The sequence below is a fragment of the Neofelis nebulosa genome, chromosome 3, assembly GCF_028018385.1.
Source record: "Neofelis nebulosa isolate mNeoNeb1 chromosome 3, mNeoNeb1.pri, whole genome shotgun sequence".
Lineage (NCBI taxonomy): Eukaryota > Metazoa > Chordata > Mammalia > Carnivora > Felidae > Neofelis > Neofelis nebulosa.
Window position 1 is genome coordinate 38,724,013 of NC_080784.1, and position 288,358 is coordinate 39,012,370.

The window sequence follows — 288,358 nt, forward strand, 5'->3', positions numbered from 1 at the left end:
TATGTCTTCACCAATTACTCCGGACTCAAACCTCTTTGTTTTATCAATTCCCTACAAATGTATTGTTTCTTTGCCTAAAAGATGTAAAAGCTGTTTACTGGTCACTTCTTTGAGTCTTATATTTTTATGAGATCCTGTACATAGGAAATTACTATTTGTTTTTTTTTTCTTAATTGGCCTTTTGTCAATTTAATTATTAGACTAGCCAAAGAACCTAGAAGGAAAGAAAGGAAATGTTTTCCTCCCTTATACCATAATCACTTCTATGTTTATTAAATGACAGTCTAACGTAAGAAATAGACCTTACTTCTCCATTTAATTAGTTAGTTAGTTAGAGTTAATTTATTAGTTATTACAGACTCATGATTTTTTCATTTTATTCATTGGTTAATAATATGATATTCAGCATTTATCTTGATACTCAAATGGTCATTTTAGCTAGTAAGAGTTCTGTATCCATTGTCTTTTTGGCATGTCCCCATCATTCATTGAGCACTTACTAGCTTTTTGATATAGTAAGATGGTTCAGCCTCATCTTGGAATTTTCTTACTACAGTCTTAGAATCAGCCATATTTCTAGGGAGTCCTGGTTCCCCTTAGTGGAGGATGGTGTTTAGAAACCAAGATCTGGAATCTTACTCTTCCCATCATTTTGTGTGCCTCTTTCACCCCCATCTCACTGTACTGCTTCTTCAGACACCAGACAATCCCTTCATGCTACACCTCCTTCCACTCACCATACCATTTCCTAGGACACCAACATTCCATTCCAGGAAGGAAAAGGAAGACAAGAAAGATGGGAATAGTGGAAAGACAGGAAGGGGAGAAAGAGCTGATCTTTATTGTTGTTTTATTTTCTTCTCTGCTTCTGTTTAAAAGATATAAGAGAACACTTTGGCTCCAAGTTTCCACAAAAAGTATAAAGTAGATGATAATCTCAAGACCCCATTTTTGTGAGAAGCTGATCTGTCCTAACAAGGATGCTCACCCAGCAGCAGCTCTGGGCCTCCCATCGATGCTGGTGGCAGCAAACTCCTTCCGTTCCAAATCTCTCACTTGCCTGAAGTTCTCTAAGTTCCAACAGTTGGAAGGATAAGTAATGCCACTGATTGAAATTCTTTCCATTTCACTGGGAGACAAGTAGAATGATCTCTGTATGCATGGGAAGGAACAGAACCAAAAATATCACAGGCTTGTGCAGAGCTGTTGCTCAGTGGCATTCAGGATAGAAAGGATGAAAGAAGGCCTCAGGAGATTGTGGCTGGCAGAAGCTCTGCTGGAGACCCACTCACAACTATTTTCTATTTGGCCACCCAGGACACTCTTGTTCTTAAAAACTGGCTTCAGGAAAGCTTTCCCCTATAACCAGTCAGTAGACAAAGAGCCAAAATCTATTGGTTCAGTTATAAGATATTGAGTTTGGGGCCTTTCCCAGTTAGTCTCTGGTCATGTGTTCAATTTCTACACCCTTATGGACTGGCATGATGAGGCTGCTGTGTTCCCTGTTGGTTCTCATAATGGTTAAACCCCAAGCCAGTTGAAGTTCTAGAAATCCTCCCACATACTCCAGGGAAATGACTCCAGGGGCAGGGTTTCAGCAAATGTAGAGGGCATCCTAGTTCTAGCAAGAACTAATTATGAAACTTTGCAAAGCACTTTCTGTTTTCAGTTTCTTCATTTGAAAAACAGATAAAAACACTCAAGAATTTTGTGACTCTCACAAGACATATTAGATATGAATATATTTTCAAAAATTATGAGGTACTATTATTAAGGATCTAGTTAATTTAAACCTAATTGAAATGGATTTACATAGTGCTTTCCAAACAAGAGTGAACTTTCAACCTATTACTAAATTTATCCTAGTCAAGAACTGCCTGGTGCTTCAGAGAGTGGTCTGAGGATTAAGTAGAATTAGTAGAATCTAAGTAGAATTAGAATCCTACTTTGGCTAGAAATAGCCAATGCTCTTGGTTTGTTTTATTAGCCTTGGCTGTTACTATCCCACTACCATGAGTGGTTTTCCAGTATATATCCTTTCTCCCTTTCTCCATTCAACTCTCTGCTCTATGTTACATTATTACAGTGGCCTTCCTTGACCATCCTGTATAAAATGCCTCCACCCTTGACTCAGTATTTTTCTTCCACCACCCCTGCTTAAATTTCCTTTTATACTATGCCTCACCACCTGACAAACAATATGCCTATTTGTTTATTTGATTATCATATGTTTCCCCCAACTAAAATGTGAGCTCCCTACAAGTGAGGACACTTTCCAGTTTTATTCACCATTGCCTCCCTAGCACTCAGAACAGGTCTGGCACATGATAGATACCTAATAAATACCTCCTTAATAATTATTTGAGTTCTAATTTTTATAACAGGGCTTTAGTTTTCAAAGAACTTTCATACATGTTAATAATAACACCATGGGATAGGTATGGTAGCTATTTATATCCTCATTTTAAAGATCAAGACACAGAGAAGGTCAGTCACTGGCCCAATATCACACAGCTACTTAATAAGAAGATACAGATCTCCAAATCTCTTTTACATGACATAATTTACTAGGTTATATATGAAAATTTCCAGAAGAATTATTTACATATTAAAATACCCAAATCTCAGAATCATTTGGTGAATAAAATAGACAGGGCTTCTGTCCTCAGAGAAGTTGTAGCCTAGACTGTTGACTACTAATGAATAGACTTTACAGTTAAAAAAGAAATCTACTAGCAAAATAAGTTTTATATTCTTAAATGTTCTTGATAATAGAGACAACAATAGAAAGTAAAGGACCACCATAAGAGATAATAAAAAAATAAAGAAAAAAACTATCTGTAAAAGAATCAGTATATAAGAAATCATCTTAAGAGTATAGGCCCCAGGATGCCTGGGTGGTTCAGTTAGTTAAGTGTTTAACTCTTGATCTCTGTTCAGGTTATGATCCCATGGTTTGTGAAATCGAGTCCCATGTTGAGCTCACGCTGACATCTCAGAACCTGCTTAGGATCCTCTCTCTCCCTCTCTCTCTGCCCCTCCCTCAAACACACTCTCTCTAAAAATAAATAAATAAACTAAAAAAAAAAAAAGAATATAGGCCTCAAATACTCACATGAGCTTGGAGGAGGACCCCCAGGTCTCAAACACCTTAGATGCAGCCTTGCAGGACAGTGAGCAGAAGATTCATTTCCAGCATGCTGAGACAGCTGACACATGGAAACTATGGAAAAATAAATATATGTTTTAAGCTCGAAAAAAAAAAAGAAAAGAAAAGAAGGAAATAAGGAAGAGAAAAGAGAAAATAGACCCCAAAATGGAAGACGAAGGAAGAGTCATTATTTTCAGGCTCCAGAATGGCTTGGTGGCTCCTGTGAATTCCTAAATCAATGGAATAGTACCTGCAATGAGTTTTTACTAAACACTTTCAAATTCCAGCCAAGATTCAGTTGAGCCAGGTCTGGAAAAGAGATCCACATGATTAAGTTTAATGTAAAATATAGTACTGCCACTCTGCGCATTCCCTTGCCCAATGATTGTGAAGGTCATAATGTGAAACATAAGACTTCTCCAAACTGACCTTTCCTTCCTAGAGCATTGAAGGGAAGCTGAATTGGAATGAGAGGGTTTTTTTTATTAATTTTTTTAATGTTTATTTATTTTTCAGAGAGACAGAGACAGAATGCGAGTGGGTTAGGGGCAGAGAGAGAGGGAGACACAGAATCCGAAGCAGGCTCCAGGCTCTGAGCTGTCAGCACAGAGCTGGAAGCGGAACTCGAACTCAGGAGCTGTGAGATTGTGACCTGAGCCGAAGTCGGACGCTCAACCGACTGAGCCACCCAGGCGCCCCCGGAATGAGAGTTTTTGAAATGACTTGAACTACTGTATTTTATGCTGTATTTGTTCTCCTTACAAATATTAACTGTTGATTCTTGGTTTAAAATGGCATCTGGCTAGCCATCCCTCCAACTTCTCTGCTTTATGAATTAAAATACCCAAGAAGATAGAAAATACAAAAAATAAAAATGCTGGATAATTTTGAGAAATTTTCACAAATGGTAAAGCTATTTGAACCACTGAAAACCAAAAAAGGAGATAAAATTTACTGTTTTAGCATCATTAAGACTTTGAGACTGCTTATACAAAAATAGGAAATAAGACTACCTCATCTTCCATCCCTCCATTACACTTGCCCTAGGTCAGAAAGACAAAGTTTCCACCAACCAGAAGACTGGCCAGCTAAATTTGATTTAGCTAGTATATTCTCCTACCCTGCCTCCACAGTGGTATCTCTCTTCCTATAGCCATATGAAGTCTGTAGTTCTAAGAATGCAATTAGGAAAGTGAGGGAAATGAAGGATGTCTGGTTAGTTGCATCTTGGGAAGAATGCATGTATCACCCTTTAATTTTGAGTATAATTCATGGTTATAAATATATGTAAAAGTTAACTAATATGTTATTTATTTATACTCTACATTTTGGGTATATCTCTAGAGTTCATTTATTCTATTTTTACATTTTCCTTTACAAGTGAACCCAAAATGATATGGCTTAAACCCAATAAGCATCTCATTAAAGTTAAAATAATGATTTTTGACATTTCTAATTATTTTCATTCCTGTATTAAGTTTTTAAGTCCTTTACTTCTTATTACTGCCATCAACACTTATTTTTTCCATTTTATACTCCATTTATGAACTTAAGGATGAACTAAAATATTCAAATAGTTCAAACACTGTTATAAATACAAAAATTATAATAAAGCTAAAATATAACTTGTTGGCTAGGAGGCAAGAGCAGTGAGCAATAGTTCAAACATTCGTGTGTCAGTGTATATACCATTTTTTTAAACAAGGAAATGATAACTACAAAAATCTTTACAGATATGTCTGCAAGAGAGAGCGATGGGGTTAGGAGAAATACGCAGATAGATACAATGTTACCAGTAATTCTAGATCTTATTTTGGATAGTAAGCTCATACATGTTTGTTTTCTAACTATACTTCATAATGTACATCTATGTTATATATATATGACACATATAGATCATATATATATATATATGACACATATGACATATATATATATGACACATATAGATCATATATATAATTTGATTTAGTGGTCACACAAATTAGCCCTTTTCTGTAGAATTAGGAATCCCAAACCTGTTGGGAGTCATCAGTTATTGTAACATAAGCTATTGTATCCTGACTCGCATGGGGTGTGTGTGTGTGTGTGTGTGTGTGTACCAACCATTACATCAATACATTTGAGTACTTGGAGGAATTAGAAAATAATGTACAAAAACATGTTATAAAAATTTTTATCTTATGAAAGATAAGGACCATCTGCAGTTCCCACAATTAAATCAATAAAATGAATGAACAAGATGGAAAAAGCCCTAGAAACAGTGCAATCTGAGAACAGTAGATTTTGAATATATTCCATCTGTTCAAATTATCAGAAATCCAGGAAGTCACATAGAAAAATATTCCACTTTAGTCCAAAGCAGCCACAGTAGAGTATTTGTTAGGTTTTAGGAACTTGGTTAGAGGCTCTAAGCCTCTACCTGCCACCTCCCTGCAACACTCAGGAGCCACAACTGTACTAGGGTATGGAAATGTGGAATCAGGAAGAACCACACACCCTGCCCATTGACCAAAGATAGGTCTGTGGGGTTTCCTCACTCATAGATGAGTACATATGAAACAAAAATATATGGAATTTGTTAAAAATTTAATACATATTTATTGTGTATCTTGTATTAAAGGGTGAAAATATCCTCCTGAAATTATAGGAACTTCTAAAAGAAGAAACTTTTAGAAAACTATTTATTACTGTCAATAATATGTGATGGCACAAGAACAGACACTCAGATCAATGGAACAGAATAGAGAACCCAGAAATGGACCCACAAACATACAGCCAACTAATCTTTGACAAAGCAGGAAAGAATATTCAATGGAATAAAGACAGTCTCTTCAGCAAGTGGTGCTGGGAAAACTGGACAGGGACATGCAGAAGAAGGAACCTGGACCACTTTCTTACACCATACACAAAAATAAACTCAAAGTGGATGAAAAACCTCAATGTAAGACAGGAAGCCATCAAAATCCTCAAGGAGAAAGCAGGCAAAAACCTCTTTGATCTTGGCCGCAGCAACTTCTTACTCAACACATCTCCAGAGGCAAGCGAAACAAAAGCAAAAATGAACTACTGGGACCTCATTAAAATAAAAAGCTTCTGCACAGCGAAGGAAACAATCAGCAAAACTAAAAGGCAACCGACAGAATGGGAGAAGATATTTGCAAATACCATGTCAGGTAAAGGGTTAGTATCCAAAATCTACAAAGAACTTATCAAACTCAACACCCAAAAAACAAAGAATCCAGTGAAGAAATGGGCAAAAGACATGAAGAGACACTTCTCCAAAGAAGACATCCAGATGGCAAACCAACATATGAGAAAATGCTCAACATCACTCATCATCAGGGAAATACAAATCAAAACCACCATGAGATACCACCTTACACCTGTCAGAATGGCTAACGTTAACAACTCAGGCAACAACAGATGTTGGCGAGGATGCGGAGAAAGAGGATCTCTTTTGCAATGTTGCTGGGAATGCAAGCTGGTGCAGCCACTCTGGAAAACAGTATGGAGGTTCCTCAAAAACTAAAAATAGAACTATCCTACAACCCAGGAATTGCACTACTAGGCATTTATCCACAGGATACAGGTGTGCTGTTTCGAAGAGACACACGAACTGCCCATGTTTATAGCAGCACTATCAACAATATCCAAAGTATGGAAAGAGCCCAAATGTCCATCGAAGGATGAATGGATAAAGAAAAGGTGGTATATATATTTATACAATGGAGAATTACTCAGCAGTCAAAAAAGAATAAAATCTTGCCATTTGCAACTACATGAATGGAACTGGAGGGTATTATGCTAAGTGAAATTAGTCAGAGAAAGACAAAAATCATATGACATCACTTATATGAGGACTTTAAGAGACAAAAGAGATGAACATAAGGGAAGGGAAACGAAAATAATATAAAAACAGGGAGGGCGACAAAACAGAAAAGACTCATAAATATGGAGAACAAACTGGGGGTTATGGGAGGGGTTGTGGGAGGGCGGATAGGCTAAATGGGTAAGGGTCACTAAGGAGTCTACTGCTGAAATCATTGTTGTACTATATGCTAACTAATTTGGATGTAAATTTTAAAAAATAAAGAATAAAATTAAAAAAATAATATGTGAGAAGCTATAGCCTCTATTAAATGGGAGAAAAAATACTAAAGGACAGGATGAACACAAGAGGATTAGATAAATAGGGATATATATGAAACAAAGCTTTTCCCTCAATTTAGAAATTCGAAAGAATAATTTTAATACCCTTTGAAGGGAATAAAGAATAAAATGACACTACAGAAAACTGAATGATTCATACTGATGAAAAAATTGAGAAATCCTTCTATAATGGAAAGGAGAGGTCAACAAGATAAAACTCTGAAGGAGACAATAGAGAACTAAAGAAACAAGTTCCACCTCAAAAATATGCATGATCTTTAGGGAAAAATCAAGACTCAAGACACAAAGAACAAAAGCCAGGGTGAAAAACTTACCTGGATAAACCTTTCCCAAATTGGAAATATCTGATTGCATGCATATCTGAATGAGTATGCAGACTAAAAGTGCCATATTTCAAACAAAAGTCACAAAAAGACATCTCTATATCTATTCTTGATTAGGCTTTCAAATTATAAAGAGATAACTCTTCTCCAGGAATTCAGGAAAATTAAAAAAGGTAGCTACTTTTATAAAGGAATGAAAGTTTAACAGCCACGAATAATGGAGTAATACTCATCAAGTTATTGCTGTGAAAAGGCTTCTGCCTAGTCAGGATGGACCTCGTGGGTATGAGCAACAAAAATAAATATGCACTGTACTAGAGTTTATTTTTTTTATGCCTCTCAGCATTTTATTTATTAATTTTTTTTTAATATATGAAATTTATTGTCAAATTGGTTTCCACACAACACCAGTGCTCATCCCAAAAGGTGCCCTCCTCAATACCCATCACCCACCCTACCCTCCCTCCCACCCCCCATCAACCCTCAGTTTGTTCTGTTTTTAACAGTCTCTTATGCTTTGGCTCTCTCCCACTCTAACCTCTTTTTTTTTTTTTTCCTTCCCCTCCCCCATGGGCTTCTGTTACGTTTCTCAGGATCCACATAAGAGTGAAACCATATGGTATCTGTCTTTCTCTGTATGGCTTATTTCACTTAGCATCACACTCTCCAGTTCAATCCACGTTGCTACAAAAGGCCATATTTCATTTTTTCTCATTGCCACGTAGTATTCCATTGTGTATATAAACCACGATTTCTTTATCCATTCATCAGTTGATGGACATTTAGGCTCTTTCCATAATTTGGCTATTGTTGAGAGTGCTGCTATAAACATTGGGGTACAAGTGCCCCTATGCATCAGTACTCCTGTATCCCTTGGATAAATTCCTAGCAGTGCTATTGCTGGGTCATAGGGTAGGTCTATTTTTAATTTTTTGAGGAACCTCCACACTGTTTTCCAGAGCGGCTGCACCAATTTGCATTCCCACCAACAGTGCAAGAGGGTTCCCGTTTCTCCACATCCTCGCCAGCATCTATAGTCTCCTGATTTGTTCATTTTGGCCACTCTGACTGGCGTGAGGTGATATCTGAGTGTGGTTTTGATTTGTATTTCCCTGGTAAGGAGCGACGTTGAACATCTTTTCATGTGCCTGTTGGCCATCCGGATGTCTTCTTTAGAGAAGTGTCTATTCATGTTTTCTGCCCATTTCTTCACTGGGTTATTTGTTTCTCGGGTGTGGAGTTTGGTGAGCTCTTTATAGATTTTGGATACTAGCCCTTTGTCCGATATGTCATTTGCAAAGATCTTTTCCCATTCCGTTGGTTGCCTTTTAGTTTTGTTGGTTGTTTCCTTTGCTGTGCAGAAGCTTTTTATCTTCATAAGGTCCCAGTAGTTCATTTTTGCTTTTAATTCCCTTGCCTTTGGGGATGTGTCGAGTAAGAGATTGCTACGGCTGAGGTCAGAGAGGTCTTTTCCTGCTTTCTCCTCTAGGGTTTTGATGGTTTCCTGTCTCACATTCAGGTCCTTTATCCATTTTGAGTTTATTTTTGTGAATAATGTGAGAAAGTGGTCTAGTTTCAACCTTCTGCATGTTGCTGTCCAGTTCTCCCAGCACCATTTGTTAAAGAGACTGTCTTTTTTCCATTGGATGTTCTATCCTGCTTTGTCAAAGATGAGTTGGCCATACGTTTGTGGGTCTAGTTCTGGGGTTTCTATTCTATTCCATTGGTCTATGTGTCTGTTTTTGTGCCAATACCATGCTGTCTTGATGATGACAGCTTTGTAGTAGAGGCTAAAGTCTGGGATTGTGATGCCTCCTGCTTTGGTCTTCTTCTTCAAAATTACTTTGGCTATTCGGGGCCTTTTGTGGTTCCAATATGAATTTTAGGATGGCTTGTTCTAGTTTCGAGAAGAATGCTGGTGCAATTTTGATTGGGATTGCATTGAATGTGTAGATGGCTTTGGGTAGTATTGACATTTTGACAATATTTATTCTTCCAATCCATGAGCAGGGAATGTCTTTCCATTTCTTTATATCTTCTTCAATTACCTTCATAAGCTTTCTATAGTTTTCAGCATACAGATCTTTTACATCTTTGGTTAGATTTATTCCTAGGTATTTTATGCTTCTTGGTGCAATAGTGAATGGGATCAGTTTCTTTACTTGTCTTTCTCTTGCTTCCTTGTTAGTGTATAAGAATGCAACTGATTTCTGTACATTGATTTTGTATCCTGCAACTTTGCTGAATTCATGTATCAGTTCTAGCAGACTTTTGGTGGAGTCTATCGGATTTTCCATGTATAGTATCATGTCATCTGCAAAAAGCGAAAGCTTGACTTCATCTTTGCCAATTTGGATGCCTTTGATTTCCTTTTGTTGTCTGATTGCTGATGCTAGAATTCCCAACACTATGTTAAACAACAGCGGTGAGAGTGGGCATCCCTGTCGTGTTCCTGATCTCAGGGAAAAAGCTCTCAGTTTTTCCCCGTTGAGGATGATGTTAGCTGTGGGCTTTTCATAAATGGCTTTTATGATGTTTAAGTATGTTCCTTCTATCCCGACTTTCTCAAGGGTTTTTATTAAGAAAGGGTGCTGGATTTTGTCTAAGGCCTTTTCTGCATCAATTGACAGGATCACATGATTCTTCTCTTTTTTTTTGTTAATGTGATGTATCACGTCGATTGATTTGCGAATGTTCAACCAGCCCTGCATCCCAGGAATGAATCCCACTTGATCATGGTGAATAATTCTTTTTATATGCCGTTGAATTCGATTTGCTAGTATCTTATTGAGAATTTTTGCATCCATATTCATCAGGGATATTGGCCTGTAGTTCTCTTTTGTTACTGGGTCTTTGGTTTAGGAATCAAAGTAATACTGGCTTCATAGAATGCGTCTGGAAGTTTTCCTTCCCTTTCTATTTCTTGGAATAGCTTGAGAAGGATAGGTATTATCACTGTTTTAAATGTCTGGTAGAACTCCCCTGGGAAGCCATCTGGTCCTGGACCCTTATTTGTTGGGAGATTTTTGATAACCGATTCAATTTCTTTGCTGGTTATGGGTCTGTTCAAGCTTTCTATTTCCTCTTGATTGAGTTTTGGAAGAGTGTGGGTGTTTAGGAATTTGTCCATTTCTTCCAGGTTGTCCAATTTGTTGGCATATCATTTTTCATAGTATTCCCTGATAATTGTTTGTATCTCTGAGGGATTGGTTGTAATCATTCCATTTTCATTCATGATTTTATCTATTTGGGTCATCTCCCTTTTCTTTTTGAGAAACCTGGCTAGAGGTTTGTCAATTTTGTTTATTTTTCAAAAAACCAACTCTTGGTTTCGTTGATCTGCTCTACCGTTTTTTTAGACTCTATATTGTTTATTTCTGCTCTGATCTTTATTATTTCTCTTCTTCTGCTGGGTTTAGGCTGCCTTTGCTGTTCTGCTTCTATTTCCTTTAGGTGTGCTGTTAGATTTTGTATTTGGGATTTTTCTTGTTTCTTGAGATAGGCCTGGATTGCAATGTATTTTCCTCTCAGGACTGCCTTCGCTGCGTCCCAAAGTGTTTGAATTTTTGTATTTTCATTTTCGTTTGTTTCCATATATTTTTTAATTTCTTCTCTAATTGCCTGGTTGACCCACTCATTCGTTAGTAGGGTGTTCTTTAACCTCCATGCTTTTGGAGGTTTTCCAGACTTTTTCCTGTGGTTGATTTCAAGCTTCATAGCATTGTGGTCTGAAAGTAGGCATGGTATAATTTCAATTCTTGTATACTTATGAAGGGCTGTTTTGTGACCCAGTATATGATCTATCTTGGAGAATGTTCCATGTGCACTCGAGAAGAAAGTATATTCTGTTGCTTTGGGATGCAGAGTTCTAAATATATCTGTCAAGTCCATCTGATCCAATGTATCATTCAGGGCCCTTGTTTCTTTATTGACCGCGTGTCTAGCTGATCTATCCATTTCTGTAAGTGGGGTGTTAAAGTCCCCTGCAATTACCACATTCTTGTCAATAAGGTTGCTTATGTTTATGAGTAATTGTTTTATATATTTGGGGGCTCTGTTATTCGGCGCATAGACATTTATAATTGTTAGCTCTTCCTGATGGATAGACCCTGTAATTATTATATAATGCCCTTCTTTATCTCTTGTTACAGCCTTTAATTTAAAGTCTAGTTTGTCTGTTATAAGTATGGCTACTCCAGCTTTCTTTTGGCTTCCAATAGCATGATAAATAGTTCTCCATCCCCTCACTCTCAATCTAAAGGTGTCCTCAGGTCTCAAATGAGTCTCTTGTAGACAGCAAATAGATGGGTCTTGTTTCTTTATCCATTCTGTTACCATATGTCTTTTGGTTGGCGCATTTAATCCATTTACATTCAGTATTATTATAGAAAGATACGGGTTTAGAGTCATTGTGATGTCTGTATGTTTTATGCTTGTAGTGATGTCTCTGGTACTTTGTCTCACAGGGTCCCCCTTAGGATCTCTTGTAGGGCTGGTTTAGTGGTGACAAATTCCTTCAGTTTTTGTTTATTTGGGAAGACCTTTATCTCTCCTTCTATTGTAAATGACAGACTTGCTGGATAAAGGATTCTTGGCTGCATATTTTTTCTGTTTAGCACACTGAAGATCTCGTGCAAATCCTTTCTGGCCTGCCAAGTTTCAAAAGAGAGATCAGTCACGAGTCTTATAGGTCTCCCTTTATATGTGAGGGCACGTTTATCCCTTGCTACTTTCAGAATTTTCTCTTTATCCTTATATTTTGCCAGTTTCACTATGATATGTCGTGCAGAGATCGATTCAAGTTCCGTCTGAAGGGAGTTCTCTGTGCCTCTTGGATTTCAATGCCTTTTTCCTTCCCCAGTTCAGGGAAGTTCTCAGCTATAATTTCTTCAAGTACCCCTTCAGCACCTTTCCCTCTCTCTTCCTCCTCTGGGATACCAATTATGCATATATTATTTCTTTTTAGTGTATCACTTAGTTCTCTAATTTTCCCCTCATACTCCTGGATTTTTTATCTCTCTTTCTCTCAGCTTCCTCTTTTTCCATAACTTTATCTTCTAGTTCACCTATTCTCTCCTCTGCCTCTTCAATCCAAGCTGTCGTCGTTTCCATTTTGTTTTGCATTTCGTTTAAAGCGCTTTTCAGCTCCTCGTGACTGTTCCTTAGTCCCTTGATCTCTGTAGCAAGAGATTCTCTGCTGTCCTCTATACTGTTTTCAAGCCCAGCGATTAATTTTATGACTATTATTCTAAATTCACTTTCTGTTATATTATTTAAATCCTTTTTGATCAGTTCATTAGCTGTTGTTATTTCCTGGAGATTCTTCTGAGGGGAATTCTTCCGTTTGGTCATTTTGGATAGTCCCTGGAGTGGTGAGGACCTGCAGGGCACTTCCCCTATGCTGTGGTGTATAACTGGAGTTGGTGGGCGGGGCCGCAGTCCGACCTGATGTCTGCCCCCAGCCCACCGCTGGGGCCACAGTCAGACTGGTGTGTGCCTTCTCTTCTCCTCTCCTAGGGCGGGATTCACTGTGGGGTGGCGTGGCCAGTCTGGGCTACTTGCACACTGCCAGGCTTGTGGTGCTGGGGATCTGGCGTATTAGCTGGGGTGGGTAGGCAAGGTGCATGGGGGCAGGAGGGGCAGGCTTAGCTCGCTTCTCCTTTGGTGATCCATTTCAGGAGGGGCCCTGTGGCAGCGGGAGGGAGTCAGATCCGCTGCCGGAGGTTTGGCTTCGCAGAAGCACAGAGTTGGGTGTTTGCGCGGAGCTACAAAGTTCCCTGGCAGGAACTGCTTCCCTTTGGGATTTTGGCTGGGGGATGGGCGAGGGAGATGGCGCTGGCGAGCGCCTTTGTTCCCCTCCAAGCTGAGCTCTGCAGTCCGGGGGCTCAGCAGCTCTCCCTCCTTTTGTCCTCCAGCCTTCCTGCTTTCTGAGCAGAGCTGTTAACTTATGACCTCCCAGACGCTAAGTTGCGCTTGCTGTCGGAACACAGTCCGTCAGGCCCCTCCGCTTTTGCCAGCCAGACTCAGGGGCTCTGCTTGGCCAGCGAGCCGCCCCTCCACCCCGGCTCCCTCCCGCCAGTCCATGGAGCGCGCGCCGCCTCGCCGCCCTTCCTACCCTCTTCTGTGGGCCTCTCGTCTGCGCTTGACTCCAGAGACTCTGTTCTGCTAATCCTCTGGCAGTTTTCTGGGTTATTTAGGCAGGTGTAGGTGGAATCTAAGTGATCAGCAGGATGCGCGGTGAGCCCAGCGTCCTCCTACGCCACCATCTTCCCTCTCTCCCCTCTCCTGTACTAGAGTTTAGAAAGCATTTTGCATATTGCTTTCCTTGAAAAAAAATTGAAAAAATTTTAAAAGATACTCTGTAAACTGGGAACTAATGAAAATCAAATATTCAAGAATATTCTAAATGAAATATTCAAGAAGGCCATAACCTGGCTTTATTGGCTTGGGTCCCAAATTCAGAAATCTAGCTTTTAAAAATTCCATTAGTGTAGGTAAGAATCATCAATGGATGCTAAAGTTAGTGAAAGTGTGATAAAAAACAGGATATTCACACAGTCTCAAAGCACTTACCCATAAAATAGTTATTAATTAAAAAAGGAAGAATTATAACTTTACAGAGGAGAAATCATGCAGAAGCCAAATAACCAGATGATTAAAGTTATCATCACCAGTAATAAGGCATAAAGGCATCGTGTATCTCCTTGTGTGATACACTGAGAAGACTACATCATTTCCGTGGCATTCTCCCCAAATGTGAATAAACTCAATTAAACCAGGAGACCATATCAGACAAACCCAAATTGAATTATGTTCTACAAAATAACTGGCCAGTACACTTCAGCTACAAAATTCATAAAAGACAAAGAGAGACCAGGAGATTGGCATAGAGGAGGGAAAAAAGACAGGACAATTTGATATAACATGGAATTCTAGTTTGGCTCCCAGGCTAGAAGAAGAACATGGGTGGGTAAACTAGTGAAATACAAATAAAGTCTGTAGATTAGTTAACATCTTTATAAACATTTTAACACAATTTTACATATGCTATATGATCATATGTTCAAAGATTTTTGCAAAATTTCCAAAAATAAGCTATTTATTCCCCCAACTGGTGAGGGCCATTTTCTTTCACTACTCTGACTTCTCTGTCACATGGTAGTGTTGGAGAAATGGCACCAATATTGAGATCTTGCTAAGTGCAAACTGATTTACCAAGACATTTAATTTTGGCTCAGTGGGCTATATTATGTGGCTAAATAGAACGTGGTGTAGTTATTGCTACCTATTACAGCATAAGCATAGCTTCCAGGTAAACCCCTGTTGCCTACTGTGGCAACCATCCAACATTGTACATAAAAGTGAAGGTTAGAGATTGTATTGATGCATAAACATATCTATGAACTAACATAGGAGATCATAGGTACAGGAAAAAAAAAAAGTTTAAAACGTATCTAGCATGTGGAAAGATGCTCCAAATCGTAAAGCCCCATATGAAAGAATATTGTTGGAGGATTACTCAAATTTGACAAAAGTTTTAGAAATTAACATTACATTGTCAACAAAAATTGTGGAGCTGAAAGAAACTTTTGTAATAGTTATGAAGAACAAGATCATTCACACTAGAAGAAATAATGTGTGCATAACCTCTTATATCCTATTTCTATTCTCTATTATAGAATCATTGTTGTATAAAAAGTAAATCAGAATATTCAGCCCAAAAAATGTTTAAAAGGTAGAAAAAAGATATTATAGAATGTATCAGTTAGTTATCTGATAAAACCATGTTATCTTTGGATTTTGTAATATTTTTTAAAAATATGTAATTTATTATGCTTTTTTCATTTTAAATATGCTTTCTTTCATCACTAATTTTATATTGGGAGTTAATATTATTTTTTAAAAGAGCTCCCTTCCCTCAATCTTATAAGCTCAGGTCACCAAAGCTGGACTGTGTGGAAACATACAGTCTCCCAAATATGTCTTCTGATTGCCTTTGGGACTGCTTCCTCATTCAAAGAATGTTACATAGAACAGTGATACCTTAGCCTTTAATAGATTAATAGGTAGGTATTCAGCACTAGAGATACTAAATCTGAGACACTAAGGGAGAATATACAGAATTTAGTGGAGTGGGAGGCATAAGATGGAATCAGAAGTATCAATTTGTGGTGCTTTCTATGCATCAATGGTTTCATGCACATCAAAGACTGTTTATATCTAAACAGAATTAATTTTTAATTCATTATTGTAAATATTTAAAAATCCTAGTTCTTTTTAAGCCTAGTTGTACATAAGTTTTATGTTCATTTTTGTTGTTCTATTTATAAATACAGTGAATTTTATGGCACTTGTGTGGCTCGGTCGGTTAAACATCTGACTCCTGATTTCAGTTCAGGTCATGATTTCGCAGTTATGGAATTGAATGCTGCCTCAGGTTCTGCACTGCCTGCTTGGGATTTTCTCCCTCTGCCCCTCCCTCACATGGGTTTCTCTCTCTCTTTCTCTCAAAATAAATAAATAAAACTTAAAAAACAGCGAATTTTAATAACTTTAAGAAAGATTTTTATTGTCATTTATCAAATGTTTATACTGAACATTACATCCTAAATAATCAACCTATATACAACTTAATTATATTTTAAAAAGCATTTTAAACTGCTTTTATAAGTCTAAATATCCTTGCTTTTTTTTTTGAAGGACTTAGAACATTAAACCTAAAAAGCAAAACCTTTTTTTACCTAGCCACTCCTAAATCTAAATAAATTAACTAAAAATATTGTAAACTCCAAATTTCCTTAAACATTTCACTATTGTTTACAAACTTGATCGCTTATCCTTTTCATCTAAAAAGTCAAGAACATAAATTACTTAATAATACATTTTAAATTGGAATCACAAAGCTAATTTTTCAGATATACATGAATATAGCAAATTCTCTTAAACATAACACCAAATATACAAATGATTCCTAAATTTACCCCAAAGTATCACAGAATATTTTATTAATTATCTCTCTTTACACAATTCTATGCCTTTGCAGGGTTAAAAGTTTGACTATCCAAGGCAAATTGGGGTTGCTATCTCCAACCATAGACTTTCAGCCAGGATAAGAAACCTGGTGTGGTATTCTTCAAAGATGGTTGTCTCTATAAACCATACCTGCTACAATCCACACCCCTATATAATTCCTTCTTTCAGAATCTGTGACTTTCTTGTAACTACCAGAATGTGACAGAAATGAAGTCTTGTTGCGCCCTCCCCCCAATCTCTTTGAATGTTCACTCTGAAGGAAGCCAGCTGTTATGTAAGATCTGACAACCAGTCCACCATGCCTCAGAAAAATCCAAACTAGCCACAAGCAGATGCCAGCGTGTCCTCTCTCAGCCCACAACAATTTACATCATCCCAGTTGGGGTCTAGATATTGTGCTTCTGAATCAAATCATCCCTGGGGCATCCATCTGATTCCTGACCTATATATAAATTTGTGAAATATAAAAATAAGGCTGTTTTTTCTTTTTTAGCCACAAAGTTTTAGGGTAGTTTGTTATATGACAATAGGTAACTGGAACACCTACAAGGAGACTAAGCCATTAAATGACCTGCTGAACCCCTTTTATGGTTTTTATATGGTAGGATTCCAAGCCTATCTCTTTCAATTAGGATTTCATCCTCCTATTTATTTCTTCCACTATCCTATTTATACTATTCCTTAGATCTTCAAATTTGATTTGAATCAGCACCCAACCTGAAGGTTACAGCAACTTCTTTCATTATTTCATAGAATGTTACTTTTGTTTGTTAGTTAATTTATTTTCTTTTTGTGTGGACTAAAAAATTCACAGAAATGAAATTACATTTGATTGGATTGTGCATGCCTTTCTTTGTCAGGTTCCAAGACAACAGAATGAAATCTGCTAATAAAAAGGAGACTTGTGCCTCTGACAGTATGTAGAATCCCCTAAACCAGCATTTTGGGGCACTACTTCCTTGAGATAGATAGCATTTGCCTCAGCTCTGACCCGTTTCTGCCTTGAGACCAGGCAGCCAGAGGACTACTTTGCTCATAAAATACTAGAGCTATAGTGCTTAGGGACTTGAATCTTGTTAAGGTTTGAGACCTATAGATTATATTACTGGCTTCAAAATATGCTGATGGAAAAATATTTAATTAAATGCCCACAAATACCTTTTTCCAAAAGAATTCCAAGAATGGGAATGTTCTATCTCAGTATGGCCTGGAGATCCCTACTACGTTCTATGCATTCGAGGTCCAGATCCTCCTTCTCTCCAGGAGCGCATGCCACAGCTCCACTCCAGAGAAAGTTGTGCACTTGCAAACCCTCAGAGTTTAAGCTCCAAACACTGCATAAAAACTGTGACACTCAGTCCTTCTCACTCCCCAGTCCATGGGTCTAGAGAGGTTTTCCTCTTGTGAGAACTCAGTGCACACTCACTCAAGTCCTCTCTCTTTTGTTTCTCCACAGCAAGGGTTCCATCCCTCATGGCACTACAGTTTTTCTCACGCAATTCACTTCCATGCAACCTCCCACCAGCCACACTGTCTCCCTCCAACCTTGGATATCTTCTGCCACTGCAGGTTGATGTCCTGGGTGTTTCAAGTAATCTGACCTCAATACAGCTGTGTTGAGGGACGAGGAAGGCCCAGGGTCCTCCCACTTCTCTGCCATCTTAACTCATTTAATCTTTTTTAAAGACCTAATTTTGAGTTAATTTATTAGTTATTTAATTTTTTCTCTTTTGCCACTCATTTTTCTATTTCTGTAGTTTTATTATTTCTATACCCCTTAGATTTATTTTATTATATTTTTCCTAATCTCTTAAATAGATATTTCATTTATTTTCATTGTTTCTTATTTATTAAGTGCTTAGAACCACAAGCATTGTTTTAGCTGAATTCTGTAAGTACTGATATGTAATGTTTCATGATTGTTATATTCTAAGATTCTGGAATCATTTGGATTTTATTTTTCTCCTAAACCAAAGAGTTCTGTGAGAAAGTTTTTGTTTTTCACCTCCTTAAGGTCAGTTTTGTTGGTTTCTTTCTTTTTAGTTATGTTATTCATTATTGGTTTTATTATACTGTGATCATGGCTGTCTGTACCATGTCTACTTTTTGGAATTTTTATTAAGATTTTATTAGTGGCCTAGTATTTATGGTAGGTTATTTTTAAAATGTTTCACTTGACAAGAAGATGTTTTCCCTATTTTAAGGAGAAAACTACAGAGATAACAATAAGAATGGCCTCATCTCATTGTTATTTAGGTATTTTATGTCATTGTCTAATTTTTGATGCCTTGAATATTTATAGGTTGAGAAAATGATTTAAAGTCTTTGCTACTCTATTTCTTAATTTCCTATGGAGCTTAATGTCTGAATAGTATATTCTATGGATAGAATATAGAATAAAAATTCTATATTATTTGATATATTAGCAACTATTAGATTCTTATTTTAGATTATTCATCCTATTTTGAAAATATATCTTTGTCTCAGTGTTTTTGGCTCTGAAAATAATTTGGTCCGCTATTATTTTTTTATTTATTTATTTTTCAATATATGAAATTTATTGTCAAAATGGTTTCCACACAACAACCAGTGCTCATCCCAAAAGGTGCCCTCCTCAATACCCATCACCCACCCTTCCCTCCCTCCCACCCCCCATCATGCCTCAGTTTGTTCTCAGTTTTTAAGAGTCTCTTATGCTTTGGCTCTCTCCCACTCTAACCTCTTTTTTTTTTTTCCTTCCCTCCCCCATGGGTTTCTTTTAAGTTTCTCAGGATCCACATAAGAGTGAAAACATATGTCCACGTTGCTACAAAGGGCCAGAGTTCGTTCTTTCCAATTGTTCTGTAGTACTCCATTGTGTATATAAACCACAATTTCTTTATCCATTCATCAGTTGGTGCACATTTAGGCTCTTTCCATAGTTTGGCTATTGTTGAGAGTGCTACTATAAACATTGGGGTACAAGTGTCCCTATGCATCAGTACTCCTGTATCCCTTGGGTAAATTCCTAGCAGTGCTATTGCTGGGTCATAGGGTAGGTCTATTTTTAATTTTCTGAGGAACCTCCACACTGTTTTCCATAGTGGCTGCACCAGTTTGCATTCCCACCAACAGTGCAAGAGGGTTCCCGTTTCTCCACATCCTCTCCAGCATCTATAGTCTCCTGATTTGTTCATTTTGGCCACTCTGACTGGCGTGAGGTGATATCTGAGTGTGGTTTTGATTTGTATTTCCCTGATAAGGAGCGACGTTGAGCAGCTTTTCATGGGCCTGTTGGCCATCCGGATGTTTTCTTTAGAGAAGTGTCTATTCATGTTTTCTGCCCATTTCTTCACTGGGTTATTTGTTTCTCAGGTGTGGAGTTTGGTGAGCTCTTTATAGATTTTGGATACTAGCCCTTTGTCTGATATGTCATTTGCAAATATCTTTTCCCATTCTGTTGGTTGCCTTTTAGTTTTGTTGGTTGTTTCCTTTGCTGTGCAGAAGCTTTTTATCTTCATAAGGTCCCAGTAGTACATTTTTGCTTTTAATTCCCTTGCCTTTGGGTTTGTGTTGAGTAAGAGATTGCTACGGCTGAGGTCAGAGAGGTCTTTTCCTTTCTCCTCTAGGGTTTTGATGGTTTCCTGTCTCACATTCAGGTCCTTTATCCATTTTGAGTTTATTTTTGTGAATAATGTGAGAAAGTGGTCTAGTTTCAACCTTCTGCATGTTGCTGTCCAGTTCTCCCAGCACCATTTGTTAAAGAGACTGTCTTTTTTCCATTGGATGTTCTTTCCTGCTTTGTCAAAGATGAGTTGGCCATACGTTTGTGGGTCTAGTTCTGGGGTTTCTATTCTATTCCATTGGTCTATGTGTCTGTTTTTGTGTCAATACCATGCTGTCTTGATGATGACAGCTTTGTAGTAGAGGCTAAAGTCTGGGATCGTGATGCCTCCTGCTTTGGTCTTCTTCTTCAAAATTACTTTGGCTATTCGGGGCCTTTTGTGGTTCCAATATGAATTTTAGGATGGCTTGTTCTAGTTTCGAGAAGAATGCTGGTGCAATTTTGATTGGGATTGCATTGAATGTGTAGATAGCTTTGGGTAGTATTGACATTTTGACAATATTTATTCTTCCAATCCATGAGCAGGGAATGTCTTTCCATTTCTTTATATCTTCTTCAATTTCCTTCATAAGCTTTCTATAGTTTTCAGCATACAGATCTTTTACATCTTTGGTTAGATTTATTCCTAGGTATTTTATGCTTCTTGGTGCAATAGTGAATGGGATCAGTTTCTTTATTTGTCTTTCTCTTGCTTCACTGTTAGTGTATAAGAATGCAACTGATTTCTGTACATTGATTTTGTATCCTGCAACTTGGCTGAATTCATGTATCAGTTCTAGCAGACTTTTGGTGGAGTCTATCGGATTTTCCATGTATAGTATCATGTCATCTGCAAAAAGCGAAAGCTTGACTTCATCTTTGCCAATTTGGATGCCTTTGATTTCCTTTTGTTGTCTGATTGCTGATGCTAGAACTCCCAACACTATGTTAAACAACAGCGGTGAGAGTGGGCATCCCTCTCTCTGTCGTGTTCCTGATCTCAGGGAAAAAGCTCTCACTTTTTCCCCATTGAGGATGATGTTAGCTGTGGGCTTTTCATAAATGGCTTTTATGATGTTTAAGTATGTTCCTTCTATCCCGACTTTCTCAAGGGTTTTTATTAAGAAAAGGTGCTGGATTTTGTCGAAGGCCTTTTCTGCATCGATTGACAGGATCACATGGTTCTTCTCTTTTTTTTTGTTAATGTGATGTATCACGTCGATTGATTTGCGAATGTTCAACCAGCCCTGCATCCCAGGAATGAATCCCACTTGATCATGGTGAATAATTCTTTTTATATGCCGTTGAATTCGATTTGCTAGTATCTTATTGAGAATTTTTGCATCCATATTCATCAGGGATTTTGGCCTGTAGTTCTCTTTTGTTACTGGGTCTCTGTCTGGTTTAGGAATCAAAGTAATACTGGCTTCATAGAATGCGTCTGGAAGTTTTCCTTCCCTTTCTATTTCTTGGAATAGCTTGAGAAGGATAGGTATTATCACTGTTTTAAATGTCTGGTAGAACTCCCCTGGGAAGCCATCTAGTCCTGGACTCTTATTTGTTGGGAGATTTTTGATAACCGATTCAATTTCTTCGCTGGTTATGGGTCTGTTCAAGCTTTCTATTTCCTCTTGATTGAGTTTTGGAAGAGTGTGGGTGTTTAGGAATTTGTCCATTTCTTCCAGGTTGTCCAATTTGTTGGCATATAGTTTTTCATAGTATTCCCTGATAATTGTTTGTATCTCTGAGGGATTGGTTGTAATCATTCCATTTTCATTCATGATTTTATCTATTTGGGTCATCTCCCTTTTCTTTTTGAGAAACCTGGCTAGAGGTTTGTCAATTTTGTTTATTTTTTCAAAAAAACAACTCTTGGTTTCGTTGATTTGCTCTACCGTTTTTTTAGACTCTATATTGTTTATTTCTGCTCTGATCTTTATTATTTCTCTTCTTCTGCTGGGTTTAGGCTGCCTTTGCTGTTCTGCTTCTATTTCCTTTAGGTGTGCTGTTAGATTTTGTATTTGGGATTTTTCTTGTTTCTTGAGATAGGCCTGGATTGCAATGTATTTTCCTCTCAGGACTGCCTTCGCTGCGTCCCAAAGTGTTTGGTTGTTGTATTTTCATTTTCGTTTCCATATATTTTTAAATTTCTTCTCTAATTGCCTGGTTGACCCATTCATTCTTTAGTAGGGTGTTCTTTAACCTCCATGCTTTTGGAGGTTTTCCAGACTTTTTCCTGTGGTTGATTTCAAGCTTCATAGCATTGTGGTCTGAAGGTATGCATGGTATAATTTCAATTCTTGTATACTTATGAAGGGCTGTTTTGTGACCCAGTATATGATCTATCTTGGAGAATGTTCCATGTGCACTCGAGAAGAAAGTATATTCTGTTGCTTTGGGATGCAGAGTTCTAAATATATCTGTCAAGTCCATCTGATCCAATGTATCATTCAGGGCCCTTGTTTCTTTACTGACCATGTGTCTAGATGATCTATCCATCTGTAAGTGGAGTGTTAAAGTCCCCTGCAATTACCACATTCTTATCAATAAGGTTGCTTATGTTTATGAATAATTGTTTTATATATTTGGGGGCTCCCGTATTCGGCACATAGACATTTATAATTGTTAGCTCTTCCTGATGGATAGACCCTGTAATTATTATATAATGCCCTTCTTCATCTCTTGTTACAGCCTTTAATTTAAAGTCTAGTTTGTCTGTTATAAGTATGGCTACTCCAGCTTTCTTTTGGCTTCCAGTAGCATGATAAATAGTTCTCCATCCCCTCACTCTCAATCTAAAGGTGTCCTCAGGTCTAAAATGAGTCTCTTGTAGACAGCAAATAGATGGGTCTTGTTTTTTCATCCATTCTGATACCCTATGTCTTTTGGTTGGCGCATTTAATCCATTTACATTCAGTGTTATTATAGAAAGATACGGGTTTAGAGTCATTGTGATGTCTATATGTTTTATGCTTGTAGCGATGTGTCTGGTACTTTGTCTCACAGGATCCCCCTTAGGATCTCTTGTAGGGCTGGTTTAGTGGTGACAAATTCCTTCAGTTTTTGTTTATTTGGGAAGACCTTTATCTCTCCTTCTATTGTAAATGACAGACTTGCTGGATAAAGGATTCTTGGCTGCATATTTTTTCTGTTCATCACATGGAAGATCTCGTGCCAATCCTTTCTGGCCTGCCAAGTTTCAAAAGAAAGATCAGTCACGAGTCTTATAGGTCTCCCTTTATATGTGAGGGCACGTTTATCCCTTGCTGCTTTCAGAATTTTCTCTTTATCCTTGTATTTTGCTAGTTTCACTATGATATGTCATGCAGAAGATCGATTCAAGTTCCGTCTGAAGGGAGTTCTCTGTGCCTCTTGGATTTCAATGCCTTTTTCCTTCCCCAGTTCAGGGAAGTTCTCAGCTATAATTTCTTCAGGTACCCCTTCAACACCTTTCCCTCTCTCTTCCTCCTCTGGGATACCAATTATGCGTATATTATTTCTTTTTAGTGTATCACTTAGTTCTCTAATTTTCCCCTCATACTCCTGGATTTTTTTTTTATCTCTCTTTTTCTCAGCTTCCTCTTTTTCCATAACTTTATCTTCTAGTTCACCTATTCTCTCCTCTGCCTCTTCAATCTAAGCCGTGGACGTTTCCACTTTATTTTGCATCTCCTTTAAAGCGGTTTTCAGCTCCTCCTGACTGTTCATTAGTCCCTTGATCTCTGTAGCAAGAGATTCTCTGCTGTCCTCTATGCTGTTTTCAAGCCCAGCGATTAATTTTATGACTATTATTCTAAATTCACTTTCTGTTATATTATTTAAATCCTTTTTGATCAGTTCATTGGGTGTTGTTATTTCCTGGAGATTCTTTTGAAGAGAATTCTTCCGTTGGTCATTTTCGATGGTCCCTGGAGTGGTGCGGACCTGTAGGGCACTTCCCCTGTGCTGTGGTGTATAACTGGAGTTGGTGGGCAGAGCCGCAGTCAGACCTGATGTCTGCCCCCAGCCCACTGCTGGGGCCACAGTCAGACTGGTGTGTGCCTTCTCTTCCCCTCTCCTAGGGGCGGGATTCACTGTGGGGTGGCGTGGCCCATCTGGGATACTTGCACACTGCCAGGCTTGTGGTGCTGGGGATCTGGCGTATTAGCTGGGGTGGATAGGCAAGGTGCACAGGGGCAGGAGAGGTAGGCTTAGCTCGCTTCTCCTTAGGTGATCAACTTCAGGAGGGGCCCTGTGGCAGCGGGAGGGAGTCAGACCCACTGCCAGAGGGGGTGGCTCCGCAGAAGTACAGCATTGGGTGTTTGCGTGGAGCAAGCAAGTTCCCTTGCTTGGGGAACTGGTTCCCTTTGGGATTTTGGCTGGGGGATGGGCGAGGGAGATGGCGCTGGGGAGCGCCTTTGTTCCCCACCAAACTGAGCTCTGTCATCCTGGGGCTCAGCAACTCTCCCTCCCCTTGTCCTCCAGCCTTCCCGCTTTCGGAGCAGAGCTGTTAACTTATGACCTCCCAGATGGTAAGTCCCGCTCGCTGTCGAGACACACTCCATCTGGCCCCTCCACTTTTGCCAGCCAGACTTGGGGGCTCTGCTTGGCCAGCAGGCTTCCCCTCTGCCCTGGCTCCCTCCCGCCAGTCCATGGAGCATGCACCGCCTCGCCGCCCTTCCTACCCTATTCCGTGGGCCTCTCGTCTCCACTTGGCTCCAGAGACTCCATTCTGCTAGTCTTCTGGTGGTTTTCTGGGTTAGTTAGGCAGGTGTAGGTGGAATCTAAGTGATCAGCAGGACGTGCGGTGAGCCCAGAGTCCTCCTATGCCACCATCTTCCCTTGTTCTCCAATCCTTTATTTAAAAAAAAAAATGTTTTATTTTTTGAGAAAGAGAGCACAGGGGAGGGGCAAAGAGAGGGAGAGAGAATCCCAAGCAGGATTCATGCAATCAGTACATGGCCAGACCCAGGGCTCAATCTCACAAACAATGAGACCATGACCTGAGCCAAAATCCAGAGTCAGATGCTTAACAAATTGAGCCACCCAGGTACCCCACAGGAAACTCCTTTTGAGAGGCATTAATGGCAGCTATATTTTCTGGAGACTCTGCTTTAGTTTGATGAGGGATATTCAAAGAAGATTTCTTTCTGATCTGAATTTAGTTCAGATTTTTTTTACTTTAAAATAGTTGTGAGGTGGGGTGGCTGGGTGGCTGAGTCAGTCAAGTGTCTGACATTTGATTTCAGCTCAGGTCATGATTTATGGGTTCAAGCCCCATGTTGAGTTCTGTGCTGACAGCCTACTTGGGATTCTCTCTCTCTCTCTCTCTCTGTCCCCCTCTTTCTCTGCCCTTCCCACACTTGCACCCTCTCTCTCTCTCTCTCAAAATAAGTAAAAACCTAAAAAGTCTTGGGGCACCTGAGTGGCTCAGTCTGTTAGATGCCTGACTCTTGATTTTGGCTTAGGTCATAATCCCATGGTTCATGAGTTTGAGCCCTGCGGGCTCCACATTGATAGTTCAGAACCTGTTCCCGGGATTCTATCTCTCCCTGTCTTTGCCTCCCCATCAAAATAAATAAATACACTTAAAAAAACAAACAAAAAAACCACAAAAATAATCTTGATACCAACTCTAGAATTCTGAGTGAATCTCCACAAAGGTCAGCAGCAGCCATCAGGGAAATCCAGCACACAAGCCAGGCCCCCACCCCAATTGTATGAGGATGAGTACTTAATACTGGGAAAGGGTGGGAAGCTTTGCAGAAGAGAATTAATGACAGAGAGAGATAGAGGGAGAGACAACTTTAAATTGGCTAGATTGATGAAATTTGGAAGGCAATGATGGGGGTTCAGAGCTGATAGCCAAGAAATAGTTCTTGAAGACATCTTTGTTGCAAAAAGGTGATTTTATTAAAGCACAGGGACAGAGACCATGGACAGGAAGACCTGCACTGGGGTTGTGAAGAATGGCTAGTTGTTACTATAGGGAAATTTCCAAAGAGATTTTCATATGCTAAAGACTTACAGATTACTGGATGCCTAGTTATTGTCAAGCTAAAGTTGTTTAACCTAAAGGAAAGAGAGGGGTTGTTTAAAGCACCAATTCAAATATTCATGTCAGTTAGAAATCCAGAAATATTTTTTGTGGTAATCTGGAATGTATACACAACATTTTCTTTTTATGAGAGCAAAAGTTCCACCTGTGCAACAGCTAAAACATCTAACGCTGTTCTGTTTTGTAGAATATTTTTATGCATTTGAATTATTTTAGTATTTAATAATATAACGTTATTTTGAGAGTCATTTAAGGTTTTTAACTGTGTAAAAGATGGTATACAGCCATTACATAGACTCTGTTTTGTTTAGTAAACAACCAAGTAATTAAGAAGAAGTACTTTCATAGAAACAAGAAAAACATAGGTTAATGGTTACAGAAAATTACAAACTCAGGGTCTGCCAGTGCTGCCAGTAAGATTTTTTAGATATCAGGCTTGAAGCAGCCTCAGATGGTATGGTAACTGGCAGCAGAGATTATGTGGTCTTTCTGGTTTGTAACTCAAATGTCTTGGTGATCCTTTTGAATGCCCCTTTGTAAGAAAGAATTGTTAGTATAAATTGGGGAAAGGGGAATGAAAAAGAAAGGTACAGCCATCAAAAGAGAAGTTTGAAGTCTTCCACAAGTTTGTAGGAATAAGTACTTTAGTTTGCTCACTGGTTTCCTGTTAAGGGGGTACAGGTTTATTTTAGATATAAGAGCTTATGAAGAGTGCCCCTATAACTTTATTGCAGTGGGAGTATATAATATGACCTACTAGGGGCCCTTCCATTTTGGAATTAAATCCCCTGCTGTATTAGACTTTCAATCCTTTAAATAAACTAGGCCTCCTGGGTTTATATGGATGGAGTGGGTTTCTAGTAACTGTCAGTTCAGGTTTAGGGAGGATATGGTTTGCATATTTATTTATAGATTTAGGGATTAACCTGGCTTCAAGTGAATAATTTAATAAAACACTATAGTCTTCATTGATTGATAGGTCTACAGTGAGAAAAGTCTTTTCATATACAATTGTTGGGGGAGTCCATCCCCATTTTTTAGTTGTTTAAATAATCATATGCCCATGGGGTTCTGTTATCACCACAGAATAATAAGCAAGAAGATTGTTCATACCTGTGCTGTTGTGACAATTTTTCTGAAATTTACCTCAAGTTGTCTAGCTTAGGCAAACATTTAAAGACAATCAGAACTAGAATTTAACATCCATAAAGATGCCTTATTAAAACATGATTTTACTCTCTAATAACCTTCATTTCCAGAGATAGTCAAACCAAGACTAATTTATTTGTAAAGCAAGTTCAGTTTGTTTTTTTTTTTTGTTTTTTTTTGTTTTTTTTCAACATTTTTTATTTTTTATTTTTGGGACAGAGAGAGACAGAGCATGAACGGGGGAGGGGCAGAGAGAGAGGGAGACACAGAATTGGAAACAGGCTCCAGGCTCCGAGCCATCAGCCCAGAGCCTGACGCGGGGCTCGAACTCACGGAGCGTGAGATCGTGACCTGGCTGAAGTCGGACGCTTAACCGACTGCGCCACCCAGGCGCCCCAGCAAGTTCAGTTTTAACAAGCTTGGCCTAATTATTTACATAAGTTTAGCAAGAGTAGTGATTAATCGTATAGATCTTTTAAAATTTGCTTTGCTGGAACTTTTTATAAGGAACCTCTAAATTGAACTTTTAGTAGCCCCTCTAGGCCAGAAGCCAAGCCAAGTACTTGCCATCAGACATGCCTGCAATACCTATAGATTTGGGCAAATTCTTCTTCATGAGATTCCTGAAGTATCCTGAGGTACTTGCACCTTTCAGAAATTGGCATTCTTTACTCACCTGGTAAGGCTGCTGGGAGCTCTGTAAGCAAAGTATCAGGCTAGCTTTTCCAAGGAGCTTAATGGCTCCATGTTTCATAAAGTCAACCTTAGTTCCTTAAAATTGTATGGTCATATCTGAGCCTATGTATGTCTCTCAAATACGATATTCCAGTCAAAGCCTTGGTAAAATAAACAGTATTTCCAATGATGTCTTGTTACAAGATGAACAGAGTCTTATTGAACTTATGCAAATAACTGTAATTGCCATGAAAGAAAGAACACTCACTGAGTTTGTGAATTTCAGAAGGTTCAGGTAAAAAGAAAAGTTAAACACTTCAGTTTGTTTACAAATGAATACTTTATCACACTTCTGTATGTCATAGATGTCTTAAGAGAAAGTTTCCTTAATCTGGAAAAGCAAATATTTGGATAATCAGCAATATTTTAAAACAAGGGTCACAAAAACTATAATCTTCCTCAGTTCACTTGGTCCGATGTTCCTAATTCTTGTTCAGTTTGAATGTAGCTTTTTAGTTCTGGAAATTCATACCCATTTTAGTATCATTCTTAAAGATGTCAAATACCTGTATTTGTTCTAAAAGTTTTTTATGAATCTCCTTGAAGATGAAATATGTTTTGTGAGAGAATAAGAACAATTATAAATGACAAAAACTCAGAAATGGACACTGTTACAGATCTGATGAGAGTTCATTATGATGCAATTGACAAGGTAATCCAGTTATTCTGTGACACATCTAACACTTTGAAAATCAAGTGATGACCTTATTACCAAAACATTAAAAGTTTAGGAGTTGCATGTATATTTGAGCAGTTATAGCATTTACCCAAGCAATACAGCCCCAAGGTTTACCATTTGTTTGACAATGCTTTTCAGAGTAACTTTACATAAATAAAGCTTAATTGGTCAAAAATACTTCATTTACAATTTAAATCTTGGGAAAGTTTGTTAAAACCTTAGAAAGCTATAAAGCACATCCTAAATAGGATTATAGATCATTACAAATCTTATTTAACCAAGGTGGCAATAAGAGGTTCCAGAGGCAAATATGTTAGTGTTATATAGTTAGCAAAACTTAGCTCCTTTAGTGGATCCTGAGAAACTTAACAGGAACCCATGGGGGAGGGGAAGGGAAAAAAAAAGAGAGAAGTTAGAGTGGGAGAGAGCCAAAGCATAAGAGACTCTTAAAAACTGAGAACAAACTGAGGGCTGATGGGGGGTGGGAGGGAGGGGAGGGTGGGTGATGGGTATTGAAGAGGGCATCTTTTGGGATGAGCACTGGGTGTTGTATGGAAACCAATTTGACAATAAATTTCTAAAAAAACAAAAAAACAAAACAAAACAAAACACAAAACAAAACAAAACAAAAAAAACTTAGCTCCTTTAACATTGAGAAGTTGTAACTAAGTAATCAAAGACCTGAAAAAGACAAACATCAGTTTTGGTTTTCTTGGCAGACAAAAAGGAAAAAACAAAACAAACAAACAAACAAAAAAACTTTTTTTTTACATTTTCTTATCAAGAGCAGGTCAACAGTCCAAGAAAACTTAGTCTTTTGAGCAGAGAGAAAAGCAGATTCTATTTCAACCTTAATCTCTCCTAACCACACATAAAATTCCTTTCCAAAATTTCCCTTCATGAACCTTCTACACCTCTCCTTTGCCTTCAAATCATGTCCCAAGCCATATCTCTCCAAACAGCCAATCTCATTTAGAACAAAATTACTTTCTTTTACCTTTAACAAAAATACTTTGCATTCCTTTTATCTTTCTTACAAATCTCCTATTTTTTTTTACATACAGAGTTGTTTCCCTTATTTACATCAGTCTTAACTTCATTCAGCAGAATTAACTCTTAGAAACCATAGTCTTCAGTGAAAACTAAGTAGTAACCAATTGTAAACTGTTACACCAGAATTCTTTAGATGGCAAATTTATGAACCTTAAGCACCAAGCATGTTTACCAACAGACCCAAAATAGCCTTATTTGCTCTCCAGTAAATCAAAAACACAAACCTATGTTCAGTAATCAATGCTTTAGTATTTTATCCTCTTTGGAAAAGACCTAGATGTCCAACGAATTCAATCCCATTTATCATGCAAGTGAAACTTCAAAGTTTCATTTTACCAAAGACTTTGAAAACTATCTTAATAATTACCCATGAAAACTTTAAGATAGACAAAATTAACCTTTAAGTCATCTTTTTACTAATAAGTTGGAAGAGATAATATGAGCTTATTTGATCTTTAGCAAACATAGGTAGAATAAGTTTCATATTTAATGCTGATAACTCTAAAGACATGTCTACCTTAATTAAACCAACAAACTTAAATTACTTTGATTGTTATGCCCAGAATTCATGATCCCCAAAGACCACCAGGGAGCCGAGTCCCATGCAAAAGCAAAAGAGCCTTTATTCTAGCTAGCTCCAGCTCAATCCCCTACCTGCACCAACGCAGCGGTGAGATACCAGGGAGAAAGAGCAGGTTTCAAAAGGACAAAGGTTTTATTGGGGCCTAGGGGCAGTTGGTGAGGTAATGGCTATGGCCTCAGCCTATTGGCTGGGGAAGGGTCTGAGTCCTGTTAGGCAGGTGAGGGGGGCGGTTACTCAAGGGGAGGAGGTGTGGTTAAGGTGAAGGACACAGAACAAGATGGAGTCAGCCGGCGTAGGCCCGCCCTTTGATTCCCCCCTTGCCATGTAGCTTAGGGACCCAATCATGGGATGGGCTGCATTTATGGTGACAAGGAGAACAGAGTTTGGAGGTTTACGCAAAGTTCTGGGAAGCAAGTGTCCCTGGGGTGGCTCTGGGAGGTCTGATTAAGTATTGTCCCCGAGCTGATGTCTATGATCTGCCAGGTGATGTTTTGGGGGCGTGGGGACTCCCGGCAGCATGAGCAATGACAAGCAGAGTTAACAGAGTTACCAATATTAGGTGGGTTGAATGCTCTGTAGCTTGAGCTTGAGCGGGTTGTGTTGGTCCCGACTGATGGCCCATCGCGTGACAAAGTCCTTCCGGATCGAGGAGGTGTCTGCTGGCCGAACGTGGGTGTGATGGACCCAGGTCGCGATGCCGTCTACTTTGAAAGCGGTGGGGGTTGTCAACACCAAGATGTAGGGTCCCTTCCAGCGCGGCTTGAGAGTCTCTCGGTGGTGCCTCTTGACATAGACCCAGTCTCCTGGCCTGTACTGATGAGGTGTCCGGGTCGGGCCAGCCTCATAGATGGCAGGGAGGTGCGGCCAAATGTCCTCGTGCGCCCTCTGGAGCCCTCTCAAGGAAAGAAAAACTTCTTGATCTTTAAACTCAGCAATAAATTCAGCTCGAAGGCTGAGAATAACAGGGGGTGGCCTGCCAAAAATGATCTCATAGGGAGTAAAACCCAGAGTGTAAGGAGTGTTTCTAACACGGTAAAGAGCGTACGGTAGGAGAGTCACCCAGTCCCCACCAGTCTCCGTGGTTAATTTGGTAAGGGTCTCTTTTAGGGTTCTATTCATTCTTTCTACCTGTCCTGAGCTATGGGGCCTATAAGCACAATGTAATTTCCAGTTTGCCCCCACCGCCTTGGCTACTGCCTGTGTTACCTTTGAGATAAAAGCTGGTCCATTGTCTGATCCTACCATGGCAGGAAAACCATACCTGGGTAAGATGTCTTCTAGTAGCTTCTTAGCCACCGTCTGAGCTGTTTCATGCTTGGTTGGGTATGCCTCCACCCAGCCAGAGAAGGTGTCTGTAAATACTAAAAGATATTTATAACCATACTTTCCTGGTTTGACTTCAGTGAAGTCGACTTCCCATTGGGCTCCCTGTCTGGTGCCTCTGAGCCTGGTTCCTTTTTTATTTGATGTGGCTCTCGCGTTGGTGAGTTGGCAGGTCTTGCAGGCAGACACAACTTGCTCTATTTTGGTGTCCTGTTGGTGAATCTTGATTCTGGCATGTTGGATTAAGTCTTTTAATTTTTGGGCCCCCCATGTGAGTAGACCAATGCATGTGCTCTAATATTGAGACTCCAAGCCAGTCTGGCAGCACGAGCTCCTTGTTAGGTGTATACCACCATCCCTTTATCTCCTGGGCCATGGGGAGTTTCTTGATCTGCTGTAACTCCTCCTGGGAGTATTTGGGCTGGTCTGGTAAAACTGGGTCTCCCGGGTCCGGTAGTTGTATGGTCATGGTGGGGACTGAAGTAAGGGCTACTGCCTTGTCTGCCTGGTCAGACTTTTGATTACCTCTAGCTACTGGGTTATCAGCTTCTTGGTGCCCTTGGCAGTGGATAATGGCTAGCTTGGCAGGAAGCCATAAGGCCGTAAGCAGGTTAAGTATCTCCTGCTTATTTTTTATAGTTCGTCCTTCTGCTGTCAGTAACCCCCTCTCCTGATAAATTGCACCATGAATATGAGCTGTGGCAAATGCATAACGGCTGTCTGTGTAGATGTGAAGCTGTTTTCCAGCTCCCAGCATCAGCGCCTTGGTGAGGCCTATGATCTCTGCTTGCTGGGCTGACGTTCCGGAGGGTAGAGCCTCTGCCCATACGGTGTCTGTTTTGGTGACCACCGCTGCACCCGCATACCTGTGTCCGTCTCGCACAAAGCTGTTGCCATCAGTGAACTAAGTAGCCTCCGCATCAGGGAGGGGTCGGTCGGTCAGGTCCGTCCAGAATCCATGTACTTCTTCCAGGATTCCTGCACAGTCATGTAGTGGAGCACCTAGGTCAGGGTCGGGCAGCAGGGTTGCAGGATTGAGGGCTGCACTGGGGTGGAACCGCACTCGTGGAGGGTTGAGTAGGAGGCTCTGGTAATGAGTCATACGTGTATTGCTATCCATCTATCCGGAGGCTGTTTCAGGACCCCTTCAATGGCGTGTGGTGTCGTGATCCAGATCTCCTGTCCTAGGGTCAGTTTGTCTGCATCCTTGACTAGGAGTGCTGTCGCCACAATAATTCTTAGGCATGGCGGCCAGCCAGCAGCCACTGGGTCTAGTTTCTTAGACAGGTAAGCCACCGGGCAGTTCCAGGGGCCTAAGGCTTGAGTTAGAACCCCTTTTGCTATTCCCTTATGTTCGTCTACAAAGAGGTGGAAGGGCTTTGTAATGTCTGGTAGACTCAGGGCTGGGGCACTTAGGAGGGCCTTTTTTAACTGATTAAAGGCAGTTTCTTCTTTTTCAGCCCATGTAAATGTTTTCCCCTCTTTGGTAGCTTCATATAAGGGCCTGGTGATCTCAGTAAAACCTGGAACCCAGAGACGGCAGTAGCCGACTGATCCTAGGAATTCCCTCACTTCTCTTTGGGAGGTGGGAGTAGGGATCTTTAGGACAGTTTCTTTTCTGGCATCTGATAACTGCCGCTGTCCGCCCTCCAGGATATATCCCAGGTAACTTACACTCTCCCTGCATATCTGAGCCTTCTTCGTGGATGCCCGGTACCCTAAGGCCCCCAGGGTAGCCAGCAGGTCCTGGGTCCTTTGCTCACAGTCTTTGGCCATGTCGGCAGCAATCAGGATGTCATCTACGTACTGTAGAAGGGTGAGGCCAGGATGCTCCCTTCTGTACTCACCCAGGTCCTCGTGTAGTGCTTCGTCGAAGATGGTGGGTGAATTTTTGAATCCCTGAGGTAGCCGTGTCCAGGTGAGTTGCCCACTGTAGCCCTCCTCCGGATCATGCCACTCAAAGGCGAACAAGGGTTGGCTCTGGGGTGCCAGCGGCAGACTGAAGAAGGCATCCTTTAAATCTAGTACAGTATAGTAGACCCTGGAGGGCGCCAAGGAGCTCAAGAGAGTATATGGGTTGGGAACAGTTGGGTGTATGTCTGTGACCCTCCTATTTACTTCCCGGAGGTCTTGTACTGGTAGGTAGTCATTTGTGTGAGGCTTTTTGACCGGCAGTAGGGGGTGTTCCAGGCAGACTGGCAAGGAACTAGTACCCCTAGGCTTCGTAGTCTCTGGATGTGTGGCTGGATCCCCTTCTGGGCCTCCTGAGACATGGGGTATTGTTTGATCCTTACAGGACTCTCTCCTGGCTTGAGCTCTACCAGGACTGGGGTCCTGTGAGTGGTTAGTCCCATCCCCCCCATCTCTGCCCAAACCGAGGGGAATTCTTGTAGCCATCTGTCTATATTATCCTCTCTTGGGAGTGCCTCCTGGTGGAGAAGGTATTCATCCTCCAGTTTCATGGTCAGGACCTGGATGGGGTGGCCCTTGTCATCAGTGACCTGAGGCCCCCCTTGTCTGAAAGTTATCTGAGCTCCAATCTTGGTCAGTAAGTCCCGTCCTAACAGCGGGTAGGGGCATTCCGGTATTACCATAAAGGAGTGGGATACCCGGTCCATTCCCAAATCTACTGTTCTTCAGGTAGTCCATGAATACTGGCTCATACCAGTTGCCCCTTGTACCCAGGACTTCTTGCTGGCTAGTATTCCTTGTGGGGTGCGGAGGACCGAATGTTGTGCTCCGGTGTCGACCAGGAAGTCAACAGGTGTCCCTTCCACTTTAAGAGTTACCCTGGGTTTGGAGAGAGGGTCCGACCCCGACTCCCCTAATCACTTAGTTCATATATCTCTAGGACTTTTACTCAATCAGTCTTGCTTCCCTACCCGCCGACCCTTTTTGGACAATCTCGGGCTCAATGCCCTATCTCCTTGCAGTATGTGCACTGATTCTTCTGCAGCCTCTGCTTCCCCCCCCTTGGTGGTTCCTTTACCTTTTCTTGTGTCATCTGCCAGCTGCCAGAGACGGCGGTCTCGTTCCTCGGGGGAGTCAGCAATGGTAGCTAGTAGTATTCTGGCCAGGTCTTGAGTCTGCTTACTGCTGGCAGCCGCCATGGCACGAGCCTGCTTGTCCTCAGGAGGCTCCCGGTTATTATATCCCTTTTCGGCTACCACCAGTAAGTCCTGCAGACTTTTTTCTCCTAGTCTATCTATTTTCTGTAATTTTCTCCTAATGTCTATGGCCGATTGGTTTACAAAGGCCATGATAACAGCTGCCTTGCTTTCCGGAGCCTCTGGATCCATGGGGGTATAGGTACGGAATGCCTCCATGATCTGTTTTAAAAAGGCAGCCAGAGATTCATCTTTTCCCTGTTGTACATTTCCTACCTTGGCCAAATTGGTTGGCTTTCTAGCAGCCATTCGGAGACCCCCCATTAGAGTCTGGCGGTAGACCCGGAGCCTCTCCTTACCTTCTTCCGTGTTGAAATCCCACTGGGGCTGAGTTAAGGGGAAGGAGGCATCTATCTGAGCCTGGTTGGTGGTGGGATTCCCGTCTGCACCCGGAACTAGTTTTCGGGCCCCATTGAGGATTCTTTCTCTTTCTTCAGGCGTGAGCAGGACCTGCAAAAGCTGCTGGCAATCGTCCCACGTGGGCTGATGGGTAAAAAGAACAGAGTCTAATAAATCAATAAGCCCTGCCAGTTTCTCGGAAAACTTAGGATTCTGAGCTTTCCAATTGTAGAGGTCACTAGTGGCAAAAGGCCAATAGTGATGGGGCTGATTTCCCTCCGCGTCTGGGGGTCCGGTGGCTCTCAGGGGCAGAGTAGTGGAGTAGGCGGTGGAGGCGGATTGCTCCCTCTGAGCCCTTTGTCTGGTAAAGGGCGGGCTTCCCACTGGAGCGTTTCCACCTCCCACTCTCGGAACTGCGTCTGCCTCCCCCGGAGGGGGAGGATGGTGTTCTTCCGGCATCCTAGAGGGGTTATACGGGGGAGGAAAAATTAATTCTTCTTCAGTACCCCCCTGTAGGACAGGGTAGAGGGGTGCTGAAGGCTGGGTAAGACTTTTCTTCTTCTTTGTCCCCTGCAAAGCAAGAATGGGTTTTGGCTCTGGAGGGAGCAGGGCTAGGAAGGGCTTAAGCCAAGAGGGTGGGTCTTCTACAAGGTCCTGCCAAGTGATAATGTAAGGGAGCTGATCAAGATGGCCCATCTTAGGCCGAGAGATGATACTCCTGACTAGGTGGATGGTAGGGAGGTCGAAGGTCCCCTCTGGTGGCCATCTGACATTGAAAGTTGGCCACTCGCTAGAACAAAAAAACTGCCACCGACCCTTTCGGACTTCCACACTGAGGTTGTTAGCTCTTCCCCTCACATCCTTAAAGTGATCAATCATAATACTTAGAGGAGTAGTCTGATTTTGTCCCATAACGTCCGTCCAGTAAGTCCACAGAACAAAACAGAGAAACACAAAAACAGACAAACAGAGGGCCCCTAGAAAGTCTTCCAACTCCATGGAAGCAAAACTGAAAGCTAGCCTAGACCTTTGAGGGGATTCCACGTCCCTCCAAAACTGATGAGGGGATTCCACGTCACTCCAAAGACGACGGCCTCACGCCGACCAGCGGGAGTGACCCGCCTCGTCTCAGACCTTTGAGGAGATTCCACGTCCCTCAAAAACAGATGAGGGGATTCCACGTCCCTCCAGAAGGGAGGATCGGAACGTCTTCCGAAACTCCCGGCCCGTGGTCCTCCAGTGCGTCCACTTAGACCGCGTCGGGAACTACCAGAATTCCAGAAATGAGCTCACACAGAAAAGACAGAACAAACAGACACTAACCATGGCCAGTCAGGCTCTCCGGGTTGGGGGTCCCTCGGGGGTCTTGGGGATCCCAGGTCGAGCCCCCAAATGTTATGCCCAGAATTCGTGATCCCCAAAGACCGCCAGGGAGCCGAGTCTGATGCAAAAGCAAAAGAGCCTTTATTCGAGCTAGCTTGAGCTCGATCCCCTATCTGCACCGACACAGCGGTGAGATACCAGGGAGAGAGAGCGAGTTTCAAAAGGACAAAGGTTATATTGGGGCCTAGGGGCAGTTAGTGAGGTAATGGCTATGGCCTCAGCCTATTGGCTGGGGAAGGGTCCAAGTCCTGTTAGGCAGGTGGGGGGGGGGGGTTTACTCAAGGGGAGGAGGTGTGGTCAAGGTGAAGGACACAGAACAAGATGGAGTCGGCCGGCATAGGCCCGCCCTTTCATGATCACCGAATATATTTCACCTGTGTCCACTGAAAAGACAATCTGTTTCCCATTGTCAGGTTTTACCTAAGACATCAATGGGGGGATCTGAAGTGGGCGGTCCAAGTGGGTGCTCTTCACTCCTAGGCATTGAGGGTGGGAGGAGCAAATGGTGCCTGAGGCACTGAGGATGGTATAGGAACCAGTTATGTAGGCCATACCCAAGGTGGTGCAGAAACAGAAAGAGGGGGAGAAAAAGGCAAAAGAGGTGAGATGCCAGCAGAAGGAATACAAAGAGAATCCCCAGTTCTAAACCTTGTCTTAGACAGGTTCTAAACCTTATCTAGGGAAGAGGAACAGACGTCATGTCTCCTCCCCCCACCAACTAGTGGAATTAGGCAGTCCATGTCAGGCAAGAAAAGATAGGGAACTTCCCCCAAAAAAGTGGAGTTTCAGCAGCTGCTTGGGAATATTCCTTACAGTACCCATCCTGAGGTAGACTAACCACAAGTGGTTCCAATTATCAGGGCCATTAACACGGGAGATGAATGAAGGAGAAGACCTCACATCTATTAGGGGAATGAACAAAGAGAAAAGGTCATCATCCCCTTTGTTAGGGATGGCCTATATTTCTTCCAGTGCCTGAGTTCTGTCAGTGATGTGGGAACAAAGACAGAACGAAATGGCAGATAAAATTAAATTTCCTTATAACCTGCTTGAGGAAGGCAGAGTAAAACTTTTCTCTAGGAACTCCCTACTGTCTTAATGTCAATGCTTTGCTAGAGGGAAAAACAACCTAAGCTTGACAATTGCTATTCCTCCAATTAGTCTTCTTTAGCATATGAAAATCTCTTTGGAACCTTCCCCTTGACTTTACCTCCCCCCAACTCCCAAGTATATAATCAGTCTCTCCTCAGGGTCCCAGGGTAGTTCTTCCTTCCCATGGGTCCTGTCCCCACACTTCAATAAAATCACCTTTTTTTTTGCATCAAAAATGTCTCAAGAATTCTTTCTTGGCCATCAGCTCCACACCCCACCATCACCCCAAAACCTCATCATCAGGAGGTTATTTAAATAATTATCATTCAATATATTAGGAGGGAGTTTACAGACTTGATTACTGACAAAACATGTTCTGCAAGAGGTCCTTGGGTCCAGGGAGAGCCATGAAGGCCTGGACCTAGGGTACCTCTGTCCATTTGCTCTGTTTACTAAGACCATGCAGTATTACAAGGAGATCAGTCCTTTTCTACATTTTGTAATCTAAATTATTTCCAGTGGGTTAAAAAAACATCCCAAGGGAGAGTCCTTGGAGACTGAAGAGAAGCTCCCATGTTCCTCTTAGAGAGAAAGAGAAGGTCCATTACCATGAGAATCCACCTTCCCCCTCTCTGCCACCCCCCCCTCAACTCCTGGGTGGCATCCCATGCACAGGATATGTCAGAGGTTCCTGGTATCAAAACAACCTGAGGCATCCCTCTAATGAAGTCACTATGATCACTGACCAGCCTTTAAGGGCCCCTGAGGAGGGATGATAGCATCCCCCCTGCTTTCCCATTGCATTCTAAACTACAGATTGATGCCTGAGTATGGTCCAAGTTTGCCTTGCTGAGAAGGCCATGAGGAAACAACCATTTTTAAACCATGGAAAGTACTGGAAAAGTTTTATAATGGGGAATTACCAAATTTTGTAATTTTAGTTAGTAGAGGGCATTGACAGAAATCAGCACAGATAGAAATCCATCGTGGTCTAAAGTGACATTCCAGCACATATAGTCTTTACAGCCAGCTTCCTAGAAAACTGTTCCTTGTTGGGTTTTAATTCAATCAGGTACTTGTTTCAGCCAGCTCCCAGGAGAGTGGCCAGATCAGGGATATGCAGGGAATCACATTAGACCAATGAGGAGGAAATCTCACATGGGAGTCTTAAGATTGGTAGCTGTCCTGATAACTTAGGTTGCTGTCCAGTGCCCAAGACAGACAACTTTGCATAAGGACAGGAATAAAGAGAGGGCATCAACATTCTGGCCAGGGTACTAACTTCCAGCCTAAAGGCAGGCTTTCTTTTCCCCATAGAGTAGCCACAGGCCAAAGGATTGCCTGAGCAATTGACTTGAACGTGTTCCAATAAGACCATACTTCTTGAAAAGCCCCTGAAATGAGAGTAAAAGAGGAAAAAAGAAAGTACTCACCAAGTTTGCACCGGTTCAAAGTCCAGATGAAAAGACTCAAAGCCTCACATAAGGACACCGAATGATAAAGTTTTGGGTGATTGTGGGGGTTCAAACCTGATGGCCAAGAAAGAATTCTTGAAGATGTCTTTGGTGCAAAAAGGTGATTTTATTCAACGTTTTTTTGTTTGTTTGTTTGTTTGTTTTTTTATTTTTGGGACAGAGAGAGACAGAGCATGAACGGGGGAGGGGCAGAGAGAGAGGGAGACACAGAATCGGAAACAGGCTCCAGGCTCCGAGCCATCAGCCCAGAGCCTGACGCGGGGCTCAAACTCACGGACCGCGAGATCGTGACCTGGCTGAAGTCGGACGCTTAACCGACTGCGCCACCCAGGCGCCCCAAAAAGGTGATTTTATTAAAGCATGGGGACAGGACTTGTGGGCAGAAAGAGCTGCACTGGGGTTGTGAAGAATGGCTGGTTACATACTATGGACTTGGGGGAGGTTAAGTCCAAAGGGAAGTTTCCAAAGAGACTTTTATATGCTAAAGATTCATAGATTACTGGAGGCCTAGATATTGTCAAATTGAGGTTGTTTTTTCCTCTAGCAAAGTATTAACATTAAGATAGTAGGGAGGGAGTTCCTGGACTTTAGGCTATTGATGGAATCGTCTTTTTCTTGTAAACTGGCAGAGACTTTTACTGGCTTAACCATTTTTTTGTCCTTTCCTGTTTTGGGGCAGCGAGGAGTATCCGAGGAATATCATATATATCCCACCTGGGGGACGGGTGTATGTTCTAGCTTGTACTTTGCCCTCGGCCTGTCTTATGTGGGTAATCATCAAGATTACCACTAACTGGAAAATTAACATTTGTGTTTCTTCAGTCATTGTAAAATGATAGCTTATAATGTAAAATTGTAGCTTCAGAACAAACTAAGCAACTATGGAAAATAAATGTGTAGCCAGAAAGAGTTAGGAGTCCCCAGAAAAAGAAAGATAGACATAGATTTTGTGACACAGGAGAAGTCATTTTAGACTCCCAGTTATTTTCCACAATTTATGTTGTACTGGCACTTTTTTCCTGACCACACTTCTTGTAGAACTTCCTAGGAGGTGTTAGAACAAAGAAATGCAAAATCCTCAGTAGTTAAGGATTTTAAGTGAACAAAGGGAATGTAAAAACTACAGTTTCTACCTGGCTAGGAAAATAAATCAGTGGCAAAACTCCCAATGCTGTTTTAAGAGTAAAGATTGACCTAACACATGTTCTTGAGTTGTTTTTATAGGATTTAAACCATACATTATATGAGTGATGGGGTTAAAACTGTCATGAGCAAGATTACCATTGACCAATACCCCCACCCTTCTTCACAAAAATATTAACTTCAACCTTTATAGGCAAGCAACAGGAAGAGCTGCAGTGGCCTACACCAGTTTGAGCTGGACCACTGACTTACACCTGCGCAAATGGACCATGGAGTGTCTTGACAATTACCTCTACCTCATTATAATGTTTAAAATCTTCACCTCTCCACTGAAGGAGGAGCATAAACCTCATTAACATAACATACAATATGTGTATAAACATGTGTCCTTAAGAGGCATGCATGACTTTATGCCGAAATCTACATATCATGACAAAGCTCCAGTTTTTGAATATTCATCTTACTTATAAATAAAAGGAACCCACTCACCCCTGCTGTAAGAGTTATGGCTTTGGAAATTATTTCCTATGATCTCCTTATTTGCTGCAAATAAGGTTTCCTCTGTGCCACAACTCCACCTGGTATAGTCTCTATCTGTAACTCACCAAGGAGCAAACTCATGTTAGTTCAGTTGCAAAGGGATTTACACTTTTCCTGAAGCATATGTGAATTCTTGTGAGTAGTTTCTATTTTTTCCTGTATCCTTCAGAGTTGGTGAGGAACATGGACATCTCCTAAGGTAATTGTTTCAAAGACTTTCAAAGGCATACTATCTCCTAATCTGAGACTTATAAAGCTTATGTGCCTAGCTAGCAGAGCTGCTGAGAGTCATTGGGTGTGGGAGAGAGAGAGAGAGAGAGAGACTGGGAACTGGGAATCAGTCTAGGTGGTTTGTTGAATAATTAAACATATCCAGTACAATTTAAAAATTGCTAAAGTATATTTTTGTTAGTTAATTTGTGTGTAGTTGTATCTAATTAGAATTATTACTAGAGAGCAGCAGAACATAGTTATTTTGTAGTCCCTGGGAAACTTGAAACCATGAAATCCCAATGTTTGCCTCTCAGTATACCCCATGTGGGCCCAGTCCAGACCCTCTTCTCCCTCCTTTTCTCCATCTGACAAAGTCTAAAGTGCAAAAACACCAAAGTTCCTAGTGTAGCCCTAGAAGCCACTAAATTTAAGTGTGTAAGGAAAAATAGAAACAATCGTGGTCAGAGGAGCCAGCTCTTCCTTGGCCTAAGAAACAATTAAAGATGACTATCTTAGCTTCTCTAATGTTTATGAAGGGAAAATTATTGTCATGCTACTTTAACTCTTGCATTGGCTGTCTCTCCTGAAAACTGATCGAGTCAGTTACTTACTTTAGACCAAGCATGAAGAATAGTATTTACACAGTAAAATTCCCAAGTGGGTGTGGGGGGTGGATGGGCAGAGGAAGGTTATATGCGGTCAAATTCTTTCTCATAATTCCTGAGTGTGATTTGCATGTGACTACAGCTGGCTCTAAAGCAACATGTGGGTTTGGCATTAGGGAGTTCCCTGTAGGATTATCTAGCTTGCTGGTTTTTTCATACAAAAAGTGCAGAGACCGGCAAAAGGCCCACTAAAATAAATAATTGGTATCAGCTGAAGCCTGTCCTACACACTCCATAAAGACAATGGTTCTCAAACTTTACTGTATATTATAATTAACTGGGGAGATTTGACAAATTCATGTGCCCAGCCATACCCCCTATGAACTAAATCAAAATCTCTAAGGATGGGACACAAGCATTTTTATGGTTAAATAAAAATGTGTTATTTCCATGTGTTAGCCGAGTCTAATAACCATTGCCCTAACAGGGACCTCCAGGAAATGATGTTACTGAATTAAAAACATGGGAATTAAGGAATAGAGCCAGCTTCTCCCTTAATTCAGAGAGAAATCATAAATGAAAAAGACAAAACCTTCAGCACAGATTACAAGTATAATGATATTATTAGACACAGGTATCTTTGAGTTGTAGACATAAACCCCCTCCTCCTCTAGCTACAGGAGTAATCACAAAGGTCAAAGATCTTTAGCTTCTTAGGCTGTTCTGGATTGTCCAGAGGATCAATCGTCAGTCAATCCAATTGTGAGGGATTACAGCCATACAATGCTAGTTTTTGTTTTGCTGAATGCAAAGGTAGGAAATGCTCCTTGAGCACTCTGCAAACAAGTAATAAATTGGTAAAAATACAAGAGATAAAAGACTCCTACAGAGAACCTAACATCACAAGTGCTCACTTAAGAAGTGACAGTCAAGGTTAAAGGAGGTTAAAGAAGGGACAGGAAGAGCCTTTGAGGACCTCGTGGGGAAGGGCCTGAGTTAAACTGGCATACCTCAGTAAAGCAAGGGAGTTTCCTGGCCCTGGTCTATTGCTGATGTCATGGCCTTCTGATAAGTGGAGGATAAAATACAGATTATTCCAACAAACATTTGTGGAGCACCTCATATGTGCCAGGCATTTTTCTGTTGCCTGAGCACACAAAGCAAACAAAACAGATATACCCCCTTTTTGCCTTCAAGAACCTTAGAATCTGAATTTTCCCCCCATCACTCTAATGCCTTTGGTCTGAATTACTCAAACACTCCCGGCAGTTGGTTAAATAGTCACGCCACAATACATGTCTATCCAGAAGCTCAGCATGTGACGTTATTTGGAGGAAGGGTCTTTGCCAATGCAATTCAGTTAAAGATCTTGAGATTTTCTTGGCTTAGAGTGGGTCTTAAATCCAATGACAAATAATCTTAGAGACAAAAAAAAAATAGAAATAGATATAGACACAGAAAGAAAGCCCCTGTGAAAAGGGAGCTAGAGATTTGAGTGATATGTCTGTAATCCAAGAAACACTAAGGATTGCTGACTACCACTAAAAGTTAAAAGAAAGGCATGAAATCAGTTGTTCCTCAGACCCTCCAGGAGTAAACTCTAAGGTCATCTTCTAGCCTCCAAAACAGTGAGAGAATACATTTCTTGTTTTAAGCCACCTAGTTTTTTGTCTGGCAATTTGTTACACATTCCTAGTTAACTAATACATCCTCCTAATGGTCTTCCTTCCTCTGCACTTATCCCCCATAGCAATCAGAGTAATCCTTTAGAACTCAAGTTATTATGTCATTGCTTTAGTCAAAGCTCTCCAGTGGTTCCCATCTTATTCAGAGCAAAAGCCAGTGTCCTTTAAAGAAACAACAAAGCCCTTGCCATTGGGGGTGATGATCTAGCCTCAGTTACCTTTCCAGTCACATTCTTAACCAACCTTCTCATGACTACCTCCCCCAACACTAAGCTCTAGACACACTGAAATGTCTCTGGAATTTTCTCCTCATGTGCCCAGCATGCTCTTGTTCGCCCGTTATTCCTCCTGATTCATTTTCTTTCTTCTCTCAAGTCTCAAATAGCACAGTATCAGAAGAGGCCTTCTCAGAACACCCTATCTAAAATAGTGTCACTCTCTTCACTTTAGTCTGCACTTGACATTATATACACATATAGATAAGTGTGGATACAGATATGGATATACATTACTTATATACAATGTAACATCCCAATAGAATGAAATCTCCTTAAAAATAAGGATTTTGTTTGCTTGCTGCTGCATCCCTGATGCCTATATCCTTGTGTTTTTGTCTGTCTTTTGACACATCATAATTATTTTGCATTAAGGATATTTCTTCATATGTCTTATCTCCTCTAGCAGAATGTAAGCTTCTTAAAGTTAGGAAGTCTGTTTCAGTCACACCTACCTCAACTTCTCTCTCTGCCCAACCTAAGACAATACTTTATAAATAGTCAATGCTCAAAAGATATGAGTTGGTTAAACCATTGTTTTTATAAAGAGATTCTTTTTCTTGGAGTAGTGTTTTTAAGTATAAAAAGTATATAAACTAAAATTTTAATTTCTTATTTTCTTAAGAGTTTCAAAAATTAACTCTTCTAAAGAATCTTGGTCTTTTATGAATTCATTTTGGAAAGAAAGTGATCCTACAAAATCCAAATTATTCTTTTAGTGGGAAGTGGTCTTATTTTCTTTGGTATTTATTAAATGTTAACAACACATCTAATACTTGGCATATTCGATTTTGCTTCTTTAAAAATGCCAGGTATAATGTAGATCACATTTGAAAAGACTATAAAAGCTCATTAATTTGAACTGCCCTAATTTTGAGGCTAAATTATTTTGCCTAAGTATATAAAGAAAATATTTTTAGTATTCTAACATCTCTGGGAAGTCTTTTAAACCATTTATGTACTTGTCTAAGAGAGCTATTTCTAAGTACCATACTTATAACTTATTTTGACCAATTTTTCAAAAAAGAACAGATATGCTAATTAAAAGAATTTTCATTTATTCAATTTTCATTTATTTCATCTATTCACCCTAAAAGTTTTTCAAAACCAAGACTCTTGCCTGCCAAAAATAAACGTGTCGGCAGGGCAAAGACTTGATCAGGGTTATGGGCTCTCAGAATGATTTTTCTAAGGAAATATTTGTTATAGGCTTAAAGGGTCTATAAATTAGTAATAAAACTTAAAAGTTTAAATAAACTTTATTTCAACAACCTTCCCTAAGTCTGTATGAGTTTAAAAGATAAGAGTCTGATAGGATTCACTCACCTTTCTTTTTCTTAGCTTGAAATGACTATAATTTGATGTAATTTTTACTTGCGAAGAAACACCTATAAAACAATGTTCTTGGCTTTTGTTTCTGTGTTTAAATGCATGGAGAAATAATATGCCAAAAAGAACACTGGACTAGAAATCAGGAGACTTGACTCCATATTCCTCTCTGTCCTATATGCCCTTGGACAAGCCTCAGTCAAATGTCAGTTAAGTGTTTGGCTCAGGTCATGATCTCACAATTCGTGGGTTCAAGCCCCACGTCTGGCTCTGTGCTGACAACTCGGAGCCAGAGCCTGATTTGGATTCTGTGTCTCCTTCTCTTTGCCCTCCCCTGCTTGCACTCTGTCTCTCTTTCTTTCTCAAAAATAAATAAACATTAAAACTTTTTAAATTAAGACTCTACCCTTATAACCCCATGTAACCTTAAAAATAAAACAAGTAGTTAGTATGGTTTGTTTGTGTAGACTTTCAGTGCCATCTCATCTCTGGTGGTAAAATTGTTATTCCTTCCCTGGTACAGGTAAGGGCTAGGGGGACATCTTCACAAGGGGACTTTATTGTCTTGTTTACAGGTAGGTAGGAAGAAGGCAGAGAGCTTTTCCTGTGCCCTTTCTTTCAATTGCCTTGAGCTCAAAATAATCCTTATGCCAGAGAGGCATATTTTGGAATGGCATGTTCTAATCTCCTACAAGATGATGTAATCATTATCCTACAATTGAAATATAACAACAGTAGTGTAACTAGCTTCCTAGGCTCTAATGCCTCAACCCATTCTCTATACCATAACCAATGTAATATATCTAACACATAATTATGATCATGCAGCTGTCTTGATTAAAACCCTTTAATGGAATCCCATTGCCCACAAGATAAAGTCAAAACTCTGTAACCTGTCATATAAGGTTTTCTATGATTTGGATACTGCTCCATTCTCCCTCCTCATTCTATACCCCCATAACTCTACAATTATGCCATCTCAAACTCTTTCAAGTTTCTTTAAAGGCATCATGCTACTTTGGTTCTCCTGCCTGGAAATTCCTGACCCTTTACCCACCATTGACTTGGTAAGTACCTGCTCATCTTTCAAGATACAGCCTAAGTATTACCTTCTTAACAAAATCCTTTCTGTTCACTTCCCATTGAATATTCTACCCATTCTTTTATTTTTTTTAATTAAATTCTTTTAATTTTTATTTTCTTTTGAGAGAGAGTGTGTTCATGTGAGCATGAGTGGGGGAGGGACAGAGGAAGGAAAGAGAGAATCTCAAGCAGGTTCCACATTCAGTGCAGAGCCCAATTCAGGGTTGATCTCATGATTGTAATATTCAGTAACAATAGATAATTGATACAGACTTTATTACTAGAAGTGAGGTGTTGCCATAATGCATACCTCTTTAGTTGGGCATAGCTTCAGAACTGGGAAGTGGGTCAAGGCTGCAATGACTTTAAAAAGAATGTTAGTGAAAACCTAAAGAGCCTTGAAGTGACTTTTAGTAGACCCTGGATAGACTTTGAGGAGGCTGCTGGTGAGAGTTTAAAGGAACTAAGGAAAATGTTATGAAAACTGAGAAATCGGAATCCTTGTTATATAGTGACAGAAAATAACAATATTGCTGCTTGAATTAATATGGAAAACAAAAAATGTCCCTAATGAACTGAGTGATCTAATGAAGATTTCCAGACAAGGAGTTGATAGAGTCACTTTGTTTCTTCTTACAGCTTATATTGAAATATAAGAGGAAAAAGATAAGCTAGAAAAGAAAGAAGCCAAAACTTGATGAAGCCAGGTTTTGAAATTTTCTAACCTCCTGAGGTGGAAAACAATGTTAAATTAAGATATGGCTTCTAGGAAAACATTACAATCTTGGACACTGTCAGAAAAAGTTTCTAAAGGTAAAGCCAAGTGTTTGGCTATAAAACCCTTTTAACATCCCACAAAAATCTATGATGATACTTTAAGTAATAGAGCTTTCTAGGTGTTAAGGGTGTTAAGGATATTAAGCTTTCTAGAAGCTTAATGGTGTTATCTCTCAACAATGTTAGTGGAAAATCAAGATGAAGAACTCATCATAAAGAAACTCCTATGTTGCCTATCTTCTGCCCAATGGAGTGAATCCCCAAAAAGCAAATTATTCCAGAAGAAATATTGCTGGCTTAGATTGAAAGGGAAAGAAACAATATGGGGTAAAAAAGGACTGGAACCACAAATTTATAGGCAGAAAGTAAGCAAAGAGATTATTCAGCTAGAAACACAGGCAATCTTTTATGGAAAATATAGGATCATCCAGAGGATGGCTATAGTAAATCAGAAAGCAGAGCCACAAGTATGGAGATTTATTCCAGAAAAAGAGTAGAACTAAGTCAAGAAATTATCAAGTCAAGAAAATTCCAACTGGATTTCTAAATGGTTTGGACCAATGATCACTTTTACCCCTTTTCGAATGAGTCTATTATGGTTATTCTATGTCTGTCCCATCATTGTACATTGGCTATGTGGAGCAGATAATTAGTCTCTTTAGTTCACAGGTCTTCAGATTAACAGGAATTATACTCTAGGACCTGTACTCAAGTACCCACACCTACACCTACACCTAATTTAAATGGCAAGATCCTAAGCTTCCAGTAGGTACTATAAAGGGATAAGGGGTATTTATTTTCTTTACCATATAAGAGAGATGTGAATCATGGGAGACTAGAAGGAAGACTGTGGAGGCAGCTTCCTAGGTGATCCTATTTCTGTTATCCTTGACCCTGTGTGGTCCTCTTCCATATTAAACAGGGTTGACCTATATAATCAAGAGAATTTGCAGAAATGATGCTGTATGACTTCCAAGGGCAGTCCATAAAACATGAAGACGATTCCACTTGGTCTTTTCTTGGATCACTTACTCTGGGGGAACCTAATGTCTTCTAGTGAAGACAATTACATAGCTCTATGAAGAAGTCCACATGGCAAGGATGAAAGTTCTCCTGCAAACAGCAACAACTCACCATCCATGTGAGTGAGCTATTTTCGAAGCAGATTCTCAAAACCCTGGTCAAGTTTTCAGATGACTGTAGTTCCAGCTGACATCTTGACTACAATCTCATGAGCCAGAACCACCAAGACAATTTGCTCCCAAAGTCCTGACCCCCAGAAACTGTATGAGACAATAAATCTTTATTGCTGTTGTAAGTCACTAAATTTTAGTGCAATTTGTTGCACAGCAATAAACAACTAATACAAACATAACAAATAATAATATTAACAAAGGCAATCAGTAAAAAGGCTAAATAAAATGGAGTAATGATATTGGGCATATAGAGTGGGGCTAAGGAAGTGTGTGTAAATGAACAAAACCTTCATCTGCCAGAGTAAAGTGTCAATTGATAATGTCTATAATTAATAAACAAATAAATAGCTGAGTAAAGGTATTGTTTAGAAATTTGAAGATATAATTAGTTAAAAAAAAGGAACTAAAAATAAAAATGATTCAAAGTAGTCACCTCTGGGGCAGAGTATTGCCACTTTCCATTATACGTTCCCTGTTCCATTTCATTTTTAAGCCAAATGTTATGCTTTGATTTTGTAAAGATATTGGGGGATTTAAAACGGATCAAAAATAAAATCTAATATATATATATATATACATATATATATATATATACAAATATATCTATGTCAGATATTTTTACATCTCATTTAATTTAAGAGGTACAGTTAGCTTTGTTTTAAACATGAGAAAACTCAACAGGAATATGCCTCAGAATTCTTGTTTTCCTGTAGAGCAGATCAACAAACCAAGAGTTGGTTTTTTGAAAAAATAAACAAAATTGAAAAACCTCTAGCCAGGCTTCTCAAAAAGAAAAGGGAGATGACCCAAATAGATAAAGTCATGAATGAAAATGGGATTATTACAACCAATCCCTCAGAGATACAAACAATTATCAGGGAATACTTTGAAAAATTACATGCCAACAAATTGGACAACCTGGAAGAAATGGACAAATTCCTAAACACCCACACTCTTCCAAAACTCAATCAAGAGGAAATAGAAAGCTTGAACAGACCCATAACCAGCGAAGAAATTCAATCGGTTATCAAAAATCACCCAACAAATAAGAGTCCAAGACCAGATGGCTTCCCAAGGGAGTTCTACCAGACGTTTAAAGCAGAGATAATATCTATCCTTCTCAAGCTATTCCAAGAAATAGAAAGGGAAGGAAAACTTCCAGACTCATTCTATGAAGCCAGTATTACTTTGATTCCTAAACCAGACAGAGACCCAGTAACAAAAGAGAACTACAGGCCAAAATCCCTGATGAATATGGATGCAAAAATTCTCAATAAGATACTAGCAAATCGAATTCAACGGCATATAAAAAGAATTATTCACCATGATCAAGTGGGATTCATTCCTGGGATGCAGGGCTGGTTGAACATTCGCAAATCAATCGACGTGATACATCACATTAACAAAAAAAAAGAGAAGAACCATATGATCCTGTCAATCAATGCAGAAAAGGCCTTTGACAAAATCCAGCACCTTTTCTTAATAAAAACCCTTGAGAAAGTCGGGATAGAAGGAACATACTTAAACATCATAAAAGCCATTTATGAAAAGCCCACAGCTAACATCATCCTCAATGGGGAAAAATTGAGAGCTTTTTCCCTGAGATCAGGAACACGACAGGGATGCCCACTCTCACTGCTGTTGTTTAACATAGTGTTGGGAATTCTAGCATCAGCAATCAGACAACAAAAGGAAATCAAAGGCATCCAAATTGACAAAGATGAAGTCAAGCTTTCGCTTTTTGCAGATGACATGATACTATACATGGAAAATCCGATAGACTCCACCAAAAGTCTGCTAGAACTGATACATGAATTCAGCAAAGTTGCAGGATACAAAATCAATGTACAGAAATCAGTTGCATTCTTATACACTAACAAGGAAGCAAGAGAAAGACAAGTAAAGAAACTGATCCCATTCACTATTGCACCAAGAAGCATAAAATACCTAGGAATAAATCTAACCAAAGATGTAAAAGATCTGTATGCTGAAAACTATAGAAAGCTTATGAAGGTAATTGAAGAAGATATAAAGAAATGGAAAGACATTCCCTGCTCATGGATTGGAAGAATAAATATTGTCAAAATGTCAATACTACCCAAAGCCATCTACACATTCAATGCAATCCCAATCAAAATTCCACCAGCATTCTTCTCGAAACTAGAACAAGCCATCCTAAAATTCATATTGGAACCACAAAAGGCCCCAAATAGCCAAAGTAATTTTGAAGAAGAAGACCAAAGCAGGAGGCATCACAATCCCAGACTTTAGCCTCTACTACAAAGCTGTCATCATCAAGACAGCATGGTATTGACACAAAAACAGACACATAGACCAATGGAATAGAATAGAAACCCCAGAACTAGACCCACAAACGTATGGCCAACTCATCTTTGACAAAGCAGGAAAGAACATCCAATGGAAAAAAGACAGTCTCTTTAACAAATGGTGCTGGGAGAACTGGACAGCAACATGCAGAAGGTTGAAACTAGACCACTTTCTCACACCATTCACAAAAATAAACTCAAAATGGATAAAGGACCTGAATGTGAGACAGGAAACCATCAAAACCTTAGAGGAGAAAGCAGGATAAACTCATATCTTTAAATAACCAACCTGAATATAAATTGACTAAATGCTCCAATCAAAAGACATGGGGTAACAGAATGGATAAAAAACAAGATACATCTATATACTGGCTACAAGAGACTCATTTTAAACCTAAGAACACATGCATTTTGAAAGCGAGGGGATGGAGAGCCATCCATCATGCTAACGGACTTCAAAAGAAAGCTAGGGTAGCCATACTTATATCACACAAACTAGATTTTAAACCAATGACTGTAACAAGAGATGAAGAAGGGCATCAGATCATAATTAAGGGTACTATCTACCAAGAAGTTCTAACGATTGTAAATATTTATGCCCCCAACTTGAACTCAAATATATGTCAATTAATAACAAACATAAAGAAACTTATTAATAACAATACCTTAGTGGTAGGGGATTTCAACACCCCACTACAGCAATGGACATATCATCTAAGCAGAAATTGAACAACAACAAAATAAAACAATGGATTTGAATAACACACTGGACCAGATGGACATAACAGATATATGCAAAACATTCCCTCCTAAAGCAGCAGAATACACATTCTTCTCAAGTGCACATGAAACATTCTCCAGAATAAATCACATACTGGGTCACCAATCAGCCCTCAACAAGTACAAAATGATTGAGATCACATTATGCATATTTTCACATCACAACGCTGTGAAACTGGAAGTCAACCACAAAAAAAAAAAAAACTTGGAAAGGCCTCAAATACATGGAGGTTGAAGAATATCCTACTAAAGAATAAATGGGTTAACTGGGAAATTAAAGAAGAAATTTAAAAAATACAAGGAAGCAAATGAAAATGAAAACATGACAGCCCAAAACCTTTGAGATACAGCAAAGGCAGTCCTAGGGTGAAGTATATTGCAATTCAAGTCTATCTCAAGAAGCAAGAAAGATCCCAAATGCACAACCTAATCTTACACCGAAAGGAGCTAGAACAGAAATAGCAAATTAAGCCTAAAACCAGCAGAAGAAGGGAAATAAAAAGATTAGAGCAGAAATAAAAGTATAGAAACAACAACAAAAAAACATAATAGAACAGATCAACAAAACTAAGGATTAGTTCTCTGAAAGAATTAATAAAAACTGATAACTTTCTAGCCAGACCTATCAAAAAGAAGAGAAAGGACCCAAATAAATAAAATCATGAATAAAAGAGGAGATATCACAACCAATACCACAGAAATACAAAAATCAGAAATACAAAAAGTTATGAGAATATTTTTAAAAAATACTATGCCAATAAACTGGGCAATCTGGAAGAAATGGACCAATACCTAGGAACTCAAACTACCAAAACTGAAACTGGAGGAAATAGAAAACCTATAACCAGAAAAGAAATTGAATCAATAATCAGAAGTCTCCCAACAAACAAAAGTCCAGGGCTGGATGACTTCCCAGGGTAATTTTACCAACACTTAAGAGTTAATACTTATTCTTTTCAAAGAATGCCAAAAAATAGAAATGGAGGAAAAACTTTCAAACTCCTTTTCAAGTCCAAAATTACTTTGATTCCAAAACCAGACAAAGATCCCACTAAAAAGAGAATTATAGCAATACCCCTGATGAGAATGGATGCAAATATTCTCAAGATACTAGCAAATAGAATCCCACAGTACATTGAAATAATTATTCATTACAATCACATGGCATTTATTCCTCACCTACAGGGGAGGTTCCATATTTGCAAATCCATCAACATGATAAGCACCTTAATAAAAGGATAAGAACCATATGATTCTGTCAATAGATACAGAAAAAAGCATTTGACAAAACAGCATCCATTCTTCATAAAAATCCTCAACAAAGTAGGTTTAGATGGAACATACCTCAACATCATAAAGGCCGTATACAAAAGACGCACAGCTAATATCATCCTCATTGGGAAAACCAGACAGCTTTTCCTCTACAGTCAGGAAACAGACAATGATATCCACTCATCATTACTATTTAACATAGTACTGGAAGTCTTAACCTCAGCAATCAGACCACAAAAAGAAATAAAAGGCTCCAAATTGGCAAGGAAGAAGTCAGACTTTCACTATTCACAGATGACATGATGTTCTATGTAGAAAACCCAATAGACTCCACAAAAAAATTTGCTAGAACTAATACATTAATTCAGGAAAGTTGCAGGATATAAAATCAATGCACAGAAATCTGTTGCATTTCTATATGCCAATAACAAAGTAGCAGAAAAACAAATCAAAGAATCAATCCCTTTTACAACTGAACTTAGAACAATAAGATCCCTAGGAATAAACCTAACCAAAGAGGTAAAAGATCTGTACTCTGAAAACTATAGCACACTTATGAAATAAATAGAAGAAGACAGAAAGAAAAGGAAAAACATACCATGCTCATTGCCTGGAAGAAAAAACATTGTATAATGCCTATACTACCTAAAGCAACCTACATTCAATGCAATCCCTATCATAATACCATCAGCTTTTTTCACAGAGCTGGAGCAAACAATACTAAAATTTGGATGGAACCACAAAAGACCCTGAATAGCCAAAGCAATCTTGAAACTGAAAAACAAAGCTTGAGGCATCATGATTCTAGACTTCAAGCTATATTACAAAGTTGTATTTATCAAGAAAGTATGATGCTGGCACAAACACAGACACATGAATCCATGGAACAGAATGGAAAACCTATAAATTGACCCACCACTATATGGTCAACTAATCTTTGACACAGTAAGAAAGGATATCCATTGGAAAGACACAGTCTCTTCAACAAATGATGTTGGGAAAGCTGAACAGCAACATGCAAAAAAATGAATCTGGACGACTTTCTTACACCATAGGCAACAATAAATTCAAAATGGATTAAAAGCCTCAATGTGAGACAGAAACCATCAAATCCTAGAGAAGAACATAGGCAGCACCCTCTTTGACTTTGACCAGAAAAACTTCTTACTAGACACATCTTTGATGGCATGGGAAACAAAAACAAACACGAACTATTGGGACTTCATTGAGATAAAAATCCTCTGCACAGCAAAGAAAACAATCAACAAAACTAAAAGGCAGCCTATGGAATGGGAGAAGATTTTTGCAAATGACATCTGATAAAGCATTAGTTTCCAAAGTATATAAAGAACTTGTCAAACTCAACACCCCAAACAGATAATCTAGTTAAGAAATGGGCAGAAGAGATCAATAGATATTTTTCCAAAGAAGACATCCAGATGGCCAAAGGACACATGAAAAAATGCTCAACATCACTCATCATCAGGAAAATACAAATCAAACCACATTGTGATACCACCTCACACCTGTCAGAATGGCTGAAATTAACATCTCAGGAACCAACAGATGTTAGCAAGGATGCAGAGGAAGGTGAACCCTGTTCCCACTGTTGTAAACTGCTATAGCCATTCCAGAAAACTGTATGGAGGTTCCTCAAAAAATTATAAACACAACTACCCTATAATGCAGCAATTGCACTACTAAATATTTACACAAAGGATAGAAAAATACTGATTCGAAGTTATATATGCACCCCAATGTTTATAGCAACATTATCAACAATAGTCAAATTATGGAAAGAGCCCAAGTGTCCATAGACTGATGAATGGATAAAGAAGTGTATAAACGGATAAAGAAGGTATATATTTTATTGTGATGTGCGCTGGCTGTTGTATAGAAATGATGAGTCACTAAATTCTATTCATGAAATCAATATTTCACTGTATGTTAACTAACTAGAAACAAAAACAAATAAATAATAAATAAATAAATGACACAGGTGATGAAAGACATGAAGAAACTGCATAAATAAAATAGAAAAACTCAGAAATCATGTTACAGAATTCAAGGAAGAAGAAAAATTACCATAAGGAACACAAAGTTTGTTAACCAAAAAGGTTTAGGGTTATTTTGGTACTCCAGTGGCCCCAATAAGCCACAACTTCCTGTCTTTGTGTTGGTCCCATCCATACTGACTCTAAGCTAGGACTATGCTAGTTATGAGACATGAACAAGTAATATGCAAGCAGAGGATTTATAAATACTTGTACATTGAGGTCTGTCTTCTTGTAATGCTAGGTCTTGTGATATTCCTTGTTAGAATGCAGCAGCCATTCTGTAAGCAGCTCTACTTAGTCATGTGGAGAACTTGCAGAGGAAAACTGAGAACTGACTGATAGCCCAAGCTGAGCTGCCATATGACAATACAAATTTGCTGTCCAAGTGAGTGATCTTCTGGCCCTCACAAAGATGTTCCAGCTGACATCATGTCACAGCTTGCACTCACAGTCCACACCAAGCTTGGACCAAATTTCAGGATTGTGAGAAAACAAAAAATTGTTTTTGCTTTAAACGATTATATTTTAGAGACAGCCTATTATGCAGCAATTAATGATACAAGTTGAACACATTGAAAACAGTAACAATGAGCATTCCTGGAACCTATATTTCTGTCTTAAAATACTATTTGCAACTAAAATAAATCAAAGCTTCTTAGAGAAATGGCTGGTTCTAGGTCCAGAATATGAAGTGTATATGATGCATGTTGAATGTCTTGATATACCAGAGAGCAAAGAATCTTCAAAGACTAATAGGGTCATGTCAAAAAATAGGAGAAATCTTGAGGAGGTTTCCACTGACCAAAGATGAAACAATTTGAGATTAAGAAGTATGTGTCTTGGAACACAAAAAAAACTATATTTTAATACAAATGATATATTTAAAAATATAATCAGTGTCATTCTAGAATGATAAGGAATTGATTTATTATTTTGAAAACTGATAAAGGAAAAGAATCCAAAATAATTCCTGTCTTTCATTCTACTGAATTGATGATTCTACTCAGTCATCAAATAGTATATTAGGGAAATATTTCATGAGAATGAAATAATGGTATTAGAGTATCACCATTTATTTTATAATCCTCAACAAACTAATGAATTTTGATGATCATCATCAAAGGTTGATAACATCACAAAAAGAGACACAAAAATATGGCAAATCAAGAAAGAGACTCTTAAACTATGGATAGCAAACTGATGGTTACCAAAGGGGAGGTTGGTGTAGGGATGGGTTAAATGGGTGATGGGGATTAAGGAGTGCACTTGTTGTGATGAACATTGGGTGTGTATGGAAGTGTTGAATCACTAAATTGTACACCTGAATCTAATAATACACTGTTTGTTAACTAACTGGAATTTAAATACAAACTTCTAAAAATCCTATATCTCATAAAGGCCCTGTATCTGGAACTCTGAAGACTCAATGATGAGCAAATAAATAATCATTTTTAATGGGCAAATAATTTGATCAAATAATGCCTCAAAGATATATGGATGACAAATAAGCCCATAAAAAGGTGTTCAACATTATTAGTCATCTATAGGTAATGGATATGAACTTTATATTAATTATGGAGATGTTTCCTGGAGATATAAATAGTAATTAGAAGAATATTTATAAGATTAAGCACTATATTAGAACAGATGTTACATATCAATGACTTTAGCTTAAGGAATTAGAAAAGGAAAAACAAACTAAACTCAAAGTAAGTGTGTGTCTATCTATATATGTATCTATACTTTAAAAATTGTATACTTTAAACATGTGTAGCTTATTGTTTGTCAATTATAGATGGGTGGTGTGGAAAAAGAGCTGTCAAATACTTTAGTCTGTAGCCTATTAGTCACAAAAATCATCTGAGGCCTTTTGCTTTTATTGTCATGTTTTACTTGAAAAAATTTTTATTTTATTTTTGTTTGTTTTTTAAACCTGCAAGGAAATAGTTAAGCTTATGGTCCAGTTTTATTCTATGAGCTGAATGAACTTGAAGCAATTGCATTTACATTTTTATCAATTAAGGAACTGGTATTTTTTGAACACCTATAATCTATTATGAGAGTGATTCCAAAGAAATGTCAGACTTCTCTCTTCCTTAGCTCTAGTGTCTGAGCAAATAAGATACACAAGGAAGTGTTTTGAAGCTATACAAAACTGAGACTTTCAGGGCCAAATGAATGATGAAACAATAACAACTATTTGAGTTTAGGAAAAAGTAAGAATCTGGTCTTGGTCTGAAGCCTGAGGGAGGAAATATGCCTTAAGGCCTTACATGCTGGGTGGAATTTGTTTGGCTACAGAAGCCAAGAAATCAGATCATCCTGCTAAAGGGAGATTTGGAATCTGGAATAGGATAGCTGGCCAAAATAGTTCATATTTGGGAATAACATTTAGGCAGTCCAAGTTATTGGATGAGTTATCTTTTTTTACAGTATTGTTCACACACACACACACACACACACACACACACACAAAGACAGACAGAGACAGAGACAGAGAAGAACAGGGAAGCAAATGTCATCTTTTCCAGGTGTTTAGTCTATTAGTCATATTCTCACTGAACATATTCTCTTTTGTCCAGAAGAAGTAAAAGGAAGTCATTACATTCATTTACTCATTTACAAGCTCCTCCTGATACCTTCTGAAGATCAATAACATGAAAACAAACTCATAGGTCAATTTTGCCTCAATTCAATGCTGCTTCACCTTCAAAAAGAGCAGATATCATATTTACTAATTATGTCCGTCATTTGTACACTACATGACAAATTCTAATTTTAAGAGGAAAAAAATGTGTATTTGTTTTAACATCTTTTGCTTCACTTTCTACCACTGGCAACTAGTATAGCTTTTGCCAAGTCTGGCTGTACTGTATTCCCAAAAGACAGTTAACAGAGTTTCACCATTGCCAACCTCAGAAGAAAATCAAGCTCAGAATTAAGCATGCAAAGGCCACTGTGTGGACATGAAAAGTCAGACATAAAGTGAACAAATAATATACTTATTTTTAGGGATCTTGAGACTAACAAATGTTATGTACTGAGTTGTGCATAGGTGTAGATTTCTGGGAAGAAAAAAGAAAGCCAAACTGGTATTTTTCAACTCTCTCCACTGATCCCCTCTACCTTCCTCTGTTCCTCATGAATTTTCAAAACTGTAGGCTTGGGGACGATTCCTTATTTTTGTACATTTGTAAAACTATTCAATGTCTTCCATTGATTTGGGTAAAGTCTATTGGTACACAGTTCATGTGTGGCTTTGCCCCTGCCCTGGGCACCAACCTCCTCTTGTGCCCCTTAGGCTCCATAAACACTGACTTTCTCTTTGTTCTTTATTCTCCTAACATTCTCCTAATTCTACCTGTCTGAGAACTTTGAATATACTGTTCCCACCACCTAGAATACTCTCCCTTTCCTATCCCAGTTTTTGATTGAGTAACTTTTATTTATCTTTCAAATCTCAATTTAAATCAACCTTCTTCAGGGAAGTCGTTGTTGGCCCCCAGAAGAGGTTGGCATCCTTGGTAAACGCTCTGAGGACACACTGTCCTCTTCACTCTTGGCACATTATCTATGATTATAATTAATTAAATGCCTATCTCTCCATTAGACCTTTAGTTTCTTGAGAGACAGGGATCTATTTTATTCACATTAAATCCCCAGCACCTAGCATAGACTTTGGCTCATACCAGGTATTCAAATACCTGTTAAATTAATGACTGCATTAATAACTGAATGAATAAAACTTGATATATATTTCAAGCAGAAATGCAAGTAGCTAAACTTTGAGAAATTTTGATAAAACCATTGTTTTCCCAACCACACTTTTAACTATTTATCACTTAATAGTGTCCTTCACATTAAAAAAATTTTTTAATAGCCTGCAATCAGAATAATATACAGTGCTGCTAAGTCACAAAAGCAACTAAATCCTGGATTTTAGATTCTAGACCTTCCTATGGTAAATTATCTTATGAATTAGCCAGCTTCATATTTCACAAATAGATATTATAAACAGTAAGCATTGTTTATGTTTTGTCCTCACTACAGCTTCCTATGTATGGAAGATGGGGAAACTAGGGTGCCATCCTGCCTTTGAGAAAAGTACAACTATCTCCAACTACTATTGGAATTCTGGAGTTGCCACAGGCTAAGGCAGCTTTTCTGACAAGTTTATGAAGTAGAGAAGAAGGAAGAAGCTTTAATATAGGGGGTAGGGAGTGGTTGCCCAAGGCCTCTCATTTCTAGGGACAAGTGGCTGCAACAAATTCAAAGAAGTATAATAATCAAAGACAGCTTTAGGAATGGAAATGCCTCTCAGTTTTATCTTGCTCTTTTGTACTTTGTAACATGGTTTCTTCCTTTTATAAAGACTTTCTTCAAAGGTCATTGTAACCAAACTTCTCCTGGATAAACCATATAAGGAGAAGCACTGTGATGTCATCTGCTACAAGAATCAAATTTTCTAATAATAGTCCTGGTCTCTCTAAAGGTAATTGATATAACATTTCTCTTCCATTACTTGGATCTTAAGACCTGACATTTCCCACCAGCCTCTGGCCTACCTCTTCCCTTCTTGTGAGAGTCATGGACAATCCTTCCTCCAGTTTTCAACAGCAACAATAATCTGTGCAGATACAACCATCCTCATGAGCATCATGCACTTTTGGTGCTTTCCTGGTCTCTTGGGAGAGGGTGTGTATTTGAGTATGCACTGCAGTTTGTTTAGCCCATTTTAAAGTGTATGTGTGTGTGTGTGTGTGTGTGTGAGAGAGAGAGAGAGACAGACAGACAGACAGACAGTACTGAATTATTTTAAATAAACCATCTATGTATGATTTCATTTTGGACAGTAATCCCAAAGGAATAAATTTCTAGTACACTAGCAAAAAGTTTATGTTTATTATCACTATTATTATTGTTGTTATTTATTATTATTATTATTATTATTATGCAGTGCTTCGGTGTATGCTATTATATAAAACTGTACCTTGTGCTTGATAAGAAAGAACAATTGATACATTCATTATTTAAAATCCTATTAAATCTGTTATAAAGGATGATGATTTGTTTTACTCAAAATATTGTGCTTTGATGAAGGCATACTGAGACAATGAAATATGATTGGATATTTGTCTTTAGTTCTCTTTAATTTTTTTTTTACTTTATGAATAGGCAGTTGAGTAAAATAGTTCAAAAAGTGAAACATCATTGAAAAGATATATTAGAGGAGTACTCTAATTCTACAAAATCCAGTTATTTACCCTTTACTACCATGGGTAAAAACATTTACTATTTATTTTGTATCCTTCCAGGGTTCCTTTATGCTTATAATTTTGTTTATATAGCATCCTGCAGGAATGTCATAGGAGAGGAAAGAATTCACCCTATGCTTTATAAACTACCCTCTTTAGTGAAAGCCAAAGATTTAAAGTTAAATTAATAAATTATTACTTTCATAAGAGAACTAAAGTAATAAGTGTTATGTGATATGATTTATTTCATTCCTTATTCTTTTTTATAAGTTTTTATTTCAATTCCAGTTCATTAACATGCAGCATTGTATTAGTTTCAGGTGTAAGATATAGTGACTCAACACCTACATACAACACCCTGTGCTCATCACAACAATCCAATTCCTTAACCCATTACCTATTTAACCCATCCCCACACCCAATTTCCTTCTGGAAATCATCAGTTTGTTCTCTATAGTTAAGAATCTGTTTCTTCCTTGCCTCTCTCTCTTGTTTTTTTCCCCTTTGCTAGTTTATTTTGTTTTTTAAATTCTAAATATGTGTAAAATCCTATGGTATTTGTTTCTCTGACTGATTTATTTTGCTTAGCATAAACTCTAGCTCCATCTTGCAAATGGCAAGATTTCATTCTTTTTTTCTGGCTGAATGATATTCCATTGTAGATGCCTCTCTCTCTGCTTTTATCTTATTTTATTTTTCCTTCCCTTTCGCTATATTCATCTGTCTTGTTTCTTAAATTCTGTATATGAGTGAGGTCATATGGTATTTGTCGTTCTCTGATTGACTTTTCTCATTTAACATGATACCCTCTAGCTCCATCAGTGTTATTGCAAATGACAAGACTTTATTCTTTTTTATGGCTGAGTAATATTCCATCGTGTGTATATACCACATCTTCTTTATCCATTCATCAGTTGATGGACATTTGGGCTGTTTCCATAGTTAGGCTATTGTAGATAATGCTGCTATAAATACAGGGTGCATGTATCCCTTTGAATTGGTATTTTTATATTCTTTAAGTAGATACCTAGTAATGAAATTGCTGGTTGGTAGGGCCGTTCTATTTTTAACTTTTTAAAGAAACTCCATACTGTTTTCTAGAGTGGCTGCACCTCTTTTCATTCCCACTTGCAAGAGGGTTCCCCTTTCTCCACATCCTTGACAACATCTGTTGTTTCTTATATTATTGATTTTAGCCATACTGACAGTTGTGAATGCATTGCAGTTTTGATTTCTATCTCTCTGATAATGAGTGATTTTGAGCATGGTTTAATGTGTCTGTTGGCCATCTGTATGTCTTCTTTGTTTTTTGTTCTTTTTAAATTTGCACCTAATATCAATTAATTAATTAATTATATTTGAATTTTAGTTAACATACAATGCAATGTTGGTTTCAGGAGTAGAACTGAGTGATTCATCACTTACTTACAACACCCAGTGATCATCGCAACACCCATCACCCATATAGTCTATATCCCACCCACCATCCTCCATTAACCCTCAGTTTGTTCTCTATCATTAAGAATCTTTTGTGGTTAGGGGCACCTGGGTGGCTCAGTCAGTTAAGTGTTCGACCTTGGCTCAGGTCATGATCTCGCGGTTTGTGAGTTCGAGCCCCACGGCGGGCTCTGTACTGACAGCCCAGAGCCTGGAGCTTGCTTCAGATTCTGTGCCTCCTTCTCTCTCTGCCCCTCCCCCACTTGTGCTTTGTCTCTATCAAAAATAAATAAGTGTAGAAAAAAATTTAAAAAAAGAATCTCTTGTAGTTGGTTTCCCTCTCCTCTTCCCCCTTCTTCCTATATGTTCATCTGTTTTGTTTCTTCAGTTCTGCATGAATGCAATCATATGGGATTTGTCCTTCTTATTTTGCTTTGCATAATACATTTCACCTCCATCCATGTCATCGCAAATGGTAAGATTTCATTCTTCTTGATGGCTGAGTAATATTCCATTGTATATATATGCTACATCTTTATCTATTCATTAGTTGATTGACATTTGGGCTCTTTCCATAGTTTGGCTATGGTTGATAATGACGCTATAAATATTGGGGTGCATGTACCCCTTTGAATTAGTATTTTTTTATTCTTTAGGTAGATACCTAGTAGTGCAATTGCTGGATCATGGGGTAGTTATATTTTAAACTCTTTGAGGATCTTCCATATTGTTTTAGAGAGTGGCTGCACCAGCTTGCATTCCCACCAACAATGAAAGAAGGTGCCCCCTTCTCCACATCCTCACCAATACCTATTGTTTCTTGTGATGTTAATTTTGGCAATTGTGAAAGGTGTGAAGTGATATCTCATTATAGTTTTGATTTGATAATGAGTGATGTTGACCATGTTTTCATGTACCTGTTGGTCATCTGGATATCTTCTTTGGAAAAATGTCTATTTATGTCTTCTGCCCATTTTCAATTGGATTATGTGTGTGTGTGTGTGTGTGTGTGTGTGTATTCCTAATTGTTAGAGATATCATTCTGTTAGATATACTATCCCTCCCTCTCAAAAGAGACCTAATGTCAATCTCATCCCTGAGAACAGACATTGTCTCATTCAGCTGGATACTGAGAACTGAAACCACACTTGGTTGTCTACATAAACATGACTTTGTGAAATTCCCTTGTATTCATTAGCATGACTGTATTCTTACAGGAGTCTCCTGTCCATGCAATTTTCTCCTTGTAGAAACTTTCCAAAGGATTCAATTCTTCAATGAAAAACATCAACAAACAATATACACCTCAGGAGAGGATTAAGAGGGCAGAGGAGTAGGGCAACCCTAGGCTTGCCTCCTCCCCCAAACAGCTAGATAAATATCAAATCATTCTCAACACCCAAGAAATTGATCAGAAGTCTTAGAGAATGCTGAACACCCAAGCAATTGACCAGAAGTTTTAGAGAACATAGCCGCATGTTTACAAAGAGAAAAAATGACTGGTGGAAGGTAGCAACTGTAGAGAGTTGATTTGTGGGAGAAAAAAGCAGTGGGTGTTACAGTGGGGAAAATCCTTGATCATGAAGTGAGTAGGTAGAGAGAAAGAGAGAGAGGAACAGTGAAGAAAAAAAGAGTAAAAGCACCTGCAAAGGACTGCATAAAAAAAACTGTTCCCCCAAAACAATTGATAGGGGAAAAAGAGAGGATTTCAATACTGCTTTTTTGCAATACTGCTTTTTTCAATACTGTTTTTAAAAACAGTGAAGCACAGAGTCTGAAGTTTCAGAGTTCAGCACCCGCTGGTGTTCTTGCATGAGAACCCAGGGCAGAGCCCCAGAAACAGGCAGCAAGGTCTAAGGACCTCCTGGGTCACATGTGGAGAAGCAGTTCTGCTGCTTGGAGTGCATTTGGTAAAGGTGATACTACCTCTGTGGGTAAAGGTGATTTTACCCTCTGTGGGTAAAAGACCCAGCAGTCATCATAGAGCTGCCCTTTTCACCAGTATAGAAACAAAGATATCAGCTGAGGGCAATGAACCCTCATGCTGTCTCTGTGTTACAATTTATCATAAATGGAACCACTGCCACTAGGGGGTGACATGACAATTTTCTGGGACAAACCACCACCAGCTACAGTGGGGTGAGACCCTCCCCCAGAGATCAGCATGGGTTGCAGCCATGGAGGTCTCTGAAGTAAGGGTTTTTGAAACATAGCCACACCTAAAATTAAACCCAGGAGGGCAGTGCCACCTGGCAGGCAGACAACTCAGACATAGAGTGATGGCAGGGAAGCCATGGAAATAGGGGTAATTGATTGTACATCTATGAGGGTACAAACTTCCTGCTCCACAGACTAGAGAGTGGGGTGAAGCCATATTACCTCTAGACCACCAACACTGATCCAACTCAGTGAGCTAAATAGTGCCACCACGTGGAGAACCAAGCCACTACCCCAAGCTGTGCTACCCTGCACCCTGTAGACACATTTCCACTAGCGCAATTGCACCTGAGAATCAGAGCAGCAGGCTCCTCCTCCAGAAGACCAGCACAAACCCCTCACCCACACCAAGTCTACTGATCATAGAGTGCTGCAAATCTTCAGCTCTAGGGAAAAAAGGATTTAGCTTCCTTTGGGGTTATTTGTTTGTTTCTTTTTTTTTGGTCTTTGTTTTTGTTTTTTTCTTTGTTATTTTTTATACAGAAAGAATTTTTTTATTTTATTATTTTTAAAATTATATATATATATATATTTAATTTTTCAAATTTTTCTAGTTTTCTTTTTATTTTCTACCTTTTTTTTCTATCAAACTTCTCACAGCAAATAAACCAGAACACATCTAGGATCTGGCTTCCTTTATGTATTTTATTTTATTTATTTTTTCTTTGATTTTTAAATTCCTATTTTCTTTTATTTTGCTTTTTTGGTTTTTTTCCCTTTCTCTCCAAAATGACAAGACAGAGAAATTCACCCTAAAAGAAATAACAGGAAGAAATGAAAGCCAGAGATTTAATCAGAGATAAAGTAACATGTCTGAACTAGATTTTAAACAACAGTTATAAAGATATTAGCTGGGTTTGAAAAAACCATAGAAGACACTAGAGAATCCCTTACTACAGAGATAAAAGAGCTAGTCAGACCAAAATTAAAATTTCTAAAACTGAGATAAAATCCCAAATGGAGTCCATAAAAATGAAGATGGAGAAAACGGAGGAGCAAATCAGAGATATGGGAGTCAAATTACGGAAAATAATGAAACTGAAAAGAAGAGAGAAAGAAAGGTCATGGACCATGAAGGCCAACTTAGGGAGCTCAGTAACTTATAAAAATGTAGTATCATTCATATCAAAGGGATCCTAGAAGAAGAAGAGAGAGAAAAAGGGGCAGAAGATTTATTTGAACAAATTATAACTGAAAACTTCCCTAATCTGGGGAAGGACACAGACATTCAAATCCAAGAAGCACAGAGAATTCCAACTAAATTCAACAAAAGCCAATCATTGCTAAGACATATCATAGTCAAATTCACAAAATACACAGAGAAAGAATCCTGAAAGGAGTGAGATTAAAAAAAAAAAAAAGAGTCCTTAACCTAGAAGGGAAGACAGATCAGGTTCACAGCAGACTTGTCCACAGAAACATGGCAAGCTAGAAAGGAGTGGCAAGATATACTCAACATGCTGAATGGGAAAAATATGCAGCCAAGAATTCTTTATCTAGCAAGGTTATCATTCAGAATAGAAGGAGAGGTAAAGAGCTTCCCCAAGAAAAACTAAAGGAGTTCATGACCACTCAACCATATCTGCAGGAAATTCTAAGGGGAGGGGTGCAGTCTCTGAGTGGAACAAAACAAAGACCAAAGCAACAAAGACTACAAATGACTAGAGAACATCACCAAAAACACCAACTCTACAGGTAACACAATGGCACTAAATTCATATCTTTCCAATAATCATTCTGAATGTATATGGACTAAATGCTCCAATCAAAAGACATAGGGTATCAAAATAGATAAAAGAAAATATTCATCTATATAATGCCAACAAGAGACTCAATTTAGACTTAAAGAAACATGCAGATTGAAAATGAGGAGATGGAGAACATCTGTTACCCTAAAGAACATCAAAAGAAAGCTGAGGTAGCCATACTTATATCAGACAAACTAGATTTATTTTATTTTATTTTATTTTATTTTATTTTATTTTATTCTTTTATTAAAGTTTGTTTACTTATTTTTAGAGAGAGAGCAAAGGAGTGGCAGAGATAGAGAGAGAGAATCCCAAGCAGGCTCTGCCCTGTCAGCCCAGAGCCCAATGCAGGCTTAAACTCATGAACCATGAGACCATGACCTGAGCCAAAACTGAGAGGTGAATACTTAACCAACTGAGTTACACAGGTGCCCCTGACAAACTAGATTTTAAACCGACTGTCATGAGAGATGAAGAAGGGCATTACATCATAATCAAGGGGACAATCCACCAGGAAGATCTAACAATTACAAACGTTTATGCCCTCAACTTGAAAGAACCCAAATACATAAATCAATTAATAACAAATATAAAGTAACTCATCGATAATAATACAATTATGAGACTTTAACACTCCAGTTACAACAATGGACAGATAATCTAAGCAGAAAATCAAAAAGAAAACAATGACTTTGAATGACACACTGGACCAAATAGACTTAACAGATATATTCAGAACATTTCATCCTAAAGCAGCAAAATAAATATTCTTCATGAGTGCACCTGGAACATTTTCTAGAATAGATTTCATACTGGGTCACAAATCAGCCCTCAACAAGTACAAAAAGATCAAGATCATACCATGCACATTTTCACATTACAACACTATGAAATCACAAGAAAAAATGTGGAAAGCTGTCATATATATGGAAGTTAAAGAACATCCAATTAAAGAATGAATGGGTTAACCAGGAAATTAGAGAAGAAATTTAAAAATACATGGAAGCAAATGAAAATGAAAACACGACAGTCCAAAACCTTAGGGATACAGCCAACACAGTCTTAAGGGGGAAGTATATTGCATTTTAAGCCTATGTCAAGCAGCAAGAAAGGTCCCAAATACACAACCTAACCTTACACTTAAAGGAGCTAGAAAAGGAATGGCAATTAAAGCTTAAAGCCAGCAGAAGGGAAATAATAAAAATTACAGGAGAAATAAACAATATAGAATCAATCAAACAAACAAAACATAGAACAGACCAACAGAACTAAGAACTGATTCTTTGAATGAATTAACAAAATTGATCAACCCCTAGTTAGATTTATCCAAAAAGAAAAGAGAAAGGACCAAAATAGATAAAATCATGAAAGAAAGAGATTACAATCAACACCACAAAAATACAAACAATTATAAGAGAATACTATGAAAAATTATATGCCAACAAATTTGGCAATCTGGAAGAAATGGACAAAGTCCTAGAAACTCACAAACTACCAAAACTGAAACAGGAAGAAATAAAAAAATTTGACAGACCCAAGAGCAGGAAAGAAATTGAATCAATAATCAAAAACCTCCCAACAAATAAGAATCTTGGGCCAGAGGGCTTCCCAGGGGAATTCTACCAGATATTTAAAGAAGAGTTAATATCTATTCTTTTTAAACAATTCCAAAAAATAGAAATGGAAAGAAAACTTCCAAACCCATTCTATGAAGCCAGCATTAGTTTGTGTTTTGTTTTATTTTGTTTTGTATTAAATATAATTTATTGTCAAATTGGGGGAATTCTACCAGACATTTAAATTAGAAATAATACCTAAACATCTCAAGTTGTTCCAAAAATAGAAAGGGAAGGAAAACTTCCAGACTCATTCTATGAAGCCAGCATTACTTTGATTCCCAAACCTAACAGAGACCCCCCACCCAAAAAAAGAGAACTACAGGCCAATATCCCTGATGAATATGGATGCAAAAAGTCTCGACAAGATACTAGCAACTCGAATTCAACAGCATATAAAAAGGATTATTCACCACGATCAAGTGGGATTCATTCCCGGGCTGCAGGCCTGGCTCAATATTCGCAAATCAATCAATGTGATACATCACATTAATAAAAGAAATGATAAGAACCATATGATCCTGTCAGTCAATGCAGAAAAAGCATTTGACAAAGTACAGCATCCTTTCTTAATAAAAACCCTCGAGAAAGTCGGGATAGAAGGAACATACTTAAACATCATAAAAGCCATATATGAAAAGCCTACAGCTAATATCATCCTCAGTGGGAAAAACCTGAGAGCTTTCCCCCTGAGATCAGGAACACGACAGGGATGTCCACTGTCACCAGTGTTGTTTAACATAGTGTTGGAAGTCCTAGCATAAGCAATCAGACAACAAAATGAAATAATAAAAGGCATCAAAATTGGCAAAGATGAAGTCAAACTTTCATTTTTTGCAGATGACATGATACTGTACATGGAAAACTCGACAGACTCCACCAAATGTCTGCTAGAATTGACACATGATTTCAGCAAAGTTGCAGGATACAAAATTAATGTACAGAAATCGGTTGCATTTTTATACACCAATAATGAAGCAACAGAAAGAGAAATAAAGAAACTGATCCCATTCACAATTGCAGCAAGAATCATAAAATACCTAGGAATAAACCTAACCAAAGATGTAAAAGATCTGTATGCTGAAAACTATAGAAAGCTTATGAAATAAATTGAAGAAGAGACAAAGATATGGAAAAACATTCCATGCTCATGAATTGGAAGAATAAATATTGTCAAAATGTCAATACTACCCAAAGCAATCTACACATTCAATGCAATCCCAATCAAAATTGCACCAGCATTCTTCTCTAAGCTAGAACAAGCAATCCCAAAATTTGTATAGAACCACAAAAGACTCTGAATAGCCAAAGCAATATTGAAGAAGAAAACCAAAGTGGGAGGCATCACAATCCCTCCAAAGCAGTAATCTACTACAAAGCAGTAATCTACTACAAAGCAGTAATCATCAAGACAGTATGGTATTGTCACAAAAACAGACACATAGACCAATGGAAGAGAACAGAGACTCCAGAATTGGACACAAAAATGTATGGCCAACTAATCTTTGACAAAGCAGGAAAGAATATCCAATGGGAAAAAAGACAGTCTTTTTAACAAATGGTGCTGGGAGAACTGGACAACATGTAGAAGAATTAAACTCAACCACTTTCTTACACCATACACAAAAATAAACTCAAAATGGATGAAAGACCTGAATGTGAGACAGGAAACCATCAACCCTAGAGAAGAAAGAAGGAAAAAACCTCTTTGACCTCAGCTGTAACAGTTTCTTAGCTGACACATCTCCAAAGGCAAGGGAATTAAAAGCATAAATGATCTATTGGGACCTCATCAAGATAAAAATCCAGCATTACTTTGATCCCAAAACAGACAAAGACCCCAATAAAAAAGAGAATTATAGGCCAATATCTCTGATGAACATGGATGCAAAAATTCTCAACAAGTTACTAACAAATCAAATCCAATAGTACATTAAAAGAATTATTCACCATGATCATTGGGTTTTATGGGCTGATGGGTTCATTCAATATTCACAAATCCATCAATGTGATACACCACATTAATAAAGGAAAGGAGGGGCACCTGTGTCTCAGTTGGCTAGGCATCCAACTTTGGCTCAGCTCATGATCTCTCAGTTTTCGAGTTTGAGCCCTGCATTGGGCTAGCTGCTATCAAAGTAGAGGGTGCTTTGTATCCTCCATTCCCCTCTCTCTCTGTCCCTCCTTGTTTATTCTATTTCTCTCTCTCTCTCTCTAAAAATAAAATAAACACTTAAAAAATTAAAGGATAACCATATGATCCTTTCAATAGATGCAGAAAAAGCATCTGACAAAATACAGTGTACATTCTTCATAAGAATCTTCAACTGGGGCACCTGGGTGGCTCAGTTGGTTGAGCATCTAACTCTTGATTTCAGCCCTGGTCATGATCTCACAGTTTATGACATCCAGCCCCACATTGGGCCCTGCACTTACAGTGTAGAGCCTGCTTGCAATTCTCTCTCTCCCTCTCTCTCTGCCTCTCCTCCAGTTGAATGCGCATGTGCTCGCTCTCTCTCTCTCTCTCTCTCTCAAAATAAATAAACTTTTTAAAAAAATCCTCAAAAAAGTAGGACAGATGGAAAATAGCTCGACATCATAAAGGCCATATACGAAAGACCCATAGCTAATATCATCCTCAGTAGGGAAAAACTGAGAGCCTTTCTCCTACACTCAGGAACAAGACAAGGATATCCACTCTCACCATTACTATTTAACATGATACTGAAAGTCTTGGCCTCAGCAATCAGACAACAAAAAGAAATTAAAAAACATACGAATTGGCAAGGATGAAGTCAAACTTTCACTATTTGCAAACAACATGATACTCTAGTAGAAAACCCGAAAGACCCACAAAAAATTGCTAGAACTGGGGCGCCTGGGTGGTGCAGTCAGTTAAGCATCCGACTTCAGCCAGGTCACGATCTCGCGGTCTGTGAGTTCGAGCCCCGCGTCAGGCTCTGGGCTGATGGCTCGGAGGCTGGAGCCTGTTTCCGATTCTGTGTCTCCCTCTCTCTCTGCCCCTCCCCCGTTCATGCTCTGTCTCTCTCTGTCCCAAAAATAAATAAAAAACGTTGAAAAAAAAATTAAAAAAAAAATTGCTAGAACTAATACCTGAATTCAGGAAAGTCGCAGGATATAAAATCAATGTGCAAAAATCTGTTGCATTTCTGTACACCAATAATGAAGCAACAGGAAAAGAAATCAAGGAATCAATCCCTTTTACAACTGAACCAAAAACAATAAAATACTTAGAAATAAACTTAACCAAAGATGTAAAAGATCTGTATGCTGAAAACTATAGAAAGCTTATGAAATAAATGGAAGAAGATACAAAGATATCGAAAAACATTCCATACTCAAAGGTTGGAAGCACAAATATTGTTAAAATGTCTATACTAAACAAAGCAATCCACATATTTAATGCAATCCTTATCAAAATACCACCAGCATTTTTCATAGAGCTAGAATAAACAATCCCAAAATCTGTGTGGAATAACAAAAGACTCCGAATAGCCAAAGCAATCCTGAAAAAGAAAAACAAAACTGGAGACATCAAAATTCTGGATTTAAAGCTATTTTTTAAAGTTTTAGTCATCAAGACAGTATAGTACTGGCACAAAAACAGACACACAGATTAATGGAACAGAATAGAAGACCCAGAAATGGACCCACAACTATATGGTCAATTACTCTTTGGCAAAGCAGGAAAGAATATTCAACAGAAAAAACACTCTTTCTTTAACAAATGGTGTTGGGAAAACTGGACAACAACCTGCAGAAGAATGAAACTGGATCACTTTCTTACACCATAAACAACAATAAATTCAAAATGGTTGAAAGACCTAAATGTGAGACCTGAAACCACAAAAATCCTAAAAGAGAACACAGGCAGTAATTTCTCTGACATTGGTCATAGGTTTGTCTAGGTTTGTCTCCTGGCAAAGGAAGCAAATGCAAAATAAACTATTGGGATTACATCAAAATAAAAAGTTTCTGCACAGTGAAGGAAACAATCAACAAAACTAAATGGCAATTTCTTGAATGGCATAAGATATTTGAAAATTGCATATCTGATAAATGATTAGTATCTAAAATATATAAAGAATTTATACAATTCAACAGACAAAAACAAATAATCAAATTAAAAATGGGTGAAGACATGAACAGACATTTCTCCAAGGAAGATTTCCAGATGGGCAACAGACACATGAAAAGTTGCTCACTATCAGTCATCATCAGGGAAATGCAAGTCAAAACTACAACGAGATAATACCTCACACCTATCAGAATGGCCAAAATGAAAAACAGGAAAAACAATAGGCATTGGCAAGGATTTAGAGAAAAACGAATCTTAATGCTCCATTGGTGGGAGTGCAAACATGTGCAGCCACTCTGAAAAACAGCATGGAGTTTCCTCAAAAAGTTAAAAATAGGACTATGCTAAAATCTAGTAATCATACTACTGGGTATTTATGCAACTAAGAAAAACTACTCATTTAAAGATATACATGCACCCCTATGTTTATTGCAGCATTATTTACAGTAGGCAAATTACGGAAACAACCCAAGTGTCCACCATTGATAGATGAATGGATAAAGAAGATGTGGTATGTATGTATGTATGTATGCTATGTATGTATGTGTGTGTGTGTGTATATGTAAAATAGAATATTACTCAGAAATTAAAAAGAATAAAATCTTGCCATTTGGAATGACATGAATAGAGCTAGAGAGTATAAAGCTATGCAAAATAAGTCAGTCAGAGAAAGACAAATACAGTATGATTTCACTCATATGTGGAATTTAAAAAACAAAACAGAGGAGCATAGAAAGAAAAGGAGAGACACACCAAGAAACATACTCTAGATCATAGAGAACAAACTGATGGTTACCAGAGGGGAGGAGATTGGGAGATGGGTAAAATAGGCTATGGAGATTAAGGAGTGCAGTTGCTGTGATGCACTGTGATGTATCATTCTATACTTTTGGTGATGTATAGAATTATTGAATCACTATATTGTACACCCCAACACTAATATAACATTGTTAATTAACTATACTAGAATTTAAAATAAAAAATAATAAATAAAACAAAAAGATGCACAGATTGTTAAACTTTGTTTCTGGGTGTGTCTGTGAGAGTGTCTTCAGACAGTGTCAGTAAAGAAAATGACTTTTACCCATGCTGGTGAGCATCATTCAATATGATATGTGTTAATTGTTGTGTGTCTCAATAGAACCAAAGGAAGACCTATATGCTTGACCTGAGACATTCATCTTCTGCCCCAGAATCCCTGGTTCTTGGGCATTCAAATTCAGATCAGGACTTACACCATTGGTCCCCAGTTTTCAAGCCTTTTTGGACTTGGAATGACTTCTATCACCTGTTTTCTAGGTTCTCTTAGAGAACCCTGACTAATACAGTGCTCTTCAAATTGAGAATATACCCTTCTATTTCTAATTTTTGGAGAGTTTTATCATGAATGGATACCAAATTTTGACAAATGTTTTTTCATCCTCAATTTTTTTATGGTTGCAAATAATTTCAATTAATGGACATATGTGTTGTTCACAAATTTGCTATTTAAAACAAAACTGTGATGATTGGCACTATGCTAATATCTTTTTGCAGATGTGAATCTTCAATATAAAACTCTTAGAAGCAGGGATACTGGAAAAGGATATGCATTTATAATTTTGATAGGAATTACCAATTGCCCTCCATGAGAACTGTACCAATGCACTATCTTGCCACAAATGTAAGAGAGTTCTTATTTCCTTTCAGGGTTGCTAACAAAGTGTATCTTTAAACTTTATAATTTTCCCAATATAAGTTCATATAAAGTGGCTTTTTTGTTTTTTGTTTGTTTGTTTGTTTATCTCTAAGTATGAGATACTATCTTTCCATCTGTTTGAGGGTATTTTTACATTTACTTTTCTGTTCCCATTTTTTGCCCCTTTTCCCTCTTTGTGTGTGTGTGTGTGTGTGTGTGTGTGTGTGATTTAATTGATTTTTAGAAACTTGTTTTTTAATATCAATTTTTTTCAGCAATTTGTTATCTTTTGGTTTTTCTTTTGGTATGTGTGAAATTCATATTTCAGCTAATCTTAAATGGGTCACATTTTTTCCATTATTTTTATGATAAGATTTTAGAAATGTAACATGAGAAAATACGGAAAACATTGTAATTTATCAATTCCTTTGAAAAATCATCTTGTGGAAAGATGTCCACTTATAATAATAGTGATCTATTCCTAATTTCTTTCATAACAAATATTCAATATAGCTTGAGTGTGTCTTCTTTCACCGATATGAATAAAAAGGTATCATCCTCATTCACTCACATCATACCTTTAAGGTTACAGGAGCGGTAAAGATCAAGGAGTAGACTGATACTGTTTGTTTGTTTGTGTATTTAATTTATTTATTTTGAGCGAGAGCACAAGTGGGGGAGGGTCAGAAAGAAGTAGAGACAGAATCCCAAACAGGCTGTGCAACATCAGTGCAGAGCCTGTTGTGGAGCTTGAACTCACAAACTGTGAGATCATGACATGAGCAGAGATCAAGAGCCAGATGCTTAACTGACTGTGCCACCCAGACTGATACTATTTCATGTATATGGAGCTCAAATGTGCCCTTAGAGTCATGATGACCTTAAAATGATTAGTGGTCTTGGGGCGCCTGGATGGCGCAGTCGGTTAAGCGTCCGACTTCAGCCAGGTCACGATCTCGCGGTCCGTGAGTTCGAGCCCCGCGTCGGGCTCTGGGCTGATGGCTCGGAGCCTGGAGCCTGTTTCCGATTCTGTGTCTCCCTCTCTCTCTGCCCCTCCTCCGTTCATGCTCTCTCTCTGTCCCAAAAATAAATAAAAAACGTTGAAAAAAAAATGATTAGTGGTCTAGTTTCAAATAGAATGCTTCATGCCTCTGATAATATGCTTGTCATTGGCATCTTAGCCCAAATTCACATATAGAGGAATCCAAGGACCTCCTTTTATAACCCAGACTCTCCAATGTGGGGGCTACTGAGAGATTAATTTTCTAGCCCTTACTTAGATAACAAAGTGCTGAGTTCACAATGATGACCTCTTTATTTAATCTCTACTGTCATTGCTTGTGGGTATGACACTATCTCACATGATGTTGGCACACACAGAAAATAAACCTATTTTTTCTTTTAAAATTAACATTAACTATAAAGTGTTAAGATATGAATATTTTCCTTCCTTCTTTCTAACTTCTGCTTTCTATTTTTTTTAACCCCAACTCAATTCACCCTATCTTTATTTAGCTTTTTTAGGTCAGCATCTCAGTTCCTTTTTGTTTTCTTCTTAGGACATATGGGGAAATCTTTTCCTGAAACTAATTATGTTCATGTTTGTTACATTCTTGAAAAATACATTTTTTTAGTGAAGGAAAAGCTTATGTTTATTTCAGTGTAAAAACGATATAAAAAGAAAAAAAAGCAAAATCTAAAACTACAGCATCATGAGAAATACATTTTAATAAATTAAAGAATATATTTTTAGAACATCCTAAATTCCCTGTTCCCAGAAAGAATGAATACTGGTCAGTTTCTTTTTTTTTTTAATTTATTTTGAGAGAAAGAGAGACCATGAGAGGGAGAGAGGAGTGAAGAGGGAGAGAATCCCAAGCATGGTCCACACTGTGCAGAGCCCAACGCAGGGCTTGAACTCATGAACCACAAGATCATAACATGAGCTGAAATCAAGAGTCAGATGATTAACTGACTGAGCCACCCAAGCACCCCAAATGCTGGTCAATTTCAATTATACCCATTACTTGTAGAAACCTATAGAGGTAGAGATAGGGTGAAGTGAAGAGTCTCATTCATTTATGCTACTAGTCAGAGTTTGAAAAGTTCTTATTCCTTTGCTTATTTGTTTTGTTTCTTAAATGAGAGACAAGCCAAGAAACAGACTTTTAACTATTGATAACAAACTGATGGTTACCACAAAGGAGGTGGGTGGGGGATGGGTGAAATAGGTAATGGAAATTAATGAGTCCACTTGTCATGATGAGCACTGGGTAATGTATGGAATTGTTGAATCACTATATAATATACCTGAAACTAATATAACTCTGTATGTTAACTATACTGGAATTAAAATTTAAAAAATAAAGAAAAAAGTCTTTATTCATGATAGTCACCATCCATTTATTTGTGCAACTACTTAACAAAGAGTTGTTAATATAAATGTAAGTATATTTATTTTTATACTCTGAGGGTTTTTTTTAAGTAGATATATAATGTAATCATTATTATTAAAGAAGCCCAGTATCCATCTGAGAAGGCAAGACAAACTATGTAAATTCATTTCTGGGAAAATAGAATGATGGAGGCAACATAGAGCCAGAGCACAAATACAACAGCATTTTCTAGCCCCTACTTCATAGCCAGATACCTCCCGCATCTTTAAATCTTACCTAATTTTGGTGAAGGACAGGGCAGTAAGTAAAGTCAGTGCTAACATGTACAGTGCCTTTAAATGAATTACCAAAAAAAAAAATGCCCACTGTGGGCAGCTGAACTAAAAAAAGGCATCCACTTCTGAGCACACGAAGCATATGAAGATCCATGTCGCACATAGCTTTCCTATCTACTCCCATAAGCCTGCTAAAACTTGCCATAGGTACTATGACCCTAGCACCTTACAAATTGCCTGCATGTAGGAGATGCCTACTAAAATTTGTCAGCCTGAAGTGACTCTACACTTTCCTTCCTCTGTACCTCCAGCTGTTAACAATATCATTTGTTACAGCTCAACACCAATGAATTATTTAAGTGACAGAGATGTCAAGGTTTTCTGATTGAGTCCCCACTGAAACCAGTGAAGCTTTCAAAAAACACCAGAGACTCCTGTGCACTAAACTTTACAGGGAAAATGTTTGGCCAAAGGTGCTACCAGACCCCACACTATGAATGCTAAATTTAGCCAACCACAGATTAATCCCTTCTCCCTATATCTCAGGAATAACTCCATAGGGGTTGAGGTGCAAGATAATAGGAGAAACAGACACATGGCAGAACTCAAACGTCTCTCTTTTCCATCCTGGTCCCTCATCTATGAGTTGTTATTGTGTATTCAGGCCTTTTTTTCCCTTAGGAGAATTTTTTCCTGCCAATATATTTCTGGTGGACCATTCTTATGTGCACTGACATGCTCAAACAGGCTTAAAATTTAGAAGGAAAACGATGACTTTGAAGTCAGACATGGGTTTGAATGCTAACTTGTCCACTTACTAGCTATGAGTCTCTAATTTCTAAGTTACTTAATTTCTCTTCTTCTCAATGTACTCATCAATAAAGTGGAGATTAAAATACCTTTCTTAGAGGACTTTTGTGATAATAAAACAAAGTGACTTGTACAGTGTGTGGCACATAGATGATGCAGAGAAAATGGTATCTACTATTTTTATTAAAGCAACATCTGAACAAATACATGCTACATTTATGCTGACTGATCCTAGTGGTAATGTGGGAATGGAAGAAAAAAGATTGAGGGAGGGAGTTCAGAACAGTGAATGTAGTCATTAAAGATACAGAGAAGATACGGTGGTTATTCTAGGCAGGGAGAGCCACATGAGCAAAATGTGTAAGTTACAGTAAGAAGCTTTGTTTGGAGAAAGATTAAGAGCCCATGCTGTCTGGGGCAGAGCTTCCATATTAGATTAATGAAAAATTACTTGGCTGAATTAAAAAAGTATAGGAAATACAATAATTTATTATCTCTCTACTTATCCACTTCCCTTAACTTGCAGTTTGGACCATTATATACCATTAAGGGGCTTAAAGAACTCTTAATTTCGATTTAACTCAGCCTGATTCTGGAGATGGTCTTGGGATTACATCTCCTGGCAGCCACATTCTGGTAGTGTGAGCCTGGACTTTATGCATAACATTTCCTCAGCTATAATCGGGCAATGACACCAATATCAAGGATTATTACAAGGATTAGAAAATAAATTGCATGTGAGGGCCTAGAATCATAACTTCTAGATCTCAGGTGCAGATCATATGCCAACCCTCAGAATCTCATCTATGACATGATTTATGCCACCATACTATCCCCTTATAAGAAAACTAAGACTGTAAGGAAAATTTCACCATTCTTGGCTTATGCAGTCAAATTTCATTAATTTTATTATTGATCTTATTCCCTTAAACAATTTCTTCTGTTTTGTCCTAAGAATGAGTTTCATTTTTATTGTGAAATATTTGTGTATTACCTTTCACTAAATAATTGCCTTAATTTAGCAATTAAAAGATTTCTAAGCCTAAAAAAGAGTCTCTCTAGACTCTTTTGGAACCCTGTCAAAGGAATGGGAAAGGTCAGAGCAAGAATTTAGGTTTAGGTACTACCCTTAATCTCACATCTTAGGCAGATTTCCATAATAGGTCCAGAAGCCTGGGATGAGAAGGTAAAACAAAAACAAAAACAAAAACAAAAACAAAAACAAAACAAAACAAAATCTTGAGCCATGATAAAATAAGGAAATCTCCACACGAGAACTTTTGTGCAGGCTTTCTGAGTTTAGCCAGTTCAGAGTCCAAATATGCCAAAAAATTAATCATTATGAGTAAATAATCTGTGAGGATCATAGAACAGATTTGCCAATATGACTTGATGCAGAAAGGGCAGACTTTACAACAAATACTGTTGGAACAATTTGACTATGTTAAATAAAAGAGCAATCACCACCATAACAACAACAAAACCCTCTATCCATAGTTTACACTGTATATAAAAATTAACTAGAAGTGGGCTAAATGTAAAATGGAACAAATTGCACATACACATATGTGCATGCACATACCTGCACACATATTTGTTCACATAAGGCAATAACAATTTAAAGTTTTGTTGTTAGTAGAGAGATTAAGTTTTGAGTAGAGGAATGGGATGTTATACTATATTCTGAAAAGTTCATGTGGTTGTTATATTATTACTATAGCAATGGGTAACCAAGGCAATTGCAGAGAGAGTAAGGGAAGACTATTGCAATAATCCAGGTAAAACTTGATAGTGATTGCATTAACAAGAGTAAAAAATGGTCAGATTCTGGATATACTTTGAAACAGAGTTGGTAGGATTTCTTGACTTATTGACTGTATCTGTGGGGGAAAAAAAAGGATTCAAGATTAAATTCTAAGGTGTTCTTTCTGAAGAACAGGAGGAAGGACTTTGCCATTAACTAGGTGTGAAAAAATAGGAAATTAGTAGGTTTTATAATCAGTAGTTATGTTTTTAACATGTTAGATTTTAAATGCCTATTAGAAAGCCAAGTGGAGACATTTATTTATTTTTAACTTTATTAAGGAATAATTGACAAATATATATCTTTAAAGTCTGCAATGTGATAATTTGATGTACATATACATTATAGAATAATTACCAAGATCAAGATAATTAACACACCATCACCTCAAACAGATAACACAGTTAACTCTGTGTGTGTGTGTGTATGTGTGTGTTGAGAATGCTTAAGATGTACTCTCAGCAACTTTCAAGTACACAATACCATATTTTTAACTATAGTCACTATGCTGTGTACTAGATCCCTAGAACTTCTTATAATTGAGTTTCCAACTGAAGATTTTTAAATTTTTTTTAATGTTTATTTATTTTTGAGAGAGAGAGAAAGCATGAGCAGGGGAGGGGCAGAAAGAGAGAGGGAGACACAGAATCTGAAGCAGGCTCCACGATCTGAGCTTTCAGCACAGAGCCTGACACAGGGCTTGAACTCACAGACTATGAAATCATGACCTGAGCTGAAGTCAGAAGCTTAACCAAATGAGCTACCCAGGTGCTCCCCCCGCCTACCCCCCTGCCCCCCCTCCGCCCCCCACCAACTGGAGATATTTAATTAGCAATTGGGTATATGCAAGTCTGGAATTTAGAAAAGAGATATAGGTTGAAGATATAAGTTTTGGATTCATCATCAGACACATGGTGATTAAAGTTATGGAACTAAATTAGGATCACTTTGAAGAAAGGGCTGAGGACTGAACACTGGCACACTCAAACTTACAAAGGTAAGGAAGATGAGCAGGAACAATCTCATTGAGGAAATTGAGAATGAGTAGATAATTAGAGAGGAGGATAATAAATAGTTCTAGAGATTAATGAAAGTGTTTCAAGGAAAGAGCAACTAGATGGATCAAATTATGCTGGGAAATCAAGTAAGCAAGAGGAGAGTTACTATTGGGCATAGCATAATGGTAATCTTAATAAGAATAAGGTTGGTAGAATAAAAGTGACATTTTGATTAGACTTTGAAAAAGGAAAGGGGGAGTAGAAAAAGTGAGTAAAGACAAATCAGACAGTTTTGCCTTAAAGGAAGACATAGAAATAGAGATGGATTGGGATCAAAGAAAGTTTGTTTTGTTTTTAAGCAGAAACTTTTATAGTTTGCTTTTGTGCTGACAAAATGATTTAGCAGAAAAGCAAAAACTGAGGGGCAGAAAACAACAGGGACAACATTAGAGCAATGTCTGGGTAGGAGATACACAGGAATATACAATGAATATACACAGGAGATACAATGCAGGAATTGGCCTTAGATAGGGATAGGGAAAACATCTTATATCAGGAAAGAAAGCAGAGTACATGGATATAGTAGCAGGGAGATTGGTAGATTGAGGAGTGGAATACATGGAAGTTCTCCTTATGATTGCATCTGTATCTTCAGTAAAATAAGAAGCTAAGCCATCGTCTGTGAGTGAAAAGAAGTGAGGAGCTATTGAGGGTTGAGATGAAATAATCATCTGGGAGAGTAAAAGAATGTTTGTAAACGTAGTAGAATTACTGAGCAGTCATAAGGGACATTTTAAATAACATGGTGACAAATTTAAAGTGAGATAGTGACCAGAGATGTGTGTGTGTGTGTGTGTGTGTGTGTGTGTGTCTATGTGTGCCTGCACACATGCACTCTCATGTACATATTTGTGTGTTTCCAGTCACACTCTGCTGTTCAGATGCAGTCATTGAGAAAGTGATAATTTGGATTTATTCAGGGTTTGCATTTTGTTGTAGGAAGTTCAATTCAGGGACAGAATGGCAAGGACCTTGGAAGTTTGGGTAATAGAGCAAAAGTGACCTTGGGCCTTAAAATCTGAGTAAGTATCAAAGTGAGAATATGTAAGGAAGCAAGAGATGGATAAATCAATGAACTGGAGGTTCAAAAACATTTGAGGAATTGTTGGGGTGGGAACAGTCGATTGATTAGATAGAAAGACAGGAAGTAGTGGTCAAAGAGGGGAGAACTTGAAATGGAATATACAATCACTAATTAACATCCTGTCATTATAGATTAATTTGAAATTACCAGAATTTTAGATAAATGAAATAATACAGTATGTACTCTTACCTGGCTTCTTTCACACAGCCATAATTATTTTCAGATTCATTCATGTTTTTGAGTGTATAAGTAGTTCACAATTTTTTTTTTACACATTCACATGTTGATAGTTACTGGGCAGCTTCCAGTTTCCAGCTAGTACATATAAATCTGTTAAGAACATTCCTATCAAGTCTGTATGAACGTATGCTCTCACTTGTCTTTGGTAAATTCCTAGGAGTAGATAGGCTGAACTATATGGTAGGCATTTGTTTAGCTTTTTAAGAATTTGCAAAATTGTTTTCCAGCATCCATCTGTTTCCTTCTGTTTTCCAAAAGTCTTTCCCTAATGAACAAAAGAGAGGTTATGTCTGGAACATTTGTAACTATCTGTCTCTAAATATCTTAGGAGGTTACAGATTTTATAAAACCATACTTATTTTAGTTTAAGGTAACTATGAAAGCAAAATATATGACCCATATCACTTAATTTTTTAATTTTAAATTTTTTAAATGAAAGATCAATACAACTGACAAACCTCTACAAAAACTGACAAAGAAAAGAAGACACAACTAGAAATATCAGAAATGAAACAGAGAATATCACTAAGGACATAAAAGATATCAAAAGAATAATAAATACTATAAGTAACATGAAACACAATATTTTTATTGAATTACAGTTGACATGCAATGTTACATTAGTTTCAGGTGTACAGCATAGTGATTGGACAAGCATATGTATTATTCTATGTTCACCATCAATGTAGTGACCATCAGTTACCATGCAACACTAGTACGATACCAATGACTATATTCTCTGTGCTGTACCTTTTATTCCCCTGACTTTATTTCATAAGTGGAAGTCTATACTTCCAGTTTCCCTTCACCTACTTTGTTTATCTCTCCATCCTCCTCCCCTCTGGCAACAATCAATCTGTTCTCTGTATTTATTAATAAGTTTCTGCTTTTTGTTTGTTTATTCATTTGTTTTGGTTTTAGATTCTGGATATATGTGAATCATATGGTATTTGTCTTTCTCTATCTGACTTACTTCACTTAGCACAATATGCTTAGTCCATCCATATGGTTGCAAACAGCAAGATCTCATCCTTTTTATGGTTTCCATTGTGTGTGTGTGTGTGTGTGTGTGTGTGTGTGTGTGTCTGTGTATACTCTCTCTCTCTCTCTCTCTCTATATATATATATATATACACACATATATACTATATGTATACATACATAGTATATATGTGTGTATATATATATACATATAGTATATATGTATATATATAGTATAGTATAGTATATATATATATATAGTATAGTATACATATAGTATATATATATATAGTATAGTATATATATACACTATACTATATATATAGTATATATAGTATATATACATATAGATATATATATGGTAGATATATATGGTTGTGTATATATAGTATACATATATGGTGTGTGTGTGTGTGTGAATATATATATATATATATCTTCTTTATGCATACACACACACATATATGCATATATATATATATATATATACACACATTTTATTTATCCATTTATTTATTGGTAGGCACATGGGCTGCTTCCATATCTTGGCTATTGTAAATAATGTTGCAATGGCATAGAGGTGAATATACCTTTTCAAATTAGTGTTTTTGGCTTTTTTGGATAAATACCCATTTGGGGTACCATTGGATCATATGATATTTCTATATTTATTATTTTGAGGACTCTCCATACTGCTTTCCACAGTGGCTGTACCAACTTATATTCCCACTAAGAATGCACGAAGCTTCATTTATCTCTAAATCCTCACCAGCACTTGTTTTTCCTGTCTGTTTAATTCTAGCCATTCTGACAGGTGATATCTCACTGTGGTTTTGATTTGCACTTTCCTGATGATTAGTGGTGTTCATCTTTTCATGTGTCTGTTGGCCATATGTATGTCTTCCAAGTTTATTCTTGTGGCTGCTGAGAAGAGGTGTTAGTCTTTCACTACAATAGGCTTCTCCATAGGGACACTCACAACATGGTTTCCTCCAGAGTGAGTGACCCAAGAGCAGAGAGAGCACGAGAGAACCAAAACAGAGCTTGTGCTTTTATAGCTATCACTTTTAGAAATGACGTAACTTTTCCAACTGTTACTGTTCACATAGGTCAATGTGGGAGGTGACTACCCAAGGATGGGACTATCAAAGTGTGGGAATTTTGGGGGCCAATTTAATGGCCAATTGCTACACTATTCCAGTTGTTCTATATATGTGTTTGATCTGCAGACACATAGTTCTATGTGTACAATACTGTGATAACAAAATAAAGAATTGAGGTGTAATTAACTACTGGTATCCATGGTAGAGAGTGTACTTAGTGGGAAGCTTCACCATTACATGCATGCTGTGTCAATAGTCACAAAAGGTGTGATGGGATTAATGTAAATCCATCTTATCCTAGTAGAAGTCCTAGAATGTATCTTCTAATGGTGAATTAACTGTGCTCGGTATATGAGGCAAATTTAAACCTAAGCACATATTTTTAATGTATTTAGGAGGCCAGATAATGTAAACATAAGTTATTAACTAGTAAAAATCCATTCTAGTTTCATGTGTGTATACTTGCAGTATAACATCAGGCAAATCACTTAACCTCTCTGAGCTGATTATATCAACCAAAAAATGAGAATATTGTATTAAGTGATTTCTAAAAAGATGCTACTTGTAAAAATGTGTATTTGATGACATTCTAAATATAGGAAATTCCCAATAAGATTCATTTAGAGGATGGTTATCTTTATGATAGCATTTCTACAGTATGATCAATGCATCATAAATGGGCCCATTTATGTCTAACTGAATCAGGGCTAAAATAAAACATCTTTAATAGAACAAGGATATGGCAGTGTTTACTTATAACAAACTGCCATGTGTTGGGCCTTTGGATAAACAAGGCTGGTGTTAGAGGATACTAGATAAACACTGCAGATTCCTTCTGTAAGGGCAAGAGGGGAGGGCCCCTAAATTATAGTTTTCATAGGTTATATATGTAAAGTGGTTGTGTCTATCCCCACAGTTCTATGCATATACATTTTTAAGACCTTTATTGAGGTATGCTATAAAAGTCACCTACTTTAAGTGTATAATATAATATATTTTAGTGAAGTACAGAGTTGTGCACTCATCACCACCATCTAATTTTCATCATCCCAAAAAAGATCCTTTATATCCATTTGTAGTCAATTGTTCTTCTAACTCCCATTCCCAAGCAACAGCTAAATCTACTTTTTGTCTCTATAAATTTGCCTTTTCTGGATTTCATACAAATGAAATCATACAATATGGAGTCTTTCGTATCTGGTCCTTTCATACAGCAAAAGTGTTTGAGATGCACCCAATTTGTAGCAGATATCAGCAGTTTGTTCTTTTACTTTTCAACAATATTCCTTTGTATAAACATACCACATTTTCTTTATGTCTTCACCCATTGATGGATGTTTGGGTTCCTTCCCATTTGGAGCTCTTATGAATAATGCTGCTATGAATATTTTGTGTTAAAGCTTTGTGTACATATGGTTCACTCCTCTTGGGTGTTTACCTAGTAGTGGGATCAGTGGGTCATATGGGTTAAACTCTATAATTAATTTTTCAAAACACTGCCAAACTATTTTCCACATGGCCACACCACTTTACATTCCCCTCAACAATATATGCAGGCTTACATTTCTCCGCAGCCTCACCAACTCCTGTTATTATTTGTCTTTTTGGTTATATCAATATGCATTGATGGGCTGTAAGCAAAATTTTTTTTTTTTTTAATTTTTTTTTTTTTCCCAACGGTTTTTATTTATTTTTGGGACAGAGAGAGACAGACAGAACATGAACGGGGGAGGGGCAGAGAGAGGGAGACACAGAATCAGAAACAGGCTCCAGGCTCCGAGCCATCAGCCCAAAGCCCGACGCGGGGCTCAAACTCACGGACCGCGAGATCGTGACCTGGCTGAAGTCGGACGCTTAACCGACTGCGCCACCCAGGCGCCCCTGTAAGCAAAATTTAAACTGGAGAGTCTCTTCCTGTCAGGGAGACCCCAATCCAGAAGGTCTTATGCCTAACTAACCATGAAATTTTGGGTCAGTGGCCAATGAAACAATTGTTTTCTAGATTAAATTCTTCCTGATTGTACTAAGAAGCAATCCCTACGTAGATGCATATATGGCTGTATGTTATTCTTTTCCCCAAAAAAAGTTTATAAAAAATTCACTTTCCAATATCAAATAGTTGATTTTATCGCACAAACCCACTTTGTAGGTAATAATTAGACCTCAGAAATAAAAATAATTCATTCTAGAAAATGGTCAAAAATTTTTAAATTAATCTAATATTTTACTACTTAAAAAGTAAGTGTAGACAAGTAAAATTCATGTATTTTATTTAGGGAAAAAGTCTGTATTATTTTCTTTTATAGTTGGTTTAAAGGATGTCTAAGGCTTTGTACAAATGTAAATATAAAAATAAAACACAATGTGCACTGTAATTTTTAGAAGCTATATTTTTTTCACCAAGCATAGTAATTTTACTCAGCAAATTTTACTCAGTAAAAAATATGCTGAATGAATCTGTCCTAAGAATAAATATCTATTTAGGGGACTAAAACAATACAAAATAATGACTTAGTGTTAAAATAACATTTTGTCAATTTTATTAAAAGCATATTCCATTTCTGAACATAGTTAATTAAGTTTCCTTAAAGAAAAAAGAAGCCTACTTTATGGTATTATTTCATCAGAGTAAGTTGGCTCATTGAGACTATCACTGATAAAGACATGTACAAAAGTTAGCACCACCTGTCTATAAACGCAGATAGTCACAGCCATTCCAATATATATAATCTCCCTTTACTTATACACACATATATTTACAGCTAATAAATAACATTTAAAGCCAAAGCATTGTTAATATACATATATAGTGAAGTCTGCAAAAGTCAGAGTTCCTAGGCCCATACACTGATTTGATCCATATTTTCTCAAGTTTATGTATCCTTGTTCAAAACCCAAATCCAGGAAATTAATGAATTAGCAATAAAGGGGGATGACAACAACAAATCTCCAACATTTTATTTTTAGAGAAAATTCATTCCAAGTTGGCTGACATTAATCACAGTGTTTGTATTACTTTATATAGGCATAACCATATTTCTCAAAAGAAAGGCTGAAGTTTTGGCATTTCTGGAATAATTTCTACTCCAATATGTCCGAATACTATATCTCTTGATTTTTTACTTTCCAAGCTATGCTGAATAATAAACACATATGCAGGGCTTCATATGTGAATATATGTTAAGATATCCACACATGTTTACAGTTTGGATTCCCAGCAAGAGCCTTTGAGATATTTTACTTCTTTATCAATTTATATTAATATAGAGAAAATCATTCTGAAAATATGATATCTAATTTATAAATAACTGTTCACTCATTATTGACTAGTTGTTAAAAACAATAACTCTCATGGCATTTCATGTAACTATGGCAATTGAGGATTCTTTTAATTGCCCACAATGGTTTTAACCACTGTTTATGGAAATATACTTTTTCATCTCCTAACTTAGTAAAAACGGTCCTTGTCTAAAACTTGCATGATTCAAAATTTGATCTTGAACACATATTTTCTTATCAAAACCAGGGAAGAAAGAGACATCCTCAAAGTATGACTAAAGCATGACTGAGATAAACCTAAAATTGAATAGGGCTTATAAGATATTAAATGACCTCAAACTGATGAAAACAATTTCAGAAATCTGATAATGAAATTGTGGTATCATTTTCTTTCCCCATGTTTAAAATTATGTGTGAGCTGGCAATAGCAGGCTCATAGAAGATGCTGTTAAAATACAATCTTGAGACAAAGGAGGGGGAGAGATTAAACTATAAAGCCTATTAAGACTGAATTGATCTAAATTTTATATTTCTTTTAATTAGTAACTTAGAAATGATGCAACCAACTGCAGGGATGTTTTAAAGTTTCAGTGATTTATCATCTTCTGTTCCTCTCTCCAAGTCACTAGTCCCTGGTTAAATCCTGGAAAACACAGAAACCAAAAAAAAAAAAATATATATATATATATATATATATATATATATATCTATATATATATATATTTTGCACTAATGGGGGCTATTCATGCCACCAAAAAAATCATTTTCTATATTCAGACTTGGAGAAAACTTTGAGAAGGTATCAGTCCAGAAAATGCAGAATTTCAAATAAAATATGAAATTCTACTCAACTTTAGGCTATTGACTAAACTTACTATATAAAGAAGGTTTATTATTTTACCATGGGCCCAAATGGCTCTCAATTCTTTCTCAAAGGACAAAACAGTGATTTTCAAATCTGCTATCTTTTGATGTTGGAGGATGTGCTATTTGGCCACTATACACTTCAAATTGAATTATTCACTTTTTTTTTTTTGTATTTGAGATTATATCCTAAAATAACAAAGCAGAGCTGGGATTAATATTCAGGAAACTTGTCTTTGAAACATCCAAAGCACTGGGCATCTGTTGTAAAAGTTACTCCATTCTTCATGGAATTCGTGTTCTGTTCTTCCTTCTGTACATTTGCCCAGTTTCTGAGAAAAAGCAGAAGAGGAGGAGCAATTTATTACCTCTTTAGTGTTCTACAATCATCCCTCCTCCCACCTTCATGATATAAAAGCATTCAACTGGAAGATCAGAACAAAGGTTGTGAATATATACCCAGGAAAGATGTGGATGATGGATCACATGTGGATAATGGCAGGCTTGTAGGAATGAAAGACACTCTAATACCTACTTAGCTATATCCCAATAAGGACTATCATTTTCAGAGGACTGAACCAAATGATTTCAAACAAGATATGATTTAAGATTTCTTAATTCTAAAACTTGCCAAATGAAATGGCTGATTATTTTCTTTTCTTGAGGAATGAGACTTCTGAAGAGTTTTATCAGAAGAAAAGAGAGAACTTTTGATTAGTCACAGAAGAGAAAAACTGCAGAATGTTACAAGCCTTGTTCATAATTACTTCCGCATAAAGTTCAGATCTATAAAAACAGCTGCCTAAATATCTGTGGTCTCAGTAATCTTATTATCAGATAAGGAATGTACCCTTAGATTTTCTCAGATATATTATTGTGACTTATATAAATAGTATGACCAGAAATACTTTTAAAACAGCTGGAGATATTTCCTAATCTTTCAGGTTTTGCTTTTACATTCACACAGAGATTTAAAGTTGTATTTGATTTGGGGAGAACATATAAGTATATATGCATTTGTGTATGTTTGTATGTGACATAAATGCATGTTTAAAGCTTCATATAGGATTCCTTTTCTAAAAGTTAAAGTAAATGTGAAATTGTCTCAGATTTTTGATGAGGGAAAACAAAGCAATGAGCCTCTGAGTAGAACAGTCTCCACTTAGGTAAATATTCAGTTATTCTGCCTGGCTGAATACCATTAACTGACTACTCTATTTCAAATTTTTCTTGAGTGCTCTTACGTTAATGGTTTTCATAAAGTGGCTTCATCTTATCGTTCAAAGTATGTCATAATTCTAGTTTTGTAAAAAATAAAAAAAATATATAAATATTATATATACATAGAGAAGGTCTAAAACAATATACATTTAATGTTAATTGGGAGTTGTCCCTGGAGGAGAGAGTCAGAGTGATTGTATTTTCTTTTTGCCTATTTTTTCCTAATCTATATATAATCCATAATTACCCATGGATAAATTACACCATAAAATAGAAATTTACAATAATAGAGATATTCCCTATAGGGTTTTTAATATAATTTTCTGATTAGGAAATTCTTATTCTGTACTTTTGTCTATAAATGTAACTGAGAGAAGACAAACCAGAAGTGAGTGTTTTTCCTACATCAGGATTATGTTGTGCGTAGCCTTTCCCCTCTTTTCTTGTGCCACTGGTTTGTATGACATGATCAAAGTTTTCCTCCCCTTTTACTTTAACCCATTAGTACTCAGAATCTGGCAGGAGAATGAGCAGAGAAATTAAAGTAGGATAATGTGAGAATTCAGGAGGGGCTGGGAAAGGCCACATGTGAATCTCCACTTAATATTACACTCTAGAAAGATTTGGCTGACAACTGTCATGTGGATTAGTCTTAAAGATCATGTAGGTAAGGGCCAGGGGATTGTTTTGAGATAGAAAAGAGAACCGTCTCCTGAATTCTAACTCCATTAGCTCCCCATCTTTGGTGATTTTGAGATGGGTACTTGATGGCTGCCCTTTTGGCTCTCTGTCCTATAGTCTGCTGCCACTTGGAGCATCAAGAAGGACTATGTGAGGGCACCTGGGTGGCTAGTTGACTAAGCATCTGATTCTTGATTTCGGCTCAGGTCATGATCTCAGGGTTTGTGAGTTCAAGCCCCACATGGGGCTCCATGCTAACAGCATATGGAGCTCTGAGTTGTCAGCGCAGACATTCTCTCTCTCCCTCTGTCTCTGACCCTCCCCCACTTTTTCTTGCATGTGCGTGCATGCGCATACTCTCTCTCTCTCTCTCTTTGTCTCTCTTTCTCTCTCTCAAAATAAAAATAAATAAACTTAAAAAAAAGAAGGACTATGTATTGCAGCTGATGTTTTGCTCCCCTGGGTACATCTGGGGAGGGGCTACACCCTCAGCCATGATTATAACTATTGTGTCATATGCTCTGTATACGGGATCCATAAAGTTAGCAGAGATACAATACAGAAAATGCAGCAGTGAAGATTTTGTGGCAGCCCAAGAAGTAAAATAAAAGAACAGAAAGAGGAAGAAAAAAGAGGAAGTATTGAGAAAAGTAAATGGGTAAGTCTGATGTGTAAATATGGAAGGGCTAAGAAAGACCACCTGAAGATTCTAACAAGAATCAGTGCAAGTCTTTAGTCATAAGATGAAGAGCAATGTATGAAGCAGTGTCCCTCAGAGGGCAAGCTCAGGATATCCAGAGAGCTTTAGTCCATAATGCTCACCAGCCAGACTTTTTATTCAGGGACTTGTCATGGCATTTCACAAATACCACAGATGCCTTTCCTTTCTGCAGATGAGATACTTTCTCCCTGGAACAGAAGATTACCCTGTAGAATAAAATGGATGTAAACATATAAGGGAAAATAGAAACAACTGTTCAAAAATATATGGTTTGGTCAAGGATCTTTAAATCCTACATGATCAGTCTGATTAATTGTTTTGATATTTCTAATAGCTCACTGTTTAAAGTTAGGTCATTCTGGTCAGCAATACATCTGAATCATAGGGTTATTTGAGGGCCTAATCACAGTTCAGCAATAAAGGTAGTCAATCTGGACAGCTTGGAGCAACCTTAAAATCACAAGGCTTTCACCATGAGATAATACAAGATCCACTTTACCACTTCTTTGTATCTACATTAAGGAATTCACAAACCATCCTTCAACTGGCCCTGTTAGAGAAACAAATGCTCTGCAGAGCCTCTCCATCCACAACCTCCTTTTTGTTTGTTTTGTTTTGTTTGTTATAAAAGAAAATGACCAGAGGGAAATAATTTATCATTCCTAATTTAAAGAGTCATTTTTATATGAAATTTATTGTCACATTGGTTACCATACAACACCCAGTGCTCATCCCAACAGGTGCCCTACTCAATGCCCATCACCCACTTTCCCCTCTTCCCCACCCACCCCCCATCAACCCTCAGTTTATTCTCAGTTTTTAAGAGTCTCTTATGCTTTGGCTCCCTCCCTGGCTAACTTTTTTTTTCTTCCCCTCCCCCATGGTTTCTGTTAAGTTTCTCAGGATCCACATAAGAGTGAAAACATATGGTATCTGTCTTTCTCTATATGACTTATCTCACTAAGAGTCATTTTTATTACCAATAATGGAACACTATAGTTTGCAAAAATCCCTATAAATTTAGTGTACACGTTTTAAAATCTCTGGGGCTCTCTATTCAATTTCTTTATAGATATATGTGAGGTGGGGTTGGGGAGATGGATGAAGATACCTTGGAATCTCATTCTTGAAGATGTTGGTTTTAATCTTTGAATGTCAAAGTGACATCTCTGAGGTTCTTTCCACAACTGTTTTGTACTTGCAAGAAACAGTGCTAAAATAGGGGCATTTGTACCCCAATGTTTATAGCAGCACTCTCAATAATAGCCAAATTATGGAAAGAGCCTAAATGTCCATCAACTGATGAATGGATAAAGAAATTGTGGTTTATATACACAATGGAGTACTATGTGGGAATGAGAAAGAATGAAATATGGCCCTTCGTAGCAACGTGGATGGAACTGGAGAGTGTGATGCTAAGTGAAATAAACCATACAGAGAAAGACAGATACCATATGTTTTCACTCTTATGTGGATCCTGAGAAACTTAACAGAAACCCATGGGGGAGGGGAAGAAAAAAAAAGAGGTTAGAGTGGGAGAGAGCCAAAGCATAAGAGACTGTTAAAAACTGAGAACAAACTGAGGGTTGATGGGGGGTGGGAGGGAGGGAGGGTGGGTGATGGGTATTGAGGAGGGCACATTTTGGGATGAGCACTGGGTGTTGTATGGAAACCAATTTGACAATAAATTTCATGTATTGAAAAAAAGAAACAGTGCTAAAATAGAAGCTGAGATCCTCATCTCAGCTCTCGGTCAATAATTGGGACCAGTTCAGGGCTTATGTTTTCTTTCATGAAATTCAGAAATACTATTACTTCCCTAGTAATGATAATAAAAGAACACTCCTCCCCCAAATTATAGGTGTAATTATCTAGATGATATAGTTTTAAAGACAAAGCTTACTAAAGTTCCACCTGAACGTTGAAGGCTCCAAGAGTACCCTCCCAAGGTAATGACAGGGTAAGCCTAACGTGAATGGAAAGAAATTGATTTAATTACTTTTTTTGAGTCTCTCCTGCTTTTACTCTGATCTTCTCAATAGTAAACCCAGGGCTGCTCCACCAGTCTGACCAGCTGAAGTATGAATCGCTCTTCCATTTGAGTTTCAACATTAGCAGTTCCCCAATATCCACTTCCGTGTAAATTAGAAAAGAGTATGTCTTATTCGCAGAAATTTCAGGCCTGAATAAAAAATCAGCATATTTGGTTAGTTCTGTGTTTTTTTGTTTGTTTGTTTTTGTTTTTGTTTTGTTTTGTTTTGTTTTTTCATTTTTCTTCCTCCCAAGGCATAAATAGCTTTGTTGTTTGGGAGATATCTTAAAAATACAAAAAGTGTCCAAAAAAATATTCCAGATGAAGATCAATGGCATTTAGTGACTTTTAAAAGACATCTACACCCTTTTAATCTATTCTAACTTTTACCCAAAAAATGTGAACTATTTAATACAATTCTTAAGAAAAAATCCATAAATGAATCATTCAGAGACATTATATTCATTTTCATATATCCTCTTTCAATCTGTACTGCTATGTGAACATTTTTACTTTGTTACAATCATAGCATACATATAATTCTCTATTCTTTCTTTGTTTACTTCATATTTTACCTTCCATTTTTCACCATGTTTTACCTGTTTTTCTATAATTATAGGTTTTAGAAACTAGATAGATTTTAGTGACTTATTAAACCACAATTCATTTAACCATTGCCTCAATGTTGGGTACTTATTTATTTCTAATTTATGCTATTGTATGTACCGTGTGAATATCTTTTGTCATAAAGCTTTTTTTTTAAATTTTTAATGTTTATTTTATTTTTGAGAGAGAGACAGAACATGAGTAGGGGAAGGGCAGACACACAGAATCTGAAGCAGGCTCCAGGCTCTGAGCTGTCAGCACAGAGCCCAACACAGGGCTCAAACTCACGAACCGCGAGATCATGACCTGAGCCGAAGGCAGACGCTTAACCGAATGAGCCACCCAGGCGTCTCCATAAAGCTTTTTTTTTTTAAAAAATTCTGTTGTGGGGCGCCTGGGTGGTTTAGTTGGTTAAGCATCTGACTTTTGATTTTGGCTCAGGTCATGATCTCACAGTTTGTGAGACTGAGCCCTGTGTCAGGTTCTGTACTGGCAGTGCATAGCCTGCTTGGGATTCTCTCTCTCTTTCTCTCTCTGTCTCTCCCCTGCTCATGCACTTTCTCTCTCTCAAATTGCATAAATAAAACATTTTTTTAAAATTCTGTTGAATATCTCTTTTTCTACTCTTCTTCTGTTCTAGGGACCAAAGGCAGTTAGCAGTGCCATGATAAACCCACATGCTGGAGGTAACGCCAAGTGGTTACTCACAGGGTGAAAGGAATGTTCTCACTCTCAGCCACAGTGCCATACAGAGAAATCTCAAAGACCTGGTTGGTCTGTGTATCACTCTCAGTCCCAGAAAAATGTATCTTTACTTGGTAATGGAAGACTATAAGGAAAAAATTGGAACAAGTGCTAATCAGTTTTTATGGAAACATCACAGCCCCCAAATAAGCAGGCAATTCAGAACCACAGACTACCTCACTAGTGATTAAATAAGAAGTGCTCACACACAACCATCACTGTGGATTGGAAAGATTTCTTCATGTCTGCACAGTGTTTGTTACTCAAATTTTCAGACCTTGAATTCCACTCCTTTTTAGAAAAGTGTGATTTCAGTGCATAGGAAGAATCTAGGTATATCTGAATTGTCAAGCAGCCCTAGATTGTAGTCATCTTTGATTGGGTACAAGGGAAATCAAATCAAGAAACCAAACTACACATGATTCTTTCTTCATGAACTAGGCCCTTCCTTGGCCATCTTGTCCCTGAATATCTGTATAAAGCATATTTGGCATTTGTTAATGGAACACTGTGATTGTGTTTTTTCATGTTTTATGAGTATGTCTGACACTCTACCCTATGTGTAAATTCCTTCAGGTCAGAGGATCATGTTTATCCTCTTTATCCCCCCATCATCTAGCACAGAGTAGGTATTATAGCAGGCTCACAATAAAACTTATTATTTGAATCATCATTGAGGCTATAAAGACTTCCAGTTCTTAAAGTGTTTGGGAGAGCTTCTGGAAGCAAGTACTTGAACTTCTACATCATCTCTTCCCTGTTCTCTCTATCTCTACTAAAACCCCTGTGTAGATGGAATGGAGGGAGGTTAAGGGGATAAGAAACACAGCAGGCTTAACACACAGCTACTAACGAGTAGAAGAGAAACTGTTTCTCTTCAGTGGAGCCCTTGCAGGACTCACCATAGACCAGAGCAGGAGAAGCTGATACTGCTGCAGTGACCCCAAGAACAGTGATGGAGCACTGCATGGCACTGAGCAGGATGCCTGGGGATGAGTAATACCCACCAGGTCTCCAAAAGATTCCACCCTCCTCTCTACCTCACACACACTTTTCTCATTCTGAAAAGTCAGGGAAACTAAGGGTTTCCTCGTTGCTTAAAAGGTTTCCTTGAACTATTGCTGCTCTAAACCTCTGGGCAACCAAATACACCTCTACAGAAGTTCTAACACACTTTACAAGTGGGTGCCTCTATCAGATACATTTTTACCTTGGAAAACTGTATTTCAGTATCATCCCTTCCCCTGGACTTCTCCCTGGACTCCACATAAGTTAGCTTTTCTGGATTAGTTCCTCTTGCTAGATTTACCTAATTATCTCCTTTCTTGTCTCCCCTCAATCTGTATAAATCTTGCTCTAAATAAGCTGCCAAGTTTGAAATTCACTTGGGAACAAATTAATGACAAAATGGAAATATCTTACAGGTTTGGTATATTCTCTCTCCCAGGAATAGTTGAATTTTAAAATACAGATAGCTCTTGCCTAAAGCAAACTTTAGGAGTTGGCAAACCTTTTCTGTGAGGGGCCAGATGGTAAATAATTTAGGCTTTGTGGGCCATACAGTCTCTGTCCCAATTACTTAATGTGGTAGCACAAAAGCACCCTTAGTCAATTAAAAACAAAAAATGAATGTGTGTAGTTGTGTTCTAATAAAACTTTATTTACAAAAGCAGGTAAGGGGCTAGATTTGGCCTCCTGGGCCTTGGTTTGCTGGCCCTAGATAGATAGATGGTTTCAAATGAGCTCTGAGCCTGGTTCTAATGGGCTAGCCCATGCTAATGGTCACAATTACAGAGAAGGGTGGCAAGCAAGACTATTACAGAGGTTAATGCAGGTTGTACCCTGGGCCTTACTGGCAATGTGAATTGAGAGCTTCAGTAAAATGGACCAGTACAACTCCCTCTCTAGCAACAGAAATACAGTGAGGGTTCAGGGTTTAATAAAATCATTGCACTACTTCTGTTGTAATGGACAGACTCGGTACATGTGATGCAATGAGTGTGATAAAAAAATATGATCAAACTGATTTTCCTCATTTACAACATTCTCCAGCCTACCTTTGTAAGGCATCTGAGACCGAGTCTTCAGGTACATTTTGCTGCTTCTTTTGGCTCTGACCTTATTGATCTCATAACCCAAATTGTTGCAACGGTTTTTTCTACAACTCAGACAAAGCCCTTTCTCAAAGGCTTCCTTTGAATTGCACCGGTAGGCCTTACTCGGGTTTTCTTCATTCAACAGAGAATCAATAAAGAGATGAATGGAGCGCTCATGGGAACACTTCACTAGCTGGTCCACATCTGGAGAACAAGAGACAAAAAGAAAATTTAACTCCATGAAAGTCCACAATGAGTGTTTCATCTCACATGTCTAAACTAGTTAAATGTGGTGTCAGAATAAAATTACCTAAGAATCTAGTCCTATGACTCCTTGATGTAAGTCCTATTTAAGGAGGTATTCTTGATGGGAGTTTCTTACCTATCTCTAAGAGTGTTAAAATTGCAAATTTGCAGAGAACTTTTGACTTTTTTGCTGTCTTTTATTTGTATGTTTATGAGGATCTAAGTAAGAGACATTCAAGGCAGAAGTTGACTTCCCCCAGTTTGTCACATCCTTCTCTTATATTGAAAACATAAAATACTTCTACATGGACCTAGAAACAATATCACAAAAGGCAGAATTATTAAATGAATAGTATTTTAACGTAGATACTATGTATAATTGGAGGTTGTGTTACTACTGATTTTTGCATTAAATGAATCACAGAAATAATCAGTAATGTAATAGAAGTGTATCTATTACCATAAGCTTCTATAACAATTAAAAATAGTAGCATTATGCTGTAAGTCCTATAACATGTGCACAAAAGACCTATAGTCAATATCTACAGGTAAGTTTAATTGCCCACAAAGGATGCAAAGATCCCTTAAAACAAATTATAAATTTAACACAAACATGATTATTGAAGTAAATATTAAGACAATATTAAATTATATTTTCTTCTTTAAATTTTGGAATATTTATTTTTAGAGAATGGAGATTTGTTTCTTATTTTTACTTTCTCTCTAAAAGGCTAACAAAATTAATTTGGACTAATTAACATGCCTTTTATTTTCAATCAATTAAAAATAAATCTTATGGTTTCACAACTATATTCAGAATATAACAACATGTGCCAGAAGTCATTTTATGCTGCTATTATCCAAGGCAATGGAGTTTTCTTGTATAGATCTCACCTTTCTTTTCTTTTATCTCTGGAAGCTTAGTACTCACTCACTCAGTATTGTAGTCTATAATATAATACATAAAAGAAAAAAAATGTTTGTCTATCTGATCAAAGGAAGTACTAAGGTATAAAGGTGATTATGCTGACTATGATAGCTTCTTCAGAAATTATCTTGGCTAAATGTGTATACTTTAATATACACATTTGCATACACATTGCATACTTGTGGGGAATGGGTAGAAGACTGGGTCAATAAGAATTAAGAACAACACTTATGTTTAATTAACTTCTAAATCATATTTACCTCCAAGGCCTCTCTCTGCAATCACACGGATAGCTTCCCCAATGTTACATCCTGGTTGAAAAGTGCCTCCATTAGGATAAATGTCAACATGTCCTACTGGTTTCTGGATTCCAATACTTCGGCCAGGTGACCCTCTGGTGAATGTGTGTAAGACATCTACAAAATCTGCATCATCAGGAGAAAGGCGACTTGGAGCTTCTGCATATTCAAAGTTAGGTCCAGCTGGATCTAGTCCTTAATGAGGGGGGAAAAAAAAGACCTCACATATTTTTTAATTCCCATTAATTTTAGTCTCCATTAGCATTAGACAATGCTAATGTCACCTTGGCATTCAATTGTTCATCATTTGAATGTAACTGGCAGCCACATAGATTTTTATTAGCTCCTTATCCTAGTGATTGGATCATTAAGTTACTGAGAGTCATAGAAGTAGGCTTAGCTCTTTCTGAAAGGAATTTGAGTCTCTGAAACTTGCTATTAAATAGCAATTTCATTCAGAATAGCTAGATCTCCTTTTGTAAATTATTTTTGAACCTGTTGAGAAGGACTTCAAAGAGTGGTGAGTTCGTTCTTTTTCTTTTTTTTCAACGTTTATTTATTTATTTATTTATGGGACAGAGAGAGACATAGCTTGAACGGGGGAGGGGCAGAGAGAGAGGGAGACACAGAATCGGAAACAGGCTCCAGGCTCCAAGCCATCAGCCCAGAGCCTGACGCGGGGCTCGAACTCACGGAGCGCGAGATCGTGACCTGGCTGAAGTCGGACGCTTAACCGACTGCGCCACCCAGGCGCCCCTCTTTTTCTTTATGCATGCCAAATCATCTACTACCTTTGCCCTGGTTGACTGCCTTCTTTTTTCCAAACAGGCTCTGGTGTTGGTCCTTTTTCATTTATCCCAGTACTGATGTGAAATGTGACATACATGCCACCAAAGCACAGAGCCCAGGAGGATGGAAATGAGCTTCCCAGAGACCACTGAGCTTTTTGTGCTTAACTCTGCTCTATCTTTCTTCTGACAGTAGGTGGTATGTCTAGGACAGCTAGTGCCCATATTCTCTCCTTCTCCAGAAAAAAAAGTGCTCCCATAATATAATCAAATGGCTTGGCAAGCAGAGAGGAACACCACACACATATAGATATATTTTACAAACATTTTTATTCTATTTCCAAATGACAGGCATCTTGACTCTTCTGTGATAGACTACTGGCACTGTTTTCTTACCAGTAATTCTATTGACCTTCTTATTGGTCAGACTTCCTGCAATGCCAGCAGCATGAGCTCCAAGGCTGTATCCCAAGAGATGGACATTGTCCAGAGGATAGTGAAATTCCTCCTTTGGAAGAGAAAAAGAAAAAAGGGGTTCTTACAGTTCTGTACAAAAGATCAAAGCTAAATGAAAAATATTGTTTTGGAAATGCAGGCTATACTGAAAATTAATTCTACTTATTTAAATTTTGTGGTATAGATCAAAGAAACACTTTAGAGTTGAGATTTCTCTTTCTTTAACAACATATTTAAGTTACAAACTTTTTCCATACATCTGATATTGAAATGTATGGAAATGTGAATTTTCATTTATCTGAAAATATATGTATGCATGTACATGTGTATGTATAGCTGTATATTTATAAGTAGATATATGTATATGTGTGTGTATCTATATGTAGATAAACACATACATTAAATATATATTTAACTTTAAGCCAGTATTCCCTACTCTAAATACCCTACATCACTTTATTCTTTAAGTTAGCCAGGAAATGTCTTAAAACCAGAAAATATTATAGCAGGAATGGATCGCAGACACATATAGTCCATCCTCTTTATTCAATAGATAATAAGCCTGAGGTCGAGGCAGGTGATCTGATTTTCCCAGGTTCACTTTCCTGATAAGCAAAAGAGTCAAGAAAAGAGCTTTAATCTTTCTTTTTTTCTTTAGTTTTAGAGACAGGGAGTGTGCTCAAGTTGGGGAGAGAGGGAGAGAGAAAGAGAGGGAGAGTATCTCCAGCAGGCTCCACACTCAGGGCAAGAGCCCAATGCGGGGCTCAATCCCACAACCCTGGGCCCATGACCTGAGCTACAATCAAGAGTTGGACACTCAACCGACTGAACCACACAGGTACCCCAAGAACTTTTATCTTCTAACAGTCAGTCCAATAAACACAGCTTATTTTTTACCTCCACATATCTGGCTTAAATATTTTGGCCCTGTCAGAGTATTAGCCTCCTTTCAACCAATGCCAAGACACATTTCAAAGATAATTTTCAGAGGATGACCTCAGGAAAAAAGTGAATAAAAGTGGCAGCTAAGCCAGAAGTCCTGACCCTTAGCCATCTCATATCTACAGACTTTTCTTGCCAGTTTCTTCCTGGCTCAAATCCATCACTCCCCTAACCCTCAACAAAAATCTGGATCTTTAATCTACACTAAGCAATAGGTATTATTAATGCTTTCATGAAAGAGATTGGTATTCTAATGGGTCAAAGCCAACATAACATTTCCATGTGCCAGTCAACTGGTAAGGAAGGATTTGGCTGAACCTGACATCTTCCCTTTGTCCTGAAATAACAAGCTTTTGTCTGTTTTGCCCAATCACTTCTTGGTCTCACCAGATCTATTCACTATGAGAATATCGATAGGGAAGGGCAGGACTATGCTTTGGCTTTACAGTTTTATCATTCTTATCATAATACTGCTTTCTGGCTGAAAAATAACCACACCTATTCTGAAGATTTGAATTGCCCCAGATGAAAAGGAACAAAGACCAGCCATTTGTCCCACTCTGGCCAAGAGATCTGTTTTGGGCATGTAAGGCTTCTTCCCCCAATCTTACCGCCATCCAGTTGATAAACTTGGCCACATCCTTTCCCACCAGCTTGGTGTATCCCGCAGACACCGGATAATGCTGCTGGGCCCGTGACAGCCAGTCCACCACAATGACATTGGAATCTGGTTCCCTCTTGTACAGGGCAGCCACAAGTTTTGGCACCCAACTCTCATACATTCCTGTCACCTGAAAAGGATGATGCAAGCTTTCTTAAAATACCCACATACAACTTGTTATAGAGATGACAGCCTAATATACTTACGCTGAATGGAAAGAAAACAAACAAATCTGAAAGGTTGTCCATTAACTCAGGAAGAAAACTCAAACCATGCAAAACAGTGTTCAGAGACTTGTGACTCCACTTTATGAGGCAAATTTGAGTATGCCAAAGAAGGGTGTTGAGGTGAGGAATGGCAGACTACGGTTTACACCACCAATTTTTAAAAGCTTGGTTTATGAATTCTGTAAAACCAGTAATTTATATGAAAGATCAATCTGAATAAGCTAAAATTTTGCACTGGAGCTATAGACTATTTTATAATAAATTTAATTCAATTACTTTCAACTAGGCTAATAACTTATTCCCAACAAAATTAGTTTGGAGGATGTGAATGTACTCTTTTTTTCTTAAGAGTCATTTATTTACATACAACATTTGATGTGCTGATGAAAAAAAGTTTTAAGCATACTAATTCTAACAGAAGGTAAATTTATTTATCAATCTGTTTGTTAATACATAAGAAAATGATCAGTTTCAGTTCAGATTTTTTTTTTTACAATTCTCTCAAATTCTTAATTTTCAGAGTGGAAATTATTGAGAATTAATAGTCACATTTCTCAAATTAGATTGGCTCTGTTTGGAGATAAGGAGACTGCCAACTGTAATTCTTTACCTCTTGTTTAAGAAAGCCCCAAAATTCAAAGTCAAAAGAACTATAGAGTTCTCACATTAACTTTTTTTATGTAAAATTTTAATTTATGCTTTCAGAGAGGACATCAGACACTTCTGCAAAGATGCACACTTTAAAATAATCAAAACACATTTTTAAAAAAGCGAATTATAAAATTCTCCACCATCCTTCCATGAGCCTGCATGTAGCAGTAACTTGATTCAAATCCCCAAATCTCCCCACCTCTACCATGACCTGATAGAAATCATATTGTAGCCATAGTAAAAGTTACTCAAATATGTACTCAACAAAGAAGGTTCTGAAATATATATTTAAGGCAGCTTTTGAAGGGAGATCTATAAAACCTATATTCTTAGAATAATTCCAAAAGCAAATATAGGAGTCTTGAATTCCCAAACCAGTGGGCTTCATTTGGAACTTTGATCTTATATGGTGGATTCTTTCAGATTTATGCTTCCATTTTGTTTACTTTATTCTCTAGACTAAAACTATCAAAACCTGAGTTCTTGTTTCACTCCTGACACTAACAACTGCACAGCTTTTCACCTCATTGCTGTGGTAGGAAAAAGCAAGCCTGAAACTCAGGAGATCTTGGTTCCAGTCCCAGCTCTTCCAATAATTACTTCTATGAATGTAGGCACTGTTTTAACCTTTTAGGACACCTACAAAACAAAGGAGTTGGATTCAGATGATCTTGAAGTTACCCACCACCTCATAAATGTCTTCTTACAACCATTCTGACTTCCAGTCTACTTGCAGTGATATAATTAAAGCTATTGCCATTTCAAGCATAAAGAGAAAAAGAAAAAAAAGAAAAGAAAAAAAGGTACAAAGGTGACGTTGGCTCATTAGAAACTCATTTAATAAACCTTCTTTGAACATGTTTCGGTGAGGCTGCTTTAAGTCTAAGCACAGCCTGGGTCTTTGAGGAAACAGGCTAGAACACCGACCTAGCCTCAAATTCCTGTGAATTGGTCCTGTCTCCTCTTCTCCTCTCTTAGTGGTTGGGGGCTTGCCACACTTTTCAACTGCCTTTCAAGAGAGGATGATATCAGTTCTTCAGAATGAAACATTAACCACTCCTCCTTTCAGCTGGCATGAGGGCCTCCTACCACAATGAGAACTCTGTGCTTAGTGCACTGGTCTATGAAACCTAAGCAGGTGGCAAAGCTCCAGGACAGCTGTGTCTAAACAGCTTTCTGGGATGTGCCCTAAGCATACTACATGCTAAGCATTCTTTTGGATTTTCCATGGCAAAACTAAAGAATTTCCCCATTTCCCTTAGTCTTATGACCTTGAGTTGCTGAACAGCTTACCTCAGATAAGGCAGAAAAATCTTGCTTGCTCTAAGCTCCTATTATAAGTTTTTCTGTACTATCAATGTTTCCAAGTTAAGCAATCTATCAAAGAGCAAAAAACCCAACTTATTTCTACAGTGACTGATACTTTTATTAACTGTCTAAAAATGAATCTACTCCTTTCTCTTTTTTTAATCATAGGAAGAACTTTATTTTTTGTATTATTTTATTTTATTTTATTTATTTTTTAATAAGAGATTTAGTGTCAAATTGGTTTCCATACAACACTCGGTGCTCATCCCAACAGATACTCCTTTCTTTTTTAATTCAACATAAAATACTGCTGTAAGTACCCCTGAACAAAGGGGTGTAAAAGAAACCTTCTTTAACTCTAAAAAGTTTTTCTAGGGTTTTTTTCTAAGGTTCCTTAAATCAGCACAAAGTTTTTAAATCTTTGACTCAGATTCACAGGTGAACTGAAGCCTTTCTATGGCTAGATTAGTTACTGAATAGACCAACCAGCTAGCTTTTTATGATGAAAGTCAGTCCCACAGCCAATGGCCTAGCCTCTGAGCTCAGGCACTCAAAATGTCAGGACACATGATATGAAGAATATGGTGGGTTTAGTGGGCAGAAGGACCCATAATAGAAATTGGCACTATATACTGATACTGGGTTAGTTATGTCATCTTTGCATGAGAAGGAACTATGCTTTTTAAAAATTCTTAAAGCATCAAGTTCTCTCAGGGGATAAGAATGTGAGGTCTGAGACATTCAATTTATTGTGCCATATAAAATGTTTATTAAGCTTATTATACTTTTTACAAAGGTATTAAAACTCTATATACAATCAAAACATCTCTAAAACTACCAACAATTACTTTTTCTTATTAAATCTCTTAAATATAAAAAGATCCATGTTAATAATTTGAATATATAATTTTATCATAAGATATGTAATTTATTATGTTAACTTAGTAAATAGATGTTTAAAAAATAAACATCCATCTAAATTCTGTTAGTAGTTGCCTTCATCTCCATAAAGTTATAGCAATTATCCTATATTGTTAATAAGAATGGTACTTAAGTTACACAGGAAAATAAGTCAAGACTAGAAGTCTATCAATCCTTCTCTAATTCATCTCATTAGGATATATTTAGTATCTTTACTATATTCACAAGCTCCAACATAATGGAAAGATAATTTCTCTTTAACTTCCCATTTTATATAACTCCTTTTTATATAAAAGATGAAATTTGCTAACTAGGGTTTTAAAATATTAAAAACCAACTGAAGTAGTTAAGTAAGAACTGAACCATGTAAAGTGACTGCCACATATTTAGAGAGCACTACTTTATTCACATTCTTTATTTTGTTGTTGTTGTTTTCTTTTTTTAAGCTTTAATTTAATTTCCAGTTACTTAACATACAGTGTAATATTAGTTTCATGTGTAAAATTTAGTGATTCAACATTTCCATATAACATCTGGTGCTCATCACAAGTGCACTCCTTAATCCACATCACCTATTCACATTCTTTAAATGTAACCACAGTTTTCACCTTTTCTAATGATTTTGTGTGACACTTCCCTGGCTAGCCCTCTGTCATCTATAAAAAAGTTCCCTAAAGTTTACAATTGGAGAATGTTGGAAGTAGAGGGACAACTAGTCTAACCTCTTTGTCTTACACATCAGTCAACTGAGGCCCAGAGATAAGAAGTAGCATCAGTCACTTCACAGAGCTGGAGAATGGCAAAGCCAGAGCCAGAATCAATACTTCCTCACTCCACTCTAACCCTCTCCTCCCTCTGACAGGTTGTTTCCCTTAGGAAAGCATGTGCTTTGGCAATGTGCTACATGAATCAGGATCATACCAGGTGTGTACTGGTTTCCTAAACTGAAAATGTACATTCTGCTCTGTAGGTGAGCAAAGCCTTGTTTTCCCAACTCACAAGAATGGCTGATTCAAGGGCACCAACTATGGACTGTGGTAAAATGAAGGTAGGCACTATCTGGGGGGAAATACTCATGAACCTGTGATTTTAGGTTCCACAATCCCACCCTGAGTCAGAATTGCCTGTACTCAAGTTTAAAGTAAAGCCATAGGAGGGGCGCTTGGGTTGCTCAGGTCATAATCTCACTGTCCGTGGGTTTGACCCCCGCACCAGGCTCTGTGCTAACAGCCCAGAGCCTGGAGCCTGCTATGGATTCTGTGTCTCCCTCTCCCTCTGCCCCTCCCTCACTCATGCTCTGTCTCTCAAAAAGTGAATAAACATTAAAAAAATTTTTTTTAAATAAAAATGAAGTAAGGCCATAGGAAAGCAAGCAGAAGTACAGGATATATGAAGACTCATCACGGGGTTCCCAACAACTCATCACGGGGTCAAGATGCTTGGGTTACCCCAATCTCTTTCCCAAAAAGACTGTCTTACCGTCCAGCCATGGATCACCACAAAGGTTTTGCTGGTGTGGTTGAAGTGGCAGTTAGCCACAGATTCTGTCACTCCAGGAATGAGGTGGCAAGTATCTTCAGCTATGTCTTCAGGGGTCCTTAGAGCAAATTTACTTTCAATATCTATAAAATCTCTTCCTCCTGTAATTCCTGAAAAGGAAAAATTGGATAGGTGGCTAATTGGAGGGTTGTTTGTTTTATTTGTTGTTATGGTATGTTTTAGGTTTATAAGCAACTACCACCAATGATATTTTTATTTCTATTTTTTTTAATAAATGTAGATTGAGAGAGAATGACTTGGGGTGCCTGGGTGGCTCAGTCGGTTAAGCAAGAGAATGACTAATTCTCCATTAGTAATAGAAGTTGACAGAGACCAGAATCCAGGTCTCTTGGTTACAATTCAAAACTCATTCTCCTAAAGAACATTGGCTCATGGCTCTTGCATTGTAAAATTCCACTTATTTCATATATTATTTTTCACCCTCTTTCAATATTGGATTATATCAACATAATGCTTTTCCCAAAATGTTGTATAATAGGCTTGAGAAAAGGTTGTTTCCTTTGCAATAGCATAACTTTAAAAAATAATAGCAGTAAGAAAATTTGGAAGCTTGAGGAAGTTTTTATATGAAGTTGTTCCCACCCCCATAGCAAGGTACCTCAGTTAAAAATATTTTTGAAAAATCATTTAGTGGGTTGTTCAAAAATGCATATGTGTGAACTGGTTAATACTTTACCCAAATATTTTTTCTATTATTTCTTATGTCTTTACTGTCTTCTACACAAAGTCATAGCTTATAGCTTTGTCGTTTCAAAACTACAGCAAAGCAGGTTTGGGAAAGAATCCACTTTGATTCTTCATAGTCAATCCCAAAGTGAATAAGGAGAGAAATAAACTTCAGCCTACCATTTGAATCTCTTGACAATAACCCTAAATTTTGATAAACCTTCATCTAATACCACAGTGAATGCTTGAAATAAATTTTGCTGCAAATAAAATCAAACTCTTATACAAAGCAAACACAATCAAAGGGAAGTTATATTAGGGGAAATTATTTACTTTCTTGTCAAGACAAAAATTAAAAATTATTTACTATAAAATGGTAATAATTTGTAGATTTTAGATTCCTCTACTTAAAACTCAGATGATAAATAATTGGTACTTCTAATTTCTTAATCTAAATTTACTCTTTTCACAATTCAAATGCTGAAAATCTGTAATTTCAAATAACATTGCAAAAGCCAGGCCAAAATAAAAACAAGAATGATATGGTATAATGAATATACATGTATTCATGTAGCTAGCTGAGTACTGGTCAACTTTTTCCTTTTTAATTATTTTCTAAAATTCCTAAAGCAATATTGTGGCTACTTACTAAGTCATTCATTATAGGTGACAAGTTGATCTCTCTCTCTCTCTCTCTCTCTCTCTCTCATCTCTAGCACCTGAACATTCTAAGATAATTTATTCAAATAAGAGAGTGTGGTAAACTATTGCTATTTAAGGCTTTTTTTATTTACAGATAGTAAAATTGCACTTGTAAGCCATTCACCCATCAAAAATACAGTTCGCCTTCCATCTTATTTGAAAATGCAGGTCTTCCTTTTCCTTCCTAACCAGGTAGTATTCTGATGGCCTTATTATTTGCCTGATAGTAGAAAAAAATGTAGATTTTTAAATCTTAAATACCCAAGAAGGTATTCTGCTCTTAATTAAATCTTAAATACCCAAGAAGGTTTTTTTTTAATTGTTAGGAAGCGCTTTAGAAAATTTCAAACTAAATTAGTTTCACCTTGTCTCATCTCTCCACATCAAATAACTCATCCCTCCACAATAATCTTATTTTAACATATTTGATTATCAATCTTTTCGAAGTAGAAATCATCCAAGTGACCTGGCAGACATATCCCACCCACCACCTATTTGTTAAACTGTTATTTAAGACTACTGCTTTACATAGCTCCATAGGATGCCACTCACTTTGGTCTATTTTCCCCTAGAGTTATGCAACATGATGGTCCTAGAGTTGCTGGTGGTTTTGAAATAACTAAGGATATTCTCAGAAATTATTAAGGCTAGCTTTGTGAATTTCCATGAAAAAAAGTCTATTAAATTCATAGATTCTATACAGATTATCTGCATAGCCCATTGAGAGGTCCAATTTTCCACTACCAACATTTCCTGTTCGGTACATAACTTCTACATTTAAAAAAAAAGGAAATTCATACATTCTCAAACAAATTTGTATTTGGAGACTTTTATTTCACTTCTCAAGGAGATTAGTTTTTATTTTAAGTTACAGAAAGCATAATGAAGCATTTGACAGGAAGATTGCACCACTCTATATGCTATGTGCTGTTTTCAATTCTATGTCAGTTCTATACATGATCATAAATGGTATTAGTGTTTAGTCAGTTTTTCTTTCTCTTTGGCATTCTGACAGAAATTTTCACACTGCTGGTGTTTGTAAGAGTGTCTCAGCATCCTAAAGATGAATGTACTTTCCAAGCCTATCTTTTCACACAATTGATATGGGCCAGCTGTTACTTTTAGTTGTTCCAATATACACTAGAATTGCTCTTGCCTGACAGATGAAGTGATTTGACTCAATTGTTACTAAGGGAATTACTGATTTCCATACATGAAAATGATATTAATGACTGCACTTATCTTTCTAAGGGGATAAAGATCTTTTTTATCAGATCCCCTTAGAAATTAAAGCTACCTTAGGGTAGTGGGAAGGGGGCTGCCTAAGGTATATTCCTTTATAAGTGCTTCCATCCTGAATTCAACTTATCATAGCAACGTAACCACTCTGACTTGTTCCCATCAGATGGCCTTATTCAGCACTAAAGTAGGACTTGGATACCAGGCAAGTTACAAGTTAATGTATTTCTTGACTATGTAATCTTTATTTCTAAATTCTTAAATAGCTAAAATTCTAAGTGTATAAACAAAGACAAGGTATTTACTTAACATGGATAATAACTCACAGAGATGAAATTAGATTGAGAGGTGAAAGCGCTTTAAAGGTAAATTTATGGAGGGTATGTTATTGTTCCTAGGAAAGAAGAAATATTGAGCATCCCAGAAAAGATATTCTTTTTTCTTTAATTTTATTTTTTTTAATTTACATCCAAATTAGCTTATACTGTAACAATGATTTCAGGAGTAGATTCCTTAATGTCCCTTACCCATTTAGCCCATCCCCCTTCCAACAACCCCTCGAGTAACCCTCTGTTTGTTCTCCATATTTAAGAGTATCTATGTTTTGTCCCCCTACCCTGTTTTCATATTATTTTTACTTCCCTTTCCTTGCGTTCATCTGTTCTGTGTCTTAAAGCCCTCATATGAGTGAAGTCATATGATATTTGTCTTTCTCTGACTGACTAATTTCACTTAGCATAATCTGCTTTAGTTCCATCCACCAGCATTCTTCACAGAGCTAGAACAAACAATCCTAAAATTTGTATGGAACCAGAAAATACCCCAAATAGCCAAAACAGTCTTGAAAGAGAAAGCCAAAGCAGGAGGCATCACAATCCCAGACTTCAAGCTGTAATACAAAAGTGTAATTATCGGGGCGCCTGGGTGGCGCAGTCGGTTAAGCGTCCGACTTCAGCCAGGTCACGATCTCGCGGTCCATGAGTTCGAGCCCCGCGTCAGGCTCTGGGCTGATGGCTCAGAGCCTGGAGCCTGTTTCCGATTCTGTGTCTCCCTCTCTCTCTGCCCCTCCCCCGTTCATGCTTTGTCTCTCTCTGTCCCAAAAATAAATAAAAAACGTTGAAAAAAAAATTAAAAAAAAAAGTGTAATTATCAAGACAGTATGGTTCAGGCATAAAAAAAGATACTCAGATCAATGGAACAGAATAGAGACTCAAGAATTGGACCCAAAAATGTATGGCCAATTAATCTTTGACAAAGCAGGAAAGAATATCCAATGGAATAAAGACAGTCTCTTCAGCAAGTGGTGCTGGGAAAACTGGACAGCGACATGCAGAAGAATGAACCTGGAGACCACTTTATTATACCATACACAAAAATAAACACAAAATGGATGAAAGACCTAAATGTAAGACAGAAAGCCTCAAATTCCTCAAGGATAAAGCAGGCAAAAACCTCTTTGATCTTGGCCACAGCCACTTCTAACTCAACGCGTCTCCAGAGGCAAGGGAAACAAAAACAAAAATAAACTACTGGGACCTCATCAAAATAAAAAGCTTCTGCACAGCGAAGGAAACAATCAGCACAACTAAAAGGCAACTGACGGAATGAGAGAAGATATTTACAAATGACATATCAGATAAAGGGTTAGTATCCAAAATATAAAGAACTTACCAAACTCAACACCCAAAACACAAAGAATCCAGTGAAGAAATGGGCAAAAGACATGAATAGACACTTCTCCAGAAAAGATATTCTAAAGGCAGTTCACAGTTACCAGATGGATAGGATAAGCATGCATTTGAAGAAGAGGTACAAGAGTTCAATTATAATGCAATTCCCTTTAAGTTTCTAACCACCCCCCCCCACCCTCAACACACACACACACACGCACACACACCTAAAGGACTTCATCAGTAATTCACCTTCTCTCTGAAACTGATAGTCATACTTACTGACTCAGGCAGCTTCTGCAGAGTGCCAAAAGCCAAATTGAATGGGGGAAAAAAAAAAAGTTTGGTGAGGGGAAAAAAATCAACATCCTATTTGACGGAATTGATTAGTCTTTTCCAATGTAGACACCTAACAGATTTGCTTTTCATTTGTATGGAAAAGATGTTTGTGAAAACAGAATCAGTAAACTAGATAGCCCAATTTCTCCTCCCAAAATAAAGCAAAGAAGGAAGGCTAAGCTAAAAGTACACTGCCTGAAAGAAAGTGAAAATTTCCCACTGTTAACTCTTCCCCTGTGTCTCACTCCCACCTTTCAATACTACTATTCATCCATCCCTCCAGTGCTGAGCTCTACTCTATTTATGTGGAATCTGCTATTTTGCTGTCATTACCCATCACATTTAATTCACATGTTAGCCTGGAAATTCACTATGGCAGGTCAAATAGAAGTGCAGCTACTGAGCACTGACCCATATGCTCCTTGCTTAGCTCTTCAAGTTTCCTAATGAGGCTCTGCAGAGACTGAGGTGGCTCCAAGAACAAAGAGCCTGAGGGCAGTGCCTCATATCCTTACTTTCATCTTAGAAAAAAATCAAGAATAAGTAAAGTCAGAGCCCAGAGAAGGTGCTGCTTACCATTCTCTCACACTTGTATCCTTTGGCTATGAAATTCTTACATTCCTAGATGAATTCATTTGGAGGAGAAAAGGGGTGGAAATTTGCTGTGATGGGAGAGGCATAATATAAAGGGTGGGGGGTGGTGGAGTGAGAGTGGGAGGGAAGGATAGGAGGGATTAATTTCAAGTCTACTGAAAAATGATTCTTCCCTTAATACATTTACAGCCAGGAAAAGCACGTGTTGGTTAAAATCCAATTTAATTCATCAATCACAAAGTGTCTACTTAAATCAAAGAGTATGAATTAGAGGCACTTACAAGAATTTTTTTTCAAGATTTTATTTATTTTCTTAAGTGATCTCTACATATAATGTGGGGCTCAAACTCACAACCCAGAGATCAAGAGTCGCATGTTCCATCGGCTGAGGCAGCCAGGCACCCCAGCCTAAGAGAATTTTGAGTGCAGTCTGAACTCCTGATTTTAGAGTTGAGGAATCTAAAAACCAGAGAGGTGACACTGACTAGACCAGGAATTTAGGGTCATGAATTGCTAAGGAGCCAGCAAAAACAAACTGTGGACAACACATATTCGTGTGTTTATGGTAAAAGGAACATCACACCATGGTGTATTTTCTTAAATAAGAATTTGGAGTTTGTTCCTACCATTTTCTTGGAACTATGAAGGGAACATGACACTATATAAGATATTTAAGACTTTCTAATTGAACCTCCAATATTCTTAAACTGATTTGACAGAAAAGATACTTTTTTTATTCAATCATATTAATGAAATCTACTTTTTTTTTAAATAACCCTAACAAAAATGTTCTATCACAACACACTGCTGAAATAAACTTTCAACTGAAAAGTCATGGACAAACTTAACTATAACTTGAACGTCTGTGGACATGCTACCTGAGAGCACATCCAAGTGACACTGACCTAAATGCAATTTTACCAGGGAAGAGAGAAAAAAACGTTGCCTCCTTTTATAACTTGCTTCAGTTGGTTTTTGGTTGTTGTTGTATATTAGATGAACCAAAGTTCAAGGGCAGGCCTGCTGCCTCCATAGTGGAAGGGTCTGGAGCTGGGCCTGTGTCTTCCCTACAATAAAGAAATTCACATCTCTCCTGTAGCACCTTAACCCTAGCAAGCCAGGGGCTCCAGGGTGGTGACTGAGGTTCAAGGGTAAACTCCCTGAAGCCCCACTGCTAGCAGCTGCTTCTCAGGTCAGAGCAGGAGTGAGTTCCCAGGACATTAAGGGTAGCCAATTGCAAAACCAGCAACCCCCAAGTCAGTGGCGACAGACAGCTAGTCCCTGCGACACGTTATCAGGAGGGTCAACTCTTCCCTAGGTTTTCTGGGTGCTAAGAAAAGTTGCATCTGCAAGAATGGAAGCTAGGGAGGGGTGCCTGGGTGTCTCAGTCCCCTCAGGTCATGATCTCAAAGTTCCTGAGTTCAGCCCAGCGTGGGGCTCTAAGCTGAAAGGGACTTGCTTGGGATTCTATGTCTCCTCTCTCTGCCCCTCCCCGACTCATGCACGCTCTCTCCCTCTTCAATAAAAGAAAGAAAGAAGAAAGAAAGAAAGAAAGAAAGAAAGAAAGAAAGAAAGAAAGAGGAAGAAAGAAAGAAAGAAGAAAGAGAAAGAAGAAAGAAAAAGAAAGAAAGAAAGAGAAAGAAAGAAAATAGAAAGAAAGAAAGAGGAAGAGGAAAGAAAGAAAGAAAGAAAGAAGAAAGAGAAAGAAAGAAGAAAGAAAAAGAAAGAGAAAGAAAATGAAAGAAAGAAAGAAAGAAAGAAAGAAAGAAAGAAAGAAAGAAAGAAAGAAAGAAAGAAAAAGAAAGGAAACTGGCGAGCTTCCCAGCTCCGGAAGGGGTGCAGGCTGCTGGCACAGCAGGACTCGCTGCCACCTACGCGACTCAGTCCCCCACTACGCTGTCAAGGCAGAGAGCTGGTGCCCGGTGCTTCTAAGATACCCACAACGCTTCTTCCCCTCCTCTTCGTGGCCTTCTCCTACAGAAGCCGCCACTCTGTCGGTGCTCACGAAGGCCGGAGCCCGGGTCGCGGCTGCGCCAGGGTCACCTTGACCCGCGCGCCTTTCATTCCAGAGCCCGCATGCGAGAGAGTTATTATGGATCTCCACCATTTAAGTCCTTCCTCCGACCTCTCTTTGTCCGCCCCTCATGCTACCAGCTACTCTTCGTCTCTGAGCCTACGTACCCGGAAATATGGCCTCAGCCAGATCGGAAGGATCAACGAGGGAAAGACTCCAGCAAGACTCTAGCAAGATCGGAGGGAGAATTCCCTCCCTGCCCCTCCCGGATCCCAGCCCAGTGACTCTTCTCCCGGCCTGGCGCTCTGGCTAGGAAAGTTTCCAGGGTGCCTCTGCAACCCCTTTCAGTTTCCTCCTTCCCATCCTTGTAACTTGTGGAAGTGGCCACAGAGTGAAGTCTGCAGGTGGAGGGGAGTGTACACGCAAAACTTACTGTCGTCGGCAGCCACCCATCCACGGGTGGTGGTCAGAATCTGGAGCCATATGCCCAGAGCCATCAGGAACAGGGTTTTGCTCTCCATCTCCGGGCAAGGCTCTCTGTAGGAGCTACAGGGCTCTGGCAGGAGCGCGAACAGTGTTGGACCAGCTGAGCCTGAGACGGGAGCAGGCTGGAGGCGCGGTTCAGCGTGAGGCAAGTTGCCCTTTAAAACGCAGGGCAGGGCAGTTAGAAGTGGCAGGTTCCCTCTGAGGAGGAGAAGGGAGGATGGAGTCTGACACTGTTTCCACTGCACGGCTGCTTATGTGACTGGAAATATGCAAATAAACCTCATCATCTATTGGCTTTAAAATCAGAAGTTGGGGGGAGGGCTCTAAATTCTCTTCCAAGTATTTGAGCAAACTGTAATGAGTATCAACCCTGCCAGAGAAAAGAAGGGGAAAGGGCAGAAGGGAGAATTTACTTTCTCTGTAAAGTTCTATTTGCTTTTCCTAAGGATTCTAGCTCAGAAAGGCCCCCTATCCACGAAACACAAATTTATATGGATTTATGTTAAATACTCTGCAATCACCAGTTTTCCAAGGATGGGAAATTAAACTGTTAAACTACATTTCATAAGTATTTAAACTACACTTGTCTTTTAATGGATCCTGTTTGTGACTTGCAGTGTTTTTGTTGTTGTTTGTTTTCCCCCAAAATTCTCCTGGACAATGTCAATTTAGGGATCCATGGACACACATTGTTCCGTGGCTCATTCATGCTTGCACAATCTTGTATATTAACATTGGCAAAATGGATTAACCTACCTGGCGCAGAAAAGTCCTCTTGCTTTAACCAGTTTTTAAGTTTTCTGTCATGAAAATTATACCCAATCCTCAAACTCATAAAAGAATTCAAGGATGACATTTTATCCTCACAGACAGAATATTGAGGTCAAACAACTTAAAACTAGATTGTCGTGTGAACTGAAAGAAGCCCGTTTTAAAAAAAAGAAAAACACATATTGTATGTGTTTATAGAAAACACATTTATATAAAATATCCACAAATAGGCAAATCTTAGAAACAAAGTAGATTAGTGTTTGCCTGGAGATGGGGAAGAATGGAGGAGTTTTGGGGGGAAGGTGATAAATAATATTCTAAAATTACATTATGGTTTTAGTTAAATATACTAAAAACATTGACTTGTTTATGTACCTAAATTTATGGTACCTAAATTACATCTTAATAAAACTATTTAAAATGTTCTATTGGGGCACCTGGGTGGCTTAGTCAGTTAAGCATCCCACTTGTGCTCAGGTCATGATCCCCATGGTTCCAGAGTTCCAACACCACTTTTGGGGCTGACAGCTCAGAGCCTGGAGCCTGATTTGGATTCTGTGTTCTCCCTCTCTGTCTGCCCATTCCACCCCCCCCCCCCCGCTGAAAAATAAATAGACATTTAAAAAATGTTGTATTGAGGTATGCAAGTAAAATAAGAATAATGAAATCACATTGCATATTTTTTTCACCAAAATGTTCATAATACTTTCAAATATCTTTCTACATGTAAAGAATTTGCATTAGCATATGGGTCAGTGCTCAGTAGCTGCACTTCTATTTGACCTGCCATAGTGAATTTCCAGGCTAACATGTGAATTAAATGTGATGGGTGATGACAGCAAAATAGCAGATTCCACATAAATAGAGTAGAGCTCAGCACTGGAGGGATGGATGAATAGTAGTATTGAAAGGTGGGAGTGAGACACAGGGGAAGAGTTAACAATGGGAAATTTTCACTTTCTTTCAGGCAGTGTACTTTTAGCTTAGCCTTCCTTCTTTGCTTTATTTTGGGAGGAGAAATTGGGCTATCTAGTTTACTGATTCTGTTTTCACAAACATCTTTTCCATACAAATGAAAAGCAAATCTGTTAGGTGTCTACATTGGAAAAGACTAATCAATTCCGTCAAATAGGATGTTGATTTTTTTCCCCTCACCAAACTTTTTTTTTTTCCCCCTTCAATTTGGCTTTTGGCACTCTGCAGAAGCTGCCTGAGTCAGTAAGTATGACTATCAGTTTCAGAGAGAAGGTGAATTACTGATGAAGTCCTTTAGGCGTGTGTGTGTGTGTGTGTGTGTGTGTGTGTGTGTTGAGGGTGGGGGGGGGTGGTTAGAAACTTAAAGGGAATTGCATTGTAATTGAACTCTTGTACCTCATCTTCAAATGCATGCTTATCCTATCCATCTGGTAACTGTGAACTGCCTTTAGAATATCTTTCCTGGGATGCTCAATATTTCTCCTTTCCTAGGAACAATAACATACCCTCCATAAATTTACCTTTAAAGTGAAATAAGTCATACAGAGAAAGACAGATACCATATGTTTTCACTCTTATGTGGATCCTGAGAAACTTACCAGAAGACCATGGGGGAGGGTAAGAAAAAAAATAAAAAGGAAAGAATAAATAAATGAAGTGCTTTCACCTCTCAATCTATACTTTAAAAAAAAAAATAAGTAAATAAAATAATAAAATAAAATAAAATAAAATAAAATAAAATAAAATAAACATGACACCAGATTTGGAGCGGCCTGTGCTGTTATGCTGCATGTCTACAAGAGTTGCAGAGATTTCCAGGAAGAATGAACTCATAGCAATTCAGCCTGGTAAAAAAGGAGACAGTTGGCTCCAATCACTGGACAAGCAGTGGACAGGTGGGTGTGGTGGCAACGCGCTCTCCTGATTGGCTGTTCTCAAGGCCTGAGTTGTTCTGAGGAGGCCCAAGTTGGTCTCCACATGTTAGCAAAGTGCCTCAGTGAAATGCCTAGTCCAAACGTCAGCAAAGTTATTTGATTATCCATAGCATGACGCATGACTGTTTCCATAATTGGCATTTCCTTTATAACAGATTTTAAAAGCTTCAGATTAAAAAAGCTAAACTTTTTATAAACGTTTGACAAACCAGCACTCAACAGCAGGACGCTTGCTCCTAGTATAAGTTTAAAATAATGTAAATAAAAAGTTCAATGGGCATACCTAAAAAAAGGACCAGAAACTCCAGTAGTGAAGTTCTGTCTGCATATCCTCTATTTAGATTAAGGGACTGCTATTTGCACACACTGAGCATTTTACAACCCTTTCTGTGTTTACTCACTACAAAAAATACCCTAGAGTTAATAATATTCCCATTGCACAGTTGAGGGAAGATGAAAATCAAGGAAGAATAAATAACAGTAACCACAAGTCATAAAATACGTTTTTTTCTTTGGCAATCCCAAGAAAGAAAAAAATGTATTTGATGGTTATATGTTAATCATGCTGCAATTATAAACTAGGAAAGGCTGAGAAGCAGATGTTTGTTGTACATGCATAATTTAAGGCATATATGTTTTGCATTTTTTTTGTTACATTAAAATATGATGGAATGTCTAGGGCCTAAAATAACATCTATACTGAAGTAGATCTGGTCTCTATCACAAAAATTACATTTAATGTAGAAAAGAACTTGGTTAATGAAAATAAATATATATAAATATATTTAAATAAATAAATATATATAAATATAAACTTATAAATACAAAAAGTACTTGAAGTCTACTGACTTTTAATAAGAAAAAATAAAACCAAAATGTTAACCAAAAATGGTCATAAAAGACTTTCCAGTGCCACTTAACCATTAAATTGTAGACAGGGAGGAGTACAAGTTGCATCTGTCAAGGATGGTGATGTGACAGTGAGAGTGAGGATGAAGTTGAGATTATAGGTCTGGGATGTGGTGCCTGAGACTGGAGTTGTTCTACTGGGCAGTTGTTAAGTGGGGATGCTGGTCTTGTAGACTTCTTTTATTTATTACCTAGCAAAGCTATTTTGAAGAAATTCCAAGTAGCAGTTCAAAAGATGGCTAAATTCAGAGAGTATAGCTCTCCATTGGTAAAGTAGATGTTGTATTTTCAAAAATATAAACTACAAATAAATATTATATTTAGCCAATTTGCTACTGTCTCTTTCCTTTACCAGGTTTGAATAAAGGAACCAGTGTTACTTTCTTTGCTTTGGGGTGAAGGAATTGTGGAGTGTGGAAAGAATTGCTTCAAACAATAAAAGTATGGTGTTAAATAATTCAGGCACAGTTTAAGGATTTTAGTTTTCTTGAGTTGGGGATATTCTACCCTTCCCTTCTTCTAAAAACAAAAGAAAGCAAACAAACAAACAAAATAAATAAATAAATCATTAAAATAATTAATGCTTTAACATTAGCATTAAAAGATTTTTCTAAATAAAGTTCAGAAGAGAAATAAAAGATAATTTTTAAAAGAAAGAGAGAATAACAATAACAAAAGCCAATGCATTTCAATGGCATGTCTTGGAACAAGGCTTTATGTTGAGGGAGACACATCAGAACATACCAGATAGATGCTGTCACAGCAGAACTGTGACTGACTGAAGGAGAGAAGGATGTAGGTCTTTTCTAGAAGACAGGTCATAAAAACAAAAAAGGAATGTCCCCACAAATAACCTACTGGACTTATAATCCATGTTCATTTATAAGTAGTTTTATTTTAAATTTTTTTCAAAAAAAGAAAACTTAAAATTTAAATCCATGTAGGAAATAAAAGAACACTTTTTTTGAGACTTAGTTCATGACTTGAATATGTAAGACCACCAGTGTTTTTTGCTTAGGGCTTCACATTCTGAGGTAACTTCAGACAAAACATTAAAGCCCTAAACTGAAAGTGAGCTAAGTCGGACTCAGCACAAGATATGTTTGAAGTGCCCCCTGCTGACTTCCTGGTGACACTAACATCTCCAAAAAGCTTTTTCAAGGGCCTTCAGACAGAATTGACTTGAGTAATCATTAAGCTCTTTTATTACTTGAGGTTTTCTTGTTTATTTTGTTAAATTATATGTAACATGAAGGAAAGTATTGTTCTTGTTACCTCTGTGGTACTTCCCACAGCACCAAACTGTGCTGGGAAGTTAAGAGGTTCTTGGTCAATAGTTGTTGGGTGAATTAATAACACTGAGTAAAAGATAATACAGTGCTAAATGGGGGAGACAACAAGATTTTTTTTTATTTTTAATTTTTACTGAATTTTGTAGTTATGAAACTTGTCAGAATCTAGTCTAGTTAGGCCAAATTATTTGCGTTAGAGAAATGAAGGACAACTTTTTCTGACTGGAGCTTTCTGCTGGCCTCATATATTTTGGTTCCTCCTTTTAATTAGCCTTTTATTTAAAAATGTAATATATTCTTGACCAAAATAAAACCACAAAAGACAAAAAATTGAAAGCAGTCCAAAAGTGTGTGCAATCAAACAAAAGTCTTTCTCTGACCTCATACTTTCAGTCTTCTAGTCTTTGTCTAGAAGCAACTACCCATAGCAGTTCCCTTTCTTGTTTACCTTTCTAGAAAAGTCTATGCATTTACAAGCATAAATGTGTACATATGTATGTTTTTTTCATCTACAAAGTCACATCTTTTTACCGTAATGTGAGCACACCATAACCACTGTTTTGCAATTTTTTTTTATTTAATATGTGACTTATAGATGAGCTTATGAAGAAGAGTTCCCTGTTTGAAAATTTTTATGGCCATATAAGTGTTTCTTACATAGTTGTACCATCATTTATTAAACCAGGCATTGTTAACAGTTATTTAGATCTTTTGATAATATAAGCTAAGCTATAATGAAAAAAGACAAATTCTTCAAAATTATTGAGTAAAAAAGTATGAATATTTATCATCTTAATAAGTAAAGAAACTTGTTCTTTAATGAAACTGCACAAATTTATATTCCTACCTACAGTGTAGGAGAGTTGAGTGATTGTGGAAATTCCGGCTGTCACTATGTATTACTGAATTACTTAATCTCTAACAACCTGAATGTGAAAAATTGTTTCTCATTTTAATTTTAATTTTAAATAATAACAGCTAGTTCTCATGTAGCACTTGCTATATGTGCCATTATAAGAGCTTTTCATATATGACTAATGTAATATAAAATACCTTTATTAAGATATGTCATGTGTCATCCAATGTATCCATTTAGAACATACAATTAAATTGTTTTTAGTATGTTCACAGAGTTGTGTGAACATGACCTATTTTAGAACATTTTATTCATGTCCAAATAAGGTCTGTACCAATTAACTGCCATTCCCCTCTTTTCCCTCCCCCAGTCCCAACCCTAAGCTACTTTCTGTGTCTATAGTTTTACCTATTCTAAATATTTTATAAAAATGAAATCACACAATATGTGGTTTTTGTGGCTGGCTTTTTTCATTTAGTATAATATTTTCAAGGTTCATTCATGTTGAAACATGAGTGAGTACTTCATTTCTTTTCATTGGCAAATAATATTTCATTGTATGCATATAACATATGTTATTTATCCATGTGTCAATTAATGAATATTTGGGCTATTCACACTTTTTGGCCATCATGAGTAATGCTGCTAATACACATTCATGTACAAGTTTTTGTGTGAGCAGTATGTCTTTAATTCTCTTGGGTATACATGGAGGAGCAGAATTGCTGAGTCATAATGGTAACTAACTCTATTTCTAAGCCTTTGAAGGATGCCAGATTATTAAGTAGCTCTTTATTTACAGAGTCTCCCAGATTTCCCTCTGAGAGTTTGTCATGACCTCCTTTGCTGCAAAATAGTATTCGTTTATTGAGTATTATACATATAATATGATGTTGTTTAGTGTCTATTAATTGCATTAGATTATGCCCTCACAAAGTTGAGGATGAAATCTCAATCATAGCTTATGTTTCCTTAGCACTAAACATAGAGTTGGGTACCATCATAGGTAATCAAGCATTTATACGAACAAATGATTGAATAGAGAAAGAAAGGAAAGAAAAGTTTAAAAGACAAAAATCAGTACATACTGCAAGGCATTCATATTTATCTTAAAATTTATTTTCTAGTTTCTTTAGCAAAATAGTTAAGTAAAAAATCCATAATTAAAAGGATAAATTAAATAAACTTATGGATTACTGAACATGACAGTGTAATGCCATTCACAAATGAAGTAAAGGGAAATGCAAATCAGAACCAAATCAAGAGGATCTGTATCTGAGCTTGCACTGTCATAAATATTTGCAATTATATGGTAGTGCTTTCTACTTTTATTACATGACTTAGATACGTTATAGCAACCAATATAATTTTATAAGTGATTTTTTCTCCTACTTCTATTGACATTTTAGTATAAAACTAACCTTAAAAAAAACTAACCTTGCCATTTTTATGATTTTTTTTTGTCCTCACTAGTAGAGTTTGAGTACTATTTTATCAAAGATTATGTATATGTTTTCCAGTACATACTAGGCATTTATCCAAAGGATACAAAAATGCTGATTCAAAAGGGGCACATGCACCCAGTTTTTATAGCGACACTATCAACAATAGACAAATTATGTAAACAGCCCAAATGTCCATCAACTAACCAATGGATAAAGAAGGTGTATTGTGTGTGTGTGTGTGTGTGTACACACTCACACACACACATGCACACACCTATATATAATGGAATATTACTCAGCAATCAAAAAGAATGAAATCTTGTCATTTGCAACAATGTAGAAGGCACTAGAATGTATTATGCTAAGTGAAATAAGTCAGTCAGAGAAAGACAGGTATCATGATTTCACTCATGTGGAATTTAAGAAACAGATAAACATAGGAGGAGGACACTTGTTGGGATGAGCATTAGGTGTTATATGTAATTGATGAATCACTAAATTCTACTGCTGGAAAACATTATCACACTATATGTTAATTAACCTAGATTTAAATTTTAAAAATTAATTTGAAAAATAAAAAAAACAATAAAAAGACTATAATATAGGGGCATCTGACTGACTCAGTCAGAAGAGCATGTGATTCTTGATTTTGGGGGTGTGAGTTTGGGCCCCATGTTGGGTATAGAGATTACTTTAAAAATAACTTTAAAAAAAGGACTATAATATAATTTATCAGCTATTATTCTATTAGTCTTTAGCTTAGAGTTCCCTTGTTTGTGAAGCTAAAATTACATAAAATTGGGGTAAAAAAATATGTATTTGTTGTTCACTATCAATTCTAATACTTTTTGTTCAAGATATGTAAACAATTTAATAATAATACATTGTGAGAAATGTGAACAGTCTTCACTATTATAAAGGCTAAGGCATCATAGTCAGAGTTGAGAACTTGATTAGATCTGGGCAATTCTCAAAGAACCACCAGGAAAGTCAGCACACAAATTGATCTTTGGAATTATTTCTAAAAGCTTTATTCTCTGACTTCACACACCAATTGCCATATGTCTTCTCACTACATAGAGATTTAATTGACCCTTGCCCAAAATTCTGCACAACCATCCCAAACCAGTGCACATACCCTACTCTAGATGCACTTTTTGGACTATTTCAAGCTACAGGTCAACCCAGTTGACTTATTACCTAATAGCATTGAAAGAGGGGTATAAATCTGCCAGGACCTTGAGTCCACATTATTAAGGGCTTTCTCTAGAGGCCATGAACCCAGTTTGTCTGCTTGACTGGCCAGGAGAAAATAGGCAATCTCATCATCTCAATCCTGCCTGAATGCAGACTTTTCCATCTTGGACTTAGCTGTAGTAGATTTAGTGAAAAATTCCAAGGAAAGCAAATCTCATTGGATCTTGATAGCGAAGATTGAGACTAGGTGGCGAAGTCCACAGTGAAAGGAGAGGAGATCACAAAAGTGGGAACTCTGGGCCTATTCCTGGTTGCTAGGATCCTGGCACAGGGATCACTGTCATCAGCAGTCTCAGCTGGAATGCTCTATTCACTCAAGAACTGTGAATCCTTATGTGTAATGTGCTGAAACAGACTTATATCAGCTTGCTAAAGCTGATTGTTAAATCTTTAGGAATTATGTAAGTAGGTTGATGGCATTTGTAGCTTTAAATAAGCCACTAAGGGAGTATTTACACCACAGAAATTGGCAAATAGTACAAAGTTTTCTTGTGTTTTTTTTTGTTTTGTTTTTTTCACCAAGAGAGTAGGCTAAATATTTACCAGTACAGCATTTATTCCTACACTTTAAAGCCATGTAATGCACAGGTTCTCCGGGTGCCTGAGTGGCTCAGTCAGTTAAACCTCAGACTTCGGCTCAGGTCAAGGTCTCTGAATTCAATCTCCCAGTAGGGCTCTGTGCTGACAGTTTAGAGCCTGGAACCTGCTTCAGATTCTGTGTCTCCTTTCCTCTCTGCCCCTCCCCCACTTGCTGTCTCTCTCACTCTCTCAAAAATAAATAAACATAAAAAAAAAATAGGTTCTCAACCAAGAGTGATTTTGGCCCACAGGCAACATTTGGTAATGTATGGGGACATTTTTGTTTGTCAAGAAAGCTGGCTGGGGCGGTGTTACTGCCATCTAGTGGGTAGAAGCCAGAAACTGAGGGTTGATGGGGGGTGGGAGGGAGGGGAGGGTGGGTGATGGGTATTGAGGAGGGCACCTTTTGGGATGAGCACTGGGTGTTGTATGGAAACCAATTTGACAATAAATTTCATATATAAAAAAAAAGATACAGCTTTTTTTGAGATATAATTTACATACCATGCAATTTACCTATTTAAAGTAATAATTGAATGTCTTTTAGTATATTCACAGAGTTCCATGACTATTACCACAATCAGTTTTAGAACATTTCCATCATCTAAAAACCAAACCTCAAACCTATAAGCAGTCAATCCCAATTTCCCCCAAGCTCCTCATCCCTAGGCAGTCACAAATATACTTTTGATTTCTATAGATTTTCCTATTCTCAGTATTTAATATGAATGGAATGATATAACATATGGTTTTGTCATCATGTTGAATCATGTGTCAGTACTTCATTCTTTTTTTATGGCAGATAATATTCCATTGTGTGGATATACCACATTTTATCCATTTTTCAGTTAATGGGCACTTGGATTATTCCAACTTTTTTTGGCTATTTTGAATAATGCTGCTATAAACATCCATGGATACAAGTTTTTGTATGGACATGCATGTGTTTTTACCTAGGAGTAGAATTGTTGAGTCAAATGATAACCCTGTGTTTAATTAGTTGAGGAATTGCCAGATAACTTCCTAAAGTAACTGTACCATTGTACATTCCTACCAGCTATGTATAAGGGTTCTAATTTCTCTATATCCTCACAAACACTCATTATTATCTGTTTTTTTTTTATTATAGACATCTAAGTTAGTGTGAAGTGTTATTGTAGTTTTGATTTACATGTACCTAATAGCTAATGATGTTGAGGATCATTTTGCGTGCGTACTAGCCATCTGTATATCTTATTTGGAGAAATGTGCATTCAGATCTATTGCCCATTTTTCAGTTGGATCATTTGTCTTTTATTATTGAGGTATAAGAGTTTTTTCATGTATTCTACATATAAATTCTTTATCACATATATAATTTGTGATTTTTTTCCCAGTTCTGTGGATTGTCTCCTCACATTCCTGATGGTGTCCTTTGAAGCACATATTTTTGTTGTTGTTGTTGTTTTTAATATTGATGAAGTCCAATTTATGTATTTTTTATCTTCTATAATGTGTGCTTTTGTTGTCATATCTAAGAAACCGTTGTCTACTCCAAGTTTGCAAGAATTTATCCCTGTTTTTTTCTAAGAGTTTTATTGTTTTAGCTCTTACATTTTGATTTGTAATCGATTTTGAATTAATTTTTATGTATGCTGTCATATAGAGGCCCCAGCTTATTGTTTTGACCATGGATATCCCATGCTCCACAACATTTGTTGGAAAGACTATTCTTTCCCCAAACCTATTTAAAAATATCATTTGACCACAAATGTGAAGATTTATTTCTGGACTCTTGATTCTATTTCACTGATTATATCTCTGTCTTCTAGTCTGTACTATATTGTCTTGATTGTTATGGTTTTGCAGTAAGTTTGAAAGCAGGAAATGTGAATCATCTAACTTTATTCTGTATTTTAACCTTGGTTTGGTTATTCTAGGTTCTTTGAATTTCCATATGTTATTTATTTCTAATTTCATCCTACTGTGGTCAGAGAACATACTTTGTATAATTTCTTTTAAATTTACTGAGGCTTGTTTTATGGTGTAGCATATGTTATATCCTATTCCATGTTCACTTAAGGAGAATGAATATTCTGCCACTGCTAGTTGAAATATATATTTTTAATTTTCTGTGTATTATGATGTTTGGGCATCTTAATATTTCTGGCTGAGGAGAGACTGCCCCTCACTGGGATAGCCAATTCTTAGAAATAGCAAAAGACCCAGCTGGGGACATGCCTTTGATAATGCAAACTAACCAATCTAGAGCCATATTTCCTCCATCTAGCCTGGTACCCAGGAGGCAATATTCCTCTGTCTTCATCATTCCCAGGCCATACACTAGGCAACTAGAGATCATGCTTAAAGCTCAAAGCCCACCAAAATTACTCAATGAGTTTTTTTAATTGTGGTGAAATACATATAACATGAAATTCACAGTTATAAGCATTGTAAAGTGTACAATCCAACGGTATTAAGTACATTCACATTGTTGTGCAATCCTCACCACTAAGAATCTCCAGAGCTTTTTCATCATCCCAAATCAAAACTTTGTACTCATTAAATTATAACTCTCAATTTATTCTTCTCCCCCGCCCCTGGTAACCACTACTATAATTTATTTCTCTGTGATTTTGATTATTGTAGGTCCTTCATATTAGTGGAATCATATAATATTTATCTTTTTATGGCTTATTTCTTTTAACACAATGTTTTCAAGGTTCATCCATGCTGTAGCATGTGTCAGAACTTTTGCCCTTTTTAAGGCTGGATAATATTCCATTGTATGCATATACAACATTTTGTTCATGCATATTTCCATCAATGAACATTTGGGTTGTTTCAACTTGTTGGTGTATAAATATCTATTTGAGTCCTTACCTTCAATTCTTCTGAATATATACATACCTTTAAGTAGAATTGCTAAATAACACAGTAGTCCTATAATTTTTTTTTGAAGAACTGTCATGCTGTTTTCACAGAAACTGCATCATTTTACATTCCCACCAACAATGCACAGGGTACTGATTTCTCATACCCTCACCAAGTCGTGTTATTTTCTGTTTGGGGATTAGTTTAGTTTAATTTTAGTTTATAATAGCCATCGTAATAGGTATCAAGTCTTACCTCATATTTTCTTCTTGGATGTTCTATTGTTGTGCATTTATCCATAATCCCTTTCCCCAGGTGTCTGTGAGTCTTAGTCTTCCTAAAACATTACTGACGCTTGTCCCTACCTGAGATTTGAGTTAGGAGAAACTGAAACTAGTCCTTCATGAAACCCTCTGGTTAGAATATAACAAGATCTTCTCTGCTTCCTTTGGTTCAAAGGAGGGATTGGGAACTGGGCTGCTGCATTCAGTGGTCTACCATATGTCTTCATCTGTAATCTCTTGCCCCAGGCATCTGGGTTTAAGTCTCCCATTAATTTTCCTGAGCTTTCTGCCTGAGATATGAGTGAAGAAAAAGAGAGCAGTTATTCAGACTGTCCCCATATAGGTTAGAATCTTCCAAATATGGTCTGCTTTACTCCTTTCACTTCAAGGGAGGAAACTGGGAATTGGACTGCTTCCTCCTCTACACCAAGCCTGTCCACATGGAACGTGTGGAAGAGGAGATAGGGAAAAGGCAAGCAAAACATCACAAAATTCCCTACTAATTTAAATGTGTCTTTTTTCTTGAGTATTCACTTGGTTGCTATAGACTTGTAACTATTTTTCAGAGCTCCTATTAGTTTCTTTTAGCAAGGTTTTGATTGTATCTTGATGTCTTCACGGAAGTACAAGGACTCAGAGTTTCCTCCTGTGCCATTTTGCTGATGTCACTCCTCTCCAATAGGTTTTGATCACCCTAATCAAGATATAGAATATTTTTATCACAGCAGAGAGTTGTCTCAAACGTTGTACAATTTTATATAAAGGAAATCAGAGTATACACTCTATCATGTTTGTTTCTTTCAGTCAAACTAATATTTTTGAGATTCATGCATATTATTTTGTATATGAGTAGTTTGTTCCTTGTTATTGCTGAGTAATATTTCACTGTAGAAATATAAATTCATGTTTATCTAATCACCTGTTGGTAGATATTTGGATTATTTCCACGGTTTTGCTATTACACATAAAACTTTTATGAATATTTATATATGTTCATATATATATATATATATATATATATATATATATATATACATACATACACATATATATATTCTCTTGGGTATATAACTAGTAAATAACTAGATCATAGGGAAGTTTGTTTAAGAAACTGTCAAACTGTTTTCCAATATAGTTGTACCATTTTGGACTGCCAGCAGCTAGTTATGAGAATTCCAATTCCTCCATATTCTCATGCTTTATGTATTTGGTCTTTTAAGCTTTAGACATTCAAGTGTACAGAGTGATGTGACATAGTTGTATTCTACATTCTCTGATAATTAATGATTTTGAGCATGCTTATTGACAATTGGTTATCCTTTGTTCATGAATTTTGCCTAATTTAAAATTGTGTTGATCTTTTTTATTATTGAATTAAATTGATATATTCTGACTAGGTTTTTATCAGATATACTTACTACAAATATTTTCTCTCAGTTTGTGGTGTGCCTTTTTATATTCCTTACAGTCTTTTTTTTTTTTTTGAAGAGCAGAAGGTTTTAACTTTAATGAATTCCAATTTATCTTTCTTTTTCCTTATTTACTTTTTTTTTTCTTGAGGAACTCTTTGCCAACTGGAAGTTTACAAAGATACTTTACTATGTAGTTTCATAGGAGGTTCATAGTTTTCACTTTTTTATTAATGTATATAATCTATAATTTTATAAGATAAATATATAGTTTTATTATTTTCCATGTGCATATTAAATTATTGTATCATTTCTTAAATTGTTGCATCATTTGTTAAAAGACTATTCTATCCCCTTTGGCACCTTTTCTGAAAATCAACTGATCTGGTATGTCTGGTTTCTACAAATTGTTGTTTAATTTATTTGTCTACACTTATTCCAAGACTACACTGCCTTTATTGTAAAATTACAGGAAGTTTTGAACTCATGCCACTTAAGAACTCTCTTTTTTTTTCTGATAATACTGCTGACTTTTCTTGTCAAGTTTATCTCAAAAACTATATTTCAAATCAGTTCAAATGCAACTGATTACAAAGACATTAATAATGATAAAGAAAAAGAAAAATTATTTTTACTTTAATTTAATTATTTTATTTTTATTTTTATTTTTATTTTTTATTTTTTATTTTTATTTTTTTGAAAATACAATTTTTATGTTTTTTTCTTTTTTTATATGAAATTTGTTGTCAAATTGGTTTCCATACAACACCCAGTGCTCATCCCAACAGATGCCCTCCTCAATGCCCATTACCCACTTTCCCTGCCCTCCTACCCCCGATCAACCCTCAGTGTATTCTCAGTTAAGAGTCTCTTATGGTTTGCCTCCCTCCCTCTCTAACTTTTTTTTCCCCTTCCCCTCCCCCATGGTCTTCTGTTAAGTTTCTCAAGTTCCACAAATGAGTGAAAACATATGGTATCTTTCTCTGTATGACTTATTTCACTTAGCATAATACCTTCCAGTTCCATCCACGTTGCTGCAATAGCATGATTTCATTCTTTCTCACTGCCAAATAGTATTCCATTGTGTATATAAACCACAATTTCTTTATCCATTCATCAGCTGATGGACATTTAGGCTCTTCCCATAACTTGGCTATTGTTGAAAGTGCTGCTATAAACATTGGGGTACAAGTGCCCCTATGCATCAGCACTCCTGTATCCCTTTAGTGGAGATAAAGCAATTGCAAGTTGGGAGTATGTAAAGGATTGATAAAGAGCCAAGAAGAACAAGGAGGACAGCCAAGTTGAAGGAGTAATGGTGCTCCTGGATGCATTTTTGTAAGTCTTCCAAGAATTTGACTAGATCTCAAAATAATATACTTTAATATACTTTTTTAAATTAAAAAAATATTCCTAAGAATATAAAAAATATTAAAAATTCCTAGGAATTTACACAAGGGATTTTTTTTAATTTTTAAAAAAGTTAATATACTTTTTTAAATTAAAAAATATTCCTAGGAATATAAAAAATATATTAAAAATTCCTAGGATTTTACCCAAGGGATATTTTTTAATTACAAAAATGCATCCAGGAGCACCATTACTCCTTCAACTTGGCTGTCCTCCTTGTTCTTCTTGGCTCTTTATCAATCCTTTACTTACTCCCAACTTGCAATTGCTTTATCTCCACATAAGAAACCATGCACTTCTATATATTACACTCCTCATCCCTAATTCTGAACTTAGAAATGACCCAAAGTTTATCTTGACCAATTATAGAAAGTGACAGCCAGTTATAGAAAATGACCCTCTAGATATAGGAATATAAACACTATAATGACAGAAAAGTGCCAGAAATATTAAATCATATGCTCAACTCTGCCAGTGTGTCTGCATATATCACCACACTATATAGTCGGCAAATGGCATCTGTGACCATTTTCTTGAGATGCTTTTCAAACATCATCTAAATTTCAACTAAAAAAATAAGCTCAGTGAACTCCAAACACTAAAGGCATATGTATATTCTTAAATTTTTACTTTATTCTGTTTTACTTCTTTGAATTTTTGGTGTTGAAAGGATTATAAGAGATTGATATCTTGTCTTATTTTTTGAATGAGAAAACCAAGCCATCAAGCAGTGTCCTGCCTGTTGCCACCAAACTTATTCATATCAGAGCTACAACTCAAAAGCCCAATGCTTTGCTAATTTTTATTTTTTATTTTTATTTTCAGCAGAAAGTCTCCTTTATTCTTCTTATAAGACATGGTATTTTTAATTTTTTAAATAAGCTTATATTTCTTAGTTGTGTATATCTAAGACCCAATTTTTCCAGATCTTTTTTCTTCAACATTTTTCTCTGTTTGCTAATACACTTGGTATTTTCAGCCTTGTAATTCCCCAGAGCCCCCTACTCCCACCCCACCTCACACTTGATTTTTATTCCCTCCGGTTCCATCTCTCTCTCTCTCTCTCTCTCTCTCTCTCTCTCTCTCTCTCATCAATTCAATTTCAATAATTCATTTATGTCGTTTTTCCTTCCTCAGCATTTTCTTGTCTCATTCCTATTTTCTCTTTATTCTTTTTTTTAATATATGAAATTTATTGTCAAATTGGTTTCCATACAACACCCAGTGCTCATCCCAAAAGGTGCCTTCCTCAATACCCATCACCCACCCTCCCCTCCCTCCCACCCCCCAACAACCCTCAGTTTGTTCTCAGTTTTTAAGAGTATCTTATGCTTTGGCTCCCTCCCACTCTAACCTCTTTTTTTTCCTTCCCCTCCCCCATGGGTTTCTGTTAAGTTTCTCAGGATCCACATAAGAGTGAAAACATATGGTATCTGTCTTTCTCTGTATGGCTTATTTCACTTAGCATCACACTCTCCAGTTCCATCCACGTTGCTACAAAGGGCCATATTTCATTCTTTCTCATTCCCACATAGTACTCCATTGTGTATATAAACCACAATTTCTTTATCCATTCATCAGTTGGTGCACATTTAGGCTCTTTCCATAGTTTGGCTATTGTTGAGAGTGCTACTATAAACATTGGGGTACAAGGGCCCCTATGCATCAGTACTCCTGTATCCCTTGGATAAATTCCTAGCAGTGCTATTGCTGGGTCATAGGGTAGGTCTATTTTTAATTTTCTGAGGAACCTCCACACTCTTTTCCATAGTGGCTGCACCAGTTTGCATTCCCACCAACAGTGCAAGAGGGTTCCCGTTTCTCCACATCCTCTCCAGCATCTATAGTCTCTTGATTTGTTCATTTTGGCCACTCTGACTGGCGTGAGGTGATATCCGAGTGTGGTTTTGATTTGTATTTCCCTGATAAGGGGCGACGTTGAACATCTTTTCATGGGCCTGTTGGCCATCCGGATGTCTTCTTTAGAGAAGTGTCTATTCATGTTTTCTGCCCATTTCTTCACTGGGTTATTTGTTTCTTGGGTGTGGAGTTTGGTGAGCTCTTTATAGATTTTGGATACTAGCCCTTTGTCCGATATGTCATTTGCAAATATCTTTTCCCAATCGTTGGTTGCCTTTTAGTTTTGTTGGTGGTTTCCTTTGCTGTGCAGAAGCTTTTTAATCTTCATAAGGGCCCAGTAATTCATTTTTGCTTTTAATTCCTTTGCCTTTGGGGATGTGTCGAGTAAGAGATTGCTACGGCTGAGGTCAGAGAGGTCTTTTCCTGCTTTCTCCTCTAGGGTTTTGATGGTTTCCTGTCTCACATTCAGGTCCTTTATCCATTTTGAGTTTATTTTTGTGAATGGTGTGAGAAAGTGGTCTAGTTTCAACCTTCTGCATGTTGCTGTCCAGTTCTCCCAGCACCATTTGTTAAAGAGACTGTCTTTTTTCCATTGGATGTTCTTTCCTGCTTTGTCAAAGATGAGTTGGCCATACATTTGTGGGTCTAGTTCTGGGGTTTCTATTCTATTCCATTGGTCTATGTGTCTGTTTTTGTGTCAATACCATGCTGTCTTGATGATGACAGCTTTGTAGTAGAGGCTAAAGTCTGGGATTGTGATGCCTCCTGCTTTGGTCTTCTTCTTCAAAATTACTTTGGCTATTCGGGGCCTTTTGTGGTTCCATATGAATTTTAGGATGGCTTGTTCTAGTTTTGAGAAGAATGCTGGTGCAATTTTGATTGGGATTGCATTGAATGTGTAGATGGCTTTGGGTAGTATTGACATTTTGACAATATTTATTCTTCCAATCCATGAGCAGGGAATGTCTTTCCATTTCTTTATATCTTCTTCAATTACCTTCATAAGCTTTCTATAGTTTTCAGCATACAGATCTTTTACATCTTTGGTTAGATTTATTCCTAGGTATTTTAGCTTCTTGGTGCAATTGTGAATGGGATCAGTTTCTTTATTTGTCTTTCTGTTGCTTCATTGTTACTGTATAAGAATGCAACAGATTTCTGTACATTGATTTTGTATCCTGCAACTTGGCTGAATTCATGTATCAGTTCTAGCAGACTTTTGGTGGAGTCTATCGGATTTTCCATGTATAATATCATGTCATCTGCAAAAAGGGAAAGCTTGACTTCATCTTGCCAATTTTGATGCCTTTGATTTCCTTTTGTTGTCTGATTGCTGATGCTAGAACTTCCAGCACTATGTTAAACAACAGCAGTGAGAGTGGGCATCCCTGTCGTGTTCCTGATCTCAGGGAAAAAGCTCTCAGTTTTTCCCCATTGAGGATGATGTTAGCTGTGGGTTTTTCATAAATGGCTTTTATGATGTTTAAGTATGTTCTTTCTATCCTGACTTTCTCAAGGGTTTTTATTAAGAAACGGTGCTGGATTTTGTCAAAGGCCTTTTCTGCATCGATTGACAGGATCATATGGTTCTTCTCTTTATTTTGTTAATGTGATGTATCACGTTGATTGATTTGCGAATGTTGAACCAGCCCTGCATCCCAGGAATGAATCCCACTTGATCATGGTGAATAATGCTTTTTATATGCCATTGAATTCGATTTGCTAGTTGCTTATTGAGAATTTTTGCATCCATATTCATCAGGGATATTGGCCTGTAGTTCTCTTTTTTGACTGGGTCTCTGTCTGGTTTAGGAATCAAAGTAATACTGGTTTCATAGAATGAGTCTGGAAGTTTTCCTTCCCTTTCTATTTCTTGGAATAGCTTGAGTAGGATAGGTATTGTCTCTGTTTTAAACGTCTGGTAGAACTCCCCTGGGAAGCCATCTGGTCCAGGACTCTTATTTGTTGGGAGATTTTTGATAACTGATTCAATTTCTTCGCTGGTTATGGGTCTGTTCAAGCTTTCTATTTCCTCCTGATTGAGTTTTGGGAGAGTGTGGGTGTTTAGGAATTTGTCCATTTCTTCCAGGTTGTCCAATTTGTTGGCATATAATTTTTCATACTATTCCCTGATAATTGTTTGTATCTCTGAGGGATTGGTTGTAATCATTCCATTTTCATTCATGATTTTATCTTTGGGTCATCTCCCTTTTCTTTTTGAGAAGCCTGGCTAAAGGTTTGTCAATTTTGTTTATTTTTTCAAAAAAACAACTCTTGGTTTCGTTGATTTGCTCTACCGTTTTTTTAGATTCTATATTGTTTATTTCTGCTCTGATCTTTATTATTTCTCTTCTTCTGCTGGGTTTAGGCTGCCTTTGCTGTTCTGCTTCTATTTCCTTTAGGTGTGCTGTTAGATTTTGTATTTGGGATTTTTCTTGTTTCTTGAGATAGGCCTGGATTGCAATGTATTTTCCTCTCAGGACTGCCTTTGCTGCGTCCCAAAGCGTTTGGAATGTTGTATTTTCATTTTCGTTTGTTTCCATATATTTTTAAATTTCTTCTCTAATTGCCTGGTTGACCCACTCATTCTTTAGTAGGGTGTTCTTTAACCTCCATGCTTTTGGAGGTTTTCCAGACTTTTTCCTGTGGTTGATTTCAAGCTTCATAGCATTGTGGTCTGAAAGTAGGCATGGTATAATTTCAATTCTTGTAAACTTATGAAGGGCTGTTTTGTGACCCAGTATATGATCTATCTTGGAGAATGTTCCATGTGCACTCGAGAAGAAAGTATATTCTGTTGCTTTGGGATGAAGAGTTCTAAATATATCTGTCAAGTCCATCTGATCCAATGTATCATTCAGGGCCCTTGTTTCTTTACTGACCGTGTGTCTAGATGATCTATCCATTTCTGTAAGTGGGGTGTTAAAGTCCCCTGCAATTACCACATTCTTGTCAATAAGGTTGCTTATGTTTATGAGTAATTGTTTTATATATTTGGGGGCTCTGGTTTTCGGCGCATAGACATTTATAATTGTTAGCTCTTCCTGATGGATAGACCCTGTAATTATTATATAATGCCCTTCTTCGTCTCTTGTTACAGCCTTTAATTTAAAGTCTAGTTTGTCTGTTATAAGTATGGCTACTCCAGCTTTCTTTTGGCTTCCAGTAGCATGATAAATAGTTCTCCATCCCCTCACTCTCAATCTAAAGGTATCCTCAGATCTAAAATGAGTCTCTTGTAGACAGCAAATAGATGGGTCTTGTTTTTTTATCCATTCTGACACCCTATGTCTTTTGGTTGGCTCATTTAATCCATTTACATTCAGTGTTATTATAGAAAGATACGGGTTTAGAATCATTGTGATGTCTGTATGTTTTATGCTTGTAGTGATGTCTCTGGTACTTTGTCTCACAGGGTCCCCCTTAGGATCTCTTGTAGGGCTGGTTTAGTGGTGACAAATTCCTTCAGTTTTTGTTTGTTTGGGAAGACCTTTATCTCTCCTTCTATTGTAAATGACAGACTTGCTGGATAAAGGATTCTCGGCTGCATATTTTTTCTGTTTAGCACACTGAAGATACCGTGCCAATCCTTTCTGGCCTGCCAAGTTTCAAATGAGAGATCAGTCACGAGTCTTATAGGTCTCCCTTTATATGTGAGGGCACGTTTATCCCTTGCTGCTTTCAGAATTTTCTCTTTATCCTTGTATTTTGCCAGTTTCACTATGATATGTCGTGCAGAAGATCCATTCAAGTTCCGTCTGAAGGGAGTTCTCTGTGCCTCTTGGATTTCAATGCCTTTTTCCTTCCCCAGTTCAGGGAAGTTCTCAGCTATAATTTCTTCAAGTACCCCTTCAGCACCTTTCCCTCTCTCTTCCTCCTCTGGGATACCAATTATGCGTATATTATTTCTTTTTAGTGTATCACTTAGTTCTCTAATTTTCCCCTCATACTCCTGGATTTTTTATCTCTCTTTCTCTCAGCTTCCTCTTTTTCCATAACTTTATCTTCTAGTTCACCTATTCTCTCCTCTGCCTCTTCAATCCCAGCTGTCGTCGTTTCCATTTTGTTTTGCATTTCGTTTAAAGTGCTTTTCAGCTCCTCGTGACTGTTCCTTAGTCCCTTGATCTCTGTAGCAAGAGATTCTCTGCTGTCCTCTATACTGTTTTCAAGCCCAGCGATTAATTTTATGACTATTATTCTAAATTCACTTTCTGTTATATTATTTAAATCCTGTTTCATCAGTTCATTAGCTGTTGTTATTTCCTGGAGATTCTTCTGAGGGGAATTCTTCCGTTTGGTCATGTTGGATAGTCCCTGGAGTGGTGAGGACCTGCAGGGCACTTCCCCTGTGCTGTGGTGTATAACTGGAGTTGGTGGGCGGGGCCGCAGTCCGACCTGATGTCTGCCCCCAGCCCATGGCTGGGGCCACAGTCAGACTGGTGTGTGCCTTCTCTTCTCCTCTCCTAGGGGCAGGATTCACTGTGGGGTGGCGTGGCCAGTCTGGGCTACTTGCACACTGCCAGGCTTGTGGTGCTGGGGATCTGGCGTATTAGCTGGGGTGGGTAGGCAAGGTGCATGGGGGCAGGAGGGTCAGGCTTAGCTCGCTTCTCCTTAGGGGATCCACCTCAGGAGGGGCCCTGTGGCAGCAGGAGGGAGTCAGGTCCGCTGCCACCGGAGGTTTGGCTCTGCAGTAGCACAGCGTTGGGTGTTTGTGTAGAGCGAGCAAGTTCCCTGGCAGGAACTGGTTCCCTTTGGGATTTTGGCTGGGGGATGGGCGGGGGAGATGGCGCTCGCGAGCACCTTTGTTCCCCACCAAACTGAGCTCTGTCGTCCATGGGCTCAGCAGCTCTCCCTCCCTTTGTCCTCCAGCCTTCCTGCTCTCTGAGCAGAGCTGTTAACTTATGACCTCCCAGACGCTAAGTTGCGCTTGCTGTCGGAACACAGTCCATCAGGCCCCTCCGCTTTTGCCAGCCAGACTCAGGGGCTCTGCTTGGCCAGCGAGCCGCCCCTCCGCCCCGGCTCCCTCCCGCCAGTCCGTGGAGCGCGCACCGCCTCGCCGTCCTTCCTACCCTCTTCTGTGGGCCTCTCATCTGCGCTTGGCTCCGGAGACTCCGTTCTGCTAATCCTCTGGCGGTTTTCTGGGTTAGGCAGGTGTAGGTGGAATCTAAATGATCAGCAGGATGCGCGGTGAGCCCAGCGTCCTCCTAGGCCGCCATCTTCCCTCTCTGTCTCTCTTTATTCTTTTAAAACTATCTTCACAACCTCGACATCTTCCTCAGCATTCCTATTCGTCTTGTCACAATCCTTATTTTTCCTTCTTTTTTCTAAAAAAATAGTTTATTTTGAGAAAGAGAGAGAGAGAGAAGCAGAGAGAGAGGGAGAGAGAGATCTCACAACCATGAGATCTCACAAACCATGAGATCATGACCTGACCTGAAATCAAGAGTTAGGTGTTTAACCAACTGAGTCACCCAGGCACCCCAGCTGACTTTCCTCCTTTAATTCTGTTTGTATAAGATCATTTTTAGCCCTTTCTTTATATTTTTAATTGAGATATAATTGACTTATAGTATTATATTAGTGTGAAGTATACAACATAAGGATTCGATATTTGTATGTATTATGAGATGATCACCACAATAAGTCTATTTAACATCCATAACCACACATAGTTACTATTTTTTTTTCTCATAGTAAGAATTTTAAAATTTATTCTCTTAACAACTTCCAAAAAGACAATATAGTATTATTAAGTATAGTCACCACGTTGTACATTATATCCCCAGGACTTATTTATTTTTAATAATTGGAAATTTGTGATTTTGGCCACCTTCTGTTCTTTGTATTTATGAATTTAATTTTTTGGTTTATATAAAATCATGCAATATTTGCATTTCTGTTTGATTTATTTCACTTAGCATGATGCCCTCAAATTTCATTCATTTTGTTGCAAATGACAAGATTTCTTTCACTGTATACCTGAATAATATTTTGTGTGTATATGAATTTATATATATATATATTTTTTTGTTAATTATTCATCAGTGGACACTTAAGTTGCTTTTATGTCTTGACCATTGTAAATCATGCTGCAATGAACATGAGTGCATACACCTTTTTGAGTTAATGCATTTGTTTCCTTTATTTTATTATTATTTTTTTTTAATTTTTTTTTCAACGTTTTTTATTTATTTTTGGGACGAGAGAGACAGAGCATGAACGGGGGAGGGGCAGAGAGAGAGGGAGACACAGAATCGGAAACAGGCTCCAGGCTCCGAGCCATCAGCCCAGAGCCTGACGCGGGGCTCGAACTCACAGACCGCGAGATCGTGACCTGGTTGAAGTCGGACGCTTAACTGACTGTGCCACCCAGGCGCCCTGTCTCCTTTAAATAAATACACATAAGTAAAATTGCTGGATCATATATGGTAAATATTTTTAATTTTTCTAGGAACTTTCACCCTGTTTACCATAATGGCTGTATCAAGGCACAGAGGTTCCCTTTTCTCCACATGCTCACCAACATTTGTTATCTCTTGTCTTTTTGATAATAACTATATTAACAGATGTGAGATGATTGCTCATTGTGGTTTTGATTTACATTTACCTGATGATTAGTGATGGTGAACATATTTTCATGCACCTGTTGGTCATCTTTATACCTTCTTTGAAAAACTGTTTATTCAAGTCCCCTGCTCATTTTTAATTGGATTGCTTGCTTTTTTATAATTGTATGAGTTCTCTATATATTTTGTTTATTAATGCCATAATAAGCATGTGATTTATAAATACTTTTTTCCATTCTATAGACTGCTTTTTCATTTTGAAATGTCTTTTTGGCTGTGCAGATGCTTTTATTTTGATGTAGTCTCACTTGTTTATTTGCTTTTGTTGCCTTTTTAAATTTTTTTTTTCTAGTTTCAGGTGTTGAATTTTGTGATTCATCATTTACATAGAACCCCAAGTGCTCATCACAACAAATGTCCATCTTAATACCCACCACCTATTTAACCCACCCACCTCTCCCTCCAGTAACCCTCAGTTTGTTTCCCATAGTTAAAAGTCTGTTTCTTACAGTTCCCCTTCTTAGAGTGCATTTGGAAGAAGTGTCACTGGCCTCTCCGGGGACAAAAAGTTGGCAGGTGCCAACATGCTACCCTGTTCATTAGCATATGGCAGCAAACCTTGGTGCCAGCTTTTTGCTGTGCTTTACCATAAACTCCAAATCACTACATGGTCATTCAACTGCTTTTCTGGGACAAACTGGAGTAAAACACAGCGTGGCAAGACCAGAGGATCATTGCAGGTCTACATTATGTTGGGTCTCTAAAATTTAGAGTTTTGAAACCCAGCCACACGCCTGAGATAAAACACAGGAGAACTGTGCTGCCTGGAAGGCAGACAACTTGGACACTGATAGGGTGAAGCCAGGGATCTGATGGAAGCTGGGAACAAAAAAGTGGAGATTGTTTGCTCTTCTGTGATGGCTTCCTGAAAAATGACAGGTGTGAACTCTCTACTCCAGGGGGGAGCAAGTGGGTCCATGCCATTTTCTCCCCACGCACCAGCACTAACTGACCTTAGTGAGCAGCACAGCATCCCCAAAGAGGGGGCACATCTTTCTTAGACAAGTCTGCCTGAAACAAGCACAGTAGGCCCCTCCCCTAGAACACCAGCACAAACCCCTCACATGCACCAAGTCTACTGATCATAGAGTGCTGCAAGGGGAAATGGCATCTAGCCTCTTTTAACAAGCAGACCAAAACTCACATAGTTAAAACTTGCCACATGGTGAACAAAGTCCAAACACTTCCCACTGCAGGCAAGGAGAAACTGCAGAGGACTGACCTGAGGGAAGGAGTAGCCAAAACACAACAGCAGAGTGCACACTTTGAAACACTTCTTAAAGCACCATATTCAAGACAGTATTGGGTCATAGCCATTATTCTCTAAAGCAGGAAACACAACAGGTTTACCTACCACAGGTCTAGGCAAAATATCAAGACAGAGTAATTTATCAAAAAAAAAAAAAAAAAAAACTGGAAGATGCCATGACCAGGGATCTAATCAGAACAGAAGTAGTATGCCTGAATCAGAATTTAAAACAACAATAAGGACACGAGCTAGATTGAGAAAGGCAAAGAAGACATTAGAGAATCACTTTCTGCAGAGATAAAAGGACTAAAAACAAGTCAAGCTGAAATTTTAAATGCTATAACCAAGAAGCAAAACTGACTGGATGCAATGACAATGAAGATGGAAAAAACAGAGAAGGAATCAATGATATATAAGATAAAATTATGGAAAATAATGAAGCTGAAAAGAGGGAAGAAAAGTATTGAATTAAAATGTAAACTAAGGAAACTCAATCACTCCATAAAGCCCAATAACATTCATATTGTAGGAATCCAGGAAGAAGTGAGGGAAAAAGGAGAAAAAGGTTTATTTGACCAAATTATAGCTGAAAACTTCTCTTATCTGGGGAAAGAAGCAGATATCCAAATCCAGGAAGCACAGAGAACTCCCATCAAATTCAACAAAAGCTGACCAAACTAAGGTATATCATAGTACAATTTACAAAATATAGAGATAAGAAAAAAATCCTGAAGCCATTTCTTTTAGGGAAAAGAAATCCCTAACCTACAAGGGAAGAGAAATCAGGTTAGCAGTATATCTCTCCACAGAAACCTGGCAGACCAGAAGGGAGTGGTATGATGTATTCAACATGCTGAAGGGGAAAAATATGTAGCCAAGAATACTCTATCCGCAAGGTCGTCATTCAGAATAGAAGAGAGATAAAGATTTTCCCAGACAGGCAAAACTAAAGGAGTTAGTGACCACTAAACCATCCCTGCAAGAAGTATTAAAGAGGACCCTTTAAATGTGGAAGAAAGACCAAAAGCAAAAAAGACTAGAAAGAAATACATAAAATACCCTTTGTATTTAAGAGTCTCTTATGGTTTGCCTCCCTCCCTCTTTTTGTAACTATTTTTTCCCCTTCCTCTCCCCCATGGTCTTCTGTTAAGTTTCTCAAGTTCCACAAATGAATTAAAACATATGATATCTGTCTTTCTCTGACTGACTTATTTCACTTAGCATAATACCTTCCAGTCCCATCCACGTTGCTGCAATGGCATGATTTCATTCTTTCTCACTGCCAAGTAGTATTCCGTTGTGTATATAAACCACATTTTCCTTATCCATTCATCAGTTGATGGACATTTAAGCTCTTTCCATAACTTGGCTATTATTGAAAGTGCTGCTATAAACATTGGAGTACATGTGCTCCTATGCATCAGCACTCCTGTATCCTTTGGATAAATTCCTAATAGTGTTATTGTTGGGCTGTAGGGTAGCTCTATTTTTAATTTTTTGAGGTACCTCCACACTATTTTCCAGAGCAGCTGCACCAGTTTGCATTCCCACCAAAGGTGCAAAAGGGTTCTCATTTCTCCACATCCTCACCAGCATTTGTTTCCTGATTTGTTAATTTAACCATTCTGACCCGTGTGAGGTGATATCTCAGTGTGGTTTTGATTGGTAATTCCCTGATGATGAGTGATGTTGAGCATTTCATGTGTCTGTTGGCCATCTGGATGTCTTCTTGGAAAAGTGTCTATTCATGTCGTCTGCCCATTTCCTCACTGGATTATTCATTTTTTCAGGTGTTGAGTTTGGTAAGTTCTTTATAAATTTTGGATACTAACCCTTTATCTGACATGTCATTTGCAAATATATCTTCCCATTCTGCTGGTTGCCTCTTAGTTTTGTTAATTGTTTCCTTTGCAGAAGTTTTTTATCTTTATGAGGTCCCAATAGTTCATTTTTGCTTTTAATTCCCTTGGCTTTGGAGATGTGTCAAGCAAGAAATTGCTGCGGCTGAGGTCAAAGAGGTTGTTGCTATTTCTTCCTCTAGGATTTTGATGGTTTCCTGCCTCACATTTAGGTCCTTCATCCATTTTGAGTTTATTTTTGTGTATGGTGTAAGAAAGTGGTCTAGTTTCATTCTTCTGCATGTTGCTGACCAGTTCTCCCAGCACCATTTGCTAAAGAGACTGTCTTTTTTCCATTGGATGCTCTTTCTTCCTTTATCAAAGATTAATTAGCCATACATTTGTGGGTCCAATTCTGGGTTCTTTATTCTATTCCATTGTCTATGTGTCTGTTTTTGTGTCAATACCATACTGTCTTGATTACAACTTTGTAGTAGAGGCTAAAATCTGGGATTGTGATGCCTCCCACTTTGGTTGTCTTCTTCAATATTACTTTGGTTATTCGGGGTCTTTTGTGGTTCCATATAAATTTTAGGATTGTTTGTTCTAGCTTTGAGAAGAATGCTGGTGCAATTTTGATAGGGATTTCATTGAATGTGTAGGTTGCTTTGGGTAGTATTGACATTTTAACAACATTTATTCTTCCAATCCATGAGCATGGAATGTTTTTCTATTTTTTTGTGTCTTCTTCAATTTCCCTCATAAGCTTTCTACAGTTTTCAGCATACATATCTTTTATATCTTTGGTTAGGTTTATTCCTAGGTATTTTATGGTTTTTGGTGTAATTGTAAATGGGACCAGTTTCTTTATTTCTCTTTCTGTTACTTCATTATGGGTGTATAAAAATGCAGCCAATTTTTCTACATTGATTTTGTACCCTGAATTTGCTGAATTCATGTATCAGTTATAGCAGTCTTTTGGTGGAGTCTTTCAGGTTTTCCATATAGAGTATCATGTCATCTGCTAAATGTGAAAGTTTGACATCTTCTTTGCCAATTTTGAATCTTTTATTTCATTTTGTTGTCTGATTGCTGATGCTAGGACTTCTAACACTATGGTAAACAACAGTGGTGAGAGTAGACATCCTTGTCATGTTCCTGATTTCAAGGGACAGTTCTCAGTTTTTCCCCATTGAGGATAATATTAGCTGTCAGTTTTTCATATATGGCTTTTATGATGTTTAGGTATGTTTCTTCTATCCTGACTTTCTTGAGCGTTTTTGTTAAGAAAGTATGCTGTATTTTGTCAAATGTTTTTCTGCACCTATTGACAGGATCATATGGTTCTGATCTTTTCTTTTATAAATGTGATGTATCACATTGATTGATATGCAAATACTGAGCCAGCCCTGCAGCTCAGGAGTGAATCCCACTTGATTATGGTGAATAATTCTTCTTATATGCTGTTGAATTCAAATTGCAGTATCTTGTTGAGAATTGTTTCATCCATGTTCATCAGGGATATTGGCTTGTAATTCCCTTTTTGTGGGGTTTCTGTCTGGTGTGGGAATCAAGATAATGCTGGCTTCATACAATGAGTCTGGAGGCTTTCCTTCCATTTCTATTTTTTGGAACAGCTTGAGAAGGATAGGTATTAATTCTGCTTTAAATGTCTAGTAGGATTCCCCTGGGAAGCCATCTGGTCCAGGACTTTTATTTGTTGGGAATTTTTTGATAACTGATTCAATTTCTTCACTAGGTATGGGTCTGTTCAAATTTTCTGTTTCTTCCTGTTTGAGTTTTGGTAGTAAGTGGGTGTCTAGGAATTTGTCCATTTCTTCCAGGTTGTCCAGTTTGTTGGCAAATATTTTTTCTTTTGTCCAGATACAGTCCTATGCTTCCCGAGCCTCTCTTTCTCTTCCCTTTGTCTCTTTGCAGAAGGGGCTTCCTCCTCTCGTTCATTTTATCTCTCCCAGTTTGCAATCACACACTTTTGGCCTGTCAGGTTGTCCTTATGGGTCCCTGGAAGGGACTCTGTGTCTTTGCCTCCTGGACTCTTGGAGTTCAAAGTCCTTTGGCCCCAACACTGCTTTGCTTGAGAGACAAAGGAGCTTCGGATCCTCCTATTTCTCCACCATGTTGGCTCCACCAACAATTTAATTTTTAATTAAAAATTGAAATAGAACTGGTTTCAAAAAGATTTCTAAATTTGTAACTGCTTTCAAATGCAAACAGAGCTAAAGGCTAGGAAGGGGATTTTATTGCCAACAATTTACTCTATTGTTCAGAACCTAAGAATCTTTAAGTCCCTGCCACTGACATTAATAACAAGTGAAGTGTTAAACTATTGCTAACCCCCAGAAAGAATCATTTACAAGTACTAACTTAGATGTGTCTAAGAACACCAAATAAGAGAAAGACACCAGAAGACATTTGGATTAGAGAGGGCAGGGCAAAGAGAGGTGACAGCTAAAGAGTACAGAGTTTCTTTTTGAGTCAATAAATATATTCTAAAATTGACTGTAGTGATGGTTGCAAGATCTATGAATATACAAAATACCATTAAAATTTGCATTTTAAGTGTGTGAATGGTATGGTTTGTGTTATATCTCAATAAAGACAAGAAAGCAGAACAGAAAGTGGTCAGATTAGCTGACCAAGAAGCTGTCTCTATCAGCATAGCAGGGAGTCTATCAAGCAGGTCATATGAAGTCAAACACAGGATAACTCCACCATATTTCCTATTATTCTTTTCCAAATGTAAATTGTCACTGAAGGTTTTTTTTTTCTTGCATAGATTAGGTATATTAGTGTGTGTGTGTGTGTGTGTGTGCGTGTGTATGTGTGTGTGTGTCTGTTGAGGAGGAAGCAGGATGAGTGAAGATAATCAAATTTATTTTTAGTCACTAGTCGCCAGACCTTGAGGACATATCTGGACATAACAACAATAAAAATCCCTATCATCCAGAGAAGATAATCTTGGAGCTGGTCACAAAGAGGCAAGACCCTGGGATCTCCCATGGAAGGAAAGTGAGTACCTTTTCTGTTGCACTGTTTTAAGTGCAATTGTTTTCACTCTTTTGTACTTTCAAAATCCCTCCATATCCCAACTGATTTCTCACGCTTAACAACTTTCTTCATTTTAGTGCCTTTTTTTAAAGATTGTTGAGCATACTTGTCCTCCAGATAAGAGTCCATACTTACATTTACCAACTTCAGAGGTTGAGAAACTAAATGAATTTCCTAAAGACATTTATTGGGGTGGACCTGGTATTAACATCTGTCTCTCTTGCCTGGAAGCCCAGAGTTCTTCTCATTAGAACAATATCCACAGTGAAGAACAGAGGATTCAAAATAGTAGTTTTATTTTTTTCCTTTGATCTTGGATCTCTCTAGTTCTTTCTTCTAAATCTTTAATCTTTCTGTAAAATGCCAAAATATCTAGAAAAAGGGAAAGATCCAGTTGCCTGTGTGTTTCACCTACATATCTTGATGCATATAAATGTATCAAACATTATACATACTTTTATATATATGAATATTTAATGTTACATAAGTAAAATGGAAAATTTCAGCTTGTTATCTTAAACATTTATTATCCCATTACTGACCACATCACAAATCTTCAATAAAAATTCTGTTGATAATAGCTTTTCTGTGCAATATTTTAATGAGAATTGAAGGGAAAGTTATAATTTTCCTGTACTAAATAAAGTCTAAAATTAGTTGTGGCTTAGGAGAACCAAAAGAAAAGCTAACAGAGGTCAAGTATAAAGGCTTTATTATTTTTAAAATTGTTATTATTATTGTTATACTACTACTACTATTGCTCTTCCTATTATTATTATTTAAGGAAAGTGAGATACAATGATCATTGATATTCCATGCTGCTAAGGGGGCAAATTTCAAGTTCTTATTTTTCTACTTACATTATGAACTAGAGGCTGACAACTTACCTAAACAGTATGAGACTCTCAGTTTCTCCATCCGTAAAAACGAGATAACAGTACCTATCCTACCCCCTTCATAGGGGTGTTTTGAAGTCAAATGGGGTCATTTTTAAACTACTTTGTAAAATGAAGAGTGCTATATATGTGTTGAGTTTAGGGATTATTTGCAGCTTCTTGATGTTCCTTCCTTCTAAAGTATAACATAGTAGTATTTTGAAATGTTATGTTGCACCTCAAAAGTAAATTTTCAAAGCTAATAATTAAAAGTAATAACAAGAAATAAGTTTCACATTATGTTTATTCAAATTGATGGTGTTTCTGAAACTGTACTGACATCTTAGTGAAAAGCAAACTCAGAATTGTTCTGGCCTAGTTTATACTATGGCAACATGTAAGAACTTTCCTTAATGTTCAGAACTTTACCTTTCAAAAGTCATAGCTCTAAGAAGTGCACCAGAACATGAATTCAGAATCTAGATCCAAAGGCCACTTCTCTGCACAGGAATTTACCAATGAAAATGAAGGAACAATGGATTATGTTGCTTGTTAGTCACCCCAGAGTTCTTACATTTCTTCTTCTTCTTCTTCTTCTTCTTCTTCTTCTTCTTCTTCTTCTTCTTCTTCTTCTTCTTCCTTCTTCTTCTTCTTCTTCTTCTTCTTCTTCTTCTTCTTCTTCTTCCTCTTCTTTTTGGACATGCACATGCTATTTTATTACTTTTTTGTGTGATTTACTTTATTTTATTTTTTAATTTACATCCAAGTTAGCATATACTGCAACAATAATTTCAGGAGTAGATGCCTTAATGCCCCTTACCCATTTAGTCCATCCCCCCTCCCACAACCCCTCCAGTAACTCTCTGCTTGTTCTCCATATTTAAGAGTCTTTGATGTTTTGTCCCCCTCCCTATTTTTATATGATTTTTGCTTCCTTTCCCTTATGTTCATCTGTTTTTTATCTTACATTTCTGTGCTTGTGAATTTCCTGAAGCCTGAAGTTTTATAGGAGAGCTATTCCTTTTGATCTAATACTTTTGTGTTATTTTAGAAGAGTCAATCAGGAAACAATCTTTATTAATGTTTGACTTCCTACTTATATTTCTTTAAGATGCTCTGAAGGGCATATGCTTAGATGTTATTTGAAAATGTGAAGACTATAGAATTATTTGACAACCAGTTTGTAACCTCTGTCTCTTTAATGCTTTGGAATATCAACTTCTCTTTTTTTGTTTGTTTTGTTTTTGTTTGTTTGTTTGTTTATTGTGAGAGAGAGCGAGAGAGAGAGAGAGAGAGCATAAGCAGGGGAGGGACAGAGGGAAAGGGAGAGAATCCCAAGCAGGCTCCATGCAGGGCTTAATTTCATGACTGTGAGATCATGACCTGAAATGATATCAAGAGTTGAATGCTTAACTGATTGAGCCACCCAGGTGCTCCTGGCAGCTCAAATTCTAATGTCCAGTGGTCTGGATTTAAGTGACAGGTGGCATTCCCTGGATTGAATCCTATACCAGGACATTGTAGGCATATATGATGTGGCTGAACATGTTTCAGCATTGCTATTTCTCCCTCCTTTGTTTTTTTTTTAAAGTAACTAGTGAATACAAATAACCAAAACCTCAAATTTCTAGAATAAACTCAAGTAGGATAGCACAGCTAAGAGGATTTCCTAGAAAGTGGGAATGTACTCTATTCCCAAATCTATTTTTTTTTCTTCTCAACCTCATCTATACTTACTGGGTGCTTATTTAGCTTCTAAGATTAAACATCTCAATTATTTTAAATAAGACAGAGAAAGAAAATTGTTTGGAATTTTAATGTTTTTCTCCATTAGAAATATGGCATCATTTTTTTAAGTTTTTATTTAAATTCCAGTTAGTTAACATACAGTGTAATATTAGTTTCAGTTATACAATATAGTGATTCAATACTTCCATACAACACCTGTACTCATCACAACAAGTGCACTCCTTAATTCCCATCACCTATTTCACCCATCCCTGCAGCCAACTTCTTTCTGGGAGCCATCAGTTTGTTCTCTATTGTTAAGAGCCTGTTTCTTGGTTTGCCTTTCTCTCTATATTTTCCATATGCTCATTTGTTTTGTTTATTAAATTCCACATAAGAATGAACTCATATGGTATCTGTGTTTCTTTGACTTCTTTCAGTTAGCATTATACTCTCTAGCTCCATCTGCAACATTGAAAATGGCAAGATTTCATCCCATTTATAGCTAAGTAATATTCCATTCTATCTTCCATTGTTTATCCATTCATCATATGGGCTGTCTCCATAGTTTGGCTATTGTAGATAATGCTGCTGTAAACATTGGGGTGTATGTAGCCCTTTGAGTTACTATTTTTTAATTCTTGGGTAAATACCTACTAGTGCAATTGCTGGATTGAAAGATAGTTCTATTTTTAACATTTTGAGGAACCACCATACTGTTTTCCAGAGTGGCTGCACCAGTTTGCATTCCCACTAATAGTGTACAAGGACTCTCCTTTCCCCACATCCTTACCAACACTTGTTGTTTCTTGTGTTGTTGATTTTAGAATATAGCATCATTTTTAAGAAGTGAAGACTATGTTATATGCGAATAATATAGTCTCAATTTTTTGTGTCTTTGCTTTTTTAGTTTGCAGTAAGCAGAGTTTACACTGCATGTACCTTTACAGATTTGTTTAAACAGGCAGTAAGATTGTTTAGTTGTTGTTTTAGGTTTAGGTTTTGGTTTTACATTCTTTGAGCTTTACAAAGAGCACACATATTTTATTGCTGTTTTGCTATGCCTATGAAATTATTCTATGCCTAAAATTTTTTATTATAAAAATGTTTGCCCTTGGAGATGTAATCAAATAGGATTCATTTTCCTAAATGTTACAAATGTGGGTTGATTTTTTTAATGGTCAAAATTTTAATCTAAAAATTCCACTAACAGTGCTTTGGCTTAAGATAGGGAACTGGATAAATGATCTTGTGAAGTCTCTATAATTTGCTACATCTCAGTGGGGATCAGCCCATGTTTTGGGAAGACATATTATAGAAAGATGTAAAAAGAACCTGTTTTTGTGTAATATATTTCACTGTCTGGGTATCTATAAGAAAATCTATTATTTTTGTGCTATTGGTTTATTTTGTAGTTGGGAGACAAATAACTCTTCAGTAACATAGCACCTCATGTTTCTAATTTGTTTACATTACAAGAGTTTATAGAAGTTATTCAGATAAATTGTCTACATAACATTAAATATCTGGATATTTGCAAATCTACCAATAGCTTAGTAATTTCTTTCTAGTTTTTAGCCTATACATGTAGTGTTGTGTATGAACCTAATATAACAATCTTGCTAGAGGTGCCTGGTTGACTCAGTTGGTTAAGCATCAGATTCCCACTCAGGTCATGAACTCACGGCTCACGAGTTTGAGCCCCACCTTACTCTGTGCTGACAGCTCAGAGCCAGGAGCCTGCCTCAGATTCAGTGTCTCCCTCTCTCTCTGCCCCTCCCCCACTAGTACTCTCTCTGTCTCAAAAATAAATAACATTTTTAAAAAAGAATCTTACTATATGATGAATCATTGCACAAAACAGATATGGCATCACACATCTTTAATTTCATATGAATTGAATCCTAGATACTATGTTTCCTTTATACATTTAACACCATTTACATTACCATTACACAGTTGCCACTATCATCTATCTGTCTATACATCTATCTATCTATCTTTCTATCTAATCTATCTATCTGTATAAAATCAGTGGTGCTGGGACACAGAATATAAGCCATGGTATTTTCATATTTTTGTTTGTTTTTTAATTAAATTAAAAAATTCTTTACATTATTTTATCTATTATTTTTAAACTTTGTCTTGTTTTATTTAATTTGTGTTCTTTTTGGTTTTGTTCTTTTCTTTCTTTTTTTTCTTTCCTGTTTTCTTATTTTTTTCAAGTCCTTTATGTTTTTATTGAGATACAATTTACATGCCATGAAATTTTGTTTTCATTTACATCCAAGTTAGTTAGCATACAGTGCAACAATTATTTCAGGGGTAGATTCCTTAATGCCCCTTACCCATTTAGCTCATCCTCCCTCTCACAACCTCTTCAGTAACCCTCTGTTTGTTCTCCATATTTAAGAGTCTCTTATGTTTTGTCCCCCTCCCTGTTTTTATATTATTTTCACTTCCCTTCCCTTGTGTTCATCTGTTATGTGTCTTAAAGTCCTCATATGAATGGTCATATGATATTTGTCTTTCTCTGACTCACTAATTTCGCTTAGCTTAATACCCTCTAGTTCCATCCATGTAGTTGCAAATGGCAAGATTTCTTTCTTTTTGATTGCCGAGTAATACTCCATTGTATATATATACCACATCTTCTTTACCCATTCATCCATAGATGGACATTTGGGCTCTCTCCATACTTTGGTTATTGTTGATAGTGCTGCTATAAACATTGGGGTGCATGTGCCCCTTTGAAACAGCATACCTGTATCCCTTGGATAAATACCCAGTAGTGCAATTGCTGGGTCATAGAGTAGTTCTATTTTCAGTTTTTTAAGGAACCTCCATACTGTTTTCCAGAGTGGCTGCACCAGCCTGCATTCACACCAGCAGTGCAAAAGAGGTACTCTTTCTCTGCATCCTTGCCAACATCTGCTGTTGCCTGAGTTGTTAATGTTAGCCATTCTGATAGGTGTGAGGTGGTATTCCATTGTGGTTTTGATTTGTATTTCCCTGATGATGAGTAATAGTGAGCATTTCTTCATGTTTCATTTGGCCATCTGGATGTCTTTTTTGGAGAAGTGTGTATTCATGTCTTTTGCCCATTTCTTCACTGGATTATTTGGTTTTTGGGTTTTGAGTTTTATAAGTTTTTCATAGATTTTGGATACTAACCCTTTATCTGATATGTCATTTACAAATATCTTCTCCCATTCCGTTGGTTGCCTTTTAGTTTTGCTGATTGTTTCCTTCACTGTGCAGAAGATTTTTATTTTGATGGGGTCCCAATAGTTCATTTTTGCTTTTGTTTCCCTTGCCTCTGGAGATGTGTTGAGTAGGAAGTTGCTGTGGCCAAGGTCAAAGAGATTTTTGCCTGCTTTCTCCTCAAGGATTTTGATGGCTTCCTGTCTTACATTTAGGTCTTTCATCCATTTTGAGTTTATTTTTGTGTATGGTGTAAGAAAGTGGTCCAGGTTCATTTTTCTGCATGTCGCTGTCCAGTTTTCCCAGCACCATTTGCTGAAGAGACTGTCTTTATTCCACTGAATATTCTTTCCTACTTTGTCAAAGATTAGTTGGCTGTTTTCTTATTTTTTGAAAGCTTTTTATTCTCTTATTTTTCTTTTATTCTTTTTTCATTTATTATTATCATTATTATTACTACTATTATTTTCTTCTTTCTGTATAAAGCCAAAGTTTAAGAGTAAGTATCATATACAGTCACAGCTCCAGCCAGACAGCAAAAGTCACCAAGCACATGCACTCTACGTAGTGGACACCAAACACAAGACCATTCTTTCAAGTTTAAGAGAACATACCAATTCCTTAATCCTTAGAAACAAACACAGGAAGTCAAACAAAAGGGGAGACATAGAAATATGCTCCAAATAAAGAACATGAAAAAAATCTCAGGAAAAGAACTAAATGAAACAGAGATAAGCTGTTAGATAAATCTATCTTTTTGAGACTGTCAATAAAGAGATAGAAAATAGTAAAAAGAACCAATCAAAATTAAAGAGTATAACTACTAAAATAAAAAACACACTAGCGGGAATCAATAATAGATTAAAGGATGCAGAAAAACTTATCAGCATTCTAAAAAACAGGGTAATGGAAAGTACACATGGTGAACAGCAAAAATAAAAAAGAACTTTAAAAATGAGAATAATTGGGGTGTCTGGGTGACTCAGTCAGTTGAGTGCTTGACTCTTGATCAGCTTAGGTTATGATCTCAGAGTTGTGGGATCAAGCCCTGTGACAGGCTGTGCACTGATACGGAGCCTGCTTAAGATTCTTTCTATCTCTCCATCTACCCCTCCCCAACTTTGGCATGTTCTCTCTCTCTCTCTCTCTCTCTCTTTCAAATAAATAAAAATAAAATATTAAAAATGAGGATGGTTAAGAGACCTCTTGGACAACATCATGTGAACAAACATTTGAATTATAGGGGCCCCAGAAGAAACGAGAAAGTTGTAGAAAACTTATTTGAAGAAATAATAACTGAAACCTTTTATAAAATAGGGAGGAATATTGGCATCCAAGTAAAAGAAGCACTGAGTTCCAAACAAGGTGAACCCAAGGAGGTCCACACCATGGCACATAATAATTAAAACGTCAAAGATTAAGGATAAATACAGAGTCTTAAAAGCAACAGGAAAGAAATAAAGTGACAGGTGTGGATATCTTGTCTTGTTCCAGACCTTAAGAGAAAAGATCTCAGTTTTTCACAATTGAGTATGATGTAGGCTATGGGTTTTTTATACACGATCTTTATTATGTTGAGGTATGTTCCTTTTAAACCTACTTTGCAGAGGGTTTTTATCATGAATCAATGTTGTACTTTTTCAAATGTTTTTTTTTCTGAATCTATTAAAAGAATCATATGGTTTTTATCCTTTCTTATATTGATGGGACATATCACATTGTTTTGCTAATAGTGAACTACCTTGCATTTTAGGAATAAAACCCACTTGATCTTGGTGAATGGTTTTTTAAATGTACTGTTGAACTCAGTCTGCTAGTATTTTGTTGAATATTTTGCATCTATGTTAATCATAGGTCTTGGCCTGTAGTTCTCTTTTTCAGGGTGTCTTTATCTGGTTTTGATATCAGGGTAATACTGGCCTCATAGAATGAATTTGGACATTTTCCTTCCTTGTTAATTTTTGAAAAGGAATAGTCTTAGAATAATAGGTATTAATTCCTCTTTAAATGTTTTGTAGAATTCACCTGTGAAGCCATCTGGTCCTGAACTTTTTGTTTGTTAAAAGGTTTTTCTTTATTAATTCAATTTCTTTGCTGGCAATTGGTCTGTTTCAATTTTCTACTTCTTCCTGCTTCCATTTTGTTAAGTTAAATGTTTCTAAGGAATTTATCCATTTTTCTAAGTTGTCTAATTTGTTGTCCTGTAGGTTTTCATAATATTCTGCTACATCTGTTTGTATTTCTGTGGTGTTGGTTGTTATTTTTCCTCTTTCATTAGTGATTTCGTTTACTTGAGTCTCTCCTTTTTTTAACTTTTTATGAGTCTGCCTAGAAGTTATCAATTTTGTTGATCTTCTCAAAGAAACAGCTCCTGGTATTATGAGTCTGTTCTACTATATTTTTAGTTTCAATATCATTTATTTCTGCTCTAAACTTTATATCTTCCTTCATTTCACTGAGTTTTTATTTTGTTTGTTTTTCTTTCTCTAGCTTCGTTAGCTGGAACATTTGGTTATTTATTTGAGTTTTTTCTTGCTTCATGAGGTAGGCCTGTATTTCTATAAACTTCCATTTTGTAACTACAGTCCAAAGATTTTGGACTGTTGTGTTTTCATTTTCATTAGTTTCCATGTAATTTTTATCTCTTCCATGATTTCTGGGTTGACCCATTTATTGTTTAGTAGCATGTTATTTAACCTCCATGTATTTGTGGTGTTTATAGATTTTTTTCTTGTGGTTAATTTCTAGGTCCATACTGTTGTGTTTGGAAAAGATGCATGCTATGACTTTGATTTTTTTGTTATTGGTTGAGACTTGTTTTCTTGCTTAATATGTGATCTATTTTGCAGAATGTTCCATGTGCACTTGACAAGAATGTGTATTCTGGTGTTTTAGGATGGAATGTTTAGAATATGTCTGTAAAATCCATCTGGTCCAGTGTGTCATTCAAAGCCACTGTTTCTTTGTTGATTTTCTCTTTGGATGATCTGACCACGGATGTAAGTGGGGTGTTAAAGTCTCCTACTATTATTATATTACTATTCATAATTTTCTTTATATTTGTTGTAAACTGTTTTAGTGTTGTAATGTTTAGTGCATAAATATTTACAATTTTTATATTTTCTTGTCTGGTTGTCCAATTTATTATTATATAGCATCCTGATAAATGAATTTAGTGAAGTCACAGAAGACAACAATCAATGTGCAAGTTTATTGTAGTATGTGCAAAAGTAGCAAAAAGTGAAATTAAGAAAACAATCGTATTTGCAACTGCACCAAAACCAATAAAATATCTAGGAATAAACTTACCAAGGAGGTGAAAGACCAGCATTCTGAAAACCATAAAACACTGTAAAAAGAAATCCAAGATGACACAAAGAAATAAAAAAAAGCATTCCATACTCATGGGTGAAATAAATATTCTTAAAATGTCTATATGACCCAATGAAATCACATATTCAACGCAATCCCTATCAAAATACAACAGCATGTTTCTCAGAACTGGAACAAACTATCCTAAAATTTGTGTGGAAATAAAAAAGACCCATAAAAGTCAAAACAATCTTGAAAACGGAAAACAAAGCTGGAAGCACCACAATTCCAGACTTTAAGTCATATTACAACGCTGTAGTGATCAAAACAGTACGGTACTGGCACAAAAATAGATACATAAATGAATGGAACAGAATAGAAAACCCAGAAATAAACCCATAACGATATGGTCAATTAATCTCCAACAATGGGGGAATGAATATACAATGGGAGAAAAACTGCTTCTTCAAAAAATGGTGCTGGGAAAACTGGACAGCTATATGCAAAGGAATGAAACTGGGCCACTTTCTTTGACCATACAGAAAAATAAATTCAAGGTGGGTTAAAAACCAAAATATGAGACCTAAAAGTATGAAAATTCTAGAAAAAGATAGGTAAATTTTTTTGCATCAACCCTAGCAACATTTTTTAAAATATGTCTCCTGAGGCAAAGGAAACAAAGCAAAATAAACCATTGGGGCTACATCAAAGTTAAAAGCTTCTACACAACAAAAGAAGCAACGAACAAAACTAAAAGACAACCTACCAAATGTGAGAAGATATTTGCAAATGACATATCTGATAAAGGGTTAGTATCCAAAATATATAATTAACCAATACAACTAAAAACCCCAAAGAGAAATAATATGATTAAACATGGGAAGAAGATATAAACAGTCATCTTTCCAAAGAAGACATTGACCTTGCCAGTAGACACATGAAAAGATTCTCAACATAACTCATTATCACGAAAATGCAAATCAAAACTAGAATGAGATATCACCTACACCTGTCAGAATGGCCAAAATCAAAAATACAAAACAATGGAGAAAAAGGAACACTCTTGCACTGTTGGTGGGAATGCAAACAAGTGCAAACACTGGAAAACCATGTGAAGTTTCCTCAAGAAATTAAAAACAGCAGATCCAGTAATCACAAATCCTGGGTATTTATCCAAAAAATACAGAAACATGACTTCAGAGGGATACATGCACTGCTATGTGTATTACAGCATTATTTACAAAAGCCAAACAATTGAAACAACTCCACTCTCCATCAATGGATAAATGGATAAAGAAAAAGTGGTGTGGATATATAATAAATATTATTCAGCATTAAAAAGAATTAAATCTTGGGGTACCTGGGTGGCTCAGTTGGTTGAGCATCCCACTTTGGCTCAGGTCATGATCTCACAGTCCATGAGTTTGAGCCCCATGTCGGTCTCTGTGCTGACAGCTCAGAGCCTGGAGTCTGCTTCGGATTCTGTGTCTCCCTCTGTCTCTGTTCCTCCCCCACTCGTGCTTCTGTCTCTCTCAAAAGTAAATAAACATTTTTTAAAAATTAAGAATGAAATCTTGCTATTTGCAACAACATAGAGCTAGAAAGTATAATGCTAAGTGAAATTAGACAGGGAAAAAAAACACCACATGATTTTACTCATATGTGGAATTTCAGAGTTAAAGTAACAAAGGAAAAAAGAGAGAGAGATGGACAGATAGGCAAACCAATAAAAAATTATAGAGAACAAACTGATGGCTACCAGAGTGGAGGTGGTGAGGGTATGAGTGTAATAAGTGATGGGTATTAAAAAGTACACTTATCATAATAAAAAAAATTAAAGAAAATGACAGAGAGTGTAGAAGATGATCTAATCAAGTAATCAATCTGCCAAATGTTCAAAATTATATGTGAGTTTCTTGGAAAAAAAGGAAAGAAAGATATAATGGCAAGCTTTTTATTAACATGGAAAAATATAAAGGTGTAAAATATCAATTTATAATAACAATGTGATGCCTGCTATTCAAATACATTTTAAAGTCTTACACTGAGAACTATAATATTGGCAATAAATATATGTCAATTTTTCAAAAAAAATTAGGATATTTTCTCATGTAAAAATATAGTGTTACATATCCTGCTATGCCTCCTTAGCCACTGAAATTATGTTTGACCATGACTAAATCATATAATACTCTCTATGATTGTTTCCCCTAGAGAAATGTACTTGTTTCCAGGGCAGGCAGGTGTTGATGGTTTGATAATTAAAAGGTAAACCATAAGTTCAAAGCATTATTCTTACTTTAAAATGTTCAACAACAACAAAAAAGTCAATTAGAAAAACAAACAAATTAACAAAAGGCAGCAAGAGAGAAATAAAGTTACCTACAAGGAAAAGCCTATAAGGCTATCAACTGATTTTTCAGCAGAAACTTTGCCAGCCAGAAAGGAGTGGAATGATATATTCAAAGTACTGAAAAGATTACAAGAATATTCTAACCCTCAAGATTATCATTCAGATTTAAAGGTGAGAGAAAAGGTTTCCCAGACAAACAAAAGACAAAGGACTTTACCACCACTAAACCAGCATTACATGAAATGTAAAGAGGGATAATTTAAGTGGAAAAGAAATGCCCACTATTAGACATAAAAAATATAACAATGATGTAAAGTATGACAATTTATACATATAATGTGGAGAAGAGTGAAAAGGAAAGAAAAGAGGAAAAGAAAAAGAAGTTTTTTTTTTCTGTTCCTGTTTTATTCCTTTTTCTTTTAAAAACGTTTGTAGAATGTTTTAAACCTAAATGACCTTCAGATTAATGTAGACTTCTATTTACTTAGGATGTTATATACAAAGCTTATGGTAACCACATACCCAAAACTTATTATAGATACAGAAAATATATAGAGAAAGAAAGCCAAACATAACATTATAACATTTCTATAATCACAAAAAGAAAGCAATAGAAGAAGAAAAGGGGGTGGGGGGAAGAACCATAAAAACAACAAGAAAACATTTTTTCTATAATGGCAATAAATACATACTTATCAATAATTAAATGTAAATGGCCTAAAAACTCCAATGAAAAGACATAGAGAGAGGAGTAGAAGATGGTAGTGCAGTAGGCAGACCCTAGGCTCACCTTGCCCTATGAATACAAAATGGTGACTATCTAATCATCCCAAATTCCCCAGAAATCAACCTGAAGATTGACAAACAAACTCTACAACTGCAAGTAGAGAAGAGGCCACATTGAAGAGGGTCAGAAGTGTGGAGACACAGTTTGGGAAATAAATGGATCATGGCCACTGTGGTGGGGAGGAAGCTTCAGTCGTGGAGAAGTATGAAAGACAGAGTGGCATACAAAGAAGTGCACAGAATAGATGATTATCCATAGAAATTGGCTTGGAAAGCGAAAGGGGCCAAAGTTTGTGAGTTCTGGCAGATAGCAGAGGTTAAAGCCCAGAGTCTTAAAGATCAGTAAGCTTGGCTCAGAGAGGGCCTGGAGGACATTGTTCTGAGAGAGAAAGCAGGGAAAACAGCCTGGGAACACACAGCCTAGAGACAGCAATCTCAAGAGCAGCTGAGACACACAGTAGGGAGGTTATTTGTTGCTCTCAGTTCGTGTCCCAGAGAGGCAGAATTCACAGAGAGAGCCCTCCAGAAACAGAGGAACTGGTGGGCACCATTTGCCTCCCCCACCCCTCAGCATAAACACAGAGCCACCTGTGGGAAACAGCATAACTATTTCATTAGCTACCTAACATGCTTAGAGCAAGCCCTCCCCTCCCCCACTCTCTGCTTTTGTGAAACTGCCTTTCCCAGTCATACCTTTCTCAGTCCCAGTAAAAGCAGGCCCCCTCCCTCAGAAGATGAGCCCAAACCCCTGCCCACACTCCCAAGGGAGTTTTGCAGAACTTTGCTTCCAGTGGTCGTGGCAACAGGTCTCATTTCACAAGCAGAAAAGAGCACACCTAGTTAAAACTTACTACATCCAGGCCAAGTACAAAACACTGCCCACAACAGGCAAAAAGAGCCTCTTTAGATCACTTGCCTGGAGGATAAAGCAGACAGGACACAATAGGCAGAGCACATGCAGTGTATATTGGAGACACTCACTGAAGCACCACTGCAGGACACTACAAGATCTATCCAACAAGGCTAACATTCAGAATAGGAGGGATAAAGACTTTCTCAGACAAGCAAAAACTAAAGGAGTTCATGACAACTAAACCAATCTTGTAAGAAAAACTAAAAGGAATTCTTCAAGTGGAAGGAAGAGTGACAGTTTGAAAGTAGAATACCAAAGGACTAAAAATGATTTTTTCTGTAAAAAATCAGTCAAGGAACTCACAAAATAAATGTAAAATTTGACACCATATACCTAAAATGTGGGGAGGGGAGAAGTGAAGAATGTGTTCATATTTAAACTCGTAGACTGCTATACACTGAAGAGGTTATATACAAACCTAATGTTAACCACAAATCAAAGCCACTAATAATATGTAAAGAGTAAAGAGAATGAAATCCAAATATATCACTAAAGAAACCGTCAAACCATGAAAGACAAAAAAGCATCAGAGAAAATCTTCAGAAACAACCACAAAACAAGTAACAAATGACAATAAATACATATCTATCAACAATTACCTTGAATGTAAATAAATGCCTCTAGGTTTTTGATGGTTTCCTGTTCCACATTTGGTTCTTTAATCCCTTTTGAATTTAATTTTGAATATGGTGTAGGAAAGTGATTCAGTTTCATTCTTTTGTATGTTGCTGTCCAGTTTTCCCAGCACCATTTGTTGAGGAGAATTTTTCCCATTGGATATTCTTGAATGCTTTGTTGAAGATCTATTGAAATATAGCTGTGGGTTCATTCTGGGTTTTCTATTCTGTTCCACTGATCTGTGTTTGCTTTTGTGCCAGTATCATACCTCTTGATCACTACAGATTTGTAATATAACCTGAGGTCCAGAATTGTGATGCCTCTAGGTTTGCTTTTTCTATTTCAAGATTGCTTTGGCTATTCCAGGGTCTTTTGTAGTTCCATACAAGTTTTAGAATTGTTTTTTCTAGTTCTGTGAAAAATGCTGCTGGTATTTTGATAGTAATTGCATTAAATTTGTAGACGGCTTTGGGAAGTATAGACATTTTAAAATATATTTGTTCTTCCCATCCATGAGCATAGAATGTCTTTGAATTTCTCTGTGTTGTCTTCAATTTCTTTCATCAGTATTTTATAGTTTTCAGATTACAGACTACAAGTCTTTAACTGCTTTGTTTAGGTGAATTTCTAGGTATCTTATTGTTCTTGGTGCAATTGTAAATGGGATGGATTCCTTAATTTCTCTTTCTGCTGTTTCATTATTGCTGTATGGAAATGAAACAGATTTATGTACATTGATTATGTATTCTTCAATTTTGCTGAATCCCTTTATCAGTTTTAGTAGTTTTTGGTGGAGTCTTTCAGGTTCTGTATATAGAATATCATGTCATCTGCAAATAGTGAAAGTTTGGCTTTTTCCTTGCTGATTTGGATGCCTTTTGTTTCCTTTGGTTGTCTGATTGCTGAGGCTTGGATTTCTAGGACTATGTTAAATAACAATGGTGAGAGTGGACATCCTGTCTTGTTCCTGACTATACAGGAAAAGGTCTCAGTTGTTAACCATTGAGGATGATATTAGCTATAGATTTTTGCATATAATTATTATGTTGAGGTATATTCCCTCTATCCCTACTTTGTTGAGGGTTTTATCATAGATGGATAGTATACTTTTCCAATTGCTATTCTTGCATCTATTAAAAGGTTCATATGGTTTTTCTCCTTTCTTTTATTTATTGGTGTATCACATTAGATTTGCAAATGTTGAATCACCCTTGCATTTCAGGAATAAATCCCACTCAATTGTGGTGAATGATTCTTTTAATGCACTGTTGGATTTGATTTGCTAGTATTTTGTTGATAATTTTTGCATCCTTGTTCATCATGGATATTGGTCTATAGTTTTCTTTTTTAGTGGAGTCTTTGGTTTTGGAACCAGGGCAATGCTGTCTTCAAAGAATGAGTTTGGAAATTTTCTTTTCATTTCTATTTTTTGGAATAGTTTGAAAAGAATAGGTATTAACTCTTTTTTAAATGTTTGGTAGAATTCCCCTGGAAAGACATCTGGCCATGGACTTTGGTTTGTTGGGAGGTTTTTATCTTAAGTTTATTTATTTTGAGAGAGAGAGAACAAAGGAGGGGCTGAGGGAGGAGAAATAGAATCCCAAGAAGACTCTGCACTGTCTGCACAGAGCCCAATGCAGAGCTGTAACTCACAAACCATGAGATCATGAACTGAGCTGAAGTCAAGAGTCAGATGCTTAACCAACTGAACCACCCAAGCACCCCTGCTGGGAGATTTTTTCATTACTGATTCAGTTTTTTCACTTGTTATTGGTCTGTTCAAATTTTCTATTTCTTCCTGTTTCATTTTTGGTAGTTTATATGCTTCTAGGAATTTATCCATTTCTTCCCAATTGTCTAACTGTTGGCATATAATTTTTTATAATACTCTGTTTGTATTTTGCTGGTGTTGGTTGTTATTTCTCTTCTCTCATTTGTGATTTTATTTATTTGGGTTCCTTTTCTTTTCTTCTTGATAAGTATGGCTAAAGGTTTGTTAATTTTAATTTTTTCAAAGTACCAGCTCCTGGTTTCATTGATATAGTATATATATTTTTTATGTATCATTTATTTCTATATCATTTATTTCTGCTCTAATTTTTATTTACCTTTTCTTGCTGTCTTTAAACTTTATTTGTTGTTCTTTTCCTAGCTCCTTTAGATGCAAGGTTAGGTTGTTTCTTTGAGACTTTTTTTTTTCTTTTTGAGGTAGACCTGTATTGCTATATACTTTCCTCTTAGGGCTGCCTTTGCTATATCTTGAAGGTTTTGGACTGTTGTGTTTTCATCCTCACTGGCTTCCATTTACTTTTTAAAATTTCTTCTTTAATTTCTTGGTTGGCCCATTCATTCCTTAGTAGGATGTCTTTAACATACATGTATTTGTTTTCTTTCTATTTTTTTTCTTGTGGTTGACTTCAAGTTTCATATCATTGTCATCAGAAAATATGAATGGTATGATCTCAATCTTTTTGTACTTGTTGAGGACTGATTTGTGACATGGTATGTAATCTATTCTGTATAACGTTTCATGTGCACTTGAAAAGAATGTGTATTTTTTTGCTTTGGGATGAGATGTTCTGAATATATCTAAGTTTCTCTCGTCCAGTGTGCTCTTTAAAGTCATTATTTCCTTGTGTATTTTCTGCTTAGATGATCTTTCCATTGATGTAAGTGAGGTGTTAAAATTCCCTACTAGTATTGTATTATTATCAATGAGAGCCTTTACGTTTGTTATTGTTTTACAAATTTGGGTATTTCAAGTTGGGGGCATAAATATCTATAATTATTAAATCTTGTTGGATAATCCCCTTTATTATAATGATAGTATCCTTTATCTCTTGTTATATTTGGTTTAAAATCTAGTTTCTCTGATAGACAAACTAGATTTAGTAAAAACTGGCTTTCCTTCTCCTTTATTTTAATGTCCATTTGCATGATAAATGTTTCTCCATTCCCTCATTTTCAGTCTGTGGGTGTCTTTAGGTCTAATGAGTGTCTTGTAGACAGCATATAAAATGACAACTTATATATTTTGATTACAGCAATTAGTCCATTTACATTGAGTCATTATTGACAAGTATTTAGTGTCATTTATTACTTGTTTCTGGAGATTTTTCTCTGCTCCTTTCTAGTATTTGTCAGTTTTGGTCTTTCTTTCTAACTCAAAGAGTCCTCTTTAATATTTCTTTCAGGGCTGGTGTAGTGGTCATGAACTCCTTCAGTTTTTGTTTGGGAAAATTTATCACTCCTCTATTCTGACTGAGCCTTGCTTAATAGAGTATTCTTGGCTGCACATGTTTCTCATTCAGCATTTTGAATATACCATGCAACTACCTTCGAGCTTGCCAAGTTTCTGTGGAGAGATCTGCTGCTAACCATATCGGTTTCCTTTTAAGTTAGAGATTTCTTTTTTCTCTCTGGTTTTCAGATTTTTTCTTTATGTCTATATATTTCAAATTTAACAACATTGGTGTTGGCCTGCTGTTGTTGATTTTGATGGGAGTTCTCTGTGCCTCCTGGGTTTTGATGTCTGTTTCCTTCCCCAGAGTAAGGAACTTTTCAGCTATATTTTCCTCAAATAAACTTTCTGCCCCTATTTCTCTCTTTTTCTCCTTCTGGGGTTCCTATGATATGAATGTTGTTATGTTTGATGGATTCACTGTGTCTCCTAAGTCTACTTTCATTACCAAGACTTGTCTTTCCCTCTTTTGCTCAGCTTAATTATTTTCCATAAATCTATCCTCTATATTATATATCATTTCTTTAATTCTTCCATCCTTGTGGTCACTACATCCAATCAGTTTCAAATCTTAGTTATAGCACTTTTCATTTCTGGCTGATTGGCTTTCAGCTTTTTTTTTAAATCTCTGCAGTAAGGGTCTCACTGATGTCTTCTTTTCTCAAACCCAACTAGTATCTTTATGATTATTGCTTTAAATTCTGAATCAGGCATATTAATTATATCTGTTTTGATTAGATCCCTAGACATCATTTTTCCTTGTTCTTTCTTTTGGGATGAATTCTTATGTTTTGGTATTTTGTCTAGGTCTCTGTCTTCTTCTGTGTTAGAAAAGCTTGTTATGTCCCCTGTTCTTAAAAGTTATGGCTTTTTGAAGGAGAGGCCACATAATGTCCAGGGACTGGCACTTCATGAGGTGTTTCCGTTGTGTCCTACTTTTAGTCTACTGTTGTGTTTTTGCTGCTCTTTTTTTTGGGGGGGGGGACAGAGAGAGACAGAGCATGAACGGGGGAGGGGCAGAGAGAGAGGGAGACACAGAATCAGAAACAGTCTCCAGGCTCCGAGCCATCAGCCCAGAGCCTGACGCGGGGCTCGAACTCACGGACCGCGAGATCGTGACCTGGCTGAAGTCGGACGCTTAACCGACTGCGCCACCCAGGCGCCCCTTTGTTGCTCTATTCTTGACATCAGTTGTCTGCAGAGTTTCTCCTTGCCTGCAGTATAGAGTATTTGGACTTTGGCCAGAGTGTAGCAAGTTTTAACTAGGTGTCTGGTCTACTTATTAAAAGGGACCTGATGTCATTTCCACTACAATTGAAGCTTTGCAGAACTCGATGGTCAGTAAATGTGGGGCATGTAAGGGTTTGTGCTGGTCTTCTGGGGGAGGGCCTCATTGCACTGGTCCTACCGCATACTTGCCCATGAAAACCTGTACCAGTGGAGTGCAGAGGGGCAAGACTTGGTATAGCAGGTTAGGCAGACATTATTGACACTGTGCTGTTTACTGAAGTTGGTTTATGCTGAGGGGAGGGGAAGAAACATGGTGCCAGACCCCTCTTTTGTCCCTGGAGAAGGGAATCTATGTCTGTTGCTCACAGGGAAGCACTTTCAGAGGAGTGAATAATTTCCCCTTGTGCATTCACAGGCATTTTTTAGATTGCTTATTTCACACTGTCTGTCTCTGGGTCACTTGCCTGCCTGAAGCAGCAGAGAAAACCTTGGGCTCTACCCTAGCCATGCCTGCTGACTTTTAAAATTCTAAACTTCAGGGACCTGGTGTGTTGGGAACCTGTGCTGATCATCTGGGAAAGGGTCTCACTGCACTGGCACTGATGCAGGTTTGGCCCAGAAGGGCAGTCACTCTAGAGCACAAAGGCATGGAATTTTTAGCAAGCAGACTAAACAGTCAGTGTCCCAATCAGCTATCCTCGGGAAATGTCTCTGCTGTGCGGTGGGAGAGGGAAATGGCGCTTGCAACCTCCTTTTTCCCAGAGGGACATTGTCAGTTCCCACAGATTCACTCCAAAAAGAACAGTCTCTTCTGATGCCAATTAGTTGATCCTCAGATCATTCAGTCTGTCCTGGGATTGTTTGCTTGCCTCCACTCCTTGAGTAGGGCAGTGTCCTTAGGTCTCTATCCCAGCCAAACATGGACACCTCTGAAAATCCCATCTTTGAGCCCTGCTGGTTGCAAAAACTCATGAAATTCAGACCCTGTCGTTTTCCTAGACAATGGCCCTGGGGAAGTGTTTGTGCTTACCCCTGTGTGCTTCATTCTCTCATCTTTCTTTGCCACCAGGGCTCACTCCCCCCACAGTATCCATGATACATTTATCCCCCAAACCACATCTCCACACTTCCTACCTTCCTAGAAGTGGTCCCTTCTCTCCCTTTAGTGATGCATTTTGTTCTATCAGTCCTCAGGTTGATTTCTTGAGTATTCAGAATGATTTGACAGTTAGCTGTGTTGGATACTAGAGGCAAGGATAGGTCCCTCCTACTATGCCACCATCTTTACTTTTTCAATTATGTAAAGCACAATATTTATTATTTTACAGGTTCATTGAGATATAACTTACATATAATATTGTGTAACATGTACAACATATTGACTTGATACACTTAAGAATTACAGAATTATTCCCACCATAGTCATAGCTAACACCTCCATGATGTTACATAACTACAATTTCTTTTTGTGAATGAGAACTTCTAAGATATACTCTCTTAACAACTCAAGTATATAATACAGCATTATTAATAATCACCGGGAGATTATAGGTTGGGATACTAAATCCTCAGAATGTACTCATAAGTGGAAATTTATACACTTTGACCAACATCTCATTTTTCCCTCAGTCTCTGATAATCAACTTTCCACTTTATGTAGCTATGAGTTTAGATTTTGTAGATCTGACATATAAGTGACATAATATGATATTTATATTTCTCTTTCTGACTTATTACCTATAGCATAGTGCCCTCAAGGTCAATCAGTATTGTGCCAAATGACAAGATTTCCTTTTTTCTCATGGTTGAATAATATTCCATTGTATGTATGTATGTATGTGTATACATATATGTCTATATATAAATATATATATCATATATATCATATATATGTCATATCTTCTTTTTCTACTCATTCATCAATGGACTCTTAGTTGTTTTTTTTAATTTAATTTCAGGTTAGTTAACATACAGTATAGCATTACTTTCAGGAGTCGAATTTAGTGATTCATCACTTACATATAACATCTAGTACTCATTCCAACAAGTGCTCTCCTTAATGCCCATCATTCATTTAGCCCATCCCCTTACCAACTTCCTCTCCAGCAGCCCTCAGTTTGTTCGCTATAGTTAAGAGTCTCTTATGTCTTGCCTCACTGTTTTTATTATTTTATTTTTCTTTCCCTTTCCCTATGTTCATCTGTTTTCTTTCTTAAATTCCATATATGTGTGAAATCATATGATATTTGTCTTTTTCTTACTGACTTATTTTGCTTAGCATAATACACTCTAGTTTCAACCACGTTGTTACAAATGGCAAGATTTTGTTCATTTTTTATGACTGAGTAATATTCCATTATATCACATGTTCTTTATCCATTCATCAGTTGAAAGACATTTGGGCTCTTTTCATACTTTGACTATTGTTGATAGTGCCACTATAAACATTGGGGTGCATGTGCCCCTTCGGATAAGTATTTTTATATCCTTCACATAAATACCTAGTATTGCACTTGCTGAGTTGTAGGGTACTTCTATTTTTAATATTTTGAGGAAACTCTATACGGTTTTCCAGAATGGTTGCACCAGTTAGCATTCTCACCAACAATACAAAAGCATTCCCCTTTCTCTGCATCCTCACCAACATATGTTTTTTCCCAAGTTCTTCATTTCAGCCATTCTGACAGGTATGACATGGTATCTCATTGTGGTTTGGATTTGTATTTCCCTGATGATGAGTGAGGTTGAGCATGTTTTCATATGTCTGTTAGCCATCTCAATGTCTTCTTTAGAAAAGTGTCTATTCATGTCTTTTGCCCATTTCTTCACTGGATTATTTGTTTTTGGGTGTTGACTTTGTTAAGTTCTTTTTAGATTTTGGATACTAATGCATTATCCAGTATATCATTTGCAAATACCTTCACCCACTCCGTCAATGGCCTTTTGGTTTTATCGATTGCTTTCCTTTGCTGTGCAGAAGCATTTGATCTTAATGAGGTCCCAATAGTTCATTTTTGCTTTTACTTCCCTTGCCTCCAGAGACATGTCTAGTAAGAAGTTGCTGTGCCTGAGATCAAAAAATTGTTGCCTGTTTTCTCCTCTAGGATTTTGATAGTTTCCTGTCTTACATTTAGGTCTTCCATCCATTTTGAGTTTATTTTGGGGTATGATGTAAGAAAGTGGTCCAGGTTCATTTTTCTGCATGTCACTGTCCAGTTTTCCCAGTACCATTTGCTAAAGAGACTGCCTTTTTTCCATTGGATATTTTTTTCTTGCTTTGTCAAATATTAGTTGGCCATTCGTTTGTGGATCCATTTCTGGGTTCTCTATTCTATTTCACTGATATATGTGTCTGTTACTGTGCCAGTACCATACTGTCTTGATGGTTACAGAATTGTAACTCAGCTTGAAGTCTGGAATTGTGATGCCTCCAGCTTTGGTTTTCTTTTTAAACATGACTTTGGCTATTCAGGGTCTTTTGTGGTTCCATAAAATTTTAGGATTGCTTGTTCTAGCTCTGTGAAAATGCTTTTGTTATTTTAATAGGGATTGCATTGAATATGTAGATTGTTTTGAGTACTATAGACATTTTCACAATATTTGTTCTTCCAATCCATGAGCATGGAATTTTTTTCCATTTCTTTGTGTCTTCTTCAATTGCTTTCATAAGTTTTCTATAGTTTTCAGCATTTTCTTTGCCTCTCTGGTTAGGTATATTCCAAGTTATCTTACAGGTTTTGGTGTAATGGTAAATGGGATCTATTCCTTGATTTCTCTTTCTGCTGTTTTATTATTGGTATATAGCAGTGAAACAGATTTCTGTACATTGATTTTACATCCAATGACTTTGCTGAATTCAATTATCAGTTTAATAGTTTTTTGGTGGGGTCTTTCAGGTTTTTCACATAGAGTATCAGGTCATCTGCAAAGAGTGAAAGTTTTACTTCTTCTTTGACAATTTGATGCCTTTATTTCTTTTTGTTGCCTGATTACTGAGGCTAGGACTTCCAGTACTATGTTGAACAGTGGTGAGAATAGACATCCCGGTCATGTTCCTGACCTTAGAGGGAAAGCTCTCTGTTTTTCCCTATTGAGGATATTAGCTGTTCATCTTTCATATATGGCTGTTATGAAGTTGACTCATGTTCCTTCTATCCTTACTTTCTTGAGGATTTTTATCAGGAAAGGATGCTATATTTTGTCAACTTATTTTTCTGCATCTATTGAGAGGATCATATGGTTCTGATCCTTTTTATTATTATTAATGTAGTGTATCCCATTATTTCATTTGCAGATATTGAACCACCCCTTCAGTCCAGGAACAAAACCCACTTGAACATGGTGAATAATTCTTTTAATGTATCATTGGATTTGATTTGCTAGCATTTTGTTGAGAATGTTCACCATGGATATTGGCCTGTAATTCTCCTTTTTTACTGTGGTTTTGGATCAAGTTGGCCTCACAGAATGAGCTTGTGAGTTTTCCTTACATTTCAATTATTTGGAACACTTTGAAAAGAATACATATTTTGTCTTCTTTAAATGTTTGGTAGAATTCCCCTGGGAAGCCATCTAGCCCAAAACTCTTATTTATTGGGAGATACTCGATTACTAATTCCATTTCTTCACTGGTTGCTGGTTATGGGTCTGTTCAAATTTTCTATTTCTTCCTGTTTGATTTTGGTAGTATATGCTACTATGAATCTGTCGATTTCTTCCAGCTTGCCAAATTGTTAGCATGTAATTGCTCCTAATATTCTTTTATTATTGGTTGTATATCTGTGGTGTTGGTTGTGATGTCTCCTCTTTCTTCTGTGATTTCATTTATTTGGGTCCTTTCCTTTTTCTTTTTTTTTTTTTATCTTTTACTCAGCCTCTTTTTTTCCCATAATTTTATCTTCTAGTTCCGCTATTCTCTCCTCTGCCTCTTCAATCCGAGCCGTATTTGTCTCCATTTTATTTTGCAACTCGTTGATAGCATTTTTTAGCTCCTCCTGTCTGTTTCTTAGTCCCTTGATCTCTGTAGCAAGAGATTCTCTGCTGTCCTCTATACTGTTTTCAAGCCCAGCAATTAATTTTATGAGTATTATTCTAAATTCACTTTCTGTTATAATATTTAAATCCTTTTTGATCAGTTTGTTAGCTGTTGTTATTTCCTGGACGTTTTTCTGAGGGGAATTCTTCCGTTTCGTCGTTTTGGATAGTCCCTGGAATGGTGCGGGACTGCAGGGCACTTCCCCTGTGCTGTCTTGAATAACTTGCATTGGTGGGCGGGCCACAGTCAGACCTGATGTCTGCCCCCAGCCCACCGCTGGGGCCACAGTCAGACTGGTGTGTGCCTTCTCTTCCCCTCTTGTAGGGGCGGGATTCACTGTGGGGTGGCGTGGTTTGCCTGGGGTACTTGCACACTGCCAGGCTTGTGGTGCTGGGGATCTGGCATATTAGCTGGGGTGGATCGGCAAGGTGCACAGGGGCGGGAGGGGCAAGCTCAGCTCACTTTTCCTTCTGCTTCGGGAGGGGCCCTGCGGCATGGCACCGCTGGAGGGATGGATCCACAGAAGCACAGCATTGGGTGTTTGCTCGGTGCAAGCAAGTTCCCTGGCAGGAACTGGTTCCCTTTCGGATTTTGGCTGGGGGGTGGGTGAGGGAGATGGCGCTGGCGAGTGTCTTTGTTCCCCACCAAGCTGAGCTTTGTAGTCTGGGGGCTTAACAACTCTACATCCCATTGTCCTCCAGCCCTGCTGTTCTCCGAGCAGAGCTGTTAGCTTATAACCTTCCAGAAGTCAAGTACCGCTTGCTGTCGGAACACACTCCTTCTGTCCCCTCCGCTTTTGCAAGCCAGACTCGGGGGCTCTGCTTGGCCGGGGGGGGGGGGCCCTCCGCCCCAGCTCCCTCTCTCCAGTCCGTGTAGCGCACACCACCTTGCCGCCCTTCCTACCCTTTTCCATGGGCCTTTCGTCTGCGCTTGGCTCCAGAGACTCTGTTCTGCTAGTCTTCTGGTGGTTTTCTGGGTTATTTAGGCAGGTGTAGGTGGGATCTAAGTGATCAGCAGGACGTGCGGTGAGCCCAGCGTCCTCCTATGCCACCATCTTCCCAGGATCTCCTCCTTTTTCTTTTTGATAGGAGTTTGTTAATTATTTCAAAAAACTAACTCCTAGTTTCATTGATCTGTTCTATTGTTGTTGTTGTTGTTTTCTAATTTGGATAACAGTGATTTATGCTCTAATCTTTATTATTTCCTTTATTCTGTTGTTTTTGGGCTTTATTTGCCATTCTTTTTCCAATTCTTTTAGGTGTAAGGTTAGAGTGTATATTTGAGAACTTTCTTCCTTCTTTAGGAGTGCTTGGATTGCTATATACCTCCATCTTATGACTGCATTTACTGCATCCCAAAGGTTTTGGAGTGTCGTGTTTTCATATTCATTGGCTTCCATGTACTTTTTAAAATTCTCTTTAATTTCTTGGTTAACCCATTCATTCTTTAGTAGGATATTCTTTAACCTTCAAGTATTTGTAGTCTTCCCAAATTTTTTCTTGTGGTTGATTTCAAGTTTCATAGCTTTGTGGTCTGAAAATATGCGTGGTGTGATCTCAACCCTTTTGTACTTGCTGAGGGCTGATTTGTGATGCAGTATGTGATCTATTGTGGAGGATATTTCATGTACACTCAAAAAGAATGTGTACTCTGCTGTTTTAGATTGAAAGGTTCTGAATATGTCTGTTAAGTCCATGTGGTCCCTTGTATCATTCAAAACCATTGTTTCGCTGTTGATTTAGATGATCTGTCCATTGCTTTAAGTGGGGTGTTAAAGTACCTTATTATTATTGTATTATTATCAGTGAATTTCTTTATGTTCATTATTAATTGACATATATTTGGGTATTTTCAAGTAGGGGCATAAATATTTATAATTGTTTGATCTTCTTGTTGGATAAACCCCTTAATTATGATACCATACCCTTCTTAATCTTTTGTTATAGCCTTTGTTTTAAAATCTAGTTTGTCTGATATAACTATGGCTACTCCGGCATACTTTTGAAGTCCATTAGTATGAAAGATGGTTCTCCATACCCTCTCCATCCCCCTTTGCAATATACAGGTGTCTTTAGGTCTAAACTGAATCTCCTGTAGGCAGCATTTAGACGGATCTTGTTTTGATACCCTATGTCTTTTGATTGTAGCATTTACCCCATTTACATTCAGAGTGATTATTGAAAGATATTCATTTAGTACCATTGTGTTGATTGTAGAGTTGGTGTTTATGGTGATGTTCTCTGGTCCTTTCTAGTCTTTGTTGCTTTTGGTTTTGTTTTTTCTCCACTCAAGGAGTCCCCCTTAAAATTTCTTATAGGGATGGTTAGTGGTCACAAAATTCCTTTAGTTTTTGTTTGCCTGGGAAAATCATTTTCTCTCCTTCTATGATTAATGACAGCCTTGTTGGATAAACAATTCTGGGCTGTATATTTTCCCCATTCCACATGTTGCATATGTTCTGCCACTCCCATCTGGCCTGCCAAGTTTCTGTGGACAGATCTGCTCCAAACCTGATCTGTCTTCCCTTGTATGTTAAAGATGTTTTTTTCCCTTGCTGCTTTCAGGATTCTTTCCTTGACTATGTATTTTCTGAATTTGACTATGATATATCTTGGTGATGGTGAACTTTTGTTGAATTTAATGGAAGCTCTCTGTGCTTCTTGGATTTTGATGTGTGTGTTCTTCCTCATATTAGGGAAGTTTTTAGCTATAATTTGCTCATATAAACCTTCTGCCCCCTTTCTCTCTCTTCATCTTCCGGGACTCCAATGATATTAATGTTATTCCTCTTTAATTAGTCACTGAATTCTCTAAGTCTTGTATTGTCATCTTTTGCCTTTGTTTCCCTCTTTTTTCACCTTCATTATTTTCTATAATTTTATCTTCTCTATCACTGATTCTCTGCTCTGCTGCATTCATCCTTGCTGCCATGACATCCATTCTAGATTGCATCTCAGTTATGGCATTTTTAATTTCAGCTTGGCTAGATTTTAATTCTTTTATTTCTGCAGAAAAGGATTCTCTGGTGTCTTCTATACTTATTTCAACCCCAGGTAGCATTCTTATAATCATGGTTTTAAATTCTAGTTCAGACATCTTACTTATATGAGTGTTAATTAATCCCTGGCCATCATTTCTTCCTGTTCTTTCTTTTGGGGTAAATTCCTCCTTCTTGTCATTTTTGAGGGGAAAAAAAAGAATTAATAAAAGGAAATAAAAAATAAAAAGGAAAAATGTAAAAGGAAAGCAAAAAAAATAAATAAAGGAAGCTAGATCTTAGGTGTGCTTCAGTCTGCATACTAAGAGAAATTTGATACAAAAGAAGAATAAGAGGGGCACCTGGGTGGTTCAGTCAATTAAGCATCCTGACTTCAGCTCTCATGGTTCTTGAGTTTGAGCCCCATGGTGGGCTCTGTGCTGACAGCTCAAAGCCTGGAGCTTACTTTAGATTCTGTGTCTCCCTCCCTCTCTGCTCATCCTTGGCTCACCTCTGTCTATCTGTGTCTCAAAAATAAACATTAAAAAAATGAAAAGAAAAAAAGAAAATAGAAAAAATTTTATAAAATTAAAAATTAAATTTTTAGTAATAAACTAAGATAACAGAAAATAAAATAGAATAAAAAGTTTGGTGGACACTTAGATAGTTCAGTAGTTTAAGCATCTGTCTCTTGATTTTGACTCAAGTCATCATCTCATGGTTTGTAATTTCAAGCCCAATATCAGGCTCAATGCAGACAGTGCAGAGCCTGTTTGGGTTTTTTTTTTCTCTTTCTCTCTGCCCTACCCTTGTTTGCTCTCTCTGTCTCTCAAAATAAATAAATAACCTTCTAAAAAAAATTTGGTCTTTCTGTATCCATGGAAGAAAAAGAAAAATGAAGAAACAACAGAAACAAAGAAAACCAGCAAACAAATGAACAAACAAAAAGCCCAAATGAAGCTAGCTATACTTTCTCCTAGAACTGAAACTTTATAACACACTATGATCTGCAGATTAAACTGGTGGAAAGGATTTGTTCTGGTCTTTGGGGGGAGGAGCCTGTCTCTCCAGTTCTCTCCAACTTGTCCTACTAAAGATGTGCCTGGAGGGTGCTGGTGGCTGGGGCTTGGTGTAATGGTTCCATTCTCCACTTGGTGGCATTCTCCACTGCTTGGCTCACTGGGGTTCATCTGTGCAGGTGTGCTAGTAGTGAAAACAGCTTCATCCTTCTCTCTAGTGCCCAGAGCAGGAATTTTCTCTCTCTGTGAAGATGGCACCCTACCCTCTGTGGCACTGCAGGTTTTCTCTCCCCCAATTCAACTCTCCACACCCCATACCTATTCAAATTATGCAGATTGTTGCTTTAATCCTCAGATCGATTTCCTAGGTGTTCAAAATAGTTTGATGTCGATCTAGCTGCGTTTCAGGGATGAGAAAACTCAGAGTCCCCACACTACTCCGTCATCTTAACTCCTCAAGTACCATCTTTTCTCTTATTTTTTCCATATCTTGAAAATTGTGAATAATGATGCAATAAATATAAAACTGCATATATCTCTTTGAACTGCTGTTTGAGTTTCCTTTAGCTATATACTATGAAATTGCTGGGTTATATAGTAGTTCTATTTTTAATTTTTGAGCAATCTCCATGCTGTTTTCCATAATGGCTGCATCAATTACATTTCCAACAATTCAGCCATGAAAAAGAAGGAAATCCTATTGTTTGGGCCAGCATGGATGGACTTGGAAGGCATTGTGCTAAGTGAGATAAGTCACACAGAGAAAGACAAATACTGCATAGTATCACTTATATCTGGAATCTAAAAAGATCAGCTCAGACAAATTGTAGAATGGTGGTTATCTCAAGGGTGCCTAGGTGGCTCAGTCGGTTAAGCGTCCGACTTCGGCTCAGGTCATGATCTCACGGTTTGCGAGTTTGAGCCCCGCGTCGGGCTCTGTGCTGACAGCTCAGAACCTGGAGCCTGTTTCAGATTCTGTGTCTCCCTCTGTCTCTGTCCCTCCCCTGCTCATGCTGTCTCTCTCTCCTTTGAAAATAAATAAAAACATTTAAAAAATTGCAGAGGACCTTAATAGACATTTTTCCAAATATACATACACATAACCAACACACATGGAAATATGCTCAACATCACTAATATCAGGAAAAATGTAAATCAAAAGCACAATGAGTCATCACCTTACACATGTCAGAATGGCTACAATAAAATAAACACATAAGAAATAAAAAGTGCTGATGAGAATGTGAGGAAAAAAGGAACCCTCATACTCTATTTGTAGGAATGCAAACTGGCAGTCACATACTGTGGGAAACAGTATGGATGTTCCTCAAAAATTTTTAAATAGAAATTCCATATGATCTAATAATTCCACTACTGGGTATTTACCCAAAGAAATTAAAAACACTAATTTGAAAATATATATTCATCTTTCTATTTATTGTAGCATTATTTACAATAGCCAAGATATGGAAGAAGCCCAAGTGCTTATCAATAGATTAATAGGTATAGAAGCAGTGGAATCTATACATAATGGAGTATTTCTCAGTCATAAAAAAGGATGAAATCTTGTCATTTGTGACAACATGGATGGACTTAGAGGGTATTGTGCTCAGTGCAATAAGTCAAAGACAAATACCATAAGATTTAATTTATATGTGGAATCTAAAAACAATTGTTTTCCTTAATTTAGATGTATATCACTATAATGATCCCTCTTAATTCCCATAGGTTTTGGTATATTGTGTTTCTATTTTCATTTGTTACAATAAATTTTTATGTCTCTTTTGATTTCCCTCTTTCTTTACTCATTAGTGTTCCAAAATGGGTTGTTTAATTTCTACAAATTAAACAAAGGAAAACAGCTTTCTTCTGTTTACTCATTTATAGTTTCATACCATTGAGGTAAAAAAAAGAAAAGATATGGTATAACTTCAATCTTCTTGGTTGTCACTTGTTTTGTGACCTATTATATATCTGTTTTGGAAAATATTCTATTATGCTTGAGAAAAATGTGTGTTCTCCTGCTGTTGGAAGAAATGCTCTGTATGTCTGTTACATCCATTTCGTCTAAATTTCAGTACAAGTCCATTGTTTCCTTATTGATTTCCTGTCTAGATGATCTTTTTTATTGCAGAAAGTAGAGTGTTGAAGTTCCCTACTATTATTTCATTTGCTGTTGATTACTTCCTTCAGATCTGATAGTATTTGCTTACTATATTTAGGCAATTTGATTATTTAGGTATTTGATGATTTTATCATTATATAAAGACCTTCTTTGTCTCTACTGATCATGTTTAGATTAGAATCTATTATGTCTAGTATAAATATTTCTACACATGCTCTCTTTAGGTTTTCACTTGTATGGAGTATCTTTTCCCATCCCTTCACTTTGAGCTTATGTGTGACTGTAAAGCTGAAACAATTTTCTTGTAAGCAGAATATGTTTGGGTCTTGATTTTATCCATGCAGCCACTCTATTTCTTTTGATTGGAATATTCAACCCATTTTCATCAGAATAATTATGGATAGGGAAGGACTTACTAATGTCATCTTATTAATCATTTTCTGGCTATTTTTAGTTGTTCTATACCTACCATATAATCTATCCTGAAGAATGTTCCATATGTGCTTGAGAAGAATTTATATTCTGCTGCTGTTGGAAGGAATGCTCTGTATATGTCTGTTAGTTCCATTTAGTCTAAAATATGTACAACATTCCATTGGTGATTTTATGAATGGATAATCCATCTATTCTCCCTTAGATATGTTAATATATGCTTAATGCATTTAAATGCTTTAATGTTGGATGCATATTTTTTTATTTTTATTTTTATTTTTTATAGAGAGAGCCTTTGTGAGGGGAAGAGGGGCACAGGAAGAGAGAGAAAGAGAGAGAGAGAGAGAGAGAGAGAGAGAGAGAGAGAGAGAGAACCTTAAGTAGGCTTCATGCTCAATGCAGAACCCAATGCAGGGCTTGATCCCAGAGTCCTGGGATCATGACCTGAGCCAAATCAAGAGTTGGATGCTCAACTGATTGAGCCACCCAGATGCACCTTTACAGTTATTATATCTTTTTGATGAATTGGCTCTTTTTTATTATGCAAGATGACCTTCTTTGCCTCTTGTTACTTTTTGTTAAGTTTATTTATTTTGAGAGAGACAGACTGGGGGGGGAGGGCGGAGAGGCAAAGAGAGAGAGAGAAGGAGAGAGAGAAAATACCAAGCAGCCAGAGTAGAGCCCAACATGGGGCTCAAACCCACAAAACTGTGAGATCATGATCTGAGCCAAAACCAAGTCAGATGCTCAACTGACTGAGCCACCCAGGAGTCCCTCTTGTTACTGTTTTTGAATTGGTCTATTTTCTGATATAAGTATAGTTACTCTAGCAGTCTTATGGTTTCCACTTTCATAGAATATATTTTTCCACCCCTTCACTTTCAGCCTATGTGTGACCAGAAAGCTGATGCAAACCTTGTAGTCAGTATATATTTGGGTAGTGATTTTATCCATCATTCACTCTATGCCTATTTTTTGGAAGATATATATTTAGCATAATTATTGATAGGGAAGGATTTAGTAATGTCATCATATTAATCATTTTCTGGCTATTTTTTGTCCCCTTGTTTATTTCTTCCTGCTTTGCTGTCTTTCTTTGTGAATTGATTTTCCATAGTGGTGTATTTGGATTCTCCTCTCTTCATACTGCAGCTTTTGGCTTTGGTGTTATCATGATGCTTAAATTAAACATATTATAGTTCAACAGTCTACAGATAGCAACAGATAGCAACTTAACTTTGATCACATATGAAAACTCTAACCTTTTATGATTTTGATGCCACAATTTACCCCTTTTACATTGTGTGTACATTAGCAAATATTTGTAGCTATTGTTTTTTAATCAGAATATTAAATATTACCTTCTTTTAAAATTTTTTTATTCAAATTCTGTTGGTTAACATAGAATGTAATAATAACTACAGATGTACTATATAGTGATTCAACACTTTCACACAACACCTGGTGCTCATTGAAATTGTACTCTTTAATCCACATCACCTATTTAACCCATCCCTCCACCCACCTCCCCTCTGATATAGTTATTTTTTTAATAATTTTGTCCTTTAATCTTTATACTAGAGTTAAATTGTTAACACTACATCATATTGAAGTATTAGAGCATTCTGAATCTGGCTGTATACCTCCCTTTACCAGTGCATTGTATATATTTCTATGTTTTATGTGTTAATAATCAGTGAGTTTTTATTTTATCCTGAAACACTCCTTTCAGTATTTCTTGTAAGGGAAGTATAGTAGTGATGAATTCCCTCTATTTTTGTTTTGGAAAAATTTATCTCTTTATTTCTGAATGTCTGCTTTGACAGAAGGTACTTTTGATTGTTATATTTTTTTTCTCTCAATATTACTAATATATCATTCCACTCTCTTGGTCATTTAGGTTTCTACTGAGAAATACACTTATAGCTTCATGGACATTACTTTGAAAGTGTTAAGATTTTTCCAAAATTCTCTCTTGTCTTTGATATTTGAAGTTAAGTGGTAAGGTATCTTGAGAGGATATCTTTCAGTTAATTTTGTTTGATGACCCATGAGCTTCATAAACTTGGAAGTTTAAATCTCTCCACAGATTTGGGATGTTCTCACCATTATTTCTTTAAATAAGCTTTCTGGCCCCTTCTCTCTCTTTTAAAATTCCAATAATTCACAAATTGGTTCTTTTCTTGGTGTACCATATATCATTTGTTTTCCACTATTTTCCTTTTTTTTAAATTTTGTTCCTGCAGTTGGAAAATTTCAGTTGATCTGTCTTATGCTCACTGATTCTTTTTTCTGTTTGTTCAAGCTTGGTTTTGAAACTCTCTATTGAATTCTTTAATTCGGTCATTGTATTCCTCAGCTCCAAAATTTCTGGTTATTTACTATGTTTTATATCTCTTTGTTGAACTTCTTATATTGTTTTTGTATTGCTTGCTTGATACTGGTTTTTTTTTTCTTTTCCTGATATTGTTAACATCTGTATTCTTTTGTAGCTCTCTGAGCATCTTGAAAACAATTATTTTGAATTATTTGTTAGGTAATTTCTTTATCTCCATTTATTTGGATCCAATTACTGGAAGTTTACAGTATTCCTTTGGTTTGGAATCATATTTCCCTGATTCTCCCTGATTCCATTCGGCCTGTATAGATGCTTGTGCATTTGAAGAAGTAATCATCGCTTCTAAAGTTTATGGAATGACTTTGGTAAGAAGAAAAAAAAGACTTACATTTGCAAGTGGGGGCACACTGGAGTGTGTTGTGTCCCTGGGCCTCATGGTGTAGGGTGTCAGATGGGAGGTGTGTAATGGCACAGGGGCATGATGTCTCTTCAACTCAGGTCACTGGGTCCACAGCCTTGAAAATGTGTGGTTCTTGGTGAATACTAACACGTGTCTAAAGTGACTATAAGGGATATTGGGTTCCTCAGATGTGCTTCCTGATTCAATAGGTAGGGATTAGTGGTGGTATTCAGAGCTGGAGCTGTGCATACATTTGGCTGTGGGGTCCAGATGCAGATGTCTATGTAGTGGCAGAAGCCAGTTGCAGACACACATGTAGTTGTTTGGCCCAGGATAGGCAGCTGCTGTCACACTGGTAGTTCAGAGGTTCTGGTTGTTGGCAACTACTACACTACTAGGTCTTGTTCCCTGCACATGACAGTGAAGTAGGGTGAGGGGGTTAGGGTGAAAGTATTCAGGTGCTCAGCTGTAGAGTCTAGCTTTGCAGGTGATCACAGTATTGAAGGTCAGGGAGAGAAAATAGGCCCTTATCTGGGCCCAGAAGCAGCTGTGGTGGCCATGGCTGCCCATGGCTGCCAGATGTTCTATCCTGTGGCTTCAGTCCTTCCTGCATGCACACAAAGGGAAAGCTGATGATGGGTGTCAGGCTTGCAGTGTGCAGGTGCACAACTAGAAGGGCTAGACTCAAACACACACACACACACACACACACAGTTGTGAGAGTTAGAAACAGAGACCTAAACTGGTATATTGCACTTATATAACTACAGAAGTATGGCTGGTTATGGGAATGCAAGCTGGTGCAGCTACTCTGGAAAACAGTATAGAGGTTCCTCAAAAAACTAAAAATAGAACTACCCTACAACCCAGCAATTGCACTACTAGGCATTTATCCACGGGATACATGTGTGCTGTTTCGAAGGGACACATGCACCCCATGTTTGTAGCAGCACTGTCAACAATAGCCAAAGTATGGAAAGAGCCCAATGTCCATCGATGGATGAATGGATAAAGAAGATGTGGTATATATATACAAGGGAGTATTACTCAGCAATCAAAAAGAATGAAATCTTGCCATTTGCAACTATGGGGATGGAACTGGAGGGTATTATGCTAAGTGAAATTAGTCAGAGAAAGACAAAAATCATATAACTTCATTCATATGAGGACTTTAAGAGACAAAACAGATGAATACAGCGGAAGGGAAACAAAAATAATATAAAAACAGGGAGGGGAACAAAACAGAAGAGACTCATAAATATGGAGAACAAACTGAGGGTTCTGGGAGGGGTTCTGGGAGGGGGGATGGGCTAAATGGTAAGAGGTACTAAGGAATCTATTCCTGAAATCATTGTTGCAATATATGCTAACTAATTTGGATGTAAATTTTTAAAAAATATAAAATAAAACAAGTTAAAAAATCAAATAAATAAATAAATTTTAAGAAAGGTAAAAAAAAAAAAAGTATGGCTGGCTAATGGTGTGATTCCTAGACTGGGAAGGAAAGGGAGAGGAAAGGGCCCTGGTGGCTGGAATCAGTGAATGTAAATACTTGGGAAAGCTGACAAAATCTTCAGGGTATTTGCAGCAGTTGTGCAGGCCACTGATTTCTTCCTCATTTCAAAAGCTGCTGGGTTTGTCTACAGAGCAAGTTGCTGTGAACCTCATTTATATGCATGGATGCTAACAGTAGACCCTGCTATTCTTCATTGCTCTTAGACATCTTTACATATCTCAGTGTTGCTGGGTTGGGTAGAATAAAATTGAATTAGAACCTTCATACAGTGCCCTGAAGGCTGGGGAAGCTAGTGGCTCACTCAATTCTCTTTCCTTTTGAGGAGAACTGGAATTCATTCTGGCTGGGGAGTTCCCTCTTGCCAGTGAGCAATGCCAGTTTGGCAGATGGGATTAAATGGGGAAAATAAAGCTGTCTTTCTCATCTTGTGTGGTTATATTCAGGTTTTTTATTCCATCATGTTGCTGAAGAGCTCTCTTGGAGATGTTTTTGTTCATGGATAGATGTCAATTGTTGATCTTTGTGAGGGGACAGAGGAAGGAGTCTTCCTGTGTTGTCACATTTATGATGTCACTCTGGCTTCAAATGTTGACTAAATAGACACATTTCTTTACCACAACCATGGTGGTAGTATTATCATTATCAATATTTCACATAAATGCAAACAACCTTTAAATGGTCAGGATTTGCTATGTCCCATGCTTAGAAATGCAGCTTTCTGATAATAGAAACTCAATTTTTCCATTTACCTCTAGATATCTGCAAGGTGCACAGAATTTTTAAAAAGATTTTATTTTTAAATAATCTCTACCTCCAATGTAGGGCTTGAACTCAACCCTGAGATCAAGAGTCACATGCTCCATAGACTCAGTCATCAGGTACCCTATGACACAGCTTTTAATTTGGAGATTGTATGTCACTTCTTTCAGGTCCAAGAATGGAAATGGAAAAAGTGATCTTCAGCTGGCTTCACAATGCACATAAGGTTACATGACCTTTAGGATTTGCTTATTGATTAATTCCCATTGGCACCTAGGGAGGTGGGGGGGACAGGTGTCTAAATGCAATAAGGATACTTACTTAACTCAGAGTTTTGCTGAGTCTCAAATAAGATAATGTTTCAACACTCTTCTTAAATTGTAAAACACTGTACAAAAAAAGCATAATATTAAAAAGGCTAGATAAATTGTTAGGAAAACTTAATTTTTTTAATGTTAATTTATTTTGAGAGAGAGAGAGAGAGAATACAAGCACGAAAGTGGCAAAGAGAGAGGGAGACACAGAATCTGAAGCAGGGTCCAGGCTCCAAACTGTCAGCACAGAGACCGATGGAGGGCTTGAACTCATGAACCTTAGCTGAAATTAGACGTTTAACCATTGAGCCACCGAGGCACCTCCCTTTTTTTAAATAAATTTTATTTTATTTTATTTAAGCTTACTTTATTTTGAGAGAGAAAGAGAAAACACAAGTGGGGAAGGGGCAGAGAGAGGGGGGAGAAAAGAGAGACAGAGAAAATCCCAAGGAGGCTCCATATCACCAGTGCAGAGCCTGATTCAGGGCTTGAACTCATGAACCATGAGATCACAAGATGAGCAAAGGCAGACAGTTAACTTTCTGAGCCACCAAGGCTCAGTTAAATTGGTAAAAAATAGTAAAAAAAAGTAAGTTTATTTTTATGATCCTATGTTGTCATTACTCATAGAGTGAATTAAGTATATGTTATCAAAACTTGTTACACCATAGGCAAGAGAATCCACTGATTTTCTTGTCTTCTATAGAATTTGATTTGTATATTTTCATGCTTTGTATCATTTTATTTCACTAAACATTTAATTATATAATTTTCTGTCTTAGAACTTCCTGGTTTTATAGAGTCATTTCACATGACTGTTAATTTTATGTTTTGGAGGAGATGTAGATATTTGGAAAATTTTCCCTTTTATTTAACCTTTTCTAACACTGTTGAGCAATTACAAGAAATTGTTCTTTAATATTTCTCAGTTTTCATAGTGATGCAAGTTCTATGGGGCAAGATTTTCTCTATTTTAAGATGTCTATCTTACTCAATCCACATGGGTTGCTGTTGATCCTTATTGGCCAGACATAGGAAAGATGTAAAAGACATTTTCACAATGGCTTGGCATTTCAAAATTCATGCAAATACTAAAAACTAGGAATTTTCTAGGCATTCCTAACATCAAATCAGAATTGCATTTAAAATTTTAATACAGAGGGGGGGAGGGAAGATGGTGGCTTAGGAGGACGCTGGGCTCACCGCGCCTCCTGCTGATCGCTTAGATTCCACCTACACCTGCCTAACTAACCCAGAAAACCACAAGACTAGCAGAACGGAGTCTCTGGAGCCAAGCGCAGAAGAGAGGACCACGGAATAGGCTAGGAAGGGCAGCGAGGCGGTGCGCACAGCAGGGACTGGCAGGAGGGAGCTGGGGAGGAGGGGCAGCCCGCCGGCCAAGCAGATCCCCCGAGTCTGGCTTGCAAAAGCGGAGGGGCCGGACGGAGTGTGTTCCGACAGCAAGCGCGACTTAGCATCTGGGAGGTCAGAAGTTAACAGCTCTGCTCCGAAAGCGGGAAGGCTGGAGGACAAAGGGAGGGAGAGTTGCTGAGCCCCCAAACTACAGAACTCAGTTTGGTGGGGAACAAAGGTGCTCGCCAGTGCCATCTCCCTCGCCCATCCCCTAGCCAAAATCCCAAAGGGAACCAGTTCCTGCCAGGGAACTTGCTCGCTCTGCGCAAACACCCAACGCTGTGCTTCTGCAGAGCCAAACCTCCGGCAGCGGATCTGACTCCCTCCCGCTGCCACAGGGCCCCCCCTGAAGTGGATCACCTAAGGGGAAGTGAGCTAAGCCTTCCCCTCCTGCCACCGTGCACATTGCCTATCCACCCCAGCTAATATGCCAGATCCCCAGCACCACAAGCCTGGCAGTGTGCAAGTACCCCAGGCAAACCACGCCACCCCACAGTGAATCCCGCCCCTACGAGAGGGGAAGAGAAGGCACACACCAGTCTGACTGTGGCCGCAGCCGTGGGCTGGGGGCAGACATCAGGTCGGACTGCGGCCCCGCCCACCAACTCCAGTTATACACCACAGCACAGGGGAAGTGCCCTGCAGGTCCTCACCACTCCAGGGACTATCCAAAATGACCAAACGGAAGAATTCCCCTCAGAAGAATCTCCAGGAAATAACAACAGCTAATGAACTGATCAAAAAGGATTTAAATATTATAACAGAAAGTGAATTTAGAATAATACTCATAAAATTAATTGCTGGGCTTGAAAACAGTATAGAGGACAGCAGAGAATCTCTTGCTACAGAGATCAAGGGACTAAGGAACAGTCACGAGGAGCTGAAAAGCACTTTAAACGAAATGCAAAACAAAATGGAAACGACGACAGCTTGGATTGAAGAGGCAGAGGAGAGAATAGGTGAACTAGAAGATAAAGTTATGGAAAAAGAGGAAGCTGAGAGAAAGAGAGATAAAAAATCCAGGAGTATGAGGGGAAAATTAGAGAACTAAGTGATACACTAAAAAGAAATAATATATGCATAATTGGTATCCCAGAGGAGGAAGAGAGAGGGAAAGGTGCTGAAGGGGTACTTGAAGAAATTATAGTTGAGAACTTCCCTGAACTGGGGAAGGAAAAAGGCATTGAAATCCAAGAGGCACAGAGAACTCCCTTCAGACGGAACTTGAATGGATCTTCTGCACGACATATCATAGTGGAACTGGCAAAATACAAGGATAAAGAGAAAATTCTGAAAGCAGCAAAGGATAAACGTGCCCTCACATATAAAGGGAGACCTACAAGACTCGTGACTGATCTCTCATTTGAAACTTGGCAGGCCAGAAAGGACTGGCACGAGATCTTCAGTGTGCTAAACAGAAAAAATATGCAGCTGAGAATCCTTTATCCAGCAAGTCCGTCATTTACAATAGAAGGAGAGATAAAGGTCTTCCCAAACAAACAAAAACTGAAGGAATTTGTCACCACTAAACCAGCCCTACAAGAGATCCTAAGGGGGATCCTGTGAGACAAAGTACCAGAGACATCATTATAAGCATGAAACTTACAGACATCCCAATGACTCTAAACCTGTATCTTTCTATAATAACGCTGAATGTAAATGGATTAAATGCGCCGACCAAAAGACATAGGGTATCAGAATGGATAAAAAAACAAGACCCATCTATTTGCTGTCTACAAGAGACTCATTTTAGATCTGAGGATACCTTTAGATTGAGAGTGAGGGGATGGAGAACTATTTATCATGCTACTGGAAGCCAAAAGAAAGCTGGAGTAGCCATACTTATAACAGACAAACTAGACTTTAAATTAAAGGCTGTAACAAGAGACGAAGAAGGGCATTATATAATAATTACAGGGTCTATCCATCAGGAAGAGCTAACAATTATAAATGTCTATGCGCCGAAAACCAGAGCCCCCAAATATATAAAACAATTACTCACAAACATAAGCAACCTTATTGATAAGAATGTGGTAATTGCAGGGGACTTTAACACTCCACTTACAGAAATGGATAGATCATCTAGACACATGGTCAATAAAGAAATAAGGGCCCTGAATGATACATTGGATCAGATGGACTTGACAGATATATTTAGAACTCTGCATCCCAAAGCAACAGAATATACTTTCTTCTCAAGTGCACATGGAACATTCTCCAAGATAGATCATATACTGGGTCACAAAACAGCCCTTCATAAGTATATAAGAATTGAAATTATACCATGCATACTTTCAGACCACAATGCTATGAAGCTTGAAATCAACCACAGGAAAAAGTCTGGAAAACCTCCGAAACCATGGAGGTTAAAGAACACCTTACTAACGAATGAGTGGGTCCACCAGGCAATTAGAGAAGAAAGTAAAAAATATATGGAAACAAACGAAAATGAAAATACAACAACCCAAATGCTTTGGGATGCAGCGAAGGCAGTCCTGAGAGGAAAATACATCGCAATCCAGGCCTATCTCAAGAAACAAGAAAAATCCCAAATACAAAATCTAACAGCACACCTAAAGGAAATAGAAGCAGAACAGCAAAGGCAGCCTAAACCCAGCAGAAGAAAAGAAATAATAAAGATCAGAGCAGAAATAAACAATATAGAATCTAAAAAAACGGTAGAGCAAATCAACGAAACCAAGAGTTGTTTTTTTGAAAAAATAAACAAAATTGACAAACCTTTAGCCAGGCTTCTCAAAAAGAAAAGGGAGATGGCCCAAATAGATAAAATCATGAATGAAAATGGAATTAGTACAACCAATCCTTCAGAGATACAAACAATTATCAGGGAATACTATGAAAAATTATATGCTAACAAATTGGACAACCTGGAAGAAATCGACAAATTCCTAAACACCCACACGCTTCCAAAACTCAATCAGGAGGAAATAGAAAGCTTGAGCAGACCCATAACCAGTGAAGAAATTGAATCAGTCATCAAAAATCTCCCAACAAATAAGAGTCCAGGACCAGAAGGCTTCCCAGGGGAGTTCTACCAGACGTTTAAAGCAGAAATAATACCTATCCTTCTCAAGCTATTCCAAGAAATAGAAAGGGAAGGAAAACTTCCAGACTCATTCTATGAAGCCAATATTACTTTGGTTCCTAAACCAGACAGAGACCCAGTAAAAAAAGAGAACTACAGGCCAATATCCCTGATGAATATGGATGCAAAAATTCTCAATAAGATACTAGCAAATCGAATTCAACAGCATATACAAAGAATTATTCACCATGATCAAGTGGGATTCATTCCTGGGATGTAGGGCTGATTCAACATTCACAAATCAATCAACGTGATACATCACATTAATAAAAGAAAATATAAGAACCATATGATCCTGTCAATCGATGCAGAAAAGGCCTTTGACAAAATCCAACACCCTTTCTTAATAAATACCCTTGAGAATCGGGATAGAAGGAACATACTTAAACATCATAAAAGCCATTTATGAAAAGCCCACAGCTAACATCATCCTCAACGGGGAAAAACTGAGAGCTTTTTCCCTGAGATCAGGAACACGACAGAGAGAGGGATGCCCACTCTCACCGCTGTTGTTTAACATAGTGTTGGGAGTTCTAGCATCAGCAATCAGACAACAAAAGGAAATCAAAGGCATCAAAATTGGCAAGATGAAGTCAAGCTTTCACTTTTTGCAGATGACATGATATTTTACATGGAAATCCGATAGACTCCACCAAAAGTCTGCTAGAACTGATACATGAATTCAGCCAAGTTGCAGGATACAAAATCAATGTACAGAAATCAGTTGCATTCTTATACACTAACAGTGAAGCAACAGAAAGACAAATAAAGAAACTGATCCCATTCACTATTGCACCAAGAAGCATAAAATACCTAGGAATAAATCTAACCAAAGATGTAAAAGATCTGTATGCTGAAAACTATAGAAAGCTTATGAAGGTAATTGAAGAAGATATAAAGAAATGGAAAGACATTCCCTGCTCATGGATTGGAAGAATAAATATTGTCAAAATGTCAATACTACCCAAAGCTATCTACACATTCAATGCAATCCCAATCAAAATTGCACCAGCATTCTTCTCGAAACTAGAACAAGCCATCCTAAAATTCATATGGTCCATTCTGAGTAGGAGTGACTATTTAAAATGTTTCCTTATGCTGAATCCAAATATCAATTTTCCTGATGTTATTTGTTGAGGAATAGACACATTTTGCCTCAGTCAGCTACTGTGAAAGACACTAGAATTACAAAGATAATTATAATTATAATTATAGAGATAAGTAAAATATCTCATTTTTCAAGTTAGTAAAGCTTCAGCAAGTTTGGAAGCCATAAATAAAAAGGTGAATTACAGAGATGAACACAGTGACAGATACAGTACAATGTGATAGATATTATGACTTTGGCATCCGTGTATGATACTAGCCACAAAGACTTTGGGCCTAGACCAGATGACACTGTTGCAAATGTGGCACCTGACTCAAAATAGAGGTCTCAGGCAAGGAGAAAATAACCTTAGAATACAAACTTATAAACATCTCAGCTCACAGAAAAGTATTTAACTAGCTGTATGATCAAAGGCAAAATAAAAAAAAACAGTTTTATTAAGAAATACATTCTACAATTTACCCTTCTTTGTGAATAGATAAATGCATTCAACTATGTAACCATCTTGATACAGAATGGTTACATCACCCTCAAAATGTCTCTCATATCCTTCTGTAATCAACACCTTTCCCCACTGCTAGTCTCCTGACAACCACTGATTTCTTATTAATCCTGTAGCTTAAAAGTAGGATTCTCAATCTTTGTAAGCTTGGTTTTCTCATTTATCAATGGAAATATTAATAATATTACCTATTTCCTGGGATTGTTACTAAAACTATATATCCTGACAGTCATCAAACCTCAATTAGAATTCTTCCATTAATGAGAAACTTAGGATTTATCAAAGAAGTTTATTGCATTAGTGGACATTAATGATTGCATAACTATTTTTTGGCCTTTCAGTGAATTCTACTCATAGATCATAATGACCTTAGTACACATGTCCAACTTCTCTCACATAAAGAGTCTTTAAAGAATGAAGACCATTTTTCCTTTGAGTTCATTTGTCACTGATTTTTCCTTTATCACAGGAAGCATATTTGGCTCTTAGTTGTTCATGAAAGACACATTCTTAATTTTGCACAGTAGAACCATTCCAGGTGTAGCACCAGGAGGAAGCTCTGAGGTCATTGATGTTAATGGTAAAAACTATATCTATACACATACACACACACATGTGCACAAGCTGGCTTCCTTGAATCTGCTGGACACCTTTCATCATGTGACCCATACAGGATTTGTTCCTTCAGATAGCCAGGAACTCCCAACCTTTGAACTCAATGCCCAAGTACATTTTAGATAAGTCCTTCTAAACTTCAATGTGAATATAAATCATTTAGAAACCTCATTGAAATACAGATTCTGACTCAGCAGGTCTGGGGCTTGGGACTTTTTTTAAATATAATTTATTGTCAAATTAGCTTACATACAACACCCAGTACTTATCCCAGCAGGTGCCCTACTCAATGCCCATCACCCATTTCCCCCTCCCCCCACCCCCACATACACCCTCAGTTTGTTTTCTGTATTTAAGAGTATCTTGTGGTTTGCCCCCCTCCCTCTCTGTTTGTAACTATGATAATATATCAAGGTATTTCATTTTTTCATAATATTTTGCATCTGCATGTCTATTGTCTTCTTGCGTGGGCACATACATACCCCAAAACAATAATAAGAAAGTAAAACCACGATAATTTAAAAAATTTTTTTTCAATGTTTATTTATTTTTCAGAGAGACAGAGACAGAGATAGGCATGAGCAGTGGAAGGACAGAGAGAGACAGGGAGACTCTGAGGCTGGCTCCAGGCTCTGAAGCAGGCTCCAGGCTCTGAGCAGAGCCCTACCTGCAGCTGGAACTCGCAATGAGATCGTGACCTGAGAAGAAGTCAGATGTTTACCTGACTGAGCCACCTGTGTGCCCCAAAACCATCACAATTTTTTAAGTAAGTCATCCACCATTCTTCTTTATTCATAAACAATAATCTATCTCCCCCTTCTTTTTGATTAATTTGAATTTTAGAGAAAAACCCATGCCTCTCAAGGACAACTTTGATCCTTGATAGGAAATTAAGCCTAGTAAATGCTACACTCCAGGGGCACCCGGATGGCTCAGTCATTAACCATCTGACTTCAACTTAGGTCATGATCTCATGGTCCGTGAGTTTGAGCCCCACATCGGGCTCTGTGCTGACCACTCAGAGCCTGGAGCCTGCTTCAGATTCTGTGTCTCCCTCTCTCTCTGCCCCTCTCCCACTCGCACTCTGTCTCTCTCTCTCTCAAAATTAAAATGAAAAAAACATTAAAAATTTTTTTATAAAATAAAATAAGTGCTACACTCCATAATATAAGTTTACTAATATACATAATATAATTATGTATAATTATGTAAACATAATATAAGTTTACTAATCAGAAACGATTTCCAAAACAATAGTAATTAATTTTCAAATTGAGTCTATTTTTTGTTTTTTAGAAAAGTTTTTAATGAAAGGTTTTTTTAAAACGTTTATTTAGTTTTGAAAGACAGAGCAAGTGGGGGAGAGAGAGAGAGAGAGGGACAGAGAATCCAAAGCAGCCTCTGTGCTGACAGCAGAGAACCTGATGTGGAGCTCAAACCTGTGAACCAAAAGATTATGACCTGAACCAAAGTCGGACACTTAATTGACTGAGGCACACGGGCACCCCTAAAAAAGTTTTGTTTTTTTAATAAGGGTTCTGTTAAGGTTTTCATGCCATTATTTAAAATCAGTAACATTCCAAACATTTTGCTTTGATTTTGTGTAGATAATACTTTCTAAATTTCCTTCAAAAGGACCAGAATGTAAATTTTTCTAGAAAGAGCTAGATCAAAAGAAATATTTATTCATAAGTCTGAAGATGATGTTATTTATATTCTAAAGATAATGAATTGCTGTTCAACAAACAGTTTTGTTGAAATACAACTCCAAAAACTCTCATAGGGCTGTGTTTGAATTTTCTGAGGTTTGTTATACATTCTAGAAGAAGGAAGAGAGCTATAAGAGAAAATCAGGACTATGATCTGAGATCACTACTGTGTACTGTAAGCTTTAGAAAGCCAGTCTGTGTTGCATGTTATTTTCTCCAACTCAACCAAAGTGTCTGTATCTTGGGCCATGAAAAAGCTTTTTTCATATTGTCTGCTTATTTGCTTGATTGTGGAGACTAACAAGGCAAAATTGAAGGGGTAGACATTTGGCAACAAAAAGGCTTACCTACTTCCCTGCCAATTTCTCCTACCACTTTCACCTTTTTTTAAAAAAAATTAATGTTTATTTATTTATGAGAGAGAGACAGAATGTGAGCAGGGGAGGGGCAGATAAAGAGGGAGACATAGAATCTGAAGCAGTATCCAGGCTCTGAGCTGTTAGCACTGAGCCCAACACAGAGCCTGAACCCATGAACCATGAGATCATAACCTGAGCTGAAGTCACACGCTCAACCGACAGAGCCACCCAGGTATCCGCCCCCCACTTTCACCTTTCATGAGCTTGCTCCAGATATGGACAGAGTCTTGTATGGGTTCCAGGCTTGGTTGTGCATTAGTGCATTTATGCCATCAGTTCAATAATCCTGGAATGCATTTTCTTTCATTCTCATTATGATTGTCATTCTATCATTCAGATCTCATCCTAAAATATGTACTTAATCACCTAAATTAAAGTAGCTAAAGATATCTGCACCCACTCACAACTTTCTGAACTTTTTCTTATTTGTTAGCTTATTTCTTTATTGGTTAATTGCTTGTCTCCCCCATAACCAGACCATAAGCTGCTTCTGAGTCATTCGGGCTGCCTACTTCAGTGTTATATCTCTAGCATATAGACCAATACCTCACAAGGAGTAGATGTTTGTTAAACATATGTTGAAAAAGGGGCACTTGGGTTGCTCAGTCCATTGAGCATCCAACTCTTGATTTCAGCTTGGATCAGGATTTCACAGTTTCTGAGTTTGAGCCCCATGTTGGGCTCTGTTCTTACAGTGCAGAGCCTGCTTGGAATTGTCTCTCTCCTACTCTTTATGCCCCTCCCCTGCTCTCCTTCTCTCTCTCCTCTCTGTCTCTCAAAAATAAATAAATAAACTTAAAAAAAAACATGTTGAAGGAAAAACTACATGTCAATTTTATTTTAACCCACATAATATATAGTACTGATATTACCAAGACAAGTTTTTTTTTAATATTTAATTTTGTTGAGAAAACTAAGTTGAAAGAAAGGAAATACTGACTGAGCAGACCTCTATTAGATGTTAATGGTAGAAAACTTAGACTGTTTCTTATCCCCCTTTACAGTTTTTAAGGTTCTTAACGTCAAATTTAAAAACCTTCTCTGTTGTCCCTATTCCTAAGGAAAACAAATCCATATTGTCTCCTTTTTAATGTCTCAAGAAATTATCAGAAGTGAATAAAGTACTTGAAAATAGCGTGAGTACAAATACTTTTTGAATAAATGAATGAATATAATATTAAGAGAGTGACTTAGTAATCCCACTCAATGACTATGGGAGAAGCTGAATTATTCTATGGACCAGACCCACTTTTGGAAGAAGGTAAATTTTATGAGAAGGTCTTAGTCAATGATGGGATTATTGTCTAAGAAAGCACAAAGTTCTATTTCTTATCACCATGTCATGAAGGTAAATTCCCCCCAATTTTCTTTATGGTACAGAATCCCATTATATTTTCATACTATAATCCTTGAATCACTAGGTAAAAATTTTATCAAGTCCCTTTCTCTCCAGAAGCTCTTTACTGTGTGTCAATTTAAGGAATTGTAAGAACTATATAATAAAATTACAAATCTTAAAAACGGACAGGGATTTAATGTTACTACTGGTCCAGGGGCTCTGGCTTCAGGCATGCATATTATCTAACTATTTTTTACAGATAAAGGAACTGAGTCCTGAGAAACTTAGAGTAAAGAGGCTTGTTTAAGATTACTCATTTGTGAAGAACTGAGACAGTAGTGTGATTTTGTTCCATATTTCTCTGTTCTTTGTAATTTTAATCACAGCTGTTTCATTTCACCCTGTGTCTCATCCACTACATTTTTCATTTTAAAACTGAGGCAAAAGTAGCTCCATCACTGACCAATACCAAGTCATTTAGTATCAGAAAAAAAAGTTTCAGTTTTTTGTTTGCCCATTTGTTTATACAGTGGTGATTTTCTTTCTTTCTTTCTTTCTTTCTTTCTTTCTTTCTTTCTTGAGAGAAGAGAGACAGAGAGAGAGGGAGAAAGAGAATCCCAAGCATGCTCTGCACTGACAGGATGTGAGGTTTGAACTCATGGAACCATAGATCATGACCTGAGCTGAAACAAAGAGTCAGACGCTTAACCAACTAAGCCATTCAAGCACCCCTACTTTCATTTGTATAGCACTTAACTATTTTCACAGTACTCTACAAATGTTATTTCTCTAAATGGGGGAAGAGAGATGTTGTTACTGAATTCATGATAAAAGAGAGAGTGCACAATTTGTTTAGAAAGATAGCAAAAGAAAAGAAAACTAAGCCTAGCCCTAACCTTAACCCATAGAGAAAGACCAACCAATATTATTACCAATGGACAGAAAAAATGGACAAGAATAAAACAAACAAAGAAAAACATTAAAAAAGTCCCAGAAAAAAAAAATGTTGATAAAAGACAGGAAAGAGTGCGTAAGATAGAGTGATGTAACTGGGTGCAAAGGAAGGAATATGAACAAGCTGTCAGGTAGTGGATGAATAGACAGGTTGACAGGGTGAGAGGAGGAGAGATGAATGCCAAACTGGAAAGAAAGTATGAGAAGAGAACAGGGTGAAAGAGTGAGCAAGTTTTATGTGCCAAATAGGACAAAACATTGATAAGTCATTGACAGGTGAGTAAGACATTGATACATGAGTAGCATTCAGGAACTACTGCTCAATAAATTAATCTTTCTGTTGCTTTAAGATTTCATTTCTAATGTCATGTAGACCTAGTGGAGGTGGACTTAAGTAAAATCAATTCAATATCTAATCTTACCCTTTTGCAATTAGTATAGGTTTAGATTCCAAATCATATCACCATAACCAATCACAGTGGTACTTTCAAAATTTGATAATTTTTTAAATGTTTATTCATTTTTTGAGAGTGAGAGAAAGACAAAATGTGAGGAGGAAGGGGCAGAGAGAGAGGGAGACACAGAATGTGAAGCAGGTTCCAGGCTCTGAGCTGTCAGCACAGAGCCCCCCTATGTGGGGCTTCAACCCACGAACCATGAGATCATGACCTGAGCTGAAGTTGGATGCTTAACCAACTGAGTCACCCAGGCACCCCCAAAATTTGATACTTTTTAAGGAACTGTCAGGTTAAGTAGATAAATACATGAGCTGGCTTTGTGAAAACTGCTAGCTTTCTTTGAATGCAGATATTTATGAAAAATAGAAGTTAGGGAATTCATATCTGCTGTACAAAAAAATCAAGATAAATTTACTGTATTATATAATATGATAATTTCAGTCTAGTGTAATCACTGAAGAAATGTTTGTAGTTGCCTAAAATATATAGAAACAGTCAATTTTCAGGGTGCCAGGATGGCTTAGTCAGTTGAACATCAGATTTTGGCTGAGGTCATGATCCCAAGACTGTGGGAACCACCCCCGCATCGGGATCCATGCTGAGCATGGAGCCTGCTTAAGATTCTCTTTCTCTCCATCTGCACCTCTCCCCTGCTTATGCAGGCTCTTTCTCTAAAATATAAATTAATCAATCAATCAATCAATGTTTAAAAACAGCCCATGTTCTCAAAGCAAATCAGTATGAGTTTTTCATATCTTGTGAGAAAAAAATATACAATTTAATGTAAACAAACAAGTGAAGAAAGAGTTCAGAAGACAAGATTTAGGAAGAAAAAAAACCCACACTAAGAAATAGAAAATAGTGTCACCTGCTGGTAATCATGCAACACTTAAAAATATTCTTTAAAAAAGAATGACAAATATGAAACACATTGTCCAAATAATTATTTACAATGATCAAATTAAATTTATTCCTGGGCTGCAGGGCTAGTTCAGTATTCACAAATCAAGCAATGTGATACACCACATTAATAAAAGAAAGGATAAGGTCCATATATCCTTTCAATAGATGCGGAAAATAATTTGACAAAAATACAGCATCATTTCCTGATAAAAACCCTTAAGAAAATTGGTATATAAGGAAAATACCTCAACATCGTAAAAGTCATATATTAAAGGCCAACAGCTAATATCATCCTCAATTGGGAAAAACTGAGAGCTTTCCCCATAATGTCAGGTATGTGACAGGGATGCCCACTCTCACCACTGTTGTTCAACATAACACTGGAATTCCTAGCCTCAGCAATCAGACAAAAAAAGAAATAAAAAATATCCAAATCACCAAGTAAAAGTCAAACCTTCATTCTTCACAGATGACATGATACTGTACATGGAAAACCCAAAAGACTCTACCAAATAACTGCTAGAGCTGATATGTGAATTCAACAAAGTTATGGGATATAAAATCAATGCACAGAAATTGGTTGCATTTATATACACCTATAATGAAGCAGCAAAAAGAGAAATCAAAGAATAGATCCTATTTACATTTGCACCAAAAACCATAAGATAGCTAGGAATAAATCTAACCAAAGTGGTAAAAGAACTGCTTGCTGAAAACTATAGAAAGCCTTATGAAAAAAATTGAAGGAGACACAAAAAAATGGAAAGACATTCCACGCTCATGGATTGGAAGAACAAATATTGTGAAAAAGCCTATACTATCCAAAGCAATCTACACATTCAATACAATCCCCATTAAAATAACAAAAGCATTCTTCACAAAGCTAGAACAATTCTAAAATTTGTATGGAACCAGAAAAGGCCCCAAATATCCAAAGTAATATTGAAAAAGAAAACCAAAGCCTGAGGCATTACAATTCTTGTCCTCAAGCTGTATTACAAAACTGTAACCATCAATACAGTATGGTACTGGCACAATAGCAGACACATAGATCAACGCAACATAAGGAACCCAGAAATGGAGCCACAAATATGTGGCCAACTAATCTTTGACAGAGAAAGAAAGAGTATCCAATGGAAAAAAAAAGACAGTCTACAGCAAATGATGCTGGGAACACTAGATAGCAGCACACAGAAGAATGAAACTGGACCACTTTCTTATACCACACACAAAAAAAATTCAAAATGAATGAAAGACTTAAATGTGAGACAGTAAACCATCAACATCCTACTGAAGAAAACAGGCAGCAACCTTCTTGACCTTGGCTGCAGCAACTTCTTACTAGATGTGTCTCTGGAGGCAAGGGAAATAAAAGCAAAAATGAAGTATTGAGACCTTATTAAGATAAAATACTTCTGCACAGCAAAGGAAACAATCAACAAAACTAAAAGGCAACTGACAAAATGGGAGAAGATATTTGGAAATGGCATATCAGATAAAGGGTTAGTATCTAAAATCTATAAAGAACTTATCAAACTCAACATCCAAAAAACAAATAATCCAGTGAAGAAATAGGTAGAAGACATGAATATACATTTTCCAAAAAAGACATCCAGGTGGCTAACAGACACATGAAAAGATGCTCAACATCTCTTATCATCAGGGAAATACAAATCTAAACCACAATGAGATATCACCTTTCACCTACTTGTCAGAGTGTCTAAAATTAACAACTCAGAAGACAAAAGATGTTGGCAAGGATGAAAAGAAAGGGGAACTCCTTTGCACAGTTGGTGGGAATGCAAACTGGTGCAGCCACCCTGAAAAACTGTATGGAGGTTCATCAAAAAATTAAAAATACAAATACCCTATGACCCAGCAATTGAACTACTAATTTATCCAAAGGATACAAAAATGATGATTCCATAGCCAAATGCACCCCAATGTTTATAGCAGTGCTATCAACAATAGCCAAAATATGGAAAGAGCTCAAATGTTCATCAACTGATAAATGGATAAAGAAGATGTGGTGTGTATGTACAATAGAATACTACTCAATGATGAAAAAAAAAATGAAATCTTGCCATTTGCAACACCATGGATGGAACCAGAGTGTATTATGCTAAGTTAAATAAGTAAGCCAGAGAAAGACAAATATCATATGATTTCACTCATGTGTTAAGAAACACAACAGATGGACATAGGAGAAGGGAAGGAAAACATAAGATAAAAACACAGAGCCATAAAAACCTCTTAAACGCAGGGGCAATTGGGTAGCTTAGTTGGTTAAGTGTCCAAATTCAGCTCAGGTCATGATCTCATGTTCTGTGAGTTCAAGACCTGCATCAAGATCTGTGCTGATAGCTCAGAGCCTGAAGCCTGCTTCAGATTGTGTGTTCCCCTCTCTATCTGCCCCTCCCCTATTCTCATTCTCTCTCTCTCTGTCAAAAAGTAAAGAAACATTTTTAAAAAAAATTTTTAAGAGACTTAAATACAGAGAAAAAACTGAGGGTTGCTGGAAGGGTGTTGGGTGGTGGAATGGGCGAAATGGGTGATGGGCATTAAGGAGCACATTTGTTTAGATGAGCACTGTGTGTTATATGTAAGTGATGGATCACTGGGTTCTCCTCCTGAAACCAATACTACACTGTTTGTTAATCAATATCAATTTAATTAAATAAGTTTTAAAAGAACAGAATAGAAAACACAGAGATGCACACATACAAATATATGTTCAATTAATCTAAGCAGGAAAGAACATCTGATGGAAAAGAGTCTCTTCAAAAAATAATGTTGGGACAATAGAATAGCATCAAGCAAAAGAATGAAAGAGAACCACTTCCTGACACTATACACATAAATAAATGGATTCATAAAAATGGATGAAAGACCCAAAAGTGAGACCTGAAATCATAAAAATCCTAGAACAGAACACAGATAGTAACTTTGACATCAGCCACAACAACTTGTTTCAAAATATGTCTCTTGAAGCAAGAGAAACTAAAAACAAAAATAAACTCTTGGACTATATCGCATAAAAAGCTTCTGCTCATGGAAGGAAACAATCAACAACACTAAAAACCAAGTTCTGAAATGGGAGAAGATATTTGCAAATGACATATCTAATAAATGGCTAATATCCAAAATATATAAAGAACTGATATAAAATAAGGCCCCCAAAGCAAATAATCTGATTAAAACCTGGGCAGAAGACATGAACAGACTTTTGTCCAAAGAAGATATGCAGATGGCCAACAGGCAGGTGAAAAATGTTTAGCATCACTTATCTTCTGGGAAATGCAAATCAAAACCACAATGAGATACTACCTAACAACTGTCAGAATGGCAAATATCAACAACACAAGAAGCAATAGGTCTTGGCAAGAATGTGGAGAAAAAGGAACTGTTCTTGGGAATGCAAAATGGTGGGGCCACTGTGGAAAACAATATAGAAGTTCCTTTAAGAGTTAAAAATCCAGCTACCTTGTGGTCCAGCAGTAGCACTACTGGGTATTTACCCAAGGAATAAAAGAACGTTGATTCAAAAGGATACATGACACTGGTATGTTTATAAAAGCATTATTTGCAGTAGCCAAGATATGGAAGCAACCCAAGTATCCATCAATCAATGAATAGATGAAGATGTCATATATATATATATATATACATATATATATATATATGTATATACATATATATATGGAGGAATTAAAACTTTCCATTTGCAAGGACATGGATGGAGATAGAGAGTACGATGCTAGTGAAATAAGTCAGACAGAAAAAGACAAATACCATATGACAATTTTAATCATATGGAATTAAAGAAACAAACAAGCAAAGGGAAAAAAATAAGAGACAATAGACAATCAAGAAACATACTCTTAATAACAGAGAACAATCTGATAGTATCAGAGAGGAGGTTGATGGGGGGGTTGGTGGTTGGTGATGGGGATTAAGATATGTACTTGTCATAATGAGCACAGGGTGATATATGGAATTGTAATACATGGAATTGAAAGTAATATAATGAGCACAGGGTGATATATGGAATTGAAAGTAATATAACTCGGGGCGCCTGGGTGGCGCAGTCGGTTAAGCGTCCGACTTCAACCAGGTCACGATCTCGCGGTCCGTGAGTTCGAGCCCCGCGTCAGGCTCTGGGTTGATGGCTCGGAGCCTGGAGCCTGTTTCCGATTCTGTGTCTCCCTCTCTCTCTGCCCCTTCCCCGTTCATGCTCTGTCTCTCTCTGTCCCAAAAATAAATAAAAAACGTTGAAAAAAAAAAAAATTTAAAAAAAAAAAAAAAAAAAAGAAAGTAATATAACTCTGCATATTAACTAACTGGAATTAAACAAAAAAAAAAGAAAAGAAAAGAAACTGTGAAAAAGAAAGACGATTAAATGAGGACCTATCCAATAATTTACTAGATGAATTACATGAGAACTGACTTATGGCACTCTTGCAGTGGGTTAAGAGCTACCTTGGAGGAAGTTACAGTGTCCTCTAGAGCACAGAGAATCCTCCTCATGTGGCCTCCTCCTGTTACCTTGCATGCAGAAATATTTAGCAGTAATTGTGCAGGCATTGAAGAAAATTCAGGATGATAATATTTTACAGATAAAGGAGACTTAGCAATGGAAGCTCAGTGGGAAATACTCTGTGCACGCCATCCTGGGCCTGTACTTGTGACACTCTTAACCCACCTCAAATACAGATTCATTTTGTTTGAATTCATTTAACCATCACCTTTAACCATATCCTTGCTCTGTTCCAAGCACTCTATCTTTATTAGTGACCATGACAAAACGTGACCTGTGCTATGTGGAGATGACTTCCAATAGGAAGACAGAAGTGAAAGGGGTGGTCCATGAGGTTAGCAGGGATGGTGGACAGCAGGAACAGGTTATTTAAAATAGAGATGTGTACTTCAAAGGAAACTTCCTCCAAAAGGAAAACGTGGCACATGGATCTTGTAATAGGAGTTTATTAGAGTTTTTGGAAAAGTGTATTTTTATATTGAACAAAAGGTGTATGGCAATCTCACCTGTATACTTATTCCTATGACAAAGAATTAAACTGGAGTGGACCCAGTATCTGTCTGGCAATTTGTCTCACCAAATCATAGCATTTTGGCAGAAATCTTCTAGGCCTCTTTAATTTTTCCAAGAGCTTCTCTAATCCTGTGACAATCAAATCATTCTCTTTGGAAACCTTGATTGTATCATTTTCCTTATTGACTTTCCCTTCTTGACTATGAAGCACCTTAACCAAACAAGGTTACATTTGCCAGTAACTTTCTGTGTTATCTGGAAAGACAAAATAAGAATAATGAAGAAAATAAAAATCCTGGCATTCAAAGACAATCAAAGCCTATACTATTTTTCTACATATGAGCATTATTTTCAGAGTGGAATCACAATGTGAATTTGGTTATTTGATTGGGTAAACATTTTTTTTGTTTCGTTTTCTTTTGTTTTTTCATTTTAACTTGGTAAGCCCTACTCCATATCTTTATATATCCATTTATTTTTTTTAATTTATTTTTACTATACTCATCGTAGGGAATAAATTTCACCTGATGTCAGTGCCCTAAACTTATACATAATTGACAATAACAAGTAACCATAGAAGGAGGAGTGTTCTCCAACATTTTCCTTAAAAAATCATAACAGTGTAGCTGTGCCAGCTTGCATTCTGACCAGAAGTGCAATAGTGTTTCCCTTTCTCTGTATCCTCACCAACTGTTGTTTCTTGTGTTGTTAATTCTAACAGGTGTAAGATGATATCACATCATGGTTTTTCTTTGCATTCCCTAATGATGAATGATGTTGACCATCTTTCCATGTGTCTGTTGACCATCTGGAAGTCTTTTTTGGAAAGGTGTCTATTCATGTCTTCTGCCCATTTCATAATTGGGCTGTTTGTTTCTTTCGTCTTGAGTTTGCTAAGTCGTTTCTAGATTTTGGATCCTAAACCTTTATCAGATATGTCACTTGCAAATATGTTCCACAATTCTGTAGGCTGCTTTGAGTTTTGTTGAATGTTTCCTTCACTGTGCCAAAGCCTTTTATCTTCATGAGACTATAACACAGCCATCAAAAAGTATGGAGTCTTGCCATTTGCAACTATGTGGATATAACTAGAATGTTTTATGCCAAGCAAAATGAGTCCGTCTGAGAAAGACAAGTATCATACAATTTCACATGTGGAATTTAACATAAGGGACGGTGTGGAAGAGAAGAAAGGGAGACACTTAACAATAGAGAACAAACTGAGGGTTGATGTAGGGAAGTGGGTGAAAGATGGGCTAGATGAGTGATGGGTATTAAGGAGGGCACATGTGATGAGCACTGGATGTTATATGTAAGTGATGAATTATTGAATTCTACTTCTGAAACCAGCCAACATTTAACTAACTAACATTTAAATTAAAAAAGAAAAAAAGTTTTAGCCCACTCACTTGGTCATGGTCCATTAAAGGGTTTTGACAACAGTGTGAGGCATTCTGTCTGACACCATCATTTTAAATGGCTGTATTATGGTCCTGCTGCCAGAGGAAATGGATACTCTCTGTCTGAAGAGGTGTCTCATGCAGGGCTCCCAGAGTCAAAGCAGAGACAACACATGGCTACATAAATTCTTTGTGCAAATCTCTAATCACTGTCTTTGGTTTCTAAAAGCAGATCCCTCCACACAGAATCAAGGTGATGGAAGCTAAAATCATGGCAACAATCTCTCTCCAGTAAAAGAACTGAGGCCCTTCTCACTACTGAAACATGAGTGCCCTTATCTCTAGTGCCCAACAAGGGGTCTAGATTCATGAGTCTGGTGAAATATTTTTGCGGTTTGGTGGATGAGAAATTACACCAAATGTATTGTCCTATGTTCACTTTTCTAATGATGAGTGAGGCTGGGCGTTCATCACTTACAGCCATTTCTAAATATAGCCACCACTCTCAGTTCTGGGGTGAGCCTGCTCTCCTAGACTTCCGCAGGGGACACAGCCAGTGATCCATGTCCAGGCAGGAAACTGACTCCTTGTGAAACCACTCAGCTGTTAATGACTGGTTTCTAACCAATGTAACACAGCCGGAGTTATAGGAGAAAGATTTCATGACACAAATTCTGTCACTTCTTACTTTGCCTGTGTTTCTTCCATCTCTCTCTTTGTCTCTCTACTCCCCTCCCTCCTTCTTCACACCCCCTCTATTCTTCTCTTCTCAGAGAGATCAGAGGTCAGAGTCAGGAACCATGTGGCTTTGACTCAGAGAGTGCCCAGCCTTTATAGCCAGCTAACACATGGCAATTACTAAGGACATATTGCCCTCCTTTACTGAGACCTCTGTGCTGGGCAGGCTTCTGTGGGCTTGAGGGGGTTGGTTACCCTGATCCCACTGGCCCCTGTGATGTTCCTGCCTTCTGAGAAGATCAACGTTTGAGCAGGACCACTGTTCTTCCCCACATGGTCAGGGCAGAGAGTCCATTCAAGGAGTCTGGGACCAGAGCCCAATTCCACAGACATGGCCGCCAGCAAGCACAAAGAAGCCAACATGCAGAATGATCACCAGTGCCTCTACCCAGGGAATGGAAGAGTAAGGCAAGAGCCAGAAGCCTTCCTGCCCTAGCTAGGTCAGGATGCAGTGTTCTTGTGACTGGTGCTTCCTTTCATCCCAAGACCCCAGGTGTTTCCTTCTTATTCTCAGGACAGCAAGCTTGCTTTGGAAATGGTGCACATGTCATTAGTCACAGCTTCATCCCATTTTCACCAAAGGTGAACAACTTTGGCCCTCAGAGTGTTTCATCTGATTTGTTGTTGTTGTTGTAGTTGTTAATATTAATATTATTATTAATGTGAAGAAAGCCTGTTTATATACCAAGGGCTTTGGCAAGGTAAAGTCAAATGCCAAGTTTACAAGGAGACTTTCATATGCTAACAACTCACAGATTACTGGAGGCATAGCTATTGTCAAGGTAAGTGGTTTTTCCCTCTAGCAAAACATTAACATTAAGAAAGAAGGGAGTCCCTGAAGAAACTTTTGATTCTGCCAGCCTCAAGTATTTGTGAATGGGTGGCAGGGGAGAAGGAAAATAAGTTTTAAGTTTTTAAAAATATTTGTTTATTTTTTGAGAGAGAGGGGAGGGAGAGAGAGAGAGAAGAGAGAATTTTCGTCCCAGAGAGGGGCAGAGAGAGAGGGAGACACAGAATCTGAAGCAGGCTCCAGACTCTGAGCTGTCAGCAGAGAGCCCCTATGCTCCTGGAACACAGAAACTGTGAGATGGTGAGCTGAGTTCAAGTTTGAGGCTTAAAAGACCCAGCCACACAGGCACCTCAGGAAATTCAGTTTTATATGCCATTTCCTTTTGGCCTTTTGTATCTCACATCACTATGGAGGGCAGGGTGATTTTGGAGCTCTAGGAACCTGAGTCCATAGGTCTCTGGAGATTAGAACCCTGCCTTTTTCTTATAAATTAGTAAGATACTTGTCAATTGATGGAGGCTCTATTACTTTAACCATTTGTTTTCTGTCATTTCCTTTGCCCTTGGGCAGCCAGGAGTGCCTGAGGAATGCCACACGTATCCTACCTGGGGCTGGTCAGGGAATGCTAGCTTGTGTTTGGCCCTCAGCTTTCTTTCTGCTCCCTCATGAAGCAGATGGGTGATTCCCATTTACCTGGCCCACGTCTGTTTGTTCTTTCAGAAAACAGCGAGCTTGGCAGGAGATTGTGCTATTCTCTTTACTCCCAGAATTATCCCATTCTCATCGGAAATGAAGATCTTTGGTTTTCTGGGTATCCATTCCCATCCCTTTGCTCTTTTTCTCAGTAAGTCCCTGCTGTGGGGAATTCAAGGCCAGACCTAAGAGCAATGTCCCCTCATTTTAATTGGGGATCTTGGCCAAGTCATCCTGACTCTGGCATAGGTTTGGCATAAGCCCCTTGGGACTTTCCTTTTAGAAATATTTTGACAAGAAAAAGACATAGGGTACTTGAAGGTGCCAGACAAAATGTTGGTGTATAGGCAAAGCCAGAGAATTGGGAGGAAGCTATGTCAATTGTGGGGAGAAGAGGAACAGAGAGTGTCAGTTTCTGCTCAGGTTTATCCTATTCTCTGCTGAAATGAAGATCTTTGACCCATCATGTATCCATTCTGATCCCCTAGCTGTTTTTCTAAGGAGGTCTTGAGTCACAATGAAATGTGGTATGGTTTTCCCTGACACCCCGAATTCCCAGGGTTTGGTGACCAGCTCCCAATCCATTTCTCTGGTAGCCTAGAGCAATCAGTCTCTGGTATGCCCAGATAATGATTAACTCCCTGTGACTGACCTTATGGGCTTGGCATTGATGGTTACCCAGCTTACCTCCCTCCCCTGGCTGCTTGAGATACCTTCATATGGAAAAGCAAATGGGTCCCAGATGGGCATTTAGTTTCCAGAAGTGGCCAGGTCACTGACTGTTCAAGGGATACTTCCACAGAGCCTGATTCCAAACCCAGAAGTGTCAAAACCCATTACACCAAAACCACTGGGTACTCTCCCCTGTAGGTCAGGGTAAGAAATCCACTCAGTGCCAGATGCTTCTCATCCCTTTCTGAAGTCCCAAAGGAAGAATTATTGCAAAACTGGTTGCCAGGGTAGCCAAGGGAGGATTCCTTCACCCTAGCCAAGAGGTGTTTCTCATTCCCAAGACAGCCAGCTTGCCAAAAGAGTGTGCTGGTCACTCCATTCTCAGATTTATTCCACTCTCAATTGGTAAAGAGAACTTTGGCACTCCATGTATCCATTTCTATATTTTCCCTTTTCCAAACTAGGTCTTTCCTGTGAGCCAATCACCGCCAGTGTCCAAGAGAGATCTCCGCCTTTAACTGCACAATCTAGTTGAGCTCAACTTCCTCAGGGATAGGTTGAGCCATGGGGGGTCCCTTGAGACTTGCTTTTCCTAACTCTATTGACAAAGGGAGGCCTAAGGCATTGCAAGGTGCCCAGAACAGAATTTCTGCCCATAGGCCAAGTCCAGAGGAGCTGGGAGGGAGCTGGCCTCCCTTGTGGGGATAAAAGGAGTTTAGCTACTCATTTCACTCTCAGCATTATGCTGTCCTCATTTGCAGGGAATCACTTAAGCCATTGATGTCTCTATTCCCATCCCCCTGGCACTTTTTCTATCTAGGCATTCACTGTGGGGACTCAGGGCCAGAATGTAAGTGTCATGTGCTCTCTTGTCAGGTGGGGAGTTGGGCCATGTCCTCCCAATGTGGAGAAAAGTTGGGCAACACAAGCCTACCCATAGGTGTTGCCTTTCAGCCTTACTGTTGGCCACAAAAGACATAGGGCAGTGGAAACCATAAGGCATAACACAAAATGTTTGCATGTAGGCAGGAACAGGGAAGTGGGATGGAACCAGCCTCAGTTCTGCAGAAGGGGGAAATGAAGCTAGGCACCGCATCCTTAGTTATAGCCTATATCTCTCCAAAAAGAGCTCTGGCCCTCCATATGTTCCCACCCCCTTAACAGATTTTCTAAGGAGGTTTTGGGTCACACTCAGGAGAAACGGGGCCATCACTCACATCAAAAGTACTCAGGGATTAATGGAGAGTTCCTGTCACTGCCTACAGTAAGAGAAATCAGTTTCTGGCATCCCAAAGAGGAAATTGCTCTCCTTTGACTGAAAGTATGGTGCTTCACGGGCTGCAGGTGGCATGGGGATGTTTACCCTGATTGTGTCTCTCACCGGGCTCATTGAGCTGCCTTCATTCTGAAATGCAGAAGGCTCTCAGATGGGCAGTTTACTCCCAGACATGGGTCAGTGCAGAAAGAGCCCAGGCAGACTCCTGCACCAGAGCTTGTTTCCAAACACTTGAAGGTCTGCAGGGAGAATGACCTGTAATCACTGAAGGAATGTTGCATCTATACTTGATGGAAAGGGCGGGAGAAAAGGCAATGGCCAGAAGAATTCCTTTCCACGCTTACCAACCTTCTGAATAACATTTCTTGCAGTAGGTGCGTCAGGTATAGTCAGTGGACATTTCCCTGGGCCCAAACCATTGGTGTGTCTTACACTTGACATTATGCTAATCACTTTATTCTTTGCTTTATCCTATTCTCTGTAACAAAGAAATTTGGGCCTCTGTGTATCCATGTCCACTTCTGGTCTTTTATTCGAACTAGGTTTCCTCTCATAGGCTTTTGGGGCCAGATTTTAAGACCAATTCAGGCTCATTTTAACTGAGGGCTTGAGTCAAGTTCTCTGGACCTTGGGATACTTTGTACTATGGGGCCTCACACCAAGTATATTTTAGAATCATGCATACATCAGGAAACCTAACACACTTGAGGGGCCCTGCATGGGATGTTTGTCTCTAGGCAGACCCAGAGGATATAGGAGGAAACCAGTCCTTCTTCTGCAACAAAAAAAAATACTGAGCCATACAGTATCTTTTCAGTTGTTTCCCATTTCTCATTTGAATTCCAGATGAAGGTTTCCTCTGGACTGGGTTTCCAGATAAAAGCAGTGGTGTTTTTCCCTTTCCCCAGTGCAGAGATGCTTCTTATTCTGAAGACAGCCAGCTTCAAATAGATTATACTAGTCACTCTATTCTCTGCTTGATCCCTTTCTCATAGGAAAGGAAGAACTTTGGCCCTCCATGTGTCCATTCCCATGTTATGCCCAGAATTCGTGATCCCCAAATACTGCCAGGGAGCCGAGTCTGATGTAAAAGCAAAAGAGCCTTTATTTGAGCTAGCTCGAGCTCAATCCCCTACTTGCACCGACGCAGTGGTGAGATACCGGGGAGAGAGCGAGTTTCAAAAGGACAAAGGTTTTATTGGGGCCTAGGGGCAGTTGATGAGGTAATGGCTGTGGCCTCAGCCTATTGGCTGGGGAAGGGTGGGAGTCCTGTTAGGCAGGTGAGGGGGAGGTTACTCAAGGGGAGGAGGCATGGTTAAGGTGAAGGACACAGAACAAGATGGAGTTGGCCGGCGTAGGCCCGCCCTTTCATTCCCCCCTTGTCATGTAGCTTAGGGACCCAATCATGGACCGGCTGCATTTATGGTGACAAGGGGAACAGAGTTTGGAGGTTTACGCAAAGTTCTGGGAAGCAAGTGTCCCTGGGGTGGCTCTGGGAGGTCTGATTAAGTACTGTCCCCGAGCTGGTGTCTATGATCTGCCAGGTGATGTTTTGGGGGGCGTGGGGACTCCCGGCAGCATGAGCAATGACAAGCAGAGTTAACAGAGTTACCAATATTAGGTGGGTCGAATGCTCTGTAGCTTGAGCTTGAGCGGGTTGTGTTGGTCCCGACTGACGCCCCATTGAGTGACGAAGTCCTTCCGGATCGAGGAGGTGTCTGCTGGCCGAACGTGGGTGTGATGGACCCAGGTCGTGATGCCGTCTACTTTGAGAGTGGTGGGGATTGTCAGCACCACGATGTAAGGTCCCTTCCAGTGCAGCTCAATGGTCTCTCAGTGGTGCCTCTTGACGTAGACCCAGTCTCCCGGCCTGTACTGATGAGGTGTCGGGGTCGGGCCAGCCTTGTAGATGGCACAGAGGTGCGGCCAAATGTCCTCGTGCACCCTCTGGAGCCCACTCAAGGAAAGAAAAAGTTCTTGATCTTTAAACTCAGCAATAAATTCAGCTCGAAGGCTGAGAATAACAGGGGGTGGCCTGCCAAACATGATCTCATAGGGAATAAAACCCAGAGTATAAGGAGTGTTTCTAACCCAGTAAAGGGCGTACGGTAAGAGAGTCACCCAGTCCCCACCAGTCTCCATGGTTAATTTGGTAAGGGTCTCTTTTAGGGTTCTATTCATTCTTTCTACCTGTCCTGAGCTCTGGGGCTTATAAGCACAATGTAATTTCCAGTTTGTGCCCACCGCCTTGGCTACTGCCTGCGTTACCTGGGAGATAAAAGCTGGTCCATTGTCTGATCCTAACATGGCAGGAAAACCACACCTGGGTAAGATGTCTTCCAGTAGCTTCTTAGCCACCGTCTGAGCCGTTTCATGTTTGGTTGGGTGTGCCTCCACCCAGCCAGAGAAGGTGTCTGTAAATACTAAAAGATATTTATAACCATACTTTCCTGGTTTGACTTCAGTGAAGTTGACTTCCCATTGGGCTCCCGGTCTGGTGTCTCTGAGCCTGGTTCCTTTTTTATTTGATGTGGCTCTCGCGTTGATGAGTTGGCAGGTCTTGCAGGCAGACACAACTTGCTCTATTTTGGTGTCCTGTTGGTGAATCCTGATTATGGCATGTCGGATTAAGTCTTTTAATTTTCGGGTCCCCCATGTGAGTAGACCGATGCATGTGCTCTAATATTGAGACTCCGAGCTGGTCTGGCAACACGAGCTCCTTGTTAGGTGTATACCACCATCCCTTTATCTCCTAGGCCATGGGGAGTTTCTTGATCCACTGTAACTCCTCCTGGGAGTATTTGGGCTGGTCTGGTAAAACTGGGTCTCCCGGGTCCGGTAGTTGTATGGTCATGGTGGGGACTGAAGTAAGGGCTACTGCCTTGTCTGCCTGGTCAGACTTTTGATTACCTCTAGCTACTGGGTTATCAGCTTTTTGGTGCCCTTGGCAGTGGATAATGGCTAGCTTGGCAGGAAGCCATAAGGCCATAAGCAGATTAAGTATCTCCTGCTTATTTTTTATAGTCCGTCCTTCTGCTGTCAGTAACCCCCTCTCCTGATAAATTGCCCCATGAATATGAGCTGTGGCAAATGCATAACGGCTGTCTGTGTAGATGTGAAGCCGTTTTCCAGGTCCCAGCGTGAGCGCCTTAGTGAGGGCTATGAGCTCTGCTCGCTGGGCTGACGTTCCGGAGGGTAGAGCCTCCGCCCATACAGTGTCCGTTTCGGTGACCACCGCTGCACCCGCATACCTGTGTCCGTCTCGCACAAAGCTGTTACCATCAGTGAACCAAGTAGCCTCGGCATCAGGGAGGGGCCGGTTGGTCAGGTCTGTCCGGAATCCATGTACTTGTTCCAGGATTCCCGCACAGTCATGTAGTGGAGCACCTAGGTCAGGGTCTGGCAGCAGGGTTGCAGGATTGAGGGCTGCACTGGGGTGGAACCGCACTCATGGAGGGTTGAGTAGGAGGCTCTAGTAATGAGTCATACGTGTGTTGCTCATCCATCTATCAGGAGGCTGTTTCAGGACCCCTTCAATGGCGTGTGGGGTCGTGATCCAGATCTCCTGTCCTAGGGTCAGTTTGTCTGCATCCTTGACTAGGAGTGCTGTCGCCGCAATAATTCTTAGGCATGGCGGCCAGCCGGCAGCCACTGGGTCTAGTTTCTTGGACAGGTAAGCCACTGGCTGGTTCCAGGGGCCTAAGGCTTGGGTTAGAACCCCTTTTGCTATTCCCTTATGTTCGTCTACAAAGAGGTGGAAGGGCTTCGTACTGTCTGGTAGGCCCAGGGCTGGGGCACTTAGGAGGGCCTTTTTTAACTGATTAAAGGCAGTTTCTTCTTTTTCAGCCCATTTAAATGTTTTCCCCTCTTTGGTAGCTTCATATAGGGGCCTGGCGATCTTAGCAAAACCTGGAACATAGAGGCGGCAGTAGCCGACTGATCCTACTAATTCCCTTACTTCTCTTCGGGAGGTGGGAGTAGGGATCTTTAGGACAGTTTCTTTTCTGGCATCTGATAACTGCTGCTGTCTGCCCTCCAGGATATATCCCAGGTAACTTACCCTCTCCCTGCATATCTGAGACTTCTTCGTGGATGCCTGGTACCCTAAGGCCCCCAGGGTAGCCAGCAGGTCCTGGGTCCCTCGCTCACAGTCTTTGGCCATGTCGGCAGCAATCAGGATGTCATCTATGTACTGTAGAAGGGTGAGGCCAGGATTCTCCCTTCTGTACTCACCCAGGTCCTCGCGTAGTGCCTCGTCGATAATGGTGGGCGAATTTTTGAATCCCTGAGGTAGCCGTGTCCAGGTGAGTTGCCCACTGTAGCCCTCCTCCGGATCATGCCACTCGAAGGTGAACAAGCGTTGGCTCTGGGGTGCCAGCGGCAGACTGAAGAAGGGGTCCTTTAAATCTAGTACAGTATACTAGACCTTGGAGGGTGCCAAGGAGTTCAAGAGAGTATATGGGTTGGGAACAGTTGGGTGTATGTCTGTGACCCTCTTATTTACTTCCCGGAGGTCTTGTACTGGTCGGTAGTCATTTGTGTGTGGCTTTTTGACCGGCAGTAGGGGGGTGCTCCAGGGAGACTGGCAAGGAGCTAGTATCCCTAGGCTTCGTAGTCTCCAGATGTGTGGCTGGATCCCCTTCTGGGCCTCCTGAGACATGGGGTATTATTTGATCCTTACAGGACTCTCTCCTGGCTTGAGCTCTATCAGGACCGGGGTCCTCGGAGCAGCTAGTCCTATCCCCACCCCCCCCACCGTCTCTGCCCAAATGGAGGGGAATTCTTGTAGCCATCTGTCTATATTATCCTCTCTTGGGAGCGTCTCCTGGTGGCGGCAGTATTCATCCTCCAGTTTCATGGTCAGGACCTGGATGGGGTAGCCCTTGCCATCGGTGACCTGAGGCCCCCCTTGTCTGAAAGTTATCTGAGCTCCAATCTTGGTCAGTAAGTCCCGTCCTAACAGCGGGTAGGGGCATTCTGGTATTACCATAAAGGAGTGGGATACCCGGCCCATCCCCAAATCTACTGTTCTTCGGGTAGTCCATGAATACTGGCTCATACCAGTTGCCCCTTGTACCCAGGACTTCTTGCTGGCTAGTTTTCCTTGTGGGGTGTGGAGGACCGAATGTTGTGCTCCGGTGTCAAGGAAGTCAACAGGGGTCCCCTCCACTTTAAGAGTTACCCTGGGTTTTGGGAGAGGGTCCGAACCTTGACTCACCTAATCACTTAGTTCATCTAGCTCTAGGACTTTTACTCGATCAGTCTTGCTTCCCTTCCCGCCGGCCCTTTTCGGAAAATCTTAGGCCCAATGCCCTATCTCCTTGCAGTATGTGCACTGATGCTTCTGCAGCCTCTGCTTGCCCCCCTTGGTGGTTCCTTTACCTTTTCTTGCATCATCTGCCAGCTGCCAGAGACGGCAGTCTCATTCCTCGGGGAAGTCAGCAGTGGTAGCTAGTAGTATTCTGGCCAGGTCTCGAGTCTGCTTACTGCTGGCAGCCACCATGGTGCAAGCCTGCTAGTCCTCAGGAGGCTCCCGGTTATTATATACCTTTTCGGCTACCACCAGTAAGTCCTGCAGACTTTTTTCTCCTAGTCTATCTATTTTCTGTAATTTTCTCCTAATGTCTATGGCCGATTGGTTTACAAAGGCCATGATAACAGCTGCCTTGCTTTCCGGAGCCTCTGGATCCATGGGGGTATAGGTACGGAATGCCTCCATGATCCGTTCTAAAAAGGAAGCCAGAGATTCATCTTTTCCCTGTTTTTCATTTCCTGCCTTGGCCAAATTGGTTGGCTTTCTAGCAGCCATTCAGAGACACCCCATTAGAGTCTGGCGGTAGACCCGGAGGCTCTCCTTACCTTCTGCCATGTTGAAATCCCACTGGGGCCGAGTTAAGGGGAAGGAGGCATCTATCTGAGCCTGGTTGGTGGTGGGATTCCCGTCTGCACCCGGAACTAGTTTTCAGGCTCCATTGAGGATTCTTTCTCTTTCTTCGGTCATGAACAGGACCTGCAAAAGCTGCTGGCAATCGTCCCACGTGGGCTGATGGGTAAAAAGAACAGAGTCTAGGGGCACATGGGTGGCTCAGTCAGTTAAGCGTCCGACTTCAGCTCAGGTCACAATCTCGCGGTCCGTGAGTTCAAGCCCTGTGTCAGGTTCTGTGCTGACTGCTCAGAGCCTGGAGCCTGTTTCACATTCTGTGTCTCCCTCTCTCTCTGACCCTCCCCCATTCATGCTCTGTCTCTCTCTGTCTCAAAAATAAATAAACGTTAAAAAAAATTAAAAAAAAGGAACAGAGTCTAATAAATCAATAAGCCCTGCCAGTTTCTCAGAAAACTTAGGATTCTGAGCTTTCCAATTGTAGAGGTCACTAGTGGCGAAAGGCCAATAGTGATGGGGCTGATTCCCCTCCATGTCTGGGGGTCCAGTGGCTCACAGGGGCAGAATAGTGGAGTTGGCGGTGGAGGCGGATTGCTCCCTCTGAGCCCTTTGTCTGGTAAAGGGTGGGCTTCCCACTGGAGCGTTTCCACCTCCCACTCTCAGAACAGCGTCTGCCTTCCCCGGAGGGGGAGGGTGGTGTTCTTCCGGCATCCTAGAGGGGTTATACGGTGGAGGAAAAATTAATTTTTCTTCAGTCCCCCCTTGTAGGATAGTGTAGAGGGGTGCTGAAGGCTGGGTAAGACTTTTCTCCTTTTTTTTCCCCTGCAAAGCAAGAATGGGTTTTGGCTCCGGAGGGAGCGGGGCTAGGAAGGCTTAAGCCAAGAGGGTGGGTCTTCTACAAGGTCCTGCCAAGTGATAATGTAAGGGAGCTGATCAAGATGGCCCATCTTAGGCCGAGAGATGATACTCCTGACTAGGTGGATGGTAGGGAGGTCGAAGGTCCCCTCTGGTGGCCATCTGACATTGAAAGTTGGCCACTCGCTAGAACAAAAAAACTGCCACCGACCCTTTCGGACTTCCACACTGAGGTTGTTAGCTCTTCCCCTCACATCCTTAAAGTGATCAATCATAATACTTAGAGGAGTAGTCTGATTTTGTCCCATAACGTCCGTCCAGTAAGTCCACAGAACAAAACAGAGAAACACAAAAACAGACAAACAGAGGGCCACTAGAAAGTCTTCCCATTCCATGGAAGCAAAACTGAAAGCTAGCTTAGACCTTTGAGGGGATTCCATGTCCCTCCAAAACCGATGAGGGGATTCCACATCCCTCCAAAACCAAAAGCTAGACGATGGCCTCATGCCGACCAGCAGGAGCGACCCGCCTTGTCTCAGACCTTTGAGGGGATTCCACGTCCCTCCAAAAGGGAGGATCAGAACATCTTCTGAAACTCCCTGCCCATGGTCTTCCAGTGTGTCCACTTAGACCGCGTCGGGCACTACCAGAATTTCAGAAATGAGCTCACACAGAAAAGACGGAATGAAGAGACACTAACCGTGGCCAGTCAGGCTCTCCGGGTCGGGGGTCCCTCGGGGGTCTTGGGGATTCTGGACGAGGCCCCAAATGTTATGCCCAGAATTCGTGATCCCCAAATACCGCCAGGGAGCCAAGTCCGATGTAAAAGCAAAAGAGCCTTTATTCGAGCTAGCTTGAGCTCAATCCCCTACCTGCACCGACGCCGTGGTAAGATACCAGGGAGAGAGAGTGAGTTTCAAAAGGACAAAGGTTGTATTGGGGCCTAGGGGCAGTTGGTGAGGTAATGGCTGTGGTCTCAGCCTATTGGCTGGGGAAGGGTGGGAGTCATGTTAGGCAGGTGAGCGGGAGGTTACTCAAAGGGAGGAAGCGTGGTCAAGGTGAAGGACACAGAACAAGATGGAGTCAGCCAGCATAGGCCCACCCTTTCACCCATTCCATCCGGTTTTCATTCTTTTTTTTGGAAACCTGTTTGTAAACATTTCTCATTTCTGAGTGAGATACAAAGAGATAGCATGACTGGGGTAGGGGCAAAAAGAGGGAGACAGAGGATCTGAAGCAGGCTCCACCTGTGAGCACAAAGCCTGATGCAGGACTAGACTTCACAACAATGAGGTCATGACCTGAGCTGTAATCAAGAGTCAGCCACTTAACCAACTGAGCCACCCAGGTGCCCCTTCCTTTGTGCTTTGTCTAATTATCTCTTGGTTCCCACTTGGCACAATGAGCCTGTCATTCACTCAGTGAAAAACCAGGGATTGATAGAAAGTTCCCACGCTGCTCCGCTGCTAACAGCAAGCATTCAGTTTCTTTTATTTTTTATAATTTTTTCACATTTATTTATTTTTGAGAGACAGAGCACAAGTGGGGGAGGGGCAGAGAGAGAGAGAAGGAGACACAGAGTCTGAAGCAGGCCCCAGGCTCTGAGCTATTAGCACAGAGCCGATGCGGGGCTCAAACTCACAAACCATGAGATCATGACCTGAGCCGAAGTCAGATGTTCAACCTATTGAGCCACCCAGGCGCCCCAAGCATTCAGTTTCTGATACATAAAAGCATCTACTGACCCCCGTCACTGAGGACTTGGTGCTGGAAAGCCTGGAGTTGGCATGGTCATAGTTAGCAGAACTCCAACCACTGACTGCTACAAATGCCTTCATCTGAAGAGCAGACAGTTCCCCCATTTGCAGTATTCTTCACGACCGACCTGCAGAATGTGCAGAAACAGCCCATCCAAGGACCATTGCAAAAGAGCCACTATCCAAATACTTGAGGGTCAGCCACAGGCCAGAAACTGCTAACTGTGTAACAGGACTGCCTCAGAGGACAGGACAAAAGAAAAAAAAATCTATGACATAAACTTTCCTTCTCCTTCTGAAGGAACAATGCAGGAGCATTCCCTTTGTTCTAGCCCACACAGTGTTCTTACTCCTGAGACAACCATCCTGCCAGGAGATTGTGCTAGTCACTTCATTTTGTTGCTATAACACATTCTCTTCTGTCAATAAAGAACTTTGGCCTTCTGTGTATTCGCCTCCACCCTATGGCTTTTTCAAGCTCAGTTCTCCCAGTTGTCCCTTGAGGCACAGTGTCTCAGAGTCATTTATTCTATTTTGCACAAGGGAGTCTGGCCAAGTTCTTGTCACTCTGGGATACGCTTAGAGTGAAAGAGACCATTCAAGAACCACTGCACCACAGCCCAGTTCTAAACACTTGAGCACAAACCCACTACCCTTGAATCACTGCTGCCTCTATGCACTGATAGGATGGGAAGGGAAAAGTGTGAACTCCCAAAGCTTACCTTCTCTGTCTCAAGTAGAAATACAGGCATCTTGCCATGAGGGCTCCCAATGTAAACAGTGGAGTTTTCCTTTGCCCTAGGCCACATGTGTTCCTTATTGCTGAGACAGTCAGATTGCCAGGAGATTGTACTAGTTATTTCATCCTCAGACTTATCCCATTCTCATCTCTCACAGGAACACTGTCCATCTGTGTATCTACTTCTACCCTTTTCCTCTTTTTTGTGTTTATTTTTATTTTTGAGACAGAGAGACAGAGTGAGCGAGCGAGAGAGAGTGTGTGTGTGCAGGTGGGGAGGTGTAGAGCATAGGGACAGATGATCCCAAGCAGACTCCTTGCTGACAGGAGAGAACCTGATGTGGGGGGTCGAGCTTACAAACCATGAGATCATGACCTGAGTGATAATCTGATGCTTAACCAACTGAGCCACCCAAGAGCCCCATCCTTTTTCTCTTTCAAATTTTTAAAAATATTTATTTAATTTTGAGAGAGAGAGAGAGAGAGCACAGAGGGAAGGGCTGAGAGAGACACACACACAGAATCTGAGCAGGCTCCAGGCTCTGAGCTGTCAGCACAAAGTCTGACATGGAACTCGAACTCATGAACTGCGAGATCATGACCTGAGCTGAAACCAAGAGCCAGAGGATTAAGCCACTGAGTCACTCAAGTGCCCCCTTTTATGCTTTTTAAAACTAGAATCTGCCATGGGCAAATCAGAACCATGGTTCAGAACCATTCTCTCTGATTTTAATTGGGGATTCTGGATGAGTTCTTTTTACAGCAGAATAAGCTGGGCCATAGGAGCCCTGCACCATGCCTTCCAGATCTATATTGACAACATTAGATGTAGGTCAGTGGAAAGGACCCAGCACAGAATACTTGTGTGTAGCTAGGGCCAAAGGTGTTGGGAGGCAGCTGACCCCCTTCTGGGGCAAGGGCAAATGGAGGGAGACATTTGCCTCTCAGATTTCTTCCATTCTCATCTAAAATGAAACTTTGGCTGTCTATAGAGCCATTCCCATCCCATTGTTATTTGCTAAGACTTGGTTTGCAGGCTGGCTGGGCCAGTGAGTCTGTCAATCTCACAGTGAGCCCCCAAGGATTGGTGGTGAATTCTCATGCTGCTTCTGTGCTCACCAAGAGTAGTTAGTTTGTTACAGCCCACAGGAAAGATTGCCCTGCTGTCAGAGAGCACTTAGTGCCTGGCTTCAGATTCTGAAAAGTACATAGTCCACGCATAGGGGTTATGTTCCAGGATCTAGTCAGTGCAGACAGTGGCCCTTCAAGACCTAATTTGCCCCAGGAACTGTTCCAAACACTTGAACAACAGCCTGGAGCATGGACCCACTACCCCTGAGTCTCTGCTGCCTCTATCCCCTATAGGGAAGGACAGAAAAAACAGCCAAGGCCAGAAGCTTTCCTTCCATTTCAGAAGGAAATATGCAGACCTCTTGCAAATTGGGCTTTCAGGAGGTGTTCCTTTAGAACTTTAGTTTGTCTCTGGCCATAGGTGTTTCTTACTCCTTAGACAGGACCTTGCCAGGAAATTGTCCTTCTAGACACTTCATTCTACCCTGTGTCCCATTCACATCAATAATAATCATAATAATCAACTTTGGCCTTCCAGATTTCCATTTCAATGAATACTTTCTACTGTTTGCAAAATCATTTCTCACTGGGTGCCATTCAGAGACAGTGTCTCAGAGAAATGTCCTTTCCTTTAAGTTGACTCTGGCCAAGTTCTGATGTCTCTGGCATAGTTGGGACACAGAAGCCCTCATTAGGTGCCTTTCAGAAGTGTGTGGACAATGGGAGGCATGGGACCCTTGAAGGTGCCCAGCAAAATGTCCATGTGTAGGCAATGCCAGGGTTTAGGAGGGAGCTGGCCTTACTTCTGGTTGAAGGAGGAACTATGTTAGACATTTCATTCCCAGCTTTGTCCTCATCCCCTCTGTAATTTAGAAGCTTAGCCTTCCTTATAGCCCTTCCCATCCATTTTCTGTTTTCTTAACTAGGTCGTGGGTCACAACCAGGTGGAATAGGTCTGTGAGCCACATAACCAACATCTAGGATTTGTGATAAATGACCACTCTCGTCTTGTGCTATGTGAGAGCAATCAGTTCCTTTATCCCAAAGAAGAATGACCCTCCTGTCCATGAGCACCTGTTGCTTGACTGGCCTAGGTAATCTCTGTGATGGGTAGCCAGCTTGCCTCCCTCCCCTGGCTGATTGAAATGTCTTCATTCTCTAAGGCAGATGGATATGGCATGCACAGTAGACTGCAGGACAATTCAGTACAAAAAAGCCTTACAAGAAATACTGTACCATGACTTGGAGAAAAAAACCTATAGCACCCTCAGGAGCACTAACTGTTACCTGTGAATCACTTCCATGAGGTTTAGGGCATACAAAGGAGGCAAGGTCTGGAGTCTTCCTTCTCTCTATGAAAGAAAAGTGCCTTTGGCCAAATGGGCACCCAGATGCAGGCAATGTATGTTTCCCTTTGCCTCTGCCCACAGGTGTTTCTTACTATAGACAATAGCATCTCCAGAGATTGTGTTATATACATCCTTGTCATCTTCATTTTGCTTTCCTTTGTAATGAAGCATTTTGGCCCTCTGTTGATTTATTTCCATTCTTTTGTGCCCCTTTTTTTTCAAACTAGGATCTTGCTGGAGTCCATTCAGCATCAGTGTTTCAGAGCCATATCCTCTACTTTAAACTGGGGACTGTGGCTGAGTCCTGGTGACTCTGGCATAGATTGGCAACAGGACCTCTTGTGACTTCCCATAGAACTCTGTTCACAATAAGAGGCCTGGAGTATATGAAGGTGCCAAGTTGGGTATGGGTGGATATGTATAAGAGGTCCCAGAGGTTTGGGGAGACACTGGCTTTACACATGAAGCAAAGAGAAATGGAGGTAGATATACATGCCCAGCATTACCCCATTCCCATCTGTAATGTAGATCCTGGCCTCCTCTGTTGCCATTTCCACCAATTTGCTATTTTCTAAGTCCTTGGTCACATCCAGGGACAACTGGGCTTCCACTCACTTCACACAAGCCAAGCCCAAAGATTGGTGCTAACCTCTCATTCTGGTCCTTTGCTATGTGAGAGCAAACAGTAACTTCAAATCAAAAGAAGGATGACCTTCTTGTCCCTGAGTGCTTGAGCTGGTGTTTAGCCAGCTCTAGTAAGTACAGTGAAGGATAGACATGCCTTCCTTCTGAGTCAAACATGATTCCCATATGCACACTATGCTTCAGGACTTGGTCCGAACTGAAAAGGCCCTTTCAAGAACTACTACATCAGGTCCAGGCTCCAAACACTTGATCACCAGCTAGGTGCAGGAACCCTTTAACTGAAAATCAATGGTGCTTCTATTTCATGATGAGAAGGACAGGAAAACCCACCAAATCCAGCTTTTCCTGTTTGTTAGTGAACAATGCATATCTCCTGCAGAATTTCACTCTTGGGTGTAGCCAATGGAGTTTTCCTTTTACATTAGCCCTCAGGTCTTTCTTATTCCCCAAGCAGCCAGCCTGACAGGAGATAGAAGTAAGTAAGCACTTAATTCTAACTGTAGCCCATTCTCTTCTGCAATGAAGACCTTTGGTCCTCAGGTTGCCTATTTGCACAGTCTTGCTCTTTTATTCAACCTTGGTTCTACCTGGGAGCCATTCAGAGCAAGAGCCTCAGAAGAATGTACCCTGTTTACACTCGAACTTTCCAGGATCTATGGGTCTGTGTCAGGTACACAGCCCAGGTCCAAATATTGGTGTGGAGTTCCCAGTCAGTTCCTGTGTCAATTGACAGTTCTCAGTGTCTGGTATTCTAGAGATAAACAGGTCCCTCCTTTCTTGGGGGCTGGAGTGTAGTCAGCCAGAGTCCTTACAGGGATGGGTAGCCAGCTGGCCCCCTCCCCTGGCTGACAGAGGTGCCTTCATCCTGCAGATTAGATGGTTCATGCATGTGCCCTCTGATTCAGGCAGTGCTTAGTGCCCAAAGGGACTTTGAAGTGCCTATTGGACCCAGGCTGTGGGAAGGAAATGGGTGCCAGATAGTCCAAATCTCGACATTTCAGAAGATGTTTTGCTTCATTTGCCCTTGGCCCAGAATGAAGCCTGCTCCCTGCCAAATCTCTGGCCCAGCCTACACACCAAACATTCTTTGCTGAGTCCCTTCAAATGCCCTGGGTCTCTGAATGACCACATACTTTTGAAACCCAGTGAATTAATGAAGATGGAGGCTTGTGGCAAAACCTCTCCCCCAGTCACAAGTATTGGTGGAAGGTAGAAGATAAGACTCTTGAGACCTTGGACTCTGAACTGATCTTGAGAAGAACCTTGTTTCTACAAGACAGCAAAGATGTGTCAAGGTGGATTAGGAGGACTGGAGTTCTGCATACCTTAGATAGGGAATTCTATGGAGAAGGGAGTGCCCAGCACCAGCTCCTTAGGACCAGGTAATCTGGCCCTCAGAAGAAGAAACACCAGAGGGCTTAGGCAAGGGGGCCCTCTAGTGTCTCAATCTGGGATCCCTGTCAGCTACAGGCCTGCCTTCTTCCTTCAGAAGGACCTAGAGAGCCCAGGGACTTGGTCTGCTTTTCTTGCTTTTCCCATCATGAAATGGAGTCAGCAGTGACAGTGCTCTAGTAGGGAGCTTCTCCCAGCTGTGGCTCTAAAGTGTGGAGAGGGGCATTGGTGTCCTCTTCCTGTAAAGAGCTTTTCTGAGCTGACCAGCTTCTGGATCCTATTGCTCCTGTGTGACCTGTCTGCTTTTCAGAAGGAAAACACCGCAATCAGGAAAAAGAAGGAGACAATCTGGCTCCACTCCCCCCACACCTTGCTACAAACACCTGCTCCAAGGTCAGGAATAGGAGGGTATTCTCCTTTGGGATATCCAATGCTCATGACAGTTTCCAGTGGGGAAAACGATGCCCATCCTGTGTGCCTGCTGAGCTGGTGTCATCTCCGTGTCTCCTAAGGATGAATGAAGAAGCACTCAGAAACAGGGGAATGGCTTCAGCCAGGACAAAAGGGTGTTAAATATTTGCAATCAATGGGAATGTGATCAGTGTGGAGTAAAGATGTTTATCCTCATTTCTCCCAGGCCGATTAAGGAAGCCAGCTCCCCGCTAAACCATCTGCCCCAGCCTTGCCCAAAACAGCTCTTGGCTGGACCCCTTCTGATGCCCTAGGGCTCTGGATGTCTGTGTAGTCCTGAAACCAAAAGGCCTGGGCTCCTCTGGCTCCACCTGTCCCATAATCATAAGGGCTTGTCCCCACTGGGCATCTGCAAGCCAGAGATAATACTCTGAAAGACTGAGTTTATATGGACCCCAAGACGAACCTGGATGGATGAAAAATCTGTGTCATGAAACTGGATACACCAGGTCCAGAGTTCTTCATGTTTATAAGAACCTTACTAGCACAATGTATTTACCAACTGGCTTGCTCAGGAATCACAAGAACCTTTTGGGGAATTTCACTACAGGAGTGCTCCAAAGAATGGACTTTGGAGCCCTGTGAGCAAGAGGCCCACAATCTCCCTTAAGAAACAGAGGGGAACTTATTTTTCTGATGTGCTTCTGCACATCGTAACCATTTAGAGGGGCAGCAGAGGTTCTGAGGTATGAAGAAGGTGCTTTGATGTGACATTCAAGTGGTGGGAATGAGGCTTTTGTGCACTATATATCAAAAGACTTTTGTGCACTAATCAAGTCATGGAGCATGCTGCACATGGACAGACTGTCTGCTCTTCTGAATGAGGGTAGCTCCATCCATTAGGGCTGGGCCCATTGGGCTACCCATTCCCATGATCCTGTGGCCTGCCCTGCACCAAGGGATCATGGATTGGGGGGCTAGCTGTCCTCTGGGATATCAGACTATATGAGACTTTCTTTGTCTCAGGAGAGGTGTGGAAATTCACCCCCACACCAAGGACCTTGTTTGTTGTTGGAGAAAGACAGAGGGTCTCCGTGTGTGAACTGAGACCAAGTTAGGAGAAGAGCTATGGTAGAGGAATGTCAACAAAGTGAGTCAAAGCTGTGCATTCAGATGGACATGGGAGATACTAAGGAAGGAGACCCAGGCCTTCCCTTTCCCTTATCCACATAGGAGGTGGAATCCACCTCCTACATCTGGCTTAGCCTACCCACAAGACATTCTCCCAGGGCACCTGCACACACCCTCGGTTTGGAATGGGCCACATCATTCTGAAACCAATTTGGGAAGGGCCCAATGCAATATCTCTAGCAGCATCATAAAAACACCACCAAACCTCCAAGCTGAAAGAAGATGTATGACTTTGAGACACTATCTCAGAATAGTTTCCATGCAAACCGTCTTATATCAAAAGGGGTAAGTGTTGGTAATGGAGCCACACACTGCCAGAGTTCTTCCTCACACATGATACTTGGAGAAAGTTGAGAATGAAGTACCCAGCACAGTCTCCTATCAACCAGGTTGTATACAGAATAAAGGCCTGTGGGCTTTGGCCAAAGGAGGTCTCTGAGGGAATACACCATGGAGTCCTGTCAGCAAGTACCGGCATTCTTTCCTCAGGAGTCAGGGATTTCTGGCTTGGTCTATCCCCACCACTTTTCCCATCAGTTGAGGAAGGTAGCATTGCTTAAGCTGTAACTATTGTGTTCTGAGGGTTCCTGCTCAGGAATCTACAAGAAGGATTCCTGGCATGGGTTCTTCCAATGTTGACCCCATGCTGGTTCATACTGTCCATGTGCTAACTGTCTACCTTTCAGAATGTAGGCAACTCAATCATCCAGGTCAGAGATGCAAGCTATCCCTCTTCACCTCCCATAGCACAGCAGGCCAAGCACCAAGCACCTAGGGACTCAAGGTCTTCTTTCCTTTGGTAGAGAAGAGCCTGATATCTCTCAATGAGCACAGGAGCAGAGGGAGAGTTTGCGGGTACCAAGGGGTACCATCTGAGTGATTGATGGCCCCATGGAACCTAAGGGAGAAAAAAATAAATGGTCAGAAATACAGCAAGGGGAAGGAAGTGGGCACCATTTGGGCCAAAGCTCAACCATTCCGGTGGGAATGGGGATCCACGGGTAAAGAAGATGTCTTTCTTTATTTCCCCTTGGCCCAGAAGGAGGCCATCTCCCTGCCCAACTCTCTGGCCAAACATCTGCACCAAACACCTTCTGCTGGTCCATTCCAAATGCCCCGGGCCTCTGAATGGACACATACTTTTGAAACCCAGTGAATTAATGAAGAAGGAGCCTTGTGGCCAAATCTCTCCCCCAGTCACAAGGACTGGACCAGACTCCCAGGTGGATGGCAGAGGACAGGAGCCTTGAGACACTGACTCTGAACAGATTGTGGGAAGAACCTTGTTTCCACAAGAGAACAAAGATGTGTCAAGATGGATAAGGAGGCCTGGAGTTCCCCAGACCTTGACTGGGATTTCTATGGGGAAGGGAGTGCCCAGCACCAGCTCCTGGCAATCTGGCTCAGAAAAGAAGAAACACCAGGCAGCTTAGGCAAAGGCGCACTCTAGTGTCTCCATCTGGGAGCCCTGTCAGCTACAGCCTGCCTTCCTCCTTCAGAAGGACCTAGAGTTCCCTGGGACTTGGTCTGCTTTTCTTGCCTTTGCCATCATGGATTGGAGTCAGCAGTGACAGTGCCGTAGCCTGGAGCTTCCCCCAGCTGTGGCCCCAAGTGTGGAGACGGGCATTGGTGCCTTCTTCTTGTAAAGGGTTCTTTCTGTGCTGACGAGCTTCTGGATCCTATTGCTCCTGTGTAAACTGTCTGCTTTTCAGAAGGAAAACACCTCAATCAGGCAGAACAAGGAGGCGATTTGGCTCCACTTTCCCACCCCTTGTCACAAACATCCAAATACCAAGGTCAGGAATAGGAGGGCTATTCTCTGTGGGATATCCGATGCTCATGGCTGTTACTGAGCACGGGACCCAGTGGGAACCAGAAGTCCATACCTGGGTGACAGATGACTGTCAGATCTGTGGCTCCTAAGGGTGAATGAAGAAACAATCAGAAACAGGGGTATGGCTAGAGTCAGGACCAAAGGGCATTCAATATTTCCACCCATGGGATTTGAGCAATGTGGAATAGAGATGCTTATCTTCATTTCCCCTAGGCCCAGCAAGGAGGGCAGCTCACCGCTAATACACCTGGCCAGACCTCCACATCTGGACTCCTAATTTCTCATCTGGACTCTTTCAAATGTCCTAGGGTGCTGGATTTCCATGTCATCCTGTAATGAAATGCCAGAGCCCAATTGGGTCCACCTATCCCACAGTCACAAGGGCTGCTCCCCGTTGGACATCTGCAACTCAAAGATAGTACTCTGAAAAAGTGATTTTGTATGAACCCTCAGATGAACCTTGATGGATAATAAAGCAATGTCATGAAACTGGATACACCGAGGGACAGAGTTCTTCATGAAGGATGAGAATGGATCTTGTTTAGAAGAACCTGGCGAGCACAATGTATTCACAAGCTAGCTTGCTCAGGTATCACAAGGACCTTTGGGGGGCTTTTGCTACAGAAGTACTCAAAAGGATGCCCATTGGAGCCCTGTGAACAAAAGGCCCATATTCTCCCTCAAGAAATAAGGGGGAAACGATGGCTTTTGGTGTGCTTCTGCTCATTGTATCCATCAAGAGGGGAGGCAATGGCTCTCAGCTATGCTCCATGTGATGATCAAGAGGTGGGAACAAGGCCTTGGTGCACCATTTATTCAAAAGGCATTTTGGGGGGCGCCTGGGTGGCGCAGTCGGTTAAGCGTCCGACTTCAGCCAGGTCACGATCTCGCAGTCCGTGAGTTCGAGCCCCGCGTCAGGCTCTGGGCTGATGGCTCAGAGCCTGGAGCCTGTTTCCGCTTCTGTGCCTCCCTCTCTCTCTGCCCCTCCCCCGTTCATGCTCTGTCTCTCTCTGTCCCAAAAATAAATTAAAAACGTTGAAAAAAAATTAAAAAAAAAAAGGCATTTTGGGCACCGATCAGGTGTTGGAGTGTGCTGAATATTGGCAGAATGTCTGTTCTTCCGAATGAGGGTAGCTCCATCCATTAAGGTTGGTGAACATGTGGCTACCCATTCCCATGATACTGTAGCCTGCCCAGAACCAAGAGCTCCAGGACAGGGGGCTAGCTTTCCTCTGGGATGTCAGACTCTGCGACCCCTTCTTTGGCTCGGGAAAGGTTTGGAACTCACCTCCACACTGGGGAACTTGTGTGGTGTACAGGACAGATACATGGTCTCCCTGTGTGAACTGAGACAAAGTTAGGAAAGCAGCAATGGAAGAGTAATGACAACAAGGTGAATCAAAGATGTGTATTCAAATGGGAATGGGGGAAACCAAGGAAGGAGACCTGGACATTCCCTTCCCCTTGTCCACACAGGAGGTGGGATCCACCTCCTACATCTGGCTTAGCCTACCCACAAGGCATTCTTCCTGGGCACCTGCACACACCCTAGGTGTGGGTTGGGCCACATCATTCTGAAACCAAATTGAGAAGGGTCCAATCCAACATCTCTAACAGCATCATGAAAACACCACCAAACTCCCAAGCTGAAAGAAAATGATATGACTTTGAGACACTATCTCAGAATAGTTTCCCTGCAAACCATCTTATATCAAAAGGGCTCAGGGGTTGTAATGGATACACACACTTCCAGAGTTCTTCATCACACATTAGACTTAGAGAAAGTTGACAAACAAGTACCCAGCACAGTCTCCTATCAACCAGGTTGTATACAGAATAAGAAAGGCCTGTAGGCTTAGGCCAAAGGAGCCCTCTGAGGGACTATACGATGGAGCCCTGTCAACAAGCACCTGCATTCTTTCTTCAGGAGCCAGAGATTTCTGGCTTGGTCTATCCCTGCCACTTTTCCCATCAGTTGAGGGAGGCAGCAGTGCTTGAGCTGTAGCTGTTGTGTTCTGAGGGCTCTTGCTCAGGAATCTGCAAGAAGTATGTGGTCTCTAATTCCTGGCAATGGCTCTTCCAATGCTGACCCCCTCCTCATTCATGTGCAAACTGTCTGCCTCTCAGAATAAAGGCAACTCAGTCATCTGGGCCAGTGAGGCAAACTGGCTCCCCTTCACCTTCCATAGCACAGCAGGCCAAGCACCAAGCACCCCAGGATTCAAGGCCTGTTTCCTTTGGTTGGGCAGAGGCTGATAGCTCTCAATGAGCACAGGAACAGAGAGGGAGATTGCGGCCTACCCAGTTGTGCCAGCTGAGTCAGTGATGGCTCCACGGCACCTAACGGAGAATAAAATACATTCTCAAAAATACAGAGAGGGGAAGGAAGTTTGCACCAGGTTGGGCCAATCTCACCATTTCAAGTGGGAATGGAGATCCATTGGAAAGAAGTTTTTTCACTTCATTTGCCCTCAGCCCAGAAGGAGGCCAGCTCCCTGCCCAAGTCTAAGGCCAGCATACACACCAAACATCCTCATCTGGGTGCCTTCAAATACTCTGGGCCTCAGCATGGATGCATACTTCCGAAACCCACTGATTTAATGAAGAAGGCACCCTGTTGCAAAAACTCTCCCACAGTCACAAGGACTGGCCCAGATTCTAAGGTGGAAAGCAGAAGGTAGGACTCTTGAGACACTGATTCTGAACATATTGTGGGAAAAACCTTGCTTTTACAAGACAGCAACGATGCGTCAAGGTGGATGAGGAGGGCCAGAGCTCTTCAGAGCTTGGAAGGGGAATTCTATGGAGAAGTCAGTGCCCTGCACCAGCTCCTGGAAACCTGACTAGAAGAAGAAGCAGAAACACCTAAGAGCTTATGCAATAGCGCCATCTAGTATCTCCATCTGGGAGCCATATCAGCACCAGGCCTGCCTTCTTCCTTCAGAAGGACCTAAGGCACTCTGGGCCTTGGTCAGCTTTTGTTGCTTTTTGCAACATTGAATGGAGTGAGCAGTGACAGTGCTATAACTGGCAGGTTTACCCAGCTGTGGCTCCAAAGTGTGGAGAGGGGCATTGGTGCCCTCTTACTGTAAGAGGCTCTTTCTGTGCTGACCAGCCTCTGGATCCTTTGGCTTCTGTGTGAACTGTCTGCTTTTCAGAAGGAAGGCACATCCATCAGGCAGAGCAGAGAGGTGAGCTGGCTCCACTTCCCCCAGCCCTTGCTACAAAGAGCCAAGCACCAAGGTCAGGGTATGGAGGCCCATTCACCTTTCAGATATCTATCAGATGCTGGTGGCTATAACTGAGCATGGAACCTAGTGGGAACCTGACACGCATTCAAGGGTGCCTGCTGAATGAGTGCCAGCTCCAAGGCTCCTAAGGGTGAGTGAAGAGGCAGTCAGAAACACAGGAAGGGAGAGGATATGGTTACAGCCAGGACCAAAGGACATTCAATATTTCCATCCAGTGGGAATGCGATTGGTGTGGAATGGAGATGTTTATCTTCATTGCCACTAGGCCCAGCAAGGGGGAAATCTCCCCACTAATACATCTGGCCCAGCCTCCCCACACACAGCTCTCGACTGAACCCCTTTCTGATGCCCTAGGTCTTTGGATGTCCATGCAGAACTTAATCCAAAAGGCAAAGTCCCCTTTAGCTCCACCTGTCCCACAGTCACAGGGCTGGCCCCTGTGGGACATTTGCAAGCCGGAGATAGTACTCTGAACAACTGAATTTGTGTAGGTACCCCAAGACGAACTTTGATGTATAATACAGCCATGTCATCAAACCGGAAACAACGAGGGCCAGAGTTCTTCATGTTTAGGAGAACCTGACTAGCACAATTTATTCACAGCTGGCTTGCTCAGGAATCACAAACACCTTTTGTGGGCTTTGGCTCCAGGATTCTGCAAAGGATACCCATTGGAGCCCTGTGAGCAGGAGGCCCACATTCTCCCTTAACGAATAGAGGGAAACGTTGGCTTCTAGTGTGTTTCTGCTTATCATATCCATCCAGAGGGTCAGCAGTGGATCTGAGATATGGACAATATGCTTCCATGCAATGATCAAGAGGTGGGAATGAGGTCTTGGTGCACTATTTATTCAAAGGGCTTTTTGTGCATTGATCAGGTTGCGGAGCATGCTGCACTTGCCAGACTGTTCCTTCAGTTGAGGGTAGCTCCATCCATTAGGGATGAGGGTCCAGGTGGCTATCCATCCCCATGATACTTTAACCTGCCCACCACCAATGGCTCAGAGACAGGGTGAATAGGGATCCTCTGGGACATCAGACACTGAGAGCCATGCATAAGGTCAGGAAAGGCTTGGAAACTCACCCCCAAATTGGGGAACTCAGTTGCTGTAGGGGACAGACACAAGGTCTCCATGTGTGAACTGGGAGCAAGTTAGGAAAGCAGCAGTTGGAGAGGAATGACTTCAGGGTGAGTCAAAGCTGTGCATTCAAATGGGCATGGGGGAAACCAAGGAAAGGGACCCCAACTTTCCCTTCATCTTGACCCACACAGGAGGTGGGATTCGCCCCCAACTTCAGGCTTAGTCTACCCACGAGGTGCCCCTGGGCACCTTCACACACACTGGGTATGATCAGGGCCATATAATTCTGAAACAAAATTGTGAATGGCCCAAGGCAAAATCTCTATCACCATCACAGGCACACCGCCAAACCCCCAAGCTGAAACAAGAGGATATTACTCTGAGATACTGTCCCAGAATAATGTCCATGCAAACCCTCTTTCATCAAAAAAGCTCAGGAGTGGCAATGGAGACACACACTGCCAGAGTGCTTCACCACACATGAGATTTGGTGAAAGTTGAGAAGGAAGTACCCAGGGCAGTCTCCTATCAACCAGGTTGTATCCGAAATAAGAAAGGCCTGTGGGCTTTGGCCAAGGAGGCCCTCTGAACGACTACACCTGGGGACCCTGTCAGCAAGAAACCTGCCTTCTTCCTTTAGGAGGCAGTGATTTCTGGTTTGGTCTATCCATGCCATATTTTACCATCAGTTGATGGAGGAAGCAGTGTTTGAGCTGTAGCTATGGGGTTCTGAGGGCTCTTCCCCAAGAGTCTGCTACAAGAACTTGGCTCCTTCATTCCTTGCAAGGGCTCTTCCAAGGCTGGCCCCTCTTCATTCATACTGCCCATGTGCAAACTGCTTCTCAGAATGAAGGCACATCAGTCATCCAGGTCAATGAGGCAAGCTGGCTCCCCTTTACCCTCCATAGCACAGCAGGCCAAGCACCAAATACACAGGGACTCAAGGCCTTCTTACCTTTGGTAGAGCAGAGCCTAATAGATCTCACTGAGCACTGAGGAGCAGGGTGGGAGACTGTGGCCTACCCAAAGGTGCCAGCTGAGTTAGTGATCACTCCATGGCTCCTAAGGGAGAAAAAAAATATTTTTTTTCAGACATACAGGAAGGGAAAGGAAATGGGTGCCAGGTGGGCCCAAACTCAACATTTCTAGTGGAAATGGGGATTCACTCAGACACAAGATGTCTTGTTTCATTTGCCCTCAGCCTGGAAGGAGACCAGCTCCCTGCCCAAATCTCTGGCCCTGCCTACTCACCAAACTGTAGCTGGGAGGTGCCCCCAGCTGTGGCTCCAAGGTGTGAAGAGGGGCATTGGTGCCCTCTTCACGTAAGGGGCTCTTTCTCTGCTAAACAACTTCTGGGGCCTACTACTCCTGTGTGAAATGTCTGCTTTTCAGAAGGAAGGCACCTAATCACGCAGAGCAAGGTGATCTGGCTCCACTTCCCCTACCCCTTGCTACAAACAACCAACCACCAAGCTCACGGATATAAGTAGTATTCTCCTTTGGGATGTCTATCCAATGCGGATGGCTATAACTGAGCACGGCATGGAGTGGGAACCCGATTCCCATCCCTGGGTGCCTGTTGAGAGAGTGTCAGCTCCATGACTCCTAAGGATGAATCAAGAGGCAGTGAGAAACACAGAAAGGGAGAGGATATGGCTGCAGCCAGAACCAAAAGTATTCAATATTTCCATCCAATGGGAACATGATCAATGTGGAATGGAGATGTTTATCTTTATTTCCCCAAGGCCCAGCAAGGGAGCTAGCTCCTGGCTTATCCATCTTTCTGAGCGTCCCCATGCACAGTTCTCGGCTGGACCCCTTCTGATAACCTAGGGCTCTGGGTTTCCATGTAGTCCTGAAACCACACAGCCAGGGATTCTGGCTCCAGCTCTCCCACAGTCACAAGGGCTGGTCCCCATTGGATATCTGCTGCAAGTTATAGTACTCTAAGAGACTGAGTTTTGATGGACCCCAAGATGAACCTTGATGGATGATAAAGCAATTTTCTGAAACTGGATACATCGAGGGCCAGTGTTCTTCAGGTATTGAAGAGCATGACTACTACAATGTATTCATCATCTGGCTAGCACAGGAATCAAAATAACTTTCGGGGTCTTTGGCTACAGGAGTGTTCCTAAGTATGCCTTTGGAACCCTGTGAGCAAGAGACCCACATTATCCTCTAAGAAATAGAACAGAACTTTGAATTCTGGTGTATTTCAGCCCGTCGTATTGGGAGAGAGGGTCAGCAGTGGCTCTGCGATAAGAAGGTGCTTCCATGTGACGATCAAGATGTAGGAACGAAGCTTGGTGCATTATTTACTCAAAAGGCTTTCTGTGCACTGACCATGGCATGGATCATTGTATATTTTCACAGATTATCTGTTCTTCCAAATGAGGGTAGCTCCATCCATTAGGGGTGGGGGTCCATGTGGCTCTCATTCCTACACTCCTGTTGCCTGCCCAGCACCAGGGGAGCATAGACATGGGGGGTAGCTCATCTCTGGGACATCAGACTCTGAGAGCCCTGAATTTGGTCATGAATGGCTTGGGAACTCACCTACAAACCAGAGATCTAGGTTGATGTAGGAGAGAGACATAGTGTGTCACACTGTACTTTTAGGCACCTAATGCTAGGCCATTTCCTGGTGTTTCTACACAAGGGTTTAAGAATATTTCTGACTTCGTATCCCAAAGAAGCGTTCTAAAACACTCTTGCAGCAAAGGGTACTTTTCAGCAGGAAAGTACAAGTGTCTATACAGAGTGGTAGTGAGGAAAATGTACTTTCTATGTCTATGAAGGACAAGAATGTCACTTGAAGCACAGAAATGCTTTGGGCACTTAAGCACGGAACCTTTCCCTATGGCTAATGTAGAATTTTTTTGAAGTTTTTATTTAAATTCCAGTTACTTAACCTACAGTGTAATACTAGTTTCAGGTGTAGAAATCAGTTGTTCCACCCATCCACACAACACCCGGTGCACATCACAAAGTGTACTGTTTAATCCCCATCTCCTATATAACCCAATTCCTCCCACCCACCCATCTCTCCTCCAGTAACTATCAGTTTGTTCTCTACAGTGAAGAGTATGTTTCTTGTTTTGCCACTCTCTTTTTTCCACCATGATTATTCATTTGTTTTGTTTCTTCCATTCTAAATAGGAGTGAAATCATGCAGTGTAAGCCTTTCTCTGACTGATTTTTTCACTGAGCATAATATTGTCGAGCTCCATCCAAATCATTACAAAGGAAAAATTCATTGTCTTTCATGGCTGTGTAATATTCCACTACATATATATACCACATCTCCAGCCATTCCTCAGACAATGGACATTTGAGCCCTTTCCATAACTGGCTATTTTTCATTGTGCTGCTAAAACACTGGGGTGCCTGTATCCCTTTGAATTGGTATTTTTGTATTCTTTGGCTAAATACCTCGTAGTGCAATTGCTGGATCATAGGGCAACTCTAAGTTTTAAAGGGTAAGTATTTTTTAATAAATTAATTAATTAATTTGAGAGGGAGAGAGTGAGAGTGAGAGAGGGGGAGGGGAAGATAGAGACAGAGAGAGAACCCCAAGCGAACTCCATGCTGCCAGTGCAGAGTCCAAAGAGGGCTCAGTCCCATGACTGAGATCCTGACTTGAGTGGATATCAAGAGTTGGTCGCCTAACCGATTGTGCCACCCAGGTGCCCCAGGGAAGTCCTATTCTTAACACTTGACAAAACTCTGTACTGTTTTCCAGAGTGGCTGCACCAGTTTGCATTCCCACCTACAGCGTCAGAGGGTTTTTCTTTCTCCCCATCCTTGCCAACACCAGTTATTCCTTGTGTTGTAAAATTTAGCCCTTCTGACAGATGTGTGGTGATATCTCATTGTAGTATTGATTTGTATTTCCCTGATGATGAGTGATGTTGAGCCTCTTTTCATGTGTCTTTGGGGAAAGGTTGACATTGTGTATTCCCCTGTGTGCTCCTCACCCTCTCACTCTGTCTTCAGTGAAGACTTCCTCTCCTCTGCAGCACCCTTGCTTGGTATATTTTTCCCCCAAACCCCCTCTATGCACGTTCTACCTTCTTTGATGTGGCTTCTTCTCTCTCTGTAGCCATGGACTTCGTTCTATCAGTCTTTAGGTTGCTTTCTAGGGTATTGAGAATGATTAACTAGTGATCTAGTTATGTTCAAGGGCGGGTACTACACGGCTGCCATGCTAGCTCTCCCAACACACACTAATAAAGAATGTTTCAATAAACTGCTTATGAGGTGTATGTGAAAGGCTACATGAAAGACACTTGAGCAGTGTCATTTAGGGTAGTTAGAGCACAAGGAGTGGGTAGCATCTGGTGGGTGTGTTGAGGGGTACATGTGTGCTGTGTGTGGTATACGTTTGGAGTAGTTGTGTTTGAGTGCATGATCCTGTTCTCTATGGATGATATGAAGGTTGTATATGTGGTTTGTGTCTGTGTATGGCATTTGTGTGGTAAGCATGGTGTGTGGATGGTGTGTCAGTGGTTTATAGGTGGTGTGTGTGTATCTTCTGTGTGCTGTGTGATATGTGTGTTATGATTGCACCATATACGTTATGTGCGTATGCTTCACATATAATGTATGTTTGTGTGTGTTCTTTTTATGGCGTGTGTGTTTTGTATGCAATGCATGCTGTGGTTTTGTGGTGGGCATATGGGTGGAGTTTGTGTAATATAAGTGCGGTGTATGTGGTGTCTGTAAAGTATGGATTATCATGGTGTGTTTATTGTATATGTGGTGTCTGTAGTATATGCTGTGTGTGGTATATGTTTGGCGTGTATGTGTTGTATAAATGGAGTGTGTTTTTGTGGTATATGTGTATAGGGTCTGTAAGTGTGTGTGCATGTGTGTGTGTGTGTGTGTGTTCTATGTGCATTGTGCATAGTAAACAGTATGTGGAAGATATCTGTGTGATGTGTATGTGTTGTGTATGTGCTGAATTCGTGAGGTGTTTGGGTGGTATTCATGTGTTATGCGAAGTATGTGTTTGTACAATCTGTTGCTGTGTGTTCAGTGGGGGAGTGGCATAGCTGTGTGGTATATGTATCACATTTGTGTCTCTGTGAAGTGTGTCTGGTGTATGTATAGTTTATGTGCAGAGGATGTGGCATCTGTCTTCTGTATATGTGTTGTAGGTTTGTTGCAGGTGGTGTGTGTGTGGAGTGTGTTTGTGTGGTAAATGAGAGGTGGTTTGTTTGGAAATTGTGTGGAGTATATGTGTTGAGTGTGGTAACACTGTGGGGCAGGTGTATTCTGTGTTGGATATGTTTGTGGCATATTCATGGTGAGAGTGTGGTGAATATGTGGTGTGTGTAATGTGTGTACGTGCACATGGTGAATGTGTGAAGTAGGTGTGTATGTAGCATTAATGCAGCTAATGCGGTGTGCAAGGTGTGAGGTATGTGCAGGTTGTGCGTGTATGTGTTGTTATGAGTGACTTGAGTGTAATGTATGTGTGACGTGTGTGGTGTATTTGTCATAAATGTTTTGTGTTTGTTGTGTGTTTATTTATTGTGGTATGTGTGATATATGTGTGGTGTCTGTGTGTCATTTGTGCATTCTGGGGGAGCATAATAGTTGAAAGATGGTTTCCCCAAAGTGCTGTTTGACAGAGTTGAGTATATGGCACTTTCTGCATAGTTCCCGCATAAGTTTTCAAACACTTTTGAGTGAAACAAGATGTTAGTTAAAAGATGGTTTCCCCACAGTGCTCCTTCACAGAGGTAACTTTATGTCAACAAACACTTACCATTTGGGCCCCACATAGGTTTTCAAACAGTTCTCAGTGAGACAAGACAGTTGAAAGACTGTTTCATCACAGTATTGTTTCACAGAATGGAGTATATGGCACTCTCCGCATAGACACTGAATAGGTTTTCAAACACGTCTTAGTGTTACCAGATGTTAGCTGATAGATGGTGTCTCCAAAGTACGTTTTTACAGAGTTGAGTATATGTCACTCTCCTCAATGTTCCCAGCAGTTTTTTCAAACACTTCTAAGGTGGAGAAACAAGATGTTACTTGAAGGATGGTTTCCCCAAAACGTCTTAACAGACTTGAGTATAGGGCACTGACTTTGTGGGCCCTGCATAGGTTTTCAAACAGTTCTCAGTGACACAAGACATTACTCAAAACACTGTCTCCCCACAGTGTTGTGTCACAGAATTGAGCATATGGCATTTTCCACATAAGCTCCACATAGGTTTTGCAAAGAGTTGTAAACGTTGTGTAACAACATGTTAATTGAAAGATGATTTCCCTAGGAGTTGTTTCACAGAGTTGAGTGTGTGGCGCTTTCCATCTAGGACCCACATGGATTTTCAAACACTTCCATGCTAGTTGAAAAAGATATTAGTTGAAAGATGGTTTCCCCAAAGTGCGGTTTGACAGCATTGAGTATATGACACAGTCCACATAGGCCCGCATAGGTTTTCAAACACTTCTGAGTGAGACAAGATGTTAGTTAAAAGATGGTTTCCCCACAGTGCTCTTCACAGAGTTGAGGATATGGCACTTACCTTGTGGACTCTGCATAGGTTTGCCAACAGTTCTCACTTAGTGAAACCATACATATCCTGAAAGATTGCTTCACCACAGTGCCGTTTCACAGAGTTGAGTACATGGCACTTTCTTCATTGGCCCCACATAAGTTTTCAAACACTTCTAATGTAGTGAAACATGGTGTTCGTTGAACGATGGTTTCTCCACGGGATTCTTTCAGAGTGGCTGGTATAGGGTCCCATTCCACATCATTGCCTGCATTGGTTTTCAGAGACTTCTAATGTAGGGATACAAGATGTGAGTTGAAAGATGGTTTCCCCACAGTGCACTTTGAAAGAATTGAGTATATGGAGTTTTACACATAGTTCCTGCCTAGTTTCTCAAACACTGCTAACTTCATGACACCCGAGATGTTAGTGGAAAGATGGTTTCTCCACGCTAGTGCTTCACAGAGTCCAGCAAATGTCACTCTACACATCATTCCCAGCAAAGGATATCAGTCAATTCCATCTTCGTGAGATACAAGATGCTACTTGAAAGATGGTTTATCCCAAGTGCCCTTGGACAGAAATGAGTACATGGCCCTTTCCGTATAGGCCTCGCCTATTTGTTCAACCTCTTCTAAGTTAGAGAAAGGAGATGTTAGTTGAAGGACGCTTTCCCTGCAGTGTTGTTTTCCATTGTGGAGCACATAGCATGGAGCAGAAACGTCTCATACCTTGTCAAACTCTTTGAATTTAGTCAAACGAGAAGTTAGTTGAAATATGGTTTCTCCACAGGATTCCTTCAGAGTATCCAATACACGTCACTTTCCACACTGTTCCCCGCACGTGTAACGTAGTGATACAATGTGAGTTGAAAGACAGTTTCCCCAAAGTGCAGTTTGACACAGATGGCTATATGGCACTGTCCAATAGGCCCCGCATCAGTTTTCAAACATTTCTGCCTTAGTGAAACATGTGAGTTGAAAGATGGTTTCTCCACAGGATTCTTTCACAGTGGCTGGTATATTTCACCTTCCACATCATTCCCTGCACAGGTGTTCCAACACTTCTAACTTAGTGAAATAAGATGTTGGTTGAAAGATGGTTTCCTCAAAGTGCAGAATAACAGAGTTGAGTATATAGAAATTTACGCACAGTGTTCGTATAGTTTTGGAAACAATTCTAAATTAGTGAAGCTAGATGTTAGTTAAAAGATGGTTTGTTTATCCAGTGTTCTCTCACAGAGTTGAGGATATAGCACTTACGTTGTCGGCCCCGCATAGGTTTCCAGACAATTCTCACTTAGTGAAACAAGCTATTAGTTGAAAGACTGTTTCCCACAGTGTAGTTTCACATAGTTGAGTATATGGCACTTTCTGCATAAACTCCCATAGAGTTTCAACCATTTCTAACTTAGTGAAACAAGATGCTAGTTGAAAGATAGTTTCGCCATTGTGTTGTTTCACAAAACTGAGTATATGAAACTGTCTGCATAGGCCCCACGAAGGTTTTCAAACAATTCTATCGTTATGAAACAAGATGTTCCTTGAATGATGATGTCCCCGAGGTGCAGTTTGACAGAGTTGATTATATGGCACTTTCTGCATAGTCCCAGCAGAGGTGTTCAAACACCTCTAGCTGGGTGAAACAAGAAGTTAGTTAAAATATGGTTTCCCTACAGTGTTCTTTCACAGATTTGAGTATACGGCACTTAACTTTTGGGGCCCGCATAGGTTTTCAAGCAGTTCTCATGTAGATAAGCCAAATATTCTTGAAAGATTGTTTCAACACAGTGCTGTTCCACAGAATTGAGTCTATGGCACTTTGAACTTAGGCCCCGCATAGGTTTTCAAACCCTTCCAACTTAGTGAAATGAGATGTTAATTAATGGAGAGATGGTTTCCCCAGAGTGGTGTTTCACAGAACTGAGTATATGGCACTTACTTCATAGACTCCACATTGGTTTTCAAACAGTTCTACCTTTGTGAAACAAGATGTTTGTTTCTAGTTCTTGTTCAACAAGGTTTCCCCACAGTATTCTTTAACAGCATCGAGTAAATGTCACTTTCCACATCATTCCCAATTTATGATTTCATCCAATTCCACGTTAGTGACACAAGATGTTACTTGAAAGATGTTTTACCCAAAGTGCAATTTGAAAAAGGTGAGTTTATAGCATTTTCAATATAAGCTTCACATAAATGCTCAACCTCTTCTACATTCAAGAAAAGACATGTTAGTTTTGAAAGATCGTTCCCCACAAGGTTGTTTCACATGGTGAAATATATAGCACTTACTGTGTACATACACATACGTTTCAAATTCTTCTAAATTAGTCAAACAAGATCTTACATGAAAGATGGTTTCTCCGCCATGTTCTTTCATAGGGTGGGATACATGTCACTTTCCACATCATTCCCCACATAGGTTTTCAAACACTTCTAATGTGGTGATAGAGATCTTAGTTGAATAATAGTTTCTCCAAAGTGCAGTTTGACAGATCTGAGTGTATGGCACTTTGCACATACTCCCTATATAGGTTTTCAAACACTTCTAACTGAGTGAAACAAGGTGTTCATTAAAAGATGGTTCTGCCACAGTGTTCTTTCATAGTTTAGTATATGGCACTTAAATTGTGAGGCCCGCATATGTTTTCAAACACTTATCACTTAGTGAGACCATACATATCCTGAAAGATTGCTTCACCACAGTGCTGTTTCTCAGATTTGAATATATGACACTTGCCACGTAGGCCTTGCAAAGGTTTCCAAACACTTCCAACTTAGTGAAACTAGATGTTAGCTGAAAGGTGGTTTCCCACAGTATGTTTTCACAGAGTTGAGTAAATGTCACTTTCCTCATAGTTCCCAGCAAAAGTTTTTCAAACACTTCTAACATGGTGAAATAAGATTTTAGTTGAAAGATTGTTTCCCCAAAAGCTGCCTAACAGAGTTGAGTATAAGGAAATTTCTGCATAAGCCCCCAGAGGTTTTCAAACACTTCTAAATTAGTGAAATGGGATATTAGTTGAAAGATAGTTTCCCTAAAGTGCAGTTTGACACATTTGAGTGTATGGCGCTTTGCACGTAGTCCTCACATAGGTTTTCAAACAATTCTGAGTGGATAAAGATGTTAGTTAAAAGATGGTTTCCTCACAATGGTTTTTCAGAGTTGAATACCTTGTGGGCCCCACATAGGCTTCCCATCAGTTTTCACTTAGTGAAACAAGATACTAGTTGAAAGACTGTTTCACAATAGTGTGTTTTTCTCAGATTTGAAAACATGGAACATTCCTCGAAGGACATGCATATGTTTTCAAACACTTCTAATGTAGAAATCAGAGGATAGTTGAAAGATGGTTTCACCTGTGTTTCACAGATTTGATATATGACACTTTCCGCATATGCCCTGCAAAGATTTGCCGCTATTCTAACTTAGTGAAAGAAGATGGTAGTTGAAACAGTGGTTGTTGAACAGCACACTTTAACAATGTCAGGCAAATGTCACTTTCCACATCGTTTACTGCATAGGTTTTTTTTTTTTTAATTTTTTTTTCAACATTTTTTAATTTATTTTTGGGACAGAGAGAGACAGAGCATGAACGGGGGAGGGGCAGAGAGAGAGGGAGACACAGAATCGGAAACAGGCTCCAGGCTCCGAGCCATCAGCCCAGAGCCTGACGCAGGGCTCGAACTCACGGACCGCGAGATCGTGACCTGGCTGAAGTCGGACGCTTAACCGACTGCGCCACCCAGGCGCCCCTACTGCATAGGTTTTGAAACAATTAAAACTTAATGATAAAAGATAGTTGAAAGACTTATTCCCCAAAGCGGAGTTTGACAGAGTTGAGTATATGGCACTATCTGCATAGGACTTGCATAGATTTTTCAAACACTTGTAACAGACTGAAACAAGATTATGTTAAAACATGGTGTCCCCACACTGTTCTTCAAAAAGTGGAGTATAATGGCACTTAATTTGTAGACCTCCCATAAGTTTCCAAACAGTTTCACTAAGGGAAACAAGCTATTAGATGAAAGACCGCATCTACTGCATTCAACTACTGGCTTGTTTCACCAACTGAAAAGTGTCAGGAATACTATGAGGGGTCTCCAAGGTAAGTACCTTATCCTAAACTGTGCAACAGAAGACTCTGGATAAACCACCTTTTAACTACCATCTACTTTCACTCATTCAGAAGTGTTTCCAAACCTATAAAGCGACTATGCGTAACATTCCATTACACAATGCGGTCCACCTGCACTTAGGGGAAACCATCTTTCAACTAACATCTCATTTCACTCATTCTAAAGTGTTTCCAAAACTATACAGCCATGATGCATCACGTTCCGTATGCTGAATACTGTCAACCTGCACTTTGGGGAAACCATCTTTCAACTAAAATCTTGTCTCACATGCCAGAAGTGTTGGAATACCTATGTGGGGAACGATGGGAATGGTGCCATATGCCAGCCTAGCTGAAAGAAATCCGTGGAGACACCATCGTTCAACCAACACCATGTTTCACTATGTTAGAAGTGTTTGAAAACCCATGTGGAACTGACGTGGAAAGAGCCATGTACTCAAACCTGTGAAAAGGCACATCGGTGAAGCAATCTTTCAGGATATGTGGGTTTCACTAAGTGAAAAGTGTTTGCAAACCTATCTGGAGCCCACAAGGTAAGTGCCATATCCTCAATTCTGTGAAGAGCACTGTGGGGACACCATTTTTTAACTAACATCTTGACTCATTCGGAAGTGTTTGAAAACCTATGCGGGACTAGGTGGACACTGTCCTATTAACAATGAGTCAAACAACACTTTGGGGAAAACATCTTTCAACTAATATCTGGTTCAATGAACTTGGAAGAGTTTGAAAATCCACGCAGGGACTGGTAGGAAAACACCACACACATCTCTCCATGAAACAACTCCTGGGAAGAAATCCTTCCAACAACGTGCTGTTTCACCACATCCCAACTATGTGCAAACCCAGTGGGGCGAATCCGGAAAGGGCCACGGATTGAAATGCTGTGAAACATGGTGTGGAAACCATCTATCAGATGATTTTGCGTTTCACAAAGTTAAAAGTGTTTGAAAACCCTCTGCAGTCCTATGAGGAAAGTGACCTATGCTCGGCTCTCAGTAGCCCCATGTGGGAACCCATCTATCTCTCCGTTAATGAACATGTCATTTCACTCAGCAAGAAGGGTTCGAAAAACTACGCGGGGCCTAGGTGGAAAAGTACCATGTACTAAATCCTGTGAGCCAGCACCGTGCTGAAACACTCTTTCCAGGAAGACCGGGTTTCACTACGTGAGCACTGTGTCAAAAGCTACGCGGGCCCCACAAGCGAAGTGCCACGTAGTCGATCTGAGAGCAAACACTGTGGGGAAACCATCCTTCAACTAACACATTGTTACGTTCAGTCACACGTGCTGGAACACCTCTGTTGGGACTAGGCCCCAAGAGCAGGAGGCACATCGGGGACAGCATCACTCAAGGAACATCTTGTTTCACAAGGACACAACTGTTGGAAAACCGACATGGTGCCTAAGCAGAGAGTGCCGGGCCCTCGGTTTGGTGAGCCAACACAATGGCGAAACCGTCCCTCGCCCAGGGTCTCTTTTCCTCATGTTAGAAAGGTCAGAAAACTTACGGGTGGGTGGAGGGGGGAGTGCCGCACACTCCATGATGTGAAACATCACGGTGGCCAGGCAGTGTTTCAACTCGGAGCTTGTTTCACAAAGTGAAAAGTGTCTGGTAGCCTATGCGGGGCCTGCCAGGCAAGTGCCGTGCCCACAACTGTGCCTGAGAACACGCTGCAGAAACCAACTTCAGATTAAGATCTCGTATCACTCATCCCGCAGTGTTTCCAAAACTCTATGGCGACTCTGCGTCCTGCTCTGTACACTCAACTCTGTCCACCTGTGCTTTGGGGAAACCACCTTTCCACTAACACCTTGCTTCACTCAGTGAGCAGTGTTGGAACACCTCTGCCAGAACCCTCGAGAAAGGGCCATACGCTCCTTGCTCTCAAACTACACTTTGGGTCGTCATCATCATTCAAGGCCCGTCTTGTTTCCCAAGGACACATCTGTGTGAAACCCTTCACGGGGCCTGAGCAGACACTGCCACATGCTCGTTTTTGTGAAGCAACGCTAGGCTGCAACCAGCTTTCAACTCGCATCTCGTTTCACGAAGTGAGAAAGGCTTGAAACCCTATGGGGGCTTAGGCGGGAAGTGCCATGTAACTCGATTCTGTGGAACTACACGCTGGGCAAAGAGTCTTGCAACTGATTGTTTTGCGAAGGGAGAACTGTCTGGACAGCTCTGTGGGGCCTCCGAGGCAAGTGCCACATCCTCACCTGTGTGAGACAACAGTCTGGAGAAAGCATCTTTGAACTAACAGCTCATTTCCCACAATGTTCCCAAAAGTCTCCGGAGACAAGGCGTAAAGTTCCCTACACTCCACTCTGCCCGTCTGCACGTTGGGGAAACCACCTTTCAACTGACATCTGGTCTCACTACCCCAGAAGCGTAGGAACACCTATGCGGGGAACGACGGGGAGAGGTGACATGGGCCCGCCAGCATGAAAGAATCCTGGGGAGACACCATCATTCAAGCAACACCATGTTTCACTACATCAGAAGTGTCGTGAAACCCCTGCGGGGCTGAGGAGGAATGTGCCATGTACTCAGGCCTGTGAACCGGCACTTTGCTGAAGCCGTCGTTCAGGCCCTGCATGGTTTCACTAAGTGAGAACTGTTTGCAAAGCTATGCGGAGCCCACGAGGGAAGAGCCCTATCCTCCACTCTCTGAACAGCTCTGTGCGGGAAGACCGTCTTGGAACGAACATCTTTTCTCACTCGGAAGGGTTTGAAAACCTATGCGGGCCTAGGTGGACAGTGTCCTATACTCCACTGTCTCCAACTGCCCTTGGGGAATGCATCTTTCAAATCACACTTGCTGCAACGAACTTGGAAACGCTCGAAACCCCACGCGGGGCCTAGCAGGAAAACACCACACACCTCTGCTCTGTGAAATAGCTCCCGGGGAAGAGAAGGCAGCCTTCCAACGTGCTGTTTCACCACGTCCCAATGGTGTGCAAACCCAGTGGGGCGAATGCGTAAAGGGCCACGGATTGAAATGCTGTGAAACAACACGGTGCAGAAACCGTCTTTCGAATGGCATCGCGTTTCCCTGAGTTACAAGTGTTTGAAACGCAGGTGTGGGGACTGGGCGGAAAGTACCCTAGGCTCGGCTCTCAGCAGCCCCACTGTGGGACCCACCTATCTCTCCGTTAATGAACATGTTTCACTCAGCGAGAATGGTTCGAAAAGCTATGGCAGGGCTTAGGTGGAAAAGGCACTCGGCATGGAACGTGTAAGCTCACCGTATTGTTTCCCAGGTCCGGCTGCAGCTGCCCAAGAGGATGACTGAGGCCTCACTGACCAGGGGACCATCGACTTGTGTGGCCTTGGCAGCCAAAGACTGACGCTGACCGGCACCATCCCTTGTGCCCTCAACTCAGCCCTTCGGGTAGACCACTGCCCTGCTGGGGTTCAGCGCCTGGAGCCTCCGGGGGCCCAGCCCTAACCCTAACACTACCCCAAACCAGAAGCCTCCACCGAAACCTAAGCTGGCCTCGAGACCTAACCCTCCACTTGAGCCGCTCCGTTGCATGGCACCTCACTTCAGCCATCGAGGGACATCACGAGACTAGAGTTGCTTCAGCCATAGTGATGTCCCTGGAATGAACCCTAACCCTACCTAAGGCTCTCTCCCCATGGGGACCCAAACCCAAAGTCGGCCAACACCACAAGCCTGGGGTCCAGAAGCAGTGCAGTCTCATTCGGAATGGAACCTGGAATCTCACCACGTCGTTTCAATGGCCGGATGCAGCTGCCCAAGACGATTCCTGAGGCCTCCCTGAACAGGGGCCCATGGACTTGCCTGGCCTTGGCAGCCAAAGACTGGCCCCAACGGATAAAAAAAAACCTTGTGCCCTCAACTCAAACCTTTGGGGACACCACTGCCCTGGTGTGTTTTCAGCGCCTGGAGCCTCCTAGGACCTGACCCTAACCCTAACGCTCCCCCAAACTGGAAGCTTCCACTGAAACCTAAACGGCCTCGAAACCTAACCCTCCCCTTGAGCCTCCCCATTGCATAGGCGCTCAGTTCAGCCCTCGAGGGACATCACAAGACCGGAGTCGCTTCGGCCCTGGCGATGTGCCTGTACTGAACCCTAACCCTAGCTTAGGCTCCCTCCCATGGGGACCCAACCCAAAGTCTGACAACACCACATGCCTGAGGTCCAGAAGCGGTGCAGGCTCACTCAGCATGGAAGCTGGAAGCTCAGCAGGTCGTTTCCCAGGCCCGGCTGCAGCTGCCCGACAGGATACCGGAGGACTCCCAGACCAGGGGCCCATCGACTTGTGTGGCCTTGGCAGCCAAAGACTGGTCCCGACCTGTACTCTACCTTGTACCCTCCACTCAGGCCTTCGGGGACAACACTGCCCTGCTGTGGGTTTGGCGCCTGGATCCTCCTGGGACCAACCTTAAACCTAAACCTACACCGAACTGGATCCTTCCACCGAAATCTAAGCCCGCCTCGAACCTAGCCCTCTCCTTGAGCCGCCCGTCGCATAGGCCCTCACTTCAGCCTTCGAGGGACATCACGAGACCAGAGTTGCTTCGGCCCTGACGACATCCCTGGACCGAACCCTAACCCTAGCTAAGGCTCTCTCTCCATGGGGACCCAATCCCAAAGTCTGACAACACCACATGCCTGGGGTCCAGAAGCGACACAGGCTCACTCGGCATGGAACCTGGAAGCTCACTATGTCGTTTCCCAGACCCCGGCGGCAGCTGCACAAGAGGATTCCTGAGGCCTCCCCGACCAGGGCCCCATCGACTTGTGTGGCCTTGGCAGCCAAAGACTGACGCTGAACGACACTCTCCCTGGTGCCCTCAACTCAGCCCTTCGGGGAGAACACTGCCCTGCTGTGGGTTTGTCGCCTGGATCCTCCTGAAACCCAAACCTAACCCTAACTCTGCCCCGAACTGGATCCTTCCACTGAAAACTAAGCTGGCCGTGAAACCTAACCCTCCCTTTGAGGTGCCCCATCGCATGGGCCCTCACTTCAGCCCTTGATGGTCATCACGAGACCGGAATCGCTTCATCCCTGGCGACGTCCCTGGACCAAACCTTAACCCTAGCTAAGGCTCTCTCCCCAAGAGGACCCAATGCCAACGTCTGACAACACCACGCACCTGGGGTCCGGAAGAGGTGCAGGCTGACTTGGCGTCGATGGGCACCTGGTCGAATAGGCCACCAGAATTCTCTAGGGCAGCTACAGCCTTTCCTGGGAAACGACATGGTGAGCTTCCACTTTCCATTCTGAGTGAGCCTGCACCGCTTCTGGACCCAAGGCGCATGGCGTTGTCACACGTTGGAATTGGGTATCCATGAAGATAGAGCTTCAGCTAGGGTTAGGGTTTGGTACAGAGACTTTGCCAGGGCTGAAGCCACTCCAGTCTCGTGATCTCCTCAAGCAGAAGTGAAGGCCCATGCCACAAGGCGGCTCAAGTGCAGGGTTAGGGTTCGAAGCAGGCTTAGGTTTTGGTGGAGGGTCCCGGTTCATGGTAAGGTTAGGGTTATGGTTAGGTCCAGGAGGCTCCAGGTGCTGAACACAGAGCAGGACATTGGTATCCCCGAAGGGTTGCATTGAGGGCACAAGGAATGGTGCCGCTCAGGATCAGTCTTTGGCTGCCAAGGCCACACATGTGGATGGCCACTGGTCGAGGAGGCCTCCGGAATCCTCTTGGGCAGATGCAGCTGGGCCTGGGAAACAACATCGTGTGCTTCCAGGTTCCATGTCGTGTGAGCCTACACCGCTTCTGGACCACAGGTGCATGGTCTTGTCAGACATTGGAATACGGTCCCAGTGAGGATAGAGCCTCAGCTAGGGTTAGGGTTCTGTCCAGGGATGTCGCCACCGCCAAAACGATTCCAGTCTCTTGATCTCCCTCGAGGGCTGAAGTGAGGGCCCATGCCATCAGGCGACTCAAGTGCAAGGTTAGGGTTCCAGGCAGGTTTAGGTTTCGGTGGAGGGTCCCGGTTGGGATAGGGTTAGGGTTAGGGTTAGGTTCCAGGAGGCTCCCGGCGCTGAACCCACAGCAGGGCTGTGGTTTCTCCGAAGGGCTGAGTTGAGTGCATGGGGGGGTGCGGTTCAGGATCAGACTTTGGCTGCCAAGTCCACACACATCGATGGAACCTGGTCGCGGAGGCCTCAGAAATTCTCTAGGGCAGCTGCAGCCTGGCCTGTGAAATGACATGGTGAGCTTCCAGGTTCCATGCCAAGTCAGCCTGCACCACTTCTGGACCTCAGGTGGGTGGTGTTTTCAGACTTTGGAATTGGGTGCCCATGAGGAGGGAGCTTTAGGTAGGGTTAGGGTTCTGTCCAGGGACGTCGCCAGGGCCGAGGCCACTCCGGTCTCATGATCTCCCTCGATGGCGGAAGTGAGGGCCCATGCCACAAAGGGGCCCAAGTGCAGGGTTAGTTTTTGAGTCAGGGCTAGGTTTTGTTGGAGGGTCCCGGTTTAGGATAGGGTTAGGGTTAGGTTTAGGTCCCAGGAGGCTCCAGTCTCTGAACCACAACAGCGCTGTGGTCTCCCCAAAGGGCTGAGTTGAGGTCACCAGGGAGGGTGCCTGTCAGGATCAGTCTTTGGCTGCCAATTCCAAACACGTCGATGGGCACCTGGTGGCGGTGGCCACCGGAATCCTTCGGGCAGCTGCAGCCGGGCCTGGGAAACGACATGGTGAGCTTCCAGGTTCCATATCGAGTAGCATGCCCCGCTTGTGGACCCCAGGCACGTGGTGTTGTCAGACGTGGAATTGTGTCCCCATAGGGACAGAGACTCGGCTAGGTTTAGCGTTCGGTCCAGGGCCAGGGCCTAAGCGACTACGGGCTCGTGATCTCCCTCGAGGGCTGAAGTGAGGGCCCATGTCACAAGATGGCTCAAGGTCAGGGTTAGAGTTCGAGGCAGGCTTAGGTTTCGGTGGAGGGTCCCGCTTCGGGGTAGGGTTGGGTTAGGGTTAGTTCGCAGGAGGCTCCAGGCGCCGAACTCACAGCAGGGCAGTGGTCTCCCCGAAGGACTGAGTTGAGGGCACAAGGGAGGGTGCCGGTCAGGATCAGTCTTTGCCTGCCAAAGCCACACACGTCGATGGGCACCTGGTCGAGGAGGCCTCCGGAATCCTCTCGGGTAACTGTACCCAGGCCTGGGAAACGACATGGTGAGCTTCCAGGTTCCATGCTGTGTGCACCTGCACCACTTCTGGACCCCAGGTGCCTGGTGTTGTCAGACGTAGGAATTGAGTCCCCATGGGGAGAGAGCCTTAGCTAGGGTTACAGTTCGGTTCTGGGACATCGACAGGACCAAAGCCACTCTGGACTCTTAATCTCTCTCGAGGGCTCAAGTGAGGGCCCATGTCACAAGGTGGCTCAAGTGTAGGGTTAGGGATCGAGGTAGGGTTAGGTTGTGGTGGAGGGTCGCCGTTCAGGGTAGTGTTTGAGTTAGGGTTACGTCCCAGGAGGCTCCAGCGCCGATCCCACAAAAGGGCAGATGTCTCCTGGAAGGGCTGAGTTGAGGTCACAAGGGAGGGTGCTGGTCAGGATCAGTTTTGGCTGCCAAGGCCACACACGTCGATGGGCCCCTGGTCGAGGAGTCCTCCGGAATCCTCTCACGCAGCTGCAACCGTGCCTGGAAGACGACATGGTGAGCTTCCAGGTTCCATGCCGAGTGAGCCTGCACCGCATTTGGACCCCAGGCGCGTGGTGTTGTCAGACGTTGGAATTGGGTCCCCATTGGGAGAGAGCCCTAGCTAGGGTTTGGGTACGGTCCAGAGACGTCACCAGTCCCAAAGCTACTCTGGTCTCCTGATCGACCTCAAGGGCTGAAGTGAGGGCCCATGCCACAAGGCGGCTCAAGTGCAGGTTTAGTGTTCAAGGCAGGCTTAGTTTGGGTGGAGGGTCCCGGTTCAGGGTAGGGTTAGTGTTAGGGTTAGGTCCCAGGAGGCTCCAGGCACCGAAACCACAGCAGGGCAGTGGTCTCCCCGAAAGGCTGAGTTGAGAGCACAAGGGAGGGTGTCGGCCAGGATCCATCTTTGCCTGACAAGGCCACACACATGATTGGGCCCTTGGTCGAGGAGGCCTCCGGAATCCTCTCGGGCACCTGCAGCCGGGCCTGGGAAACGACATGGTGAGCTCCAGGTTCCATGTGGGGTGAGCCTGCACTGCTTCTGGACCCCAGGCACGTGGTTTTGTCAGTCGTTGGAATTGGGTCCTCTTGGTGAGACAACCTTAGCTAGGGTTAGGGTTCGGTCCAGGGACGTCACCAGGGCCAAATCAACTCTGGTCTCGTGATCTTCCTTGAGGTTTGAAGTGACGGCCCATGCCACAAGGCGGCTCAAGTGCAGGGTTACGGTTCGAGGCAGGGTAGGTTGCGGTGGAGGATCCCGGTTCAGGGTAGGTTTAGGCTTTGGGTTACATCCCAAGAAGACCCAGACGCCGAACCCAGAGGGGGGCAGTGGTATCCCCAAAGGGCTGAGTTGGGGGCACAATTAGGGTGCCGGTCAGGATCAATCTCTGGCTTCCAAGCCCACACAGGTCGATGGGCAACTGGTCAACGAGGCCTCGGGAATCCTCTAGCTCAGCTAGAGCCGGGCCTGGGAAATGACATGGTGAGCTTCCAGGGTCCATGCCGAGTGAGTCTGCATGGCTTCTGGACCCCAGGTGTATTGTGTTACCTGACATTGGAATTGGGTCCCCATGGGAGAGAGCCTTAACTAGGGTTAGGGTTAGGTCCGGGGACGACGCCAGGGCCGAAGCCACTCTGGTCTCGTCATCTCCCTCGAGGGCTGATTTGAGGGCCCATGCCACAAGGCGGCTCGAGTGCAGGGTTAGTGTTTGAGGCAGGCTTACGTTGCGGTGGAGGGACCCGGATCGGGGTAGGGACAGAGTTAGGGTTAGGTCCAAGGAGGCTCTAGGCGCCGAACCCACAGCAGGGTAGCGGTCTCCCCAGAGGGCTGAGTTGAGGGCACAAGGGAGGGTGCCCGTCAGGATCATTTTTTGGCTGCCAAAGCCAAACACGTCAATGGGACCCTGGTTGAGAAGGCATCAGAATACTCTCGGTCAGCTCCAGCCGGGCCTGGGAAACGACACGGTGAGCTTCCAGGTTCCATGCCGAGTCAGTCTGCACCGCTTCTGGACCCCAGATACGTGGTAGTGTCAGACGTTGGCATTGGGTCCCCATGGCGAGAGAGCCTTAGCTAGGGTTAGGGTTCGGACCAGGAACGTATCCAGGGCTGAAGCGACTCAGGTCTCGTGATCTCCCTCGAGGGATGAAGTGAGGGCACATGAAGCAAAGCGGCTCAAGTGCAGGGTTAGGGTTCGAGGCAAGCTTAGGTTTCAGTGGAGGGTCCCGGTTCGGGGTAGGGTTAGGGTTAGGGTTAGTTCCCAGGAGGCTCCAGGCGCCGAACACACAGCAGGGCAGTGGTCGCCCCGAAGGGATGAGTTGAGGGCAAAACGGACGGTTCCGGTCAGTATCTGTCTTTGGCTGCCAAGGCCACACACGTGATTGGGCCCCTGGTGGAGGAGGCCTCCGGAATCCTCTCGGGCAACTGCAGCCGGGCCTGGGAAACGACATGATGACTTCCAGGTTCCATGCCGAGGCAGCCTGCACCACTTCTGGACCCCAGGCGCGTGGTGCTGTCAAACGTTGGAATTGGGTCCCCATGGCAGGAGAACTTTAGCTAGGGTTAGGGTTGGGTCCAGGGACGTCACCAGGGCCGAAGCGATGCGGGGCTCGTGATTTCCCTCGAGCTATGAAGTGAGGGCACATGCCAGAAGTCGGCTCAATTGCAGGGTTAGGGTTCGAGGAAGGCTTATGTTTCGGTGGAGGGTCCCGGTTCGGGGTAGGGTTAGGTTTAAGGTTAGGGCCCAGTAGGCTCCAAGCGCCGAACCCACAGCAGGGCAGTGATATCCCCGAAGGGCTGAGTTGAGGCCACAAGGGAGGGTTTCAGTCAGGATCCGTCTTTGTCTGCATGGGCCACACACGTGATTGGGCCCCTGGTTGTGGAGGCCTCCGGAGTCCTCTCGGGCAGCTGCAGCCAGGACTGGGAAACGACATGGTGACTTCCAGGTTCCATGCCGAGTCAGCCTGCACCACTTCTGGACCCCAAACGCGTGGTGTTTTCAGATGTTGGAATTGGGTCCCCTTGGCGACAGAGTCTTAGCTAGGGTTAGGGTTTGGTCCAGGGAATTCGCCAGGGCCGAAGCGTCCCCGGGCTCGTGATCTCCCTCGGGGTGTGAAGTGAGGGCTCAACAGCAAGGCGTCTCCAGTGCAGGGATAGGGTTCCAGGCAGACTTAGATTTTGGTGGAGGGTCCCGGTTCAGGGTAGCATTAGGGTTAGGGTTACCTCCCAGGAGGCTTCAGGCGCCGAAGCCATAGCAGAGTAGTGGTCTCCCCGAAGGACTGACTTCGGGTCACAAGGGAAGGTGACGGTCAGGATCCGTCTTTGGCTGCAAATGCCACACAACTCAATCGGCCCCTGGTAGAGGAGGCCTCTGGAATCCTCTCGGGCCCCTGCAGCAGGGCCTGGAAAATGACATGGTGAGCTTCCAGGTTCCATGCCGAGGCAGCCTGCACCACTTCTGGACCCTAGGTGCGTGGTGTTGTCAGACGTAAGAATTGGGTCCCCATGGCAGGAGAACCTCAGCTACGGTTAGAGTTGGGTCCAGGGACGTCGCCAGGGCCGAAGCAACGCGAGGCTCGTTATCTCCCTCGAGCTATGAAGTGAGGGCACATGCCAGAAGTTGGCTCAACTGCAGGGTTAGGGTTCGAGGAAGGCTTAGTTTTCGGTGGAGGGTCCCAGTTCGGGGTAGGGTTAGTGTTAAGGTTTCATCCCAGGAGGCTCCAGTCGCCGAACCCACAGCAGGGCCGTGGTCTCCCGGAAGGGCTGAGTTGACGACACAACGGAGGGTGCCGGTCAGGATCTGTCTTTGGCTGCCAAGGCCACACACCTTGATCGGCCCCTGGTCGAGGAAGCCTCCGGAATCCTCTCGGGCAGCAACAGTCGGTCCTGGGAAATGACATGGTGAGCTTCCAGGTTCCATGCTGAGTGAGCGTGCAGTGCTTCTCGACCCCAGGCGCGTGGTGTTGTTAGACATTTGTATTGGGTCCTCATGGGGAGCAGCCTTAGCTAGGATTTGCGTTCGGTCCAGGGACTTCTCCAGGGCTGAAGAGACTCCAGTCTCATGATCTCCCTTGAGGGCTGAAGTGAGGGCCCTTGCCACAAGGCGGCTCAAGTGTAGGGTTAGGGTTCAAGGCAAGCTTAGGTTTTGGTGAAGGGTCCCGGTTCAGGGTAGGGGTAGGGTTAGGGTTCGGGCCTCGGAGGCTCCAGGCGTCAAACCCACAACAGGGCATGGGTCTCCCCAAAGGGCTGAGTGGAGGGCACAAGAGACGGTGTCAGTCAGTGTCCATCTTTGGCTGCCAAGGCCACACAAGTGATTGGGACCCTGGTGGAGGAGGCCTCCGGAATCCTCTCGGGAAGCTGCAGCCGGGATTAGGAAACGACATGGTGAGCTCCAGGTCCCATGCCGGGTGAGCCTGCACCGCTTATGGGCCCCAGGCGTGTGGTGTTCTTAAACGTTGGAATTGGGTCCTCTTGGGGAGAGAGCCTTAGCTAGGGTTAGGGTTCGGTCCAGGACATCGCCATGGCAGAAGAGACTCTCGTCTCGCGATCTCCCTCGACGGTTGAAGTGAGGGCCCATGTATCAAGGCGGCTCAATTGTAGGGTTAGGGTTCGAGACAGGCTTAAGTTTTGGTTGAGGGCCCGGTTCTAGGTAGGGTTAGCATTAGGGTTAGGTCCCAGGAGGATCCAGCCACCGAACCCACAGCAGGGCAGTGGTCTCACCGAAGGGCTGAGTTGAGGACACAAGGGAGGGTGTCGGTCAGTATCCATCTTTGGCTGCAAAGGCCACACACGTCGATGGGCCCCAGGTGGCGGAGGCCTCCGGAATCGTCTTGGGCAGCTGCAGCCGGGCCTGGGAAACCACATGGTGAGCTTCCAGGTTCCATGCTGAGTGAGCCTGCACCGCTTCTGGACCCCAGTCTCGTGGTGTTGTCAGACGTTGCAATTGGGTCCCCTTGAGGAGAGTGCCTTAGCTAGGGTTAGGGTTAGGGTTAGTTCCCAGGAGGCTCCAGGCGCCAAACCCACAGCAGGGCAGTGGTCGCCCCGAAGGGATGAGTTGAGGGCAAAATGGACGGTTTCGGTCAGTATCTGTCTTTGGCCGGCAAGGCCACACACGTGATTGGGACCCTGGTCGAGGAGGCCTCCGGAATCCTCTCGGGCAGCTGCAGCCGGGCCTGGGAAATGACATGGTGAGCTTCCAGGTTCCATGCCGAGTCAGCCTGAACCGCTTCTGGACCTCAGGCACGTGGTGTTGTCAGACGTTGGAATTGGGTCTCCTTGGGTACACAGCATTAGCTAGGGTTAGGGTATGGTGCAGGGACATCGACAGGGCCGAAGAGACTCTGGTCTCCTGATCTCCTTCGAGAGCTGAAGTGAAGGCCCTTGCCACAAGGTGGCTCAAGTGCAGGTTTAGGGATCGAGGCAGGCTTAGGTTTGGGTAGAGGGTCCCGGTTTGGGGTAGGGTTAGGGTTAGGTTTAGGTTCCAGGAGCCTCCAGGCGCCGAATACGCAACAGGGTAGTGGTCTTCCCGAGGGCTGAATTGAGGGCACAAGGGCGGGTGCCGGTCAGGATCTGTCTTTGGCTGCCAAGGCCACACACCTTAATCGGCCCCTGGTAGAGGAGGCCTCTGGAATCCTCTTGGGCAGCTGCAGCAGGGCCTGGAAAATGACATGGTGAGCTTCCAGGTTCCATGCCGAGGCAGCCTACACCACTTCTGGACCCCAGATACGTGGTGTGGTCAGACGTTGGAATTGGGTCCCTTTAGGGAGACAGCCTTAGCTAGGGTCAGGGTTCATTCCAGGGAAGTTGACAGCGCCGAAGGGAATCTCGTCTCGTGATATCCCTCGAAGCCTGAAGGAGGGGCCTTGTAACAAGACGGCTCAAGTGCAGCGTTAGGGTTCGAAGCAGGCTTAGGTTTCTGTGGAGGGTCCCGATTTGTTTAGGGTTAGGGTTAAGGTTAGGTCCCAATAGGCTCCAGGCCCCGAACCCACAGCAGGGCAGTGGTTGAAAGATGGTTTCCGCACAGTGTTGTTTGCCAGACTCGAGTATATGACACTTTATTCGTATGCCCCACAAAGGTTGTCGAATACCTCTAACATAGTGAGACCTGATGGTAGTTGAAGGATGGTTTCTCCACGGTAAGATTTCAGCGTGGAGTCTATCTCGTTTTCCTCATAGGTTTTCAAACACTTCTCAGCGAAGCAAGATGTTAGTTGATAATTGGCTTATTTATGAAAAGTGTCACATACTTAACGCGGTGTAAAATCACTGTGCGGAAACATCTTTCAACCCACAACTTGTTCCACAAAGTTAGAAATGTTGGAATCCTAGACATAGAAGTAACAAGGAAAGTGCACTTTACTCACTTTGTCAAGGATCGTTGTAGACAAACCACTTTTCAACCAACCTCTGGTTTAACTAAGTGGGAAGTGTTCGCAAACGCTTGCGGGGCCACAAAGACACTGCCATGTACTCAGCGCTGTGAAACACCAGTGTGGTGATGCCTTTTACCAACTAACATCTGCTTTCACGGCATAGGTTTTCAAGTGTTTGAAAACCCATGTGGGGACGAAACGGAAAGGGCCATAGGCTGAAGTGTATGAAACACTGTTGGGGGAACCACCTTCCAACTAAAATGCTGTTTCAGTATGTTGGAAGCGTTTGCAAACCTCTGCGGGGCTTAGGAGGAAATGCCTACACGCAGCTCTGTGAAACAACCACGGGGAAAGAGTCTTTCACCTAACATCAGGTTTCAGTAAGCGAGAACTCTTTGAAAACCTATGCAGGGCCTACAGGGTAAGGGCCAGAGAGTCACCTCCGTGAAACAACACCGTGGGGAAACCGACTTTCAAGTAACATCTATGTGATTTCACAAAGTGAGAAGTGTTTGAAAACCCATGCAGGGCCTGGGCGGCGAGGGCCCGTACACTCAACTCCGTGAAAAAACACTGTGGGGTATCCAGCTTGCAACTAACCTCTTCTTTCGGCAAGTAGAATTGGAAAGCCTAGGTGGGTCGTACGGGGAAAGTGCCATGCACTCAACTCTGTGAAACAGAAAAGGGTGAGGGAAACATCTTTCCACTAACATCTTGTTTCACCAAGTTAAAAATGTTTCAAAGCCAATGCAGCACCTACACCGAGTGTGCCTTATACCCAATACCATGAAAACACTCTAGGGAAATCTTTCTCCCATCGTCTTATTCATTAAGTTTGAAGCGTCTGGAGACCTATGCGGAGCCTAGGTGGAAAGTTCTATGTACTCAACTCTACCAGGCAGCACTTGAGGGAGACTATCTTTCAACGAACATCTTGTTTCACTAAGTCACAAGTGTTTGGAAAACACTGTAGGCCTACCCCGACCAGTGCCTTGTACCTAACTTTAGGAAGTACCGTGGGGATACCATCATTCAACTAACGGCTACGTTTCACAACGTGAGAAACGTTAGTAAATACGTGCAGGGCCTACACGGAAAGTGCCTTATACTCACCTCTGGAAAAAAAGAGTGAAACATCGGGTTTCGCTACGTTACAATTGCTTGAAAACTAGGCGGGACCTAGAGGTGCCCTGGGCACCGTCACGGTCGAGAGACAATCTCCCAACATCTGGTTTCACTCGGTTACAAGTGTTTAAAACACACGCGGGGCCTCTGTGGAGAGTACCCAACACTCCACTCCGTGAAACACACACTGTGGGGAAACCACCTGTCAACCTCTATGGGGTTTCTTTGAGGTAGAAGTGTTTGAAAACCTATGAGAAGCCAACTGGTTAAGTGCCATACCTGCGCTCAACGGTGAACAACGACGGTGTGCTAAAACAATATTTCAACTAACAACATCTGGTTACACTAATTTAAAAGTGTTGGAAAACTATTCAGGGTCTGGGAGGAGAGTGCCATATGCTCAACTCTGTGACAGAACACAGTGGGGAACACCGTCTTCCGACTAACGTGTGTCAGTTTGAAAACCATGAGGAGCTACACCCGGAAGGGACTTACTCTATGAGACGCCCTAGGGAAACCGTCTTTGAAGTAACTTCTCATTTCACAAACTTACAAGTGTTTGAAAACCCATGCATGCAAGGCCTGCGCAGAAAGTGCCTATAGTCAACCCTGTGAAACAACACTGTGGGTCTCCACGTTTCAACCAACCTCTCGTTTCACTTAGTGAGAAGGGTTTGAAAAACCTACGTGCGTTCTACGCAATGAGTGCCATATGCTCAACTCTGTAAGACAACACTGGTGAAACCATCCTTCAAATAGCATCATGGTTCACTGTTGGAAGTGTTTGAAAACCTATGCGGAGCCTACCCCGAAAGTATCTTACACTGCACTCTGGCAAAGACTTTGGGGAAGCCGTCCTTCAACTGACATTTTACTTCACTATGTTACATGTGGTTGCAAACCATGCGGCGCCTACAGCCAAAGTGCCACCCATATACTCAACTCTGTGAAACAACGCTGTGGGGAAACGGGTTCAACTAACACCTGGTTTCACTACGTTAGAAGTGTTTGAGAAACCCGTCGGGCCCTCTGTCAAACTGCACATTGCAGAAGCCCTCTTTTAGCCAACATCTTACATCTCTAGCGTATGGATGGCACGTATGCTATGTACATTGTTTGTGTCTGTGTGTTATTTGTGTGGTGAATGTGGTGTGTGTATGGTGTGTCAGTGCTTTGTAGGTGCTGAATGTGTCCTTCTGTGTTGTCCTCGAGTGTCATATATGTGTTGTGATTGTAGTATATCAGCTACGTATGCGCCGCATAGAACGTTTGTGCGTGTGTGTGTGTTTTGTATGTGGTGCACGTGGGGTTTTGTGGTGTGGCATACGGGTGGAGTTTGGGCAGTAAAAGTGTGGTGTGTGTGGTGTGCGTGGTGTCTGTATTTCATAGATGTATGGACTCTCATGGCGTGTGTATTGTGGATGTGGTGTCTGTGTAGTGTAAGTGCGTGGTGTGCGGTATAAGTTTGGCATGTATGTGGTGTATATATGGAGTGTGTTTGTGTGCTATACGTGTGTACGGTGTGTATATGTGTGGTACGTGTATTAGGTGTAGTAAGTAGTGTGTGGAAGATGTCTGTGTGATGTGTAAGTGGTTTGGTGTGTATGTGGTGACTGGGTGAGGTGTTTGTGTGGTATTCACGTGTCATGCGAGGTATGTTTGTACCCTGTTGTGTGTCCGGTGTAGGAGGGGTGTGGCTGTGTGGCATATGTGTCACCGTTGTGTCTCTATGTGCAGTGTGTGTGGTGTCCTTGTAGTCGATGCGTAGAGGAGGGAGCATCTGTCTTCCGTATAAGTGGCGTAGGTTTGGGGTGTGGGGCGTGTATGTGGAGGGTGTATGCGTGGTATACGAGCAGTGGTTTGTTTGGAAACTGTGTGCTGTATGTGTGTTGAGTGTGGTAATACTGTGCGAGGGTGATAACTGTGGGTGTGTGGGGCATGTGTGATGTGTGTTGGATATGTCTGTGGCATATGCATGGTGAGTGTGTGGTGAGCATGTGGTGTGTGTGATGTATGCATGTGTAGACGGTGTATGTGGCATGCAGGTGTGTAGGTCGTAGGAAGGTGGCCAATGCGGCGTGCCAGGTGTGTGGAATGTGCAGGGGGTGCGTGAATGTGTGTTATAAGTGTCTTGAGTGTCTTGCACGGGTGGCCGTGTGTGGTGTGTTTTCCTTAAATGTTTTGGGTGTGTGTGTTGTGTGTTTGGGTACTGTGGTATGTGTGATATATGTGTGGGTTTCCGTGTAATTCGTGTCTTGTGTAGGCTGCACGTTAGTTGAAAGTGCAGTTTGACAGAGTTGATTGAGTATATGGCACTTTCCACATGGTCCCCGCCTAGGTTTTCAAACACTTCTAACTCAGTGAAACAAGGTGTTAGCAACACGATGGGTTTTCCCCACAGTGTTATTTCACAGAGTTGAGTGTATGGCACGTTCGTCGTCGTTCCCAGCAGTGTTTCAAACGCTTCTAACTTGGAGAAACAAGATGTTAGTTGAAAGACGCTTTCCCCAAAGTGCCATTTTCACAGAGTTGAATATATGGCACTTTCTTTCTGCACAGTCCCTGAATAATTTTTCAAACCCTTCTAACAGTGAAACTGGATGTTAGTTCAAAGGATGCTTTCCCACCGTGTTGGTTCCCAGAGATGAGTATATGGCGGAGACCTTGGAGGCCCTGCATACGTTCTCAAAACTTCCAACTGGGTGAAACATGTGAGTTGAAAGATGCTTTCTCCACAGGAGTCTTTCGCGACGGCTGGTGTATGTGACTTTCCACATCATTCCCTGCATAGGTTGTCAAACTCTTCTCACGTAGTGAAACGACAGGCTAGTTACAAGACATTCTCCCCACAGTGTTGTATCACAGGGTTGAGTATATGGCACTTACCCTCTAGGCCCCGCGTAGGTTTTCACACGGTTCTCACTGAGCGAAACCACATATCAGGTGAAAGCTGGTTTCGCTACAGTGTTGTTTGGCAGGATTGGGTATACGGCCCTTTCCGCATGGGCCCGCGTAAGTTTTTCAAACACTTCTAACTTAGAGAAACCAGATGTGACTTGAAAGATGGTTTCTCCACAGTATGTTTTCTGTGAATCGAGAATTCCGTTGAAGACGAATCTTCGTTCCCAAAGCAGTTTTTCAAACACTTCTAACATGGTGAAATAAGATGGTAGTGGAAAGATGGTTTCCCCAAGAGCTGCTTGACAGAGTGGAGTGTATGACACTTTCCGCCAAAGCCCCCACAGGTTTGCCAACACTTCTTACTTAGAGAAACAAGATGTGAGTGGAAAGATGGTTTCCCCACAGTGTTGTTTTCACAGGGTTGAGGGTATGGCACTTTCCTTCTAGGCCCCACATGGGTTTTCCAACACTTCCACGTTAGTGGAGCCAGAGGTTAGTGGAAAGATGGTTTCCGTAGAGTGCAGATTGACTGAGTTGTGTACAAGGCACTTCACTCTCCACATAGGCCTCCCACATGGGTGTTCCAACACTTCCAACGTTGTGACACCAGACGTTAGGTGAAAGATGGTTTCTCCACAGGATTCTTTCACAGTGGCTGGTATATGTCACTTTCCACATCGTTCCCCACATAGGTTTTCAAACTCTTCTAACCTAGTGATTGATACAAGCCTCCACTTCAGCCCTCGCGGGAGATCACGAGACCAGAGTCGATTCGGCCCTGGCGACGTCGCTGAACCGAACCCTAACCTTAGCTAAGGTGCTCTGCCCAAGGGGAGCCAATTGCAACGTCTGACAACACCACGCGCCTGCGGTCCAGAAGCGGTGGAGGCTCACTCAGCATGGAACCTGGAAGCTCACCATGTCTTTTCCCAGCCCGGCTGCAGCTGCCCAAGACGATTCCGGAGGCCCCCGCGACCTGGGGCCCATTGACGTGTGTGGCCTTTGCAGCCAAAGATGGATACTGACCGAAACCCTTCCTTGTGTCCTCAGCTCAGCCATTCGGTGAGACCACAGCCCTGCTGTGGGTTCGGTGCCTGGATAATCCTGAGACTTAACCTAATGCTAACCCTATATAGAACCGGGCCCTCCACCGAAACTTAAGCCTGTCTCTGACCGTAACCTTACAATTGAGCCGCCTTGATACATGGGCCCTCACTTCAGCCATCGAGGGAGATCGAGAGACCAGAGTCGCTTCTGCCCTGGCGAAGTCCCTGGAACGAACCTTAACCCTAGCTAAGGCTCTCTCCCCCAAGAGGACCCAATTCCAACGTTTAAGAACACCACGCGCCTGGGGTCCATAAGCGGTGCAGGCTAACTGGGCATGCGACCTGGAACTCAACATGTCGTTTCCTAAGTCGGCTGCAGCTTCCCGAGAGGATTCCGGAGGGCTCCTCCACCAGGGTCCCAATCACTTGTGTGGCTTTGGCAACCAAACACGGATCTTGACCGACACCGTCTCTTGTGCCCTCAACTCAGCCCTTTGGGGAGACCCATGCCCTGTTGTGGGTTCGACGCCTGGAGCCTCTGAGGCCCGAACCCTAACCCTAACCCTACCCTGAACCGGTACACTTCACTGAAAAATAAGCTTGCCTCGAACACTAACCTTACACGAGCGGCCTTGTGGAAAGGGCCCTCACTTAAGCCCTTCAGGGAGATCATGGGACCGGAGTCTCTTCAGCCCTGGTGAAGTCCCTGGACCTAACCCTAACCCTAGCTAAGGCTCTCTCCCCATGAGGACCCAATACAAATGTTTAACAACACCACCCGCCTGGGGTCGAGAAGCAGTGCAGGCTCACTCAGCATGGAACCTGGAAGCTCACCATGTCGTTTCCAGGCCCGGCAGCAGGTGCCAGAGACGATTCCAGAGGCCTTCTCGACCAGGGGCGCAATCACGTGTGTGGCCTTGGCAGCCTAAGAAGGTTCCTGACCGACACCGACCCTTGTGCCCTCAACTCAGCCGTTCGGGAGACCACTGCCCTGCTGTGCCTTTGGAAGCTGGAGCCTCCTGGGCCCTAACCCTAACCCTAACCGTAACCCTACCCCAAACCGGGACCCTCCACTGAAACCTAAGCCTGCCTCGAACCCTAACCCTACCCTTAAGCCATCTTGTTGCATGGGCCCTCACTTCAGCCCTCAAGGGAGATCATGAGACCAGATTCGCTTAGGTCCTGGCGACGTCCCTGGACCGCACCCTAAAGCTAGCTAAGGCTCTCTCCTCAAGGGGACCCAATTGCAACGTCTGACAACACCACGCGCCTGGGGTCGAGAAGCGGTGCACATTCAGGATGGAAACTGGAAGCTCACCATGTCATTTCCCAGGCCCGGCTGCAGCTGCCCGAGAGGATTCCGGAGGCTTCCTCGACCAGGGGCCGATCGAGGTGTGTGGCCTTGGCAGCCAAAGACGGATCCTGACAGTCACCGTCCCTTGTGCCCTCAAATCAGCCCTTCGGGGAGACCACTGCCCTGCTGTGGGTTCGGCGCCTGGAGCCTCCTGGGACATAACCCTAACCCTAACACTACCCCGAACCGGGACCCGCCACCGAAACCTAAGCCTGCCTTGAACCCTAACCTTGCACTTGAGCCGCCTTCTGGCATGTGCCCTCACTTCAGCCCTAGATGGAGATCACGAGACCTGAGTTGCCTCGGATCTGGCGACGTCCCTGGACCGAACCCTAACCCTAGCTAAGGCTCTCTCTCCATGGGGACCGAATTCCAACGATTTACAATACCAGGCGTCTGGGATCCAGAAGCGGTGCAGGCTGACACGGCATGGAACCTGGAAGCTCAGAATGTCCTTTCCCAGTCCCCTCTGCAGCTGCCCAAGAGGATTCCGGAGGCCTCCTCCACCAGGGGCCAATCGAGGTGTGTGGCCTTGGCAGCCAAAGACGGACCTGACCGGCACCCTCCTTTGTGCCCTCAACTCAGCCCTTCCGTTGAAACATCTTGTTTCACCGTTAGAAGTTTCTGTAAACATTTTCGGGGAATTACGATGAAAGTGGCATATTCTTGATTGTGTGAAAGAGTATTATGGAGAAACGGTCTTTCAACTAATATCTTGTTTCACTAACCGAAGTACTTGAAACCCTATGCCGGGTCTATGAGGAAAGTGCCGTATACTCAACTCCGTGAGACAACACGTGAAAGAGGTGAAATCCTCTTTCAACTACCATCTGATGTCAGAAATTTAGAAAAGCTTAAAAACTTATGAGGGACTTAGAGGAAGGCGCCATATACTCCACTCTGTGAAACAATATTGTGGTATAAAAATCTTCCCATTAACAACTTGTTTCACTGTTAGAACTGCTTTAAAATATACACTAGGGACTATGGGGAAAGTGACATATACTCGACTCTAAAAACTGCTGTGGGGAAACCATCTTTCAACTAACTTAACGGTTTCACGTTGCTAGGCATGTTCCAAAGCCTTTGCATAAAGCTTATGCATAAGGTGCCACATAGTCAACTCTGGCAAACAACACATCTTTCAACCAATGTCTTGTTTCACGACACTAGAAGTGGCTAAAAACACATGCGGGGACTACAGCCAAAGTGCCCGGTACTCAACCCTCTGAAACGATTGTGTGGTGCAAACATCTATCCGTTAACATCTGGTGTCGCTATCTTAGTGTGCTTGAACACCCATGCGGGGGGCGACATCAAAAGTGCCACATGCACACCTGTCTGATAGGTTACGGGGGAAACCATCTTTCAAGTGACAGCCCATTACGCTAAGGTGGAAGTGTTTGAAAACCTATGAGGGGCCCAAGCGGAAGGTGCTAAACACCCATCTCCCTGTGAAACAACACTGTCGGGCAACTGTCTTTCAACTAATACCTGGTTTCACAAAGTCTGAAGTGTTTAGAAACACTTGAGTGGCCTCCACAAGGTGCCGTATACTCAACTCTGTGAGGAGACCACTGTTCGATTAACATCTGGTTTCATTAAGGTTCGAGTGTTTGGAAAACTGTGCTCGGGATACATGAAAGTGCCATAGGCTCGATTCTGTGAAGCAGCAGTGTAATGAAAACAATCGTTCAACTACCATCTTGTTTCGCTAGGTTCGAAGTGTTGGAAAATCAATGCAGGGCTTATGGTGAAAGTGCCACATCCTCAACTCTGTCAAAATGCACTTTGTGGAAATGGCCTGTCAATTAACGTGTCGTGTCGCGTAGAAGTCTGTGAAGCTCTATGTGGGGAACGATGTGGAGAGTGACATGTACAGGACACTGTAGAGAATCCTGTGGAGAAACCCTCTTTCAACTAACATCTTGGTGCACTAAGTTCGAAGTGTTTGAAGACCTATGCAGGGACTACGCAGAGAGTGCCGTATGCTCAACTCTGTAAAACAACAGTGTGGTGATACCATCCTCCAAATATCACCTGGGTTCACTTCTCAGACGTGTTTGGAATGCCATGCGGCGGCTACACCGAGTGTATCTTACATTGCACTGTGTCAAACAACACTTGGAGGAAGCCGTCCTCCAACTCACATCTTATTTCCCTAAGTTTGATTTGTTTGAAAACCATGCGGGGCCCACAATGAAAGTGCCATATACTCAGCTCTGAGAACAGACACTATGGTGACACAGTCTTTCTCTGAGCATCTGGATTCGCGAGGTTACAAGGGTTTGAAAAGACGGGGGTAGGGGGCTTAGGTGCATAGCACCCACCATACGCTCAACTCTGGGAAACAACATAGGACAAACTGACTTTTAACTAAAAACTTTTAACTAAAAAAGGGTTAGAAGGGTTTCAAACCCCTGAGGGGCCTATGAAGACCGTGCCATATACTCGACTCTGTGAAACAACACTGTGGGAAAACGATCTTCGACTACCAGCTGGTTTCTCTAAGTGAGCAGTGTGTGGAAATCCTATGCTCTCGTAGGATTGCCTAATCGCAAGGTGCCTTATACTCAACTGTGTGAATACCAGTGTGGTGAAAGGATCGCTCAACTACTATCTGGTTTCACTGTTACAAGTGTTTGAAAACACATGCGGGGCCCATGTGGCTAGCGCCATACGCGCCACTCAATCAAACAACACTGTGGTGAAACGACCTTTCCATTAGCTTCTCACTGCGCGTAGTTACAAGGGTTTGAAAACCTAAGTGGAGGCCACACGGAGAGTGCCATACAGTCAAGTCTGTGAAACAACACTATGGGGAAACCATCGTTCAACTACCGTCTGGTTTCCCTAAGGTAGAAGTCTTTGAATACCCATGGGAAGCCTAACGGTTAAGTGCCATGGACTCGACTGTGAGAGACAATGGTGTGGCAAAACGATCTTTCAGCTGACATCTGGTTTCCCTGCTTCAAGCTTGTTTGAAAACTATCCAGGGTCTATGAGGAGAGTGCCATATTTTCAACTCCGAGACACAACACAGTCGGGGAAAGCCTCTTCCAACTAACATGTTGTTTCAGTAAGTTAGCAGTGTTTGAAAACCACGCAGAGATGACACCGAAAGCGCCACAGACTCAACTCTGTGAGACACTGTGGAGAAACCATCTTTCAACTCACATCTCATTTCACAAACTTACAAGCATTTGAAAACCCTTGTAGGGCCTGCACTGAAAGTACCACCTGGTCAACTCTGTGAAACAACACTGTGGGGACTCCACCTTCAACTAACCTCTCGTTTCAGTTAGAAGTGTTTGAGAGACGTATGCCATTCTACGTAGAAAGTGCCATGTGCTCAACTCTCTAAAGCAACACGGTGGGGGGACCACCCTTCACATACCATCTGGGCTCCCCTGTTAGAAGTGTTTGAAAACTTATGCAGAGCCTACACCGCAAGATTCATACACTCCACTCTGTCAAACAACACCTGGGGAAGCCGTCCTCCAACTCACATTTTAATTCACTATGTTAGATGTAGATGCAAACCATGTGGGGCCTAGTCTGAAAGTGCCATATACTCAACTCTGTGAAACAGCACTGTGGGGGAAAGACTCTTTCTTCTAGCCTCTGGTTTCACTAGGTTGCAAGTGTCTGAGAAGACCCACGGGACCTAGGCGCGTAGAGCATGCATTCAACTCTGTGACACAACACTGTGGTGAATCCAAGTTGCAGCTAACTGCTCTTCACCTAGAAGTGGTTGAAAACCTATGCCAGGTCTACAAAGAAAGTGTCATTTGCTCAACGCTGGACAACACGACTGTGGTGAAACCGTCTTTCAAGTAACATCTGGGTTCATTTCGTAGGAGTGTTTCGCAACTTGCGGGGGGGGGGGGCTTAGGCGGAAAGTGCCATCTGCTCCACTGTCAATTTTTAGGGAAACCATCTTCCAACTAATATCTTGTTTCACCATGTTAGACGTACATGAAAAACGTTGCTAGGAACAATGAGGAAAGTGCCATGTTCTCGACTCTGTGAAAACATACTGTGGAGAAACCATCTTTCAACTAACACCTTGTTTGCCTAAGTTAGAAGAGTTTGAAAACGTATGCAGACGTGGACGGTGAGTGCCATATACTCGGCTATGGGGAAAAACACGGTGGAGAAAACACCTTTCAACTAACATCTCAGTTCACTAAGGCAGACGTGTTTGAAAACCTGCGGAGGCTTATGTAGAAAGTGACTTACACTCAACTCTGTGACACGACCTTGTGGGGAAAGCATCTTCCACCTACCAAGTGGTTTCACTAAGTTGGAAATGTTTGAGAAGCATCCGGAGACTACAACGAACCTGCCGTATACTCAACTCTCTGAGACGCTGTGGGGGAAACCATCTTTCCCGTCACATCTCGTTTCACAAAGTGAGAAGTGTTTGACAACCTATGCAGGGCCTAGACGGAAAATGCCATACACTCAACTCTGTGAGACAACACTGTGAGTCTCCACGTTTCACCTAGCCGCTCGTTTCGCTTAGTGAGAAGGGTTCGAAAGCCTACGTGGGTACTACGCAGAGAGGGCCCTGTGCGCAAGTCTGTAAAACAACACTGGTGAAACCCTCCTTCAAACAGCATCTGTGTTCCCTTGTTAGAAGTGTTTGCAAAGCTACGCAGAGCCTAGCCCGAAAGTATCTCACACTGCGCTCTGGCAAATAACATGGTGAAAGCCGTCGTTCCACTGACATCTCGCTTCGCTAAGGTAGACGTAGCTCCAAACGTTGCGGGGCCTACCACGAGAGTGCCATATAATGAACCCTGTGAGACGACACTGTGGGGACACAATCTGTCTCTTAACATCTGGGTTCACTAAGCCACAGGTGTTTCAAAGGCTCGCAGGCGCCTAGTGCACAGGACCGTACGCTCTCAACTCTTGGAAACAACACTGTGGGGAAACCGCCCTTCAACTACCATGTGGTTTCTCTAAGGTAGAAGGGTTTGAAAACTTACGAGAAGCCTAACGGTTGAGTGCCGTCTACTCAACTGTGAGAAACGATGGTGTGCTGAAACGAGCACTCAAATAACACCGGGTTTCACTAACTTAAGAGTGTTTGGAACCTGTTGGGGGTCTACGTGGCAAGGGCCCTACCCTCAACTCTGTGAGACGTTGGGGGGAGACCACTTTTCAAATAACAGCTCGTTTCCCAAAGTGACAAGGGCTTCAAGACCCATGCAGGGCCTGCGACGAAAGTGCTGTAGAGTCAACTCTGTGAAACAACACCGTGGAGACGCGGCCTTTCAACACACCTCTCGTTTCCCTTACTGAGAAGAGTTTCGGAAACGAGGGGCTTCCTACGCAGAAAGCGCCATGTGCTCAACTCTGTAAAACAACACTGTGGTGAAACCATCCTTCAAATAGCATCTGGGTTCCCTTGTTAGACGTGTCTGAAAAGCTATGCGGAGCTCCCACCAAAAGTATGAGACACCCCACTCTGTCAAACAACACCTGGGGTGTGTGTGTGGGGAGGGGGGAGGGCAGAGAAGCCGTCCTTCAACTAACAGCTTACTTCACTATGTTACCTGTGGCTGCAAACCGTTCGTGCGGGGCCTACAGCGAAAGTGCCACATACTCAACTCTGAAACAACACTGTGGGGAGACCGTTTCAACTAACACGTGGTTTCACTAAGTTAGAAGTGTTTGAGAAACCCGTCGGGGCCTAAGCACAAAGTGCTATGTGTGTATATATATATATATATATATATATATATATATATATATATACAGAGCACTGTCACACTGCACATTGCAGGAGCCTTCTTCTGGCTAACAGCTTGCATCACTAACATAGAAGTGTTTGAAACCCTCTGTGGGGAGCCAGGGGGAAAGTGACATATACTCGACAGTGGGAGAGAATACTGTGGACTGACATCACGTTTCACTGGGCACAGGTGTCTGAAAACCCATTCGGGGCCTATGACGAAGGTGGCATATATGCGACTCTGTCAAGAGGCACTTTGGGGAAACCACCTTTCACATAACATCCCGTATCACTAGGTTAGCTTTGCCGGAAATCCTCTGCGGGCAAAGAAGGGGCAAGTGACATTTACTCGGCAGTGTGAGAAAGTCCAGTGGAGAAGCCATCTGGCAACTAACATCTTGGCTCACTGAGGGAGAACTGTTTGAAAACCTATGCGGCGCCCACATGTAAGGTCAGTGCCACAAACTCGGCTCTGTGAAGGAACATCTTGTATCGCTAAGTTAGACCTGCGTTTGAACAAACGCGTATCGTGGGGCCTCCGTGGAAGGTGCCATATAGTCGACTCGGGCAAACTGCACTTTGGAGAAACGCTTTCCACTCACCTCTGGTTCCACTAACTTGGAAGTGTTTGCAATCCCATGTGGGGCCTAGACTCTCAGCGCTGTGAAACAACACTGTTGGGGAAAACCTTCTTTCAACTACATTGGGTTTCACCAGGTAAGAAGCGTGTGAAGCCTGTGGGGGCTTTATGCGGCGCGTGCCACTCAACTCTGTCAAATGTTTGCCCTTCGGGGAAACCGCCCTTCAACTGACATCTTGTATCACTAAGTCAGAAGCGTTTGAAAACCTACGCGGGGCACGATGTGGAAAGTGACAAGTACTCGATACTCTGAAAGAGTCCTGCAGAGAAACCGTCTCTCAGCTGACACCTTGTTTGACTAAGTTACAAGAGTTTGAAAGCGTATGCAGACGTACACGGCAAGTGCTCTGTCCTCGACTGTGTGTAACAAAACCGTGGGGGGTGAGGGGGGGAGGAAACACCTTTCAGCTAACATCTCCTTTCCCTAAGTGAGAAGAGGCGGAACAGTGATGGGAGGCCTATAGTGAAGGCTGCGCATTTGGGGAAACCATCTTTCCAGGAACATCTTGTAACACCAGGTTGGCATTGTTTGAAATTCTATGCGGAGAACGACATGGAAAGTCACCCTCTACCCTGTGGAGAAACCATCTTTCAGCTAGCATCTCATTTCACTCGGGTCCAAGTGTTTGCGAACCTACAGTGGCTTGCGTAGAAAGTGCCCTTACGCTCCATCATGTGAAACACGGTGTGGCGAAACGGTCTTTCTCCTAATATCTTGCTGCATTAGAAGAGAGCTGTCTGACAACTGTGTGGGGCCGGCAAGGTAGGTGCCGTATAGTCACCCGTGTGAAGGCACACTCTGAGGACACCATCTTTTAGCTAACGCCTAGTTTTACTCAGTTCCAAGGGCTTGAAAACCTGCGTGGGGACTACGCGTCAAGTTCCATGTACTCAACTCTGTCAGACTTCACTCTGGGGAAAACCAACATTCAACTAACAGCTTGTATCAATCACGAGGTTAGAACGTGCCCAGGAGGAATTATCCTGAGTAGTCAAAGCCTGTGGTTGGGGCTGGACCCATCTCATATGTGGGGAAAGGGGAAAGGTAGGTCATGGTCTCTTTCTTCAGTTTCCCACGTAACAACTTGAATCCATAGCCTTGGCTCACCTTGTAGTAATCTCCCATTGCTGCTTTCCAAATTTGGTCTCATTTCACATTCCTTACCCGACCCTTTGCCTGGCACCTACACCAACACAGGTCCCCAGGTTACACGTGAGTTTCCAAGCTTTTCCTGACCTAATACAGAGCTCCCCGAAGTGATGTCCCAGAGAACTGCTGCTACCCCCCCATCCCTGAGCCTCTTGTTGTGCAGGCTACAGTATCATGCAAATGGTTAGCCACGTGGACACGTCCGCCTTATGGAGGGAGCTACCCTCAATCAAAAGAACAGTTTGTGCATATGCACCATGATCCCAATACGTGATCAGCACAGAAATATGCCTATGAATAAATAGAGCACCGAGGCCTCCTTCCCACAATCTGATCATCACATGGAAGCACAATCTTCATATATAACAGCCAACATTGTCCCTGTCTACTCATACGATTGGCAGAAGCACACCAGAAGCCAACGTTCCCCTCTAGTTCCATTTTGAAAACATTGTTGTACATATATTTATTTTTGAGAGACAGAGTGAGACAGGGCACAATTGGGGGAGGGCAGAGAAGGAAGGGGACACAAAACCTGAAGCAGGCTCCAGGCTCAGAGCAAGCATTCAGAACAAAGCCTGATGCGGCGCTCCAACCCACAAACCAGTAGATCGTGACCTGAGCCGAAGTTGGCGACCCAACCAACTGAGCCATCCAGGCGCCACCCCCCCTCAGTTTCTTAAGGGAGTTTGTGGGCTTCATGCTGACAGGGCTCTAAAGGGCATCTTGTGGAGACCTCCTGTAGCCAAAGGTCCCAAAGGTTCTTGTGATTCCTGACCAAGACTCATTATGAATTCATTGTGCTGGTTAGGTCCTTCGGAACATGAAGAACTCTGGCCCTCAGTGCATCCACTTTCATGACGTTGCTTTCTCATCCATCAAGGTTCATCTTCGCGTCCATATAAACACAGTCTTTCAGACTGCTATATCCGGCTACAGATGTCCAATGGGGACAGCCCTTGTGACTTTGGGACCAGTGGAGCCAGAGTGTCCCTGACCTTTTAGTTTCAGGGCTACCTGGACATCCAGAGCACTCGGGCTTTGTAAGGGGTCAGGAGATAGCTGTTGCCGTGGAGGCTGGGCCAGACATATTAGCAAGAAGCTGCCCCCTTTGGTGGTCCCAAGGGAAATGAAGATAAATATCTCCATTCCACATGATTGCATTCACATTTGATAGACACATTGAATGCCCTGAGGTTCTGGCTGCAGCCATATCCTCACTCCTTGTGTCTGTGTTTCTGACTGACTCTTTCATTCACTCTTATGAGAGTTGGAGCTGGCTTGCACTAAAAAGGCACTCAGGGGGGCGCCTGGGTGGCGCAGTCGGTTAAGCGTCCGACTTCAGCCAGGTCACGATCTCGCGGTCCGTGAGTTCGAGCCCCGCATCAGGCTCTGGGCCGATGGCTTGGAGCCTGGAGCCTGTTTCCGATTCTGTGTCTCCCTCTCTCTCTGCCCTTCCCCCGTTCATGCTCTGTCTCTCTCTGTCCCAAAAAAATAAATAAAAAACGTTGGGAAAAAAAATTAAAAAAAAAAAAAGGCACTCAGGGACAGGCATCAGCTTCCCACTCGGTCCTGTGCTCATTAACAGCCATGAGCATTGGATACCGCAAAGGAGAATAGCCCTCCTATCCCGGAGTTTGGAGCTTGCTGTTTGTAGCTAGGGGCAGGGGGGAGGCGAGCCAGCTCACCTCCTTGATCTGCCTGATTGAGATGCCTTCCTTCTGAAAAGCAGACAGTTCACACAGGAGCAGTAGGCTCCTGAAGCTGGTCAGCACACAAAGAGCTTTGTACTGAAGAGGCACCAAAGCCCCTCCCCACACTTTAGAGCCACAGCTCCGGGAACCTCCAAGCTACAACAGTGTCACTGTTCCCTCTGTTCAATGATGGGAAAAGCAACAAAAGCAAACCAAGCCCCAGGGTTGTATATGTCCTCAAGAAGTAAGAAAGCAGTGCTGTTGCTGACAGAGTTCCTGGTAGACTCTAGAAGGCAACTCCGCCTAAGCCCTCTGTTGTTGCTTCTCCTCACAGCCAGCCAGGTTGCGAGGAGTTTGTGCTGGGCACTCCCTTCTCCATAGAATTCCCTTTCCAAGCTCTTAAGAACTCTGGACCTCCTTAATCACCTTGACACATGTTTGCTCTCTTGTAGAAACAAGACTCTTCCCGCAATCCATTCAGAATCGGTGTCTCAAGAGTCTATCCTCTGTCTTTCTCCTGGGAGTCTGATCCAGTCCTTGTGACTGTGAGACATTGCCACAGGGCTACTTCTTCATTAATTCACTGTGTTTCAGAAGTGTGCAGCCATTCCCAGCTCAGGGATTTGAAGGGGACTGACGGAGGACGTCTGTTTACTCTAGGCCGGAGTACAGGCAGAGAGCAGGCCTCCTTATGGGCTGAGGGCAAATGAAGAAAGCCATCTTTCCAAGTGGATCCCCATTCCCACCATAAATGCCAAGCTTTGGCCCACCTGGCGCCCATTTCCTTTCCCTTTCTGTGTGTCTGACAATGTAATATTTTTTTCTCCCTTAAGCACCATGGAGTTATCACTCACTCCGCTGGCACAACTGGGTGGGCGGCAATCTCCCACTCTGCTCCAGTGCTCAGTGAGACCTATCAGGCTCTGTTGTGTCAAAGGAAAGAAGGACTTGAGTCTCTGGGTGCTTGGTGCTTGACCTGCTATGCTATGGAGGGTTAATGGGAGTCAGCTTGTCTCACTGACCTGGATGACTGAGTTGCGTTTATTCTGAGAAGCCCACGGTTTGCATGTGGGAACTAGGAATGAGGAGGAGGTGAGCATTGGAAGAGCCGTTGCCAGGAATGAGGGAACCAAGTCCTTGTTGCAGATTCCTGAGCAAGAGCCCTCAGAACCCCATACCAGAGGTCAAACACTGCTGCTTCCCTCAACTGATGGGAAACATGGCAGGGATAGACCAAACCAGAACTCCCTGGCTCCTTGAGAAAGAAGGCAGGCTTCGTGTTGACAGGGTGCCCAGGTGTAATCATTCATAGGGCCCCTTTGGCCTAATCCCACAGGGCTTTCTTATTCTGGCTATTACCTGGTTGATAGGAGACAGCATTGGGTACTAACTTCTCAACTTTCTCCAAATCTCATGTGTGGTGAAGACCTCTGGCAGTGTGTGTCTCCATTGCCGCTCCTGACCGAGCTTTTCTGATGAAAGAGGGTTTGCATGGACGCTATTCTGGCACAGCGTCCCATAAAAACATCCTCTTGTTTCAGCTTGGGGACTTGGGGGTGTGCCTGTGGTGGTGATAGGGTTGTTGCATTGGCCCTTCTCAATCTGGTTTCAGGATATGGCCCTGCCCATACCCAGCCTGTGTGAAGGTGCCCAGGGAGAATGCTTGTGGGTAGGCTAAGCCTGAAGTTGTGGGTGGATGCCACCTTCTCGTGTGGGTCAAGGGGAAGAGAGAGTGGGGGGTCTCTTTCCCTGGTTTCCCCCGTGCCCATTTGAAGGCACAGCTTTGACTCACCCTGGAGTCATTCCTCTCCAATGGCTGCTTTCCTAACTTGTTCTCAGTTCACACATGGAGACCCTGTGTCTGTCTCCTCCAGCAACCATGATCCCCGATATGCGGGTGAGTTGTCAAGCCTTTCCTGACCTGATGCATGGCTCTCAGAGTCTGATGTCCCAGGGGACATCTATTCCCCCTGTCCCTGAGAGTTTGGTGGTGGGCAAGTTAGTATCATGGATATGGGTAGACACGTGGACCCCCATCCCTCATGGATGGAGCTACACTCAATGGAAACAAGAGACAGTCTGGTAGGTGCAGCATGCTCCACGACCTGAGCAGCGCACAAAAAGCCCTTTGAATAAATAGTGCACCAAGACCTCGTTCCCACCTCTGGATTGTCACATGGAAGCACAATCTTCCTATTTCAGATCCACTGCTGACACTCTCGATGGATATGATGGGCAGAAACATACTAGAAGACAAAGTTCCCCTCTCTTTCTTAAAGGAGAATGTGGGCCTCCTGCTCACAGGGCTCCAACGGGTGTCCTTTGCAGAATTCCTGGAGCCAAAGCCCACAAAAGGAGCTTGTGATTCCTGAGCAAGCCCTCGTTATTTCCAGTTTGCTGACATTGCTTACCATCCATCAAGGTTCATCTTGGGGTCCATACAAATTCAGCCTTTCAGAGTACTATCTCTGGCTTGCAAGTGTCCCACGGGGACCAGCCCTTGTGACTGTGGGACCAGTGGAGCTAAAGTGGCCTTGGCCATTTGGTTTCAGGTCTGCGTGAATATCCAAGGACCTAGGGCATCAGAAGAGGTCTAGCCAAGAGCTGTGTGTCGGGAGTGTGAGCCAGATGTATTAGCGGGGAGCTGTCTCCCTTGCTGGGCCTAGTGGAAATGAAGATAAACATATCCATTCCACACTTATTGCATTCCCACTGGATGGAAATAGTGAATGCCCTTTGGTCCTGACTGTAGCCATATCCTCTCCCTTCCTGTGTTTCTGACTGCATCTCCATTCACCCTTAGGAGTCTTGGAGCTGGCACTTCATGTTCTTCAGCAAGCACCCTTGGATGGGCGTCGAGTTCCCGCTCAGTTCCATGCTCAGTTATAGTCCTCAGCATCTGATAGATATCCCAAAGGAGAATGGGCCTCGATATCCTGACCTTGGTGCTCTGCTGTTTGTAGCAAAGTGATGGGGGAGTGGAGCCAGCTCACCTCTCTTCTCTACCTGATTGATGTGCCTTCCTCCTGAAAAGCAGATAGTTCAACTGTAGCCGAAGGCTTCAGAAAATGGTCTGCACAGAAAGAACCTCTTACAGTAAGAAGGCACCAGTGCCCTTGTCCACACTTTGGAGCTTCAGCTGGGGGAACCTCCCAGCCATATCACTGTCACTGCTCACTCCATTCAGTGTTGCAAAAAGCAACAAAAGCCGACCAAGGCCCAGGGTGCTCTAGGTCTTTCTGAAGGAAGAAGGTGGGACTGGTGTTGACAGGGTTCCCAGATGGAGACACTAGATGGCAGTTTTGCGTAAACTCTCTGGTCTTTCTTCTTCTTATAGCAGGTTGCCAGGAGCTGGTGCAGGGCACTGCCTTCTCCATGGAATTCCCCTTCCAAGCCGTAAAGCGCTCTGACCCTCCTCATCCACCTTGACGCATCGTTGTTCTATTGTAGAAACAAGGATTTTTCCACAATGTGTTCAGAATCAGTTTCTCAAGAGTCCCATCTTCTCCCTTTCCACCTGAGAGTCTGGGTCAGTCCTTGTGACTGTAAGGGAGGTTTTGCCACAGGGTCCCTTCATTAAATCACAGCTTTTGCGAAGTATGTGTCCATTCCGAGGCCAGGACATTTGAAAGGACCCAGCAGAGGAAGTTTGTTGTGTATGCTGGCCGGAGACTTGGGCAGTAGGTTGGCCTCCTTCTGGGCTGAGGGCAAATGAAGCCAAAAATCTTTCCAAGGGAATCCCCACTCCCACGTGAAATGGTGAATTGGGCACACCTAGAGCAAACTTACTTCCCCTTGCTGTGTCTTTGAGAATGTATTCCCCCCCTCCTTAGGCGCCATGGAGCCATCATTCACTCAGCTGGCACAACCGGGTGGGCCGCAATCTCCCACTCTGCTCCTGTACTCAGTGAGACCTATTAGGCTCTGCTCTACCAAAGGAAAAAGGCCTTGAGTCTCTGGGTGCTTGGTGCTTGGCCTGCTGTGCTATGGAGGATTAACAGGAGCCAGCTTGCCTCACTGACCTGGATGACTGAGTTGCGTTTATTCTGAGAAGCTCATGGTTTGCACATGGGCACTAGAAATGAGGAGGGGGTAAGCATTGGAAGAGCCCGTGCCGGGAATTAGGGAATCAAATCTTGTTGCAGATTCCTGAGCAAAAGCCCTCAGAACCCCATACCTACAGCTCAAACACTGCTGCCTCCCTCAACTGATGGGAAACATGGCAGGGATAGACCAAACCAGAATTCCCTGGGTCGTTGAGAAAGAAGCAGGCTTCATGCTGACAGGGCTCCCAGGTGTAATCCTTCAGAGTGCTCCCTTAGCCTAAGCCCACAGGGCTTTCTTATTCTGTATACAACCTGGTTGATAGGAGACTGCGCTGGATGCTTCATTCTCTAGTGTCTCCAAATCATGTGCGATGAAGAACTCTGGCAATGTGTGTCTCCATTGTCACCTCTGAGCCCTATTGTTGAAAGACAGTTTGCATGGAAAGTATTCTTTTTTTTTTTTAATTTTTTAATGTTTATTTTTTGAGAGAGACAGAGAGTGCGAGTGGGTTAGGGGCAGAGAGAGGGAGACACAGAATCCGAAGTAGGCTCCAGGCTCCAAGCCATCAGCACAGAACCTGACACGGGGCTTGAACTCACGAGCCGTGAGGTCATGACCTGAGCCGAAGTGGGATGCCCAACCGACAGAGCCACCCAGGTGCCCCATCATGGAAATTATTCTGACAGTGTCTCAGAGTAATATCCTCTTCTTTCAGCTTGGCGTGTTGGTGGTGTTTTAGAGCTGGTGAGAGAGGTGTTGCATTGGGCAGTTCTCAATATGGTTTCAGAATGATGTGTCCCTCTCTAAACCCAGGGTGTGTAGGTGCCCATGGAGAATGCCTTGTGGGTAGGCTAAGAAAGAGGTTGGGGGTGGATCCTGCCTCCTGTATGGGACAAGCAAGGTCATGGTGTCTTTCCTTGTTTCCCGCAAGCCAATTTGAATGCACAGCTTTAACTCTCCTTAGTGTCATTCCTCTCCCATTGCTGCTTTCCTAACTTGGTCTCAGTTCACACACAGAGACCCTGTGTCTGCCCCCTACATCAACCAAGGTCCCTGGAGTGCGGGTGAGTTTCCAAGCCTTTCCTGAGGCAATGCGGGCTCGCAGAGTCTGATATCCCAGAAGATACCAAGCACCGCTGTCCCTGAGCCTTTGGTGCTGGGCAGGCAACACTCTCTTGACAGTGCGTAGTCACATGGACCCTGCCCCTAATGGATGGAGCTACCCTCATTCGGCAGAACAGTCTGTGCATGCCCAGCATGCGCCATGACCTGATCGGCACACAAAAAGCCTTTTGATTATACGCTGCACCGAGCCCTCATTCCCACCTCTTGATCAAAATATGGAAGCAACTTCTTCATATCTCAGAATCTCTGCTGCTCCTCTCCATGGATACGGTGTGCAGAAGCACACCAGAAGACAAAGTTCTTGTCTATTTCTTAAGCAAGAATGTGGACCTCTTCCTCACAGGGCTCCACCGAGCATCCTTTGGAGCACTCCTTTAGCGAAAGCCCAAAAAGTCCCTGTGATTCCTGAACAAGCAAGCTTGTGAATACAGTGTGCTAGTCAGCGTCTTCTAAACTTGAAGAGCTCTGGCCCTCATTGCATCCAGTTTCATGACATTGTTGTATCATCCACTACAGTTCATCTTGTCCATACAAATTTAGTCTTTGAGAGTACTGTCTCTAGCCTGCAGATGCCCAAAGAGGAAAAACCTTATGAGAGTGGGAACAGTGGAGACAAAGGAGACCAGCCTCTTTGGTTTCATAACCACATGGGCATCCAGAGCCCCAGGGCATCAGAAGAGGTCCAGCTGAGAGCTGTTTTGGGGAAGGCTGGGCCACATGTATTACCTAGGAGATGGCTTCCTTGCTGGACACAGCGGAATTGGAGATAAACAACTCCATTCAACACTGATTGCATTCCCATGGGATGGAATTATTGAACGCCCTTTGGTCCTTGCTGAGGCCATTCTTCTGTTCCTGACTGCTTCTTCATTCACCACTAGGAACCATGGAGCTGGCCCTCACTTAGCAGGCATCCAGTGATGGGTGTCGGGTTCCAACTGGGTATCCTGATCAGTAACAGCCATGAGCATCGGATATTCCAAAGGAGAATAGGCCTCCTACTCCTGATCTTGGTGCTTGGCTGTTGGAAGCAAGAGGTGGGGGTGAAAGGAGCAGGCTCACCTCGTTGTTCTGCCTCATTGAGGTGTTTTCCTTCCGCATAACAGACTGTTCACACTGGAGGGGTAAGCTCCAGAAGCTGGTCAGCACAGAAAAGCCCTATACACGAAGAGGGCACCAATGCCCCTTTCCACCCTTTAGAGCCACACCTGGGAAAGCACTGTCACTTCCTACTCCATTCAATGATGGGAAAAGCAAGCAAAGCAGACCAAGTCCCAGGGCTCTCTAGGTCCTTCTAAAGGAAGAAGGCAGGCCTGTAGCTGACAGGGCTCCCAGATGGAGACACTAGAGGGTGTGTTTGCCTAAGCCCTCTGGTGTTTCTTCTTCTTATGAGGGCTAGATTGCCAGGACCTGGTGTTGGAAGATCCCCTTCTCCATAGATTTCCCTAAGGTCTGCAGACTTCAGGACCTCCTTATCCACCTTGACACATTTTGGCTCTCTTGTAGAAACAAGGTTCCTCTCATGATCATTTCTGAGTCAGGGTCTCAAGATTCCATGCCTCTGCCCTCTATCTCGGATTATGGTCCAGTACTTGTGACTAGGGGAGAGGTTCTGCCACAGGGCTCTATCTTCATTAATTCACTGAGTTTCAAAGGTATATGATCAATCAGAAGCCCAGGGCATTTGAGGTGGACCTGCAGAGAATGGTATGTAGACTGGGCCAGAGATTTGGGCAGGGAGGTGGCTTCCTTCTGGGCCAAAGGCAAATGAAGCAAAGCTCCTCTGAAATGTCGAGATTGGGCCTGGCACCGAGTGCCTTCCCCTTGCTGTATTTCTGACAATTTATTATTTTTCTCCTGTTCTGGCCATGGGGCCATCACTCACTCAGCTGGCACCCCTGGGTTGGCTGCAAACTATCACTCTGTTCCTGTGCTCAGAGAGAGCTATCAGCCTCTGCTCTACCAAAGAAAAGAAGGTCTTTAGTCCCTAGGTGCTTGGTGTTTGGCTTGCTGTGCTCTGGTGGGGGAAGGGGAGCCAGCTTGCCTCAATGACTTGATGATTGACTTGCCTTCCTTCTGAGAAGCAGATGGTTTGAACGTAGGCAGTATGAACAAGGAGGGAGTCAGCATTGGAAGAGCCCTTGCCACGAATTAGGGAACCAAGCCCCTGTTGCAGATTCCTGAGCAAGAGCCCTCAGGACCCAATAGCTACGGCTCATGCACTGCTACCTCCCTCAATTGATGGGAAATGTGGCAGGGATAGAACATTCCAGAAATAACTGGCTCCCAGGGTAAAATGCAGGCTTCTTGCTGACAGGGTTCTCAGGTGTAGTAGTTCAGTGGGCTCCCGATGCTAAAACCATAGGTCTTTCTTATTCTAGATACACGCCAGTTGGTAGGAGACTGTGCAGGGTACTTCATCCTCGACATTCTACCAATTTCATGTGAGGTGAACATTGGGTCCTTCTCAATTTGGTTTCAGAATCATGTGGCCTTCCCCAAACTTAAGTTGTGTGAAGGTGCCCAGTGATAACGCTTGTGGGTAGGCTAAGCCAGAGGTTTTAGGAATGGACCTGGCCTCCTGTCTGGATCCAGAGCTGATGAAGAAAGATATCTTTTTCGTTGGTGGATGCCAGCCCTTTGGAGATGCAGAACTTGGCACTGTTGTACTCATGCACATCCCAAGGCTGCTTTCCTTACTATGCCTCCATTCCTGTTCCAGAAGCCATGGCTGTATGAATGTTGTCACTTTCCCAGTGAGTTCCTGAGGAAATTGAAGGTATGTGGGTCTATTATCCCAGAGGAAACCTGGCTCTTCTCTCCCTGAGCACATGGTGTTGCTTAGCTGACTAGTGTATGCATGAGCATGGGTATCCAGTTGGCCTCCCTCCCCTCACTAATAGAGATCCCTTCATTTTGAAGAATGGCAGCTTTTCATATGGGCTCAGCACAGAAAGTACCTTTGGATGGAATCCTGCAACAAGACCTGCTTCCAAACACTTCCATCACTGGATAGCACAGCCCTCCTACAGCTGTATCACTGCTACCACTATGCGCTGATGGCAAGGGCAGGACACATACCTAGAGCCAGGTCTTTCCCTCTGATCCTGAAGGAAGAATCTGGGCAGGCTTCTTGCTGATGAGACCTACAGGTGGAACTTGTGGATGCCACCATTAGCCAAAATCCACAGGTGTTTCTCCTTCCTGAGTCAGTGAGCTAAGGAAGACTTTGCCAGTCACCCACTTCATTATCCCTGATACAGACCTCTGGCCCTCCCTCTATTCCTTGTCACCTCTTTGCTCTATTTTCACTCTTACAGTTGTATCCTGGGCCCTGACCTGGGAATCGGGTCTAGTCATTGTGACTGTGGCAGATGTTTGGCCCAAGGGCCCCTGGCTCTTCAGCAGCATCCTTTTCCCTCGGTGATGGTTCATCTCTGCATGAGTCTCACAGAACTCCGATTTCTGGCCAAGCAGGCCTGTGGTTTTGGATTTATTTGGCTAGGAAGATTCTCAGAGCCTCTCGGAGTTGAAGCATCTTGAAAAGACAAGAATACCTATAAAATGGGATTTGGTTACACTATTTGAATGAAGCTCAGGGCAAGAAGTACTTATTTCAAACCCATGCAGCCCCAGTGATATATAAGTAGACAAGGCAAGCCTGCTCTAGTACCACCCTCTGCATTTCTTCCAGGCATATTGCACACTGGCCAGCGTCTTGACTCAGATCACCCTCCATATAGGTTATCCCTGGCTTTCTTCACCACATCATAACATGCTTATCCATTTCATATGAGGGCACCCATGTGAGACCACTTTAATCTTCCAAACATGGGTTGGGAGAAGTGAACTGGTAAGGAGGCAAACACCAGGAGCGGCTCTAGTGGATTCCACCCTATGTGGCAGTCCCTGCCTTCTGCCACAGTCCTTGGGGCTGTGGTGGGCCTAGTCCTGCCAGCCAGAACTGCCACTCTTGCTACCATTGAGTGTGCTGAAGGAGAACAGCACTGCACAGCCCGATGCCATGGTTGCCACACCATGACCACCGGAGGTTTTTCGGGTGCTATGGCATTGCCTTGATGCACAGCGCTGTTCATGCCTTTACACCTGACCCAGAAATCTCACTGGGTGGTGACGTGAACCCAGTGATGATACCTGTGGCCCCTTGGCCCATCTGTGCCCCAGATGGAAGGTCAATCCAAGACAAATACAGTGTTGTCATTAGTAGTGGTTGCGCTGCCTTGCTTGGAGTACACCTCCAACATGCACAGGCCAGTGTGAAAATCTATCCCTGGTCACGGGTTGAGTGAGTGACAGCTCTACAGCTCCTACATCTAAACAGGGAGATGGTTAGACAAAGAACCATGGGAAAGGAGGGTCCATAAGGAGGGCTAAAGTTCCAGATATAATGGGAATGGGAACAATTTGGAAAGGGGCTGTGTCACTTCATGTCTCCTCAACCAAGAAAGGGGTCTCGCTCCCTTCCTAGTCCTCTGGCCCACCCTACGTGCAAATGTTCTAACCTGGGCCTTTCCAATGCCTTAGGCCTCTGAATGCCTGCATGGTTATGGCATCAACTTGCCAGGGTCCTGTGGCCAAGCCTATCACACAGTCACAAGGATGAGACGAGGGTGTCCAGCTGAACACCAATGATATTCCACTGCGAGACTACATGGAATGGGCCTTAGAGATGACCGAGTGTCAAATTAGAGAAAAAAGGGTGAAAATGGATCCACGGAGGGCCAGAGTTCCTCACTAGGAATGAGAATGGGATCATGTGGAGAATGAAGTGACCAATGCCATCTCCTGGCAAGCTGGTTCTCTCGGCAATAAGCAGGACATGCGGACTTTGGTGAAGGGAGCCCTTTACGGGCTACACCCAGGAGCCCTGTCAGTGAAGGGTCTGCATTCTTCCTTCAGAAAAGGAGGGAAAGCCCCAACTTTGGGTCTGATTCTTGCCCTGTCCATTAGAGGACAGGCAGCAGTGATACAGGGGTGGCTGCTTGGAGCTTCTGGCTGATGGTCACGTGGTGAGAACCTGGCCTGGGTCCAGTATTCCATTCAAAGTCCCTTTGGGGGGGGGGGGTTGAGGAAGATGGCGGCGTAGGAGGACGCTGGGCTCACCGCACGTCCTGCTGATCACCTACACCTGCCTAACTAACCCAGAAAACCACCAGAAGACTAGCAGAATGGAGTCTCTGGAGCCAAGCGCAGACGCGAGGCCCACGGAAGAGGGTAGGAAGGGCGGCGAGGCGGTGCATGCTGCACGGAGTGGCGGGAGGGAGCCGGGGCAGAGGGGCAGCCTGCCAGCCAAGCAGAGCCCCCAAGTCTGGCTTGCAAAAGTGGAGGGGCCAAAGGGAGTGTGTTCCGACAGCAAGCGCGACTTAGCATCTGGGAGGTCATAAGTTAACAGCTCTGCTCGGAAAGTGGGAAGGCTGGAGGACAAAGGGAGGGAGAGTTGCTGAGCCCCCGGACGACAGAGCTCAGTTTGTTGGGGAACAAAGGTGCTAGCCAGTGCCATCTCCCTCGCCCCTCCTCCAGCCAAAATCCCAAAGAGAACCAGTTCCTGCCAGGGAACTTGCTTTCTCTGCGCAAACACCCAACGCTGTGCTTCTGCAGAGCCAAACCTCCGGCAGCGGATCTGACTCCCTCCCGCTGCCACAGGGCCCCCCCTGAAGTGGATCACCTAAGAAGAAGCGAGCTAAGCCTACCCCTCCTGCCCCTGTGCACCTTGCCTACCCACCCCAGCTAATACGCCAGCTCCCCAGCACCACAAGCCTGGCAGTGTGCAAGTAGCCCAGACGGGCCACGCCACCCCACAGTGAATCCCGCCCCTAGGAGAGGGAAAGAGAAGGCACACACCAGTCTGACTGTGGCCCCAGCTGTGGGCTGGGGGCAGACATCAGGTCGGACTGCGGCCCCGCCCACCCATTCCAGTTATACACTACAGCACAGGGGAAGTGCCCTGCAGGTCCGCACCACTCCAGGGACTATCCAAAATGACCAAACGGAAGAATTCCTCTCAAAAGAATCTTCAGGAAATAACAACAGCTAATGAACTGATCAAAAAGGTTTTAAATAATATAAAAGAAAGTGAATTTAGAATAATAGTCATAAAATTAATCGCTGGGCTTGAAAACAGTATAGAAGACAGCAGAGAATCTCTTGCTACAGAGATCAAGGGACTAAGGAACAGTCAGGAGAGCTGAAAAATGCTTTAAACGAGATGCAAAATAAAATGGAAATGACCACGGCTTGGATTGAAGAGGCAGAGGAGAGAGTAGGTGAACTAGAAGATAAAATTATGGAAAAAGAGGAAGCTGAGAAAAATAGAGATAAAAAAAATCCAGGAGTATGAGGGGAAAATTAGAGAACTAAGTGATACACTAAAAAGAAATAATTTACGCATGATTGGTATCCCAGAGGAGGAAGAGAGAGGGAAAGGTGCTGAAGGTGTACTTGAAGAAATAATAGCTGAGAACTTCCCTGAACTGGGGAAGGAAAAAGGCATTGAAATCCAAGAGGCACAGAGGACTCCCTTCAGATGTAACTTGAATCGATCTGCATGACATATCATAGTGAAACTGGCAAAATACAAGGATAAAGAGAAAATTCTGAAAGCAGCAAGGGATAAACGTGCCCTAACATATAAAGGGAGACCTATAAGACTCGTGACTGATCTCTCTTTTGAAACTTGGCAGGCCAGAAAGGATTTGCACAAGATCTTCAGTGTGTTGAACAGAAAAAATACGCAGACAAGAATCCTTTATCCAGCAAGTCTGTCATTTAGAATAGAATGAGAGATAAAGGTCTTCCCAGACAAACAAAAACTGACGAATTCGTCACCAGCAAACCAGCCCTACAAGAGATCCGAAGGGGGATCCTGTGAGACAAAGTACCAGAGACATCGCTACAAGCATAAAACATACAGACATCACAATGATTCTAAACCCGTATCTTTCTATAATAACACTGTAAATGGATTAAATGCACCAACTAAAAGACATAGGGTATCAGAATGGATAAAAAAACAAGACCCATCTATTTGCTGTCTACAAGAGACTCATTTTAGATCTGAGGACACCTTTAGACTGAGAGTGAGGGGATGGAGAACTACTTATCATGCTACTGGAAGCCAAAAGAAAGCTGGAGTAGCCATACTTCTATCAGACAAACTAGACTTCAAATTAAAGGCTGTAACAAGAGATGAAGAAGGGCATTATATAATAATTACAGGGTCTATCCATCAGGAAGAGCTAACAATTATAAATGCCTATGCGCCGAATACCAGAGCCCCCAAATACATAAAACAATTACTCATAAACATAAGCAACCTTATTGATAAGAATGTGGTAATTGCAGGGGACTTTAACACTCCACTTACGGAAATGGACAGATCATCTAGACACACGGTCAATAAAGAAACAAGGGCCCTGAATGCTACATTGGATCAGATGGACTTGACAGATATATTTAGAACTCTGCATCCCAAAGCAACAGAATATACTTTCTTCACGAGTGCACATGGAATATTCTCCAAGATAGATCATATACTGGGTCACAAAACAGCCCTTCATAAGTATACAAGAATTGAAATACCATGCATACTTTCAGACCACAATGCTATGAAGCTTGAAATCAACCACAGGAAAAAGTCTGGAAAACCTCCAAAAGCATGGAGGTTAAAGAACACCCTACTAAAGAATGAGTGGGTCAACCAGGCAATTAGAGAAGAAATTAAAAAATATATGGAAACAAACGAAAATGAATATAAAACAATCCAAACGCTTTGGGATGCAGCGAAGGCAGTCCTGAGAGGAAAATACATCGCAATCCAGGCCTATCTCAAAAAACAAGAAAATTCCCAAATACAAAATCTAACAGCACACCTAAAGGAAATAGAAGCAGAACAGCAAAGACAGCCTAAACCCAGCAGCAGAAGAAAATTATAAAGATCAGAGCAGAAATAAACAATATAGAATCTAAAAAAATGGTAGAGCAGATCAACGAAACCAAGAGTTGGTTTTTTGAAAAAATAAACAAAATTGAAAAACTTCTAGCCAGGTTTCTCAAAAAGAAAAGGGAGATGACCCAAATAGATAAAATCATGAATGAAAATGGAATTATTACAACCAATCCCTCAGAGATACAAACAATTATCAGGAATACTATGAAAAATTATATGCCAACAAATTGGACAGCCTGGAAGAAATGGAAAAATTCCTAAACACCCACACTCTTCCAAATCTCAATCAGGAGGAAAGAGAAAGCTTGAACAGACCCATAACCAGCGAAGAAATTGAATCGGTTATCAAAAATCTCCCAACAAAGAAGAGTCCAGGACCAGATGGCTTCCCAGGGGAGTTCCACCAGACGTTTAAAGCAGAGATAATACCTATCCTTGTCAAGCTATTCCAAGAAATAGAAAGGGAAGGAAAACTTCCAGACTCATTCTATGAAGCCAGTATTACTTTGATTCCTAAACCAGACAGAGACCCAGTAAAAAAGAGAACTACAGGCCAATATCCCTGATGAATATGGATGCAAAAATTCTCAATAAGATTCTAGCAAATCGAATTCAACAGCATATAAAAAGAATTATTCACCATGATCAAGTGGGATTCATTCCTGGGATGCAGGGATGGTTCAACATTCGCAAATCAATCAACGTGATACATCACATTAATAAAAGAAAAGAACCATATGTTCCTGTCAATCGATGCAGAAGAGGCCTTTGACAAAATCCAGCACCGTTTCTTAATAAAAACCCTTGAGAAAGTCGGGATAGAAGGAACATACCTAAAGATCATAAAAGCCATTTATGAAAAGCCCACAGCTAACATCATCCTCAATGGGGAAAAACTGAGAGCTGAGCTTTTTCCCTGAGATCAGGAACACGACAGGGATGCCCACTCTCACCGCTGTTTAACATAGTGCTGGAAGTTCTAGCATCAGCAATCAGACAACAAAAGGAAATCAAAGGCATCAAAATTGGCAAAGATGAAGTCAAGCTTTCGCTTTTTGCAGATGACATATTATACATGGAAAATCCGATAGACTCTACCAAAAGTCTGCTAGAACTGATACATGAATTCAGCCAAGTTGCAGGATACAAAATCAATGTATAGAAATCAGTTGCATTCTTATATACTAACAAGGAAGCAACAGAAAGACAAATAAACTTATCCAATTCACAATTGCACCAAGAAGCATAAAATACCTAGGAATAAATCTAACCAAAGATGTAAAAGATCTGTATGCTGAAAACTATAGAAAGCTTATGAAGGAAATTGAAGAAGATATAAAGAAATGGAAAGACATCCCCTGCTCATGGATTGGAAGAATAAATATTGTCAAAATGTCAATACTACCCAAAGCTACCTACACATTCAATGCAATACCAATCAAAATTGCACCAGAATTCTTCTCGAAACTAGAACATGCAATTCTAAAATTCATATGGAACCACAAAAGCCCCGAATAGCCAAAGTAATTTTGAAGAAGAAGACCAAAGCAGGAGGCATCACAATCCCAGACTTTAGCCTCTACTACAAAGTTGTCATCATCAAGACAGCATCGTATTGGCACAAAAACAGACACATAGACCAATGGAATAGAATAGAAACCCCAGAAATAGACCCACAAACGTATGGCCAACTCATCTTTGACAAAGCAGGAAAGAACATCCAATGGAAAAAAGACAGTCTCGGGGCGCCTGGGTGGCTCAGTCGGTTAAGCGTCCGACTTCGGCTCAGGTCACGATCTCGCGGTCCGTGAGTTCGAGCCCCGCGTCAGGCTCTGGGTTGATGGCTCAGAGCCTGGAGCCTGTTTCCGATTCTGTGTCTCCCTCTCTCTCTGCCCCTCCCCCGTTCATGCTCTGTCTCTCTCTGTCTCAAAATTAAATAAACGTGTAAAAAAAAAAAAAAAAAAAAGACAGTCTCTTTAACAAATGGTGCTGGGAGAACTGGACAGCAACATGCAGAAGGTTGAAACTAGACCACTTTCTCACACCATTCACAAAAATAAACTCAAAATGGATAAAGGACCTGAATGTGAGACAGGAAACCATCAAAACCCTAGAGGAGAAAGCAGGAAAAGACCTCTCTGACTTCAGCTGTAGCAATCTCTTACTTGACACATCCCCAAAGGCAAGAGAATTAAAAGCAAATATGAATTACTGGGACCTTATGAAGATAAAAAGTTTCTGCACAGCAAAGGAAACAACCAACAAAACTAAAAGGCAACCAACGGAATGGGAAAAGATATTTGCAAATGACATATCGGACAAAGGGCTAGTCTCCAAAATCTATAAAGAGCTCACCAAACTCCACACCCGAAAAACAAATAACCCAGTGAAGAAATGGGCAGAAAACATGAATAGACACTTCTCTAAAGAAGACATCCGGATGGCCAACAGGCTCATGAAAAGATGTTCAACGTCGCTCCTTATCAGGGAAATACAAATCAAAACCACATTCAGATATCACCTCACGCCAGTCAGAGTGGCCAAAATGAACAAATCAGGAGACTATAGATGCTGGAGAGGATGTGGAGAAATGGGAACCCTCTTGCACTGTTGGTGGGAATGCAAACTGGTGCAGCCACTCTGGAAAGCAGTGTGGAGGTTCCTCAGAAAATTAAAAATAGACCTACCCTATGACCCAGCAATAGCACTGCTAGGAATTTACCCAAGAGATACAGGAGTACTGATGCATAGGGGCACTTGTACCCCGATGTTTATAGCAGCACTCTCAACAATAGCCAAATTATGGTAAGAGCCTAAATGTCCATCAACTGATGAATGGATAAAGAAATTGTGGTTTATATACACAATAGAGTACTACATGGCAATGAGAAAGAACAAAATATGGCCCTTTGTAGCAACGTGGATGGAACTGGAGAGTGTGATGCTAAGTGAAATAAGCCATACAGAGAAAGACAGATACCATATGTTTTCACTCTTATGTGGATCCTGAGAAACTTAACAGAAACCCATTGGGGACGGGAAGCAAAAAAAAAGAGGTTAGAGTGGGAGACAGCCAAAGCATAATAGACTCTTAAAAACTGAAAACAAACTGATGGTTGATGGGGGGTGGGAGGGAGGGGAGTGTGGGTGATGGGTATTGGGGAGGGCACCTTTTGGGATGAGCACTGGGTGTTGTATGGAAACCAGTTTGACAATAAATTTCATATATTGAAAAAATTTAAAGAAAATTCCCTTTGGGTATGATCCCAGGGCCTGGAACAGAGTGAACATGCATGAACCATCTACTCTGCGGGATGAAGGCACCTCTGTCAGCCAGGGGAGGGAGGCCAGAGGCCTACAACCCCTGCAATGACTCTAAGTGAGCGCCAAGCCCACTTGCACAGGGGGGCCTGCTTTCCTCTGGGGTACCAGACACTGAGAGCTGTCATTTGGCTGAGGAAATGAGTGGGAACTCCACACCATTGTTGGGACCTGGACTGTGTACCTAACACAGACCCCTGGATCCTGGAAAGTTCAAGTGTAAACAGGGTACATTCTTCTGAGGCTCTTGTTCTGAATGGCTCCCAGGTAGAGCCTAGTTTGAAAAAAAGCACAATACAATGCAAACAGGCTCCCTGAGGACCAAAGGTCTTCATTAGAGAAGACAATGGACTACAGTTAGAATTCAGTGCTTACTTCTATCTCCTGTTGGGCTGGCTGTCTGGGCAGTAAGAAAGCCCTGAGGGCCAGTGTAAAAGGAAAATTCCATTGGCTACACCTAGGAGGGAAATTCTGCAGGAGGTTTCTATTCATTAACAAACAGGAAAAGCTGGATTTGGTGGTTTTTCCTGTCCTTCCCATCAGGCAATAGAAGCACCATTGATATGCAGGTAAGGAGTGCTTGCACCCAGCTGGTGATCAAGTGATTGTAGCCTGGACCTGATGCAGAAGTTCTTGAAAGGGCCCTTTCGGTTCTGACAAGGTCCTGAAGCATAGTGTGCATACGGGAACCATGTTTGACTCAGAAGGAAGGCATGTCTATCCTTCACTGCACTTACCAGAGCTGGCCAAGCACCAACAACTCAGGAAAAAGAAGGCCATCCTTCCTTTGACTTGAAGATACTGTTTGCTCTCCCATAGCAAAGGACCAGAGTGGGAGTTTAGCACCAATCTTTGGGCTCTGCTTGTGTGAAGTGAGTGGAAGCCCAGTTGTCCCTCAATGTGACCAAGGACTTAGAAAATAGCAACTTGGTGGGAATGGCTCCACAGGAGGTCAGGATCCACATTACAGATGGGACTGTAGTAATGCTGGGCATGTGTATCTATTTTCATTTCTCCTTGCTGCATCTGTAAGGCCAGCCCCTCCACAAACCTCTGGGACCTCCTACCAGCATCCACCCATACCAAACCTGGCACCTTTATATACCTTAGGCCTCTCACTATGAACAGAGTTCTTGTGGCAAGTTACAAGAGGTCCTGTTGTCAATCTATGCCAGAGTCCCCAGTTTAAAGGAGCAACTCAGATGATGTTGCTCTGAGACACTGATTCTGAAGGGACTCCAGCAAGATCCTAGTTTGAAAAAAAAGAGGAAAAGGAGGGAAATGAACCAGGGAAAAGGAGGGCCAAAGTGCTTCATTCCAAAGGAGAGCAGAATGAAGCTGACAAGGATGTGAATAGCACAAGCTCTGGAGAAGCTATTGTCTCTAGTAAGAAACACCTGTGGGCAGGGGCAAAGTGAAACATCTATTGCCTACACCTGGGTGCCCATCTGGCACTAGGCTTGCACTTTTCCTTCAGAAAGAGAAGGATGGTTCCCGATCTTGGCTCCTTTGTATGCCCTAGCCCTCAGGGAACTGATTCCTGGTAACAGTTAGTGCTCCTGAGGGTGCTGTATGTTTTTTAACCGAGTCATAGTGCAGTATTCCTTTCAAGGCTTTTTTGGGCTGAATTGTCCTGCAGTCTACTATGCTTGTCCCGTCCATCTGCCTTAGACAATCAACACAATTCAATCAGGCAGGGGAGGGTGGCCATCTGGCTACCAATCACAGAGATTGCCTGGGCCAGTCAAGCAACAGGTGCTCATTCTGGGCAGGAGGGGCATTCTTCTTCGGGATAAAGGAACTGATTGCTCTCAGGTAACACAGGACCAGAGTGATATATCATCGCAAATTCTGGATGTTGGTTATGTGGCTGACAGACCAATTCTACCTGGTGGTGACCTAGTTATGAAAACAAATTAGATTGGAAGGGCTATAAGGAAGGCCAAGCTTCTATATGACAGGGAAGATTAGGATAGAGCTGGGAATTAACTAACATAGTTTCTCCTTCAACCAGAAGTAAGGCCAGCTCCCTCCCAAACGCTGGCATTGCCTACTCAGGGACACTCTGCTGGGGACCTTCAAGAGCCCTATGCCCCCCATTGCCTACACACTTCTGAAAGGCACATAATGAGGGGATCCTCTGTCCCAATTATGCCAGAGACATCAGGATTTGGCCAGATTCCCCAACCTAAAGGAAAGGGTATGTCTCTGAGACACTGGCCCTAATTGGCACTCGGGGAGAAACAACTTTGCAAACAGAAAAAAAGGTATTCATTGGAATGGAAAAAAGGAAGGCCAAAGTTCTTCAGTATCGATGAGAATGGGACATAGGTTAGAATGAAGTGTCTTGGAAGGACAACTTCCTGGCAAGGTCCTGTCTAAGGAATAAGAAACTACTGTGGCTAGAGACAAAGGAAACCTCTAAAGGAAAACCTCCTGAAAAACCAGTCTGCAGGAGGTCTGCATATTTCCTTCTGAAAGGGAGGGAAATCTGACATTGCCTGTTTTTCCTGTACTTCCCTACAGGGGATAGAGGCAGCAGAGATTCAGGGGGTGTTTGGAACCATTCCTGTGGCACATTAGGTTTTGAAGAGCCTCTGTCTGCACTGACTAGGTCCTGGAACATACCTTGCGTGTGTGGATCCTGTGCTCTTCAGAATATGAGGCCAGGCACTAAGTGCTTTCTGACAGCAAAACAATCTTCCCTGTGGGTTGTCAGAAACTACTCTTGGTTATCAGGGAAGCAGCATAAGAACTCACCAGCAATCCCTGGCAGCTCACTGTGTGATTGACAGCCCTACTGGCCCACCCAGCCTGTGAACCAAGTCCTACTTAGCAAATAGCAATGGGATGGGAATGGCTCTACAGACAGCAAAAGTTTCATTTTAGATGGGAATGGAAGAAAGCTGAGAGAGAAATATCTCCCTCCATTTGCCTTTGTCCCAGTACTGAGATCAGCTGCCTCCCAACCCTTTTGGCCCTAGCTACACTCAAATGTTCTGTGTTAGGTACTTTCCACTGACCTGCATCTAATGTTGTCAATGTAGATCTGGAAGGCATATTGCAGGGCTCCTATGGCTCAACCTACTTTGTGGTCCCAAGAACTCATCCAGAATCACCAATTAAAATCAGAGGGAATTGCTCTGAACCAGGGGCCAGATTTGCCCATGGCTGATTCTACTTTTAGAAGAGTAAAAATGGGCACCTGGATGACTCAGTCACTTAAGCCTCTGACTCTTGGTTTCAGGTCATGATTTTACAGTTCATGAGTTCGAGTCCTGTGTTACAGTTTCTGCTGACAGCTTGAGGCCTGAAGTCTGCTACAGATTCTGTCTCTCTCTCTCTTTCTCATCCCATCCCCTGTTTTCTCTCTCTCTCTCTCTTTCTTTCTTTCCGTGGGTCTCTCGCTCTCTCTCAAAATTAAATACTTAAAAAAGTAAAAGAAAGAGGGGCGCCTGGGTGGCGCAGTCGGTTGGGCGTCCGACTTCAGCCAGGTCACGATCTCGCGGTCAGTGAGTTCGAGCCCCGCGTCAGGCTCTGGGCTGATGGCTCAGAGCCTGGAGCCTGTTTCCGATTCTGTGTCTCCCTCTCTCTCTGCCCCTCCCCCGTTCATGCTCTGTCTCTCTCTGTCCCAAAAATAAATAAATGTTGAAAAAAAAATTAAAAAAAAAAAAAAAGTAAAAGAAAGAAAGAATGGGGCTCCTGGGTCGCTCGGTTGCTTAAGCATCAGTTTATCAAGAAGGGTGTGATTTCATGGTTTCAAGATGGACCCCCCACATCAAGTTCTCTCCTGTCAGCATGGAGGATCCTGCTTGCAGTCATCTGTCCCTCCTTCTCAACCCCTCACCACATGCACACACACTCACTCTCGTGCCCTCCTTTTCTCTCAAAAATAAAAATAAATACAAAGAGAGGAAAGGAGTGGAAATAGATACACAGAGGGACAGGGTTCCTATGAGAGATGAGAATGTGATCAGTCTGAGGATGAAATGACTAGTACAATCTCCTGGCCAGCTGACTGTCTCCACAAAAAGAAACACATGTAGACTAGGGCAGAGGGAAACCTCCACAGTTTACAGTGGGAGCCCTCATGGAAAGATGCCTGTATTGTTACTTGACAGAGACAAGGAAAGCTTTGCGAGTTCACTTGTTTCCTTTCCCATCCTATCAGTGGATAAAAGCAGCAGTGATTCAAGTGTAGTGGGTTTGTGCTCAAGTGTTTTCAGCTGGTCTGTGGTGCAGTATTCTTGATTGGTCTCTTTCAGTGCTAAGCAGGTCCTCAAGAATACTGCCCATAGGTGAACCCACTGCTCTTCAGAGTGACAGCTTCTTTAACAGTCAGGGAGGGAGCGAAGATGGCTAACCATCATTCCCTCATCACCCAGCACAAACACCAATACTCCCAGGAAAGCAATCTTTCCTTTGGGATATCAGCAACTGATTGCTCTTGGTTAGCACAGAGCAGACTCAGAGCTCCTTGGGACTGGCTGGGCACTCGCTATGTGGGGCACAGCCTCATTCGCCTTACCTGGGACCCATACATCCAGGGAATTGGAATGGGTACACTCAGGGCCAAAGTTTTTCATTTCAGCCGAGAATGGAAATAAATCTGAGAATGAATTGTCTAGCTGCATGTTTCTTTTGGCCCAGAAGTGAGGATAGCTCCCTCCTGATACCTCTGACCCTGAATACACACAAGCATTCCTGCTGGGCGCCTTGAAATGTCCCGGGCTTATCTTTGTCAGCAGAGTACTGGGAGGTCATTTTTGAGGGTCCCTGTGGCCCAGCATATCCCAGAGTGACACGAATTTGGTCAGACTTCCTAGTTAAAAGAAGAGGAAATGGATGAGACAATGGGCCTCAATGGACAACAGGGAGATCTGAGCTTGAAAAAGCAACAGGGTGGAGGAGAAGACACAGAAGACCAAACTTGTCTATTAACAGAAAAGAATTGGTTATGGCAAGAAACTGCAGTGACTGGAACAACCTCTTGGCAACATGGTTGTCTCAGGAGTAAGAACCCTGTGTGTGCTAGGACAAAGGGATAACTCCTGCATTGTTCCTTCACAAGGAGAGGGAAAGTTTCTGGCATTCGATATTGTTCTTTGGTTTTTTCTTTTGTTTTGTTTTTTCCTGTCTTCTGAGACAGTCATGCTACACAGTTAGCAGTTTCTGGCTTGTGGCTGACCCTCAAGTATTTAGAAAGTGGCTCTGTTGCACTGGTCCTTGAATGGGTTGTTTCTGCACATTTTGCAGGTCCTGAAGAATACTGCAAATGGATGAACTGTCTGCTGTTCAGATGAAGGCATCCGTAGCAGCCAGTGGTTGGAGTTCTGCTGTCTAACTATTGCCATGCCAACTCCAGGGTTTCAAGCACCAAGTCATCAGTCTCAGGGTTCAGTGGATCCTCTTGTGTATCAGAAACTGAATGCTTTGTTAGCTGGGGAGCTGTGTGAGAAATTTCCACCAATCACCCATTTCTCACAGGCTGTCTGTGCCTAGTGGGAACCAACATATAATTAGAGAAATCAAAAAGAACGAGGCACCTGGGATGCTCAGTCTGTCATGTGGCTGTCTCTTGATTTCAGCTCAGGTCACAAAGTCATAGTTGTGAGGTCTAACCCCGTATCAGGCTTTGTACTCAGAGTGTTGCCTGCTTCGGATTTTCTATCTCCCTCTTTTTGTTCCTACCCCCACTCATGGCTGTGTGTGTGTGTGTGTCTTGCTCACTCAAAAATGGTAGATGTTGAAAACCAGGTTTCAAAAAAAGAAAGAAACCCAGTGACAGAATGGGAATGGACACATGAAGGGCCAGAGTACTTCTTTTCCTATGAGAAAGGGATGAAGCAGAGAATAGAGTGACTAATATAATCTACCAGAAGCTGGCTGTCTTTTTTTTTTTAATTTTACAGTTTATTTATTTTTTTATTTTTTTTAACGTTTATTTACTTTTGAGACAAAGAGAGACAGAGCATGAACGGGGGAGGGTCAGAGAGAGAGAGGAAGACATAGAATCTGAAACAGGCTCCAGGCTCTGAGCTGTCAGCACAGAGTCCGACACAGGGCTTGAACTCACTAGCTGTGAGATCATGACCTCAGCTGAAGTCGGAGGCTTAACCGACTGAGCCACCCAGGCACCCCAAAGCTGGCTGTCTTCATAATTGTAAGCACCTCCGCACTGGGGAATGGGAAAAACACCACTGGGTTTACATGGAAGCCCAGTCCAGAGGAAATCTTCATCCGCAATTCAAATCAGAATGGGATACAACTGAAGATGTATTGTATGGCTCAGTGTTTTCTTCTTGCAGAAGGACTGGTATTCTCCTTACTCCTTTGGGCCTGCCTACAGGCAAACTTTCCATGCTGGGCCCCTCAGTAGTGCTAAGTTTCCTCATGTACACATAATTCTGTAACACATGTGGGGCGAGGCCCCATTGCCCCTCCCTATTCCTGGCACCTTTGTGCCTCCCTATTCTCAGGGTATTTTTGCACCCCTCTAGTATTGGGGTGCAAATCTGGCTTACCCAAACTCGGGAGTGAGCACTTTATGGCTTTGTATTTCTTTTTGCATGTTGTTTCACATAAATGTCACCATGGCTAATAGTACGAGTGAGGAAGGGAAGACGTAGCTTCCAAAGATTAACACGCCAAGGTCCTTTTAATTTCCCTTTATGTGCACAAATTACAGGGCCAGACAAGTCTCCGTTTTCTCAAAAAATATCCTCCCTATTAAGCTGGCCAAAGGTTATGGTCTTATTAGAATATTTTGTTTCAAGATGTCCTCTAGGACCCCTGTCAGTAATAGTCCAATTACCCCAGTGAAGATTATGCTCAGTTTCTCCATAAGGTTGTCCAGGGGATAATATTCCAGGGGATGGGGGGGGGGCGGGTCTGAATATTTGAGACTAGAGCAGACTATAACATTAGGAGTATGAGATGTGCTTGTTTTTTGAGGTATATCAAAGCTTGTGGCTGAGAAAAAGGTAAAATTGTCTGTCCTTGTAGAGGTTTGGGGCTGTACTTGGCAAAAGCCAGTTGATTTTTAGTTCAATTCGAGCAGAAAAGTTGTTGAGGTCGGTAACACACATAAGGAGGTGCTGAAGTAAGCCACCATTGAAGTCTTGGCATATAAAGCCAATGCTCTTGTTCAGTTTGGAAGGGCAGGTTAAGATTGGCTCCTTCCATGAACTCTGCCAGAGTCCAGCTCCAGCAGGTCCAGGTGTTCCCAAAGGATGAACAGCATCAGCAAAAAAGTGAAAAAAAAAAATGAAACAAAAATTAAAATGGACACAGACAACAGCAGTGTGTTGAACTGGCCACTTTGTTGTGACAAATGTGGCATTATATTCGTTAACAATTTTCCTTATAGCGTACGTCATCTATGTTTTCTAGCATTACCTAATTCTAAAAATGTTCCTATGTGCAATCACACTTTAAGGAATAACATGGTTATTTTCTCATTATGTTTCCTCCTGCCCTTTGCTTATTGATTAATTTCTTACATTATTTTCATTATGTATCTATGTTTTTCTATAATCTATAAAGCATTGCTTTGCTGTTGTCACGAAAAGTCATCTATCTCTCAACACCTCAAGTGGAACAGTTACAAGGACATGACCTCTTAGTTGTTTCCCTGAACCATTTGTGGCTTGAGGAACAAAAGTGTTCACCTCAGTCCAGGGGCCAGGAGGGGGCCAAGAGTGCCTTAGAAACCCATGCCTTATACATTCTCAGAGAGACAATGCACCTAGAACCAATGAACCATTCTGTACTTTAACAGACTAGGTTGTCATCACCTGGAATGCCTCCTGGGGGCCAAGTGGGCCTAGGGGTTGGAGTAATTTGTGCCCATAGATACACTCCTTTGTTGCTGGAGTGGGGCTTTCAAATCCATTTGTCCCTCCTTTGCTGGCAAATGTATGAGGCTATACTTCCTTTAGGTAGAGGAGTCTTTATAGGGGGTGACAAGGGCTAAATGTAGGGCTGCACAATTCCTTGTAGAACCTTATTTCTTTCCCAATGGTTCTTTTCCCAGGGGGCTTGTTGAGGGAAATTCCCCAACAGACAATTCCCCAGGTACTTTATTAAGGCCAAATTACATAAAAGCACGAGTACAAGAAGCTTCACTGTCGGTGGGATGCCCTGCAGCCCCGATCCATCCACTGCCTGGGCCCTGCCATCAGTCTGGTTGGATAGCTCGGCTTCTGGCAGTATATAGAGGGGAACTTTGGCTTCTGGTGTGCTTCTGGCCATCATATTAGTAGAGAGGGGCAACACTGGCTGTGACCTATGAAGAATGTGCTTCCATGTGATGATCAGATTGTGGGACAAGGACTCGGTGCTCTATTCAAAAGCATTTTTGCATGCTGGCCACGTCCGGGACCATGGTGCATATGTACAAACTGTTCTTTCGATTGAGGGTAGCTCCCTCCATTAGGGGCAGCGGTCCATGTGGCTACCCATTTGCATGATACTGTAGCCTGCCTACAACCAGAGGCTCAGGGACGGGGGTGGGGGACAGGTGTCCTTTGGGACATCACCTCAGAGAGCCCTGTATTGGGTTAGGAAAATTTTGGAATCTCACCCCTAAACTGGGACCTTGGTTGGTGTAGGTGACAGACACAGGGTAGGGTAACCATGTGTGAACTGAGACCAAGTTAGAAAAGCAGCAATGGAAGAGGAATGACTACAAGGTAAGCCAAAGCTATGGATTCAAATGCACATGGAGGAAACCGCAGATGGAGACCATGACTTTTCCTTCTCCTTGCCCCACACAGGAGTTGGGATCCACCCTCAACCATGGGCTTTGATTTCCCATGAGCATTCTCCCTGGGCACCTTCACAGACCCTGGGTATGTGGAGGGCCACATCATTCTGAACCCAAACTGAAAAGGGCCCAGTGCAGTACCTCTATCACCATCACAGGCATACCACCAAACCCCCAAGTTGAAACAAGAGGATATTTTTCTGAGACACTGTCCCAGAATAGTGTCCGTGCAAAACCTCTTTCATCAAAAAAGTTTAATAGCGGAAATGGAGACACACACTGCCAGAATTCTTCACCACAAATGAGATTTGGAGAAAGTTGAGAATGAAGTACTCAGTGTAGTCTCTTATCAACCAGGTCATATTGAGAATCAGAAAGGCCTGTGGGCTTGAACCAAGGGGGCCCTCTGAAGGACTACACCTGCAAGTCCTATCAGCAAGAAGCCTGCCTTCTTTATTTAGGAGGCAGTGATTTTTGGCTTGGTCTATCCATGCCATTTCCCCATCAGTAGTGGGAGGCAGAAGTGTTTGAGCTGTAGCCAGGGGGTTCTGAGGGCTCTTATTCAGGAATCTGCTACAAGAACTTGGTTCCCTCATTCCTGGCAAGGGCTCATGAAATGCTGACCCCCTCCTCCTTCATATTGCCCATGTACAACCTGTCTGCTTTTCAAAATGAAGGCACCTCAGTCACCCAGGTCAGTGAGGCAAGCTGGCTCTCCTTTCCCCTCCATAGCACAGCAAGCCAAGCACCAAATACACATGGACGAAAGGTCTTCTTTCCTTTGGTAGGGCAGAGCCTGTTAGCTCTCACTGAGTACAGGAGCAGAGTGGGAGAATGTGGCCTAGGCAGAGATACTAGCTGAGTTAGTTATGACTCCATGGCTCCTAAGGAACGAACACACACACACACACACACACACACACACACACACACACACACATTTTCAGACACACATCAAGGGAAAGGAAATGGGCACCAGTTGGGCCAAAACTCGACATTTCTAGTGGGAATGGGGATTCCCTTAGACAGATGTCTTGCTTCATTTGCCCTTGGCCCACAGGGAGGCCAGCTCCCTGCCCAAATCTCTGGTCCAGCCTACACACCAAACATTGTCTGCTGGACCACTTCAAATGCCCTCAGCCTCAGAATCGTCGCATACTTCTGAAGCCAAATGCACTTATGAATTTCATCCCCAGTCACAAGGACTTGACCACACTCCCAGGTGGAAGGCAGAAGATAGGGCTCTTGAGACACTGATTCTGAGTGGATTGTGGGCAGAACCATGTTTCTACAGGAGATTAAAGATATGTCAAAGCGAACAAGGAGGGCCAGAGCTCTTCACAGCTTGGAAGAGGAATTCTATCAGGAGGGGAGTGTCCCAGGGCCTGTTCTAGCAACCTGATTGTAAAAAGATCACCAGAGGGCTTAGGCAGGTATGCCCTCTAGAGACTCCACCTGGGAGCCCTGTCATCACCAGTCCTGCTTTTTTCTTTCAGAAGGACCTAAAGATCCCTGGGACTTGGTCGGATTTTGCTGCTTTTTGCATGATTGGAGTGAGCAGTGACTGTGCTGTAGCTGAGAGGTGCCCCTAGCTGTGGCTCCAGAGTGTGGAGAGGGACATTGGTGCCCTCTTCCTGTAAAGGCTCTTTCTCTGATGACCAGCTTCTGGAGCCTACAGCTCTTGTGTGAACTGTCTGGTTTTCAGAAGGAAGGCACCTCAATCAGACAGAGCAAGGAAGCTGTGTGGCTCCTCTTTCCCAACCCCTTGCTACAAACAGCCAACCACCAAGCTCATGGATACGAGGAGTATTCTCCCTTGGTATATCCGATGCCGATGGCTATAACTGAGGAAGGGACGGAGTAAGAGCCCGATGCCCATCCTCGGGTGCCTGCTGAGTGTGTGTCAGCTCATGGCTGCTAAGGGTGAATCAAGAGGCAGTCGGACACATAGGGAGGCAGAGGAAATGGCTGCAGCAAGGACCAAAGGGGATTCAAAATTTCCATCCAATGGGAATGTGATCAATGTGGAATGGAGATATTTATCTTCATTTCCCCGAAACCCAGTAAGGAAGGCAGCTTCTGGAGTATACCTCTGCCTGAGCCTCCCCATGCACAGCTCTTGACTGGACCCCTTTTGGTGCCATAGGGCTCTGGATGTCCATGTAGTCCTAAAGCCACAAGACCAGGGTCTCTGGCTCTACCTGTCACACAGTCACCAGGGCTGGTCCCCATTGGACATCTACAGCTGGCTATAATACTCAAAAAGATGGAGTGTTTATGGGCCACAAGATGAACCTTGATGGGTGATAAAGCAATTTTCTGAGACTAGATACACTGAGTGCCAGTGTTCATGTTTACAAGAACTTGACTAGCTCATGTATTCACAATCTGGCTCACACAGGAATCAAAAGAACTTTTGGGGTCTTTGGCTACAGGAGTGTTCCAAAAGATACCCTTTGGAGCCTGTGAGAAAGAGTCCCACATTGTCCCCTAAGAATTAGAGCACAACTTTGAATTCTTGTGGGTTTCAGCCCATCGTATTTGTAGAGAGGGTCACCAGTGGCTCTATGATATGAAGAATGTGCTTCCATTGATGATCATGAGGTGGGAACAAACTTTTGTGCGCTATTTATTC

General features: G+C 41.0%; 2 protein-coding genes across 2 annotated transcripts; both read right to left on the reverse strand.

The window, feature by feature from the left end:
• Positions 1 to 34,660: 34,660 nt before the first annotated feature.
• LOC131506642 (uncharacterized) lies at positions 34,661 to 206,586 on the reverse strand. Its single transcript, XM_058720421.1, has 2 exons — positions 206,399 to 206,586; positions 34,661 to 36,349 (listed from the first exon to the last, which is right to left on the reverse strand). Exons 1-2 carry the CDS (start codon positions 206,479 to 206,481, stop codon positions 34,687 to 34,689), a joined length of 1,746 nt encoding a protein of 581 aa, XP_058576404.1. The 5' UTR covers positions 206,482 to 206,586; the 3' UTR covers positions 34,661 to 34,686.
• On the reverse strand, positions 86,512 to 111,550 carry LPL (lipoprotein lipase). Its single transcript, XM_058720422.1, has 10 exons — positions 111,250 to 111,550; positions 103,512 to 103,681; positions 98,876 to 99,055; positions 97,263 to 97,374; positions 96,040 to 96,273; positions 94,567 to 94,809; positions 92,474 to 92,594; positions 91,127 to 91,309; positions 89,229 to 89,333; positions 86,512 to 86,836 (listed from the first exon to the last, which is right to left on the reverse strand). Coding segments are annotated over exons 1-10 (1,437 nt in total). The 5' UTR covers positions 111,338 to 111,550; the 3' UTR covers positions 86,512 to 86,835.
• Positions 206,587 to 288,358: the final 81,772 nt, after the last annotated feature.

Excerpts from the sequence above, each read along its gene's own strand:
- LPL (XM_058720422.1), bottom strand. The coding sequence starts at position 111,337 with ATGGAGAGCAAAACCCTGTTCCTGATGGCTCTGGGCATATGGCTCCAG. Across the intron at positions 97,375-98,875 it reads AGTTTATCAACTGGATGGCG|GAGGAATTTCACTATCCTCT; the intron begins GTAAGATTGGGG and ends TCTCTTCCAAAG. Across the intron at positions 92,595-94,566 it reads GTCTCAGATGCCTTACAAAG|TCTTCCATTACCAAGTAAAG; the intron begins GTAGGCTGGAGA and ends TTTTCCTTATAG.
- LOC131506642 (XM_058720421.1), bottom strand. The coding sequence starts at position 206,481 with ATGAGGCCATCGTCTAGCTTTTGGTTTTGGAGGGATGTGGAATCCCCT. Across the intron at positions 36,350-206,398 it reads GACATGGAATCCCCTCAAAG|GCTAGCTTTCAGTTTTGCTT; the intron begins GTCTAAGCTAGC and ends TCAAAGGTCTAG.